Genomic DNA, 205578 nt, shown 5'->3' with positions numbered 1-205578 from the left:
TTTCCTTACCGAAATAAAGAAAATATAAGACTTAGAGACACTCGGCGGGCGATAAAGAGAGTAATGTAAGAGTTATACGTATCTTTACGTGATCACATTAGAAATGAGGAGATCCGACGAAGAACTAGAGTAACCGACATAGCTCAGCGAGTCGCGAAGCTGAAGTGGCAATGGGCGGGACACATAGCCCCGAAAACCGATGGACGTTGGGCTCCTAAGGTGCTGGAATCGCGACCCCGCAGCGGTAAACGCAGCGTAGGTTGGCCCCCAACGAGGTGGACAGATGACATCAGGCGAGCCGCTAGGACCGCTGGAGGCAAGCGGCCCAGGACCGTGTATTTTGGAACTCCCTTCAAAAGACCTATGTCCAGCATTCGACGTCGATTGGTTGACATGATGATGATGATGATGATAGCCCGGAAAACCGATGGACGTTGGTCTCCTAAGGTACTGGAATATCGACCCCGCTCCGGTAAACACATCAAGCGAGCGCATTTTGACAGACGACATCAAGCGAGTCGATAGGAGCCTCTGAATACAAGCGGCCCAAGACTGTGGTTTTCTGAACTCCCTACTAAATACCTATGTCCAGCAGTTGAATTGAATGAATTTAAGGCGTATAAGAGGTATAAACTTATATACTACGACTAGCGACAGTACACACATCGCTATGTAGCCCCAAAGTAAGCCGTAGCTGTTACGGGTACTAAGATGACTGATGAATATTTTTATGAATAACGTACACAAATGTTTATAATAAAAAGATAAACACCCAGACACTGGAAAACATTCATGTGTGATGAAACACAAACATTTTCCAGTTGTGGGATTCGAGCCCACGGCCTTGGACTCAGAAAGCAGGGTCGCTGCCCACTGCGTCAATCGGTCTGAGGGCAAAAAAAGGGGTCCGATGTCCTTTGCGAGCGGTCGCCCGTAAAGTACAACTTGCCCGTTAGTTACGCTCGCATAAAGGAGATCTTACAATATGTGAAAATACAATACCAATAGTCGCTTAATACCTTCTGTCTTCTGCTTAATTTTTAGTATCTTTTAATGAATGACTAGATACTATGTAACATAAAGCGCGTTGAAGTCTTTTAAACTGTAAATAAAAATACGTGCAAACTCTACATTTCAATTTCGAGATATTAAGAATAATATAAGAGTATGTAAAAAATATTAAATACAGTTCTTTGTTGCATATTATAACCTAACGATATATTTTACAGTTATATGAAATTATTTTATGAATCTATTTAAATTTAAAGGATTAAATTTGAATACATTTATTTCAATCCTCTTTTTCATTGTGAAGCAGGTTCAAATCGCGGCCGCACGAGAAAGTTTGGTATAGTTTTTTATTACCTCCTTTAGTTTAGTTGACGGCGGGCAACCGTAGCAATAGGACGTGTATTGGTAGTAAATTCCAAGGACCGCTGAGCAGAACTTGTTCCGTGTTATTATTTTATTGTGAAGTTGGGAATTCCTTAGAAGAAAGTTGTGGTTTCGTGACGTTTTTATGGTAGACGATTCAGTGATATAAGCAACGCGGAGCCCGTGAAATATGAACGTGAGTTTTCCGTATTTTATTCATGTTATTATTATTATATCAATTCACACGCATAGGGTTGTCGGAAATAATTAACTGGAGCAAGATAACTAGATCAGACGCGAATAAAATCGAAAAAAGAACACTCACGGTTTTAAATAAAGAACATTGCTAATTAATCCCCATTGCTCCGTCCCTTTAGAACTTCGAATTTCCGCAAACTTATGTCCGATGTAAAAAAAGAAGTTTACTTCCGTCTTCAGCAGGTATGCTACTTAGATCTGGGCTAGATTTTATGAAGGTTACTTGAAAAACATTATCCTCGACTTTTTCATTATCTAGCAAAATTTAGCATTTAGACCGGAGCTGCTTCGTGATATCTATCTAATCTGAAATTCGAAGTCAAAACCGAATCGGCAAGAAAGCTAATACCTTAAGTACTGTACTGTGTTGTAGAGAATATTATATTCAAGTTAAAATCACCCAAAATTTACTTCATAAAACTCGTACCATTTCAGACAACACTGGAAACCTAGCTAGCAGCCCTAATAACGACCGTTTGGTTCAGGGTCTTTCACCGGCGGTGGTAGAAAAGCCGTTCAGACTCGTTTTGGTTATACTCACTCGCGTAAACGTACAAAAATGAATTGCTAAGGCGACTGTTCTGGCAATTCACGTTTTGCGACAATAACTCTATGGTGGAAAGTGTAAACTGACAATATAAACATTCACAATGATGAAGTCTTACAATAATTCTTTGTTATTAAATCGAAGAGTTTGTTTATGTTTTGTACGTTTTATTTAATGACAAGGCTGCTTGGAAGCTGGCCACTCCGCTCTCATCTCTGACAAAACAGAAAAATTCTAAAGATTAAAATTATGATGTTAAACTATTAAATGATGCTGGCAAAGAGCAATTTGCTGAGTTTCTTGCCGGCTCTTCTCAGTTGAATCTGCCTTCTGAACCGGTGGTAGAGTCACTACAAACAGTCTGACTTGCCGTTTCTGAAGTGCTTATAAACTAGGCCTACTTAAAATAAATTAATTTTGAATTTTGAATTTTGGAACTAAGTAGGTACCAATTCCGGATTGCCAAAAATATTTTTGCTGTTGATGAGCTGTTTACTAAGTTCTTAGATAAACTATATACCTACCTAGCATTCCGTTTCTCGGATGAAACCATACAAAAACTGGGTCCAGAATAATCTTTCAAAAGGTCTTATGGACTTAACCACTTATCCAGCTTATTAATGGAATCTAAAATTTGTTTCCGCGCCAAAAATACATTTTAAATGAGTCAGATAAAATTTATCGAACTGTAGTTAATTTTATTTTGTTGCTTGCCGCAATTGTTATCTGTAAATTAACGTCTACAGTGACGTAAACTTAAAATTCGTAATTCTCTTAATTAAATTGCTCATCGTATGTCTGGAATATACATACATGTATTTGCATTATCAAATACGTATTTTCACTTCTAGTGGTAGAGAAAGCTGACTGGGTACAACTGTAGAAGCGATAGCGTATTGACTTTAAACACATTGGTAAAAGGCCGATACATAAAAGTCTGTGGTTTGTTAAAGCCGAGAATTATTATCTCCTGGTATTCTCTAATTTCAGGAATGTATCTTTTAAAACAGTTTACTGAATTGAACAGGAATTTCTAAGATTCAATCCATATACCGACAACTTTGGTCCGTTGGTTCGAACCCGTATAGTATCAAAGTAGTCCCCTTGTTAGAATAGTCTACAGATCACGAGGATCACCACTTTCCAAATGGGCTCCATAATTGTGTGAAATTGAGTTTATTTACGAAACTATACAACAATAACTAGTTTGTTTCTTTTGTTTTATTTTATTGTATCTTACTCGTATATTTTGTGTGTTCAATCAATCAATCTTTCAACAATAATCCAAAATACTCTAGACACGTGAGCTCCAGTATCGAAGTATCCTCAGGAGACAATGACTCTACTATAAACTATTGTAAATTACTCCCCCAGTTTAGTGTTACTTTGGTTTAATTTGATGTTCATTGTATGTATTAAAGACTTCAATAAACTTACGCCTGCTTCTGTCCAATAACATTGTTAATCGCCTAGCTCGCTAACCCGAGCAGCGTTTAGGCCTTGAGCTCTTAAACAGGACGTCAGTGCCCAACATGATGATGACAAAAGATTTTCAGTTTCTTGCCGGTGTCTTCTCGGTAGAATCTGCATTCCGAACCATTGGTAGAGTCACTAAAGATAGACTTTACAAAAGTGCTTGTAGAGTAAGCCTACTTGAAATAAATATATTGTGAATTTGAACACTCTATTTAATTATCTATTCCCTCTTTTTAATTATCTAAACCCTTCTCTTTGCGGGAGACCCGTGCTCTGTAGTGGGCCGGTAATGGGTTGATATGATGATGATGATTATTCTCTGACAAAGATCACCATAGCAGATAAGGCTACAAACATCCAATTCCAATAAGTCTGGCTAGAAATAAGTTTTGGAAGTATATTGTTCTAAGCGGCTTAAGTGCTTCAAATTTTTCTTTTTTTTGAAATATCACGGTTAAGGAAAACATGTTGAGGAAACCTGCAGTTCTCAAAGGTGTGGCGAATCCACCAATCCGCACTGGGCCAGCGTGATTGACTACGGCTTTAGCCACTTCTCATGGGAGGAGACCAGTTCCCTGGCTGGTAATAGGTTTTTAAGATGATGATGACGATTTACTTGCTGTTGTTATTTTTGACGAATCCCAATCAGAACAGTTTGTTTTCCTGGGATAAAAAGTAACCTATGTTACTCTCCGTACCTTAAACTAGTTTTATGCCAAGAATCAAGTCGATTGGCTGCTAAGTTAGGGCGTAAAGCAAGGACAGACAAACACACTTTCGCATTTGTAATATCAGTATAAATTATTTTTGGGTAATCAATAAAACCAATAGCCAATTGTCAGTTTGTCATTATAAAAATATAGCTTAATTTGCTATACTCCGCGGACAGCAGGAGAATCTGTTTGGTGTAATTTATAATTACTTCAATCCTTATACTCCACACCAAACAGATCTTCGGCAATGTACACTCTACGCACGTTTCGTTCCGAAACCGGAGCATCCTCAGAAGATGTTGACTTTACAATGAATAATTGTTAAAATTACTAGTGTAACATTACAATAAAACGCAATATTGACCCGCTAACACTAGATGGGGTTAGTTGTAGTTGCGTGAAATGTAAATCGCGCTAAAGAGATTTTTTCCCACTAGTACAACACGGTGCCGCGACCGAGCATTGTCAATCTCTAGCGGTACCTGCCTGCAGTGCTTCAGTAAACGCTTTCCTCTCGGAGACACTTGCCAGACTCTGTACACTGTAGTTAGGAACCTTACTAGTGAAACCTACAGGTTACGTGCTCCAGCTATTGCTTCCTCTGCGTGGGACGTTAGCCAGGGACACTGTTCTTGACTGTCAAGTAATTCTAAGTGAATATTGTTTAAACAACTTTGATCTTTACACGTGTCTTACAATTCCGTCGCCCCGCCAAGTAGAATTGGTTACACTAAGAATATTTGTTATTATTATGTGTTTACTAATTGGAATTATATTAAAGCTAAATGTAAAATTAAAAGTTTAATAAAACAAAAAAAAAAAAACCCAATCGAAATATTATACGAGCGTGCTTGCTAACTTATCGTTCGTGCCTGTTGGAGGTTAGTATTTACCTTTATAGCCAATTATTATTACTACATCAATTAGTTCGGATTGATCTGACTGATGATTTGGTTGAACGAGGTTTACAATTAGCTAAGTGTAGGATAACGAATCGAAATCTGAACGTATGCAATGTTAAACTGGCAGCCTTTGCCTCGAATTACGCGGTTTTGAAACCCCGAAACCTAATTATGCACTAAAAACTGTGATACCGGTCGCTTAAGGAAAAAAGGAACTGAGCCTAAACCTGAAGCAAAATGTCTTTAACACATGCATCCAACCACAGGGCTGTCCCAGGGCGCTGAAAAATTAGAACAGCGAAAGTTTGAGGGCAATCAGGTGGGTTCACAGGATGTTTGATAAAATGAATTTCATCTTGTTTGATGCATATCTAGAAATCGTAATTTAAAAAAAACATTGCTAAGTTAGTAAGCAAAACTTTCTCTTTTTATTACATAATTATTCATAAAATAGGTAAAACTTTAATGAATTACTTTAATTTCTTAATAAATAATTATTCTAAATGAACAATTCTGCTGTGTATATTAAAAATGATTTTTTAAAATTTTTGTGAACCGATTTCTCCTTTTCCAAACATTATTCGGATATTCCGGAAGGTGAAACCTTATAAGAACTTTAAAAAAAAAATTGCACAGCCGGTGTCATTGGTCAGTGGTTTATTGTTTAGTTTTCTTGTAATGCGATAACAAGCCAATCAAATCGATCAAAGCATAATTTGATTGATATTAAAATAGAACGTGATTGTTAAGCAAAAGATCGTCTTCGTGCTATCATAAAATTATAAATGTATTTCAATTATTAATTGTAGCACGTTTAGGTAAACCGCGCAGTAATTTAAAAATATCAATGATGTATTATTATATTATTTAAAGTAAATCAGTGATAGCCTTGTGGTTAGAGCTCCGGTCTGCCTTTCGGGGGACCGAGTTTGAATCCTTTCACGCACCTATAACTTTTCGGAGTTATGTGCGTTTTTAATTTTAGATTAATGAAATATCACTTGTTTTAACGGTGAAGGATAAAGTCGTGAGGAAACCTGCATGACTGAGAGTTCTCCATAAAGTTCTCGAAGGCGCGTGAAGTCCACCTATCCGCACTGGGCCAGCGTGGTGGACTACGGCCTAAACCCTTCTCATTATGAGAAAAGACTTGTGCCCTGTAGTTGATAATGATAGTTTATTATACTACTAGCTGTTGCCCGCGACTACGTCTGCGTTTGATTTTGTTTTTTGATGTGGCATTCAATTTAGTTGTAGTTCTAAAAAAATTTAAAGTATTCAGTATCGCTTAACCTTAAATGAGGGGTTTGCTGCGGTCCGCTGAGGAGTTCTGCAATCTACCTCAAATTCATCAGGTCTGCACAAAGTTTGGGCAAAATGAAATAAATATTATAACCTCTATACTAAAAAAATAATGATTTAAATCGGTTATAGTTTGTCGGAGTGATGGTGTAAAATCGTCAAACACTTCCATCCCCTCTCCCAAAGGAACGAGCTTAATGTCGGGATAAAAAGTATCCTATATTACTTCTAACACTTCCAAGAATATGTGTACAAAGTTTCATGAGGATCGGTTAAGTAGTTTTTGCGTGAAACCGTAACAAACAAACTTACATTGATATATAACATTAGTAGGGAAGTAGGGATAGATATTCTAGTTTCAGTATATTGAATACCGATACTTGACAACCCTCGTTTTTGATATAGACGTATGATATGTACATAGGAGTAGCACAGTGGGGTGGCCTATCGTCATCATCATCATCTGCAGCCTATTGAAGTCCCACTGCTGGGCACAGGCTCACATAGAAGAGACGGGTTTAGAGCACAGACCAACTACGCTGATGCAATACGGGTTAAATAAATTAAATTAAATTAAATATACTACGACAATACACACATCGCCATCTAGCCCCAAAGTAAGCGTAGCTTGTGTTATGGGTACTGAGATAGCTGATGAATATTTTTTTATGAATATAATACACATAAATACTTATAATATATAGATAAACACCCAGACACTGAAAAACATTCATGTTCATCACACAAACACTCTCCAGTTGTGGGAATCGAACCCACGGCCTTGGACTCAGAAAGCAGGGTCGCTGCCCACTGCGCCACTCGGCCGTCAAACGTCGGGGTTGGTGGGTTCTCGAGTGTTAGTGAGATTAACGAACAGCAATTCATTTTTAAATATACAAGGAATTACGTAAATACTGTTGAAGGGTGCCTAAGTATATTTCATAAGGAATCAGCCTGTAAAAATTTTAAATCAAAAGAATCTTTTTTATTTTTCCATACAAACTTAATTCAAAACATTATGAGTGTTTAAACATTATCTTATGACAACCCTATTTACGATAAAAGCTCGACACGAGCATATAGTACCCACGCTTTGCGACTGGAGTCACTTGATTTCACTTTTGCGTGTTGTTTATCTGATTTCTTTAAATAAAAAGTATGACAATGGTTTACTCAAAAATTAATTTAGAATTTCGGTTTCATAGATAAGTCTCAGATACATTAAATAATGTACCTCTGAAGCCTCAGAAGTATTATTTCGGTTTTCATTTACACGTTGTATAGATACAGATGTAGACACTTATGTATGTCAGAACCAGAACAACACAAACAGACTTACATACGGAGTAACTTATTTTATACTTTATTATTAATAGTTAAGTCTGTGTGTCGTGTCAATAAAAAGGTTCTGACTCCGCTTAATGTTCCGGATATTAATGTACCCACAACGCTGGTATTCTGTCAGTACCTATTGAGCTAAGGGAAGTCCAGTTATGAAATCACATATAAAAACAAAAGTAAACTTCATAATGGAAAGGAGATGAAAATTCATTTTTACTTATTAGTCAGATAATAATTTTTTAGTTTTTATTAGTTATTGTGAGATAGTGCCAAATAAGATTATTGAATTTTCAGTAAATAATAGCGATATATTTTTTTAAAGCAAAACTTTGTTTTGTCGTGAAATTTCAATCACTTCCCTTAACTTAATTACATACGAGTAATAATGAAAACTATGCAACATATAAGTTTTCAGTCGAGCGATTCGGTTATGCACATGTATTTAAAATATGGATAACATGATAAACGATAATACATACGCATGTTACATAGTTGCTGTTTTGTTATATTTATGTTTTGTTTCCGTTATCTCGTAATGAATTAACGGAAGATATAAGTTTCAGTAGATACGTAAGTGTAGTGAAACTTACTAGATAATAACCTATCATATTTATATTTATACGACTGTTAGACAGGCGATAGAGCACGCCAATATTTAATTTCTAGGAGCATTGAAAATATTCGATGAAAATGGTACCACAAACAAATTTACCAGCGAAATCGTGAAAGTAGACTGATTGGTCGGGTGCCTAAGGGTAACTGTCAATCATTTTCAGTTTGATGATAATAACAATATCAACCTTTTAATAAAATACCGGTCACCCGATTGGTCATTGTGTATCAGGGGTTATTTATTTGTATCTAGTCTAAGTCTTATCTCACCTATCAATCTTAGCTCTTAAGTCTTACATCAGGCTAATTTCTCCTGTCCTAGGACATTTAGTGCTCTGATCCACGATGTTGCTCCAAAGCAGGTTGGCGGAATATAATTACGATAATGTAAAATTAATAGTTTAAGGCATAACTACAAAGTCATGTTACTTTTATCAAACTAAGCGTAACGTCTGATTAATTGTGAAAGTTTACTCGCAATCGGTAGTCTTTTTTGGGTGATAAGTACCCGCAGTTATAAAACAGATCATCTGGTATCTACACTTACATATACTCGTACTATAATTTTAGTGAGCTACGATAGTGACGCATTAGATCAAATTATAATTTAATGAAAATGGTGGATTAGAAAATATTCAAACAATTCATTTTAAACCGAAAATTAAAAGTTGTTTTTTTTTATTTTCATTATTAGGCGTAGAATATAAATCCTTACAAAAAGATATTAAGACTATTTTATAAAGATAAACCTCCACCTGCATGTCATTTGAAAACATAGTTTAAGAGATAATGAAAAATTTTAAAATGTACCTATGGGGGAGTCTACGAGTATAAGGTATCCGCGTTCAAATAATTCATATTATACCGAAAATTAACTATTATTAGACTATTCTATGAAGATAAACCTCCACCTGTTGTTTGAAATTTGAAAGCATAGTTAAAGAGACTGAAATTTTTTAAAACGTACCTAATGGAGAGTTTACGTCTACGAGTATAAGGTATCCGCGTACCTATATTACGTAGCCTGAATTAACCGCGGAGAACTGCTATTACTACAAAAGTAAGCATAACTTTATTGTAAATATATGTAGTTTTAATAATAACTGACAGCCAGACGTAAATGAATTGTAGGGTCATACAACTGTTGAGTCATTTGCTGAATCAGTCTGCGAAATAGGTACCTATACGTAAGTAGAAATATTTGAACTTTGTAATAGGTTATTTCATCGATATGAATGTAGCCGTTGGTTTAGTTGTATTCGAAATAGTGCCTAGATATTATTGATTGTGGTTTAGTGGTATTAAGGAAGTAAGGAGAGCGGGAGATAAAAATTATATAGTGCTAAATCACTGGAACATGGAATAGGAGAAGTTTTATTTCCACTTGTGCGCACAGTCCTCTGAGATTAGATAAAGCTTTGGGAGAAGATAGTTGTAAATCCTTTCCCCGGGTATATAATTGTCTCCTTCCCATGTTAGCCGTGCTGGTAGAGATCGCTTTTAAGCGATAACTCTTTCTCCTTTATTTTAATTTTGTATTTTTTTTAATGCTTGTTGTTTTAATTTGGTATACAATAAAGTGTATTTGAATTGATTTGATTAAGTACAGGCAGAAGTTAAACGCGTTAATTCTGCCTTTTGTATGATCCTTGTATCGTTGTGCAATGAAGTAAAACGGACAATAAAATCCAGATCCTATTTCTAGACAACCGAGCTTATTGTAACAGCACGTCCGGGGACAACATACATAATATTTGGCCCGGTCTCCACGAAAGAGGAGATGTACTGAAATGTCCGAAGATATGTTCTCCAGCTAAAGTGTGTCCACCGAAGCAGTGTGGAGTGGAGATGTGTGCTGGATAAACCGGAGTTGTGGGATGGCTACTGACGACATGTGTGTTGACTAGATTGAAGATGAGTCCTGGCTAGAGTGAAGATTTGTGCTGGCAAGAGCGTAGTGCTGGCTAGCCCGGAGTTGTGTGTTAGCTAGTGCCACCTACTTAGGTGAAACAGGCACTGATAAGGATCTCCTTGTTTCTGATTTTATTACGTTAAACATTAAACTAATGTGTTATTCTATAATTTATCTCAATGAATCATTTCCTTAAACTTTGAAGTAGCTTCGAAATTCAACTTAAATATTTCAATTCTACGTATATTATGGGTCATGGCCATGACGAAGTTCCAATGATGTTAAACTCGTTTGTATCAAACTGCGTGGTGGGTATTTCGTTTTATGGTTTTCTAAAAATATTTTGTTTATTTTACTTGTTATATCGGCAACTCTGGATCTCCTATGCCTAATCTAGCTTTTACATCACTCATAAGCAAAGCGTTGAGGTGATACTTTACTCCCGATATATGAAAGTCAAGGACTTTCGAAACTAAAAATTACTGTATTTTTCTCACATTTCACTTACCGGATAATTTTATCATATATATATATATATATATATATATATATATATATACAAGAAAAAACATTCGTTTAAACGTATTTGATATTTTTAAAACACAATTATTTTGTTTCAAGTAAAAAAAAAATTAAATTACAAAAATATTCGAGGACGCCCTGATGTCAGTCCGTATGGATCTGGCACTCTCCAGACCGTAATTATTAACGTATCGAAGTTTTTTTTTTTAAAGCTATTATATTTATATATATATTTTCTTTTTTAATCGCAGCGCGTTGTTTGCTATTGAAAATCTTTTATAAATTACAATTAATAAAAAACAAAAAAAAAATATTATCTTCTAGCTTCTATATCTCTGGTTTCTTTCAAAATGCTTTCGAGCTTTTGTTTGTTTCTTACGTCGAGAATGGCGCGAAATGTTTAAAGTATTTTTTTTAATTTCATTTACGTCATTGACTAATAGTAAATGGTAAAAAAAACAGGTGACCTAGAGCGCCCACATGCGGTGAAAAGTTTAAGGTATTTTTTTTAGAGGAAAATGAGATTATGAGGCGTGCACTTTTAGATTTTCCAAACTTTATTAAGTTTATATTATATTAAATAATGGTCACATCAAATGGCCAGATGTCAGCGACGCTGTTATGACATGTGAATCATGACAGTCCAAGTTGGACACCGGCGGGTAGAGTAGGGGTGACAACTGTATTCTGATGTGCCGTCACCACACGGCCTATCGAACATGCTGACCACTATACAAACAAGGCAATGTAAATAATAATTGCAACTCTGCTTTAGGTACCTATTTTTGACCCAACTCGGGAATTCAACCTCGATATCCGTAGTTGAACATCCTAACCACTAGTCCAACGAGGCAGTTACAGAACCAGAGCAAATCATTTAAAACAGTTTAAGTTACAAACAACATTGCGTAACAATAAAAAAGTTATCGATCGCCAACTATTAAGTAAATAAAATCGGAATACAGATCGCTTCGTGGAAGTGAATTGTTCACGCTCAATGGCTTGATGTCGGTGGTGTATCTGGTTGTTGGACACGCGATATCCTGTAGCCTTAGTACAAGATACGCTACTTTGCTATCGAGGAGTCGCTTTCAAGTATACAAATACTTGAACATCGGAGTTTAATGTATCGTATTATATTTGCATTAAAGCTCGAATTGCCTACAATTCTTTAGCTCGCGATTTTGACAGAACGTTTGTTAACTAAAATCGGTAGTACAGGATTTGCGACTCTAAAACGAATGGCACTAAGTCTATTTTACTATGGCTATACATAGTTTTATACTCCAAAACGGCTCTTCGATTGCGAGCGAGCAAATCTTGTACTGAGGTTACTCTTAGCCAAGCGGTGAGTTGAGGTTTGACTCTCATGTTTCATTTCGTGTTAGATTCTCCATGCTGTAACGGTGTAGGTATTTCTTGTAACTGTCACTATAAAACCAGAGCAAGTGCATGGCATTTTATAAAGTTAACCACAATACCTGCCTCGATGGTCTAGAATTTTAGACACTGAAGCTGCAATCTCGGGGCAAGCCAATAGTTGTTTAAGCATCGAGTTTTTCTGTTAAAAATTCTCAGTACCGAAACGTAACGCACGACGCACGATGTAAACTACGGGTGTATAGCAAGTGCCGAGTCTTGGAAGTAGCCGACGTACCCCTTTCGTCATTCTTTCTCTATTGATTAAACTAACTGTACTTTATATTATAAATGAGAAAGTGTGTTTGTTTGTTGGTTTTATGTTGTGTACCGACAATATTTTGCATAAACCTAACTTCTACCGGAGACGACCATGAATTACTCTTTATCGCGGGAAAGTACCAAAGGACTTTGGGATTAGGTAAATTAACTTTCGCCATTCATTGATATTCACTATTTCATTTAATATTCTATTTAAAATTCATCAATATCACTTTCACATTTTATATATATTTCCATTTGTTAAATAGAATACTTAAGAGTAGAAAATTGAAGGTTAGATCAGCACGTGTAGATGTTTAATAATTTATTTATTATCAAAGTAATAAACAAGTATATTTGGAGATTTTCAAAAAACTTTGCATTTTAAAATAGTTGAATTTTTATTTTCTTTGCTATTCACAATTGATCCTTTTGAAAATAATGCAAATAAATACATAATCCTAATTGATTATTATATTTGCCACTAGCTGGCGTATAAGTCAAGAAGCGTGGACATACCTATACTATGACCAATCCAAATTACTATTTTTAAATAGCGGATACTACACAGAGGTCAGAAAAAAAACCTAAGTTACTCCGTAGTCGCCTCTAAAGAAGTTTTATTTCAAAAAAGAGTAAATAATCGAAACTCGGTTTCTGGGTAGGTATTATAGAAATATATTCGTGTAGGTATTAAAGAAATATATTCAAAGGTTAGACTTTGATGATACAATCGTCGTTAATTACCGGAACTGACCGAATTTATAGAGGAGTTGTTATAATAATACTTAAATCCTCGATTGGCCGAAAATAATACACTGGTGCAGGTGTGACTAATCAATTCTAATGAATAGGCAAGTACGTTGTTAAATGCTGATGGTGATTCGCTTATTTTATTTGAAATTCGTGCGACGCGACGTTCGTAAAAACCGCAGGAGAAAGGGTTAGTAGTGTTTTTGAATACAATGCCTGTCGCAAATTTAGTTCGCATAAAGATAGTCCATGAAGGCTAAGTTGCGATTTTATTTGGCCGTTAAGTTACGTATCTGTACATAATGCATTCAAATCTACAATAGAGAAATGTGTGTAATTATTAGTATAATACCGTAGCGGAGAACGAACTAACATAACCCGATCTCGCTCGCATCTGTACAACCGAGTACAAAATATTTACCTATGAGCACAGATAATACCTATGAGCTTACACAGCTGTATTATTTCGAATGCAGCATTCTATTCTTTTTTTAAAATAAATATCAGTCCTTACCGGAATCATAATTTAATAAACATTAAAAAAACATAGATTTTATTTAACTTTGTAATATGTATGGTCTATTTTGCGTGGGGATTATGAATGACTAAAATGTGATGAATAAATTAACTTTTGTTTTTTTAATATACGCATATTATGACGCAAATATAAATTTTTATTGCTTTATATACTTATGTAACCTATTAAAAACACGCATGTATTTTATTAGTTGAATGGCATTTTGTGGGTGTCAACAAATAAGCCAAAACCGGAATAATTCGTCTTTGTTGGACTTAGTGCTGTTATTTTATTTGATTTTTAATTATGTTTTAGATTAAACGTGGGCAGAGAGTGAACGGCTAACCTTTGATAACCTTCTAGAGTCGCTGTTTTGCAGCTAATCTATGACCAGAAGGACAACTTCACCAAACATCAACTCAATACCGGCGAACTGCAGCGCACAGGTCTCTATCCAGTGAGAAGGATTAACTTCGTCCACAAAGTTGGCCAAGTATGGATTCGCTTTTCAGTTTCCAAACGATGTTTAACTTCACTTTTAAAGCAAGTGATATTTGCTTGAAACGAACTATCTTAAAGGAAAGTTAGAGGCTGTGGATCGACCACTCGATTGCCACTAGGCGACCACTAGGTTTCCACTGCTCCGCTCTTATAACCAAGACAATAACGCAACTGTTTATTTATTTCCAGTTCGATCGATCACGTAGAGCATAGCTCTCTCCATAACCCGTACTATGGGCTTACATGCCTGTCCAAGTTTCAAAGCTGTTATCACCTGTGGTTGGAATAGAATAAATAGAACTTACCTTAGCTGGGTCGCGGATGTCTGCGAAAGGGTTCCCGCAGCCCAGCCACCAGGCGACTGGTAGGACCGTGGGGTTTTAGTCGGTACGAGTCCGACATAATCACCTTCCCTCCGCGCGGTGGTATCCATGAGGAATTCCCCACGAGAAACAAAAAAAAAAACGTGTGGCTACTTATGTACGCTTTAGAAATTATAACTTCTTCTTTAGCGTAACAAGCAGTGGCGTGCATAGAGGGTATACGCAGGGTATGCAGCTGATATAAATGAAGAAAATCTCCAGTAAGAGTTATAAAAAACTTAGGCATTGTGAGAGTTATAGAAAGCCTACCCATGAGTATTTACAACTCGTAACAAGATAAAAATGTTATAAATTTTTTTATCTTTCGCCTTATTCTACGTCTGTAGAAAAAACGACAACACGGTGTTTAATACTTTGAAAGTTCTATTATAACGCATTATCCAATTATCTCATTACAGGACAACCAAGTTTCACTCATCATTAAAATTTGAGATTTTATTACAATTGAATCATATAAATCACCGAAATGAGCCCGCAGACTTAGAGAATTGAAAGTGTACACTGTCAAAACTTTTTTGAAAGACTAAAATGTCGACTATAGGGTGTAGGTAGGGTACTAACTTCAGGGTGTCGGTTTTTTGTGACGGTGTGCACGCGCATCGTGAAAATTTACCCTCATAATTTTAAATCTTCAAATTTTTACCCTAACGCGCCAAAAGAAGTATAACTACAAAAAGTGGTGTACTTACCTAAACATCGAAGAACGGAGACACTATTTCACTGTAAGATTAAGAGAGGCTTATTTTACTGCACCAATAATATATTTGATGGGAAGGAAGTCTCAACTTTTTGTCTCTGTTTCTTGAAGTTTAATAAACACTCACTCACTATTGGCAAACTTTTTACAGGTACTTTAGGAATTAAGAGTTAGGTAACTAGGCGAAAATTTATAAAAAAAAAGGTTGACGGTTGTATTCATTATCAGCTGTTGCATAGTTTACTACGGTTTTATACAAATACCGCTGTACTCTTTAGTTTTACCGGGATAAAAGTTATAGCAGCCTAGGCTACTCTCCGTTCTTCCAACTAACTTTATGCCTAAAATAAAGTCGATTAATTGCTTAGATTAACATACTTTCGCATTTGTAATATTACCTATCTATGCTATACTCCTCGCTGCGGTGTTCTCGAAGAAGTTTAAGGTTTTATTAAGTTTTATTTTGATACATAGGTTGTTTTAGGTTATTTTTGTTTATGAATATATATTATATATCTAATAAATAAAATATTATATTGAAGCGTTCATACATTTAACATGTTACACTAATGTTAGTGATGGTGATAACTGTATTCGTTAATTTAAAACATAGGTTATTTTAGGTTATTCTTGTTTATGAATATATTATATTAAATAAAATATTATATTACATTGAAGCGTTCATACATTTCACATGTTACACTGATGTTAGTAATGGTGATAACTGCATTCGTTAATTTAAAACATAGGTTATTTTAGGTTATTCTTGTTTATGGATATATTATGTTAAATAAAATATTATATTATATTGAAGCGTTCATACATTTAACATGTTACACTTATATTAGTGATGATGATAACTGCATTCGTTAATTTAAAACATAGGTTATTTTAGGTTATTCATGTTTATGGATATATTATATTAAATAAAATATTATATTATATTGAAGCGTTCATACATTTCACATGTTACACTGATGCCTGCATTCGTTAACTTTAAACTAAAAGTAATAGGGTTCCAAACGCGACCTGGTCTGAGAAAAGCCCACAACAAACTTAGCCAGGTTTTTATTTGTTATCACCATCACACAGACTAGTTAATGTTGAGCTATGCAGTTAGAGCAATTCATACCCAAACTTTTTTATCATACATGTAATCCTTAATATTATAATAGGAAAATTGTTTATTAGTAAGGATTCGGCTTAGGTTTCCTTTTCATGAACCTAATGTACGTCTAGTCATTTGATAACAGAATAACAGAACAGACAGCACAACATCACATCTAATACACACTACACGCATAAATACTGCAATCTACATTTATATAAACATTCACATGCAATATGAATCGATCTAAAGAATCCTAGCAGTTGAATATCGATTGGCCATTCTATTTTTAACGTTACCTCTTGTGAATTAAGATCTTTAATTGAATAAACACTTACAATTATTGAAATATTACAAACACATAATAAGTGAGAGTGTATCAGGAAATGAATGAAAGACTAATGTAGTAGCTTGTTTGTGCAGTTACATAAGTGCTTATGCTTATGTTAATAAGGTCGATAATGCAATGCAAAGGTTGTTTACTTTTATTGTAAGTCCCTCGACCATGCATTTCACAGTACGATAATTGCGATGTTTTTTTTTACTCCAGTAAGTCAAGACCGTGTCAGGGGCATTGGTTTAATTTGTACTTTTTAATATGTTGTTAGATTTTACGCTTTGTTAGTTTTTTTTTTAATCAACCGAATCAAAGTAGGCAGTAAGTTTTGTTATTGGATTATTTTTTTCTACTCATTTTGAGGGAACCTTTATAGAGAAAGGCCAGTTCAGACTTGACATGATGAGTAACAGAGAATCGCTCAAATATTGAATTTATCTCATGATATATGATTAATGTATTATGAAAATCGTATTTTTATGTAAGATTTGTATTTATTTTCAAGAAATAAAACTGCAAAATTATGCGATCCAACATAACTGGTGAAACACCGAATGACGTCACGTCTATATAAACATATCTTTGTACCGCTTGAACTTAGAAAATTTCTGCATATGTTATTTGTTTAGGTACGTAAGTATATCAAGTATTTTGTGATTTCAAACTAGCACTTGTACGCCAAATTGTACGTTCTACCTTATTGTGCTGTTGTATTTGTATCTCTGTAAATTTTCTCTGTGGTGTACAATAAAAGTGTATTCATTCATTAATTCATTCATTCATTCACTTGATAAGTATAATATCAAAAAAATCTTTAATTTGTGTAAAATTAAGATATTTTTTGTATACAGTAGGCTTACCTAAAATTTACTGCCAGAGAGGCAGTAAATTTTTAGAACGGAAATAAATTATCTACTTATTACTAAAACATGCAAGCTATTGTGAAAAGAGATCTAATCTCCTCATTATGTTATAATGCAGATAACTACCTAGAACTACCTACAGTTAAAACTAATCTCCATTCTTTCCCACGGCTAAGTGTGTTACAATCTTTTCATATAAAAAATTGCTGACAGCTTTCTAAAAATAATAGCATGGTGTTTAACACTTTTCTTATCTTTGAAGTTATTTTAATAGAGTCTATTACTATTTTACTTTCGATTAATAAGTAGTAATAGATAAGTAGGTACTTTTAGTTTATGATCATATAATTTAAGAGGCACTTTTAATAAAGAAGCCAATTCCGTAAAAGTAGCTTATTTCATCATCATCATTAAATAGAGTTAAATGTAGGTTTTTGTAAATATTAATTATTTGCATAAGGATTAATGTCATGATAGGCATGTCCCCATCTTTCGATTGTACCCGTTTTTTCATAAATAACATAAAGCGGTTATTGTGACATAAACATAACAGTTTAACATATAGACTTTTTTGTAGATAATAATAATTACATTAAAAATGTAGTACATTAATTACAGAAAACCATAATAAAATAAAGTGTAACCATAATAAAATAAAGTGTATAGATGGCAATGTGTGTATTGTCGTAGTATATTTATCATTATTATTATTATTATTATTTATTTTATTATGGTTTTCTGTTCACACACTCCGTTCATTAGTGAAAACCGTATGAAGATCAGTTCGGTACTTTTTCTGGGACCTTTGTTTTATAATATGTAAAGATATAGGTACTTCTTTTCATTCTGTGTTGCCAAGCGTCTAGTGATATTATATTTTGGTTTCTGCATCCCCATTCGTCAAACTATGCCAACTCTCCCTTTCTCTCTACGTTGGTAGGTCTTGCTTGGTATTACATCGACAGATAAGTGGGCCGTAAATTACTTTTAGGCGAGGTGTGTAAAATTAAAAATAATACAGTACAGCTTCGTTTAAGGTATAGCAATACAAATTAACAATTTAACTGGGCGTTATCTAACTTCCGTTCGATTGGTGGAAGCATATTTATTTATTATCTACAACTGGATAGGTGGATAGTTGTAATTAACAAATGTCCGAACTTAGACCTTGCGTTTACGGAAAAAAAACTTTTACCTTTTAGGTGTAGGTATTATATTAATTTATTACAGATAATTGGCTGATTTATTTTTTATTTATGTACAGGATATGACTGCAATTGTACAGAAATAAATAAGTTAAAAACATAGTTTGTACTTATGCTTTTTAAAAATGCTTTTCAACCAGCATGCATCGATCGGAAAATTTTAACATGTTTACCTCTGTTTCTATGTACACGTCTCAAATAAAACGAATGGACGTACATACAGACCTCACATCCCTCAGCAAGTTGGGAAAAGTTTTGACATAATGCGAGCAGTGGCGTGCACTTCATGCATGCACAAAAGCACTGCATACCCAAATTGTTGTATATGACTGATGCGAGTAAGAAAATTCGAAGTTTTTCGTTTCTTTTTTATGGTTATGTACCTATGTTATTACCTAAATCATATATCAATGAGGCAATTACTATGTGAAACTGTTGTTGTATAGCTGTTCGACTGATGAACTCTTAATAAAATGTAACACAGTTAGGCACTTAATATCCAAGACGGGAAGTCTAGTAAACTTTTTATCCCGGAATAGCAAAAAAGAACCGTTTTCGCGGGATTTGAATACATAACTTTTATGACCTACGCAGCTCAGCAGCTGAACTAAACTGCACAGAAGAATAATAAGAATACAAAAGATAATTTCTAGTGCATTTTCGGGCATCGTACAGTTCAAAATTGTTAATTATTTTCGTATACTTAGACATCAACTTTGGAGTTGTTATAACCTTAAATCCTTATTTATAATTTAAAATATGAAAATACAAACATAAAATATCACACCTTGTGCCAAGAACCATAGACAAGTTAGGTTATAATAAGAGTAGCGCTTAGTGAAAATCGATTGGTGAAAGATAATTGTCTGCCTAGGAATCTTCTTTGATAAGGCGCAATTTACGTAGGCATTGCCTTGCCCTTCGTTAGTGAAAACTGGCATAAAGTAGCCAAAACATTCATATTGCCCCAATATTTTGAAAGTACTGCTATAAAATCCAAGATGGCTGATGAAGGAACGGTTTCCTATCAAAAGTTTAAAGCTAAGTAAGTGGTTATAGGGCTGGCATGTCCTCGAGGACAAAAGCCCCAAAAAAAAAAATAGGTGCTTGTTATTTGTTGCTTTTGTCGACATTTTTATGGTAGGCCAGAGAATATAGGAATAAAAAAGTTTATATTACAATCACTCATTAGGATACGAATGCAACATTGTGTAAAAAATTGAAGTCAATCCATTATGTACTTTTCGAGTTCTGCCTCGGTACATTAATGCACGGTACGGAAGCCGATTTTTATATAAAAACATAAGTAGGTAAAGTACTTATTATGATGTAATGAAGTTTAATGAACTGCGATCTAGTTTTCTTTGTTCATTAAATCCCACAAGGTTACATTGCATAACAGAAAGTCTTACGTACGCAGCATCGTTATTCTGTGAGCGAATTTGTGCGGCCATTTCTCAAGCTATTGCCTTTCACTGCATTTTGCAATACTCAGGAGGGCTGGTACAGATTAAATAAACTTATCAACTAACAAACCGAGCCAGAAAAGGTGCAATATATATAAGGACTATGCACATAATCTGTATAATCTTTTTTGTTTGTTTATTAAATTTTTTTCATCTGTTATTATCATTTTTTACTATTAAGTACTTAATTTTTTTTTTACTTTTAGATAGCTATGGTTAACCATATCTACTTTTTCATCAATAGGTGGGCTACGAAACAAAATATTTTAAAATAACCCAATGTCTTCTAAAGGGTCCGGTTTCTGAGATATACAAGCGTGAATAAATAATTAGACGATTTTATTTGGATCTGAAATATTTTTGTTTATGGCAATCTCGTTGCCTGTTAGTTTCAGGCCGTTTGTTTTTTTTTTGGTAGCTTTTTTCCTACTGCAGGAAGGCTATTAAGGTATGAGTTTTTTTTCACTACAAATGAGCCCTACAATCTTCATCATATGAACCCACGGGTCTCCTCCCACTAGGTAATTTAGAGTCGAATGTACGAAAAACAATTTGTACCACTATTCTGGTAAGTGAAAAAGATTGGCGTGATCCAAGGCCGTGGGTTCGATTGCCACAACTGGAAAATGTTTGTGTGATGAACATAAATGTTTTTCTGTGTCTGGGTGTGTATATGGTTATTATAAGTATTTATGTTTATTATTCATAAAAATATTCATCAGTCATCTTAGTACCCATAACACAAGCTACGATTACTTTGGGGCTAGATGGTCATGTGTATATTGTCGTAGTATATTTATTTATTTATATTCTAAAGACAAAAAATTACGCACCATAATTAAGCATTTTCTTTCACAACCCATTAATTTACATCTTCGACTCTTCGTATTTATCACAAGTAAAATACGGCTACGTCGCAGAATATTAGATACTTAATAGTAGGAACTACATATCGTGACTTTGTAAGAAAAAATAAAAAAAAGTGAAAATAGCAAACGAAAACGAGATTTTTATGAGGCGTTGCCGTGATCAACTTTTTATATTTTAAAACGTAACCTTTTACATATTTCTTGCGGCGCGGCGCACGCGGACCGACTACCGAGGAAAGTTTCGGGTGAAAGTTTTTGTTAATTGATCAGAAATCTAAAATGTATATACGTTGATTTCGAAATAAGAAAGGCTGTTTTTGTTTAAAACTAATCAATGAGTAACATTTTTATCGTCAGCTTGTGAATGGCTAATGAATAACTGACTGATGATCACCTCTTTCCCATTGTTATAGTGGTTAGCGTGTTCAGGTGCGGCTCGGGAGGTCCTGGATTCGATGTTCCCCGGGCGTCTAACAAACTAACAAGAGGGACATGCCGTTGTGGTTTTTAGTTTGGAGGGGGGAGTCCCACATAACCTCCGTCCTGCCCTAGGGTTGGAGGTAGCAATAAAGCTTTTCCACCACACAAAAAAAAAGGTCCTGGTTTCGATTTGCGGTTGGTTTAAAATTGTTTGGTGTTGGTAGGGATTTTCTGTAATGAATTTTCATTATTTTACCAATAGGCTCTCCCCGCTTACGTTAAAATTGTATCATCATCAACTCATTGCCGACCCTACAGAGCACGGGTCTACTTCACAATGAGAAGGGGTTAAGGCCGTAGTCCACCACGCTGGCCTAGTGCAGATCGGTGGACTCTACACACCTTCGAGAACATTATATAGAACTCTCAGGCATGCAGGTTTATTCACGATGTTTTCCTTCACCGTTGAAGCAAGTGATATTTTAATTACATAAAACAAAAAAAAGGATTTTTTTAAGATTGTATAATCATCAATAAATATCGTAAAACTGCCTCTAGAGGTAGGAAGGTTTCAATTACTTAACGCTAATTAATTAAGAATGAGCTGTCTTATTTAATAATCAATTAAAATTGTGTTACGGATTACAATAAATTACATACAAATGTAGAGTTTTATCGCTAGATAGCGCGATTTCTAAAACGGCAAAACAAAACAGAACTGGTTATTCAGAATTTCACCATGAGAAAGACTGTTGTTAAACCATTGAAAGGCTGCGGTTAAGGCAATAATAGCAATTAGAGAGAAAACATCGGCTTTACAATGTAGAGTTTGTAGGTTCGTGACTAATAGTTATATTATAAGTAACTAGGTTGGTGGGTAAGAGAGTTGAAGTAGACAGCATGCATTATAAGATATCTTGACTGAGGTGCATCGATTTTCGGATGGACATTTGCCGATAACCACCTGCAGTGGCGTGCACAGGGTCTTCGGCCAGGGTATGCATAAAGCAGATATATAGCATAAAATAGAAATATTCCCCTCCAATACGAGCTATATAAAATAATTTGGGTATGCAGTGCTTTTGTGCATGTATGAAATGCACGCCACTGACCACCTGAGGGGTTGCTACGGCGTCACCGGGGGAGTGGGGCGAGCGCGAAAGCTCGCCATGAGAAGAGCCCCAGGGCTCGACGACATCGGGGGAAGAGTGGGAGACGTCGACCAGAGGGTGCCTCCTGCGAGGGCTCGGACCTCGGCTCGGTTCGACGTTAATCTGAGTGGACTGAGGTGCATCGATAATGCAGTCGTATTTATATCAAAATACCCACCAACTCAATATCATGGACATTGGTTGTTAATGAAATATAATTCTAATTGTTTCTTAAAAACTATTTACTAACTATTCAATAAAATATCTGGCAAATATGAATTTATAGTTATCAAAAGTTTAAATATTTACCCACTTTATAAATTTACTGTAACACGGTACTTTAAGATTTTTATTATGGAGAAAAATCCCAAGCTTTACATATTATAATAAAACAAAGCCGCTACCGCTTTAGACTCATATGTTTTATACTGGATTTGAGTGCAGTTTGCAGCAATAGTGTGCATTAGTGGGAGTGATTTATGAGGAAGGTTCATCATAATAGAAATCATATAAACCCATTACCGGGCCACTACAGGGCACGGCACACGGGTCTGCTCCCACAATGAGAAGGAGTTAAGGTCGTACGCTGGCCCAGTGCTGATTGGTGGAATCCACACACCTTTGGCAGCATTATCGAGAACTCTCAGGCATGAAGGTGAAGGAAAACCTGAGATATTTTAATTGCTTAAAACGCACATAACTTAGAAAAGTTAGTGTAAATATTTATTATATTATTTTTATTCGGTAGTCGAACTTGGCCCCCCGAGACTGTAGTCGTAGTCCTAACCACTGAGCTATCATTGCTTTTCAAGGTTTATATACAGTAGGAAGGTTTTTGTTTATAGGCACAAAAAAATCGGCTACCTGTCTGTTTCTATTTAAAAGAAAACCATCGAAATGCCCTGTCACAGATTATAAAAAAAAAGGTTGTTAAACTTCAAACTTCTGTACAAATAAAATTTTAATCGGTCTTTCAATCTGAAAATATACGTCGTATAAAACTTATACTCTTGCATTTAAAACTCTGTCGGCATCACAGAAAAGGAAATATTTGACTTTTCTTGGGTCGGCATATGTACTGTTCAAACTAGTACGTCAGAGTATACAATGTCGGAATTTCTTAAAGGTATTCCTTGTAATGTGAAGATATACCAGAGACAGTATTGTCTTTTGTAGGTACCTTGCCGGCCTTTGATACAAGCTATAGCCTTTAAAAATTAAAAAAAAAAAAATTGAATTGAATAGTAGTAGTACAGTAGGAAGGTTTATATACAGTAGTAAACAAAGCAATTCAAAGATTGGTCACCATTGAATTACTTTGCTTTATAAATCACTCTTAACCGCTCAAAACTAGTATCTACATTGCAATTAGCACCCGTGCGAAGCCGAGCGAGGCGCTAATATTAAACCTTGAATGAAAAAGAATCGGAATTTACGTCCATTCGTAAAAATATAGATACTTAGTTTGGAAATAAAATAAATATAAATTTATGCAATAAATGGAAAATGTGCTAATTCTGATAAACAAAATACAAAAATCTATCACAGTTCCACTTATTACACCACACTGTCTGTGTGTTTAATAAGTAGAATTTTTAGAATTGTCAATTTAGTTAATCTTAAATTTTAGTTTTTAAGTTAGTAGTTTTTGTTTATAGGTACAAAAAGATCGGCTACCTGTCTGTTTCTATTTAAAAGAAAACCATCGAAATGCCCTGAAAAGCATGTCACAGATTATAAAAAAAAGGTTGGTAAACTTCAAACTTCTGTACAAATAAAATTTTAATCGGTCTTTCAATCTGAAAATATACGTCGTATAAAACTTATACTCTTGCATTTAAAACTCTGTCGGCATCACAGAAAAGGAAATATTTGACTTTTCTTTGGTCGGCATATGTACTGTTCAAACTAGTACGTCAGAGTATACAATGTCGGAATTTGTTAAAGGTATTCGTTGTAATGTGAAGATATACCAGAGACAGTATTGTCTTTTGTAGGTACCTTGCCGGCCTTTGATACAAGCTATAGCCTTTTTATTACCTTGATAGAGGCTCTTTGTTTTTCAACCGCTGACCGGAACAAACTATTTGAGTTTTTACACTTCTCAACGGCGACTCAGTCAAATGTTTATTTTTTTTATTTATTTATTATTTATGTACCATAAATTGTGATTATGAACATAAGATACATGAAGTGTACAAAGGAAAGCTTATCTCTATGAGAGATCTCTTCCAGCTACCCCAGGATGTGAGTAAGATTATTTAATTGTGGTATAGGTCAAATAAAGGTACAATATACTTCATAATAACTACTAAGTATATTTCATATATCTAAATAATAACAAAATTCTACATACTAATACAATAACATTTGAATATACTATATATACAAAATACATAAAAGTAATATAATAAATATTTATAATAAGTAATATATCTATAATAAGTAAACAGTGATAAATATACTATGACAACGATAGATAATGCTCCTTTACATGTGTTTATTAATGTTAATAGTATACGCTTATTAACTTAATTTTTCGCAAAGAGGTAGATGAAGTTACTCAGAAGTATCATCAAGAAATTTGTAAAAAAAACATAGGAAATGCTGACGAAGAACGGCTAGGCTATTCCAAAATAAAAGCAATTTCACTTCAGGTTACTCTTCATTAAAAAAAACATCATTCTGAAATCATTTCACCATACCTATCAATTATTAACTAGATTGGTATCTACCTACTAGTTTTGAAGTTATACTTCTTTTGGCGCGTGAGGGAAAAATGATGAGAGGAAATTTTTACGATGCGCGCGCACACTGCAGCGCGCATTGTCTCAAAAAACCCGACACCCTTATCAATGGTCAACGTTTTAGTTTTTCAAAAAAGTTAATATCAATATGTATAAGTTGCATACTAAAATAAAAAATGTCCGTTAGAAATATTTATTTTGTGATATTTTTAATAAACTTTATTTAACTAGATAATGCGTTATAATAAAACTTTCAATGTATGAAATATCTTTTTTCTATTGTTAGTGTTAGTGTAGTTTTTCTACAAACTTAGAATAAGGCGAAAGATTAAATTGTTGAAATGACTTTTATCTTGTTACGCCAAATCAATGCACCAAAGCACTGCCTATTAGATTATAGATTTTATGTATGTATCGCCTTTGCCAATTATTGTTTATGGTTAGGTAATTTTATTTACCGCATTGTCAGATTCATGGCAATAACAAATATCATAATGATATATTCTGCCGATACCTACTCGGAGTTCAATGAATGTCTGTGGGCGGAGCAAAATAAAATAGGTTTCAGTTCATGGCCGGAAGTTTTTTCGTGATAAACTTTACGGAGAGGTAGATATGTTATGCTGACCGTTTTTATCTGAGTGCATGAGTCATGTTTAAATTAACAAGACCTCCCTGGCGCAACGGTGAGCGCTGTGAATTTAAGTAGGAGGTCCCGGTTTCGATTCCCGGCAGGGGCAATTTGGGAATTTATAATTTCCGTATTTTCTCTGGTCTGGTCTGGGCGTGTTACCACCCAACCGCAAAATACGTGCCGCTTAGCGATTTGGTGTTCCGGTACTGTGTCGCGTTGCTAACGATGATGAACGAGGAAATTTATACCATTATAATGTTATATAATATTTAGATCACATCCTGTTCTACCACTGGCGTAGGTTTCACGACCTCACCGGTTTAGTAGTCCAATTAAGAAGTTCCAAATGTTAATTGTATTCGGAATTCCATGATCATTATAAAACTACTGTATTTTAAATGGTTAAAAAATGTAGAGTTAAGTTTGTACCGCCGATGTGTCGCCGGCGATTGTCAATCGCGCTCATGGCTGCATAATCCATATCTCCGTCTGTTTATTTGTTTTTATACCATAATTTTAAATTAACTATTGCTTCGATGTGTACGCAATTTGGCACAGAGATAGCTTTCTCATTGGAGAAGGACGAAGAATCCTTTTTCATAACGTAAAGACGTTATTATTTTACCTTCAGAATCAGAGCAGAATCAAAGCAGAATCTTAGTAGATAGGTAAATCCTTGCATCCTGGAGACAGAAATAGGATGAAATAAATAAGTAAATAAACTGCGCCTTTAAGAAAGCGTAGCTTGTTTTATGGGTACTAAGATGACTGATGAATATTTTTATTAATTATCTACATAAATACTTAAAATATACAGATAACCACTGGAAAACAATCATGTTCATCACACAAACATTTTCCAGCTGTGGGAAAGCAGGGTCGCTGCCCCCTGCGCCAATCGGCCTTCAAACAAAATACTAACGGTTCCTGCGTAGACATACATAGTTGAAATGGTTATCTGTGATTTAGAAATAACTGCCTCTTGCTAATCTCAGATGTTTTTTAGATTTTTATCTAACTGTTTCTTCTTTCTAAACTTTGCAACGGCTAAATCGATTTTCACGGGACTTTCATGAATACATAGTAAGTATAGGTCATAACATATTACATACGGCTACGTTTTATTTCGGAAATTGACGTCTAAGGGATTTTAATGGAATTTAGATGTTTGTATCAAATTTACAGCATTAAAATCTGCTAAGACTTTGCTAAAAACTATTTTCTATCAGAACTTGTCAGCAGTGGCTTGCATTGAGGGTATTTACAGGGTATGCAGATGATATAAAATCAAGAAAATCTCTAGAAGACTATAAAAAACTTAAGGATAGGCATTTTAAGAGTTATAAAAATCCTACCCTCAAGTATTTATAACTCTTACTGGACATTTTATTAAATTTTATATCATCTGCATACCCTGTGCATACCCTCTATGCACGCCACTGCTTGTCAGTTTATCTCCTTTTAGACAAGACGATTTCAGACCTAACTGTAGGAGTTTCACTTTCATTTACGATTCACACCACGTGAGTGAAATGCTTTACCGCGCATACTAAACATTTTTAACGCTAGATGTATTTATGTATGGCTGCTGTCCACAAGTTCATAATCGAATTCAACATTCAGACAGACAGATATGCCGTTTAAAACATGTTTTCACATCACTCATTACATAACCTAGTTTTGAAAGGTCAAGTACGGCGATACATTCTATAGGCTTATCGGGTAAGTAATGTTGTATTGGAGTCCCGGGTTTTCGTGATTTCATTAAGGAACATTTCGCACGGCGTATCTGAATAATATTAATATCTCGCTCTTACGTGTGATGGCGTCCTATACGCCGATAGAGTACAGATTGTAAAAAAATCTTCCAAAACTTGATTTTATTGCCTCGTGAGGTGCGAAAAGTAGAGTATTCAACTCAGGGTTAAATGCCTACGTTTTGGGCGCCCCTTAAACCTTCGCTACACTCAGGATTCGAGATGCATCTCCGTCGCGTCGCTACGCCTGGAAGTTAGGTACTCTAAAATCCCTCGATCGCTTGGGATTTATCTGTATGAGATATGGATATATATGTATGAGAACATAATGGAGAACTCTCAGGTATACGATGGTTTTCCTTCAACGTTGAAGCAAGTGATATTTGAATTGCTTAAAACACACACAACTTAGAAAATTTAAGTGTGGCGGCGATAGCCTAGTAGGACTGCGCCCACTGGGTTCTCACCGCCCTGTCGGTGGAACACTGAACAAATTATTGACAAACACAATTTCGCAGTCGATCAATAGGTACCGAATAATAACAAAGTAATAAGCAGTCGTCACACGTAAAGCACTGAACCGCGGCGGCATGACAGTGGTGGCGAAACTAAGTTATTGTACCAAAATGAGGCAATGCGACGCGCGGCAAATGCAAGCGAAATGGTCGCGAAAAGCAGGAGGTGGTATTTAAATAAATAAAACATTAAACTTAGTTAAATAACAACTGCAGTTTCTACTTATATTTAAAATTGAAAATGTAAACAAATTTCACACATTTCAAAGATTAAAGTGATAAAATATAATATACATAGAAAAGAAGAAAAGAAAAGTGTGTTAAACTGAATAAAAAAAGTGGGCCGTCATGGGACGCCCGGCTGATGTGAAACATTCAAGTGGATATTAGAATTTATAATTAATAAAAACCATGAATATGAGGTAAAATCAAAGAAGCATAGAGTTTATTTAGTAAAATATATATAATTCGAGACAAACGCACACATTGCGCGCACAATGGAGTCGAGAGTGGTGACGTTATGCCGTCATCGATTTTACTGCCAAAATATGTTTTTCATGAAAACAAATAAAATCAATTTTTTTTTTAGAAGAATTCATATGATTAAGAAGGTAGAAACGACGAAACCTAAACAATTACCTAGCAAATAGTTATTAAAAATAATTGTTTTTTAAGGCTTAGTCGTTAAATTTCTTCAACTGGCAATTTGTTCGCCAAAATTATGTTTAACAACTCCACCCGATTTTTTAAACAACTTTAAAATAACATTAGAACTACACCTAAATTGAATTGAGAACCTTCCCAACTGTCACGGTTCATGGTACAGCCTTGTGGCAGACGGACAGACGGACAGATTAGACTGAGTGAGCGGAGCGGAGTCTAAAAACGAACGTTTGCATTATAATACAGGTAAGAAAAAAAAAGATAGACGTCGGTAACTCTAGTTTCTCTACGGAATCTACGGATATCCTCAGTGTAGGTAATAAAATATATTTAATTGAGTAGGTGTCGAATACCCACTTTTCCGACTTGTCTTATTAAGCAATCATTGAAATAAAACAATGTTAAAAAGAAACCGAGTAAAATAAACAAGACTTCTGAAGAAAAAAGGAAAAGAATTATAAATGTCGCTGCTACCCTAGGAATGTAATAAAATGTAAATGCTTGGTATATTTATTTCCTTGGTAATTTTATTTATTTCCTTGTTAAATTTGGTTTAGTTACATTTGTTTCACTAAGTAGACGCTACTCCGTTCGTACGCGTGTGTTCTTATATTTTCAAAACTGTTTACTTACTTACCATCATTATAAACTCATTACCCCATGGGGTAAGAGTCTCCTCTCAGAATAATGACCCCGTTTAGGCCGTAGTCCTAACGGGTTCATTATTCTTAGAGGAAAATGGAGGAGGCCTTTACCCACAGGAGGCCTTTGTCCTTGGTTTCATAACGCAATTGTCAAAAAAAAAAATTTTGTTTATCTAACGTAACAAATTTGCAAAAGCTTATATTCTTATCTATTCTTATCTATTTTTTTTATTTATTATGTTCTTTTTTGCGTTTATATTTTCAATCGAGGAATAATAAAAGGCTTTTTTTTTTTAATTTCACATCAAATGAGAGTTGGTGGACTTCACACGCCTTTTGGGAACGTCATGGAAAGTACTCAGGCGTGCATGCAGGTTTCTTTACGATGTTTTCCTTCACTGTTAAAGCCAGTGATACTTAAATTAAAAACGCACATAACTCCGAAAAGTTACCTCTTACTTTTCAAACTCGGTACCCCCAAAAGGCATTGCAAAGCTAGTATACTTATCATTATCATCCGCAGCAGACTGTACGGCACAGGCCTCGCATCTCATAGGATAAGGTTTCAAAGCATCGACCCATGACGCCGCAACAATGCGGGTTGGTGGGCTTTAATGACTATTACTACACGACGTTTTGACGACGTAAACCGTGCTTTGTCACATGTGTCAGACTGGTTTACTGTTAATAACTTACTTTTAAATGCAAAAAAAACCAAGTGTTTGGAATTTGTTTTGCCTAACGTAAAAAAAAATTGATAAAAACATCATAATAAATGGAGAAACACTTAAAATAGAAAACTCCACTGTGTTTCTAGGAGTGACCTTAGATTGTAAACTACAGTGGGGTACCCATATAGAAAGCCTAGCGAGTAAACTCAGCTCAGCTGCATATGCAATCAGGAAAATTAGACAGCTTACCGATGTTGAAACAGCTAGGCTTGTTTATTTCGCATACTTTCACAGTATTATGTCCTATGGGATCTTGCTGTGGGGAAAAGCTGCAGATATTGAAAGTATATTTATACTACAGAAAAGAGCCGTACGATCAATATATAAACTTGGATCACGCGAATCGCTTCGTGAAAAATTTAAAGAAATAGGTATTCTTACAGTAGCTTCGCAATACATTTATAATAATATAGTCTTTGTGAGGCAAAATATTACTCTTTATAAATCAAAAGCTGAAATTAACAATCGACTTACCAGAAACGGTCATAAATTAGTGATATCTGCATATCGTCTGCGAAAGGTGCAGAACTCCTTTGTGGGGTTGAGTATACGCTTTTACAACATGATTCCTAAGGAAATTCTTGACCTACCAATGCATACATTTAAAAAATGTGTAAAAACGCATCTAGTACAGCGAGGTTACTATACATTTGATGAATTCCTCAATGACAAGGTAGAATGGAAGCAGCCAGCCTCGCTCTCATCTCGCGCAAGATAGCAAAATGATTGTAAATGTTGATGTTGGAAAAGAGCAACTACTGAGTTTCTTGCCGGCTCTTCTCGGTAGAATCTGCTTTCCGAACCGGTGGTAGAGTCACACAAACATGCATACTTGACGTTTCAAAAGTGCTTATATTAGGCCTACTTGAAATAAATGAATTTTGAATTTTTTTTTACAAGTAAGATAATAACTGGGACCGACGGTTTAACGTGCTCTCCTAAGTACGCGGGTTGCCACCGACAATTTTCTAACTCCGCGCTGGTACTAAAAATTGTTTTTAATAATAATAATAATAATAATAAATTAATGATTTTAATTCAGCCCAAATACCCAAATGACAAAAATTAAAACAAAAATACTAAAAATACTGTGTGGAAATAATACAAAAAAAGTTAACAACAATAATTATATTCAAAATTTAAATAAATATGCTACAATTACAAATTTCAAAATCAAAAAAAAAAAAAAAAACTGCAATGTTGTTTCAACCAAAGCCGGAAGAAGGCGACATCCAAGGGCTCGTACATTGCCCGGAGAATCTCATTATTAGAGCGACGTAATCGTTCCCAAAAGGAAGCCATTCTGGAACGTGTTAAGGCAGTCTTGCTGAGGCGAACATATTTGATGCACTAAAAAATCGCGGTAGCTTAATCAGAATGCGGTAAGCATTATTATCCTGGATCCTGATAGAACTGTACGCACGTCTAGTTTATTTACACCAAAGAATTTTAAATTGAATTAAGACAATACCTACCCTATATAATGTCTGGCCCGATGTAGGATTCGAGACCACGACCTCGTGTGCCGTAGTTGAACAGGCACTAGCCCACAAAGCAGTAACTTATACTAAACTAGCTGTTGCTCGCGACTTCGTCCGCTTTTGTTTTTGTTTTTCGAAAGACATGTGCCTCATAACTGTGGCAGCACTTTATGTATTTAGGATAGCTCAGCCTGGTGTGAAATCGTCAAACACTTTCGTCCCCTCTCCCGAGAGAACTGAGCCTAATTTCGGGATAAAAAGCATTCTATATTACTTCTAATACCTTCAGGAATATGTGTACAAAGTTACGTGATGATCGGTTTAGTAGTTAGTAGTTTTTACATTCACATTTATAATATTAGTAGGGATTACTAATTACTAAATACCTAGTTCAGGTATAGAGACTAAATGCCTAGTCCATACATAAAAATCTAGTCCATACTTGAAAGTAACTAAAAATTGTTTATGTAATAAAACAAGAAAATGAAAATGTACTATATCCATATGTTTGGCGGTCAAGATACAGACAGACAAACAAAAATAAAATGGTCTGGCTTCAGTATCGATTATAGAGGGCCCTCTTAAATAAATTTCACGAAACAGCCGCCGACGATTTGACCTAAAAAACCTGTCTTGCCTCCCTTGGACCAGAAGCTGGGGTACGCCCATGAATGAGTACTTAATTAAATGATTCCACTTTTCTAGTCTGCAATCCCGGAGATAACGGATGCCCCCATACCCTAAGTCCAATCACATCTAAGTTTACTCCGTGCGCCACTTGGCTGCTTAATATGTAGAGCGTGCTCGGTTCCTGACCGGCGAACCTTGAACAACCTGTTTCCTACTTCCCATGTATTGAATACATTACTAATATATAACAGTATAAAAGAGTACAGTGCTAAAGAGGGGAAAAAATATCATATTTTCAACTCTAGACTTTCAAAAAAAAAAAAATTCAAAATTCAAAATTCATTTATTTCAAGTAGGCCTAATACAAGCACTTTTCGGAAGGCAGATTCTACCGAGAAGAAGCCGGCAAGAAACTCAGCAGTTGCTCTTTTCCAACATCAAAAATTTACATTTTATATTTTAACATTCATTTTTCTATCTTGTGAGAGATGAAAGCGGAGCCGGATGCTTCCAAGCAACCTTGTCATTAAGAAACTCATCAATTGTATAATAACCTCGCTGTAATAAATGTGTTTTAACACATTCTTTAAACTTATGGATTGGTAGGTCCAAAATTACCTTAGGAATCATATTATAAAAGCGTATACTCAATCCCACAAATGACTTCTGCACCTTTCGCAGACGATTTGCAGATGTCACTAATTTATGACCATTTCTTGTAAGTCGACTGTTTATATCCACTTTTTGTTTATAAAGACTAATATGTTGTCTTACAAATACTATATTGTTATAAATGTATTGTGAGGCTACCGTAAGTATACCAATTTCTTTAAATTTTTCACGGAGGGATTCACGTGATTTAAGTTTATATATTGACCGTACAGCTCTTTTCTGCAATATGAATATAGTTTCAATATCAGCAGCTTTGCCCCATAATAAGATCCCGTAAGACATCAAATAATTGTTTTATAAATATAACCTAAAATAAACTATTTAAAACTAAATAAAATCTAAAACGTCTTCGAAACCACCGCAGCGACGTAGTTCCTAAGATGCTGGCAGCATTGCCCCTTTGGATGGCCAAACTAATTCGTTGGCCAAGGTAACTGCCCGCTCCAGACGCTTTTATAATATTTGTCTTGTTTTTAAGTCTATACCTACTAATATTATTGGACGGTCGATTGGCGCAGTGGGCAGCGACCCTGCTTTCTGGGTTTAAGGCCGTGGGTTCCATTACCACAACTGCAAAAATGTTTGTGTGATGAACATGAATGTTTTTATATGTTATATAATAAGTATTTATGTATATTATTCAGTAAAATATTCGTTAGTCATTTTAGTACCCATAACACAAGCTACGCTTACTTTGGGGCTAGATGGCGATGTGTGTATTCTCGTAGTAGTAGTAGTAGTATAAATGCGAAAATATGTTTGTTTGATATTCCTTACTTTAAATTAAACCCTAACCAAGAAACCAACCTACTTGATTTTTGGCACAGTCAGTTAAAAGAAGTGATACTCACAGTAGCTTCTCAATAAATTTATAATAATACTAGCTATGGCCCGCGACTTCGTCTGCGTTTGATTTTGTTTTTCGATGTGGGTGGAATTAAATTTAGTTGTAGTTCTAAAAAAATTTAAAATATTCAGTATCGCTAAGCCTTAAATGTGGGGTTTGCTGCTGTCCGCTGAGGAGTTCTGTCCTCTATCTCCAACCACATTCATCACATCTACACAAAGTTTGGGCAAAATTAAGCACATATTATAACATCTATAGTACAAAAATAATTATTTAAATCGGTTATAATTGGTCGGAGTTATGGTGTAAAATCGTCAAACACTTCCATCCTCTCTCCCAAAGGAGCCGAGCTTAATGTCGGGATAAAAAGTATCCTATATTACTTCTAAAACCTCCAAGAATATGTGTACAAAGTTTCATGAGGATCGGTTTTGTAGTTTTTGCGTGAAAGCGTAACAAACAACTTACATTGACATGTATAATATTAAGTAGAGATAGGGCTATCCCTATCTCCCTAGGGAAGTAGGGATAATCTTTATAAAACAAAACATTAGTAATTAAGTATAAACAAAAATACGACATAAACAATCGACTTAGGTACTAGAAACGGACATAAATAAGTGATATCTGCATATCGCCTGATAAAAGTATAGAAATCCTTTGTGGGGATGGGTATATCCTTTTATAACATGATACCGAAGGTAATATTATATCTACCGTTACCTAAGTTTAAACAATATATTAAAACACAATTAATTAATCGTGGTTACTACTCGATTGATGAATTCCTTAACTACAAGGCCGCTTGGAAGCAGGCCACTTCGCTCTCATCTTTAACAAGATAGAAAAATTTATGCTGAAAGTATAAAATTATGTTGGAAAAAACAATCTTCTGAGTTTATTGCCGGTAGAATCTGCCTTCCGAACCAGCGCGGTGGTAGAGTCACTACCAACAGACGTTTTAAAAATGCTTATAAACTACTACTTTAAATAAATATATATTTTTTTTGTAACGGAACTCTAAATTAATTCAAATAATAACTTTTCCGATATTCAGCTATTTGCTATTTTGAAACCATGAACTTAAATATAACTCATACATGCAAATTGCGTTACCTTGGGAGCTAACTGTATTTGCACATTTACGAAATCTCATTTGCGTATTAAAACTATTGTAGTTTTATAGTTATTAACATAAGTTATTTTTTCCCACGTTCGTATAAATTGCGTTATAGGTTTTGTCAGATTTAAATCTAAGTATATACTTAGACACGGAAGAACCTATGAGCAAAGACTTGTTCCTTAAAACGACTTCGAACCAACCATTGCATTGCTTTGATTGTCTGTTTATAATATTTTACAAGTTTGTAAAAAAAAATAACGTACGACCTACTTTAACACTAGGTAATATATTTATCTACTTATAATACGGGAAGATTCAGCATCAGTGCCTTGCAAACTTTTGCAAACCTGCATTTTACGACTCGTCGGGTCGTAGCACAGTCTATAATCCACCCAGTCTAATGAATTTGACTATAGAAAATAATCTTTTCTACAATCTAGATAGCTAAGCTAGCCAGAGTTAATTCCAGAGGTTAGTAAATTCCAACAAACAATAATTCTAGTGAGTTTACTGAAGAAAATCGTATATTTTCTTTTCTTTTCATTGCACTACAAATTTGACTGCAATCTAACCTGATGTTAACTGAGGATGCAGTCTGAGATGGCAGCAGTTGTTAGGGTATTGCAGTTATAATAAATTCATATTCCTAATCGGTTTCCACGCGGCATCCTTCCGAATTGCTAAATCAACTATCGGCAAGTTTTCGTCGGTAGGTTGCTAACTAGATAAAGCCCAAGCCTCCAACCGAATCTTAAAACCCTTATAAAATATCGGTACGTATAACCACATACCTGTCTTCTTCCCGAGGGTGTCGTACGATCCAGGCACTGACTCAGGGTGGGGATTTTGGGCAAACCCTCCTGTTTGGAGACTTCTTTAGTTCAGCAATGGACTGTTATAGACTTCTGATGATTGATGATAACAATTTAATAATTTCTCATGGATGTTTCTCTTCCTTTCCAGATAATATGGTACGGCGTAGTAATCCTGACAATATTGGAAAGAGGCGTAAATGGACACGGCAGACTTATTGAACCACCGTCGAGAGCCTCCGCCTGGAGATTCGGCTTCGACACACCGCATAATTACAACGACCACGAGTTGTACTGCGGTGGCTTCACCAGACAGTGGAACAAAAACAACGGGAAATGCGGCGTCTGCGGCGACGCCTGGGATAGCCCGAAGCCTCGCCCCCACGAACTGGGTGGCCGATTTGGCAAAGGCGTCATCGTCCGCAAATACGCTCCACAAGACAGCATCGTCATTAAAGTCCAGTTGACCGCAAACCACAACGGATACTTCCAATTCAGAATTTGCGACAACTCCAGCGTCAGCGATCAAGAATGCATGGACAAATACGTCCTATCTTTAGAAGGCAGAGAAGATACGAAATACTACCCCAAAGAAGGGAACAAGGTGTACGAAATGAAGTACCAGCTACCCGAAGGTTTGAACTGCACGCATTGTGTTTTACAATGGAAATATATCGCTGGTAATAATTGGGGGACGTGTGATAATGGTACAGGAGCGGTTGGATGTGGGCCACAAGAAGAGTTTCGAGCTTGTGCGGATATAGCCATCGAAGGTCGCTTCACGACCACGACTAAAGGCCCAAGGCCAACGTACGTTTATCCAAGCAGGAAGCCAGCGACACCAGCACCGGAAGCATCTGCCGGAAGTACCTGGTACTACGGTCTTGTCATTGCCATTATCACGCTATTCGTTGCAGTGGCGGTGTTGGCGGGCCTGTATCTCTATTACTACAGAGGTGGCATGAAAATAAAGGCTCTGTTGAAGTCCAAAGTCCCTATGCCTGCACCAGTCCCTCCTCCCAGGCATAAAAGAACATCTCTATCAAGAGAAACGCCTCCAGAGATATCCGCTCCGAAACTAATTACTGAATCGGGCTTCGAAACCGTAGATCTGAGGGCGAAATGATGGCAAAGCCTACCTGTAAGTGTAACCGACACTGCCTTTTTAGTCATAAATCTAGATGTACTGTGTGATTGATTGGTTAAGTTTTTGTGGCTGGAAAAGGAAAACTTTTGAATCTTACAAAATAATGAGCTATTTATTGACTGTATGCACTAGAATATTTTAGTTAACTTCATTGGTTTCAATAACAATTTAGAAAACATTAAATTATTTTTATTTATACTCAAAAATAAATTGAGTTTTTTAGAATTTAATTAATGCGTAGCTGCTGAAAAGATAGGAATCTATTTAAACATAGATTTTCCCTATCTACATTTGATTCAAAAAGTTTCCAGTGTGATCTAAAATGATATAAATGAGAATTTAGATGGCTGAGGGCCTTCTTGTGTAAATTATATTTATGTTCTAAATAAAATATTAAAATGAATGTGATTTTATTTACCCTTTATTATAAATTTAAGTTTAATAGTTTCCAAAGAGGAAACAAATTCGAACAACAGTCAAAGACAATGAATTTTACGATATGACAACACTGCTTGCTTGAAATGTCAATTGTCATTTGTCAATGTCAGATATCATAGACAATCTCAAAACAAACGTGCGACTGCAGTCGAAAAATAGCAAAAAAAAGCTATAAAAAGACTTGAAGGGGCATTTATTTTCCATTATAACTATTTTATAAATGAAAAATGCCAGTACGGCCACAGCACACGCATAACGGTGGTATCGTGGAACGTAGACTACGTCCGATATACGGTAAAAGTTATTTGTAACCTACACGAATATTATAAGAATTATTTGACTGGATTTCTGAGTGATATGGTTGGCTTCGTTTTGCAGACTGGTTAGACAATGGGAACAATAAAAAGGCCTTGCAAGAGGCGGAAAAGGTGTTGAAGAAAAGTCCTTCCCTACAAGCGGCTCGGGCTTTGAAAGCCTTAGCGATGTTTAGGTTAGGCAAAGGGCTGGAGGCACACGCTGTTCTCCAGGCACTGGCCGACGAGAAACCTAGTGACGATACGACTCTGCAAGCTATGACGATACTGTATAGAGAGTCACAGCAATGTAAGTACCTAGTTACTTCTCTTACCTATATTTGTAATCACCGGCAATTCGGCAACATAAAATCACAGAATTTTCCCGGTTCTAGTGGAAGGTTTTGGCTCTAGTGCGTTATATTAAGTCACCCTACCAACAAAGATGTGTTGAAAATAAATTTAGCATTCCAGTAACATTCTACATCAAAACTTATACAGCGTATGGTATGGATTTAATATAAACGTAAACTACATAAACACTTACCACTAGGTAATATTGCAGTCAAGGAGTAACTATAAGAGAAGTAACAAAAAAAAAGTGTAGAGATCATCTTCAGCCTATTAATATCCTAATCTGAAATAAAAACTGACTTCTCTCATGAGAAATGAGGGACAGAGCCACCATCCTGCTTCAGTGCAAGTGAGTGGGTTAGCAAAATAATAGCAGGTTTATTTATTTAATTAATGGACAATCAACAGGTTACAACAACAACTCTTATAAAACTAAACAAAAAATGAAAAAACATATAAATGTAATATTGTAGACCCACTGAAAGACTGCCTCAACTTACAAATAAAAAACTATATTGTCAAGAGTATAAGCTGTAAGATCCCTCATGCTGTGACATAAACTTGATGAATCTAGCACAGCGAACAAAAACATACATACATTTAGAATAAATTAAAAAAACAAATACTTAAATTATATATAAAATAATATTAAAAATGTTGACAATATATACTATAGAACAAAACTAGCTAAACTAATACAAAAAGAGCATAGGAAAAAGAAAAAAAAACTAAGTTTAAACAGTACCACAGTATTGCGATAGGAAGCGGTCCTTTAATTTTTTTTTAAATGTATAATTTTAATCAGGTTATAAGGTTTGCCCCATAACAGTTGTGAATAACATGAACTAGTCTTGCAAAGTCTTTCAACTAAAGATTAGATCAAATTAAGTCTATCCAGTAGTAGTAGTGTTAAGTTAACTTACCTGTGAAATTCTGTCAAAATTAATTTAGTTATTTATTATCATTAATTTATTATTAATTGTGATTGAGTTATAATTTGAGCAATAAAAATAATGTATCACCCTGGTAAATTTAAATATATTTTATTTATTAATAGTGTTACAAAACTGAAACTACTGAGTAAGCTAATAACTGTAAAAGTTATGACGGTGTGTAAAATAGTGCCAAGAATATTGGCTGTATTTCCATGCTGAACAGCTAGGCTGATTTAATACGCAGAAATATAAGCCTGCTATAGTAGTTTTTTTTTTTTTTTGTAGTCAGATTTTGTTTTACTTCTTTGGGGTTAATTATAACCATAAAGTCAACTATTGCCTTAATTATCGTTTACTGAATATAACAAAAATTTTATGCAAATTTCAAATAATATACAAAACAACTATAAAATACTCATTGATAGTGTAGAAATGTATATTAATTATTATACAACAACTTTTTATGACCTAGAATTGTTCTAGCAAATAAGTTATTATCAAAATCTCTCTCTAGCATGTGTACAAGATAAATATATATATAGTGACCTAAACATCCAAGTATGTAAGAAGAAAAAAGGGGCATCTAATTATTCCAGTATTGGTTTAGTATTAGAAGTTTATTAAAACAGTTGATTTGAAAAATTCTTTATCGACGGGCTATATGACATCACGCTGAGATGTATAGAAGCATGGCACCTATGAAGAATGCTTCAAAATCGGGGCATCCTCTGTCTGCGCTGCGTAAACAGTTAAAGTTTCCCCGTTTAAAGTTCTAAAAAAAAGTCAGCGACAGCATGTCTATTTTGTAAGGTTTGCTTATAAGCAGATGAAGTCGCGAGAGACTGCTAGTTTACTATAAATTTTCAATGCGGCTGGATTTATGTAATTCTATGCTGCATTTCTGCATATCTCCATTGAAAGCTAACCTCACTAGTTTAATGTTACAGTTATGAAAGTATGTGAGCTATATGAAGCAGCGGTGAAAGCAGAACCAACTAGCGAAGAGCTGCACTCCCACCTGTTTATGTCCTATGTGAGGGTTGGGGACTACCGGGCACAGCAGCGCTCTGCCATGGCACTATACAAGATTGCCCCGAAGAACCCCTATTACTTTTGGGTTGTGATGAGCGTCGTTTTACAGGTATATTAACTTTAAAATGCCAAAGGTAGTCTTTGATAAGTTTTCCTGGATAGTAACCTATATTTTGAAAATTGGCGTTATATATTTTGCCACTTTTGCTTCAGGGATTCCTTTGCGAATATCCCCTGACAAGGGTTGTACTTAACATGTCCAGGAACATGGAATATTATAAGTTTACCCCCGTTTATTATTACAAATATATTATTAGAATTTCATTTCTACTTGTGCGCCATTGCTCTGAGAGTTGATAAATCTATGGGAGAAGATCAATTTTTATCCTTTCCCCGGGGAGATGATTGTCTCCTGCCAATGCCAGCTAAATGGTAGGCAGCTAAACAAAGTTTTTTATACAGTGTCGAAACATTTTGTACATCTATAAAATGTTTGCAGGCCAAAACTGCGGAGGACTCTACAAAGAAAGGCATCCTTTTATCTTTAGCCCAAAGAATGGTTGACAACTTTATATCTGACAATAAAATGGAGGCGGAGCAGGAAGCACGCTTATACATTATGATATTAGAATTACAAGAGAAATGGGAGGACATCCTCAACTTTATCGAAGGCCCGTTATATCCACAGTTCGTCCCGGGATCCACTGCCCAGGCTTGCATACCGTATTTAAAGAAACTAGGCCAGTGGCAGCGTTTAAACTTGCTTTGCAAAGATTTGCTATGGGACAACCAGGATAGGTGGGACTACTACCTACCTTATTTCGACTCTGTCTTCCAGTTGCTGAAAAACGATTGTGATGCAGACAATACCGCTGACGATTCAGCGGAAAAGTGCCATGAATTTATTTGCCAGCTAGTCGAGAGTATGTCCTCGGGGCGTACTTTGCGCGGGCCGTATTTAGCTAGATTAGAACTTTGGAAGCGTTTGTCTGTGGACGGAGATCCTACGGAGTTATTAGGCAGTGGCGTTGCGTTGTGTATTCAGTATTTGAGAGTGTTCGCCAGCAAGTCGTGCGCAGTACCTGATCTGAAAACGTATTTAGCGATGATACCTCAGAAAGTAAGGGAAGATTCGTGCAGAGATTTCTTGACGTGTCTGGGATATGATGAAAACAGCGAACCTGAATCTGTAAGTATCAAATGACCGAATTAATATGTAACACACTTGATTTAAAAAAGTTTTTCGAACTAGATTTAAGGTTTTCGCGAACCTCAACTGCTACTACACTTGGGGTTTTCTAGTCGCCCGGACGGCGTCAACCAGTGCATAACGCGTGGTCAACGATAAAGCGTCGTTAACGAGTTGGCAACACGCCCTTTACGAATGGCAGTAGAAGTAAATCTGTTCTGGCCGCGTGATAGGTTGGGGCCCTATTGGAGGCGCTTATGGAAATGAGATGACGTGAGAGCAAGCACAGAGTTGTAAACGGGCAGTAGAGGTGGTTTTCGTCTGGTGGGAGGCTTCGGGAGTGGCTGGGTTATCAGCCTACCGACAAAATAAAAATGTGTAATCTCTTAGTCCACTACTTTCACAGATTTTTTTGATTACTTACTTTATTCTTTAATATATACAGCTCACTTTTCCACGCTCCAATTTAGGTGGTGTAAGTGTTAATCGGCGCCTCAGATAACAATTTCATAAATCAGGTCGCTATTTTCTATAGACTACTTCATAAAATAATAATAGTGATTACGTTAGACTCGAGAGTTTGTCAACAAAGCCTGATAAGCCACATTACGGCTGAGTAGGTGGTATTTTCCGCTGTCCTATGAAAGACGAAGCTTCTTCTCGGCAGGGAATATTACCTCACTATCTTATTTTCTCGTTAGAAAAGTAGTTAAGCAGGGCTGGATGTCCTAATGTTCAGATAGATGATATAAAATCACTTGGACATCGCGTTCATTCAGCATTAGCTGACGCAGAATCGCAAATAAAGCATATATTCATCAATTGGATATAACAGCTGCGGCCACTGTTGCACTTCACAACGAGAGATTCCAATAAAGATTGCCCCCCCCCCCCCCCCCCCCCCCTCCACACACGAACACGCACAAACACACACGCACGCGCACTCACACAGACGCACACACACACACACGCACACACACACACGCACACACACACAACTATTATTTAATTCAAGAGAAATCCATAACCAAAATTAATTCACGCTGGGCTTGGAGGGGTTGGAGATTGCAGTAGAGTAATAACACGGAGGCCTTTGCTGTCTGTTCGCCGTTATTTTCCCTAAATCGCCTCGTACGAAACCCTCGGGAGAGTAGAGGTGGTGACAATAGTCTGCTAATCAGGCGTCCCCGAACGCGACGTAACCATATTGTTAGGATTATATAATAACTTGTTTAATCCTAATATTTCACTAGTCTTTTATGCACACGGTTAAAATGTAAAGTCTATTTTTTCTCACTTGTCTCAGTATGTAAACAATCTTTACGTAACTATTTAGTGTAAAGTATGTTTTAAAAATATAATAAAAACAAATGTGTTGAAATAACATAACAATATATTTTATTATTTTTTTTTATTTTCAAATCGATCCTAACACTAAAAAGTAATTAACAGATTATTTACCATGTGAGAAAAAATGGTGCCTATATATATATAGTTACGTTTTTACCTTGTGCGAAGAAAGACAGTCAGGACTGTCTTGAATAAAGAATTTATTATTATTCAAATACCCACTCTAGGAACTTGATTGAACAATTTTAGATAGACGATATACAGCGTCACATATCGTGTCTCTGCGCGTGGCGACTGACGTCTCCGCTTGGCACGGCGGAGGAGTACCTCGCAGTTGCGACCACCTTGCGAAAACAGTACCTGCGTTGTGCCAGTAGGGGCCTAGTGACAGCCACGCAGACGGAGTACTGCGCGGCCGACGGCTATGGGACGCTGGCTGCGCACCATTATTTCTATGCAGGTGATCTAAATACTCTATACAGGAACTCCTCCGTAAGTGTTCCGGAATGATAGTTGGAACATAGTATAATTTCTTTAATTTTTTTAGTACTACCATTCTCCCCTTTGTATCACTAGTGTGTTATGATGCAGGACATATATATGTGTGTATCTTTTCAGTCTATATCGTGCGGATATTCAGGGAGACTGATTAACTTAGCGTTAACATATAAAAATGTTAGCTGTTTTTTTATGTCATACTAATAATTATCGTGTTTATTTTATTTTATTTCATTTTGTGATCATAGATATAAACCCATTATCTAGGGTTGGTTGGATACTTCACTAAGGTGAGGAAACCTGCGAGTTCTCGCAGAACTCACGATGTTTCTGATGTTCCGTTTCCTTCACTGTTAAAGCAAGTGATATCGCTTAAAACATAGCCTTCATACACTGTCGCGACGCTATCTAGACGATACCTGATCAAAGGCGACGAGCTGCTGTATCTGTTATCATATTGTGGAATGGGGCACATTATTTAGGCTTGCAGAAGAATTGGGTATCGCTACATATATATTTTTTATATATGTGATATTTTTGGGTTTTATTTATTATTCCGATATATCTGTATAAAATGTCAGGTATCTGAAACATCGAAGGTTTTTTTTCGCTCTCTTAGCGCAGGTTCTCTCTATAAACGGTTGCCTGTATAAGAGATTTTTTTTATTGTTTTCTGAATAATTTCAATTTTGTTTGCAATAGAATATTACATCTTTTTAATATATCGCGATCTATATTATAAATGCAGAGGTTTTTTTATCGTCGAACATAGCTAGCTCGTTTGATCTGTCTGATCTACACTAACCTAATATTCAAAACGATTGAAGTTTACTATACTGATGATAGAAAATTAAAACATTTTAAAACACCAAAAATTGAAGCAGCTGAAAAAATGGACAACGAATTCAATTTCTGCTGCATGAAACAACCGCAAACCGCCGCGCCGCTCCGCTTACACTCTATATAGGATGCTTCTTAATACACCAAACAGTAGTTGTTTTTTTTTTTATCGTCATAGTATTTTGCAGCGATACAACAGCAGAACGCAGCGCCCATAGTGGAAGCCCTATGCCTCCTGGAACTGGTGCTACACAACTCGCCTTCCAACGTGCACGTCAAGTTACTGATGATCACTCTTTACCACGTACTGGGTAAGTTCACGTTTTTAACACCACTCGAAAATTCGACCCACACACCATGAACGTGTTTCTTAAACATACACAACGGGGTTAAGGCCGTAGTCCAACACGCTGGCCCACTGGCCATTGGTGCACTCCACACACCTTTGAGAACGTTGTGCAGAACTCTAAGGCATGCAGGTTTTCTCACGATGTTTTCCTTCACCGTTGAATCAAGTGATATTTTAACTACATAAAACGCACATAACTTTTATGCAGGTAATATAAAATAATTTTTGTAGGCACTTCTCCGAATTTTCGGAATGATAGTGGGAACATAGTATAATTTCTTAATTTTTTTTAGATTCTACCTTTCTCCCCTTTATATCACTAGTGTGTAATGATGCTGAACATATATATGTGTGTTAATTTATTTTCATTGTATATCCTGCGGATTTTCAGGGGGACTGATTAACTTGGCGTTAACATATAAATAAGTTAGCCTTTAATTCCAAATCGTGATTTCGTATTAAACGGTTTTATTTTATTTTATAATCATCATTGGTATCTATAAATTGGTAAACTTCACTCAGGTGAGGAAACTTGCGAGTTCTCGCAGAACTGCTCACGATGTTTCCGATGTTTCTTTCGACGAAATAACTTGCTTCAACAGTGAAGGAAACGTACTTAACTGTTAAAGCAAGTTATATCGTTTAAAACATAGCCTTCATTACTGTCGCAACGCTTCACTGTCCAGACGATGCCTGTTCAAAGGCGACGAGGGAGATTCCTCACGATGTTTTCCTTCACCGTTGAGGCAAGTGATATTTTAACTACATAAAACGAAAGTGAAGTGGGCTGTTGCCGCTTCAAAAGAATAACATAAACCTTTATGAAAATTAAGCTTAATTTGCTATACTCCGTGAAACAGCAGGAGAAACGGTATGGTGTAATTTATAATTTCTTCAATCCGTATACTCCACACCAAAAAGATCCTCGGCAATGTACCCTCTGCGCACATTTCGCTCCGAAACTGGAGCATCCTCAGGACTTATGAATTATTGTTAAGTCAAATATCCCTATCCCTACTTCTCTACTAATAATATAAATGCGAATGTAAGCATGTTTGTTACGCTATCACGCAAAAACTACTTATGAAACTTTGTACACATAATCTTGGAAGTGTTAGAAGTAATATAGGATACTTTTTATCCCGACTCGGTTCCTTTGGAAGAGGGGATGAGTGTTTGACGATTTTACACCAATTATAACCGATTTAAATAATTATTTTTGTACTATAGAGGTTATAATATGTGTTTCATTTTGCCCAAACTGTGGTTGGAGATAGACGACAGAACTCCTCAGCGGACAGCATCATACCCCTCATTTAAGGCTTAGCGATTCTACATACTTTAATTTTTTTTAGATCTACAACTAAATTTGATGCCACATCAGAAAACAAAATCAAACGCGGACGAAGTCGCGGTTAACAGCTAGTATAAATATATATATTTGATATAGCAAATTAAGCTTAATTTTCATAATATATTATGGATTTCCGCAAAGTAACGCCTGCTTCTATCCAATACATAAACCTTTGTAAAGGTAATGCGGTGGCCGCGGAGTCGATATACCTGCGGTTGGAGCCAAAGCACATCCAGCTGGTGTCATTGGGTTGGCTGCACGCGGCGCGCTGTGCGCCTGCGCTGGCGCACGCGCGTGCGTTGCGGCTACTCGCTGACGCACACGTATTCCACAAGCACTACGCCAAAGAGGTACGGATACGAACTGACGGCCGATTGGCGCATTTTGCAGCAACCCTGCTTTCTGAGCCCAGGGCCGTGGGTTCGATTCCCACAACTGGAAAATGTTTGTGTGATGAGCATGAATGTTTGTCAGTGTCTGGGTGTTTATATGTATATTCTAAGTATTTATGTATATTATCGTGGCACCATGTTTATTGTGTCAACTCTGTACCCTTACCAATATTCTGAATAAATAAATAAATGAAATAAAAATTATTCATTAAAAATATTCATCAGTTGTCTTAGTACCCATAACACAAGCTACGCTTACTTTGGGGCTGGATGGCGGTGTGTGTATTGCCGTGGTATTTTTATTTATTGTTTATTTATTATACAAACTGACTAGTCGAGAGAAATCCAAATCAAATCAAATACACTTGTTGTACCAAATTAAAAGAAAACAAGCATTATTTAAAAAAAAATACACAATGAAAACAAAGAAGAAAATGTATTGTACCTTTGTGGATGGAGGGATGGCCTTATCGGTCCATCCATCCACCCGTTATTCAAAGAGGTAATAGTAAGTATAATTTTTTATCAGTAAAGGTAAATATAATTTTTTATCATTTTTTTTTATATCTTTTATTCTTACTCAAATACGAGTACATACAAATTAGCTGTAAATAATCTATCTACAGCGTCGCGGCTCGGGCGTCGTAAAGTCGCAAGTCCATACAGTGGCGTGCACTTCATATATGCACAAAACCGCTGCCTAACCTAACATTTTCACGGAACTAGCAACCGAGGAGGATTTTGTCATTTTATGCCATTTTACTTCTTTATCCTTTACCCTGATTCAAATTCCTGTGCACGCCACTGGTACCATACCATAGCTGTACCCTAAATTTAGTTTAAATTAATTACCTTTATAAGTTCAAGAACATCATCTTTTAATGACGACATGTCGAATGGAACGTCGTTGATTGGTTCGTCGCTCGTTCGTCGCTGTTCCGGTGCGATGTCGCGTAGAAACCGATTAGGGGTATAACTACCATACTCCCTAACAGGTTAGCCCGCTACCATGTTAGACTGCATCATTACTTACCAACAGGTGAGATTGCAGTCAAGGGCTAACATGTGGTGAAATAAAAAGAAAGTAATCTCAATAATTATCATATTGAGTTGTACTTTTCGTTTACCCATGCAGAGCGTGGAACACCTGACGTACGCGTACAAGTACGGAACGTTCGAGAAGCTGGTAGAACTGAGCGCGTGGGCGGAACGGCTTGGCGCATGCGCGTGGTGCGCACTGGCGGGCCGCGAGCGAGCACTGTTGCCATTGCTGGCTGGACCGCCGGCGCCGATGCACGCGCCGGCGAGGCTGCCTCACCCTCCCGTGTAAGTTTGTTTTTTTTTTTTGTACGTGAGTTGCCCACGTGATACCCGATGGAAAATCCGGAACACTTCGTAGGGTATGCTAGGAACGCGTACCGCAAATTGCCGTAGGTGTTATGCCCTCGTGTGCCTTTAATTATTACCGGCCAGCTACGCCCTTTAGGCTGGAAGACTTGGTGGCTGAAATAAGCATGGCACTAGTCAGTGGCGTGCACTTCATACAGGCACAAAAGCACTGCCTACCCTAAAATTTTTGTACAACTCATAAATGCGAAGGATTTTTCCATTTTGAGGCACCTTACGGCTTAATGCGTACCCTGGTCGAAAACCCTGTGCACGCCACTGGCACTAACTACACTAGGACAGAGCACGTCCGGGGAGGACGTGCACTAATATTCAACAAATTTAAAAAAAGATTCTGAAAGAGGAGGAAATTTCCTATAAAAATCTCCCAACTACCGGAACTCTTTATCTCCATTATTTATAATTTCAATTATCGTACATTAAAATTACTCGCTACATCTGAGACTAAAATGGATGTTGTTTCGATAATCGAAATTAGCGAACCTTAAGTTGTCCCATGGCATGAGATAATTATCTCTTTTGAGGGATTTAGACCCAACATGCTGCTCAAATCCATAGTGAAATTAACCAGCAGTGTTTTTAATTTCAATAAAAAAATCTCTTTATAGTGACAACCGAGATCTCAACGCCATAATAAGTTGGGAGCCCCCGCAGTGCGCCGACCCGGACCTCAAAGCGAGGACGTTCGACCAGGACGTCGCTTATTTAAGACTTAAAGACGGTCTCGTTTCTTCCATAGGTAGGTTATTTAGGAACCGTCAACATCCGAACGCTCCACTAGTGACTAGACTTGGTTAAACTTGTAAAGCTGTTTTTCGGCACTTCAAGAAGATTAAAACACAAAACCGTACCAATATTATAAATGCCAGTGTTTTTTTTTTCTAATATATATATTTTTTAATATAATAATAATAATAATAATAATATATTTTATCAAAATAAACGTATACATTTCATGAGTGTGAAGCCCTGTCTCCTGCGGTAGTTAAAACTGTGTTACAGGAGACAATATACTACGACAATACACACATCGCCATCTAGCAGCAAAGTAAGCGTAGCTTGTGTTGTGTGTACTAAGATGTCTGATGAATAGTTTTATGAATAATATACATAAATACTTATAAACACCTAGACACTGAAAACATTCATGTTCATCCATTTTCCAGTTGTGGGAATCGAACCCACGGCCTTGCACTCAGAAAGCAGGGTCGCTATCCACTGCGCCAATCGGCCGTAGTAGGCCAGTAATGGGTTGATACGATGATGATGATGACTGCTGTCTGTCCGTTTGTCTGTCTGTCTGTCAATCTGTCAGCTGGCTGTATCTGATGGTTTCTATTCGGCATAGCGGAATGCTAAATTGCTTAGCGACATGTCTTTGTCGTTAGGGTAGTGACTGGCAACGCCCGAATATATTCCCATTCCCGCAGCGCTCTGCATAGAATGCTCGGACAGCAGAAGTGTGGAGGAGAAACGTGCGCAACTCGAGGAGTTACAGGCGTGCATCGAAGCGTTCTCGTGCGCGATGGAGAAGTGCAGAGAAAAGTACAGCTCGGCTCCCACTAGACTGTGCATATCTGCGCCCTTCCCCTCCAGAATTATTGGTAAGTTAGTACAGTGTGACGAAAACTGAAAAAACTGATAAATCACTGAATGTTAATCGACTAATCTTGCACGCATTTGTTTTGATACACATTCTAAGTAACTCTATGACATTGGATAGAAGCACGCGTTACGGAAACAGAAAAGAGTTTTATTATGTTAATCGAGTAAACTAAACTTGCATGCGTTCAGTTTTGTTGATACACATTCTAAGTACTACGACATTGGATAGAAGCTGGCGTTACTTTGCGTTATTCCATTATATACTTTACCGTGTAAGTTATAATGTTTACTTTACTTTAATCCAAACAGATCTTCGGCTATGTACTCTACGCAGGTTTCGCTCCGACACCGGAGCATCCTCAAGAGATGTTGTCTTTAAGACTTAATTGCCTAAGATTCGGAGTATGAAGATTGTAGAAATTATAAATTACAACGTACAGATTCTCCTACTTTTCGCGGAGTATAGCAAGCTAAGCTTAATTTTCATTTCGTTTATTTATGCCACAGCATTCTAAGTGATAACTAGCCAATATTGCTGCACTGAGGGTTGGCTTCCCAACTCGTAACTCCTCAAAGACCGAGCGCAGATACGAAGTTTTGCATACACGTTCAAGACTAATACTCCACTCTTACTCAAAGCATGACATGGCTGCTGCACGCAGGGTTGGCTCCCGACAAGGAACTCCTTAAAGGCTAAGAGCACAGACTTACACGTTAAACTTGATAATTTATTTTAACTAACAACATGTACAGACACGAAATTTTTACTTTTTATATCATCATTTGTATAAGAATTTATTAGGAAACTCTTATACTAATTCTGCCGGGCTTCAAATGACGGCCAACTTATTATTTTATTTAACGACCGGCATATTTTCAGCAGCACAATAAATCCGTCCGGTTTCCGCCCATTGGGGTACTCAAATTGTGTCCTCAGATTAAGACAAGAAAGGAAATACGACTTGAGTTTACTTTTAAAAATTTCTCTGGTTAATTTCTTTCTTATGACTATAATTGAGATTGTCTCTTAAGCGAGGAAGTAGGTTTACGCTTGTGCGTTGCCATTTTAGCTTCGCGACTCGTTGAGCTATCGGTAACTCTGGTTCTTCTACGGATCTCCTTATTTCCAGTTTGTTCACGTTTGAGTATAACTATCTTCATCACCCTTTGAGTGTCCCTGAGTCTTATGATAGAATAATTCTTTTTTTAATGATAACATGTATTTATCATTCCAGCTTTCGTAAGTTCGCCAGTGCCATATCGGGATTTGTACTCGAGCGTCCTGACCATGGTGTGCGAACTATGCTCGGGCGACGGCGTCAGAGGTAGAGAAAGTGCAGAGAAACTTCGCGGTTTGCTCATGTCGTCCAGACAACAACTAGATAAAGTTCCTTCTACAAATGCATGGGGACTGAGAGAATCTTTAGAAACATTCTCAAATTATTTAGAGGTCAGTATAATTTTATATTTAAGTTTAGTGTAATTATGAAACTTTTGCCAGTGAAGTCTTGTTATAAATTTTTGATTTAAGTCAAAGTCAAAAATATTTTTAATCAAGTAGGCCCATTGGTGGCACTTTTGATGCGTACATGAGAATTAAACGGTAGTGAAATGATGGCGATAACCACATTCGTGATCTTAAAACTAAAGCTACGAGGGTTCCAAACGCGTCCTGGTTTAAAAAGAAGCCCACAACAAACTTAGCCGGGTGTTTTTTTTTTTTTTATTATAGTGTGAGGATTTGTTTACCCATTTCGCCTTGCTTATAATTGGAGGATCTCGCTATCGTAGCAATCAAAGAATTTTATAAAGCATTCCCCAATTATTCTCTATCGGACAGTATGCAAATAACAAGAATTGCAGTATGCTAATAAGACGATTTGCAGTATGAAAATGACAATTGCTTTTCTTGTCTAGCTCCGATTATAGGCAATTTTTTTCTACTTAACATTTGGTGACCCATATCGTTGGTCCGGAAGGTCTGCAAGCCTAATAACCCTTCTCTGAGGAGGTTGTGGAAAATAAACGCCAGATTTGACGGCCGATTGGCGCAGTGGGCAGCGACCTTGCTTTCTGAGTCCAAGGCCGTGGGTTCGATACCCACAACTGGAAAATGTTTGTATGATGAACATGAATGTGTTTCGGTGTATGGGTGTTTATATGTTTATTATAAGTATTTATGTATATTATTCATAAAATTATTCATCAGTTATCTTAGTACCCATAACACAAGCTTCGCTTACTTTGGGACTAGATGGCGATGTGTGTATTGTCGTAGTATATTTATTTATATAAAAAAAAGTTGTTAACGATGTGCTTTTTTTCTCTTACCAGTTCATAGGCGTCATCACTTTCCTTCTGGGCGTTTGTAACGAACTCACAGCGCCAACTAACACGAAGAAATCCAAAAAGAAGACAAACCAGTCGCCCGACCAAATACTAACCATGGAATTGCTGAGTAAACTCAACGACGACGTTCAAGATACAATCAGCTTCCTAGAAGACATTTTCGAGAAATGGCCGACATATAACTACGCCCTCAACATAGAAGACGAATTAGCGAAACTCGAAATCTCCAGCAAATACCAGTGCCCTGTAGAACAAAAATTAAAAAATGGCCTCCACGAGATGCTAGCAGACGTTAAGAATATATTAAAGAAAAAGTCAAAATATTTAAAAACTTTACAATAAAGTGGCCTTTACAATACTCTATTTAATAATAAAATAAGTAAAAAAAATTTTTTTTTCTACATATCTTGTAAATATTCCGCCATTTTGGAGGAGCTCCGTCCCCCTCCAGCCTACTTGTGTAGGTAAACAAAGACATAACAAGTACACACAATTTATATTGTTTAGGTTAACGTTTGTTTATCATCGAATATGGAACTAGAACCAATTTTTTTTGCAATTTGGTTTGATGGAAACTTATTTATGTACATTTATAAAAGCATAAGTAGTTATACAACAGTAATAAATGCGAAACGTTTTTAAAATCAACAATCTTTTTTAATTAGCTTATCGAAAATCCTTTCATGACTGGAGCCCTATTTGTATAGCTTAAAATGATTCATAATTATTTCTGTAAATTATTAAAGACTCTAAGCTACATATTGCTTTAACTCAGCTTTAATTATTTCTGGCCATTACAGACCCACATGTCCCTACATCCCAGAATGAGACGCTGGCAAAGCTACTCAAGTGGGGATTGGTAACTCTCACACGCCTTTAAGAACATGGAGAACTCTCACGCAAGAAGTTTTCATACGATGATTGCATTTACCGCAAAAAAAATTGAAATTTAAATTTATCTCACCATTATCTGCACACATATTCAACATCAAAATGTAAATGTATGTAAATGTAATTTTTGGTTTTTGAAACATATAAGTTATAAGTAATTGGACTTATTGTACAACGTGTAACGAAATTAAGAAATGCTGTTGAAGGATGCTTAAGTATATTCCATAAGGAATCAACCTGTAAATATATTTAATCAAAAGAAGCATATTTATTTTTTCATTTGTTTACTTATGACAACCCTGTTGAAGATAAAAGACCGACACATGCATAGTACCTACGCTACGACAGGAGTCACTTGTCACTTTTACTCTTGTATTTGGCGTTAGCGCTGTATCTGATATCACTCAGTAAAAACTATGGCAATGGTTTACACAAAAACTATTAGCGTTTCGGTTTCACAGATAAGGTCTCGGACAATAAATAATGTACCTCTAAAGCCTTTGAAGCATTCTTTCGTTTTTCATTTACACGTATAATAAGAGTAAAGAAACTAAAAGTTAGTCGACTTATTCTGAGAGGCGACCCGTGACCTGAAGTGGGCAGCACTCTGCTTTCCGAGGCACGTTGGTGGAGCCCGCCAATTTCCTTACTCCAGACTGGTACTGAGAAATATTAACATAAAAAAACACCATAGGTACACGTGACAATTCTTTAAACGTATTCACTATTTATTTTAAATAAGGCACCAATTATTGTATTCTTGCCGATTGCATACTCTGTGGCGGTGTCCACACAACCAAACCAGATGGCGCCACAAATATTCTGCATCGCGCTAACGAAGTGTTCACAAAACCTTATATATATATTTTACCATATGTACAACTACCAAAAAAGAACGCAAATGCTGAGTCGGTCGTTTTAAGTTAAGTCTAAGATACATAAAGAACTCTCCGAAGTCCTCAATACCTTGAGTCACGCCATAAATAACGATGTTATGAGATTTAGTAAATAAAAGAAAACTTTAGAACTTGATTCATATTTATTTACAACACGAATATTGCGTTTACAGTGAAATCGGCCACAGTACAAAAATATGGCGAAGTTATTTATATTTGACACTTCGACCGAATCTACATTAAAAAATTATAAAACAGTCTGAAAATACGGAATGTGGGTGAACCTGGAATACAATGGAATATCTATCTCGAGCTTTTGAATATACTTAACGGCCAGTTGTTACTACAGTATAGCCATTTTAAACTGTCACTCTTAACAGCTGTCACTGACAATGATTACATAGATATTAAGTATTCCTTATTAACCATATAACTTAGATGTGGTCGCCCGTAAAAATCTAAGTCACCAGTGCAAATGAGAAATGTTAAAAGTTGCCATTAAAATAACTCAACTTTCCATACTGTCTTATTCAATGAGCTAGCAAACGATTACATTGCGTACAATACGTAGCCAAGCGTAACTTCAAAACACGCGTGGTCTAAAACAAATTTGTGCTTTAAACAATATGGTAACATACATTTCGACATAACTAGCTCACTGAATACGACATACTCAGTTGCTAATACATATGTTTGTACACAAAGTTTGTTCTATTGGACTTCAGTTCAGTACCTTTGCCTTGACCTAAGGAACGTGCTTTGACTCGGCCAAAGTTAGTGTTAAAAAGAGACAGATTACGTCAAACAAATAAGTATGTTTCTTTTTAAAAAAAAAAAGACAGGCACGCTATATATACCTCAGCATCAGTATTTGATTGGTATGCGTCAAAGTAACAGGAACCTAATGATTCTCATTTTAGAATAGAAGGTTAACCGTACGGTATCTGTACAGTGTAATTTATTATTTCTTTATCCGATTCCGAAGCCCCAAAATCTTCTGATGGCAGATTTAAATAAGTCCTATCCTTACCCCAAGGAAGACTAGGAAAATATCATCGTCATCATCATAACAAAGAACGGGTTTCGGCCGTAGTTCACCACGCTGGCCCAGTGCGGATTGGTAGACTTCACACACCTTCGAGAACGTTATGGAAAGCTCTCAGGTATGCAGGTTTCCTCACGATATTTTCCTTCACCGTTAGGAAAATATAGCACTACTCAATTAAACCTGTCATCAGGTGATTCTAGATAAGGTTTATTAATTACTGGCGTCAGTGTGCGCTCGTATTTGTCTGTTTGTCCGATGATTATTGCACATTATTGCTTAATTTAAAAAATAACGCCTGTTTGTATACTCATTCACAAACGTTTCGCTACGAGCGCTGTCTTTAGTAATGAGGGTAAACAAGGTTTAAACAACGTTACAGTGGTTTATACTTCAAAACGCATACTACCTCTTTTTTTGAATCACGTAAAAATACACACCTTATTTTAAAAATCGGTCCACTATACATTTAGAAATACATCAGAAAATAACAATATGCCCGGAGAAATAAATAGTGTTGCTTTCCTAAGATACGAATAATTTCAAATTGGAGATTTGAAACACGTAGGATCAATAAGTTACAATTTTTCGCCCTAATTACTAAACAACACGAAAATACAGATGCGTAATAAACAACGCAATTTATCACCAAAGGCATTACAAAAAAAAACTACTTCAATTGCACAACATTAAATAAAAATCCCTTCAGAATTAAACACACAACACTCAAAACATTAGAATATAAATTATTTTATTATAATATGATTATAATATTTGTATTGGAGGGAAACAGTCACGTGTTTTTCGGAACTAAAAAAATAACCTTTTTGAAAGAGAATAACTGACATTTATACAAATATCCACTGTTATCGCAACCCTTCTACTTAACCCGGGGGTCGTAAGAGTCGTCTGAGGGAATAATAATAATCATTTATTCAGATTAAAAACCCTTTCATTGGCACCAGCAGGTGTGTTATAGGTATAGGTCCTGCGATCATTTAACACTAATAATTGGATCAGCGCCATCTATATAAAATCCTCATGAACTACCGTGGACAGCGAACGAACTACGTCGGATTTATGACTTCAAGTAATACTTTATATGTTAGAAGAACTATAATAGAATGTCTACCAATATGGAGGGATCGCTTGTTGCATTCAGATTTTGGTACCATTTTGTTTGTTCAATGACCATGACCAGATATATCGATATAAATGAATGACTTAACACCCCCGTGTATGGCTTTAAGGGTCTTACAAACAAACGTGGTATTATGATGGAATAGTTATGTACTTAGATTTATAAACGAAATAGATTCAAAATATTCGACCAATGAATCAAATAAGATACCTACTCTGCAGTATACTTGTGCGCTTTTAAAAGATTTACCGTTATTCAGTCGAAAAAACACACGATTGTACCCAACGCACTACTAAACAAATATAAGGAAAAACAATATGCACCAGTCATATACGCTTAAATTAGGCGGGCCGTTATGCAATGAACTAGGTATTAAATGAACCAATAAGATCGGTGCTTTCCCTATCCTCACACATAACAGAAAAAACCTATGTTAATTTAGCTGTATTCAGCTTTTGGAAACTAATTTCTTTTCTGTACCGGTTAAGGTACATAATGAAAACAGAATTAATAAGTGCTTCATTCGTAAACAAAGTTTATCTTCATCGGTTTATATAGAATTAAAAAGAAATATATTAACCGGTTGATGAATGGTTTCTCGCGAGAGCGCTCTCGCGAGAAACCATTCATCATTCATCATTCATCAGCCGGGTTGATTGACCTCTTTTGTTCGATCTTAGACATAGCAGGGAGCAAGGGCATGCAGTCTCACTCAGTTTCCTCGAACCCGTGCACACGTGCTAGAAACCGGTTTCAAGAGCGGTTTGTTATATCGTTCCCTAACTACTTACTCAAACAAAACCGATTTAACCAATATAAATATCGGTTATTTAGAAACCTGTGCTATGCGAGAAGAGGAAATCACTGATTTGTCTCGGTTCAGCTTTTATCTTTTTCACATAACTCTGGTTGGAAAGCCAGCCTAGCATTTAGACAAAGGCTACAGAAGGCCGATCAACGACGACCCCGAACAAACCGAATAAATAGATTTTGAATTCATGCTTTTGATATTAGCTGCTCAGTTAAGCCACTATCATAAATAGCAAATTACTCTTGTAATATTTATATTAATGTGTAAATGTCACTGTAAACATGTAAACACCGTTACATTTTATCTATCTCGCGATACTTTAACATACTGCTTACAATTTGACGCATTATTTTTCGGTATATTATTAGTGAAATGTCTGTCGCTTATGTCTCAAGCCGTTTCGTCGCCGAACTTAGCCTTTGTCTTAAACTTAGAACTATCATAGCCTTTATATTCGAAATATGTGCAATAAATTCTTCATAACAAAAGAAATAAAACATTATTAAAGATAGCGCTTACCGCGCGACTACACAAACGTAATCGGGTAATCACTATATACATTATTTTAGATCCTAAATCAAACGTAACGGTTTATCTCTTCATTGTCTATGATTTATTGCATGTTATCTGTCTTTTTGGTGTTAAGTGGTTTTTTTAAATAGGAACAAAAAAATTCTAAAAAATCAGTATTTGTCTTTTAAATTTTCAAGACCGGTAAAAAAATCGGAATCTACATCAAAATTCTTGTTACATAAATATTATATTTTTGCTTGGCAGTTTGTTTTCCATGCGTAAAATAATTACGTAGGGAATTTGTACATCTCAAAAATAATAATTGTAGTTTTGTATCAAAATTTAAATAATTCATCTAGAACCAAAAGTTTATTAGCGTACCATACGAGCTATTTAATTCGGCCGGCCTGCGTAGGTTTTCAATACTAGTTTGAGGTAACATTTATACCCTACATGGTACATGGGCGAACATCTCGGAGAATCAACTCCACTCTGAAGTCTGTGCCCGCAACCAATAAAAAGATCGCGCGTTCAGCTCTCAAGTGTGAAGTGTGCTAAGGTGTGTTAAAGAATAGTTTATATCTAAAGTATACAGTCGATATTTTATTGCAAAACAAATTATGCAATGTTTATAACTAAGAATATATTACGAATAACAAATAAATAATACGCTAATAGCAAAAAAAAAAACAATAGCCTTGTTTCAAGAATACAAAGTTTATACAAAATATATGAACGAACTTATTCTCTATACTAGGACTTTTTTGGGCAGTAAAAGTTACATGTTAGTATTCAAACTTACTAGATAAATTTCGATTCTTTTTGTAACCAAAATAATATATATATATAAACTTATATATATATATATAAAACAAGGGAATGTTACTTTAATACTTATTTACTCATAGATGGAAAAAAGTCAGAACTTTAAATCAAGGTTTGTAAAAAATTAATCTTTTATTTTTAAACTGCATCATAGGTGAATGAGTTATTTTGCTGAATATATATAACTCTCTTATATAATTCAACACATATTACATACAATACATAGACGGAGTATACTATCAGCTCAAAATTCAATCCAGAAATCATCATCAAATACATTCGAAATCAAGAATAGGTATTTGACTTAGAAATTAGCGCTTAGAAATCGATACATTTGTGGCCATGTCGAATACCATCACAGAGCATTATGTCACAAGGATATTCTGCATAAGAATAACTATAAGTAAGAGTTTAGAAGCGAAATCGTCGTATTCACAATACCAAATAGCCTACCAGAGACAACCTTCGAGACAAACAGATGGCTCGCCTGATGAAAAGTGGAAAACCAACTGGTGTCTGATGTGAGGCTTTGGCCGTGGCTAGTTACCACACTACCGACAAAACGTGCCGCTAAGCGATTTAGTGTTCCGGTGCGATTTCGCGTAAAACCAGATTAGAGGTATGACTACCATACTCCCTAACAGGTTAGCCCGCTACCATCTCAGACTGCATCATCACGCGACGATTGTTTTCTGTGCTTGAAGTGCTAAAGGGCATTTTAGTATAAATAGGGCATAAAGTGTCTTGATATTAAGATTTCTAGTGACATAGCAGCATCATAGGGTGACAGCGGGGCGTTGCGGTGTGGAGGACTCCGTTCCATTCTTAGTTCAGTTATTCTTATGCTATTGTATCAATTACTGGGAATATATGGTATAGCGATCCACACGACCAAAAATACTGACAAATGTGCATTAATACTAATAATAATCTACTTGTACTTTCCACATAAAAAAGTTTTTTTTTTTTTATATACATTATTATCGTCATTTTTATATATATTTTCTTAAGTATATATACGTATTTTAAAACGTTATTGCTATGTATTACATCACTCCCAGATATGTCATAACATATTACACTCTCAATCGTTTATCACATTTTTTTTTATTAAAGGGATATTTTTTTTATAATCTTTATACAGATATAGAAAGAAATAAAGTACAATATACATTATGTGTATAAACAACAAAATTATGATTAGAAATAACTTATGAATCTATTATGTTTATCTCTTCTTATGAATCCTATTTAAATAAATAAAAATAGGACTATATAATAAAATACTGTATGTAACTCAGTGATATGCTATTACCTCTAGAGTTACAAGCCCTGAAAGCAAACGCACCTTTTCGATAATTTCGCTTTGGCTTACTGAAACTGGGACAAAGTGAAATAATCTGGTTGATATGCTTAAAGCGGGGACTCCCCCCAGTGGAACAAGTAACAACCAATTAAATTTACCAGACCATAGCATGTGTTCCAAAAACTTTAAGATATATTTTGTCACTCAAAATATATAAAAGTAGTGCATTTCAAGTGGACAAGAATAGTTCTTTGTTTTAGATCTATCAATTTAGACATTTATTTGGGTGAAAATGCTCTGGTAACCCTGGCATCCCAGGGCCATCTCATTAAGATCAAGATATTTAATTGGCTTGACACCAGACTAGACAAGACCTAGAGGTTGAACCACACTTGCAGGACTGTGACAACTCTAGTGGTAACACCTCACTGTATGCAACCCAACCATTTTATTATTTGGAACAATTAGCAGAAAAATAAACAAACAGTCTATTATTTTTAAGCACAGATTCAAAAAACGAGACATTGAATTTATGATTTTAATACTTTTGATGTTAATGATAAAATGATCGGGCGTGGAATTCGAGAAAGTAAGTAGTACACATTTAGCCTTAACTTAATACCTTGAAATATGCCGCGTACACAACGGTGCAAAGAGCAAGCATGTAACTTGTGCATGTAGCATGTGACACCGGGGACCAGGGAATGTGCATGTTGAGAGGGGAAATATATCTTTTATATTACTGATACACAATCAGAAAACAATCGAATCAATGACTACATGAAACGAGTAACTTACACATGTACCTAGAGAAGTGTCAGTTAATTGTGCAGGTCAGTATAATCTATGGAACTTGAGTGAGCACATTTATTCACCGATTATTAGAATAATCGTTGAGTAAATGTGTCGTTTTGATTCATTTTTTTAAGTATAATTTAAACAAACTAATATAATGATGGTCATTACAATCAAAAATGATTTATAACAGCGCCTCATACTCGGGGGAATTTTATGCTTTCTGGACTTAGGCTACAACCGTACAACCTTACTGCCTCAAGTATCTGGTAATGCCATAGTATAACCATGGAAAGGGGCATATGACACACACACCAGTTACCAGTTAGTTAGTTAGATTTAGTTACTACTAAAGATGATATTGCAACAATTTTGTTTATACTAATTGCCCCGGTGTACATACTATTTGATATATTTGCGAACATAACCAATATAAATTATATAAAACAAAAAGTAATTTAACAGCATAGTTACTGTACTTAAGCAACTCACACTTAAATAATCAATCAACTAATATAAACAAAGAAACAGTATTAAATAAACATTGACTAAGAACAAGTTTTATTATATGCATTATATTTATAATAAAAATATTCAATATTAATGAAATAGTCTTCGAAAATTCGGAAAAAAGAAAACATTTGGTTGTCCACAATACTATAATGAAAAAGAAATATTTATTTTCTATATCCGATTTATCAATAAACTTTCTAGAAAGTTCCCTTATTTGCGAGTAATGTTGAAAAGTTATAATAAAAAATAATCCAATACCCTTTTTCTACATATCCCATAAAGTGTTCCACCCACTAATCAAGTATGCAATTATTTGTACAATTAGTATTGATTGTCTTGACACATTATCTTAAGCTGTAGGAAGATTCATAAGATCTGTCGCCAAATAGGTGAAGGCACTTTGGCCACTATATTTAGAGAGATAGGGTTTGAAATCCCACCAGTTTGTAATATCTTACCAATCCTATTTTTGATCATACTATCTTTATATGGTATCCATTAATTCATTCAGAAAGACTTTACATCTCTTGGGAGTATGTTTTTATTATGCATCATCTGCTGCCTTCCAGGTTAATGAAAGATAACTCATTGCACACTAGTGGGCAGAAACTATCTATATTCCACTATCTATTGTAAACTATACTTTTTATCACTTACCAATCACTATCACCCAATCTATATAGGCAGTGTTTGTTTCTCACCGCATCACATATTATACACATTTTCACTTAGTATTTATACCATCACTTCTATATTATACAATATACACTCTAGTCGTTTTCGTGTCTCTATATTATACACTTGTCGGTTTCGTGGTTCGTTACACGCACTAACATGTTCACTTGTGTTTTGTTGCACTCAACTGGGAGTTTGTAGTTGCACTCGTTTACAGAGTGTGGAAGATGTCCCGAGCGTTATCCTTGGAATAACGCTTGTAGGAACACTCGCTGAATCAGCTACCACTGGTAAAAAAAGAAAAATAAATAAATGTACTACGACAATACACACATTTAGCCGCAAAGTAAGCTCAGCTTGTGTTACGGGTACTAAGATAACTGAAAAATATTTACATGAATAATATACATAAATACTTATAAAATACAGATAAACACCCAAACACTGGACAACATTCATGTTCATCACAGAAACATTTTCCAGCTGTGGGAATCGAACCCACGGTCTTGGACTCAGAAAGCAGGGTTGCTGCCCACTGCGCCTTGCCATTAAACTTAATTTGCTGCTCTCCGCGAAAAGCAGGAGAATCTGTACGGTGTGATTTATAGTTTGCGTCGTTGAGTAATTTGTAGCGTTTGTTACCATATTTCTCTGATCTCAGTTTGGGACGTAAAAATATGGTAACAAACGCTAAAGACTACTTAATAACATTTTTTTTTTAAACATTTTTATATTGCAATATATTATTATGATTTTTAAATATATTATTTATCGTCAAAACCATTTTGATATATATCCATTGGTTTATATCTTCGAACCCTGATTTATTGTAATACTAGCGTACGCAACCGGTTCGCCGGGCTAGATTTTGCTTTATTTTATTTAAACAATAAACTTACATCATTAAATTTTTAATTTAAGTCTCATAATATATTAAATCTTTTATTTCTCTCCGTATTCATTCTCTTCTATTCTCTTCTCGAGCGGGTGAAGATCATTATCTACACCCATGTACACAACACAACAATAGAATATCATCATAGTAAATAAAAGCTGTATTTGACAGTTTGACAGTTCAAAAATAGGAGTGCTCCGATCGTCACCAAACTTTACAGGATTACTCGCCAGGTCAATCCGGAGATTCCCTGAAAGTTTCATTGAAATCGGTCCAGCCGTTTCGGAGCCTATACGGAACATACCCACACACTTTCACTTTTATATATATAGATTACTTTGGACTGACTGAATTTAATTTTATGGAAACCTGTCGAGGTTTCTAAAAAAGGCTTACTGGAAATAAATGTTTTTTTTCAGTTTTGTTTTTCTTTTGAATTTAATCATAACAAGATATATTTCGGAGAATGTGCTCAGGAACTATTCGAGATAGTTCGGCCCTTACCTTAATATACAATCGACGCTATCTTTTTACAAGTAAAAAGACTGAAGAAACTTAAATCACATCTCTCTTATCTTTTTGGTGTCAATACACCTAACGGATCTTCAGCAATAGACCCTCTACGACAACGGGGCATCCTCAAGAGATGTTGATTTTACAATGAATTATTGTTATTTGGAATCTAGGGTTAGTTAATGCACCTTCTATTGGCCATGGCGCGTCGTTTAGCGGTCTGCCTCTGGTGCTCGAACTCGAAGTCCTCCTCTGTGAGGTTCAGGCGTGGCATGTGGTACATCAGATAGTCCTCCCCCAGGATCCCCTCGGGGGGGTGTCGCAGCACCTCCAGGGTCTCGCAGAGGCCGGAAGCGCGTTTCCGCACCTTCGCTGGACCCAGCGCTCCGGCTAGGATGACTAGGGCGGCTTTGAAGAGCACCTGCGGACAATGCGAACCGGGTATAGTCACAAGTTCACAGTCTCGAGAACACGGTCGCAATGTCGCCTGTATGTCTAACGCCAAGGCTGCTTGGAAGCACACCCGTCTCGATTCCATCTCGAACAACACTGAAAAATCATTGTAAAAGTGATAATTTCTTGCCGGCTGTTCACGCCGTTCATCACACTCGTCACTAGATGGCGTCACACGGACAATAGTGACAAGAAAATGATCTATGATAAGTGACATTTTACCTATGACATCTCACAGATGACATTTGACAGAAAACTTCTTTCATCTCGGTAAATGTCTGCCTTCCGAAGCGGTGGTAGAGTCAATACAGAGACACTTGACGTTGTAAATTTTTTTTATTTGGCCTACTTTTACTCTTATAATATTACTCTTATAACATTTATTGCTGGGTTCTAAAATATCCGATATTTATTTGATAATTTGCCTTGCTTCCACTTTTCTAATAAGCACCGCAAAAATCTAGAAGGCTTGGAGATTTTTTTTTATCAAGAATTTGGGATGGCATATTATTCCAGGATTTTTTAATTTTTCACAGTGAAAGTTGACGGACCAAGCAGATTGCCTATCAGATGGTAAGTGGAAAACCATCGCATATAAGCAAGGCATGCAAGGAACTCGTCCTGCAATATGTCACCCTGTTTCCAAATGAGACCTACGTGTTAGACGTAAGCCTCATGTGCCTCTAATTACACCGGCAACCAAGATCTTCAGACCGGAGCACAGCATTGCGACAATGCTGCTTAGCGACAGAAATAAGCATGGTTACAGTACTTCCCCGGACGAGCTCTGTCACAAAAAGTTCTATGTATAGCATAATATACACTGTTTACACTGTTTATGATGTCCTGGTAACATGGAAGCAGATTCTATCTCACCTTGACTCCCTCGCACAGAAAGCAGTCCCACACCCTTAGCAGGCTGTCCCAGGGTAGTGTGCGAGTGAGAGCACACAAGAACCACTCGGTCGCGTAAAGCACGGGCTCCACGCGATGTTTGCCCAAGTGTCTGTGAACCGCTGGAGCCGTCCTTCTTAGTAACGCGTGCAATATGTCGCCGTCGCGTTGTAGGACCTAAGAAATAAGAAAAGAATGGTTCAATAGATTAGATTGGAGAGTCGACCAGGGCAATGATTCTCTATATTAGAACCTTTACTATGTATAAAAAGCGTTGTGTTTTATAAGCGTTCGTTTAGCGTACGAGCTGTGGAATTGTGGAATGCGCTTCCATTGAGCATACGACGATCCAAATCACTGGCGATATTTAAAAGAGCAGTTAAGGCCCATTATATTGTTAGCGACTTTTAATAGTATGTATATACTTACTCATTTATTGTATGTTAAAGTATTTAATTATGTAAGTGTTGTTATTATATATATTAGTTTATTTTTATATTTATTTATTTATTATATTATTTACTTTTTATCTATTTGTGCACACTAGTTTATGTATTAGCATGTAGTTATTTGCATGTATGTATTTTAATATTTGTACCACCAGCAGTCTATTCTCCTCTTCTTTTTTTTCCTAATTGTAAGGTTGCCTGGCAGAGATCGCTATTAAGCGATAAGGCCGCCTTTTGTATTACTACTTCTTTCGATGTTTCTGTTTTTGTTATATTTTAAATATGTTTATGGTATACAAATGAAGAGTTTAATAATAATAATAATAATAAAAAGCATTTTGTAACGTTCTGTATGTTATAGAATAACCGTACACTTTTACGGTGTCAGAATTTGTGTTGCTCGAATATAATGCTGAATTTTGTGATATACCTATTGTGTACTTCTGTTTTACAGTTGCTAATAGGTCGTCGCCGTAAATGCACGCACACGCACGCACGCAAGCACGCACGCTCACACCCACAAACACACAAACGCACACGCTGTGATTGTTATTTAATTATTATCCATTTTTGGTCTTCAAGGCAAGTTATATTTAATTGCTCAAAACGCACATTACTCCGTTTTTCACTACAGTCGAACTAGGCAACGCCTAAATGGGAAACTAATTGATGTAAAACTAGTTTTTCAAAAATTTTACTGAGCGTCGGTATTAATGATATTGGTCTAAAGTTAGTGGGGTCAGTACTACCCGATTTAAACAAAGGAACTATTTTACTATGTTTGATTAAGTCAGGAAACACACCACAGTCTGTACAGTTATTAAATATTAATGCTAAATCGGGTGCAATGATATCAATTAATAATTTGACAACGTTAATGGTTTGATGTTACTGGTACAAATGTAATTTTTTGTTTAGAGACATTTTTATTCACATTTTCAAATTTTATTAATTGACCACAATGATCAGAATCTAATTTACTAAATGGAATAATATTTGTAAAAATGTTATTATCCAAGTGGATTGTTATCACCTAAGAGTCGGCGAAACGTTCTTTTTCTATAGACATCGCTTTAATCATTAGGCATTCGATTTAGGGATAGACGATGCCTTCGTTAGGTGAACACGGGCATAAAAAAAAAAAAACCAAAATTAATTTATTTCAAGTAGTCCTAATACAAGCACTTTTGAAACGTCAAGTCTGTTCGTGTGTAGTGACTCTACCACCGGTTCGGAAGGCAGATTCTACCGAGAAGAAGCCGGCAAGAAACTCAGCAGTCATAACAGTCAGCATAAGTCAGCAGTTGACATAAGTAGTCGATATCACAGTTGATGGTCTCCTTCAAAAAGTAAAATAAAAAATGTCTCATGACTCACCTCAAGGCCGGGGTTGTAATACCCACTCAGGTACTTGTCGCTGATGCTCACGAGGCACCAGAAAGCCTGCACCGCGGGCATGTGCATCAGAAGGAACGCAGCGACCGGCGCCTGAGCTTGGAAGTAGCCCACTTTTGGGTTCAGCACCGAATAAGCTTTCAGAACGCAGAACAGCTCTTGTTGCCTGCAAGAACAATAAATTCTCGGGTAGAAGCAGGCGGTACTTTGCGGTATTCCATGCTAAACTATAAAATTAAGCTTTATTCGCTTTACTACACGAAATGTAGGAGAATCAATATGGTGCAATTTTTTTTTTATTTTTTACTATATTGCACACAATGTAGGGATACAGATAATAAATATTTATAACTCCTTTATTTTTTTATAATTTATAATTGCTTCCATCTTTATACTCTATATTATTCGGATCTTCGGCAATGTACTCTTTACGCACGTTTCGCTTCGACACCGGAGCATTTTCAGGAGATGTTGACTTTATAATGAGAGGAGTATAAACAAACAGATTCTTCTGCTTTAAGCTTAATTATCAAGATACAAAATTCAAAAAAAATTCAAAATTCAAAATTCATTTATTTCAACTAGGCCTAATATAAGCACTTTTGAAACGTCAAGTCTGTCTATTTGTAGTGATTCTACCAACGGTTTGGAAGGCAGATTCTACCGAGAAGAAGCCGGCAAGAAACTCAGCAGTTGCTCTTTTCCAACATAAACAATTTACATTTTGCATTTTAACATTCATTTTTATATCTTGTGAGAGCTGAAAGCGGAGCCGGATGCTTCCAAGCAACCTTGTCAGAACAGCTAAGAAACATATTGGGGTGCCATTGTGATGTACGACCATTGATGACCTTCCTAGCGCAATGGTGAGCGCTGTGAATTTAAGTAGTAGGTCCCGGGATCGATGCCCGGCAGGGGCAAATTGGGAATTTACAATTTCTGAATTTTCTCAGGTCTGGTCACCTACCGACAAAGACGTGTCGCTAAGCGATTTAGTGTTCCGGTGCTATGTCGCGTAGAAACCAATTAGGGATATGACTACCACACTACCTAACAGATAAGCCCGCTACCACCTTAGACTGCATCATCACATACCACCAGGTGAGATTGCAGTCCAGGGCTAACTTGCAGTGGAAAAAAAAAAAGATATACTTTTTTATTTTCACTTTTGCTCTCCTTGCAACCATTCGGGTTAGATGAATCTGTGTATTTGTTTATTTATTTATTAATTTCTTCAATTCCTTCTAAGCAAACCTTCCCCTAAATCCTTACCCTAATCCCTCCTCCCTTATGAACATCTCGTGGTATGGGAACTGTCGGTGCAGGTCTTTCCTGATGTCCTCCATACACTTGGGGTCGCCGGGCGCCTTCAGCAGTTCCTCGTACTCGTCGGGGTGTTTCTCCAACAGCAGCTGTCCTCCGCAGAGGTACAGCCACGCCTTTGGTCGAACTGACGCGGGTATGCCTGAAACAATATCTGTATGGTAGATCATCATCATTCTCAGCCTGTTGCTATCCCACTGCTGGGCAAAGGAGGGCTCTTTTATAGGAGAGAGGGAATTGGAGCATTAACCCATCACACTGCGCCACATTATTGTACACCACATAAAAATGTAAAGAAAACCTCTTTTCTTCAGTTCGTATATCGAACCTTTTTTAAAGTCAAGTGTTTTTTACAATCATAAGTGGCATTTGAAAATATATATAAGTTTGTTTTAACAAGAAATTATTTTATTTAAGACCTCACGCTTTCTTGTATTTTCACAGGTTAGTGAATATAATGTTTAACCATATTATTATTGTAATTGGTAGAATACTTTGTTAATAAATCTTGTATTTTCTAAGAAACGCAATTTAGTCTTTATTTCAACCATAAATAATAAAAGCGATTAATTAGGATGGATTAACTTTTTCTCCGAAAACCTGAGAAGACAAAGCCAATTTCCAAATATCGTACGATAGATAAATTTATGTATTTGTATATAGCTATTTTAAAGCAGCAAAGTAAGTAGTAAATGCAATAATTTTACACCGCCTGTACGTTCTCGCTCATGTTGTCCTAATCCTAAGGTTGCCTGGCAGAGATCGCTACTAAGCGATAAGGCCGCCTTTTATATTCTACTTCCATCTATGTATTTCTATACATCTTTTATTTCCCTCAAATCATAGTGGTATACAAATAAACAGTTAATTAAATAGAAAAAAAAAACCATAGATGATCACCATCATTTCAATTACTATGAACCCATTACGCCGAATAAAAAGCGCTGATCGCCCAGTGGTTAGAGCTTCTAACCCCACTTTGGGAAATACTAAGTTCATGCAGCCTGATAAACTGCACTTCAAGTTTATTTTTACTTCTAATATTAATATTATTACAGTCCACTTTCTTTTAATTTCAGTAATTATTTTACCCCCTTATGTTCTACACGTTTACCATAAAATGGGGAAAAGTTTTTTACCTAGCAACATTACGCGGTAGTGCCGTGCGCGGAGCGTTTTCACTATTTTTGTATACAATGCACTGCATGCAATAATGGCTGAATGCGGGTTCTGTATGTTCTTAATTCTGTGCATAGACTATATATACTATAAAAAGAGGGTGAGAAATGTAGTTGCGTATTAGAAACTAGGAAGCAAAATGCTTCCTACGTTTTAATGGGAAATCAATAACGTAACGGTGCAGAATCTTACAATGCCGGCCGACGAGATGCATGTTAATAAGATGATTGAAATTGAAATTCAAAATTCATTTTCAAAATTTATTTATTTAAAGTAGACCTAATATTATAAGCACTATTGAAATGTTAAGTTGAAGTATGCCCGTTTGTAGTGTCTCTACCGCCGGTTCGAATTTCGAAGCCAGATTATACAGAGAAGAGACGGAAAGAAACTCAGCAATTATCTTTTCAAACATAATTTTACAATTAAAGAATCATTGTTCTATATTGTGCGAGAAATGAAAACGAAGTGATGTGCTTCCAGCAATCTTGTCATTAAGAAATACATCAATAGTATTACCTCGATGAATTGAATGTGTTTTGATACATTCTTTAAACTTATGTAAGGGTAAATATATTATTAAGTAGATGCCTTCAGTATCATGTTATAAAAGCATAATATACTCAGCTCTACATAGGTTATGGTAGAAACTATATCAAATGAGCACACTAATTGAAAAATAATGCTATAATGTGGCTCCGAACTCGAAATTTCTACTCGCCAGACTCTTTATGGAGGGAGCTGTACGCCATGCCATGGTACATCACGAGACAAAGCGTGAAATACCTACTATATATTATATTTAGTTTGTTAATGTATTAAATTATTTGTCCATTGTCTAAAAAAATATTTAAACTTTTTACCACCTGGGAACTGCTGGTACAATTAAAATATTCCGAAAGTTCTGTAAATTGTAAATAAACGTCAAATTCGACATACAAAGGACATTGTATGAGCGATCTTTTCCAACAAGTTGCCAACTCGTCGTTTTAATACCAAGCGTATAAGTTGGGATTCGGGATAACAGATGGCAACTGCTTAGCAAAGTCTGAAGAAAAAGTTAGGGAATGGGACAGCTGGTGTGAGATCAAAGTTTGAAGCAAAATTTTATTTGGTTCACCTTTCCGGCACCGCTCGCGGACCTTTTTGTAGTTTTTGCTCATAAACGCCTCCCAGTTGTTCAGCATACGCAGCCATTTCTGTTCCCGTTTCAGTATCGTGCTCGGCGATAGAGTCCGTTTTCTGGAAACAAAATCTTGTATTAAAGCTATGAAACAAACGTTAAAGCAGAACGTTAAACGTTAATACAAATACATTAAAATTAAAAATATTATCTCGAATGTTGCGGCCGAAATAGTCTTAGTGGTTAAAATTCGAGTTTTTTTTTTTATAGACGAGCCTGATGGTAAGCGACGATGCAGCCTAAGGTGGAGCGCGCTTGCCTAGAAGATGCTTATTCTATATAGGTACTGGGGAAAATGGAAGGGCATTCCAGATCCTAGCGGTGCGGATCAGAAACGAAGATGCGAACTTGCGAAGCGCTTCGTACCCGTCCGCGGTATATCGACCACGTAGGGATCCTTACGGTGCCTCGCGGTTCGATGGTAAAAAGGCGAGGGGGGGAACTAGATCAAACAGATCTTGAGCACACTCTCTTAAATATATCCTATAGAATACCGAAAGGCAGGCAGGATTATATATAGAAACATGTGCAGTAGGGGGAACCCCGTCGGTTACGAAGATCTGAACTCTAACTTTGAAATTCTGATTAGTCACATTCAAGTATGGCGGCCAGCGCTTGTGTATAAAATCCGAACTACACCTCCCGGACGCAATAGAACGACTCGCATATACGGGGCATAACGTTTTTTCTTACATGACGATTTCTCACAGTTTCCTTCTCCGGCAAGCAGCTTTAAGGAAATATATTTAACAATTTTTGCTTTCTGCACTGCTTCTTCATATAAACTCTAACCAAGCCAAATAGCAAACTGTTTGCTTAATATGTTTTAGAGTGCTTTAAAGTTTTCTTGTCACGCAAATATACAACGCGTAACGGAATAATATTGAAGGGTGCATAAGTATATTTCATAAGGAATCACCCTGTAACAGTATAAAATCGAAATAAGCATAATTATTTCGCATACAAACTAATTCAAAAAATTCTGTGTTTACTTATGACAACTCTATTGAAGATAAACGACCGACACGTGCATAGTACCTACGCTACGCGACGCGTACCTAATACAATTGACTGGAGTCACTTTTCAAGATGAGAGTCAAGTTATGATGTAAAGTCGTCAAACACTTTCATCCCCTCTCCCAAAGGAACCGAGCTTAATTTTGGGATAAAAAGTATTCTTTATTACTTCTAACACTTCCAAGAATATGTGTACAAGGTTTCATGAGGATCGGTTAAGTATTTTTTGCGTGAAAGCGTAATAGACATAGTTACATTGACATTTATAATATTAGTAGGGAAGTAGGGATAGGGAAAGGGTCTAGCGGACCCCAGCGCCATCCGTCGGGCTGATTTGTGAATCTAAACCATCCAGGGTGCCACCCAAACGCATACCAAAAAAATCATTGAAATCGGTCCAGCCGTTTAGGAGGAGTTCAGTGACATACACACGCACACAAAAAAATATATATGAGAAGACTAGCGGACCCCAGCGTCATCTGTCGGGCTGATTGTTGAATCTAAACCATCCAGGGTGCCACCCAAACGCATACCAAAAAATTAGTTCAAATCGGTCCAGCCGCTTAAGAAGAGTTCAGTGACATACACACGCACACAAGAAATATAAATATAAGATTGTCGTCTTGGAAATTGCCGGCGAGTCATTTGGCTGAATATCGATTTGGGTTAGTGTTTTTGAATAATGAAGCAATTTCTAAGCAAGTGGGGGAATATATATTAAAGCTCTTATCCAGGCTCACAACAACAACAAAACCGTCGATATATTAAATTAACGTAACATAATATTTTTGGTTGCAAATTATATGGCATTTTATTATTTTATTTTTGGTTTTTCTGTGTATATGTTTATAGTGTTTTTTTCCTCATTTTATTTAGTAAACCTACTCTTAATAACAAACCCCTTACCGGCCCACTACAGGGCACGGGTGTTCTCCCGCAACAAGAAGGGTTTAGGCGGTAGTCCACCACGCTGGCCTAGTGCGGATTGGTGGACTGCACACGCATTTTGAGTACATTATGAAGAACTCTCAGTCATGTAGTTCCTCACGATGTTTTCCTTCACCGTTGAAGCATGTGATATTTTAATTACTAAAAACGCACATAACACATACTATCACATACATACTAGCACATACTATCCTTACTAATATTATGAATGCAATAGTTTGTTATTTTTGTCCTTCTTTAATGTATGTGTGTAAACTACACACACCGGCATATTTAAACTAATGATATTATGAATATCACTGTTATGGAGTGGTCGGCGAGATCACAACACGTTTGGGACTTGCTAAAAAGAAAAGTTAAGTCCAGAATTCCAGCTTCTGCCAACGTGGGTGAACTGCGAATCGCCGTAGTTGAGGAATGGCGGAGACTATCCCAGGAGACCATCGATAACACCATTCTCAGAATGCCCAGACAGGTAGAAACTTTAATAAGAGCACGTGGAGGAAATACGCGATATTAATCACCATTTCTCTAATTTAATTAATTGTTATTTTAATATTAATTTTCAGTTCTCCCGGTTACAGGAAAATTTCCATAATGTATCTAGCATTTTTCAGAAAAAGCCTTTACTCGCAAAATCTGTTCTTAATGTGATCTAATTTTAAGTAAAACAAATGAAACTTTAAATAACAAAAGAAGTGTAAAGTGTTGATATGGACCTTTTTGTAAATTCTGTTCCGCTAAATATGCCGGTGTGTATAGTTTATGTATTATTATGTAATTATTCGCATGTATGTAGTTTCAAAAATTTGTACCAGCAGTCTATTCACGTTTTCTTTTTTCCTAATTCGAATGGTTGCCTGGCAGAAATAAAAAAAATAAAAATAAAAATATTTTATTTCGGTAAGAAACAAAGTGGTATCAATATATCGCTGAAGTCTTCTTTTAAGAGTAGTATTACCTACTACCCCTGTGTCACAAGACTCCGCTTTTCCATTACAATTAGAGAGATCGCTATAAAGCGATAAGGCCGCCTCTTGTATTCAACTTCTTTCTTCATGTTTCTATATTTACTTTATTTTTGTATATGTTAATTATGTGGTATACGAATGTCAAAATATAAATATAAATAGTAATAATGTTCTAACTAAGCAATCAATCAACTTATACCAATGGACTTGTAGTGAAAAAAAAAAACTGGACTTTTGTCAGAGTTAGGCGACGAGTAACATAGGTTGCTAAGAGATAATAAACGCGGTAAAAAAACCGTAATAAATGTGCACGAAGAACGCGGGCGACATCTAGTAGAAAATATTAACAAGTACGATACAAAGGGGCAGTGTTCTGTTTCCACAATAGTTACAATAGCTTTCCTTCTTTTGGTCTTTATATGCGAAGTACAAAGAAGTCCTTACAAAGAATATTTCCGCTGAACGGTTGGCTTTAATCTTTCAGAATGCGTACAGTAGCTACACACAGTGACGTGCACTTCATAATGCGCGAAAGCACTGCCTGCCGTAATATAAATGGAAACTTAGTAGTTTAGCTACTTGACATAAATGTATTTTGAATTTTTTGAATCTTGAGTCAAAGCTCTCCCTCCCTGAATTCTCTCTCCCAAGGAAAATGAAACCTTAACACCTTATTTATTAGGCCGCTTTCAGCTTAAAGACATTTATTTTCTCAAAAAAGAACACAATAGTTCACTTACATCGAGAATACAATAACATTTTAAAATTAGTAGATACAAAATCTCAAAGTGCTTTACAGATGTACCATGCTTTTGCACCATAACACTACGTTGGTACTGTCTATGTTTTCTTGTACGTTATTTTATGTTTTTATTGTTATAAAGTTTCATAAAATCTAGCACCTTGCCTCACAGAGTTCGTAAAACTGTCGATGGAAGTTACTACAACTAACATGTAAGTTACACTATATATTAAACGTCCGTGCGTCAGACGTACAACCGTATCGCCGTTCAAGTTTGTTTAGATTAAAATTGTGAAGATTCGTTTTAGCCCGCTAATCCGCATTGGAGCAGCTTGGTGTGGGTATATGCTCTAAAACCTGTCCTATGAGGGAGAAGACCAGCAGCTGGTCGAGTTTAGGCTGATGATGATGTTGATGCAGAGCGGGGCTATAGCGCAAAACATCATAAAGGAGACCCCTATAAAAAACTGGGCTGTGTTACCTTAACTTGACCAGTATCGAGAACCACTTGGCAAAGTATGTGCGCCAGATATGGCCAGATTGACATAGCCTGTTCTATAAGGCGTGCCAGTCTATTCGATCAATAGGATTATATTCAATTCGATTCCCTTTTATGTAATAACGGAGTTACGACTGAGATCTATTACTAGCACAGAGTAGGAATACTATTCAGAGTATGGTTTGCTGGATATGGACTTCTGTCTGTGCTAGCTGATACAGCAGGAAGGTGGCATAAAATGGAAAAAATCCTCCATCAAAAGGATTAATTAAAAAATTGGTTGTCTGTAAAGTCGGCTTACCGACGATAGTTGAACGAGACAAACTCGTAAGAAAATACTGATGGAATGGTTGCATTTTTCAAAAGAAAATTTTAATTTAATTTGTTTGATAGATATTATCGTTGCTATAACCAATTGACACCACATTCAATTTTTACTGCACTTCATCTTTGCCGAAAACATGTAAATGTATTATTGTATAGAAGCTGTCCACGCGGACGCATCGCTCACTCAAGTAGGACAGAGACAGATGTCGAACGCAGAGGCCGACTGTGCCTCTTTGTCGCTCGTTCCGCGCTCTCGCTTGCACTTCAAGCCTTGAATGGAACGCCTCAGAGCGAGGTAACGCCGCATATGTCATGTTCTTTCGTGCGTGCAGCCGGCTCCATCGAATTATAAGACGTTGTCACGTCAAAAAAAAAAGTAAATATAAGCACACACACTTTTATGAAATGAACGCGACTAGTAGTCCATAGGCGTTTATAAATAGAACCTTATTTCAATCACCTAAGAATTATTTTGTATTTGTTGATAACTTTGCGATTGACCACAAATCATAGCCGGTAAATTACCTGGTGATTCATAAGTCGTAAATAACTAATAACACTATGTGTATTTCCAGCTTCGATTGGGGTTAGCCTTCTAATATTGGATTTAACAAATTGAGTCTGTACTCGTATATTCATGTTTTATTGAAATATACTAAGCAATATTTGGATTAGCCGTAGACGAGATAATAAAAGGGCCACTTTCATCAAAATAATTGGATAGAAATACTCTAAAAAGGTATAGGTATAGCTATAGTAATTCAGAGTACTACAGGTTTTCAAGACAAACAATGTTTTAAGAGATAGCTATTCTAACAGCAGGGCGAAAAGTTTAAATTTGGTAGCAGCCGCACTTTGTGTTTCACGGTAGTAGACTGCGAGCAAAATTCAACCTAAACACCTTACTCAATGACTCAAACACGAATTACGGACGCGCTGCTTGCATTTAATTTAGAAAACCGCGCTGGGCGTGCTGTCACATCCAAAAGCAAATACAAAATTATTTATTTTGTTGTTAAACCAAACCCAAACCACTGCTTTTTAAAAAATAACAAATAATAACCATAAAACATGAGACCCAGGTCTTACTGTAAATAATATAATCGACTCTTAAAACAATTTGCTGCGACATCTTGCTCAGCAAGATATTTTTTGGCAGGAGTTCTAGTTGATATCGAAATCTTGACGTTGACTTGACACAGATTTGACGTTGTTATTTCAAGTATTTATTGGCACTAATAAAGCTCGTTTAAAAAAAATTAAGGACACGTAATTGCACCTGACAATTCGCCCATAACTTATACAGGACAACGCAGTATGCATATTGCACTCTCTTACCTTGAGGCTAAGGAAACGTGGGTATTAACTATTAATGGCCTCAGAGACCGTGGGAAAAAGGAGGTGCTTGATAAACGTGGCAATTTGAATATTGAACAGGAACCACCCCGCCGTACACCGTATGTTAGAATAAGTAAACAGAAATAACGTTCTACTTTCTAAACACATGTTAGTGAAACGTTAAAGATCGCACCGCCTCGTAGGTGTCTTCCTTATTGGATTTTAGACGGATGTTTTTGTGTACGTGTGCGCGCGTGTGTGCGTTTGTGTGTGTATATGTGTGTGTCTGTGTGTTTGTGTTTGTGTGTTTCTGTGGCATTTCGTATTTCCCGTACGGATGAACCGATCATGAATTTGTTTTTTGGTTATAGCATAACACGGAAGAGATGGTGATACTAAAAAAAAACCTGGCTAAGTTTGTTGTGGGCTCTCCTAGACCAGGGCAAGTTTGGGACCCTCCTAGCTTTAGTTTTAAGTTAACGAATGCATTTATCACCATCACCTAAGATTAGTGTGTGTTAATAATGTTAAATGTATGAACGCTTCATAAGTGCCTGTGAATAAAACATTGCGCAAATTGAATAAAATATTTTTGAATTTGAATCCCACATTCATGATCTTATTCCTCCCACAAGAAATGGGCTATCTTGTTTTCACGAGCCTTCCCCACCGTAAACAAAAAAAAAAACTACGGTACGGCTATTGCAGAGACAATCTCACCGTTATCACATAGCGCGACCAATATGCGACCGTTATCAACACGAGTAGTTTATCGATCGCGATTCAGCCGCTAGACCAGGGCTTCCCAACCTGGGCCAGGGCCCTGTCGCGCTGCTAAGCGCTTCCTCCGTATTTGAATAAAAAAAACAAACAGTAATAATTCAATTTCAACGACGTGAATTTTTTGATCTGATGACACAAATTTTTCAAAGCAAACGCTTTGATAAATTTGTGTGGAGATCACGAAGCTCAGCCATCACATTGATGGGATGGGATAATACTTTTGAAAATAGTTAGGTGTTGCATATATACATAAACCTATAAAAAAAAAATTCATTACGTAAATATGTATTATATATAATATACATAAAACAATATTAGGTGTTTTTATGTACATTATAAGTATTTATGTATATTATTCATAAAAATATTCATGTCATCTTAGTAGGTACCCATAACACAAACTACGCTTACTTTGGGATGATTACTAGATGGCGATATTATATATTGTCGTAGTATATTTATTATTATAGCTATAGTATTAGTTAAAAAGTAACGTAACTTAAAAGTTACTTACTCCTTTCATTAACCGGCTTGTTTTACGTATAAACATCGAATTACTTAAATGCCTTCTACATTGTTTCGTATGGCCAATACTTCGCATGCGAATCCTAGACCATCAAAAAGGATCTCAGGAAATGTCTAGAGAGAGAGAATCATTCGAGATGTGGGCCTATCGACGTATGCTGAAAATCAGTTGGACTCAAAAGGTTACCAATGAGGAAGTCTTGCGACGAGTTGGTTGTCAGCGCGAAATTTAAAAGACCGTCAAAAAGAAAAAAAGTTGCTTATCTAGGGCATGTGCTTCGGCATGACAGATACATGCTACTGCAACTGATAATGATGGGCAAAGTTGCTGGAAAGAGATGCATCGGTCGCAACAGGAAGTCTTGGTTGCGCAACATTAGAGAGTGGACTGGGATCGCGAGTGCCGACCAGCTGTTTAGCCTCGCGAGAGAAAAGGAGAATTATCAAAAACTGACGGCCAACGTTCACTAGTTGGAGAGGCAACTAAAGAAGAAGTTACGTATAGTTGGTACGAGACTCTAAGTCTTTATCAGTAGAAAGGAAAAAATGCGTCTACCACAAATGACTAACCTCGTACGTAGGTATAGCTTATACGTTAAATCAAACACTTGAACAAATAAAACGGTTTTAGAGGTGACGGGTAAATGTATTTTTCAATGACAACGTTATTGCTTAATAAAGTAAAATATTCGACGATCTCCCTGGCGAAGCGGTGAGCGCTGTTCTAAGTTAGTGCTCCTGGGTTCGATTCCAGGCAGGGACAATTTAGGAATATTTAATTTCTGTTCTGGTCCCGCGAGAGGCTTCCGGCGTGGCTATTTAATCTCCGTGTGTATACAACATATATACAATCTTATACTAATATATAAAGCTGAGCTTGTTTGTTTACTTGAGCGTGATGATCTCAGAAACTTCAAACTAGAAACAACATTTTTTTTTCAGTGCTGGAAAGCCCATTTATCGAGGAAGGCTATTGGCTATAATTACGCTAAAACGAATAGGAGCAGAACACTAATGAAAAATCTATCAAAATCGGGGTTTTTTTCCTTTTGAGAACTTCCGCTGCGTGCGCTACGTTAACGCTTAAAATTTCGATATAATCATGTATGACAAAGTTGTTCCCCTTTAAAAGTTCTAAAAAAAGTTTCCCACAGCATATGTCTATCTTTTAAGGTTGACTTATACGCGGACAAAGTCGCGAGGGGCCGATAGTATACAATTTAATTACGCCGATTGATAATTATCATTTAGTAACATATAACTTGTTGAACTCAGCTTAATAATATCCTACTGGGCACTAGTTTCCTCTCTCACAGGAAAAAGTGAAATTAGAGCTAGGGCCCATTACGATACTTGAACACTAGGGGGCTTTGACGTTTATCACGTTTATCACCACGACGTCACACACACACGGTAAGTGTACTCGGAAACTCCACAATCTCGATCCATCGTATCTTTATTTTACCAAAGAAAACCGAGACGACGTGAGCGGCGGCATCCTTATGTGGTTCGTATTCAATCATGAAGCACGTAACGTTTTTTTACCCACGTTTCTGATACTACCGCTAAGGTGTGGAACGCTCTCCAGACATTTACGTTTCTTTTTACGTATGTTAGCAAATCTGCCTTTGGTTAAAAATAAAAAGGTATCTTCGTTCTGACTGGTCAAAATTATGCATGAACTGTGGTCGGTATAAGTTGGAGTAGAAATTCAAAATGACAGGAGCCCAGATCAAACATTGAGGTCATATAAAATGGCGGGAAAATAGAGGTACGACGAGAACTGACAGAAGTGTCAAGTGAGATTGAAGAACTTATCTCTTTGTAGTGAATTAACAGTGGGATATAAGTTCAGATAGATTGATGTTTGAGTTTATAATGTGCCATGTTGTTATTAGATACTAAAACGATTAAACGTTGTAAGATATGAATAGGGGGTTTCTACTCGTATAACTTGATTACCTATAACGCAACAGTGAAGAGGCTTTTTCTAACGCCCTCCAACCTCATCATTGCTTTCCATCAGACATGACTGTCAACCAGCCTATCCGGCCGACCGGCTTAAAGAACCATGGACCATGTAGACAGAATGTGTTCTGTCTACGTGGTCCAACCCTGTATACCTAAAATGCTGGCATCTCATGATTTTCAAGAGGCTATAACCAATTGACTAACGTGGCATTTAAAATATAATTATTTATTCCTGACTGTCATGCAAAACACCAATAAAAGTAAAATGGCAGACATTAGTCTGCAATCAGGAATTTGCCCAACGACTCAAAAACTAACATCAATGGTTCGGTTGGACCATGAAGACAGAACGTGTTCTTTCTACGTGGTCCAACCCTGTATACATAAAATGCTAGCATCTCATAATTTTGAAGGTGCTATAAACAATCTACTAACGTGGCATTTAAAACATAAATATTTATTCCTGCTGTCATGCACCAAAAGTATCATCTTATCATAAAAGGAGTGGCAGGCAGAAGATTTCCTGATCGCAGAATACGACTTTTCGGGAGTTATGTGCGTTTTTAATTTAAACAATTGAAATATCAATTACTTTAAACGGTGAAGGAAAACATCGTGAGGAAACCTGCATGCCTGAGAGTTCTCCATAATGTTCTCAACGGTGCGAGAAGTCTACCAATCTGCCTTGGCCAGCGTGGTAGGCCACGGCCTAAACCCTTCTCATTCTTGGCGGAGACCCGTGCCCTGTAATGGGCCGGTAATGGGTTGATATGATGATAAATCAGCTTTGACGAGTTCAATAGATTGGGCTTCAACGAGCGTCTGTTTAAAGGTCCAGGAATTGGATACTGGAAACCTTCAATGGCTTAATTGTAAACCCATCTAGTTTAGGCTCATATGAGTCCAATACATTGAGCTTGATAACGAGGGACTGCTAATAGAGCCAGCATGTGGATAGTGGAACCTTCAGTGAGCCAGCCACTCGAACTTGAATTTATTTGTCTGTGGTTTTTTTCTATGGCGCTTGAAATTATGCCACTCAAGCCATGGTAAGAACTCTACGCAACCTAATTTTTACAGCAAACTCCCAAAAAAAAAACGCTAACTAAAATAGTCACTTCCAAAGTTCCATCGTAACAAATACGAGTCAATTTATTTCAAAACATTTGGTGCGTGATAAAGGCGTATTTTTTGTATTTTTTTTGAACTATATATTTCTATTAATGGTTATTAAGCACATTAAAGCAAGAATAGTTATGCAATTAATTAATGTTTCATAAAAGAAATTCCACGCGTTTCTTTATCGTGAGTCGGCATTCATTATTCCATTGCTTAATCATGGGAAAAGTAATTTAATGGTTAATCACCTTTTCTATTACATAAAGCGCCAGCACCTAGCCTGGGTTTCCTAGCGATTGTTTGCGTGACTTGTTATGGTGTTTAGCATCTATACTAATAATAAACTTGAACTTTGTTTGTTTTGCCTTTGTATGAACGCGCTAATCGCTCGAACTTCTTTCCGGATTTGAAATAACTTTTTTTTTCATGTTGTGCCCAGACTCGTGAAGGAGGTTGTAAGCAATACAACTAAGTTAAACTTCGCCCATAAGGGGTTGAATAGGGGATGGAAGTTCGTTTGAAAGTTTGTAATTTTTTAAGTTATATCAGATATTTTAGATAAAACTAGTATTTCTAATTGTGTGCAATAAAGAATTTATCTAACTATCTATTTCTCTTGACAAGCCTAACATGTATAATTTACGTAATATGTACATGTTAGGATTTATTTAAACAGTCTACCGTCAGATACGTAAAAAATTGGATGAAACGTTAATTTGTTAGAACAATATATCCGGAGTTTACTCAGGATATACCTAACTCAGGCACAAAGCAAACGAAGTAGGTAATAGCGCAGGCGGGCAACGAGACGTGGACGGTTCTAACAAATATTTCGTCTTTATAATATTATGTGTGTATTGTCGTAGTATATATATTAGTATATCTTCTATATATATAAAAGAGAAAGTGTGTGGGTATGTTCAATATAGGCTCCGAAACGGCTGCAGCGATTTCAATGAAACTTTTAGGGAATCTTCGGATTGATCTGGCGAGTAATCCTGTAAAGTTTGGTGACGATCGGATCGGATCTATTTTTGAACTGTCAAATACAACAAACAGTTTTTATTTACTATGATGATATTCTATTGTTGGGTGTACATGAGTGTAGATAATGATCTTCACCCGCTCGAGAAGAGTATAGAAGAGAATGAATACGGAGAGAAATAAATAATTTAATATATTATGAAACTTAAATTAAAAATTTAATTATGTAAGTTTATTGTTTAAATAAAATAAAAAATCTAGCCCGGCGAAGCGGTCTGGGTACGCTAGTAGTATATATATATTAGTATATCTATACATGTATCAAGGCAACAACGACGTACTTTCGACAGCCCACTTTAAATCCGTGGTCGCAGGGCGTGACAATTAAATTACACTAATAAGTTAGTCATTGCTCATCATTGCACACATCAACACGTTCACAGCTACGGTCGTAATCAATTGTTTTTTAATCTGAATATTTCAAAGTATTCATGTTTTAATGCTCTGAAATATTCAGAGTCCAACCTAAGGTTGACTTCTACTTTGGTCGACAAATTTGGATTTCTTGGACTACCGATTAGTCGGTACGCCCTCGTGACCATAGATGAAACCTATGGTCACGAGGGAAAATAGCTGAGCACGGGCAGTAGAGTCCTCTGTCCTCAGTGGCGTGCACAGGGTGTTTGACCAGGGTATGCATAGAGAAGGCAGATGGCATAAAATGGAAATATCCTTTGACTTTATGAGTTATTTTATATCAAGGGTTATTTTATATATATATATATATATATATATATTATTTAAATCAAGGGTAGGCAGGGCCTTTTTGCATGTATGAAGTGCACGCCACTGTATGTGCTTCTACTCTACTGCGAATAAACCTGTCTGCACAGCATGGCGTTTATGGCCAAAGCAAAATGAGTCCAGAAGTCGATTGATATAGGCTACTGACGAACCATCATCCGGCATGCGTTATTAAATCTAATTTACATCCGGCTAAGTTTGTTGTGGGCTTCTTCTTAGACCAGAGGGCGTTTGGAACACTCGTAGCTTTAGTTTTAAGTTTACGATTGTAGTTATCGCCATCACTACTCACTGCTATGTACCCATTTTGTATATAATCAACGCATCAAAAGTGCCATCTATGTGCCTATTTGAATAAAGAAATATTTGATATTGACTTTGACTTTAATGAACCACCATGGTTATTTCTTTTGCCAAACAGCATTACTTTGTTCCGGTCTGGAGGGCAGTGGTGGCCGGTGCAGATACAGACACAGGGTGGGCTTTGTAGTATGTCTTCCTTGCATGCCCTGCAAAGTGTTGAACCTCTAAATATCTCTCCTATAAGAAAAAGATTCAGAGATTCCACACATTGCTCAAAACTAATACAAATTTAGTATGAGCATTCTCCATACCGCACTTTTATTGACCCAACCTAAATTAGAATACCGAAATAGTACGGAGTTTGTGTAATATCAAATAACAATGTTAATCAAGTGAATTTAAAAGTATCTAAGTCAGTAATTGTATCAAGGTTAATGTAACAATTATGTATGCACGCAAAACTGTTAGAAAGTTACAACTTTATGTATGGGAAGTTGTGAAACTAACGAAAAAAATACTAAAACACATTTTTAGTTGCCATTTGCTAGATGCATGACTAATATATATAATGTATAAATGTTTCCTAGTATTATTATTGTTATTATTATTAAATAATAGACTAAGCAGCTTTCCCTGATGTGTCTATATTATTTCTTGTACTCCTTGTCTTTTTGATGTTTATCCAGTCCATTCTTAAACGGATTCAGTGATTTTGCAGTCACTACATCTTCAGGCAAGGCATTCCACATTTGTATAACTCTATTGCTGATAAAGTGCTTGGAAGGATTAGACGATGCCTGTTGAAATTCTAGTTTGAGACCATAGCCCCTTAATCTGGGGTTACTCTTTGAAAATATTTCCTCAAAATTTGGAATGTTGTAAACCTTATTTAATATTTTATAAGTTCCAATGAGATCGCCTCCTAGAGTAATCCTAGAGTAATGGTAATAAACACATTAGGTTTATCTGTTCAATTATTATTCTGGTTTACTGTATTAAATACTAACTGTGCCCTTCAATTCCAGCTGTGTTATATTTTATAAAAAAAAAAGATTAGAGAGAGTCTCATAGCATAGCTTTACAATATCATCTAAAATTTCTTTTTCTAAAGAGTTCACTAGTTCCAGAGATTGAACCTTAGATGAAAACAAACACCTTTTTGATAATAATGGAAAAGATGAAGGAAAGTAATATTAGTACTGTAGGAATACAGTGAAGCAAAAATCATGCAAAAATTTACATAAAACAGGTATTAATTATATAATAGAGCAAAGGAAAATCTAGAAGTTGAACTACTATTTTAGAAACTGTGCACACTCTGAAATCATTCATTTTGTACTAATACTTCTCAGAGTATTTTTCTATGTAAACACATTTTCATATTGGATGCTTTAAAAACAAAAACAATAGTGGAAGAAGTTGCAGGACACAGCTAGAATTATATATTTTAAGTATATATTCATATTATGTACTTCAGGAATCCACACCTTGAGATTTTTCATTTAATACCAAACTATGATCTTATTCCTATTTTTATTATTTTTATTCTTAGTTTTCCCCGATTTTTTTTTTCCCAATATATGAAGTAGTAGGTAGTCTTTTTTAGGTATCTATTGTATAGAACTTAACATTTCTATCTTAACGTTATATTATATTCTTTAATATTTGAGCAAACATAGAATACAATCTACACTTAATGAAACATTATGTTTTCACACACACATATTTATCAGTCATGTTATTAAGTAAGATTACATTATTCAGAGTACTGAAATGTACAATAAATTAATACTTTGAGAAATCTCATCTGTTAAACTTTGAGACATAGAGTAAGGATATTTTTAAACTTGCCTAATAGTTATCTTTTTATTAATGTTTCCTTATCTAAATTCGAAAGTCCTTAATCTAAGGGTCCTAAGGGTTACAGCATTATGTTAAATATCCTATAACCTTACACAAAAGTCAAGCTACCAAATGCAAAAAACATTTTTTTTTATCTGACTAGTAGCTCCTGACATTAATGTGTTCAAACAAACAATTTTTTTTTACAAAAAGAGGCATAATTATATACTTGCATAGCAAGTTAATCTGTCAGTTTATAACATCAACAGGTGATAAGAAATAAAATAAGTAGGTCTTCATAAAGTAACCTTCAAACTACATACACAATTAGAGCAGCATGAAAGACTGTAATTGCTCAGTTCTTACATTCTAATTGAGTTAATGCCTTCTCACTAATTTTAATTTTTGAATTATAAACATCTATTGTGTTTGAGAACTGTAAAAATAACAGTAAAATTTTTAATTATCGTATTGTGAAAGTTTGAGCAGTGAGAGTTCACTTTTTTTTTATGCACTAGCTATTACCCACATTCTTACTGCAAATGATGGTTTAAAAATGATTGTTGATGAAAGGCGTCTATGTTACTTAGCATCCTTTCAAATATGCAAAAACCAAGCAGATGGGTTGGTCAGTGTGGGCTTCGGGCTCGGAAGGACAAACAAACATACAATCCCCTGAAAGCTACTGTAATTACCTGTCGCTGAGTCCGTAGTTTCTGGACTTTCTTAGCCCTATTAATATATCTTACGATGAGGTGATGTTAAAATTATGACTAATTTTTATATAAAATTAAGTTAAGCATGTAATATGTAAAAGTCCACAAAGGGACTGCTAACAAACTGTATTACAGTTTCTGTAATGTATGTTAACTGTAGAATATATACAAACATGACTATAATTATAAAAATAAAGAACAAACAAACTTTTTTAGTACAGCTATTATGGGGAATGATAAAATAATGGGATACTCTCTGCCAAATTTTGGTTTCAGTGTAGTTCAATATCAGCTGCCATCTGTTTGAAAAAATTACATTTGGGCATTATCCGTACCAAGCTGTAAGTGACAAAGTGTCATTTTACTCAGTTCTCAGTTTGGTTTTTGCTTCTCCTTGTTTGGTGTGAAATTGGTAACTGAATATATTATTTTGGAGCAGGTAAATTTGATTTCAGAATTGAAATGATAATTACTTTAATAAAGACTGATTTGATAAATATTATTGTATACTTTATTTTCCTACAAAAACATGACCTTTTAAGGAATGCTTGCTCTCTGATAAATAAACCAACTTTATTAATGTACTTATATCAATGTATTAGGAATAACAGGTACACCAGAGACCTGAGGAAACCGAGACACTGGTCCGAGGTCTGACACATTAGGAATATCTCAGCATCATAACCTTTGTAAGATGGAATTTGTGCAACAACAAACTTTGTGGTATGAATATAATTTATTTTTCATTTTAACTCCACTGTGTAGTTACATTACAATGTGGTCAGCATGGGATTGAACATAATAGTCCCTAAAATAAAAGAGAAAAATAAACAAAACATTACAGTGCCTAGAGTCCATGTGTTCTTACTTGTTGTATAAAGTAAGCAATATTTGCATTAATTTAAGTTTAAAGTATGTTTTAAAATTACTACTAGATAATAGAAACAGACATTAATGGAAAAAATAAGTAAATTGTAACTGTTCTTATCCACTGATTAGATGTATCAATAAATAAATCATTTATTCATACACTGTTATGGCCAGCTACACACAACAGCAGTGCAAGCAATTATATTCACAACGTATATTCATATGTAGTTTGTGGATACAAGATATAGATTGTAATGTTTAGAGAATGACCTGAAGTCATCAAAGAGGATCCCCATGTCAATCTCTATTATTCAGGATTAATGTTAGTGTTATAGTGTTATTTGAGCAGGATTTTGCAATTGTTTTATTACTTTACATACATATAATAAGCATACGATTATCGATAACTTGTGAATACCATTGCCTTGGAGACACTCTAATTAAAAGATAATTCCTCAAAAAGCACTTACGGTTCAGGACTGTATTGAGCTCCTCCGAAAAATCCGTGTCTATCAGGTTGCGTAGTCACCGAAGAGCAAATAGAGGCATTATCCTGCTCACTCCGCTCGCCTCCTGCGCTTTTGACGCTTTTTTGGAGCGACATTTTGCCTTATACGCCACGATATTATCACTTGTTCCGTATCATCTATCACAACAACAAACACTGTACCAGATGTGCGAAGTGGGCGTACGAAATTTATTACCAAACATGCACAAGTCACAACCCTTCCGGATGTTGACGCCCGTACTCAAAGCCTAAAACCAAATCACAAATAAGTCACCAACCAATTCCCGCACAAAATCTTTTTCCTTTGACAAGAAATCATTACGCCAACATAATTATGGAAACAGAACGTGCTTCGATTAAAAAACAATTCGCAGTTGATTCGAAACTAAAACATTGCGTGTGGTTCAGAGCACAGAGTGAAATAAATATTGTTTAAAATTCTACACTTTTGCTGAAAGCCTTATTAATTAATACGTCATACGGAGCTTATTTGTCTGTGGTGATTACACAGATAAAAAACTATTTAAAATACACAAAAAATATCAAAGAGAATATACCAATTATAAGCCGCAGACAGAGAAGTAAATAGAAGAATGAAGAATCATTCATCAAAGCTCTACAGCCCGGGGTGGGCCTTGGTTGGTCAAGTAAATTTCTCCATTTCACACGGTCAGAAGTTGCTTCTTTCCAGCTCCGAACTCCCAAAACCCTCATATCCCTTTCAACCACATCCTCTACCAAGGTTAGGTTATCCTCGGTCTCTACGCCCCTCCAATTTACCCTCCATCAATCTCTTTGGGACACTCACGCCTTCCATGCGTTGCACATGCCCTGCCCATTGCATTCTTAACAGTTTAATGGTTTTGACAACATTCAGGTCATCATGCCTATTAAATCATTCATTAATGTTCATTGCATAGCATACACTAAGATGTATATTGTGCAGATAAAGTATATAGATACCGGTAAGTGGATCAGTGTTTCAAATATCAGTGTGACAGTGACGTAAATTAATATAATTTTAATTTAATTCGATAGGGGCGGGAAACTTCGTACATGGCGGACGCGGTTTTTTCAAATTTTTCTTTGATTTTATTGTAAACTCGTCTTGAAAAGGATTTGGTGTTGTTTATATTGAACTGTAACTTGGCCTGTCAATTAGTGCACACGTGTTAGTGAGATTCCGGTGTAATTTCGGTGTTTTATGTGAATTTACACAGCAGCAGAAATAGTTGTCATTGGTGATATTCGTATAAATCTAACCGTATTTGGTGTTGGTTAAATATTTATTATGTGTCTGTAGTTATAGTGTTTCCAGTAAAATGGATCTAGATACACCTCCTGAGCCGCCCGACCCGGGGGCATCAGCCTCGTCTCGCAAACGACAAGGAGAGGATACCAACGTATATGCGGCCAAAAAAACTATAACTGATCCTACTCAGGTAAACCCATCCGTTCAAAGCCTTTACATACATCCTTCCTTCACCGAAGGCGCCAAGTCATACTCTGACGATGATAATGGGCCTTTTATTGTCCAAGTCTCACGGGAAGTGGAGGACCCATCCTCTGGAGCGTCATTACGGGCTATAAATTTCGGTCAATTCTTGCACAAACACAAAATTGGTTCAATTATCCACGACGGCGTCAAAAATATAGGCCGCAACAAAATTACTGTAGAGTTTACTTCTGCCCAAGCTGCCAACAACTTTCTGGTTAGTCCAGTTTTGAAGTTATGCAAATATAGAGCTATAATTCCCACATACAACATAACCAGAATGGGGCTGGTGAAAGGAGTTCCCGTGGACTGGTCGATGGACGAGCTTGTTGATTCGCTAGAGCTCCCGCCTGGCTGTGGTGAGGTTCTGAAATCAAGGCGACTGAATAGAAAATCTGTCACAGAGGGTGTCATCACTTGGGTGCCTACCCAATCTGTTGTCCTAACCTTCAGGGGGCAAATGCTTCCTGCTAAGGTATATTCATACCACACCTCACTGCCAGTTGAAACATATAAACTTCCAACAATACAGTGCCAGAACTGCTGTCGTTTTGGCCACATTAAAACAATCTGCAGATCTAAGCCCAGATGCTACAGATGTGCTCAGCCCCATACAGGTGACTCATGTTTGGTCATCAAGGAATTATCTACATGTTTACACTGCTCTGGTAGTCATTTTGCTACTGATAAAGACTGCCCAGAATTCTCCAGGCAGCAATCTATTAAAATGGTCATGTCTCAGAATAATAAATCTTACATTGAAGCATCATCTCAGTTTCCTCCTGTCCGCAGGTCCTATGCTGAGATAACAAAAGAAATGTTTACTCCTACTAATGTAACTTCCACCAAAACCTCCTACCGGCAAACAGTTTTCCGCTCTCCTCGTCCCCGAGCTCCTCTAGCAAAGGGCTACGATAAAAAAGCTGTTCAGACTATTGTCGGTGATTACTCCTCATCCCTTCCTAATGGATGCGCTCTCAACAACAATGTTGAGAACCCTCCCTCCCAAGGTAAAATGCTTGAGTTTATCTCCGAATTTCTACTTAGTATTGTCGCTCCATGTAGTGAAATTCCCTTACCGCCCAACGTTGCCAAAAACTTAAGCCAACTTTTTAAACTACTCCAAAATGGGCCCAATAACCCTGCTACAGTGGAACTGTAAAAGTTTACGTCCCAAGAAACATGAGTTAATCTCTCTGATTAACCTTCATAATCCCACCATTCTTGCCATCTCGGAGACATGGTTGAGGCCTGGTTCACGATTACGGGTGCCGGGCTTCTCCTGTTTGAGGGATGACAGGAGTGATGGGTATGCAGGCAGTGCTGTATTTCTACGGCACTCCCTCCCCTACACCCAAATCGCTCTTCCTTCCCACAGTCAACAGATCAATGCTGTTGCTGTCCGTACCCTAGACATATCTTTTGTATCTCTGTATATTCCTCATCCCTCATCTTCTATTATTCCCGAATTACAAGCAATCTTGTCGTCCCTTCCCAGCCCTATCATAGCCATGGGTGATTTTAACACCCACCACACGATGTGGGGGTGCCATGCTAGTGACGGGTTTTCTCCATTGCTGATTGATTTACTTGATGATGTCAGTCTTTGCATCCTCAATGACGGTTCTCCTACTCGAAGGGTATACCCCAATCAGAACCCTAAATCAGCGGTTGATCTCACCCTATGTTCGGCTAACCTAGCATCGCGCCTGACTTGGAACGTGCTACAGTCAACCTGTGGCAGTGATCATTTTCCTATAATTGTTACATTAAATAATAAATCCTTACCTACCCCTAACTATGATCCCCTTTTAAAGTATAAACTTAAAAAAGCAAATTGGGAAGATTATGCCCTATCCGTTGATTGCATTGTAGACACTCTGCCCGATTTGGAAAGTGATGGAAACATTCTGGTATGCTATGATCTCTTTTTAAAATCTCTTATATCTTCGGCCGATTCCCATATTCCAAAAAAACACCCTGTGAAAAATCCGCTGCTTTCCTCTCCTTGGTGGGATGATGAATGCAGCGATTTATTTGGTAAAAGATCTGCTGCAGAAGAATTATACTCAGCCTGCATGACTCAGGATAACTTTAATAGTTACCAAAAACTAGATGCTAAAATTAAAAGATTAGTCTTCAAAAAGAAAAGAGCAAGTTGGACGCAGTTCTGTGAATCGCTTAGCCCTCGTTCACCCTCCACCATTGTGTGGGAAAATATGAGGAGATTCCGTCGCTCCCTGAGCCACGTTGATCCTTCCTCAAATAATCCTTCTGACTGGCTTAACAACTTTGCAGACAAATTAGCTCCACCTTATGTTCCCTATGTGGACTCATTTCTAACTACTACGCCAGCTCCAGCTACGGATGAAATGGATGCCCCCTTTTCCTTTTCTGAGCTTCAAATTGCTCTCAATGGTCTAAAAGATACAGCTCCAGGGGAAGATGGCGTTCCATATTCTTTCCTGGCTAACTTAAATGACAAAGCTAAAATTTATTACCTTAAAATAATCAATAAATGTTTGGAAACTGGTTCTATCCCAAACTCCTGGAAATCTCAAATTGTTATTCCTATCCTTAAACCTTATAAAAATCCCCTTAATTCAAATTCATATAGACCCATAGCTTTGTCATCTACTTTAGCTAAAGTTACAGAACATCTCCTTAAAAACCGACTGGAATGGTTAATGGAAAGTAGAAATATTCTCCCCTCCTCCCAATTTGGGTTTCGGAAGGGTATGAGTACAACAGACAGTCTCAGTGTATTAACAACAGATATTAGATTAGCCTTTACAAAAGGAGAGTACCTTGTGGGTGCTTTTCTTGATATTGCTTCTGCATATGATAATGTCCTACTTCCGGTGCTCAGGCAGAAACTACTTAAGCTGAGTGTTCCCTCGAGGATGGTTCATTTCATATGTAATCTGCTGTTTTGCAGATATGTTCTGGTAAAGCATCAGAATAATTCTCTTCCCCCCAGATTAATCTGGAAAGGCCTCCCTCAAGGCTCTGTTCTCAGTCCTCTGCTCTATAGCATATATACCCACGACCTCGAATTGTCTGTTTCTAGTTTTTGTACCATTTTACAATATGCTGATGATATTGTCCTCTATCACAGCTCAGGCAGTATAGAGGAAGTATCCTGTCGTATCAATTCTGCTTTGTATTATCTAGGCCAGTGGCTGTCTGACCATGGCTTGTCCCTATCAGTGGGCAAATGTCAGGCAGTGGTATTTACAAGGAAGAGATACCTCCCGAACCTCAACATCTCATTTGAAGGTCAAGCAATCAACCTTGCAGTTAAAGCTAAATTTTTAGGTGTTTATTTAGACACACGACTGAATGGAATTGCTCATTCTGAACACATTATCAAAAAATGTGAAAAAGGCATCAATGTACTACGAGCAATAGCGGGAGTTTGGTGGGGTGCTCACCCCTATACTTTAAAATTATTATATAATGCCTTAGTACGTAGCCACATGGATTACTGTATGTTTGTTTTAGAGCCTTTTAATAAATCAGCTGCTGAAAAGTTAAATAAAATTCAGTATAGATGCCTTAGAATTATTCTAGGTGCAATGAAATCCTCCCCCACTAATGCTTTGCAGGTAGAATGCGTTGACCCTCCTCTATCCATCCGTCGACAATATCTATGTGACCGCTTTATCAGCAAGATGTTACAGCTGTCATCCCATCCTCTTTGGCACCGACTAAGCCAACTATCACACGCACCTTGCTCCCGTAACTCGTCTTCCTACTTGCTAGATAGTTTCCTAAAGTATACCAGCCTTCCTAATCCCCTGACATCTTTCACAATCAACCCACTATATTCAACCCCATTTAAAGCATTAATATACAACCCTTCCATCATCACAGATCTAGGTCTGAGTAAAGGATCCCCAGATACCAATATCAAACTACAAAAGCATATTAGTCAAAATTGGTCAAATCATCTTATTATATATACTGATGCTTCAAAGCTGTCTCCAGAAGGTTGTGTTGGTGCTGCATGTTGGGTTCCTGTTTACAGAATTGTTTTAAAATTTAAATGCCCTCCCGAGTCTTCTGTGTTTACCGGAGAGGCCATTGCTCTTTTGGAAGCAATCCTGTTTGCACTGTCCCATAACGTACAACAGACGGTTATTCTGACTGACTCTTTAAGCTGTTTAATGTCTATTAAAGAAAACCCCTTTCGCAGCAAATCACGATTTCCCATTATCTTAAAAATCCGGAAGGCTCTGCTCTCTTGCAATCAAAAAGGACTATTCATCTTACTGGTTTGGATTCCAAGCCACTCAGGTATTCCAGGAAACGAGACTGCTGACTCATGTGCCAAAACAGCTGTTGAGTCAGGTTCTCTAGATCATTTTAAAAATTCATCGCATGACCTATGTACTCTTGCCAAAACATATATGGAAACAGCCTGGAAAATTTTTTGGAATGATTCCAAATTGGTTAAGGGTAAGTTTTACGCTACCATCCAACAAAACATACCAAGACAACCCTGGTTTTGTCACTCTCGGAGTACAAATCGCTGGACTTCATCCACAATTTCCCGATTGCGTCTTGGTCATGCTAGCACACCTGTACATCTGGCCAAACTCCGGATAAGGGACAACTCCATCTGTGAGTGTGGCTTGGATGAGGGCACTATAACTCATATTATTTTTAACTGTCCCAAACTTACCTATCCCCTCTATGACGTTCTTCCTCCCAAAGTCCCCCGTCCTTTGAGTGTTAAATGTTTTTTAATGTTTGTTTTCAGTCCTTATTGTAGATTTTTATGTAAATATATAGTAAGTAATAAAATTAAAGTGTAATGTACAAAAAATATCCGTGTTAGATATATATGCATGTGTTGTCTGTGCTGCCTTAGGTTAAAGAGCTAACTAGCTAATAACAACTATTTCTTGGTACAAATTCAAAATTAACTTTTCATTAGTTTCACCGATCAATCTCCTTCGTGCCTTCTTCATCTACAAGACATTGGCGAAGTACCTTGTGCCCAGTTGGCACAGACAAAAGCCATAAACAAGAATTGAATTGAATTAATTCGATAGTAACATATTTTGACAGTGGACGTATTGGTCTGCCACTACTGACTCTTCTTATCTTTTTCTTATAATAGTATATTAAAGGGCATTGTCTGCCGCACACTCTTAACAGAAAACATAAAACGCTTCTGACAGTTGAAAAATTACTAAACTGATTTTATGGACCATAAATGACCTTATCTAATCTCTTAACTCTGGAATTCGGTCTGTGTCGTATAACTCTGTGTTTTAATTATTTATTTACGGCTTTTTGGTTTTAAAATAAATCTTTTACTTTAAAATAAAAATTAGATTCAATGAGAAAGGTTGCAACATCTTTATCTTGTTTAAGCATCTCATTATCTCACAAGCAATATTCGGAGTGGAATTTCGAATAGGTTATAAACTAAATATGTTTTCGAATGTAAATAAAGGTTATATTCCGAAGCTGGTGAGATTTAACTCCTCGGTCTCAGGTGTATTTGTAAATAGAAATCCAAGAAATTTGGAGCGTTTGCGAATCGCACGAAAACCCGACGGATATCACTTGGAAAAACCTGGCCGAAAATTCTGGCACAAGTAAGCATTTTCCCAGCAATTTTTTTTTTTAAATCATTACATAAATAACATATTGTTATCGTCTTCATATTTTGATACCACTGCCAAATAAAGCTTAGTACTTAATTTAGTGCGTCTTTTATCTTTGTATTCACAAACATCCAAATTTTTATAAATTTTATTCAAGTTAGTGTTTCAAATACAATGTTACACTTATATAACAATTTCAAGGAGTGCACTTCCAATACATAATTAAACATGTATTCAGTTACCATATCTAAGTTGTTTGGCTGAAGCCATAAGGATGAGATAAATTATGCAAACAACTGATTTGCACTGTGACAACAGCTTAATCTTAACCACCTCTATTAGTTTTATTGGATAGGATAATAATCTAAATGAAATCAATCAAACCATTTGCCAATGGGCCCAAAAGCTACATAACATTCTTTCAATATTTACCTATCATGATCCCTCTTTTTAAACCTGCCTATATTGTGTTTATGTTTGCAATCTGATAGTTACAATTTTCTGTTGTGTACAATAAGGAATGCACATAGGTAAAAAAACAATAACAAATACGGTGGCTGAAATTCTAAAAGCTGCATTACAACTGTGTTTAAAATCATATCATTTTCTAAATGTATCGTATATATTTAAACAAGTAATTCTTGTATATATATAAAATAGGAATCTCTGAATCGGCTCCAACAATTTTCATGAAAGTTAGTATACACGGGGTATCGGGCTATTACGGGTATTAGCTAGGATTCATTTTTAGAAAATGACATTTTATTTGTTTTCCAGTAATATCCAATTTGGTGCAACGAAGTTGCATGGGTCAGCTAGTAATAAAATTATATAGTAAATAAACAATAACTTAAAAGAAAATGGCATAAAATGAATGTTTAAATTTTTTTTCTTTTTGGTTCTTCAAATCACTAAAACAAATAACACACACTTTCTATTTACAGATTAGTACTAACACCTACAAATAGAACAGTGAAAGCAGAAGTCATCCACTTTGTCAATGGTCCCATTATTGAGGCTAAAACTTCAGAATTGGCCCTCCGTAACCAGCTTTACAGTATAACTGATACATGTGCTTACAAGAATCTTGGTAAAGTGTTTGCCCAAAGATGTCTAGAATGTGGCATTATGGAGATGTATTGTGATATTGAAGCAGTAAAAGGAGGCAAGGTTGAAAAGTTCTTGAATGAAGTTGAAAAAGGAGGGATCAAGCTACAAGAAATGGAAGTTTATAAGAAGCCTGAACCATGGGATCGATTTAGACCAGAAAAGCCTTGGGAAGTTACTGAAGAATAAGTTTTATTTGTTGAAGGCGATAAGTTTCATTAGTTTTATGTAGTTATTTTACATTTTAACATTAAAAGTTATTAGGTTATATATATTTTTTGTAAAACAATTGTATCTCAAATTTAAGTTTTACATATTCCTTTTGTTTGATTATTTAAGTCAGGTTTGTATGTGCTGTGTGATGATGGTAGATGAGAATACATACCACTCTTCTTCCTGTGGGTGGTGTAAGCGGTTTCTGAAGGAATATAAAGGACAACGGGCAGCATCCTCTGTGCTACTGCTACTATCTACTGAGATCACAAAACCAGCCCAGCATGGTTTTTATGGGCAAACCCTCCCATCAGGAGAGGCTTATATTCCAGTAGTGGACTATTCTACGCTACTTCTTCTCTCTCAGCCATTGTCTGCATGTATCTTCACTATTGATGATGTTAAATGGATTACAAAAAACGTAGGTATATAAATTTACCTACTTAAATATCACTCACAAAAATATATATTGCTTTATATTATAAACTAGACTAGATTTAAATTACAACTACAATTTTAAGGATGAAGTTAATTGATGACTCAAAAAATATAACTTCTTCATCCCCACTACAGGGCACCGATCTCATCCCACATTGAGAAGGGTTTAGACTGTAGTCCACAACGCCCTGTGCTGATTTCTGGACTCGACACATGACTGGTGTTATTCTTGAAATTATAATTTTTCTAAATTATGTCATTTCACAAACTAGAAAATAAAGTATAAAATTTCTTGAATTCTTAATAAATAATCATTTTCTGAGACCAGTTCACGTGATCACGTGCTGCTTGTTTGACTGTTTCCACACACTAGTCAGTGGATTTAAAGATCATAATCGCGTGAGACAGTGTTGAGTTTCGGAAAGTTCTCCAAACATTTTTATAATCAAAAATAGTTTGTAAATGTATATATCTGATAAAATTCCCTAAAACTATATTTTAACGCGCTACACTGCTGTGCATAAACTTCTGTTTATTGTGAGATTTAACTTATATATAAACTTGTGACGTCGTTTCAGCTACGTGACCGTTTGGCGCCATTTATTTATAGATTTTTATTAAAAATTCTAAAAATTGTTCAAATGCGAAATAAACCCACACCAGACAGAAAAGATACTTGTCTCAGATTTTTTGCTATATTAAATGAATAATAGCTTTTTTGTTCTCCGCCTGAGGAAAACATAAGGCAATAGTTTTACATGTTAGACTCTGATATAGTTCTAGCGTTATAGTTTATTTGAGAAGATAAAAATACCAGTTGATAATCCTATTTGAATCAATATTTCAATAAATATATTTCTAATTGGATTGTGATTTGTGATGCGTTGAGTGCGTTACACTTTGACAGACATAGTCACTGTCATTCTATGCTAGTCTACTGGCGACTCTAGCGCAAGTTTCATAATCAAATCTAGACCTATTTAGTCTGTGTTTTCGTTTATAATGAACGCGTGCTTTGTTTTATCACATTCTGTGAACGCGATTTTATCATCAGTCTAAAACACTTCCGTGCTGTAAACGTGTCAAAAAACAACTTTTTTAGTATGTTTATGTCTTTATGGTGTAAAATCTTTAGTATTCTATAAAATAAATTTAAATCTTTTTTTACCTTGTATGAGATAAAACAGGAGCAAGTTATTTAAATCTTAATGAAAGTTTGTTTCAAAAGTTTGTTTTTTGACTGTGAAGCAAAAATGGCGGAAAACATGATGGCGTCTTTTTGTTTTCAAACTAAGATATGGCTAACAAAAACATAGTCATCTCTGTCTCACTCATGGTTCTGGCCGTAACTAAGTGGGCACGCGTATGATCAATATGTCCACGTGACCTGTCGTCAGTCGACTGTCTTTTAATCCACTCGCAGTCCGCAAGTCGTGTAATTGCAAATGCAAAATGTGGAAACGTTTGTGTTCGTCTAAAATAATATTTTGTGGTTAGCTTTATATTATGTTTTTACAATGCCTGCATCAATTGGCGTTAATTTACGTGTTACTGGCCACTGTAGCCAAGGCGGTAGAAAGTATATGGAAGACTTGTTTTCCGTTGCGTATCAACAAACTGAAGATGAGCGCGATTTGGAGTATGCCTTCTTTGGAATATACGACGGACACGGCGGAGGCGAAGCTGCAGCATTCGCAAAAGAGCATCTCATGGACTCTATAGTGAAGCAACGTCAGTTTTGGTCGGATAATGACGAGGATGTACTAAAAGCAATTCGGAATGGTTACATGTTGACCCACTTGAACATGTGGAAAGAAGTAGGTAAATGTCAACAATTCAGGATTTTTTAATGATTCGTAAGTTTAATAATAGTTTGCAAGGATGCCCGACTCGTTTGAAGGATAGGCGAGTGATTGTACAAAGTTTTTCGGTTGACCTTGTTATGTCTAGTCATTTTTTCTAGAGTGCTTTGACATTGAATCAACAAAAGAATTCTAATGGTTAGATGTTTTGTTTTTGTAACTTCTTTAGATAATATCTACGGTTGTACTTGCTTAGGGTACTATTACACAAGTTTTGGGAAACCTCCCACATTTTGCCAAAGTGAAAGCTGTTTTACCAGTTTCAGGTTTTTTTAAATCACAGAATCATGTTGCCTCTTACCAAAAACTCTAAAATATAAAGGTCAAGTATTGCAAAACATTTAGTAGGTAGAAACAGGAAACAAACAAAGATAGTTCAAAAAGTTTTTAAGTTTTTGATAATGGATTTTTAAATTAAAAGAACTCTTCTAAATTAATGAATGTCATCAGAATGCCCCCTGCAGAGAATGTAGAACTATTTTTAGCCCTTTCACAATAATGAAACTTTGACGGCAACAAAGCAATGTTTACTATGCATTTCAATTGGCAGAAGATTTTTACCTATTACCTAAATAATGTCTAACTGAAAAATGACTTTCAAAAAAAACAATCTAAATTAATTAACAAATTATGTGGGAAAACATCAATTTATGTGGGATTACCATCATATCAAACCATTAACCTCGTACTACAGGACACAGTGAGAAGAGTTAAGGCTGTATTACACCACGCTGCCCAAGTGCAGATTAGTGGATTCCACACTCCTTTAAAAACATTGTAGAGAACTTGTTTTCTTACACTGTTGAAGCAAATGATATTCTTATCGCTTGAAATGCACCTAACTTTTTGCAAAGTTGTGGTTCATGCTGGGATTCAAACTCGAAACTGAAGTCCTAGCCACTAGGCTATCACCAATCTAATTCAGGGTAATCTTAAACAAACAATGAATCTTTGTAGAAGATAATCCTGAATAAATTGATGTCTATTTTTTAATATATCACTTGAATAAAAAATATTGCTTAATTTTTATGCGATTGTTTAATTTTTGATATTGATTGCAATGCAGATACTTATTCATAACTATGTAGAAAAAACCCATGAAACATTATCACCGAATACTGAAAACAATGTTTAGTTAGTAAGTGATAATATTGATATTGGTTACTAGGTTAAACACTATATCGGCAAGAGTGCAATGAATCCATACAGGAAGTCCACTAAATTAGCTATGGGAACAATCACACAATCTTACTTGACTGATCTGAAGTGGAGTCTTGGTCATGTTACAATTCCTGATATGAATGTCTTCATTGTCATCTGTTTTCTAAAACTAAAAACAAGGCTGGCCAAACTTTTTTTACTTTTTGGTTATAATGTTGCTGGTTCATTCTCTGTATATAGAGTAAAAAGATAATTGTTGCAGTAAATCTATAAAGTGGGTAAATAATTAGACTTCTATTAATTATAAATTCATATATGCCAGATATAATAATTAAATTTATTACAATTTTGACAAATACGCTAATAATTTATTTACTTAAAAGATTTAAACAAACGAAAAGACTTTAAAAGAAACAATTTAAATTTTATATTTATTCACAACTTAATGTTCATGATATTGAGTTGATGGGTATTTTAATATAAATACAACTGCATTATCAATGCACTCCAGTCATGTATGGACTCAAACGATGCAAAGATACCTCCCCGTGTCTTAGTCATCATAATACAAAAATAAGTATATTGTCTTGTGTTTTTGCAGAGAATTGGCCAAAAACTGTAACAGGGTTGCCGAGCACCGCGGGCACAACTGCCAGCGTTGCTTTTATACGGCGTGGTAAAATATATGTTGGTCATGTTGGTGACTCTGCAATAGTGCTGGGCTACCAGAAGGATGGTAAGTAAAAGTTGTTTTGACCTGTCTTGAATTCATTGTATAATATCATAAGGAAATATATTGCTTCAATGTAACATTGAGCACACACACAAGAATATTATCAAATAAATTACTATAACATATTTCTTTGATTCACACACTTTTATTATTTATGATTGAACAGCACATTTTCGGTTTTTATTGTTACGAGCCATTTCAGGTTTATATCAGTTAGTTTACAAGAGCATTAGAGTTACCAAATTAAAATAAATAATCCAAAAACAAGAAAAGTACAAGCACACTGATTGCCAGGCTGAAGTTAGCATAAAAGTAGTGATAGTATAGTGATAATACATTGAACATTCATTTTATGAGAAAGTTTTGTAAATCAAGCCCTATTCAATTATTTTTCTTGCAAAAAACACTCTCAGCATTGTGGTTTGGTGGTATTGTTACCACAATACCGCCGAACCTATCCTGTGATAACCAATAAAAAAATGTACACTAGTAGCATAAAAAAATGTAACCTTAATATTTTCACTAAGATTGTATTCCTAATTTTTACTATTAACATATACATACTGTTAAATGACAACACATAATAAACAAATTAAACAGCACACTCATTAATTTATGTATTAACTGTTATTAGTTGTGCAATTTTTAAATTACCACACTGAATCATGACTGTTATAAAAGGGGAAGGAAGATATACTACACAAAACAATATGCTATTGTATCTAATAAGAGGACCCCTGCCATTGCCAGACGGGTGATCTGTCCTATGTCAAAGTCAAAGTCAAATATTTCTTTATTCAAATAGGCACATATATGCCACTTATGTGTGTACATTACATGTAAAATATAACATAGAAGTTAGTTGATGGCGATAGCTAACTAAATTCATCAACTTAAAACTAAAGCTATGGGGTTCCAAACGCACCCTGGTCTAAGAAGAAGCCCACAACAAACTTAGCCGGATGTTTTTTTTTGTTATCACCATGCCCATATGTAAGAACCATTCCATCCTATTCCTTGTAGTATTTATAAAATATATACAAAACTAGGTTTGGTTTAAGTAAGCAATTTGCATTAGGAAAAAAAAAATGTTTTCACTACATTTAGCTTGTTAATACTAGATGTTTATGTATCATTGTTAAAGTACAATGTATTAATTATATATTAAAAATATTTGCAAGTTAGTTCATATGCAAAACTCTTTTTAGGTAGTACAAAAAAAACTGGTTTAATTAAAAATTAGTTCACATACATGCAGTGGCGTGCATAGAGGGTATGCACAGGGTATGCAGATGATATAAAATGAAGAAAATCCTCAGTAGGAGCTATAAATACTTAATGGTAGGCTTTCCATAACTCTTACGATGCATATCCTAAAGTTTTTTATAAATCTTATCAGAGATTTTCTTCATTTTATAGCATCTGCATACCCTGTGCATACCCTCTATGCACGCCACTGCATACATGCTACTTAAGTTAATATTAATGTATTAAGATCACATTAGTAGCAAGTGTGATTAAAATATTTTTATTAAATACTAGCCTTGATTTTATGGTTTTGTGAGGTATGAATGGTAGAGTATTTAACTCAGGCTTAATACTGCCTTTGTTAGGCACCCCTAAATCCCTCGCTGCACTCGGGATTATTTTAATAATAATCGCAAACTTCGTATTATATATTAATCGCAAGAGATGCGACAACCCTTGCTAATTCAGGAGTTACTTCTAAGACCCTCATTCACTTAAGATTTATCGTGGCACATATAACAAGAAATTGCATCATTCCTTTATTGAAAACTATATATACTTTTACAATAAGAATTAAAAAACTAGTTTTTCACATGGCTGAGCAAACAATACTAAGCAAGTTACCAAAGTTTTCAGGACACACAAAAACACCCTCTTACCATATTATGCAAAAATGAAATAGGCAATAAGCCTATCAATATTTCTCAGGAAGACCTTTACTTAAAACATTACATTTTAGATGATAGGTTTACGCGACTGTTGTGTAAAATACTAATTAATTATTTATTGTATCTCCTAAAATGTACTATTGTACTTCAGCTGTTACCTGAACGTTACCTGACAAAAATGTGACAAGCGTTTTAGCTTCTTGGTCATACCAAGCATAGAAACTGGATAGGGGTAGATATGGGATTAAAATATATAAGTACCATATCCCTAGCAGGAGATTACAGATGAGTGCTAATTTGTCGATAAGCTGAGGGCATTAGCTACCCTCAATTTTTTTATTTCTCTACAAGTTGACTGCAATCTCAGCTGGTGGTGGTTAGCGATGATGCAGTTTAAGATGGTAGCGGGCTAACCTGTTATGGTTCTACGCGACCGTCGCACCGGAACACTAAGTCGCTTAACACGTCTTTGTTGGCAGGGAGGTAACTAGCCACAACCAAAGCCTCCCACCGGAGCAGAGAATGGAATCTGAGACGTCCTGCTTAAATTCAAAGCGCTCACCGTTGCCAGGGAGGTCGTCAAACTGTTAAACGAAGGAAATTTTATTTTCTCAAAAATCCATTTAGGTTTTATTATATTATAGATTCCGAGGAATGGGCGGCCAAACCCTTAACTTCGGATCACAAACCAGAATCAACAGCAGAAATAGAACGCATACAGCGGTGCGGCGGTAAAGTCATATCCAAAGCTGGAGTTCCACGGGTGGTGTGGAACAGACCTCGCCCAGGTCATAAGGGGCCAATAAAGAAGAATACTCCAATGGACGAGATTCCCTTCTTGGCAGTGGCGCGGTCACTTGGAGACCTGTGGAGCTATAATCCCCAAAATGATGAGTTTATTGTCAGCCCAGACCCAGATGTTGGGGTGTTGACTATTGACCCTACAAAGTTTAGGTATGTTAATTGCGTATGTTAAAAATTACAAAGTTTATAATATTAATACTATAAATACAAAGTCCAACTAGAGTTATTCAAATAAACTGTATAGCTTCTAGGAATAAGTAAAGCAATGTATTGTTAACTTTACTATAATAATAAATTATTACTGTTCCATTATTAACCATTCAAAAGATATAAACATAAAGTAATTTAATTTGATTTAGTACATGGCCAAAAAAGTACATGTCACATACACATACACAGTAAATAGTTTTTAGAATGCAAGATGAATTCGTCGTTCGAAATCTTCCGCCAAACTGTACCTTTACCTTTTGTAAACTTTTTAATTTATTTATAAAAAAACATGTTTTTTTTTCACAGGTGCCTTATATTCGGTACAGACGGCTTATGGAATATGATATCTCCTGAGGGTGCTGTTAGTTTAGTTCAAGCCACTGAGAAGCATAATGAAGCTGCTTTAGTAGGAGGCGGGAACCAGCCGCGCGACTGGCTCAACCCCTCCAAAAGCTTAGTAGATCACGCTCTAGAGAGGTACTTTCCAAATATAATTATTGTTAATTTATTTTTTTTGGCTTTTATTGATGATTGAGTAAACGATTCTATTTATTTTCAGATGGTCTAACACCCGAATGCGGGCCGACAACACATCAGTGGTGACGCTGATGCTCGACCCGCCCGGCCCGCCGCGCGCCACCGTGCTGCGCTCGCGCACCACGGCGCAGAAGCCGCCGCTGGCGCCCGCCGCACCCGCCGCGCCCGCCGCCTGCGCGCCCGCCGCGCCCGCCGCGCCGGACGAGCCCCGCCCCGACGCGGCGCGGCGCCTGCCGCAGAACGGCCTCACCATCATGACCAGATACTCGGACGCCGAGAAATCGGTTGCCTACCCCGCGCCCGCGCCCAGCGACGATGCCGAGCGAGCGCCCCTGCCGCCCTGCGCCTCGCTCGACGGCCGCTTCTCCGTGGGCCACCGCGACGAGCCGCGCGACGACGCCGCCGACGACGCCGAGGCCATCACCAACTACGGCAACCCCGCAGAGTCCTTCTTCATGGCGCGCCTGCTCAACCGGACGCGCGTCGTCAACACGCTCTCCGACGTGTACGAGGAAATCATCCACGGCCAGCCGCCCGAGTCCGAGGCGCCCGGTGCTGAGCCCGCGCCCGCCTCGCCGCCCGCCACCGAGTTGCCCGAGGCCGGCGGCGACGCCGCGCCCGCCGTCGAACCGCCACCCGAAGAGCCCGCGCCCGCCTCGCCCGCCGGCGCCGGGGACGGCGGCATACAGATCAACGAGGTGTCCTCTAGCTCGCCCACCGAAGCGCCGCCCCGTTCGCGCCAGCGGCGCTTCCGCGGTGACGCGCGCGCTCTGCCCGCCACCCACGACCGCGTGCTGCGCTCGCACCACGAGCCCGAGCGCCCGCGCACGCGTCTCACAGCTACGCGCGCGCGCCCCACCCCACCGCCGCCCGCCGTAGCCGCGCCTACGACCGCGCCCGCGACCGCGCCGCTCGATCGCGTCGTTATCCTCTCGCGCCGGGGCCCGCCGCCCGCGTCGGCGCTCGTTCGCATCGCGCCCGCCGAGCCGCGTGCGCCCCCGCGCCGTCCCGCGCCAGACCCCGCGCCCGACGGCGACGGCGGCGACGACGCGAGGCGAGCGACACGCTCGCAGGCGACGGCGGCGACGCGCGCGCCGCGGGAATGTCGCAGCGCGGGAAACTCGCTGCGCGCCCCGGGGCCGGCGCGACGGGCCCCGGCGGCGCGGCGGGAGGCGGCGGCGCGGGGCCGCTCCAAGGAGAACCTCGGCGTCGCTCGCCGCCGCGGCCGCGCCTGCGCCGCGCGCGCCTCGCCCTCGCCGCCCCCGCGCCCGCCGCCGCGCCGCCGCGCCGATAGCTCGCCCGAGGTGCACTCCACCACGGGCGAGGCGGCGCCGCGAGCTCTGCGTTCACGCAACGAGCCCGCCGCGCCGGCCGGGCCGCGCGCCGTCAAGCGCGCGCGGGCCGCCGACGCGCCGCCGGCCGCCAAGCTGGCGCGGCTGGGCAAGCGCGCGTCGGGCCCGTGGGCGCCGGCGCTGGCGCTGCGCAGCCGGCTCCGGCGCCGGCTCGGCAAGTAGCCGCGGCTGTTACCTGTGAGTGTCAACGGTGCCTTTCTAGTACTGGCGAGTGCTCTTTGACTTGCGCTCGCGAGAGATCCAAAGATGACTGCGTCGTATACGGTTAAATTTCTGTTGTTGTTTTTTTTTATTTTATCGCTAGACCTGCGGATTTAATAGTATGTAGGTAGATACTGCAATCGTATGTTTTGCTTCGCGGTATCCACGGAGGATGTCTTGTTTTTCCTTTTCTATGAGTTTGTATAGGAACGAGTCGCAGATGACGGTAACAATAGTACAAACGAGTAAATTGCATAGTTAACTAGTGAAATAAAAGCGTGGACCAGGCGTATAATATTTGCCCAAATATTTATTTTGACTATATTTATAACATCTGTCGTGATGCATTTAATTCTAGGCGAACGTGAAATGTGAAAATTTGATTTTCATAGCGATCATGTCGACACAGAGGCTACATAGGAAAATCACATATTGAAACGATTATTCAAGTTTAGCCAAAATATAAATACTATAGAATACCAAGAGTGCTTTTCTTAAAAAAAATAAGTAATGATAAGAATAGGAGATATATTCATATATGCAGAATATTTTTTGTACAGTTGTCACCAAAATAGTTGTGTAAATTAATCATAAAATATTTTTTTGTATGCAAACGTAATTTTAAGAATCAGAAGTTATTCTTTTAAGAAAGGAATTATTTATGTACTTCCTAAAACTTTATTAAGTTTGGTAGTTCAATACAGATATTGTTACGTCAATTGAGCGATTTAGTATCTCTTTCCCACGAAGACCATTTTGCCTGAGCTTGCACTTCAGTAGTTTTAGCCTTTGATCTACGTTTTTTATGAATATGAAGGTTGAATACGGGGTACCATCAGCATGGCAAATCAAAATTTTAAAATCATTCTTAGTAACAGTTTTACTTTACTTAACTTTAATTTAATTGCAACCGTAAATAAATTTATAAAAATAGTAATAAGGTAAAGGATACATTCAAAAGGATCTCGCAAAATGCGATGCGATTATATTTATTTATCACTTTAGGAATAATGATGAATAATGAAATACCTGTAAATACCCTTTTGGCACACCGCGTAAGTACAATTTTTATATACCGCGTGAATAAACTTTTGTTTATTTACAGACCAAAACTAATTTTGTAAAAACGCAAATCAGTCTAATTTTATATGAACTAGCTGGCGCTTAGAGCTCTTTTCTCCATAAACTAATTCATCTATTTGAACTTAATATTTCCAATAGTTAATTAAAATAAAACTATTCGTAGCAATAAATATTCTTAGAACAGCTATTTTCCATCCATTCAAATAATGCTTACTTAGGTTAACACATAGAAATACGGTTTTTGGTATCCTACACTACTAGAATCGTGGTCTTCGTGAGATAAGACTGCTAAACTATAGGATCGGTTGAATCCATTAAAAAAAAAATTGTAACTGTCTAGCAATAAAATTGGCCTTCAAATATGTTCGCATCAACAAAACTCTTGGTGCTTATTTTATTAACTTATGATGTTTACACTGAATCTTATATATTTTATCTGTGACATTACCATCTCTTTTCTATGTTATTGTCAAAGTAAGGTTGGAAACATACTTTAAAAACGCGACGCCACTCCGAGAGTTACCAATTTATGTGTTTGAATTGGATTGATTTCTTAAGATAGGTATTACACACTTTTTTAAAGTTGGACCCATATCGAGTTAGTCAGCGAATTAATAAACTACACAGAAATAGAAATACAAATATCTTTATTCTTTTAGATGCTATAAAGACTTAGTTGTGATATGTGAAATCAATCTTTTTCGTTCTTTAATTGTGATGTGGTAAAAACTTGAAATAGTTTTTACTTTACTTATCTTATTTTACCAATACAAAAACTGGTCGAAATCATTGAGTTTTTTCTTAAATCTTAAGCGATTACCAATTTCTCTTTGATTTTTATATGTTACTAAAACTATATACTTAGTTACTATTTCATATTTTTTTACGGTCGAAGCTTTGTTGATTGTGAAAAGAGGACTCAACACATGTCGCGTGTAATCGGTTCGCGTCGCGTATTATGATTATGTTTCCACCTTAACTATTTATTGTGATCACGGAACCATTGATTTATCGTAAAGACCAAAAGCGGTTTGTCTACTGCAACTTTGTTGAGTAATTAATTTTAATATAATAAATACTAAACTGTTATCAAACATGATATCAAATATTATATTATAAAGGTAAGAAGTAAAATTTCTTACTGTTTATGTCCAAGGTTGTACATATATGTACGTATGTAAGGTTTATAAATAATATAATCTAATGTAATAAACGTGCCTCATTTGTTACCGACTAAACAAAAACATAGGTAAAAAAAAAGTGTGTTCTTTGATAAAATGAGATATTATGTATTTTTATTGAGAGTAAATTTTATGAAGTGTAATTTAGGTGTAAAAGATTATATAATATAATTTGTTAAGATATATATGTTAAGGTTTTTAGTAAATTCCACACAACTTCACTCGAATGTGTATGGGAGTCGTTCAGTTGAACAGATTATATTATTCATTATAAAATTTTGCATGAGTAACCATGATATTAACAAATCTTTATAGAATAGTAATGTTTAAAATTAACTAACAAAGTTTAAAAAAAATATATTTGGAAAGTTTTCTATTGTAGCAAAATTAAAAAAAAATATAATATAATTTATTCTTGACATATCGTACTTTGTCATTAAAAATATGTGTTCAGTGGTGACCTATCTAAGAGGCATCACCCAGATCGGGCAAATTATTTATTGTCGGTCAACAGAAAAATCAGGACAGATAAAGGAAGAATTATAATTAAGCTTTTTTAATATTATATTTCCATGTTAGTATTTACCCCAAAGGTTATAGTATTTATTAATACTAATTAATCAAAGTTCTAAATTTAATCTTATGACATTTTCAACCTAAAAGATTGCAATTTCATCTTATTTGTCAATATGGCACTTAAGCCGTGTATACACTAAGCAATTGTTGCGCAGTATGTTGGTCATATTGTAAAACGTGAAAAATAATCTGATAAAGAAAATATGCTTAATTACCCTGCCAAGTCACGATAATACGGTGTACACGGTCACCGTATTATACATATCATCCATTTCGACGTGAACACTTTTTCTATTTTAATTTATAAAAAGCCGCATTGTTAGCATCTTATGGAGAATAAATAAACTTTCTCGTAAGAATAAGCATTTAAATGGAAAGTGCATTGGCTTATGTGATATAAAAATACGGCATTACTCTTATGTGTACTGTTTGTTTCCCTTGAAAAAGCTAAAAAATGTCTGCACGTTTAGCCCACCGGGCATATCACGGTCGCCAGACAAGCGGCGCGGTAGTCTCTCTATTATTTCCAATAATCTCTGGAAATCTGCCCAACAGTAATGATTATACTCAAATTAATTTAAAGAGCTGCAAAATCGTACGAAGTGCTGTGATGAAATCAATTATCAAGTCACATTATCTATTGAAAGATTCCCATACAATATTATCATAAAAGACCCAGTTTCTTTGTTCAGCAATAATAATGATGTGATGGAAGTGTTAAGTTTATATTGTTACGAGAGTACTAGCGAAATGTAATGCTGAGTCCCAACGTCCGTGCATGCTCGATCTTGTTGTGCTCGACCGAGCAAATTCGAATATGTTCCTTAAAAGTCACCCATTGGTGGCTCCTCTAGTAAAGACATCATCATTTAGGTGAGATAGCAATCAAGGGCTTGTAGTGTTATAAAAATAAACATGCATTTGGTTGCTATGTTCTGTGATGATTGATAATCGAGCATGCATCGTCGTGAAGACCCGGCTTAAATGAAGGATTGTGATGAAGAATATTATACGGTGGTTACATAAGGGTAACAGTAGGAAAGGAAAATGGGTAAAGCTGAAACAAATTTACACTATACATATTAATACCTATTGAAGTAAAGAATTATTGTAGGCTTTATTTTTTGATTTAAATAAAGTTTGTATGAAAATAATCTTTGTTTTTTTTTCGCTTTCTTGATCCACGGATTAAAGGCGGAATCTCATAAGCACCTCGCTACCAATTCTTGCAGTGATACGTCACGCATGTACTAGAACATTTTTCATAATTTTTTTAAAGATACAGAACCATACCTTCAGGACAAATGCGCATCACGACAATAATATGTTTACCATTTTGTCGTTCTATTTTTATTTGATTAGACGAGAAATGGGTAGTAACGTGGTGGCCGTAAATAGTCTGGGTAAAAATAAAGGTTAAATATATTTTGCAATAATAAGTAATTCCTGTTTATTTCGACCATCCATATAATAATTATAAAGTTAAAATAATTTAACGTAATCCATTACGCTGGCCCAGTGCGGATCGGTGGACTCCGCACGCCTTTGGGAACACTATGGAAAAATCTCGGGCTGGCGGTTTTCACGGAGGGGCCCTAGAATACACGTGCTCTAGAAGACCCCTGCCCTTAGTGTAGCTAACGATTTATGTAAACCCTAGCTTTGCCCCACAGTTTAAAAATTATTTTTAAAACCCTACGCGACGAAGGACACTAGGTTAATTTGTAAAGATGCGTCACATCGAAGTTAATGTAAAGCTAATAAAATCGTACACGCTTTTTATTAGCTTCACCTGTTTGTTTGTTTTATGTTTGTATGTTTGTAACCGACTTCTTTGGACTTCTTTTGAACCTCTTCAAACGGTCTGCTTCCGTTCAATCTTTGTAGATATACTGAGGATCGATGACAATATACTAATTTCAAATTCAAATTCATTTATTTCAAGTAGGCCTACTTTATAAGCACTTTTGAAACGTCAAGTATGTATATTTGAAATGATTATTCAATTTTTCAACTAGCAAAATAAGATTTTTGTTAATTTATATAATTTTGATCTATGGTCGATTATCGATGATGTTAATTTTAATTTCCAACCATTATCTTTACCCGATTTCTCTACAGACATTTAGGTAGGTACAGATTATTTTGCTCTAATAAAAATAATAGTTATAAAAGACTGCATGCTTTTATTTTTTTTTAATTATTCAGTATTTACTATTATACTTACTATTAAACCGGCACCGACAGGGTGATTACGTAGGTATCACACAACAGGCTAGCGTCAGGCGTAAATCACACGATCTTTTCTGTCAAACGTAACTTTTGGAGACAACAAAAATACAAAGTGACGTTTGACAGCAAACTACAAAGATTGCAAGATTTACGCCTGTCGCAAGCCCGTCTACGCCCTGCGGGTCTCCTTTCAGAATGAGAAAGGGCCGTAATCCTTCACGCCGCGCTGGCTAAATGCGGGTTGCTAAACTTCAAACGTCATTCGGAACTCTCAGGCATGCTCGATTCCAGACGATGTTTTCCTTCTACGTTGAACCAAGTGGTAGCGCTACGAAAAGTATAAGTAGGTAGCCCAAGGGTATAAATTTCAGTAGTTGAATTATTTGAAAGATGATTTAAGTAAAGTTACTGGTGTATATTAGCGGAATCTTCTAAACAACACTCGATCTTATACAGCGTCATCACCATTAAGTATGGTTGCAGCTTCAAATATATGAACGAATGAACGATGATTAAAAAGAATGAACGTGCTTTTCTGTGTCGGTCAGTAGAATGCGGAAGCTGTAAGTTGTAACAAAACGCTCCCCTTTGCTCCCTACCGACATGAATGGACGCCAGCTCGCCCCGCTTCTATTCACATCTGCCTCTCGCACGCTAGGGGTGGCCAAAATGTAGGACTTTCAATTTAAAAAAAAACCAACGCCCAATAACAAATCCCTTTGAAAATTGAATGCTGCCATTATGCCACAAGAAGTAACAATGCGAAATGCGTTTGTTTGTTTTTGTGTTTGACCTTGCTTAATGCGCTAACAAAGGCATCAATAAACATGATTTTCGGCATAGAGTTCAAAGGACGGATAGTAACATAGGCACTTTTTATCCCAGGAAAACCGATGGTTCCTACGGGATTTGTGAAAACCCGTCATAAACGCGGACAGAGAACGTGGGCAGCTAGTATTTATATAAATGTGAATGTAACTGTTTGTTTATTTTTTGGTTTCTTACCTCTGCAGTTTGGTTGCCTGGCAGAGATCGCTTTTTAGCGATAAGGCCGCAAATTGTATTACTAGCAGTTTATTGTTACGTTTAATGCAGTTATTTTATGTGTTTCGTAGTGTGCAATAAAGTATACTTTCTTTCCTTTTATATTCGTCTCAACCAATTCAACTATCTTGATTGGCACATGCTATATATAGCTGGCATTTAGGACGTAAGATCATTTTTATTCAAGAAAAAAAAATCCCGACTCTCAACATTTATATTATTCTACTAGTCAAACCCTTTCATTTGATACCCATTTTGAGGGAGTTATAAAAAAAATTTAATTGGCCATTTTATGGCGTCAGCCATCTTGGATTTGAAATTTGTGATAGTGTATAGCTATTAACGTTGTAAATTTTATCAAGATCGGTGCAGTGGATGAGCCGAACATAGGTTACAATCAGACACCCTCTTGCATTCATAATATTCATCATCACCATCCTCCCTCAATGAGAAGGGGTTAAGGCCGTAGTACCTTTGAGAACATTATGTACAACTCTCAGACATGCAGGTCACGATGTTTTCCCTCACAGTTGAAGCGATATTTGAATTACTTAAAACGCTCATAACTTTAAAAAGTGTTCAAAGCATTTAAAATATTCGAATGGATAAATCAAGGGAAACAAGCTGGTAAGTTCATTATTATAGTGTAAAAGCGTGTAAACCATGAATATCTGTTATCGTTTATTTTCTCCCAAGTGCCAACCCTATCGCCCTATCAGTATCACCCTACTATTCAACTCGCTATGTTATAGTTTGGGTGCGCTGTCTAGCGTCCCGTTTCCCACCCAGCCGGTCCGCACACTCAGTTACGCCACGAACGTAGTACAAACCGTCGCGTTTCTACACTAGCGACTCAATTAATCTGACACGAGCTAGAACAACAGTGGAAAATTATAATTACGTTTGTACATACGATTTTTGAGTGTTACATTTAAAGTCGCAGTGCGGGTGAAGTGCAAACTTTGACTCGACAAAAAACGCGGGAAAGGTTGCCTTTTTTTACATGCGTGCGTTTCGTTTATCGATCGACTTGTATTACTGCATTGCACCGGTGCCCGATGATAATAATCGGTTGTTGGGTGTTTTTGTTTACATCTCTCTGCTTTGAATTCGAGTTTTGATCATGCATCTGGAATACTGTACTCGTGTGTTTTACATTTTATTATTTTTGAGAGTGTTCAACGTCATTTTCGTGATTTTTTCACACTCAAATTCAAATTCAAAAACAATTTTGTATGGTTAAACATCCCTTAAAATAAAGATGTCCATAGTTAATTGCGTTTAATGGGTAGTTTAATGAAACACAGACGTTTTTGCAACCGTTATTTAGGATTATTTTTAAATGGAAGTCCCAGAAAGAATGGTCCCATCAAAATTGTATAATCATTGGAAGAGCTTTTTTATATTGGAATTAAATCGTTTTAATTTTTTGTTTCGAAAAAGAAAGAAAATTAGGTCTGAAATTCTTAAAAAATAATAAAATATTGCAATACCAATTATTGATGTTACATTTCAAACCGATTAGATAATGAAAAAATATTATTCAAAAAGGGAGAGTTTCTAAGCGAAGCACATTTTTTTTTCTAAAGTTCCAAGGATATTCAGTATCCGGATCAATAAACTATTTTATTATTATGTTCGAAACTGACGAGCACGCATTCTCTGCTATCCTAGTAACTGGCTCTACCAGTTTTTTCTCGCTATTATAACGTATATTTGGCAATTTATTACTTACTTGCTGACTTGTGTCCATTTAGTTCTTGTATTGATATCAGAATCGTTTAAATAAATTGGCTGTCGATTGATTCTTTAGACGGGGGGTCATAGGTGTAACTCTTCTGTATGGAAAAAGCTAATTTAGGAAAAAAAATGATGTTTAGAATCCATATTACAAACTATTTTTTTTTTAATTGCTGAATATAATTAAAGTTGCTCTTGCCTTAGACGTACCGTTTTTTATCCTCATGATATACATTTAGAAATAATCAAAAATATGTCTTATTCCATAAACAAATTTGAATATTGTTGGCCCAAAAACCGCTCATTTACGGGTAGTTACGTAGGTATGATCACACAAGAAATCCATATAATTGTACATAAACAAAACCTATCAGAATATGGTTATCTACTCATAAATTATGTAACATTTAATTGCTAAAGAGTTTTGAAGTGCTTCTAATTACCCTTCTATTGCGATTCTCTGGGTAATTAGGGTGACCAAATACATACTAAAAATAGGTTAGTAGGAACACGTAGTGTTGATGTTTGGTCTGATTTTTCAACCCTAACAAATACTAGGCTACGCTTGGCTGAGAATGACGTCAAAGAAACCCTACAACTAGATGTTGCAGACAAAAGATTTACTTTATAATGGACTTAACTCGTATAACGTTATTAAGAACCTACGATTACACGGACCTAACGAGTATTATTATGTTTGCTGCAGTCCTTTGTAAGCATTCATGTAGTATTGACTTTATAACGAACCCCTAATGGAATCGTAACGTAACGTCACCACCAACTAATGGAAATGCATTGTTGGATGGACATATAGGACATGGATAATCGTTATATAAAATGATTATCGATCAAATCCAATGTATCGAGCTGGTACTTGGCAGACATATCCTAAAGATGGCTGCGGTAGCTACTCCTTTCACGAGTGTAAACTTTGACCAGATGTTTTGACGTTACTTTATCGCCAGTTCGCTTGATCGCGTCTACAAAATCACACTCTGGACGTAAAAAAAACAAAGCGTCCTACAACAGTTAAATTCCAATTTTTTGCCGTTGATTTGATGCGATGTCCATAGTTACACAGTTTTTTTTTTTAATTTTATTTATTTATCAACATACACAACAAGGTGGTTATTATAAAAGCACCGAAAAAACCGCAGAGGTTTGTCCTCGGTGCCTATCTGCAACCATTACCTTCTTCCAGAAAATCCAGCTGTAAAAAAAAAACCCACTGTTACATTGTAGAACGATAGGAACTAAGTAAGCGTATAACTGTAAATCGCGAATAGTAGTGAGCACTTAAATAAATAATTTTAAACTTTATTAGACTTAAAAGAGTCAGCCATCTTAACTAAAAAATATTCTTTGAATTTATGCTTAAAATTTTTGGATCAACATTACTCCAGTAGACGCTAGATATTTTCCAGCGTGTGTTCTTGTAATTTCTGGTCCTTCGAGCCGGATGTTAATGTTATACAGTCACTTTCGTTTTTCAATATAAAAAAAAAGATATTAGCCAGTTATGTGTCAACTGTCAGTAATATTACGAGCATGATACAATTGTATACAATTAGTTCAAACCTAACGATGCGATGGAGTAAGAGATACAACCTGGTAGGTTGTGAAAGTTAATTGGCGACGGTGTTTTAGTTTTTCTTCCACTTAACCTCAGTTGCCCGATTTCTTTTGTTATCGCTATTTTGTAGGGCGACCATGATTAAGAAAATTTAAGGACAAAAATAACTTTTTGAAACTGTTTTGTTTCTCTCATCATAAGATGTCACGCATGCTTAGCTCATAAGTCTTAACGCTCAAAAAGCAGAATGCTGCATTTTGGAAAGTACCAACTAAGGAACTTACTGATATTGTAATATTTGTACATATCTATATTTCAAGTGTATTTATTACTGCCTGGTCGACTGAAGTCTCATCTGAATGATTTTGAAGAGGTTATAGCTCAGTGCATAGGAGCTCGACTTGGAATCCCAGCACGCACTTCTAGCTTTAAAAAGTTATGTGCGTTTTAAGTAAATAAAATATCACTTGCTTCCACGGTGAAGGAAAACATCGTGAGGAAACCAGCATGCCTGAGAGTTCTCCAGTGTTCTCAAATGTGTGTGCAGTCCACCAATCCGCAATGGGCCAGCGTAGTGGCTTACGGCCTTAACCCTTTTTCATTGTGGGAGCAGACCCCTGCCCTGTAGTCTTCTTCTAAAGCCAGAGACAAGAGAACGACAAAGTGTTGATTTGTGGTTAGACTACGTATTGGAGTTTTCCATCCCTGCGATTCCAGCACCTTGGGACAACAAATTCATAGTTTCTGTGACCTGTGTGTCCCACATATTGACCTGCCAGCTTGGCAACTAGTTGAGCTAAATCCGTTACTTTGGTTCATCTACGGATCAGGTAATTTCTAAATTGATCACGTAGAGATACTCCGAACATGTTTTTCTCAATCGCCAATTGAGTGACTCTGAGCTTGCTTGTCAAGCCCTGTGGTCGGATTCGTGACAATGTTTTTGCCATAACACTATTAGACTGAGAGAGATAACTTATTTATAACTTTCGGGAACCGTCTTTTTTATTAACAAAAGCTTGGTCGCCCTTAAAATTGAAAAGTATACCATTACAGCTGGAGCGTTGCAATACTTAGAAATTCTAAATCGCAGTACAAAATTAGCTTGCAGAAAAACACATGCTTACCTATCACGGACTTCAATATAAATCAGAAAGCAGAAACATATTTAAGTCGGTGAGTTATTATGCGGAATATTTGTGCGGAAAAATAATACAGATTTATGCTGAAAAGTATATATGGATTTTATCGCTTCACTGGAATCTAACGTGATGCAGGTCTTTTAACTCTACAGTGGGTACGACTTTTGATTACTCACAATGACGCGCGTGTCTTGAATTTTCGTATCAATTGTTTATCATTCTTTCTTTGCTGCTCGACTTGCGTTGCACCTCGCACGATACTTAAGCACTGATAATAAATAATGATAACTTTAAGTTGACAGATAAGTAAAACTTATAAAACAATACAGAACTTTTCCGAACCTTACGTACCTAACTTTTTATATAACAGTGATAATTGTACTGAAAGTGTGATAATTTCCCAAAGATTGAGACTGTGATCTGTGATAAAAAGTGATAGGAACTGTGTCCTGTAACATCTGCATTGGATTTGTGTTCGAACTCCGACCGGGGGTTTATCTTTATGAAGGAAAGGATGAAACTTTTAAACATGGGTAAGTTTATATTGTTTACTGTATTTTTTAAATTTAGTATTAAAAAGCATTATTCCGTTATTTATATTCCATTACAAGTTAGCCCTTGACAGCAATCCCACCTGGTTAGTGATGATGCAGTCTACTATAGTAGCGGGCTTACCTATCAGGCCATTAGGGGAATGGCAGTAATATGAAATCCCCCCTAAACGTTTTACACACGGCATCGAACCAGGACGTTAAATAGCTTGGCGTTTTTCTTACGTAACTCAATTGGAGCTTTTGATTTGGAGGGGAGAAGTTCTAAGTTCAATTCCCGGTTAAAAATTAATGCTCTGGAAAAAATTGCAGTCACGGGCTTACCGTTAGTAAAATAAAATGTATACCTAGATACAAAATTACGTTATAATTGGTCCAGCCGTTTGAGAGGAGTTATGTGACAAACACAGGCAAAGAAGTATTGTATTTATTGAGATATAACGTTGTTGGGGGCTAGATTAATCTATATATATAAAAGAGAAAGTGTGTGGGTATGTTCCGTATAGGCTCCGAAACGGCTGGACCGATTTCAATGAAACTTGCAGGGAATCTCCGGATTGACCTGGCGAGTAATCCTGTAAAGTTTGGTGACGATCGGAGCACTCCTATTTTTGAACTGTCAAACTGTCAAATACAGCTTTTATTTACTATGATGATATTCTATTGTTGGGTGTACATGGGTGTAGATAATGATCTTCACCCGCTCGAGAAGAGAATGAATACGGAGAGAAATAAATGATTTAATAGCTATATTATGGAGACTTAAATTAAAAATTTAATGATGTAAGTTTATTGTTTAAATAAAATAAAGCAAAATCTAGCCCGGCGAAGCGGGCTGGGTACGCTAGTAATAGATAAAAGAAGATATGACGTTGGCATGTCCTCGAGGACAAAAAAAAAGCCCCCAAACAACTAAAGATAAAAAAAAGTTACGACGTTCATCATCATCGTTATAGTCTATTACAGTTCACTGGTGGACTAAAGGCCTCTCCCACCAGCACGGCTAGCATGGGCAGGGGACAATTATCTCCCCGGGGAAAGGATATAAATTTATCTTCTCCCACAGCTTTATCAACTCTCAGAGCACTGGCACACAAGTGGAAATAATAACCAACTAATATATATGTAATAATAAACGGGAGTAAATTTTCCTATTCCATGTACCAGTGCTTTAGCAGGTAGATACGTTTATTATAACCCCGTAGTATTAAAAAAATAATTAAAAAAATTGTAGGATTAAAAAATTGTTAACGAGCGAAGCTTTAGACCCAACTTTGCAGTCCACGCAGATGAAATCGCGGGCAGAAGCTATGTAAGTATGTCATGAATACTGGCCTAGTTTCTCCCCTATAATCAAGCATATATAGTTAATTTACAACGAGATTAATTCAAAGGAAATAAATCATTTCTTTACACTGTAGGTAATAAGTATTGAGTAAGAGCACCTTCGAAAAAGTCTCCGTTATGAAATCTCTAATGATTAGAACGTAACCGGAGAATTAGGTGTGATTTTAATCGGATATTCCGACCTTTTGTGTCGGATGTAGAGCTTTATTGCATCCCTAGACCGTAAGGCTGCTTTTCCACCAGAGATGCTATGCTGTGTGGCCAAGGGAGTGGCGTGCAAAGAGGATATGCACAGGGTATGCAGATGATATAAAATGAAGAAAATGTCCAGTCTACGTTATAAAAAACTTAAGGATAGGCATTTTTATAGTTATAAACAGCCTACCCTTAAGTATTTATAACTCGTTCATGAATGCCACTGGGCCAAGGGCAGATACAATAACTACATTCATAAAAAAAAATTATGTGTTAGAATTACAAATTCTGTCTAGTGACATTACAATAATTAATTTTAGGTGTATGAAATTTATATATATAACAGCATTATCGTTGTTATCTCCGGTCACAATTAAAAAAAAAATTAAAATGTAATTATTTAATTTAAAAAAAAATAAGTATTTAACAAAAAAATATTAAAAATTATAATGTAAATATGAATTTAGCTATTATAATAGATTGATTAGTAAGACTGTGATAATATTAAATTAAAATTTATAATTAAGATTATTTATATTTGATTATTTATATTTAATTATAACATTATGTAGAACTCTCAGGCAAGCAGGTTTTCCTTCACCGACGAAGCAAATGATATCTTTAATTACTTAAAACGCATAACTTAGAAAAGTTAGAGGTACGTGCTAGGATTCGAACTCGGCCCCCCGAAAGTGAAGTCGAGCTTTTATCCTTTTTTTTACGGGGGAAATCTTCTTAAAACATACGCGATTCTCTGCGGGATAATTTCCACTGCGCTATCACCGCTTTTAGGTCTAGTCATTGAAGACAAATCATTATTATCATGTCAACCATTGGTCGCCCACTGCTGGACAAAGGTCTTTGTAGGGAGTTCCAAATAATAGTCTTGTGCCGCTATAGTCAGGCGGTTCCCTGCGACTCGTATGATGTTATCCGTCCACGTCGTCGGGGTCTATCAACGCTGGTCTTATTGATGCCAGGTCGACTTTCCAGCACCTTAATATCCCGACGTCGATCGGTTCTCCAAGCTATGTGCCCCGCCCATTGCCGCTAAAGCTTCTAGTGTCCTTCATAAAAGATATAGTGTGAAGGAGCCTTAAAGGTGGACGTAGACGGGCTAGTTTATTTGCAATTCGTTGCTGCAATTATGTTTTCGGCTAGTTGCCACTTTTACATTGCCAGTGGATAAAAATGACGATATTCCTTTGTTTAGAAAAGCTTATGGATTCTTATAAAGGGTTTGAAACTAAGTTTGAACTTGATAATGCTTGGTGGTGCTTATTCGATATTTATAATTTCTAAGGATATAAGTTTGCTTAAACATAACTAGTTACTGAAATAAACTTGTAGTTCCCCCATATCACGAACTGGACCACCACCCATGTTTTTTCATAATTTCCCGTGTATATTAATAGATAGATTCAGTAAGTACTATTTGATCACGATGGCGATGGAATTAAGAGACTGTACAGGGACGTACGGTAGGTGCACTTTAGCCAAGCTAAATTAGGATAGATTTTGAATTTCTCCCATGGTTTTAAAGAAAACCCACCTCGCTGCTACTGGCGATTCAAGTTAATGCCATCCGATGCACGTATGTTAACATCGCCAATTCCCTTAGCGACTTCACAGCAACATCCCTCCGTAATTTTATAACAGAAAAACTCAATAAAATAAAGTTTTACATATTGCTGTAGAATACTTAACTATTATTTGTGAACTCGCTACTGTTATATAAACTGTTCCATTTTTAAGGATAGCGCCATCATAAAAAGCCTATAACAGTTCGAACTGGAGATGAGATGACTTATCTGCCATCACTACACGTAATAAAGGATAAAAAAAACTAGACCATCTAGTCAGCCACAGTAACAGTAATGTGCAATTTTTATAGCCTGTTTGCAAGTTCAACATAAATGCAATATAAATGTATGTAAAGGTGCCAGTATGCGTCGGCGGTGCATTCGGGTCATACACGTGGGCCAGGCCGGTTTGTTTAATGTTTAGCAATATCTTCAGTCACGTTATTGTTGATAAACAATAATAACTACTTTCAATAAAGTGGGTACTTTTAAGTTATAGCACACTAGCAGAGCCAGGCTTTGCTTGAGTGTAATTTGGCATATCGTCGGAACTGTGATGCAGTGTTTTGTCACACTTCAACTGTCAGCACCTTTCAAATGTTAAGTTGTGAACCAACGCTTAGAAGTTTTCCGGCATTATTTTGTGTTTCTGTGTTTAGTTTATATCACTTTATTTAGTTACCTTATATTAGTCCTCCTTTATTTTAAGATCTTCTGTTATATACTCCTCGATAAGATATTGTGTTTGTATAATTTATAACGTAGTCAGTATTTTGTTTTCTCCCGAATAAAAGTATTATTATCTCTATCATTTATTCTTTTTCTGTTCTTTTTTTTTAATTATTAACAATGCTTAAAAATAAATTAAAAAACACTATTAAAAATTTATAAAAAAAAAAAACGATGAATACACTTTTATTGTACACCACATAAACATAACAAATTAAAAGTAAAAATTTAACAAAAGGTATACAATTTGGCGGCCTTATCGCTACATAGAGATCTCTATGTAGCGATAAGGCCGTTAGCCGCCAGGCAACCAAAGGCGTTAAAAACAGCTCAAGAAGAGAGGTAGGTAATGTACCTATCTAGGTTTACTATAGGTATTAACTATTAATTAAAGATATTGATTAAACTGGTAACCGTAGGAAGGTTTCTACTTCCCAACTATATACGTGGAAATACCTCTTAGTACTTTCGTAGGTTTGACGACCTCCCTGGCGAAACGGTGAGCGCTGTGAATTTAAGTAGGAGGTTCTGGGTTCGATTCCCGACAGGGGAACTTTTGGAATTTATAATTTCAGAATTTTCTCTAATCTGGTCTGGTGGGAGGCTTTGGCCGTAGCTAGTTACCAACCGACCGACAAAGACGTGCCGCTAAGCGATTAAGTGTTGCGGTGCGATGTCGCGTGACAATCGATTAGGGGTATGACAACAATACTTCATAACAGGTAAGCCCGCTGCCTACTTAGGCTGCATCATCATTTACCACCAGGTGAGCTTGCAGTCAAGGGCTAACTTGTATACTTTAATTTTTTTTAGAACTACCAACAAAATTTAATGCAACATCAAAAAACAAAATCAAACGCAGATGAAGTCGCGGGCAACAGCTAGTCTTATATATTTTTTCCAAGGCACTGATGTTAATTTAATTTTTTTCTCAAACATCTTGATATAATTCCAATTCCAACCACATAATAATTCATAAAAGTCGCCGTTATAAAAAATATAAGCCGTCTAACAAACTGCCGCCGAAACTGTATGCGAGTGTGTCGAATACGTTATAGTGTGTGTAATAATTTTTTTTGTTGATTTAATGTTTTTATTATGCAAACTATAAATGCGGGAAAGTTCATACTCCTCCGTCCGCGCAATTTTCGTAAAAAGAATCGTAGATGAATATTGTGACAAGGAGATAGTGAGTGACTATTTTGTTCAGAGGTTAGTAGCTAAAATAACACCTGATAACATTTAAAACGGTTTCCATGAACCTGTTTTTATGAATCGAGCGGAATATCAATGGCAATCTTCCCACGTACTTAATACATCGATACAGTGACTTATTGGTGCTAATTCTTATGTAATCAAATTCTAAATGAAAATTACTCTTAGATGGTGCTAAAGGTTTAAAGAAAACGGAGTTTTCTCCATTATATTTTTAAGAGCGTAAGTATTAAGTAGCCAGCATATTCTGAAAGTAGAGCCTTGAGTTACAAAAGTCGGTAATGCTGAATTAGAACTATAACTTTTTGCGGGATAAAGATGATAACAGATTGCACGTTTTTGCCAGTTGTGGGTTAAAAAATAAACGTGCGTGCTCTTGTACACGCGTTAGAAGTTATACTCTATACTTTGGCCTAACGAGATAAAAATTTAAAATCTTTTCAAAAATTTCATCTTTCGCCTTATTCTACGTTTGTAGAAAAAGTTATTTAATACATTGAAACTTTTATTATAACGCAATATCAGTAAGTTAAATAAAGTTTATTAAAATATCGCAAATGAAGAATAATTAAAGAAATGGACATCATAAACATAATTAAATTTGGAATACTATTAGACTCATTATGGAACCAACATTAAAATGAATCAATTGAATTACACGAATGCGCCCGCAGACTTTGACAATTGAAAGTGTACACTGACAAACCTTATAGCTAACTTCAGGGTGTCAGTATTTTGTGTTGGTGTGCGCGCGCATCGTAAAAAAATACTCTCATCATTTTTCCCTAACGCGCCAAAATAAGTATAACTTCAAAAATTGTTAAATCTGTGGGACCAATAGCCATGAGATATAAGACAGCCACAGACGGTAAACATTTTTACAAATGCCTCAAAATAATTCTATTTATCTTATATGTATATATGCACCACCTAACTATTTTCTGTATTTTTTTTCTTCGCCATTGGCTGCCTGGAAGATATCGCTATGAAGCGACAAAGCCAAATCGTATACGTTGTTTTGTTTTGTTTTCTTTTTTTATGTACATTTTGTGGTGTGCAATGAAAGTATATTCATTCATTCATATGATATAGTGTATATAATATGTACTTTAGTATGTTTATATATGTTATAAATATTTATTTATAGATATTTTATATAATATTATGTATAATTAGTATGTAAAGTGTATGTAATTTATTTTACTATCTTTTATTTTCGACCTCTGGCTCTATCCAGTCACGTATAAAGAAGAGATTCCATTGAACGTCTAACTGTCTAAGGAAAAGTCAAGGGCCCCAGAGCACGCGGAAGATTGCCCGTGCCATGGGGCCTATGGGCTGACTAAATGCAGTACCCTTACAAGAGTGTAGAAGAAAAGTATCTGCCAGAGAAAAGTGGCGACGGATAGTCAAGCGTGCCACATCACTTAAATGACGACCACGACCGCTCTGACATAAGCGCGCCGATTGAGAAAAAGAACTTTCTAAGCACATGCTAATTCACGCGAAGATGAATTCCATTAAAATGGAAATGTTACACGCTTTAAACTTTAATTTTCTAAAAGAGAGAGTATCTTTCATATCATCAGAATTTTTTTTTTCTTTTGTTCGTGGCCAATTCGTTGCACAGGAAAACAAAGGTGTGGCATATAAAATCAAACACATCAACAGGTTATCTCGACCCACGTAAAATACATATTAATTCGGATACAACTATCATACGATAGGTATCATATTGCCTATATTACTTAAAACAACAAACACTAAATATGCTAGATATATGCTCGGTCTTTACCATAATATTATATTTTTTGTTTGTTTGTGTGTACCGAATAGGCTCTGAAACCACTGGAACGATTGAAACACTATCTTTACCAATAATAGAAATTTAAATATAGATATACAATTTTTCATCCCCTTTCCCGGAGGAAACTTATTGTTTATCAAGATACAAAGTATCGTATATGTTGACCCGGAATATCAACTACCACTATACCGAATTTTATTCAAATCCGTTTAGTAGTTTTCACGTGATGTCCGGATAGACAGACAGACAAAAATTAAATAAAAATCTGTTTTGGACTCAGTATCGATTATAAAGCATCCCCCGGTAAAAAAAATTCAAAATATATTAAACTAGCTTTTGCCCGCGACTTTGTCTGCGTTTGATTTTGTTTTTTGATGTGGCATTCTATTTAGTTGTAGTTCTAAAAAAAATTTAAGTATTCAGTATCGGAGAGCCTTAAATGAGGGGTTTGCTGCTGTCCGCTGAGGAGTTCTGTCCGCTATCTCCAACCACATTCATCAGATCTACACAAAGTTTGGGCAAAATGAAACACATATTATATAGTACAAAAATAATTATTTAAATCGGTTATAATTGGTTGGAGTTATGGTGTAAAATTGTCAAACACTTTCATCCCCTCTCCCAAAGGATTCGAGCTTAATGTCGGGATAAAGTATCCTATATTACTTCCAAGAATATGTGTACAAAGTCTTATGAGGAACGGTTAAGTAGTTTTTGCGTGAAAGCGTAACAAGCAAACTTACATTGACATTAATTATAATATTAGTAGGGATAGGGATAGGGATGTACAGAAATCTTCTAGTTACAGTTTTATTATAAGTATAGATTTTGAATCTGTGCTAGGGTCGTCAGGCTATCTCTCAAGGCATTGAACGTAGCAGCTTCACTGAGGTGGCTGTGGGTGGATGTCGTAAGTCATATTACCCTTTAAGTGTGTTTCTAATCTATACTAGTAATAAAGCTGTACAGTTTGTTTTTATGTCTGTCTGTCTGAACGCGCTAATCTGTGGAAGTACCATCCGTTTTGGAAAACCTTTTTGGCATCCAAAACGGATTCAATTTGACGGCCGACGGGCGCAGTGGTCAGCGACCCTGCTTTCTGAGTCCTAGGCCGTGGGTTCGATTCCCAAAACTGGAAAATGTTTGTGTGATGAACATGATTGTTTTTCAGTGTCTGGGTGTTTATATGTATATTATAAGTATTTATGTGTATTATATTCATAAAAATATTCATCAGCTATCTTACAAGAGTACCTAAGAGTGTATTGTCGTAGTATATTTATTGATTTATTTTTGCGATTATTCAAATATTGATAGAACTTATAACTTTTGAAATGTTCACCCCTCACGGCTAGCATGGGCAGGAGACAACTATATCCTGGGGAATGGATAAAAATGTATCTTCTCCCACAGCTTTATAAACTCTCAGAGCACTGGAGCACAATTGGAAATAATATACAAATAATATTTGTAAAATAAAAAACGGGGGTAAATTTCTCCTATTCCCTGTTCCCTTGCTTTAGAAGGTGGGCATGTTAATTATATCCCTTGGCAGGAGATATAATCGGGGGATATAATTTTTTTCTCCTGCCCGTGCTAGCCTGAAGGGGTTAAATAGGGATGAACGCTTCTATGAGAGGGTGTCATTCTTCAAGTTAAATTGATGACAATTAAATTGGGAAAATATGTGTTCCAGGACTTTGAAAATTAAACCTTATGAAATTCCATACCTAAAGGAGTAAAATAGAGGATGAAAATTCATTTGTAAGCACGCGTTTACTAATCTGTGGTACTGGCAGTCGGATTGAAAAAAAGGATTTTTCTTTTGATAAGCCAACTTAATTTTTGATGAAAGCCATACACTTAAAAACTTTCACCCCTGAGGGGGCTAATAGGGGATGAACTTTAGTATTACAGCCCGTTATTATTCATTTTTTATTTTGATTTTAATAGCCACAATAAATGGTAAATGGATTTAAGTATAAAAATTTCGTCCCCTACCAATTTAACTATGGGATGAAATTGTGTACAATATTAGCTAATATTGTATACTTTGACGACCTCCTTGGTGCAGTGGTCTTTGAAATTGAGATACCAGGTTTGATCGCAGGCGGGGAATTGGAATGGAATTTACAATTTTCTGAATTTTTATTTGGTCTGGTCTGGTGGGAGATTTCAGCCGCGCGTATTTACCACCTTACCGACAAAGCCGTTTTACGAGTTAGAATTCAGGTACGATGCCGCGTATTAGAAACACCTTGAGGGCCACATCCCATACAGGTTAGCCCACTATCATCTTACACTGCATTGTGACCACCAGGTGAGATTGCTGTCAAGATCTAACTTGTAGAGGAACAAATGAAAAACACATATAAAACATAAAAACACATTATACGCAGACGAAGTCGCGAGAGACCTCTAGAACCTACCTTATACGTTATAACAAACACAGAGTTGATTTGACGACTTCTCTAGTGCAGGGATAAATGCAGAACACATATCAGGCGTAAGAATATACGCTGACGAAGTCGCAAAAACGCAGGAGAACTCTATAACCTACGTTATACGTTATAACAAACACAGAGGTAACTTGACGACCTCTCTAGTACTGCGTCGAACAGTGGCCTTAATTTTTGATGATGATTTAGTAGAAATGGTTTTTATTTCGGATCGTGTGTAGTTGATTCATCATCAACATCATATCGACGCATTACCAGCCCACAGGGCACCTCCCATAATGAGAAGGGGTTAAGACCGTAACCCACCACGCTGGCCCAGAACGGATTGGTCGACTCCACATACCTTTTAGAACATTGTGTAGAACTCTCAGTCATGCAGGTTTCCTCACGATGTTTTCCTTCACCGTCGAAGCAGCTGATATATTTAGTTACTGTGCCAGGGAGGTCGTCCAAAAAAGTAAAAAGAAGTTAAAAAAGCTTGTTAAAAAATATTAATGAATTAATTAAACACAATAACAAGGCTAATATTAATCGATTTTTATAGGAGAATATGAACATAAAAGGAACACTGTATCTATTTAAAGTAAGGTCACACTCACTTGATTCATAAATCTGCTATAATATCGATATAAATTTTAAAAAGCGGATATTTTCTTGCAATGCCAATCGCCAAATGTAAAAACCACGAGGATACAACGTGGATGTAATGTATATACAAGGAATATCAATAAATATCCATTTACAAGGTGCTGAATTAAGGAAAAGTTTTTTTTTAAATCAATAAATAAACTACGATTTTGGTATTTATGTTTATCTATCAACACTAAGAGTGTTGATAGATAAACATAAATACCAAATGCACTATCCCGTTCTCTTGCTGTAAGTCCTATCTACAAAGGTTGCCTGTAAGAGATTGCTTGCAGCAATAAGGCCGCCTTTGCATGTCTACATTGTGTACTGTATACTCCTTACTGTTTCTTTTCCTGTATGTTATACGTGCAATAAAGTGTTTCTTCTTCTTCTTCTACGACAATACACACATCGCCATCTAGCCCCAAACAGTGGCGTGCACTTCATACATGCACAAGAACACTGCATACCCTAAAATGTTTGTATAACTCATAAAGAGGAAGGATTTTTCAATGCTATGCCATCTTCTTTCTTTATGCATACCCTGGTCAAAAACCCTGTGCACGCCACTGGCCCCAAAGTAATCGTAGCTTGTGTTATGGGTACTAAGATAGCTGATGAATATGTTTATGAATATAATACACTCATAAAATACAGATAAACATTCAGACACTGAAAAAAATCATCTTCATCACACAAACATTTTCCAGTTGTGGGAATCGAAGTTCGAACCCACGGTCTTGGACTCATAAAGGGTCGCTGCCCACTCTGCCAACCGGCTGTCGAAGAGAGTAAGAGATGACGTTCTCAATTTTACATCGACTTCCAAAAAAGGCGGACGCTCTCGTTTGACGACCTCGCTGGCGTATTGGTGAACACTTTCTTATAATTGAAATGCTCCGTCCCCGATTCGATTCCGGCGGGGGCGATTCGGAACTTTTTAATTTCCGAATTGTCTCTGGTCTACGAGCGCAGTCTGCTATTACAATTGTGTCTCAGTGGTCGATCAATGACAAGTTATAGAAAAAAAATCTTTTATTTTTAGAAATAAAATTTCCATTGATTTATTGTAGCCCGAACTTCCAAAATCTTTGCGTATATAATGCTTGATATCTTGAGTCTATGGTACTGGTACTTTGCGGTTCATAAACATCATCACAATCAAATCATTGACGTCCACTGCTGGAGATAGGTCTTTTGTAGGGCGCTCCAAACTCCACGATTCTGGGCCGTTTGTATCCAGCGGCTCCCCGCGACTCGTTTGATATCGTCTGTCCACCTGGTTTGGGGTTTGCATGTAGGTTTAATACCTGCATAATATAGGTGATAAACACTGATAATTTTAGAGGTTTCTAATGTGACGTCATTAATAAACTCAATTTTTGTCCATTGCAAACGCTGGCTAAACTCAACGAGATGGATCAAAATAATGTAGGTACTACAGTATTGTACCCCTTAAAAAGGTCTATAAAGAAGTCGGCGATAGTATATGTTTATCTCCAAAGCATATCCCACAAAATGGGCTATTTACTCCACTTTATTTTAAACAATACAGTATTATTCCTTACCCAATTAAATACATAGGATACGTTGTGCATTTCATAACTTAATAATTGTTTTTTACACATCTTTATATATATATTTCTTGTGTGCGTGTGTATGTCACTGAACTCCTCCTTAACGGCTGGACCGATTTGAATGAACTTTTTGGTATGCGTTTGGGTGGCACCCTGGATGGTTTAGATTCACAAATTAGCCCGACAGATGGCGCTGGGGTACGCTAGTTATCTTATAAAATACTAGCTTACCCAGCCCGCTTCGCCGGGCTAGATTTTGCTTAATTTTATTTAACCAATAAACTTACATCATTAAATTTTTAATTTAAGTCTCATAATAGATTAAATCATTTATTTCTCTCCGTATTCATTATGACTCTTCTCGAGCGGGTGAAGATCATTATCAACACCCATGTACACCCAACAATAGGATATAATCATAGTCAATATAAGCTGTATTTGACAGTTCAAAAATAGGAGTGCTCCGACCGTCACAAAACTTTATAGGATTACTCGCCAGGTCAATCCGGAGATTCCCTGAAAGTTTCATTGAAATCGGTCCTGCCGTTTCGGAGCCTATACGGAACATAGGGTATGTTCCGTATAGGCTCTCACCCTTTCTCTTTTGTATATATATAGATTAGAGATTTAACAAGCGGGGCAGGGCGGGTAGCCACGCGACATTCAAGCTCCCGAAAACCAAATTCAAATTACATACATTGACCAGTGCGAACCCGGGGCGGGTTGCTAGTATTAATACAAAGCCCAAAACGCACGGGTGCGAAAAAGTTAATTTACAAATTGAAACAAGATTACTCAACAAACCAAAATAATATTCGCTAAATTTTATTAAAAGCTTATCACACCCACATTAGCCGGCATCGTTGATGCGAGCATTTTCGTTTCCCGCCAGTGAAGTGACAGCAAGTGCGCGCGAAACGCATGCGCAGATAAAAAACGATACTTTAAAAAATCCGTTCGGAAATTGGTGGTTAAAGAATGCTTTCAGTAACATGATAATATGAATCAGTTTTTATCTTTTTTGATAAGATTCTTAGCGAAGTTTACTTCAGTACCAAATGTTACTGAGCGTGTTTAACGTGTTTTATTTTTAATCAAGATATTCGTTTAATAATTTATTGCAAGTTAATTAATTATATACGTGGTGATTGTTTATATTATCTATTAGTAGTTAGTTAAGATATAATTGGTGTTTTTAAATCGTAAAGTTAAACTCCAAATAGGAATTTGGAGTTTAAAGAAGTAAGTATTGTTTGTTTGATAAAATGTGTTTTACATTTTTGGTGGCATTGAAATTCTAAGCTATTTTCTGCAACATTCAAGATATTTCATGTATGTCCATATAACTTGTACGTCTGTGTGAAACAGTATATATTTTAAAGAAAACTATTAAGAAGAATAATAATAAAAGTATATTTTATTATATTTGCCTAAAAGAAACTCTGGATTTAATATCAATGTACATTTAAAGCATTTCACAATTGATTTATTTTTATACAAGAAGAAATTGCAAGTCCAGTTCCATCCTTACTTTAATCATTCGATGTAATTTAGGGTATAGGTAGCTAAGTTAGCTAGGCCAGTATTAAAGCGGATGAATGGGGTTTGAAGAATTGTTATAACTCCGGTAATTCTGTACGTACATTGGGCGTACTTGGTTGTACAACACAGGCATAGTAATTCGCTATGCAAAGTAAAGTTGAACAGCCTCCCCACCCTAATGAAACTTTGGCGATCGACAAATGTCGGATAGAAGCAGACGTTACTTTGCGGAGTTCCACGATATATTATGAATATTAAGCTTAATTTGGAAAAGTAGAAAATAAATAAATAAATATACTACGACAATACACACATCGCCATTTCACCCCACATCATCATTATCTGCATACAGTGGCGTGCATTGGGTTTCTTACCAGGGTATGCATACACCAGGAAAGTTGCATAAAACGTCACAAACTCTCCTCCTATTCGAGTTATATATATATATGTTTTGGGGTATGCAGTGCTTTTGTGCATGTATGGAGTGCACGCCACTGTCTGCATATCTACCCAGTTATAGCTATGTGTGCCACATCTGGTTCAGAATTTTTGTGTTCTAACAAGACTCAATACAATATTCAGTGGCCCGATCCGGAGATCGAACCTAGGACCTCGTTATCTACAGTCAAACTCGCTCAACACTAGACCATCGGGGCAGTTAACGGCAATATAATAAAGTTTTCGCCACATTAGACGCTGATCGGGTAACGCTTGTGCAAGTGGGCGGCTGTTGCAACTTGCAAGGCGCTCCAGATTCTGTACGCCGAGCTAGGGTTGGCACAATCCTTACATAAATTATAAAAGCATGTTACATTATTTCTATTTAAAATGTAATGGATATAACGCACTTAATAACATGTACACACACACTCACACACAAACACACACACACACACGTGCGCACTCACACAAACATAAGCACACCATACACACCAAGACACACTACTCAATCGTTTTATTTTTATTTTATCTCTTTTTTGCTATGGAAGAGTAAGGCCTCCTGACACAGTTATTTTGATGCTTACAAGGAGGTCTTCACAACATGTATCATTTACAATGTAAGAAACGAAATAAACGATTTTTATTTTTTTTATTTTATTTTATGTTAGGTTGTTTGTTTATTACGCTTTTCGCCTTAACCCCTTGTCTGATCATCGAAAAATATTACTTGCAATATAAATGTGTTTCATCATGAAATTTTGCTTAAGTTAACGTGACAAGATCTACGTTATCGCGAGAGAAATCACTGGCAAAAACTATTCTTTATTTATAAAATGGAAAGGCACGCCTTAACTACTTATCTGATTATCAAGCTAATGCTAATATCACTTAGATTATAAATGAGGATCATCATGAAATTTCGCTTAAATGCAACATGACATGGCACAATCTACCTTAACGCAAGAAAAGAGTTTCTTGCGTTTGTTGCCTGAGATGAAAACCATATGTTACTCTCCGTCCTTTTAACTAACTCTATGCCAAAAAGTTGATGGGTTGCTTAGTAAGGGCGATAAGGAAAGACAAACAAACACACCGCATTTATAATATTAGTAAGAATATTCCTTACTTGTTATATACATATAAACACCCAAACACTGAACGTCCATGTTCATCACACAAACACTTTCCAGTTGTGGGAATCCTCGGCCTTCGACTCAGAAAGCAGGGTCCCTAACCACTGCGCCAACCGCCTGCAACAACATGAACGAATAACAGCAGCTAGTAAGAATATAAGAAAATACTATTCCTCGAATAACAAGAAATTATTTCAGCTTTAACAACCCTACACAGCGATCGATCTTAATGCAATGTCTACAGTGATAAATTTATCGCTTGTTCATCTGATATTAAATGCTTAGGCACATTTAGCTTCAACTACGAAAGGCGTTTGATATTTAAATTTAAATTTCGAAAACCCTCCGGAAATTCCCTCATTTCGCGAGAGACCTTTGCGAACTGAATCACAATAGCTAGCTTGGTACGAGATTGTTATTTATTTATTGCTAACCTGAATGCCTGAGAGTTCTCCATCATGTTTTCAAAGTTATTATTTATTTATTTATTCCCATCTTACATTTTTGTCATTACAGGAATAAGTTATCCTAATACGACAATGCAGCATGTTTTGTAAATTTTAATAATATATATAACTATAGTGTATATGATAAAATCCAAATCGCTATATTTGTGAGTTCACTCAGAGTGCAACAAAATAAATCCGTCTTCTCTGCTATCATTGAGTTTGAGTGTGAAGTCTACGTGCGTTTCTTTCGCCACCGCGATAACTACCCGGGGCCTTTAGACCAGAATTAAGAAATTTGAAATTCCCAAATTGCCTTTTTTATTTTTTGAAGTAAAACTTCTTTAGGCGTGACTAGGGAGTAACTCAGAAGTAACGCTTACGTCAGAAGACCGCTATTTAAAAATAATAATTTGGATTGGTCGTAAGTATATCTTTATATATATATATTTCTTGTGTGCGTGTGTATGTCACTAAACTCCTCATAAACGGCTGGACCGATTTGAATGAATTTTTTGGTATGCGTTTGGGTGGCACCCTGGTTTAGATTCACAAATCAGCCCGACAGATGGCGCTGGGGTCCGCTTGTATGTCATATAATCCAAGCTTCTTGAGTTATACGCCAGCTAGTGGCAAATATGATAATCAATTAGGATTATTTATTTCCAATATTTCCAAACGGATCATTGGTTTGGCATAGCAAACTGAATAAAAACTCAACAGTTTAAAAAAAAAAAAATGCAAAGTTTTTTGAAAATCTCTAAATATGCTTGTTTAATTGCAAATATATAAATTAATGAATGATAAATTAATACATTTTCTGACGATAGCACCATTCCATAATATTCAATGACACGGTTATATTGACATGTGCTGATCTAACCTTCAATTTTCTACTCTTAACTATTCTATTTAACAAATGAACATATTTATAAAATCTGAAAGTGATATTAATGAATTTTAAATAAAATATAAAATGAAATAGTAAATCTTAAATACAAGGCGGAGTCCCAGGAAAATTTTACTCTTTCATCAGTAAATATTTCTAAAAGTTTTACTTCAATCGCGCGTAAATGTTACACGCACACACTTTTTTTTTAATCCACTACATGTCAGCCCTTGACTGCAATCTCACCTGGAGCCTTGGAGGTAGGGGATGATGCAGTCTAAGATGGTAGCGGGCTAACCTGTTAGGGAGTAGGGTAGTCATAACCCTAATCGTCACCCTTCCTTACACTCGATCGCCTCGATCGCCATTACCGATCAGCAAGGACAAAATTGGTGCCAATTATAGTTTCTTTATCAACGGACGTGTAAATTGCATTAAGAACTGAAACGAGGTTAATTGATACAGTTTCATTCATACAAATTCGGAAATTAACATATTTATCATCTGTCTTTCATTCACATGTGGTTTAAATAAATAAATTTTAATTTTAAAGCTTGTTTTTGCAGACCTCCCTGTCGCAACGGTGAGCGCTGTGAATTTATTTATTTATTTATTATTTATGTACCATAAATTGTGATTGTGAACATAAGATACATGAAGTGTACAAAGGAAAGCTTATCTCTATAAGAGATCTCTTCCAGCTACCCCAGGATGTGAGTAAGATTATTTAATTGTGGTATAGGTCAAATAAAGGTACAATATACTTCATAATAACTACTAAGTATATTTCATATATCTAAATAATAACAAAATTCTACATACTAATACAATAACATTTGAATATACTATATATACATAAAAATAATATAATAAATATTTATATAATACTAGCTGTTGCCCGCGACTTCGTCTGCGTTTGATATTGTTTTTAAAGTATTCAGTATCGCTAAGCCTCAAATGAGTATAGTAGTATATATATAACATGTGACTGTCAATTAATTATAGACAAATAATTTGCAATAAAATAAAATTGCGACTATAATTAAAGATCTAAGCTATCCTATCTCTTAAGTTGGACCAGACTGCTCACGGTGTGTCAATTTAATTTAAAATCGGCTAAGTTGTTTAGGAGACCATCGCGGACAAACATCGTGACAGGAGATTTATATATATTAAGATTTATATAATATAAATATATATCTATAAATATAAATATATATATAAGTAAAAGTTTTATTTAAGCAAGAGGTCCCGGGTTCGATTCCCGGCAAAGGGAAATTGGGGAATTTATAATTTCTAAATTTTGTCTGGTCTGGTCTGGCTAGTTACCACCCTACGGCCAAAGACGTGCCGCTAAGCGATTTAGTGTTTCGGTGCGATGTCGCTTAGAAACCGATTAGAGGTATGACGACCTTACTCCCTAACAGGTTAGCCCGATACCATCTTAGACGGCATCATCACCAGTTGGAATGGGCGGGGCACATAGCTCGGAGAACCGATGGACGTTGGGGTTCCAAGGTGTTGGAATGGCGACCCCGCACACGCAGTGTTGGTCGGCCCCCAACAAGTTGGACAGACGACATCAAACGAGTCGTTGGGAGCCGCTGGAAACAAGCGGCCCAGGACCGTGGATTTTGGAACTCTCTACAAAAGACCTATGTCCAGCAGTGGACTTCAATCGGTTGAAGTGATAATGAAGACCAGTTGAGATTACAGTCAAGGGCTAAGGAATAAAATAAAAAAAAAGTAAGTAGGTCGCAAAGAGCCGCTTCACAGATAGATCCAAGCGGCACAAGACCGGGTTATTGGGAGTCCCTACAAAAAACCTATGGTTAAATTAATGAAGTAGGCTAGGCTAGATATAAAATACAGTAGGTATAGTAGTGTTACAGTAATTTTATAAAGTGGGTAAATAATAAACTTTTGATAATTATATGTCCATATTGGCCAGATAAATTAAAAAAATCAAATTGATTTGGACATTGGCCAGATAAATTAAAAAAATGAAATTGATTAGGATTTTTACAAAAACGCTTATAATTATTATTTAATTAATAAATAGTTTCCAAGAAACAATTAAAATTATATTTTATTAACAAGCAATGTTCATGACATTGAGTTGGTGGGTATTTTGATATAAATACGGGTGGAACAAACCAAATATGGAACAACTTTCGTATAACGAAACCCATGCCTGGTTAGAGATATTTGATTTTTATTCTACAAACGTTATACTAGGAACACTAGCTGTGGACGATTATGAGCTTTAAATAAATAAGAATAAGTCCCATTTTAACTAGACGTAAACGACTTCTCGATTGCGAGCGTACCAATCTCGAACTGGTGAAAAGGTAAAATCGCAGTTAAGGATGAGTCCTTGACTGCAATCTCAGCTTTATTCAGGTAGAACTTGTAGGGGAACAAAATAAAAAAATAAAATCTACAGTCGAGGTTCTTATGGCCCGCCCTGGTCGACACCCCGTACACGCCACGGGTACTATGTCAAGCGCGTACTTGAAAAAGCTGAAGTGGTGGGTGCTCGGCACTCGGCAGGTACTCTTCACGTAATACGGGACGAAGCCTCTTGCCCTAGAAAGATTCAAAAGGGCCTGCAATACACCTACTCTACCCTTATGCTATACTTATTATAAATACGAAATTATATTTATTTGTTTGTCCTTCATTCGCGCATTAACTAAGCAGCCAATCAACTTGAATTTTGGCAAAGAGTTAGTTAAAATGACGGTGCATAGGCTACTTTATATTCCAGTAGGACGAGATAGTAATTTATACCCGTTACTCGTATTTCTAAAGAGATTAACGAGATAATGGGTAGAGTAGACATAACTCTCTCATGGTGCGCATCCTAGCCCTACGGGAAAACAAACGGTTCCCACGGGATTTGTAAGAAACCTTAATAAATGCGAATGACGAACGCGCGTAACACCTTAGTGATACATCCGTTAGTGCTGTAAAGGTTTATTTTTTTTTTAATTAATTTTTCTGCTAATAGATTCAAGTCCTTTGAAGCCTATCTAAAAATAAAAATTATATTATTACTAGCTGTTGCCCGCGACTTCGTCTGCGGTTGATTTTGTTTTTAAATTATTCAGTATCGCTAAGCCTTAAATGAGTATAGTAGTTATATATATGTGTAACATGTGACTGTCAATTAATTATAGACAAATAATTTGCAATAAAATAAAATTGCGACTATAATTAAAGATCTAAGCTATCCTATCTTTTAAGTTGGAGCAGACTGCTCACGGTGTGCCAATTAAATTTAAAATCGGTTAAGTAGTTTAGGAGTCCATCGCGGACAAACATCGTGACAGGAGATTTATATATATTAAGATAGTAATTTTGATAAAATAATTAACATTTTCTTTGAAACAAGAAAAACAAACTGCACAATGTCACAGAGGTCGGTCCTCATTTGCTTTGCAGAATATGACGTCATCGGATAAAATGATCTGGTAATATAAATAATATATTTTTGGTATTAAATACCTACCTTGACAGTTTTTGTCTTAAACAATTAAAATGACGGTCTGTAGGTAAGCTGGACTCTATAATAAAATACAGTCCTTTTGTAATAGCTTGTTAAGAACAAAAGTGGCCTAACCATCTTATTTTCGTTTAGCCGAATATTTTTTATCTCGTTGAAATAACGGTGATAAAGTAGAACCTTGATCTGTTATCTTATCATGGGTAAATAATATTCTGTTTTCAAGCGTCATAGTATAATAATATCTTTGGAAAGAGTAAAGTTTTTAAGTCTCTAAAAGTACTTATAATTTTGACATCAAATGATAAGTGTTACAAACAATATAGTATTTGTAATTAACTCAATATGTAGAAATTAACCTTAAGAATCTGCCTTTCGAACCTTTGCTGCTAGAAGTAGAAACTCTACAAACAGACTACTTGAAATAAATGAATAAAAATGTCTACTTTAAATAAATAATTAGAAATTTGAAGTACATATTTATAAAACTTTGAAATTTATCTATTTAAATACGTCATCGAAAGTAAATGTAGTTTTACTATACGGTAATAGTCCTTCGCTTTAAACAAATATATTCAATTATTTTTATTTTGATACTGCTTAGTTTCAGTGCAGTTATACTTAATTTTTTTTCTTCAGTACTTATACAACACTAACTTAGTGATGACAATGTAAACTATTCTGACCATTCCAAAAATAGTAATATCCTTTTCTCCAGGGACCATTGCGAAAGGTACACACTAATTTTAGATATACGTAGTTTTGTTCAGTTCATAGATGTAGGTACAACAGCATTGACACAAATGCCTGATAACCTATATTCAGGCAGAAGCCACTCTCTCTGATAGGTGAGAGTGGCTTCGCAGGAGTGAGTGATACAGAGCGTATACCTTAGCGAAGGTAGGCTTATATATGTAGTAGGAAATAGGGAAACATCGAATGTTTGTAAAAAACCCAGGACTACGAAAGTTTTTGAAGTTATACTTCTTTTGGTGCGTTAGGGGAAAAATTATGAGAGTTCATTTTACGATGCGCGCAAAAAGCGTCACAAAAAATCGACACCCTGAAGTTAGCTATAAGGTTTAACAGTGTACACTTTGAATTGTCAAAGTCTGCGGGCTCATTCCGGTGATTTAATTGATTCAATTGTAAGACTTCCTTGTCCGATTATGAGTTATTGAGTTTAGAGTCCGACTTTCCGAAATGTATCTGTGCCAATCACGAATAGTATTAAGCTCCTAGGTATCAGCATTTCGTCCAATCTAAGCTTTGGACAATGCATCGAGTCCAAAGCTAAAACTGCTGGCAAAAAACTTGGCATCCTCAACAAAGTTAAGCGCTACTTCACGCCAGAACAGCTTCTAACCCTGTACCAAGCTCAGGTTCGGTCGTGCATGGAGTACTGCAGCCATTTATGGGATGGCTCTGCCAAGTACCAGCTCGATGCTTTGGATTCGGTGGATCGTCGTGCTAGGAGACTCATTGGCAACGACCTTGTAGTCAGTAGACTTCAAAGCCTTGAACACCGGCGCAAGGTTGCTTGTCTGGCTGTTTTCTACAAGATACATTTCGGAGAGTGTGCTCAGGAGCTATTCGATTTGGTCAAACCATCTCCTTTCTACCATCGAACTGCGAGGCACCGAAAGAATCTGCACCGTTACGTGGTTGAAATACCATCAACACGTACGAAGCGTTTTGCTTCTTCCTTTCTGATCCGCACCGCAAAGGCCTGGAATGCCCTCCCATCTTCCGTCTTCCCTGATACCTATAATCTGGGTACCTTCAAATCAAGAGTGAATAGGCATCTTCTTGGCAAGCGCGCTTCATCTTAGGCTGCATCATCATTTACCATCAGGTGTGATTGCAGTCAAGCACTTGTCTATATACTTTAAAAAAAAAAAAATATTCCTAGAATTATATTTATTCTGTCCATTTCTTTAATTATGTAGAAATATTTTTTAGTGATATTTAAATAAACTTTATTTGACTAGACGTTATAATTGTGTGAGGCATAGGTGGTAAGCCCTCGTGTGCCTGTAATAGGAATGATAATTAATTTTGAAAAACTGCCCCAAGATGATTGGTTTAGTAATAAGTATAGATATACTCGTACCACATCCAAACAATATCTTATTTTTGCGGAAATTAAATGGTTTTTTGCTATAAATTAAAAATTATATTTAACATAACAAAATATTGCGTAGACGCTCGCCGGGTTTCAAGGCCGTTGTCGTGACGTCATAGCATTAGTAAGTCCTTGTTCCCTAGCTAAAGATTATTATATTGATTTTAAACGACTAAGACACCGGGATTTGACACCGACTTTGCATAGTTTGAATCCATGTAGGACTGAGGTGCATAATGCAATCGTATTTATATCAAAATACCCACCAACTCAATGTCATGAAGATTGCTTGTTTATCAAATATATCTACTAACTATTTAATAAAATATCCAGCAAATATGAATTTATAGCTATCAAAAGTTTAATTATTTACCCACTTTATAAATTTATTGTAACACAACTGATAGCTTGAAATCCCAAATTACTTGATATACGAGAGATTTGCAAAGTTCAGGGGGAACGAAATTATGTTTATATAGAAGTGACGTCATAATTTTGAAATCGGCGTTTCAACTGTCATGGCGGATCGCTAAATTTTGCAGTTTTATTTATTGATAAGAAATACCAATCTCACTTAGAATATAAATATGATTGGATGAAATCGATATTTTAGCGATTCTTTGTTACTATCATCATGCCTAATCCACGTCCTTCAGACCAGAACATGCCACGTTTATTTGTAAGGTCCATAATATTTTTTTTGTAAGTTTGGTATATTAAAAGTACTTGATTAAAACAAGATGGAGAATGGAGATTGTATGATATCACGGGGAGGGTTCAACGGCTTGGGTTCTGGTCGATAAGGGTGTAGGTGGCCTGGTTGTGTGGCGCAGATCACAGGCGACTAGCGTTTATTGCATAACTTTTGATTTTTTCATAGTTATATTTGCCAATCAGATGACCCACCTGATGGAAAAACAGAGCAACACTTCACAGGCCATGCAAGGAGCTCGTCTTGCAACATGCCGCCCTGTATTCATCAATTTGAGACGTAGGTGTTAAGTCCATGTGCCTGTAATTACACCGGCAACCGCGTCCTGCAGACCGGAGCATTGCAACATTGCTGCTTAGCGGCAGAAATAAGCACGGTGATAGTTTTCTCCCGGACGAGCTCCGTCACAAAAAGCTCTACTACTACTGAGTAAACGAGTAGACTTTTTACGCTACTAATATTTTTTCTAGTTAATTTATAAGGTGGGTTAATAAATGAAACTTTTCAACAAATTTGAAAAGGAGGTTTTTAATTCGACTATGTTTTGGTTATGTAGAAAATTACTAGAAACTTTTCTTAATAAAAGTGATGGTTCCCTTTATAAAAAGTCCTATACTTAGTAAATTTTCATTTTACTTGGCAGCGACTGAGAAAGTTTTATTTATTTCTTGCATTTTAGTTTTTTTAGAAAGCTGTCGTTTATCTTGGGAGGCCTTGGCCGTGGCTAGTTACCACCCTACCGACAAGGATGTGCCGCTAATCTATTTAGTGTTCCGGTAATAGATGGTAGACATACCCAGCAGTTTTTTTATTTTTTTTTATTTATATATATGTATCAAAACAAGGTTTACTATGACCCACAAATATTTGAATATATTAAGGTAAAAAGTCATAATTTGGCCCTGGTGTGGGTGAGTATCTGACTCCTAACTAGTTACAACTGTATTTAGGATATCACATATTCTACCGCGGACTAGTGGCATGTACAGGATTCATATTTTAAATACTGTAATGTAACGTACTTATATAGTGCACTGTTAAAACACATCACTTATTTCTTAGACCTTAATATCAAAACATGATTAAATAGTAGGTCTATAAACTTAATAAACACAAAACTTAACAAACTAGTATTAAAACAAGAAACTTTACTGCATATTATTACTACTTGACATATTTTAATAAAAACTCACTCATACAATACGTGAATACCGAACAACATTGCCTACTGAAATTGGTGTGGCTACCCACCGCTTGCGCCGCAAACGGTCGCTGCGTCGTGCGACATACTCCGCGCAATGAATGCAGGCGTACAATAATTACACCGAACTAGAACTGTTAATACTATAATGTATTTTACTTAGCAACTAAATAAAATTGCCGCCGAAGTCAAAACTATGTGTTAATATTAAGCTTTAAAGTATAAGTCCCCGTGACTGCCTCTGTTTTTCTCTTCCTGTTGTTTATTTTTAACAGCTCAAATTCCTAGCTCTGCTTAAATGATACGATTATTTTCTTTTCGTTACGTGCTTCTTATCTCTATAATAAATAAAAATTAATACATAATCGTATCGTTTTATCGTTTTATCGACATAGTCTATACTATGTCATATACATGCTACAAATCAATACTATTCATACTAATGTAATGAATTTGAAAGTGTGTCTGTTCGTTTGTTTGTTACCTTTGTGGTTGAACGTTGAATCGATCTTGATGAAATATGGCACATGTGTAGCTGTAGTTGGTAGCATCCTGAAGATGCCCATAGGTTTATGACTTACCTTTACCACTGAATTAGCGTAACCGACATGTATTATTTTTCCATAAGAAGCTTTGTTTAAATATTCTTTAAACCATATTTTGGATTTTTTTTTTATAAGGCGGTATATTTGCCCCGGAAAAGCTTTTAGTAAAAGTTACCAGTGATAGCAAATTGTTTATCTTGTTGAAATTTTACATAGAAATTGATTACATCCTGGTCATAGGATACTTTCAAAATAAATAGTTCTAAAAATCCAAAATAAACACGGACACAACATCTATTGGACATTTATAGTAAATATGCCGTTTGCTTTTGCACCAAAATACAACGTCATCAAGGAGTCATAAAATAAGCGTTTTAATTGCCCAATCGCCATTTCGATAATCTTTGACTTAGACCGCGCCGCATGCAAATCTTTAAGGCTCAGATTTGTTGCCACTCCATATCTGTAGCACTCGGATTTACACATTTAAGATAAATAATATGTATTTTTATTATTAGTTGCTGCGAAATAGGTATTAACACAAAACTTGTAGACGTAAAGGTTATTTTCATGTATACAGCATGCGTCAAGTGGCATCTTTCTACAGGTCAAGAAGAGTTAAGTTTGTTGTGGGCTTCTTCTTAGACCGGGACGCGTTTGGAACCCTCGTAGCTTTAGTTTTAAGTTTACGAATGTGGTTATCGCCATCATCTCACTACCGTGTAATTCTTATGTACGCATCAAAAGTGCCACCTGTGGGCCTACTTGAATAAAGATATTTTTGACTTTGACTTTGACTTTGAGTACCTAAAATTTCAAAATCGAATAAAATATCTTAAATATTTTTTTTTTTTTATATTTAAAACAGATTAGAAAGATAGTTATTTGATTACATAATTGATTAAAAGACAAGCGTCAGTAAAAACGCCAAGTGACAATTGCAAAGTACTTAATTATTGAAGTTATAATTCTTTTGGCGCGTTAGAGAAAAATGGTGAGAGTAAATTTTTACGTTGCGCGCGCAATCCGTCACGAAAAACCGACACCATGAAGTTAGCTTTAGTCAACATTTTAGTTTATCTAAAAAAGGTTTGACAGTTGACTTTTAATAATTCAAACAATACCTTTTTTCTATTGTTAGTGTCCTGTTTTCTACAAGCGTAGAATAAGGCGAAAGATAAAATTTTTGAAAAGATGTTTATCTTGTTACGCCAAAGAAGTATAACTTCTAACGCGTGTACATAAGTACACACACGTTTTTTTATTTTATTATTTTTAACCTTGTTTTTATATGTGGAAATATCAATTTTATAAATTTAAAATGCATATCAAAATTTTCGGAACCGACATGATTTGAACCTGCGACTCTCTGCCAATCGCGGCCTGAGCGTTTTGACCACTAAGCTACGACTCTCCCTTTACTTTGCCGATGCCGAAATTAGTTCCTATATCCATTTATATCAGTCTTATGCATTTTCAATTTAACTAATTATTCTTCTGAATCTACATGTGTTTGGGAAGTAGATCTATCTAAACTTTTTGTTTTCTATGAAGATACAGGAGATAATTTCTAGACAAAATTTTCTAGAGGTGCGCATGCTTGTCCTATTGGTATAGAAAAGGTAATTTAAACTTTTTAAGATTAGCAAAAACCTCTTTTGAAATCTTTGATTTTGATATATCATTTTCGTGGCAATTTGAAAGGTTTCTAAACCACAGTTTTACTGTCAACAAAGTACGTTGACTGTCACACTTTATTTAAATTTATTAAATTAATAGTTAAGAGCTAAGCGAAAGCGAAACCTTTGAAATAAATAAAATTGGTGAATTAGGTACCCATCATGATGACCGGAGTCAGGAGAACAAGGCAGTACAACTTCACTGTGGTAAATATATCTTTACCAATTTGTTTTACTGCCTTATTGGTAGTCAGTATGTTTGAGGATCGTTCCCGATGTCCGAGGTTTGATGTCCGCGTCGGGCCTGCATTGTTTTGATTCCCGGTCGGTCAAAGATTTATAAATTTATTATTATTATTATTAATATTAAACTCTTTATTTGTATACCACAACATTTAAAATATAACAAAAACAGAAACATCGAAAGAAGTAGTAATACAAAAGGCGGCCTTATCGCTTAATAGCGATCTCTGCCAGGCAACCTTAGAATTAGGAAAAAAAAGAAGAGGAGAATAGACTGCTGGTGGTACAAATATTAAAATACATACATGCAAATAACTACATGCTAATACATAAATTTAGTGCCAAAATTAAAAAAATAACATGAACAACGAAAGATATTCAACAAAGACAACTTTTTTTCAAGAGATATCTTTGAGGAGCCTAGATTTCTTTTTTTATTTACTAGCGACCCGTCCCGGCTTCGCACGGGTGCAATGTAGATACTCATGAACTTATGCGGTGCAGTTTGGAGTGTTTAATAATTTGTACAATTTCGTGGTACAATCTCGTAAGGTTAAGCCAGCGCTTGCGATGTAAACACACAAAAATATGATTGTTACGATATCACATTACCTATATTAGAATTTATTTGCTTTTCTCTTGTATTTAATACATATAAACCTTCCTCTGTTATAACTCTATCTATTGCTGAAAAGTGCATTAAAATCCGTTGCGAAGTTCTAAAAGATCTAAGCATACAAACAAAAATAAGGTTCTCAATAATTGTTAGGTTTCTCCAGTAAACAAATCACAGAATTTTAACAGAAGACACTTTAATATTTAAATAATAGATTTTCCAGGATAACGTATATAATCAGCTCAATTAACTTCAAAAATTTAATTCACTAACTCAGGGGTTCCCAACCTTAGGCCGCACAAGTTAAGAAAATTGCCATCGCGGCGGTGCGCGCCCTTGCTTCCTAACCTAGCTAGTTATAATAGATAGGTAATTGTTGGTTGGGAAGATAAGCGCAAAAGAAAAAACATCCTCATTATGAAACTAATAAAACCATAATAAATAATTGAAGCGGTGATAGCCAAGTGGGTAACCGGCTTTCCTTTCGTGCAGAGAGAGTTTGAGTCCCGGCAACGACTTTTCGGTGCAATTTAAATATCACTCGCTATAAATGGTAAAGGAAAACATTGCGAGAAAACCTGCATGCTTGAGAGTTCTCCATAATATTCTCAACAGCGTGCGGAGTCTACCAATCGACACTTGGCCAGCGTGGTAGACTACGGCCTAAACCCTTCTCATTCTGGAAGGAGAATCGAAATATAGAAAAGGACTTTTCTATAAGCTTACGTTTAATACAAACTTTGAACTTTTAAGAGACATCTCCATGATGTAAATGGGTTTATCGATTACGTAGTCCTTTATAAAGAACTACGTAATCGATAAAAAAGCTTGGGTGTGATTGATTGCTATAACTAGGTTGCTCTTCAAATAATTATGAATGATAATGTGAGATGGTGATAACAAAAAAAAAACACCCGGCTAAGTTTGTTGTGGGCTTCTTCTTAGACCAGGACGCGTTTGGAACCCTCGTAGCTTTAGTTTTAAGTTTACGAATTTGGTTATCGCCATAATCTCACTACCGTGTAATTCTCATGTAATGTACGCATCAAAAGTGCCACCTGCAGGCCGGGCCTACTTGAATAAAGATATTTTTGACTTTGACTTTGACTTAGATGATATTCACATTTTTCAAAGTCTGGGCAAAGACGTGACGCGCTGCACAATGAAAATCAATGTAATTTCAACGGCGGGTGCCCATTTTGAGAAGTTTTGCACCAAGTAGTTATCTACTACTTACTTCTGAGTCACAAATAGGTATTAACACAAACAAGTTATCAATAGATAGTGATGAGATAACGAAATGCGGGTAAATTGCAATATTGGCGTATTTTTTACCGTGCATAGTTGTCATTGTACCTACCCACTTCACTTGTCACTAGTAAATTAATAAAATAATATGTAGTGAAAAGTTATGAGCGGTCATAAAGTACGTACCTTCTTAGTTACCTTTTATTGTTTTACTTGTAATAGAATAATATTATTCACAACATCATTAATTCATTATGAATATTAAGCTTCGAATCTGCGAAAAGCAGGAGAATCTGTATGGTGTAATTTATAATTTCTTCAATCCTTAGGTATACTCCACACCGAACAGATCATCCTCGACGGTATTGTTAAGATGGACTTAACTGGATGGAATTAACAATTATTCATTGTAAAGTCAACATCTCCTGAGGATGCTCCGGTTTCGGAGCGAAACGTGCGTAGAGGTTACGTTGCTGGAGATCGGTTTGGTGTGGAGTATAAGGATTGAAGAAATTTTAAATTACACCATACAGATTCTCCTGCTTTTCGCGGAGTTTAGCAAATTAAGCTTAATTTTCATAATATATCATGGATTTCCGCAAAGTAACGCCTGCTTCCATCCAATTATTAATTCAACTTATTGAAGTGCACAGCTGGACGTAGTCTTTTGTAGGGAGTTCCACAATCCACGGTACTGGGCCACTTTTTTTTCAGAGTCGCTTGTTGTCGTCTGCTCACCTCGTTGGAGGCTAACCTAAGCTGCGTTCACCGGTGCCGGGTCGCCATTCCAGCAACTTAGGAGCCCAACGTCCATTGGTTCTCCGAGCTATGGGCCCCGCCCATTGCCCATTGCTAAGCTATGTCGATGATTCTAGTTCTTCTACGGATCTCCTCATTTCTGATTTGATTACGTAGAAATACTCTAGTGATATTTTGAACATAACACACACACGCACACACACACACACACACACACACATTACTAACTATTTTTATTATTTCCTTTTTTTCTTTTAAGTTACAATTAAAGCTACATAATAGAAATGTCTTAATTTCAATCTGTCTATGTATGTTCCGGGGGCGAGGGCTACACAGATAAAATCTAGCTAGGAAAGCCAGTTCGTCAACTCATTATACTCGTATGTGCAATTTTGATGAAAGAAATAAACGATATTATATTATTATGTGGTTTTTTTTGTTTCAAGATCGAAGAGGTTATGCAGCAGAAGGCGCCGGGGGTGCCAACTAACAAATTACAGTAAGTCAATAACTCAATTTTGTAAAGTCTTAACATTGATTTCTACTATACTGCAGTTACAAAATGTAAGAAAATATTAACCCATGTGTTACTGCTGTGATCGTGTGAGTTTAATCCGTGACGCATTTCTAACTTTTGGAGCTATGTAAGTTTCATTAAACATCACTTTTCTCAACTATCGAGGAATACCTGTTGAGGGCCGGTAATGCGTTGATGATGATGGTGAAAAATTCTTAGTTAACTTTTGTTCACAGATTGTAACACAAAAATCAAAAGTTTTTTTAGTAATAATTATAAAAAAAATATCATAGCATTTAAAAAAATGGGACAAGTTAACATTGGTAAGTAAACATTAGTAGGTAGGTAAATTTTACAGTGTTGATACTAAATGTTTAATAATGTTGTTTAACATAGTTTTGTACCAATAGATTGTTAGTTTTAAAAGTACAATCCTATTTAACAGGAAACATGCATAGGGTGTAGAGTTCGATAATATTGTGGATACCTCTAAGCTATTCTGTCTTGTTAAACCGGTTAAAATTGTTAATAAATTTGCGCTTAAAAAAGTTAGTAGTAAGTAGAAAGACTCAAAGAACTAAAAGGATGTACGTAGGATAACTTTAAGTTATTGAAATTGTACTAGTAACGCCATCTTCTTAGGATCTACGTAAACCTTAACTTAATTTATACGATTGTACATAGATGGCGTTGCTAGTTTCAAAAGCAAGATCCTTGTAAAACATCTCAGAATTTAAAAAATAAGTGTGTAGTGAAATTTAATATTTAATTTGGTTTCGAACACCCTGAATAGTTTCTAAGTACATAAGTGAACATTTCCAAATTAATTTATTGGAATCCAGATTTTTAACTTAATCCTTATGTTTCTTAAGCAGAATAAGGAAGAACTGTTATGTTTGATTTAATAATTTTTATACTTACTTTTTTGATAATAATTGAGATCTGTTTGCTTTGTCAAGTTTTCCGCGTTTTCATACTCATAAAGTAGGAGGATTCATGAGAGTTTAAGATTTCTTTAATGGTATATCGGCGCGCGGGGAAATGGTCGCTATGGATTTGTGTCCCGAAGAGTTATCCGTCAGATCCTGTTACTATCACTAACGTGTGAAAAAAAATAATTTCCAGTGTTGTACAATTTAATTTACTTATTTATAGAAAACCGCAGAGCTCGTCTGCCGTCCGTAGAGGTTTTGCGGCGAATTTCTTCAAGACAACCTTCAGCTCGCGCAGTAAGGCGGTCCTCATCGCCGGCAACTCTTACTCCGTACAAGAAACTACCAAAATAGGCAGCGCGGAGACTAAACCTGTCACAAGAAACCGACCTAGAACAGGTAATAAATTAAAAAGTTGATCCAATGAGTGAAACCTTTTTAGTGAACGGGGAATATGCATGTATTGTGAATGGGGAATATGGATTGATGCGTGTGATGTGCATAAATAATCTTGGCTACTAATATGCTTTTTAATTTTTTTTAACGAACTGGCTTTATTGCACTGCGTTCTAGCGATTATGAGTCTTTAATAAGTTTATTTCGTTGTATCCACGAAAAAAATTGGTAACAAGATTTGTGCGAAGCCGAAGATGAAGTACATAAATAGAAAGTATCTTTTTTTCCATTACAAGCTTAGTCTTAACTACTAATCTCATCTGGTGTAGTGATTATGCCGTCTAAGATGTTAGCGGGCTTACCTGTTAGTAGTATGGCACTTATATTAAATGAATTAAACCCAAATCGGTTTTTACGAGACATCGTACTATACCTAACACAGAAAACTAATTATTTTACTCCATGGCTATATATCTCTATGGCTTTTCATTTTATATTAATTATTTTTAACTTAACTTTTTTTTAAAAAGATTCTTTGTCTACTCGTAGTGCCACAAGTGGACCAAAAAATCAGGAGACGGAACAGCGAAAAGACTTTGAACCTTCGACCAGAGAAACCACTAGAGCCCACCAGGCCCCTCAGAGCTAAGCCTACCGCTCCAGACCCTGGAGGCCCTAAACCAGTTGAGAAACCAAGAAATGAGGTTGCCATCAACGTTGTAAAAAAAACGACCGCACCTAGTAGACCGATATCGACAACAGATTCTATTCTTCCGCCATCTTTAAAGCCAAAATTATCAGAGAAAGTGAAACTAAAACGTGAGAAATATGTGAACAACAACAGTGTTTGGACAAACGCTAACATTTTGAAGAGTGAGAAGAAACCGTTGATTAGTGTACGGTAAGTTTTTTAATTTATCATTTTGTGTTTTTTTAAAGCCGACAGGAAAATTAAATTATTTACTTTTAATACTTACAGTTCACAATATAATACATGATACGAAACATGCTTATATATATAATATATGGTTATAAATATGTAAAGCTTAGTTTGTTGATTTTGCATTGATAAAATTTTCTAGTTCCGATGTGTCGACTAAATTTCTCACTATATTTGAACTATAAGATTCCCGCCATAATGCTTCTGTATAAATTATGTTCAGTTAAATACCAATGAAATATAATTCATAGTAAGCTAAAAATACAGCCCTTTTTATCATGTTTGAAATTTGAATAATGATGCGACGTTAAATCTTCACACGTGACGGATTATTTTTTGTATAGGTACATTTATCTTGTACCTGCCCTCGGAACTATACGCGTCTCTTCTCCACATATTGAATTGCCACATTAAAAATATATGCCGTCTTCTTCTGACGCGGGGAATGTTTTCCTCGTAGTATAATGCGACTTTCGTGATACGCTACACCGGGTCTAGTATTAACTGCATCACAGAGGGTCTTTCGATTAATCGCGTTATAGAAAGAAATGCAAGACCAGACATTTTAAGCGGCCGGATAGCAAGTTTGTTTGCCGCGATCGGCCACGGACGTGTCCTGTAGGCCGGTGTTTATTTCGAACTTTTTATGATAATAACGAAACGAACTTTTTTTGTATTTATAATGGTGTGTTTGCGTCCTCACTGCTGTTGATCGGATTTATTTTGTGTTTAAGTTTTCAATAGTGTTTAGTGTGTCGTCGAGATACCCAGTGTAACGAAAATTTTACTTAGTGTCTCGTTAACTTCTCACTTTCTCGGACTAAACATGCTATTATTATAAAGTGTGTTAGTGTGAAAGTTAACTTATTGTGACCTACCGTGTAATATTTTTTTAATTAGATTGCCGCGCAGATTAAAAAGATATTTAACATACCTTAGGTTATTTTTTATTTATTTTTAAGTAGGCAAAGGTACACTCGCGTTGAAATTGTATTCAATACATTTCGGTATTTAGGTGTAATTATTTAAAGCGGAATTATCTTATTTATAAAAATACTGATAAAATGATAAATAATATAAACAAATTATGTAATGCTGTAGATGGATTAAGATAAGCAAGGGTCTTTTGAAGCGACAAGTGACATTTCAGGGTCACTCTAATTATATACGCGACGCTTCCGAACGTATAAAATCAAATTGTTCAATGTTCAATAGGTACATAACTTAAGTCTTAACGCTCTGCTTAACGTTTTTATGCAACTTGTTCAGAGAAGACATAAGATGATATTTTTGACTTAATCATACTTACGAAGACATTCCTTCTAATTTGGCTGTACAATATACATGAATTGCCAAACCAAGCTAATTTTACAATGTTGTCAGGAAAAGTGCTGTCCACAAAACTAAGCTAAACTTAATTGACAGGTCTAAAAATAGTGTTATCGGTATGTAATGAAAAGTAGTGAAAAGGATAGCACTACTTTTTTATTGGTAAGTCTGATAAAGAATAGATCTTATTTATTCCAACGTGTACCGACGACTTTTTGAAGTACCTTATGCGCTTTTCAAATCTGTTATTGTATTCCTTATAATCTTCTAAAGCCTGCACAGATTCTTCTTACCACTCCACGATCTGTCCACTTTTCTTTTATCTTTTCAAAATGGTCCCAAATTTTGTTAATTTTGGACAGAATTCATAGTGCGAAATTCGTTTTCATTTCCCTATTGGAAAGGCGTTAACGTTGCGCGCAAAAAAAAATCATTTATCTTCAAACAATCGAGATAAAACTCGCAATCCAAAAGCATACCATTCAGTGTTAATAATTGCCCACAGCTGGTCATAGGAGACTCATGGGAGAGCGAAGGTTATGGTGTTTAGAACCAAGAGTTTTACCATTGCCTGCCAGTTGTTGGCGAGAATACGACTAAGTAATAGAAAAAGCTAATATTTTCAGTTTTATATCATCATCATGTAAATTGTAAACCCATAACCGGCCCACTACAGGGCACGGGTCTCCTCCCACAATAAGAAGGGGCTAAGGCCGTAGTCCACAACGTTGGCCCAGCGCGGATTGGTGGACTTCACGCCTCTTTGATAACATTACGGAGAACTCTCAAGTATGCAGGTTTCCTCACGATGTTTTCCTTCACAGTTGAAGCAAGTCATATTTTAATTGCTTAACTTAGAAAAGTTAGTGGTGCGTGCTGGGATTCGAACCCGCCCCCCCCGAAAGTGAAGTCGAAGTCCTACTCACTGGGCTTCTCAACCGCCTGCCATTTTTATGTACTCCCACTTTATAAATCAGTGCAACGAAACCTGAGACATTATCCTATTCTAAGAACAAATGTGGGCCAAGCTCAATAACAAAAGGGCCATTTGAATGTAAGGCCCAATAAATTCTGTAAAAGAGTAACGGGTTACACTTCTGTCGAATTACTAATAAGTATTTAACGACCGTTTATTAGGTTAACGAGGCAAGATTATGTAGACGAAATAAAAAAAATTACTAGACCCAATCAAAAGGTCAACGTACTGGCAGCATCACCTTTTAACCTACCAGTTAGCAGTTTATGTAAACCAAATAAAATTCTCTATCATACCATTACATCGAAACTAATACAAAATTTTAAAATTGTGTGTTTTTGCTCAAACACATTTAAATTCACTTATTATACTGTAGAAAAACACAGTTTTAAAACATGTTATTTTTATAACGCTGTTTTTCTATGTACTTGTTTAATATACTTAACAAAATAGGCCCTGAGTGGGCTTAAATCATAGTATATGCTCGTAATAAATTATAATACCTACCTACTTTGTACATAACATGATGTTCTACTTTACAAGGTTGTCTGAACTTGCCTGGAAGAGCGAAGATCGCTTCTTAGCGATAAAGCCGCTTATATCCAGTCTCTCAGTTGTTTTTATTTTATTTCAATAAGCTGATTCGATGTGCCCATTACAATGTTTTGATCAGAAACAAAACAAAAGTATATTTTACTTATCTTTTTACCATTTTATAGCAGGTAATTAATGCAAAGCATAATAAATGGCTTGTCGCTAGAGGATAATAAATATAAAACCTTTAAATCTATTTAATTGCGCTTAGTTTTTTATCGACATAAACAGTATGGGAAGCAGTATTTTACGAAATGCATAAACCGTTGTAATATATATAATACCAATTTGACCCATGTGTACTTTAAATATTTGGTTGCAATAAAACAACAAAAAATAAAAACAGTGTTCCTTTCATTTAAGAATTAAAACAATAGTACGTTAATGAGTATGTTTCAAAATGTATACGGATAATCCGTACAAATCCAGTGATTAAAACGGTTAAGCATTTAATGCACTTAAGACAAATGAGAAGGCCTTGTCTAATCAAAACAATGCCTAATAGGGTTTCTCATCGATTCTGTGCTATTTAAACTCACATTGTCCCTCGACTGGAGTAAGGTCTCCAGTGTCTCCACAAATCCCTTATTATTCAAACGTCTTTTGATACTGATTTCTTATAGTAACACACTCTTAAGCTTTTTGTTATGATGATGATGTAGATTATGATAATAATATGTCAAACTTTATTCATCGTTGTATCGTTGATGCACTGCTATAAACGCCACTCATAGAACTGACTTAAAATATACTCTTGTCACCATATCGGGAGTAATGGCAAAAGAAAAATTATGACAAACAAAAACCCAAGGTCGGTTTTTGTAGTAAAACAACTCAAAAGCAAGAAATAAATATTATCTGCAACACTTTTAAGTTGGTGCCAAATAAAATGGAAGGAAAGTATCTAGAAATTTGGATAGAAGCAGGCGTTACTATGCGGAGCATCCTCAGGAGATCTTAACCATTCATTGTAAAGTCAACATCTCCTGAAGATGCCCCGAAACCGGAGCAGCGTAGATGGTACATTGTCGATGGTCTGAATTACGCCATACAGACTCACCTACGTTTCGCGGAGTATAAATTAAAAATTAAATTAAAAATATTTATTTCGTTTCGTACAGCAAAATAATACATTGAAATTGGGGTCATCCTAGTAAGTTACTAGTATTACTACTAGCACTTGTGGCAGGCGGCCCCGCTCTTCCATAACATAAATAGTATAGCAAATTAATCTTAATTTTCATAATCTAGTAATTCTCTAAACTTTCTTCTTCGCGATTGAGAAGCTCCTCCTGTTTTTTTAAATCGGTTGAAACATCACTCACTTTACGGTTTCAGATTTCGTGCGCAATTTCAATGTCATTGGCGATATGAGTCCAGTTATTTTAAAACTGATACAGTTCTTGTTGATCTAATAACGTTCACTGTTCGTCTTTTTCCTGTTAACATGTTAGAATAAAAAAGTTAGAATATGATGATATGAATCTGGAATATAAATGAGTTCTGAGCAAAATAACTGTTAAACATCTCGATTGAAGGAGAAAATGGTAGACGGGAAAATGTCGCTAGTTTCATAAAGAAAACAGTAAAAAGACGCTCCTACTTTATAAGTTGTACTAAAAACAGTCGAAAACATGATAATAAGGTTTAAGAAAGATGATCAATCTTTTTCGTCTACTGAGATATACCGTTATTTATGCATAGTATTGAACATATTTTAGTTATCTAGATAAAACAAAATGTAGAAACCCACCAGGCAGGCATTTAGCATCTATAAATTTACTACTATTTTATTTTGATGGCCGTTGCTCGTAGTTCTTCGTTCACGCTTACTGGCGATTTTTACGAATTCCGTGAGAACCGTTTCTTTTCTTGGGATAAAAAGTAGAAAATATTTCTCTCCATCCTTTCAACTAACTCAATGGAAAAAATTAGGTCGATTTGTTGATTAGCTAGGGCGTTAAGTAAGGAAAACCAAACCAACAAACTTTCGCATTAAAATTAGTATGGATACCCGAATATACACTACTAGAGATCCGTAGCGACTTCGTCCGCGTGTAAGTCAACCTAAAAAGAGACCAGATTTTGACCCCATTCTTCACTGGTGCTATGCTCCTATTGGTCTCCGTGTGATATTATATAGCCCATAGCCTTCTTCGATAAATAACCTATCCAAAACTGAAAGAATTTTTCAAATTGGTCCTGTAGTTCTTGAAATCATCGCGTTCAAGTAAACGAACAAACAATCTCTTAAGCTTTATATATTAGTAGAAGATAAATACTGGATAAACTTTCGAAATGGTAGGAGATCTTACAAGAGATCCATTGATTTGTAAATTGCCAGCATTAAATTGAAACCATATGGGCGACAGTGTAAAAACTGTGTCACGCCTGTTTACACTGCAAGGCGAGCATCGTATTCAAAGGCAGTAACAATGGATCGCTTTGTGAGTTATGACGTAACAAGCTCAAGCTTTTTTTTTACTCCTGGGACTCCGATTGAACAACTTTTGGAAAACATTCTAGAATTTAGTACAACGATTTGAATAATTCGCATTACTTCAGCTAAAACATCATCATCCATAAAAATTGGATACGTGAACGTGATGAATTATTTTAAAACATTAAACTGTAAATTATTTGTGAAGTGGTTTCCTTTTTTCAGATGTGATCTTAAAGAAACCTATCTTTGGATTATTGATTGGATTTTATTAAACCATTATTTTCAAATAATTTAAGATATAAAATGTTGTAAGGATGTTATTGTGACAGGATTCATGTTTATTGTTCATACAACGTAAAACAAAGGAAGTTATGAATTAAGGATGGTCTTGGGATTATGGCCTTGTTTCGTTTAGATAATTCGGACATAAAATGACGTCTTGAAGTAACTATGACTTCAATTTAAAATAACAGTTACTAAAATCATGAATGTCGTCAAAAGTGTGTCACGTGGAATAGTGGAAATTAAGAGGTGTATCACTTAAACTGACGTTTAACTAGTGTCGTAATAGTGGCGTATTATAAAGACATTTGGACGTCTATCATATAATAAATTTTATTCATCCAATGACTAGATTGGTGCCCGCTCGATTGGGATCCCATCTGATGCTTCATGCTATCGTTGGTAGATAGTATACTTTCTAATGTGGACGATTTTTAGTAAAATAAAACCCAGCTCAGTTGAAAATGTATCCACACTTTTCTTTCTCGCGTTTTAAGCCCTGACTACTCCCAATCGAGCGAATGCCACCTAAATCGCTGCTCCAAGCCAAGATGCGGCTAAATACGGCTGCCTGATTGGTCCACAACCTAAAGTCATTAGTGGCGTGATCTTTTCTCGCCAATCATTGCAACCACTTATATGAAATAATACCCACAAATAATTAACTGACACTGATATAATTGATAATTCTTAATTACTAGAGAACTACATATTTACCAAACTGAATAAAACGTTTATGTTTCATATATTATAAGTTACCTACATAAAATGGTTATAAATTTATTTCTTCGAATCAAGGTTCTCTCCTTAAAGGGATGCTCCCTAGAACGTCGACAGATTGCGGTTGCAACTCGCAATGTTTAATTCCACAGAACAAAAATTAACATTAAATCCGCATCTAGTGCGAGCTAAAATACTTCTAATTTAAATTCATTACCTGCAATTGATAGTCGTAAATCGAAGAATCAAACATTCCTTTCCGGTGACTCATCGTTCAAATGGTTAATAAAAGTGCAATTTTTCTTCCAAAAGCAAAGTAATTTTCATTTGCTTCGGGTAATTTATTTTATTTAAGTACTTTTTAAACCTTGAAAAGTGAAGAAATAGTTTATTAGGTGCGTTATTAATAGTTAATACTTGTTTTCTAATTTGCTATAATGACATCGAATAATAATCATTGTAGGTTATGTAAAGCATATCACACTGCCGTGTTAGTGAAAAAGGTGACTTTTTGTATAGAAAAATTCTATAACTGAAACCGGAAACGGAAAAGGCAGAAAAAAACGAGAACCCTACGTAGGTAGAGCTCCTTTTGTCCTACATCTAACAAGTCCGAACCCAAAAAAACAAAAATAGCAAAATGTAACAAAAGTCGCCTTTTATATTAGTAGTATTGAAGTTATAATTCTCGTAGCAAAAAAATTATGAGAGTAAATTTTTACGAAGCGCTTGTAACACCGTCACAAAAAACCGACACCATGAAGTTAGCTTGACACGGAAAGGTTTGACAGTGTGCACTTTCAATTGTCAAAGTCTGCGGGCTCTTTCCGGTGATTTAATTGTTTCAATTGTACAAGAAACTTGGTTGTCCGATAATGAGTCTATTAGTATTCCAAATTTAATTATGTTTATTATGTCCATTTCTTAAATTATGTAGAAATATTTTTTTGGGATATTTAAATAAACTTTCTTTAACAAGATGCGTTATAATAAAACATTGTTTAAAATACCGTTTTTATATTGTTAGTGTAGTTTTTTCTGCATACGTAGAATAAGGCGTAAAATTAAAATTTTGAAGAGATTTTTATCTTGTTACTCCAAAGAAGTATAACTTCTAACGCGTGTACATAAGGACACAAACGTTTTCTACAATATATGTTTATACTTTATAACCTCGCACTACTAAGCTACAAATTGGTTGTTCATAATAGGGACTAAATAAATGCGTTATTCACAAAGTACCTTTATTAGATCCTGCGATTGACTCCATCTTTGACAAACTTTTCCAATCTTACAAGTCTAAACTCGGATCTATGTACCAAGCACCTTCCGTAGAATGTCACTGCCATTTTCCTGAACTTCACACGCGAACTTTTCAGCCATTTCCGATGGCGGCAAATGTTACAAGCTAGATTTCCTTTTTTTTATTCCCATATACGTTGGCCCTTGACTGCAATTTCACCTGCCAGTAGCTGATGATGCCGTCTAAGATGGAGACGGTAAGCAAGTTAAGGTTTGGCGTAAATCCTAATCGGTTACGACGCGACATCGTACCGGAAGGCTAAATAAACTCAGGGTGGTTAGTTACCACAACGGCATGCAGAAGCCTCTTATTAGACCAGACCAAAGAAAATTCAGAAATCATAAATTTCCAAATTGCAACCTTAAGGAGGATGCAATTGAGGAATTTATAATTTATTATAGATCACAGCGCTCAACGCTGCACCAGGATACTTGAGGTATTTGACGACCATCCTGGGCTTGTAAAACGTCGGTAGCTCAGCTCACGTAGAAAATTCCTATGATTTTCCACTCCGCTATGCGATTCTATTGCTGCACGCGCGATAATTAGCTGCTTTATGACGCTGAATGAATATAAAACATGGTGATAGACGTCGCACTTCATTTTGTATGCCACGCTATACACGGATCCCATAACGGTGTCATCGCGAATTCCTTATAGGGCTATCCTTACCAGCCGTAGTTTCCTTATTTTTGTTCTCCTTTGCTATTGACTTGTTAGAACTTTGGAAGGGAAACGACTTTGTCATTCACAACGTTGGATTTTATCGAAACTTTTACCGTTTACAAAAAAAAATCCCCTGGTATTGAAACATTTTTCATTGGTGCTATGCTACTTTTGTTCGTAGCGTGATGATATATAGCCTATAGCCTTCCTCGATAAGTGGGCTATCCAACACTGATAGAATTTTTCAAATCGGACTGTAGTTCCTAAGATTATCGCGTTCAAGTACACAAACAATATCTTCAGCTTTATACACCTTTTAGTATAAGATATAACAATCCTGGAATCACTTTCATAGAAATGTGTCATCCAAATTAAAAAAAAACCGTGAGTCATTAGAATTTCATCCAAATTTAAAGTTCGGAATTTGATTTTTATGGTTTCAATGAAATAGGACCCCTAAAATGGGCACAAGGTCATACAATCTACAGCTAAATAAGGAAAGGTAATAGATAAATCATATTAAGGGCGTCTACCTTGTTCAAGGTACTAACTCTATAATCTAAATAAAGAAAGTAGAATGATGTTTAAGAAGTACATAATATAAGAAGCCATTGTCAGATTAAAGAAATAATAGTTTAAAACACTTAATGTGTATTATAACAGTCAAGGAAACATCATGAGGAAAATAATAAGTTCTATATATATACAATAGTTCTTTATAATGTTCTCAAAGGTGTGTTAAGTCCACCAATGCGCACTGGGCCAGCGTGTTCGACTACGGCCACTACAAGTTAACCCTTGACTGCAGTGACGTGCATAGAGGGTATGCACAGGGTATGCAGACGATATAAAATGAAGAAAGTCTCCATTACGAGTTATAAAAAAACTTATGGATAGGCACTGTAAGAGTTATAAAAGCCTACCCTGAAGTATTTATAACTCGTACTGGAGATTTTCTTCATTTTATATCATCTGCATACCCAGTGCATACCCTCTATGTACGCCACTGCTAGACTGCCATTTAATCTGGTGGTAAGGGTGATGCAGTCTTATATTTTGAGCGGGTTTACCTTTTTTTAATAGTTATTTTAAAAGCCATACCCTTAATCGGTTTCTACGCGAAATCGTAGGTACCGGAACGCTTAATCAGAAATTATAAATGCCTAAACTACCTTTACTGGGGTTCGAACCCCGGAGCTCTTATCTTACACAGCGCTCACCAATGCGGCGCGGAGGTCAGACTTGATGCCGCAAAAAAAGTTCTCGAATCATCAACTTCTACACCTCGATCTACACATCATCCAGTTAAAGACAAATTTAGCCATAGCACAAGATTTGCTGAATCTCAATCGAAGTGTCGTTTTCTCATATCATACTCCAGATCGTCAAAGTAAAAAGGACCTAAATTTTCTGTAATAGAGTCGCGATTCCCGTACTTAAGAACTGTAGGCGAATTTGAGCTTTAATCTAATCGAAATAAGATCAATTTTACTCCGATGCTCAATTATTTCCAAACTCAAAAACGACTCTTAGCTTGCGAGCGAAAAAATCTTGTACTAAGAGTTAAGAGACTACTCTGTTTGAAAAGTAATCATGAACCTGCATCGTTTAAAAAAGGAAACCGTCGTTTCTCTAAACTGGTTTAGGACGATGTGACATTTAGTTTTTGCGCGCGAGAAAATTAACTTACAACCGTGTTGGTATCACGCTGCTCTAAAAGTATTGCCATCCTTTTCAACAGGAAATTGTGGGAATGAGATGCCACTAATTTACAGTCGATTTAATTAATTAGTCTACATTAATGTACAACCGAATTACCAGCTCATTATTAATATTACCATTTTTAATACCGTCAAAGTTATCGTGTTGTAGGCTGTTATTTTGTAATAGCAACTGACTTGACACCCTGTCTTTGCACGAGTGATAATTTAGCTAAACAAGCTACATCATAAAAAATAAATAAAAAAGACAACCGCCGAACGACTGTACGATATTCGAAATTTGAATAGGCGATTAAACCGCTAAATTGTTTATTTTTTAATTTAAAGCACAACAAATATATAAATAAAAAAACCCCAACTGCCGAACACAATGCGAAATTTGAAAATGCCGCTCTTCAGCTGTCATATTGTTTTTTTTTTTTTTTTAACTGTCATAGTGTCAGGAAGTCAAGATAGCTATGCTACACTGTACCCTATATCGAAATTGATGTAAGCGTTTATAAAGAGCGTATTGCGTTATAAAGAGTTATACGCTTAACAGACAAACAATATTATTTATGAATATTTTATAGTTTTAGCAACTAAGAATACGATAAGCGATATCGCAAATACAACCCTTAGTGATAAGAGGAGAGGGTGGTTTAATATTCTCCGTTTGCATCACACAAGGTAGAAAAAAAATTTAAATTATACCATCAGGTTCATGGCATGATCTAAATACGCATAGCAAAATAATTAAATTCGACAGCCGACTGGCGCAGTGGGCAGCGACCCTTCTTTCTGAGTCCAAGGCCGTGGGTTCGATTCCCACAACTGGAAAATGTTTGTGTGATGAACATGATTGTTTTTCGGTGTCTGGGCGTCTATCTGTATATTATAAGTATTTATGTGTATTATATTCATAAAAGTATTCAACAGCTATCTTAGTACCCATAACACAAGCTACGCTTACTTTGGGGCTAGATGGCGATGTGTGTATTGTCGTATTATATTTAGATTTATTTATATTTATAATTAAATTTAAATAACGCCAACCAGGATTGGAGCAACGCGGAGGGTCATAATATTATATCTCTCTCTCCTACGTGACAGTTAGTGTACATAATGGGATGATAATGAAGTTGTTTTTTTTTTGATAAAATTTACTGTAACTTAAACACAGAGAAATAATAAGGAAATGTCACTTGAATTGGCGTGCACACTAACTTCATACCAAACCGTATAATAAATATTAATGATCTACGTGTGTACGTGAGTTTGAATAACTATTAATAAATTAACCAAATAGAAAACCAAACCAAATATTGTAAACTGTAAAATGTAACCATTAATATTATGTTATCAAGCCACACTAGTGCGTCATTGCACCAATAAATAGGCTGTATTCGATAACGTATATTTGCCCAAGTGTTAGCCAAGGATGTGTTTTGTACAGTGCAATAACAAGGTTAACCGACTCTATTGATAAGTCACCCCGTGCAATTCAACTATTAATAACAGTTTTCAACATTCGATTTTGCGATGTACGTATATTTTGAAATTTGACTTTTATTTCATCACCATCAACACATTAGCGGGGCGAAAGGCCACGTGTCTCCTCTCAGAGTGAGATACGGATTGGTAGTCCTCGCGCGCCCTTGGGAACATCATGGGGTACTCTCTGACATCCTCTGGCAGGTTTTCCTCCACCGTTAAAGCAAATCGCATTCAATTGTTTAAATTAAAAACGCACATAACTGTAAAAAGTTAGAGGTGCTTGCCGATGCTTTAACCTCTAGGCAAATACCTACCGCTAACACTTTACTCTATGGCACAGCAATAACTTTTATTTATGGCAGCACCCAAAGAGTAGGTGCCAAAAACCAGTGGAATTGAAATTTGGAATGGAAATCGATTTTTATCCCACATAGGCTACTCTTTACCCCGGAAATAAAAACTTAAATGCCTTCAAGGTAAGAGTGAATAGGCATTTTATAGGCAAGCGCGCCCCAAGTTAGACCGCATCATTGCTTTACATCAGGCATGATAGCTGTCAAGCGCAACCCTATTTTATATATAAAAAGGATTGTGTGGTTTTATGAAACCACGGTATAAGTGAACTAAAAATTTTCGAAATAACATTCCATTAAGGGTATAAAAATCGCTCCATCTATCTTAAGAAAAAATTATTTTTTATACTTGGAAAATGGGACTGATAACGTGAAATGAGAAAAGTAGACTAGGTCTCCAACTAATATTTTTACATAATACTTTACAATTATTTAGATGATATACACATATTAAAAAACTGAAAACAATATTTTATAATCGTTGAGTCATTTTGATCCGTTTTTCAATTATTTTCAATCATTCTTTTATCAATTCCATCTTCATCATGAGTTATACAGTTTATAAATGTTACCAATATTTTATGGAGCACTGGCACAAATGAGTAATAGTCTATACTCTACACGGTCAGCTGATGCGAACTATAGGCGACGCCATATTGGCCTCGACTGCTCTGACGAGCGCCTGTCACTTTATCCCTACTCCGCGGCCGACCGTCACGCGACATGCGACATAGACGAAAAAGTTTGAGACGATGTAACAAAAGTTTCACTTTAAAAAAAAGAAACATCCTTGGTTTCTGTGATCGATTTCCGTGAAACTAAATTTTACGTCAATGAGCTATAACTACAGCTGTAGTTCGCCACATTTTTCCTAGAAATTATCTGTATTCTTTGGTAGGTAGGTGTATTATATCAAGATAGATATTAAATAGAATAGAAAATAGGAAAAATAGAAGCAGAACAGTAATAGTACTTATTGCTAGTGTGCAAAGACGGCCTTATCACTAGAATTGTACTTTGAAAGGCGTTCTGAGCGTGCGAGTTTCCGCAGACTTCTCCCACGACATATAATTTGAATAGAACAAATACAATGCAAGTTATTAGCAACGCGCATAATTCGAGACCTTGGATTTACTCGGATGTATTAATGTATGGTTACATTTTTGTATACATAAAATCATAATGAGCTTGCTTCGACGAAACTCTTTCGATGCGATGGTAGTTTACAGTTTTTTTTGTCTTATTCCACAATAGGTTAGCCCTTGATTGCAATCTCACTTTATGCTAAGAGAAAATGCAGTCTTAGGTGTGTTAGTGGGATAACTTTCTATGGAGTATGCTAGTCATAATGGAGCCCTCTAATGGATTTCCACGCGACATCGCACCGGAACACTAAATCGCTTAGCGGCATGTCTTTCTCGGTATGGTGGTAACTAGCCACGGCCAAAGCCAGACCCTACCTGACCAGACCAAAGAAAATTCAGAAATAAAAAAATTCCTCTGCCGGGAATGGAACCCGGGACCTCCTACTAAAATTCACAGCGCACACCGTTGCGCCAGGAAGTTTATCTGTTGAGTTCAAATTTCCTGCTGTAATGCGGGTTGATTGATTCATCATCTTTATTTATAACAATACTAGCAGTTGCCCGCGACTTAGTCTGCGTTTGTTTTTTGATTAGGCATTAAATGGCTGCTGTCCGCTGAGGAGTTCTGTCCTCTATCTGCAACCACAGTTGGGGCCTCTATAGTACAAAAATAATTATTTAAATCTGTTATAATTTGTCGGAGTTATGGTGTAAAATCGTCAAACACTCATCCCCTCTCCCAAAGGAATCGATTTTAATGTCGGGATAAAAAGTATCCTATATTAATTCTAACACTTCCAAGAATATGTATACAAAGTTTCATGAGGATCGGTTTTGTAGTTTTTGCTTGAAAACGTAACAAACAAACTTACATTGACATTTATAATTATAATATTAGTAGGGATAGAGATAGGGATTGGTAGGGATAGCACAAAATTATTAGGATTTATGTCACACTGCTGGGCACATTCGTTCTCTTTCATAGGAGAGCGAAAAATGTTTAGAACGCCCACACGGCTCCAATGACACTTGGCGAGTTGGCTTTCTAGTTCATCATCATCACCATATCAACCCATAACCGGCCCACTACACCGCACGGGTTTCCCTCCCACAATGAGAAAAGGTTAAAGCCGTAGTCCACAACGCTGGACTAGTGCGGATTGGTGGACTCCACACACCTTTGAGAACATTATGTAGAACTCTCAGGCATGCATGATATTCATTGTAAAGTCAACATCTCCGGAGGATGCTTTCGTTCCGGTACGAAACGTGCGTAGGACTACATTGCCGAAGATCTGTTTGGTGTGGAGTATAAGGATTAAATAAATTATATATAACACCATACAGATTCTCCTGCTTTTCGCGGAGTATAGCAAATTAAGCTTAATTTTCATAATATATCATGGATTTCCGCAAAGTAACGCCTGCTTCTATCCAATATCCAAAATGTATTTTCTGTTTATAATATTCATTGTTTTTGTTCTATAAGTACCTACACGACACAACTGGGCATTAAGTCCCCGATTGTATCGGAAGAGCGGACGTCGTTCGCAATGCATGCAAAACACGTTACGTTCTCTTGCAAAATAGTTAGTTATCTACATTACAAAATTGTTGCTTTTCGCTGCGAGGCATAATATGCTGCAAATAAGCCGTAATTGCCACAGAATATAAAATAGGTAACCGAGAGTATACTATTGCAGAACAAAGTTGTGAAGTAGTAATTTTTTTTAAATGACCTTCGCGCCTTCTCCAAGTGTGACAGAGCTCGTCCGGGGATGTACTACCATGTATATTACTGCAGGACCCAAACAGTAGACAAAAATTATGTCCCCCAATTATATCCCCTGTTTTAACATATCCACCTGATCAAGCACAGGAACTTGGAATAGGAGAAGTTTGCCCCCGTTTAATATTACACATATATTATTTAAATATTATTTACACTTGTGCGCCAGTGCTCTGAGAGTTGGTAAAGCTGTGGGAGAACATAAATTTGCATCCTTTTCCCCGGGGATATAATTGTCTCCTGCCCATGCTAGCCGTGCTGGCAGTATTGTTGTAATGTTGTGATATTTTAAATTCCTTCCTTATGTCAAAAACGCATACGAACTCTGTCAACTGGAATGGGAGGCCGAAGTTCGAAGCACCAGGCTTTAACTACAATAGTTTGAACTAAAAACGTGTAAGAACACTTAAAATGTAACTTCATGATCATCATCAGATTAACCCATTAAGACCCATATACCCTCCCACAATGAGAAGGGTTTAAGGCCGTCGTCCACCACGCTGGTCCAGTCCGGATTGATGGAGCCAAACATAGGTACTATAAACTACAAATGTTAATTAATCTTTTTTTGAATCCCGTAGCGACCCGTTTATTTTTTCGGGTGATCAAGTATCCCATGTCAATCTCCGGGATGACTGGTATCTCATGATGCATGCCGGCCGACTGGCGCAGTGAACAGCGACCCTGCCTTTTGAGTCGAAGGCTGTGGGTTCGATTTCCACAACTGGAAAAAAATTGTGTGATGAACGTGAATGTTTTTCAGTGTCTGGGTGTTTATCTGTTTTTATGTGTATTATTAAATTCATAAAAATATTCATCAGCTATCTTAGTACCCATCACACAAGTTAAGCTTACCTTTGGGCTAGATGGCGTTGTGTGTATTGACATAGTATATTCAATTATTTGTGTATGTTATACGTAAACATATTCATCAGTCGACTTAGTACCCATAACACAAGCTGCGCTTATTTTGGGGCTAGACGACGATGTGTGATAGGTACTTTATTTATTTAGTATCTCAGAGTAACTTTGTAATGAATTTCCTTAAGATTCTTGAGCTGAATGTTAGCTAGCTTTCGTATTCAAATTCAAATTAAAATTCAAAATTGTTTTATTCATGTAGACCTTATCACAGGCACTTATGAAGCGTTCATACATTTAACATTTTAGACTAATGTTAGTGATGGTGATAACTGTATTCGTTAACTTAAAACTAAAGCTAGGAATAAATTGTATTTATAATATTAGTACGAATTTACCCACATTACAAATATTGCAATAAGAGAATAAAACAAAGTGTCCATAACCTGAAATCGTACACAGCTTCACAACCGCAAAGGGAGCAAGACGATAAATAAATTGTATACAATAGAATCTAGACCGAAATCCGAGACACGGCATCGCTGTTCACGACGCTACGGCGCCATTGCAACGGTCATTAGTAGGTTTTATGCTTTGTCTAACTTATAATAAACGTGTTATATGCATGTATGTCTAACACATTTCGGTGACATATTCTCGTCCAAAATCCCTCAGTACCTGAAGACTAAATTATTCGAACAGTGCGCGTTTCCAGTGGGGCTTACGGATCTGAGATATGGTCGCTAACTATGGGCCTCATAAGAAGGCTCAGAATCACTCAGCGGTCGATGGCGAGCAGTGGCGTGCACTTCATACATGCACAGAAGCACTGCATACCCTAAAAATTTTGTATTACTCATAAAGGGGAAGGATTTTTCCATTTTCCTTCTTTATGCATACCCTGGTCGAAAACCCTGTGCACGCCACTGATGGAGAGAGCTAGGTGTAACTCTATTTGATCAAATTAGAAATGTTCGAAAGATCCGTCGAAGAACAAGAGTTGAAGTGGCAATGGGCAGTACACATAGGTCGGAGAACCGATGGACGTTGGGGTCTTAAGGTGCTGGAATGGCGACCCCGCACTGAAAAACGCAGCGTAGGTCGGCCCCCAAGGAGGTGGACAGATGACATCAGGCGAGTCGCTGCGAGCCGCTGGAGGCAAGTGTCCCAGGACCGTGGATTGTGGAACTCCCTACGAAAGACCTATGTCCAGCAGTGGAAGTCAATTGGCTAAAATGATGATGATGATGATGATGATATTATGATTGATGCATATTTTTAGTGCTCTTAGTAAATAAATAAATGAATAAATAAATAAACTTATGCCCCATTTTCCCTAACGACGGACACTTGTCCACTTGTTGTATTGACTTCAATAACCACCTCAATCAAAAGTAATAAAGTTAGGCACCTAGAAAAGTGTATGAATACAACTATACTTAACTGTATTAAAAGAAAACGTGGTTCGATAGCAAAGGTCGATACGGTTCCCATCGTGATAAAATGCCATTTGTTTTTAGGGTTCTGTATCTTGTTATAAAAAATGTCACTTAGAATCTAGGAATGGAATTGATAATATCTGAAATGGCTAATAAGTTAAAATTCATATTCTTCCCTGGTAAAATGGTGAAAACTGTTATGAGTGGACGTCTCGGGTTTGACACCGGCAAGGACGGTTTGAGAATTAATCATTTCTTAATTTTATCTGGTCTACCGTCAAGTCTGGTGGGAGGTTACGGCCGTAGCTAGTTACCTCCCTACCGACGAATACGCACCGCCAAGAGGTTACGCGTTCCGGCACCATGCCGTGTGAACCCGATTGGGGGTATGGAGTAATTATAGCTGCTATACCCCTAGTAGGTTAGGCCGCTACCATCTTATACTGCATCATCGCTTACCGCCAAATTTTCCGCGCAGGCATCTGCTTATTCCGCCAGTATTCTAAAATACATTTTGTACTCTTAAGATTCCAGTTTTTCCCATCACGTTAGTTATTAGGTATTGGTACGGGATAAAGGGGTGATAAGACAATGGCTTCCCTGTTGGATCGAGTTTCATCTAATCGCACCTCTAAATTTTCGGAGTTATGTGCGTTTTTAATTTATATAATTCAATATCACATGCGTTAACGATAAAGGAACACATTGTGAGGATCTGCATACATGAGAGTCCTCTTTAACGTTCCCAAAAGCGTGTGAAGTCTTTCAATCCGCACTGGGCGAGCGTTGTGGACTACGGGCTAAACCCTTGTCATTCTGAGAGGAGATATGCGACATGAAGTGGGCCGGTAATTGATTGATGATGATAAATACGTACGGAACCCTCCCAGGGCGATAGTCATACTCGCACTTTACATTATTTTTATTGATATCAGGCACACGATGCGTTAATGTTCCGAATTTGTGTTATGGTGTCAAAGAAATGTTAATTTTGGCATCTTGCGTGCTAACATGGAATTTTGTTTAACACTATGAACTATGTGACGTTGAGGTCATTAACTCTAGCTAAGCTTCGTTAATACATAGGATTCGATTCTTACACATACACAACTCAATCACTGCTCACGAGTTCCTGAATTCGAATCCCGGGTCGGTTTTAAATTTTTTTATTCCACTACAAATGGGCCCTTGACTGCAATTTCATCAGCTGGTAAGTGATAATGCAGTCGTAGATGGTAACGGACTAACCTGTTAGTTGTATGGCAGTTATGTTAATTCTAACGGTTTCGGAACGCTACATGGCTTAGCAGCACGTCTTTGCCAGTAGGGTGGTAACTAGCCACAGCTAAACTCCCACCATACAAAGTAATGTCAATTGTGTAGTTTCAGTTAAATACCTATACCAGTCCTGCCGCAGTTAGGGAACCCTGGGTCAAATTCCGAGCACGTGAAACTCAGTGCCGGTTGTTACTACTTGTGATAATAATCGTTTAAGCTCACCAACCCGTATTGGAGCTGCGTGGTGGGTCTATACTCTGAATCCCTCTCTCCTATGAGAGAATACGCTGTAGGGTATGATGACATACACATATCTGTCGGTAAGGTAACAAACCACGATTGAACCCTCCAACCAGAACAAAGGGGAGAAAATACAGAAATTGTAAATTCCCAAATTGCCCCTGTAAATCAATCCCTGGACCTCTCACATATACACACTATTAAAGCGTTAATTAAAACTTTTTTAAACTTTTCAAGACATTTACAGTGCAGCAGGCACTGTAAATGTCTTGAAAAGTTTAAAAAATTAGATTCCTTTTTGTGTCTTTTTATAAGACTACCCAAGTCTTATAAAAAGACACAATTTAGCTTTCTGCCTCCATCTGAGAACCGACCCAATGATCTAGACTCTTAGATTACCAGTCTCGGTACATCCATTGCATTAAAGCAAAGCAATACGGAGAATAAGAAATAAAAGTGCGATTCAAGCTTCCATATTGGATCTGACGGCGAGCGGGGCCACGGCTGGTCGTTCACCCATTCCTAGCTGAAGGGTGACTATGGTCTTTAAATTATATAAACATTTCCTATAATTAACAGGTTTTATAAACCCTTTTTTGGTTTAGTTTAAATTATTGGATAGAAACAGTCGTTACTTTGTCGGAAGGTCATGATAAACTTTAATCTTAATTTGCTTTAATTCGCGACAACCAGGCAAATCGATTTAGTGTTCAGGTGCGATGTCGCGTACAGACCGATTAGGGGTACGACTACCATACTCCCTAAAAGATTAGCCCGCTAACATCTTAGACTGGATCATCACTTACCGTCAGGTGAGATTGCATTCAAGGGCTAACTTGTATAGGAATAAAAAAATCTGTACAGCAGCTGCAAGAAACTGCAGTTGTTCCCTTCCAATATCATCATTCTTTTGACCTTCTCAAAACACGTTCTTAGAAAGACCTCGTTCTTTTTTTCGTTTAGCGTCCATCACACGATTTGAATTTTGTCAGTACACCGAGGAGCCTGGAAGGAAGGGCATTGTTTTTTGTGGAATTCGTTTTGTTCTTATGTAGTAGTAATATGAAGCGAAAAATTTTAAAACTGTAAACTGCTGAACCACAGTCTTTGTAACTCTCATCAACTAGAACAGAAAGACACATAAATACGTCTGTTTGGGTTACGCGATCCAGGATAATGATTTACAGGAGGTTTTGGTATGTGGATGAATCAACGGATCAACTAATACTGATAACTGATCGATGTGATCCAATTAAAAGGTGTCAACAAATGATTAAATTATGAATTCAATTCAGTGTTATGGTTACATTGAACTTCTCTGATACTCATTAAATTTTAAATTAAACTTTCTCGCTTATGTTATAACGAAAGCAATTATAACACTAACTGGAATAGAAATTTTGGGCACAGGGTCGAGGGAGTGATATGATAAAAACCCTTAAGTGTCTTCGCAAACAAAGTTATCACGTCTATTGACCATTAGGGTGGCATCCGTAATCTATGACTATGTCCGTATTTATCTATACTAATTGCTTTCTTTGTTGAATCATAGCAAACCAACACTCTCGTAAAATAAACAGACATAAAATTGTATAAGAAATATAAATGGCGACTTATTCATTTACTAACGACTGTGACTCCTTTAATGCAAGAAAACTAAAGCATCAACAATTATAAAGGTCATTGATCATCTTAAAGTAACTTCTGATATTTAGTTTATTATGTTATTTATTACAACTGGGTAACCTATATTATATCTTAGTGGTACAGACGTGGACAACTAAAATTCCCTAACTCCGGGCTGGAACTGAGAATTCATTGATGGAAAAGCCTTATATTTAAACGTTTTTTGGCCTGACCCGGGAATCAAGCCCATCCTATATAGCGTATTGAAGCATGATAATTATAACTAGAGCGTGCAGTTATCAGTTTAAGTCTAAGCCTGGGTTATCAATTTTTAAACACGCTTTATGCCTAAAAATATTTTGGTCTCACCCGGAAATTGAGCCAACTCTAATGGCTGTATTCAAACAGTAGGTAGAAAATAGCACGAAACTTAATTCCCGAGATTTTGATTAAAAAATCATACATATCTAAACAAAGATTTTAAACTAAGATTGTCGTGGTTAATCAACATTTCTTAAATATAGTTCACCGGGTACATATTATCGTGGTATGTACCCATTGAACTATATTTAAGAAATATCTATATGTAAGAAATAAATTTAAAAAACATTAAGGTACTAAGTACTAAATGTTCTTAGTATCCCCAAATGTATATAAAATATACGGGCAAAGTTCTTATTTTACTGATATATTCCAGGCAAAATATTGCAATAAAAATAATGCTAGACAAATTAAGAATTCATTCAAATGCCCTTGCTAAATTATTTCCCGAATTAGTAATACAATTAGCCTCATTGACTGAAATTCTTAGAAAAGAGACTAGACTTAAATTAATCAGATTTTCCCGAAATTATAAACCTTCTTGTCACCCTACAAGCGATACCTCAGATCGAGGAATGCCATTCAATCTATACTGTGTATAATAAAAGAGAATGAGGTGTGATGTCTGTTTATTTATGAATTAAGTCATGAAATAATTAATACAATTTTTTATGTACTTTTTTTGGCGTTTATTGCATTAGTACATTCATTCATTGATTCACAAACAACTCGGTCTGTCTGGCCGCCATTAGAGAGTTCAACTTCCGTCTCTGTCATTAGATCAGTTCCCGACAAAGCTGCATCTCAAGTAGAACTAACGATCGATACTCTATGAGATTATTTCTTTTTATTGTACACCAAAGAGTAAAATCCCTAAAAATACAAATAGGTACAATCGGGCCATGAGGTAAGGGTACACTTTGGCGCACAACAACGTAGTCTTAAAAGTCAAAGTCAAAGTCAAAACTATCTTTATTCAAGTAGGCCCGGCCCATAGGTGGCACTTTTGATGCGTACCTACATAAGAATTACACGGTAGTGAGATGAAGGCGATAACCACATTCGTAAACTTAAAACTAAAGCTACGAGGGTTCCAAACGCGTCCTGGTCTAAGAAGAAGCCCACAACAAACTTAGCCGGGTGTTTTTTTTTTGTTATCACCATCTCACAATGTCATTTTAAATTATTAGAAGAGCAACCTGGTTAGAGCAATAATTTACACCCAAGTTTTTTATCGATTACGTAGTCCTTTATACTATAATAGGACTTTTCTATAAGCTTACGTTATTAGTATAACGTTAAAGACAACCAATGTTATGAAAATACTATAGATGAAGTAATTTCAATTATACCAACCAATTAAAAATTTCAAACTAATTCCATGAGGACAGTGAGAACTAGAGACTAAGCCTACCAACAATTCGGGTTGGTGGGCTATATGGAAGACGAAAAACAAAAAATTTAAAAATCAACACCTCCTTAAACATGGAAGGCACTAATGATGCGCCCGTATATTATCAAAATTAAGCTTAATTTGCTATACTCCGCGAAAAGCAGGAGAATCTGTGTGGTGTAATTTATAATTTCTTCAATCCTTATACTCCACACCAAACAGATCTTCAGCAATATACCCTCTACGCACGTTTCGCTCCGTAACCGGAGCATCCTCAGGAGATGTTGACTTTACAATGAATAATTGTTAAGATGCACCGGTATATAATATACTAGCTGTTGCCCGCAACTTCGTCTGCGTTTGATTTTGTTTTTTCATGTGGCATTAAATTTAGCTGCAGTTCTAAAAATAATTAAAGTATTCAGTATCGCTAAGCCTTAAATGAGGGGTTTGCTGCTTTCCGCTGAGAAGTTCTGTCCTTTATCTCCAACCACAGTTTGGGCAAAATTAAACACATAGTATAACCTCTATAGTACAAAAATAATTATTTAAATCGGTTATCATTTGTTGGAGTTATGGTGTAAAATCGTCAAACACTCATCCCCTCTCCCAAAGAAACCGAGCTTAATGTCGGGATAAAAAGTATCCTATATTACTTCCAACACTTCCAAGAATATGTGTACAAAGTTTCATGGGGATCGGTTAAGTAGTTTTTGCGTGAAAGCGTAACGAACAAACATACATTGACATTTATAAAATTAGTATTGATTAGTAGGGATGTATATGAATTATGAATAATGATTATATATTATGATATAATTCTATCTATTTATTTTAAACTAGGTGTCCCTCGGACGTATAAGTCTATAAGATATATAGAAATATGTAAAGAGACGGCGGACTTTTCTATAGAACTTTTAAAGAGAACAACTTTGTCATACAGGATTTTGTCGAAACTTTAACCGTTTACGCATCGCTCGCAGCGGAAGCTCTCAAAGGGAAAAAACAACCCCGATTCACGAATTACATTCTTCATTAGTGTTACCAATGAAGTACCATTTAAAAGTATGAACGCTACATAAGTGCCTGTAAAAAGTTCTAAGTAGGTACATGAATAAAACATTTTTGAATTTGAATTTGAGTTTTGAAGAATGTTTCAAAATGCTTCTATTGGTCTAGTGTGATGTATAAATCCTATAGCCTTCGATAAATAGGCTATTCAACAGCTTTATATATTAGTACTAGAGGACCCCAGCGCCATCTGTCTGGCTAATTTGTAAATCTAAACCATCCAGGGTGCCACCCAAACGTATACCAAAAAATTCATTCAAATCGGGCCAGTCATCTAGGAGTTCAGTGACATACATACGCACACAAGAAATATATATATAAAGATAAGATATGCAAAAAGTTATTTTTCGAAGTGAAGAATGTTGGTGTATTATGGAATTATTTCTTTGGTGCGAATTGTGATGTTGCGAACACAATATTTTTGATAAAATTTGAAACCTAGTCTACGTTTTGTTTATTTAACATCGCCCATGATCCAGCGAAAGGTATTTTTTGTTAAAAAACAGTATTGCCACATTTTAATATTACATTATACATATATGAATTAAAAAACGTTGAAAGCCTAATAAAATGACATTCAATTTAAAATGCAACAAAGCCCTACTCTTATCGTTTTCACCATTTTTACGGTTGTCCTTTAATTAATCGTGGGAAAATGCTAGAGCATGCTCTCGCAGTTTGACGCTTGGTCGGCGCTGACCCTTAAGTTGAGGACGTGCTTTCCCCTAAGCCCGCATCAAAACCGAGGGGCCCGGACCACACCCTTCTATCCCCCCCTGATTCAATTGTAGAACACTTACTATGATTGCACTTTTAAATTTAACACTGGAAACAAAGGAGCTTGACTTTTATTTTGTTTTTATTTCATTCCACTATAAGTACAAGTTAACCCTCGGCTGCAATCTCACCTAAGCCTTAAATGAGGGGTTTGCTGCTGTCCGCTGAGGGGAGATAGATATACACAAAGATTGGTTACAAAATTAAACACATATTACAACCTCTATAATACAAAAATAATTATTTAAATCGGTTATGAACTTATGATTTGTCGGAGTTATGGTGTAAAATCGTTAAACACTTTCATCCCCTCTCTCAAAGGAGCCGAGCTTAATGTCAGGATAAAAAGTATCCTATATTTCTTCTAACACTTCCAAGAATATGTGTACGGAGTTTCATGAGGATCGGAACATTGCTCTGGTTGAACGGTGCACAAGGGATTTATAAAAAATCGCAAAAAAATGCTGTCAACTCTGTTACAAAGATAACGACCTATTATTTTCTATTACGCAACAAAATCTAATCTTATAAACATATCAAGTAGGCAGGTCACCTACAATGCAGTGGAGGCAATTAATTGACTCAGACCTACGTAGGCTACGTCGACAATCAATACCACGTGGGGTGTACATAGGTATACCTTAGGGTGACCATGCGTCTTGGTTTAGCAGGCATTTTTCTCACTATCAAAATTTACGGTTTAAGTTTATTTGTTTCACCTTGTCTCCAATCTCACCTTTAGGGCTAGCATGCGCGAACGAGAAAATTAAGTCTACCCACTATCTCGTCTGTCGTCTATAGAAAAATACGTGTAACGGGTAGAGATAATAATCGCTTTGCACGCATGCTAGCGCTACTGGTATAAGTGACGATTGTCTGTCTTAAGATTGCTTACCTGTTAAGGGGTTAAATCCACAGCGCTTGTCGACAAAGTTATCAAATTAACAATGGAAACCGGGGGCCTATGTAAATCTGGTGCGTTGCTATATATTTAGAATAAAATTGGATTGTATTGCTCACTGTTTACACATAGAAAGGCAGTTGAAATGGCCTAAAAAAGCAATCGAAACAGTATAACAACTGTCTGGCTTACAATAATGTTATTAAATAAGTATATCACAATTATAGAATTGTAAAATTATCTTCATTCTGTATAAAATGACAGATTCACTTCTTGTGACGTAAAATTAATTAGAAACTTGCACATCTATTATATTTACATTTATGTACGCATTTTTTTTGTATGTTATGCTTGAAATCGGGCTTATGCCGATCTTGACGTAGTGTTTAGTAACACAGAAATCATCTTAATGCACGTCCTAAGTTGTAGAGCACGAGGAATGTTAAAGAAATTTGTTAACGTACATAACTTTTTTTAAATTTTTACTACATTTTAATGTACATTTTTTTTTAAATCTTTGTCTATTTTGTCTAATGTCATATAGTATATCCTACTCAACAGTAACACATCTGTAATATATAAAACTGCATACAAATCGTTGTATGTAATCTAGCCCTATGATAACAAACACAGACGTAGCAAAAGCGGCCCAACTTTTAAACATCAACTTTTTGCATCAGATGTTAAAAATATTTCACAACATTCTTATGTTACCCAATTGTTTTATTTAATCATAAACAATCCGCTATAGGAACAATGTGACATATAATCGTCCCGGTTACTTTACTGAAATTTATGGTGATCCTATAACATTATCAGCATAATTTATCAAATCTCGTCTAAGAAATCCTGATAGGAAGCTATTTTAGTAGATTTATAAGACTGATAGCAACCCTTCCAACATACTCGTATAGGTACTCTAGCGTTGATAAGTTTTTATACATCAGCAACTATCAACCAAACTACAGCAAGTTTAAAAATGTAATAAACGATAGTTATGAATACTTATCAAGTCGTTTTATATAACTGATAAGCAATGGAAAACAAATCCATATAGGTATACTTAGGTATTATAATATTATCTAAAAAAGCTGTGAAAAATGACATCTATAAAACTCTAAATTTCTGCTCTGACGTTGATGAAATTCTCTTATAGTACATAGCTGCGTCTTTAGCTGTGCGTCTTACTCAATACGTCAGCACGTAGGATGCACGTAAGACATAGAACCTATTCATATAATACACAACAGGATACAGGAAATTTGACGTTATAGTTATGATATTAAATTAATGCATGAAGAGATAACTTCGTAAGGGTACTTCAAAGCCTATACACCTAATCATAGGTATTGCAAAGTTAAATCTAAACCAGGTTATTAATTAACTTCAGTCTCCAGTAACTAATTTTTTTAAGTAACTCTAGGCACAAAATGAGTAAATTTTTTGTTTCATTTCTGAGTAAGAATAAGTTTTTGAACGTACCATATCCATAACAATCTAAAATATTCCTCGTCCAACTTTCCATTTTAAGGCGCGGCCTCATTCGATGCTTTTATATGCTAATACGCAAAGTTATCGAATATAGCGTTACACGTTAGACACTTAACAATACAATAGATAGCGATAATAATTCCGATCGCACAGCAGCGGACGCAGTGACCGTTACGATATGCAAATAAACGAACAGTGACACGATAACGAAATATGATATATAAATAGTCAAGATGATGAAGTTCAAATCCTTGTTCCGTAGAGGACCAAGTCAGGGGAAGCAAGAGTCTACACTAAAAGGCGCCCCGTCAGTCTCCAGCCTCGATTCAAAGCACCACAAAGTCGCGCCGGCAAGAGAAAAGACCCTAAAAATATTCGGCTCGAAAGAGAAGCTCCATAAAGCACACAAAAAGAGGGATTTGGGGAACAATAATGCGGTGTTAGAAGATCCTGAGCTAAGAGAGAGTTTGGAGGGATACGAAGATGGGCAGGTGCGGACTCATGATTACGGTAGTGCGGAGGAGCTGGGAGCGGGGTCCGTAGATGAGAGGAGTTCTCAAGAGTGCATCAGCCTACCGGTTATGCTAAATGCTGACCACATGCCGGGCTTCCAAGAGGTTGAGCTAAGGCCTAGGCTACCTTCTGAGGTAAGACTTTAGTATTTTTGTAACCCTAGTACTAAATTGTTTTTCTCGAGCTATTCTGATAGCTTTCATGAACTACCTATCTATTTCGAGGCAGATATTAATAACCTAGCTATTACAATTTAAAGTTAATTTTATGATTTTACTTATGTCATGTATCAAAAACCTTAAAATTTTAGATGGACAGGTTAATAATAATCAACTTAAATCAAAAGTAACTTTTTTTTTATTCTACTACAAGTTAGCCCTTTACTGCTATCTCACATGATGTTAAGTGATGATGCAGTCTAAGATGGTAGCGGGCTAACATGTTAGGGAGTATGGTAGTCATACCCCTAATCGGTTTCTACGCGACATCGCACCAGAATACTAAATCGCCTAGCGGCACGTCTTTGTCGGCTGGCTGGTAACTAACCACGGCCAAAGCTTCCTACCAGAAAGTCAGAAAGCTTCTTATTCCACAAGTCAGTTCAATTTTATTTTCAGGCGAATCTGTATGGTGTAATTTATATTTTCTTTAATCTTTACGCCACACCAAACAGATCTTCGGCAATGTATTCTCTACGCACGTTTCGCTGCGACACCTGAACACCCTCAGGAGATGTTGACTTTACATTGAGTAATTGTTACGTATAAAGATTAAAGAAATTATAAATTACGCCATTCAGATTCCCCTGCTTTTCGCGGAGTAGGTATAGCAAATGAAGCTTAATTTTCATGACGCACAATATGTTTTAGGCGTCGCTGGCATCTGGAGTGCGAGAGCTGGAGTCACTGCGGAGACAGCTGGAGGCAAGCATGATGGAGCGAGCGCAGTTGGGCGCGCGGGTGGATGAACTACTGGAGCGAGCTAACGAGGCGGATAGATTACGGTCTGAGCTCGAACGGTTAAAGGTGAGCTTATTTTTTGGCTTCAATTGCCTCTTGTCTTGTTGTTAACTTTGTATACTCATTGAGAGTACCGGCGCGCAAGCAACGCCATGCCAGACTACCGCAAGCGTTGCGGGCAAAAGGGGAAGATGTATGTCCTCTTGTTGCGGACCTTGACTACAGTTACTGAGTTGATTTGGGGACGTTCTTCGATAAAATTGAATTGTGTCAAACTTGTACTAAGTAGGTAACACTGAGTTTCTTACAGTTTCTGTCGAGATCATATATTAAGTAGCTAGTTCTTGAGCTCACTCTCTGTTCCTAATGTACCTTGTAGAATACCGCTAGACAGACCTTGGTCAAAAGATTAAATTCTTGTATTCACTATCACCCGAAATTATTAATCAATCGAATCAAAAATCTTTAGATCAAAGATTAAATTAAGTAGTATTATTTCTTAATCTTTCCTGTGGATGAGAATATTTTCTGAATATTTTGGATAAGTTTAGAATTGGAACGGGATGCTATCCTGTCTTACTCTATCCTACCGATAGAAAAGATTTGACTTTGATTATTGTTAGTGTTGGTTACTGACGCTACGTTTGCTAAAGCAATCATGTGTTTATCAGTTGATAGAAGTGGAGCGGGAGTCGACGCTCGAGCGGCTCGCGGATGAGAACGGGACATTGCGCGCGCGGCTCCGCGGCGTGGCGCACTCTCCGCTCTCCGACAGTGAGAAGCGGCAACTGTTGCTGGCGCCGGCGCCGCGCCGCATGCACTCCTCCGCGCCCGCCTCCATAGCACTCGCCCACAATGTGAGTACCAAATACAAATTAAAAGAAATAAAGAGATGAAAGAAAGAAAGAAAAATCGTCTTTGCTGTCACACATTTGTTTTTATTCTGTCTGAAATGAAATAAAAATTGTGACAAAGGAGCTGGCTCAGTATTTATTTAAAATTACATATATAGTATGTAAGATAATTAATTTAATACAAGAATTTAAATGAAAGAAATAAACTACCTCAAATATATATATATATATATTATATATTCATAGAATAGAAACATCAATCATAATCTCATAGAAAATATATGAACTCTCTTAAATATAGTTTTGGCTTCATCATCTATTATAAAGGGCTTTAAAAAAAAATCATTTCAAACAGTTGCGGATGATCTAATTTCTCCTCTCTGCTCCTTGTCACTATGGCAGAAACGATATGAGTGGTAGGAATGTTCGATGGGCACCTAGAAACTCTCTTACTGAGCCCACTGAAAGCACCGTGCAATACTTATTAGCCGCCCGTTTTCACTAAACCGTTTTTTAAGCTGTCAAGTGTCAGTTTACGAGTCCCCTGAACTTTACGATCCGCCGAAATGGTGTCCTAATTTTACACGGCGCTTAACGTCGTTAGACATCACATAACAGTTCGTGGAGCGGTCTTTTTCTCAAGGAATCACCTAAATCACTGTGCATCCGATTAAGGTTATTCCTAGGTTTAGTGAAAACGGACGATACAATGCTAAAATTAATTGTATTCAACCTACAGAAAGGTCTGAAGCATGGTCTTAAGAAGAGATGGTATTTTTAGGGTGAAGGAGACAGCGGCGAGGCTAGCACGCCGGAATGGGACAAACACTCTTCTTCATCGCTCAGCGAAGTTTCCGTCGCCTGTTTACAAGATCGAATCCTGCAAATGGAAGAGCATCATTACAGGTCAGTTGAAATCGTATACACTAATATACAACATGTAACCGAATTACGAAATAATGTTGAAGGTAGCATAAGTATATTTCATTTTCCCATACAAACGAATTCAAAACATTATAAGTAGGCAGACAAACAAGTGTTAACTTATGGCAGCCCTATTGAAGATAAAAGACCGACACGGGCATAGTACCTACGCTACGCGACGCGTACTTAATAAAGTGACAGGAGTCACATGATTTTAATTTTGCACGTGGCTTTTGCATAGGGCTGAGGGCTGTATCTGATTTCTTTCAGTAAAAACTATGGCATTTGTTTACGCTGAAACTTTTAGGTTTTTTGTTCCACAGATAAGACTCAGAGGCAGTATATAATGTTTCTCGAAAGCATTCGAAGCATGCAAGCATTCGAATTTGATTTCGGTATACAATTACGCGTTTTATAATATGTTCTAGTGAATCAATGCAATGTTATAAATTTTCCATGTTAGGTGGAACAAATTACATGTACCCACCGACTCAATATTTTTGCTACACAAGATATATTTATATAAACCCATAACCGGTGCACTAAACGGCACAAATCAACTCCCCTAAATGAGAAGGGTTTAGGCCGTTGTCCACCACGCTGGCCCAGTGCAGATTGGTGGACTCCACGCGAATTTTGGCGAATGCATGCAGGTTTCCTCGCGATGTTTTCCTTCACCGTTGAAGCAAATGATATTTTAAATGCTTAAAACACTTCGAAAGGTTAGATGTGCGTGCTGGGATTCGAACTCTGCTCCCCGCTACTACACCATTGCTAATGGAGTATTTCACTTGAGTAAAAATGGTTGCTTGTTAGCAAGAGGTTTGTTGGAGTTGTGTGGCGAAGATAATGATTGTTGCTAGGAAAAAACTACCACACAGAAAAAAAAAAATCCCAGAGTATGTACATAAGGAAAAAAAACAGATTTATTTGCTAGATGACTGAGATATTTTGGCTTACTGCTTATCATTTTCACACACATGCTTTTGTCTCTAGTGTATGGAAGCTTGTGTTAAAAGGCTTTATTATTTTCTCAGCACGAGCGAAGAACTACAAGCAACCCTGGCCGAGCTTGCCGATCTTCAGTCACAGTTGGCTGATGCGCACGCCGACAACGAGAGGTTGGCTGACGAGAAGCAGGTCCTATTGGAATCCTTGTGTCGACAGACTGAGAAACTTGAAGATAGCCGGACGAAGGTAAATAACAACAAAGTGAGACTAATACTGGTCACATGAAAGAATGGGTAATGATAATATATTGTTGTTCCAGGTGGACACACTCCAAGAGTTGCTGATGAGGGAGGGGGTAGAGCCAGAAACTGTAATCTCCGGAGACACAGATCAGCAGTTGTTTGCTGTTTTAAAAGTAAGCCTAATGGATATATCTAAAGGTGTAGTTTTCATAAGAAGTACAAAGAACTTTGACACTTACAGATCTAATTAATGGTTTTTATATTGAGTAATTTTTTCATCGATGTGAGGCTATGTTAATATATACCTTCATAGCCTGTTTTAACAGGCTATAAAGGCTATTAAGGTACAAAGGTATGGTAAGAAGCCGTGCCCATAAATAAGTAAATGCAAACTAGGTACTAAAAAGACTCTTGAAACGATGAATGTTTTAAAATTTTTCCTCGCATCTTGTACGGAGGTACGGTGATATGCTTGAACGTAACAATAAGAAGATCGTCCTCCAAGTTGGAGTTTGTCTCAATTTATCATTTCTGAAAACTTCGCTATCTAGTTAAGTAATGTGGAGACCGCAATACAGTTCTTAAAGTATAGCGAGATGATACCAATTTTGGTAACGTCTAAAGAACGTCAAGTTAAGACAGGTTTAACTTAATTACTTTTATTGTTTTGTTTAGGTGTCCCAAGAGGAAAGAAGATTGCTACAAAATAAGCAGGAGCAACTTGTAGCTGATCTAACGCTTACTAAAACGGCGTTAGAAGAGAAAACCAAAGAAAACGAAACCTTGACTGAAAAAATTAGGTAAGTATCTAATTTTATGTTGTTTACCACCATCAACGCAGACATTCTTTTGTAACACATTTTGTATTTTCCTAAAGAATTTAAGGTTTTGATGACCTCCCTTGCGCTATGGTGAGCGCTGTGAATTTAAGAAGGAGGTCTCGGGTTCGGTTCCAGGCAGGGGTAGTTTGGGAATTTATAATTTTTGGATTTTATCTGGTCTGGTCTGGTGGGAGGCTTTGGCCGTGGCTAGTTTAAGTTACCACCCTACCGACAAAGTCGTGCCACTAAGCGATGTCGCGTTGAAACCTAACAGGGGTATGACTACCATACTCCCTAACAGGTTAGCCCGCTAACATCTTAGACTGCATCATCACTTAAATAAAATAATAAATAAATAAATATACTACGACAATACACACATCGCCATCTAGCCCCAAAGTAAGCGTAGCTTGTGTTATGTGTACTAAGATGACTGATGAATATTTTCATGAATAATATACATAAATACTTATAATATACAGATAACTTACCACCAGGTGAGATTGAAATATTAAAAAAATAGTTGGACAATCGAAAAGTGCCTCATAATCCTCATTCGACGGCCGACTGGCGCAGTGGGCAGCGAACCTGCTTTCTGAGTCGTGGCCGTGGGTTCCTGGAAAATGTTTGTGTGATGAATATGAATGTTTTTCAGTGTCTGCGTGTTTATCTGTATATTATAAGTAATCCTGTGTATTATATTCATAGAAATATTCATCAGCTATCTTAGTACCCATAACACAAGCTACACTTACTTTGGGGCTAGATGGCGATGTGTGTAATGTCGTAGTATATTTATTTATTTATTTATTTATTTATTTATTTATTTATTCATTACAATAAAATTGAGATTATTTGTAAATAATAATTAAACTACATCTAATTATACCGTGAAAAGTAATGGGCTTCTATTCCTCAAAATACTGAAGCCTATAAAAAAAACCAACTCGATAAGTGAAGCATTTCGCTCGTTATCGTGACCCGGGATCGGGAACCGCACATACAGACACACGTACGTGCAAGCAGAACTTTTTAAAACAATTTTTTAATTACTTTAAATAGTAAAAAGAGATTTAAAAATATCATGAGAATTAAAAATAGTGTTTTATCTCAACATTTGTCTATTTATATTCACTTATAGAAGCAATAAAGAATAAAAAAAGTGACATTTTAAGTTGGAGAATCACTCGGTGTGCTTAAACTTACAGTAATACGCACCTCAACGCTTCGCTTATGAGGCGTGCAAAAACGTAAAGTTCATAATCGCGCGTGAACTGCTAAGAAAATGTAATTAATACGAGATTCATGAGCTGTTCTTATTGAAATTAACGAATTGTTAATTTACCGAGACCTCTGGTCCCCGAGGGGAGGTTTCCCTGGTATTATTAGGGTTGTTTTAAACAATATAATAACAAAAATCGAGTGAAATAGGAACTTCTTCTATAGGAGCCTAGAAGGTGCCGTGGAGAGGTTGGAAGCGGAGCGGTCCCATTGGGAGCAGGAGGCAGGCTCGGCGAGAGAGGCGGCTGCGGCCAGGCAGCATCAGATCACAACCCTCGGGGAACTTCTCGAAGCTGCCAAAGCCCAGGTACAGTCGCGCACTGCTTTTCACTCTTACCCCCTTCATCATATCAATCCATTACCGGCCTCGGGCCCACTACAGGGTACTGGTGCCCCCTCGCAATGAGAAGGGATGCGGATTGGTGGACCGGTTCGGAAGGCAGATTTTACCGAGAAGAAATCTTATTTATTCAAATAAATGAGAATGCCGTATGTAGTATGGGATTTGGTTTCATATAGTACTTATAAGGTGCCTTCTTGGAATTTATCTCATTTTGAAGGGTTTAATAATTACAATACATTACCAATAAATACACTACCAAAATGAAGTTCGTGAATTGAGGTTATTTTTGACACATGCGATTATTGTACCTACCTATTGATGGTACTGTTCACAATATATTACAACCACTAATCTATTTCATTTAAAGATTTTTTAACCGTCGAAGTTAAGACTTGGAATTTGAGAGGTTTTTTTATTCTTAAATAAAAACTTAATTTTTGATACCAATTTAAATGGCACCAAACGAAACCGTTTTCCGGCATTCTCCTTTGCAAATATTATATACAGATAGATTAGCTATTGGTAGTGATTACAAGTTAATTCAAACCGACAGGGCTGGTGGGTGGGAGTTCCTCACTAGCACGAATACGGCAGTTGTAAAAAGTAAAAAACTATTAAAACACCGCCGATGTCGAAATTAGTATACGCCTTTTTTATCAGTCTTAGCGACTGTAACGCCGCCATCTAATAGAAAACATTGCAATTTCGATCTACTTTTCATACCTCCATATTACATTGAGATACTTTTGACGTGACAACGTCTTATAAATTGGTTTGCCGGGTGACACTTCAAGAAACTGCGTTACGCTCCGCTCACGTTATGCGCTCACAATGAGAGCGAGTGAGAGGCACGCGTCCCTTCCACTCGGGCATGGTTAGCCCGCCTAAGAGCGAGAGAGACAGACATAAAAAGTGAAAGGCACGCGTCCCTTTGTAGTAAACGCTGTTTCATTGTACGCAAATGTATTGCAAGTTATTGTATGTATATTTGTATATAAATACGTATGTATGTGTAAAGGTAAAAATAAAATTTTGTTAATATGAAATTCAGTGCGAGATTCTTTGTATAAATTATTGTTTTAAATATAATTCTTTGTATAAATAAATGTTTTAAATTGTTACTATATTTCATCCTTCTTCCTACTATACGAATGAATATTCACATTAAAATTATTTTACCACTCAAAGTCGTTGTCACGTAAAACTTTCGCCCGTATACCGACTTTACAGGCAACCAATTTTTTTAAAACAAGATATAAACAAACATAAAAGAGTATTTTTTGGACCTTTATTATATAAGCCTTATACCCTGTCAATGAATACTGCGGTTGAACAGCAATATGTGTCCACAGCTGGCGGGCGCGGCGGAGGGCGCTGCGCAGGCGGAGGCGGCGGCCACTGCGGCGGCCCGGCGCGAGGCGGACGCGGCCGCTGCGCGTGCGCACACGCTCGCCGAGAGACTCGCGCATGCGCAGAGACAGCTGGACAGGGCGCACTCGGACGCGAGGAAACTACACGATGACGCGCTCGTGAGTTCCTCTACATTGATATTGAACTTGATACTCGTTTATTACAATACCATCACGGCTAGGCAACAGGCAACATCAGGCAACCCCGACACGTTAACTGTATACCTTGTCAGGTGATATAATTGAAAAAAATATGTCCCCCAATTATATCCCCTGACAAGGGATACAATTCACCAGACAAAATATATGTCCCCCCCAATTATATCCCCTGACAAGGGATACAATTCACCAGACAAAAAATATGTCCCCCCAATTATATCCCCTGACAAGAGATGCAATTCACCAGACAAAAAATATGTCCCCCCAATTATATCCCCTGAGAAGGGATACAATTAACGTGTCAGCCAAAAAGAAAAAGAGAATTTTACCCCCCAATAATGTTTTGGATTCAAAATCCCAAAACATAGTCGAACGGGGGTAAACCACTCTTATGCTTGGTTCCCTTGGCAACCTGCTTCGGCAGGTGGGATAAATGCAATTTATCCCTTGTAAGTGGATAACATTTTTGTTTTCTGCTTACGTAAAACCTTGCTTGAGGAAAAAAGAAAAAATTCTCGTCTTATTATTTTTTAAACCATGTTGATTTGATCAGCTTTTCCGCATCTTTGATAACGTTTTAGTCGTAAAGACGTGTATGTGCGAAGATTTAGCGTTAGAAACCAGATAGGTTAAATATAATTGCAATACCGCTTACAGGTTATACAAGGCTAACTTATAGCAGGAGAAATGGTAATAAATTACTCAGCTAAGACGATTCTTCAAAGAGGAATGGTAAGACATTAGCTAACTAGATGGCACCACAAAGATCCTGCATCGCGGTAGCGAAGTTCTCCCAAATAATTACCATATATAACGTGTAAATAAAAACCGAAATAATACTTTTGAGGCTTTAGAGGTATATTATTAATTGTCTCTGAGGCAATCAACGGCAAAATCAGCGGCATGCATGTACTTAGGTACAATGCATGGCATATGCTAAGCTGTACACCCTTCCTGTCTGGTGTTACACACAGACATTGTTACTATGTTGTTACTATATTATTATAAGATGTACTGTTTGTAACACTTAACATGAATAAATGTATTTTCTTTCTTTCTAATAGTTTTTGAGTTAACCATTGCAATAGTTTCTACTGACAGAAATCAGATACAGTCCTAACGCCACATGCAAAAGGAAAATCAAGTGACTCCTGACACTGTATCAAGTACGCGTCGCGTAGCGTAGGTACTATGCAGGTGTCGGTCTTTTATCTTCAATAGGGTTGTCAAAAGTAATCACTGAGAATGTTTTGAATTCGTTTGTTTGGAAAAATATATAAGCTACTTTTGATTTAATATTTTAACAGGTTGATTCCTTATGAAGTATAATTATACCTACACCCTTCAAAAGTATATTTCGTAATCCGTTACACGTTGTATACAAAGATGAATGGTCGGACTCCCGAGCACGAACACCCGCTCGGGTGATCTTCGTATTGTTACGGTCGAGCGTATCAAGATAGCTGCTGTACAACCTAAAATATTTTTCAGGTATCAAGAAATAATGCCAAATCTACGATCTCAGAACTAGAATTCCAGTTAGAGCAGTTGCGGCAGGAGAAATCCGCGCTTCAGGGAGAATTGCAGACTTTACAAGAGAACAGCTCCGAACTGCAAATACAGGTCAGTCCTTACTATTCCATTCATACTAACAATTCAATCATATAAACTGTTGTTTAAAAAAATAACTACCTCGTTGGTCAGCTGTTATCATTATCGGCTACGGATCTCCAAGTTCTGGGTTCGAGTCTCAGGTAGGACTTAGGTTAGGCGATTCTAAATTGGCAGTGTTCAAACCCATGCTTCGGAGAGCATGTTAAGCGGGTGGTCCCAGTAGTTGTCACTAAGATAAAGTGGCGTGCATAGAGGGTATGCACAGGGTATGCAAATGGTATAAAATTAAGAAATCTCCAGTTAGGGTTATAAATACTTAAGGGTAGGCTTTTTATAACTCTTGCAATGCCTATCCGTAAGTTTTTTATAACTCGTACTGGAGATTTCCCATGATTTTATATCATCTGCATACCCTGCGCATACGTTCTATGCACGCCACTGCTAAGATGTGATGGTGTTATAATTCAAAAAGCTTGCCTACCTGCATTGCAGTAGCGTGGTGGGCCCTAAAGCCATATCTCCTATGAGAGAGAAGACATGTACCTAGGCGTTAGACGATATTTTGATGATGATGATCAGGAAAACTATCTCCTTGGTTTAGTTGGTTTAAATTTGACTACCTCCCTGGCGCAATGGAGAGCGCTGTGAATTTAAGCAGGAGGTGTTCGATTCCCGGCAGGGGCCATTTTGGTCTGGTCACTGGTGGGAGGCTTTGGCCGTGGCTAGTTACCACCCCACCGACAAAGACGTGCCGCTAAGCTATTTAGTGTTCCGATGCGATGTTTGTCGCGTAGAAACCTATTAGGGGTATGACCAGTGGCGTGCATAGGGTTTTTGGCCAGGGTATGCATAAAGCAGGTACATGGCATAAAATGGAAAAATTCCCCTCCAATCACTCGTACTATAAAATAATTTGGGTATGCAGTGCTTTTCTGCATGTATGAAGTGCACGCCACTGGGTATGACTCCCTAACAGATTTGCCCGACACCATCTGCATCATGAAAGAGATCTTTTTAAAAACTATACTCGTTTTTTTTTTTTGCAATAAACGACAACTTCAGTGTATCTGTAGAATTGGATGCTACACATTTCCCAAATAAACTTATGTTACGAAAAAACAAAAACATGCGCGGACGAAGTCGCGGGCAACATCTGGTATATTATAAAATAAACTAACGAATATAATTTATATTAGGTACAAGTGGCAACTGATGAGAAGTTAGCATTGATGAGCAGGACGGGTGAAGCGTTGGGACGGGTCGCTGACTTGGAGCGTCAGTTGCAAGATGCGAGAACGAGGCTTGCTCAGGTCACGAGGGACAGAGAGAGAGATGTGAGTATTTTGTCGGAGTGAGAAAGACAGCAGCGCACCTGCCATTGGTTGCTCGGCTGAGCTTTGATAATGCCGCAATATTCTTGTTTTTCTACTTTCTGTACTTTTTAATGGTGCTCAAATGAAACAGTATTATATTTATTAATTTATTTACACCTGAACATTTAGAAGATATGTATAATGTATATTTATACAAAGTTTCAATGAAATCCGGAATATTACTTCACAGCCTTTAGAGGCATATTATTTACTGTTTTTGAGACTTATCTGTGATAGCGAAACGTACATCCACATCACATGCAAAATTAAAATCAAGTGACTCCTGTCACTTATTTAATGTATTAAAAAGGTGTTTTAAAAGCTATGCGCGTGTCGGTCTTTTATCTTCAATAGGGTTGTCATAAGTAAAAACGTAGAATGTTTTAAATTATTTTGTATGGAAAAATCACTATACTTCTTTTGATTTAATGTTTTTACAGGATGATTCCTTATGAAATATACTCATACACCCTTCAACAGTATTTCGTAATTCCGTTACACGTTGTATATAATACTAGTTAGCCATTGACTTTTAAGCCTGTTTTACGTTTCTTTTTAATCACAGAAAATTAATATTATAAAAAATCTTCTGTAAAGTATACAACGCCCCGGCGTCTAACAAACCCCACTAGACTTAGAGGGACATGTCGTCATGGTTTTTAGTTCGGGTATACCCCACATAAAAGAGGTCTCAGGACTTACCTGTAAATTAAATAATAGACTTAGAATCTTATTTTTGAGTAAAGTTATAGAAGGTACATTTATTGCCCTTGGCCATCCAGGAAACCGAATGGAAACAGTTCCAGAGCGACTTGCTCATGACAGTCCGAGTCGCCAACGACTTCAAGACGGAAGCCCAAAGAGAACTCGAGAGACTCGTCTCTGAGAACAAGGCGTCTAGAGATCGCATACGACTGCTAGAAGACCAAATACACTCGATGAAAGGTGAGTTATACTACAGCTGGCTTAGCCAGTTCTCACATAAACACTCAAAAGATAATTTTGTACTCAATCTGAACAAAAAAGGCATTCTCATTGGTTAATATACCAATCTCAGGGATTTTTGCGGAGAGACGACCAATTAAATTCCTCGGTCGATAATAACAGAGTTGCGATTAGAATTTTCTTCCATCGTGAATTCTATCAACAAATGGGAATGGTTCCCAGAATTTCTGCCACCTAGGCTTCATTTTTTAAGCTGCCAAGCAGAAATATATATATAGGTTTCGTTTTTCACACTTACACCTTCGATTTGTAAACGGTGCAAACACATTAAAATTTGTATATAAGAATATTTAAATATGAACTACCACATTTGTAGTTGCGGTTGTTTTAAACACTTCCAAACGTACATCGCGTCGTGAGAATTAGCTTTTATATAAAAATTAATAAGTACGTGCAGAAAAACTGCATCACCCAAATTTGGCGCTTTTTTCCTTTAAGGGTTAAAGAAAAAATCTTGTAAAACGTCTATTTAAATCGAACAACATAATAATTATTTTTTTTAAATGTTCTGAGATTTTTCTCTTTGTTTTTATAAATAGCATGCCACACTTATTGTGTATTTAATATATTGTGATCATGTCAATTATCAGACTTCATTGCGGGATTTTTAGTTGGCCGCCGCAAAATGTTAGCTCAAAATTACACTGGATACCCTATATTTTCGAGTTTTGAATTATTAGGTAGCTGACTTTCTTGTTTGGACAATGTCTAAATACCTGCATATCGCATGTGATTTTGTATTGTTGTAACAGCTTTGACGTAATTCTGCCAAAAATAAAAAAAATTGTCTAAATATTTCAGTTGGCTAGCTTTTTTGACATAGGTTTTTTGTTACGTGTAAAAGTCTCTAAGCATATGGTGAGGTGCAACCAAGTGGTCCCAATTTACACGGGTTTCACACGCATCTAAAGCTGAGACTCAATCGCAGGGGTCGTTTACGAGTATCAATACGCTATAATGTCAAAATCAAATCGACTTTATGTTTATCGTCATAAGGTCGTAGGTACATTATGTGTAAGTCGAAGAGAGCTTTTAAAAAATAAAATGAGGTACTTTTGCCTTGTTAGGTTTGGTTTTCGTACGTTATAGTGCTGTCATTAGGGATAACGAGTTTAATATAACACGTGCCTCATGAGACATGTCTGGATTGCAGTGCAGTCATTTTATTAATTGTTACCAAATCTTTCATGCGTTAATGCATGCCTATACTTCAGCATACGCTCAGATTTTATCTTCAAGCATTACCTTCGTAGTAATACTTTCGGTTGCATGTAAGATTAAAAAACGTTAAAAAAATTATTCCAATGTAATAGTAGAATTGAATTAACAACATTTATCGCGCACTAATTCTATGTACGGCTTTAAAATGTAGTCGCATTCATAGAACTAACAGATAATGTTGCCATCTTAATAGTGGAACGTGTACATAATAAATACAGTAGGACAAGGGTCTTGATGAACGCAGTAGTGAGAAGTTATTTTTTTTATTATGACACTAATAAATAAATAAAATAAACCTAAGCTTGAGTATATAAATCATGCCTTTGAAAGTAAAAAGTTGCTGCTGTTATTAATATTTATTTTAAGCTCAAGCTTTCTTAACTGTTTAAGAAAAAAAAAACTTAAAAAATAATTAAGTAAGATTCTGTTATTCATGTTAACTGCACCGAACTCGCTGTTGTTAGTTCCACTACAGCGAGGAATACCTATAATGTGATTTCTTTGACATCTAGACTCTTGTGCAACTGTATGTTTAAATATAAGTTGCCTAATCTAAATTTAATGTACCAAAACAGGTGTTGAAGTGGAAGGATCTCTGGATAGTTCATACAGTTATTCCGACGACGGAAAACAACTATCAAAAGATTCCGATTCTCTAAGCGACAGTTCATCCAAAGAAGTGTTCAGAAATATTCGAACACGTTATTTGTCGAGAGTTCACAGCGTTAACGAACTTACAAAGGATAGAAGTCTGGTTGATCAGGCATTTTTTAAACTAAACAATGCCGTACCTCAGAATGACTCTTTAGAAAGTGCGGCTATAAATTCCAAAATTCAAATTGAAAATGTTACAATGGATGCGACCGATGATGATGATGTTATTACGAGTCCGTCGAGGTCAGATGATTTTTCCACAAACACTTTTGCTGAAGCTGTTCTACCTTTAGGACCCAAGGAGTTAAAAAGGCAAAACGCTATTGATGTTTGTGTCTCAAATAATGATTTTGATGATCCTGCTAATACAATAAATGATTATGCTAAACATAATTCAAAGTCCGAATCAAATGGACCTGGGAACCGTCGAGAAAGAACCAGTTTTAGTAGAAATCTCTCTGGCTTGTTAAACGGTAAACCCAAGTCTTATAGTACAGACAATCTTAACGTAAACGAAGAGTTTGAAAACGCTTTAAAAGAGGCTACTAGCATAGAATTTATAGGTGACAGTTTTGACGTTAGTAATACGTCTATATTTAGTGAAGGATCAGATTGCGTTTTTCATCCCTACTTAGAAACCAATAATAATGTTATTCAAGAAATTGATAAAGAAAATAAAAATAAATTGAACTTGAAAGAAACTAATGCGAATCGATGTAAGATACCCATTGTAAAAGCGGAAAGTATTCTTCCCTATCCTTATCCTGATGATATAAGGGATAGAAAAAGTGAAACAGATGATTTAACTAATATATTTATACAGCCGTTAAAATGTAATGTTAATGTGGGTAACTCTATCGAGAATGATCTTAAAAAGGTTAACGAAGAACTTAAAGTCAATTTTAAAGCAGCACTCGATAGAATTATTGGTAGCAAAAAAGAAAAACACATGCAGCCTTCGCAGAAAATTAACAATGTACCAAACATCACTGAAATATCCAATTTTGAAATAGTTGATGTGAATTTAGATATAACGAATACTACCAATGCAAAACGCTTTTCTACTTTCAAAGGTGACGATAGCAATAATGGCAAAGAAAACTTAACTCCGACATCAAGAGTAATAAAAATTGAAGAACCTTCCGAGTCTAATCTATCATTAAGTTGTGAAGAAATCTCCGACGAAGAAAACATAAAAAGCGTAGATAATTTTGAACAAAACTCTATGGATTATAAGCCTTCACTTATTCAAATCAGTAATGAGTCTTTTGTTGTTCAGAATCATCGTATTGAAGAAGACCTAAAAGAGGATTTGCAGATTTCAATTTCGGGATCAAAATTTGAAGAGAAAAGTACAAATTTGGAAAACAAGTATTCAACAAAATCAGCTCACGATCTGGAAACAGACCTCGACCCTCCAATTGATGATAACGTAAGCTATCACTTAAAAATAAATACTGTCAGTGATTACACGCCCCCTAGTTTACCTAATGAAGTAGCCACTAACAAAGATATTGCAAACATTGAAAAGGAGAAGGTCCGAAATAAAGTCAAAACTATTCTTTCTCCTATCAATATAATAAACGTAAATGTTGATCGTCCATCGTCCCCGATAATATTGACGCCTGTATTAATTCAACCGATATTTTTTAAACCAAATCATTCAGTTTTAGAAGTCGAGAAAAACTTAGAAAACAAAAAAGGAATGGTTTATTATAATGATATAGATCAAGTTATTACTAAAGAAAACCAAAATCCAGATATTGCTATAGAACACATAAATGAAAATGAAAATAAGAAAAAAGGTATTTACAACAAAAATATTAAACTTAAACCTCTTGCGTTTTTTCCATTAAGAAAAGTTGGATCTAGTGAAACTGAAATAGATACGAAATCTCCATCACCAAGTAGAACAAAGCCTGTAGGTAGACTGTCGAAAACACCTGAATGGTTAATTGATAACCAATATTATCAGCCAATGGAAAATATTCCTTTCGTAATCAATACAGCACAACATTTTGTAAAACCCAGTGTCTTAAGAGAAAATCATAGAACCAATATACTAAATACAAATCCATTTTTACAACATAATAAATATAATAAGGAAGCGGACCAAGAAAATTATTATGAAGAAATTGGGCAACCAATAACAGTGATTCCAGCCAGTAATGTAGCAGACGATGACAAAATATCTAATAAAACTTCGCCGCCCGACGATTTTCCATGCATAAATCGCGAGGAACTTTTAAAAGTGCCACGGAGACCCAAAAGGAAGAAAAGGCACGATTCTCACTCTCCAACGGGGCCTTCAAAAGACAACAGAAGCGCTGAAAACGCGATTTCTTGTATAACAAAATCTGTTATATCCTTATCACGTACACCGAGTGCAAATGAGATAATCATTAAAAGAACAACGGGATCAGTTGGTGATATCGTTCAAAGTTTGGAAAAGGGTCAACAAGTTGAATCGAGGACTGCGCCCGAACCACCACCTAGAAAATTCTCTTTGCAAGGGCAATCTGCTCCGAATATAGAACCCGATACAGGTTCTCTGCCTCGATTAAGAAAAACCTACCATTGGAAGACTCTGGAGCATAAGAGGCTTTCGCATCCAATAAGGTCGCTTAATGATTCACCGCCGTCGCGACCTCTACGTAAGTTAGGCTTTGCCTAATCGTCCCGTGTGATATATGTGTAAATGTAAATAACCGTGTACGCGTCTTTTGATGGATAATTTTGTGTCGTTTTAGCGTGTCGTTGTTGGTGGAGGTTGGTTGGTGGTGGTCAATGTAATTGTGCAGGCTTTGTTTATTAATCATACATTCTTAGTACCATGTTTTATATTATTATAGTAGATCTATCTCACGAAGACCGTGCAGCTAATGTTGTTGTGTTTGCAACACCACATTATTATAGTGTGAAAAAATGTACTCGTGATCTAACTGAAAACTATTTTTGAGTTAAGCACGCAAATATATTTCTCGCTACTGCAATCGATGAGAAATTTCTTCGTGATTTGGTAGCTACTATACATCGTTTCATGTTGTAACGTAACATTTATCATTTCCAGTGTATGTCAAATGTTTACATTATCAGTATCAGATTACTTGTTACTATTCTAATTATTTCTTAAAAACTTAAAATGGTTACAGATCTTACAAAAAGGATGTTATTAATACTTGAAATTTATTTGGATTTACTTATATTGCGTTATATTACTGTTTTATTTTATTTCAAAAATATATTTCTTAAATAATTGGCCTAACTGTATAAATCCGAGTATATTATCAATGCATGGGGAAATATTGGTAAGCATTTATTTTGTCATCTTTAATAATTCATAATATTTTGAAATCATTAATGAGTATTGCCAATTTACTTGCGTGGCTAGATATAGCTAAAGTTTAAGTAAATAAAACTAGATAGTTATTAAATTGATTGCGCTATTTTTGGCTTTCTGTGATAAGTTATGTAATTTTTTATTATTTGTCATGAATACCAGTATTTAGTGAAACAACAACTTCAATCAGGCGCATAAGTTTGTGTCTATCACTGGCTTACGAATGACTTCGGTTTGACGTGTGAGTGAGTGGTAGGCGTTACAAAGTATGGACCATAACAATACAAAAATATACTAAATCTAAAATATATGCGCGAGCTTCATATTGAGGTGTCATTGATAATTAATTAAGATATAAATTAAACTATGTTGTTTTTCTTATTTTATTAGCAATGCCTCCACGCACTGAAGATACACCACCCCCTCCCTTGTTGTCAAGCGCTTCGTTACAAGATATCATGGCTACTGCCGCGTCTCACCGGCGGACCAAAGGTAGGTACTCTAATAACAATAATAAGATTTATTGATCGATCGACTAGCACTATATAAGGTCTATTAGCTGTAATATACCTGTCAGTGATAATCGTTCGATCCCAGTAGAGCAATGCAAGGCATCTCAAAATCGATAAGGCCAAACCGAAGAGCAAGTTGTTGATGAACTATCCTGGCTACTTGATTATGTCTGTGCAAGTATTCGCCGTAAGCAACAACACCCGTAAACTATAAGTCCTGGGGAGTCCCCCAGGACGATGACACGCTCGACATATGTCTAGAGTGCCAAAAGATTTATTGCGTTAATACGCGTAGATAACCAGAAGTTACAACTTAGCTTTTTTTATTAAAACCTTGTATAACCATTAGTTTGGCGTGCAACTCACAATAATATAAAAGATATGAAATAAAATTTAAAAAAAAACATTAAAAAAGAAATTCTAACCTTAATCAGAACGCAAAAATATATATAATTATAATATCGATATTTAAAATAATCTAATGAAATGAAATTAAGCATTTAAGTCAAAATACAAGTAGATTTAAATCAAATGAAAAAAAGTCAGTCTTACATAATATCCATAATATTGTTGATAATACATACATACAAAATAAATCGAAATAATAACATTGTGTGAAGTGAGGCAAATCTTTGATGCTTGCACATACTCGTAGTGTATGTGTTCAAGGTTACTATTTTTACGTGCCTTGACGTAAAACAATAACGACAAGGAAAGGAAAAAATATATTTATCTTTGACCAGACCTCCCCTACCTCGAATGTATACCCAGAACATGGCATGAGGGGTAAAGTCTTTGACTGGTTGTCAAGTTATTTGTGCAACAGAAAACAATGCACAGAAGTCACAAAAATACTAAACTTTGAAAAACGTACCTTTAAATCATCCTGGAGGATTATCAATAGTGGTGTTCCGCAAGGAAGTATATTAGGTCCGTTGCTCTTTTTGTTATATATAAATGACATAACAAGCATTATATCTCACAATTGTATATTATTCGCTGACGATACAACTATTACAATTAAGGGCAAAGACGTAACTGACTTTGAAAATGACATTAATAATTCAATTTATAATATAATTCAATGGTTAGATGAAAATAATTTAAATATTAATATTGACAAAACCAAATTTATTCAATTTGAAACAACTAATTCATATCAGCCGTTACTAAACATACATTATGACCAAGAGCCAATAGAAAACGTAGAAACTATAAAATTCTTAGGTATAACAATAGATAAAAAACTTAATTGGAAATCTCACATAGACACTACTTGCAAAAAAATTTACAAATTTGTATTCGCTTTACGAAGAATAAGTCAAATTTCCTCCATACAGGCTTCCTTGAGTGCCTACCATGGGTATGTGTCATATCCTTAATTATGGTCTTATTTTGTGGGGTAACTCACCAGATTTCGAGAGAGCATTCAGAGCTCAAAAAAAATGTGTCAGGGCAATAACTGGGGCACATTTTTTGGATAGTGCAAAACCAATCTTTGAAAGACTTAATATTTTACCCTTACCCTGCATGTATATTAAGGAAATGTGCCTATTTGTAAAAAAGTATGGACATTACTTTATAACTAAAAAAGTACAGCAGGCGAAGGATTGTAGGCGGGGTAATAAATTAGTATGGCCCAAAGTAAACCTCACTTTATATAAAAGAAATGTTTATTGTATGGCAACAACAATTTATAACAAATTACCAAATACTTTAATTGACATACCTCTGCCTAAATTTAAGATTAAAATTATTGAATGGCTTATGCTTCATCAATTTTATTCAGTAGACGAATATCTAAAATCAAAGGCTTAAATTATTGTATTTCTAGGTTTATATTTTGGTTTACTTTACATTAATTAATTTTAAGTTGACATTGTAATTTAATTTCATAATTTTTGATACCTTAATATTCTGACATTTTGTATAAATTGGAAAAATAATTTTATAATTAAGGTGTTATTATAATTTGCATGCCATAGAATGGCAGATTGTAGCACGTAACTTATTATGTTTTAGTATAAGATAAAATTTGTTAACCTGCAATCACGCAAATAAAGATTTGAATTTGAATTTGAACCTCCCACTGGTTTGACAACTGCGCTTGCCATTGAGATAGGGAGGTCGACAGACATAAAACAGTCACGTAACTTAATTTCAGGTGTCAGCCGGCAAGATTCGCGACTATCCGTGAAATCTCTCATAGAGAGTATAGAGAACGCAGCGAAGGCAGCTAAGCAGTCGCCGGCGACCACGCCTGTGACGGAATGGCCGCAGGTAATGATATAACGAGTATAAAAAGGTTTTGGTTCTTTTTTCTGCGCTCTGGAAGGTAGAAAGATTTTTACGCATACACTCCGAGGAAGGATATACTCATTGAATGATCTGGTTTTAGGTGGACACCTCAGCGTTAATGGAATACTCCACCGATGAGTTTGAGTGTTTTAATTGGTTTTGTGTGAGGGGATTGTGGGTTTAGATTTTAATCGAAGGTATAGTAAACGAGTTTTTCATCAGGATCAATAACGACATACTAGATTTAATATGTTATCGGCCGTCAAAAAAGTATTCGAAAAAAGGAGGTTCACTAGCCTGTTTCAGTATACCAGTAGTAAGTAAGGTACAAGATTTGCTCGCTCACAATCGAGGAGTCGGTTCGTAAATCAAACTTTGCATCGTCAAAGTAAAATTGACCTAAGTATACTTGTTTTAGAGTCTCTGTCAAAAGCCAGAGCTAAAGAATTGTAGGCAAGTTTGAGCTTTAATCTAATGCATATAAGATCCATTTTACTCCGTTGTTCAAGGATTTCCATACTCGAAAACGTACCGTCGATTGCGAGTGAGCAAATCTTGCAGGCTAAGGCTTGTCCCCGAATTTAAAAATTTAAAAATAAGAGAACCGTCTTATATACGAGTATTATAGCCTGTGTCTTATTGATAAAACCCAGTTTTTTTGGTTATATTCTTCTACAATTTAGACCTTGACTGTTGTACCACCTATTGGATGTATGATTCAGTCTGAGATGGTAACTGGCATGCTATCTTGTTTGGGGTATAGCAGTAATAATAAAACCTAATTGGTTTCTACACCAATTATTACCAGAAACTTTAATCACTAGCAGGACGTATTTGTCGTTAGGGTGTTAACTAGCCACGGCCGAAGACTCATCAGATCAGACCATTAAAAATAAAAAAAATTTAATTGCCTCATTATTTATAAATTAGGTTACATAGCCTAATTTTTCTATGATTTCCTTAGGCAACTCATATGAGTTAGGAAATAAAATCGATTGATGAAAGGTTAACGTAAGCCTGGGAATTTTCTCTGATTAGGCGTTACCTACTTATATTATTGCCTTGTTTGACGTTAGTGAAAACGGGCATACCTCCCAGCCTTGGTAAACAATCATTATCTCCAACGGTTGGATGCCTGGCAGAATTGCCGACCAACATTGGTACCAACAATGGGACCAACGTGAGAACTCCGGTTTACAAAGATGAACGATACAGGTGCAGACCGCTGGAGGCGGGACGACAACAACAAATAACATGAAAAACGGCATGTCCGAAACTTCGCCACCTTCCACAAACGGCATGTCAGCGACCAACTTCGCGGCCAAACCCCCAGCACCAAGGAACAACAGGCAGTCACCTATAACTACTGGTGAGTTCACATTTCACATATACGTACTTTAGTTACCTATCTTTCGAGTTTACTGCCGAGTCACAACCTAGTCGCGTGAGGCAACCCAATACGGTCAATTGAAGCCTTAAACAAAGAAAATATGTAAAAACATTAGTACATTATGAAACAAGTATGGTAAATTGAATTTTTGTAATCCCTTATTTTTTACTGCAATCTCGCCTACTGTTAAGCGATGATGCAATCTAACATGGTAATGGGATAACCTTTAAGCAATGTATTTAAACCCTAGTCGGTTTCTACACGACATCGTACCGGAACGCTAAATCGCTTAGTGTCTTTGTCGGTAGGGTTTCTTAAGAGTTATAAGTAACTATAAACGGCGGAAGCCTTAGAAGGACAGTAACTAGTGGAATAATAACGTCAAATTTCGTTTACATTGATCGATGATAACGAATAAGACCAGGCGGTATACTTGCGCCGTCTGAGTCTCTTGACAAGACCGAAGTGTATCGCTAAAGCACCCGTATTTTTATCAAAAAATCCACCAACACAATGTCACAAACATTTGCTGTGATTAAAATAACTATCATTTATTTATAACTTGATAACTCTCCGTTAGTCTCCGAGAAGTCTCTTGCACAAAGGGTTTATGTGACAAGGTCGTGGCTACGCGATAATCGCGTAAAATGCATGTGATTGCATCATGTTTTTTTTTTAAATGTTTGTTTTAAATTAAATTTTCTACATATAACATAACATGCAGCATATTATATTACTATACAACAAATAATATCGCTGTTATTTAACCTGCATGTACGAGTATATAAAAAAATCAAAATTACAGTGTTGCTAATTTGGTTGTGCGCATATTCCTGAACTTATGAATTGACAAATCTAAAATTAGTGCCATCCTTTTCTATTCAGAACTTTGCGAATGGGATGGCGCTATTTTAAGAGCTAAGTCAATTGGCTAAGTTTAAGATTTATGTATAACATCAAATATTAGCACCGTTTGTACCTAAGTACAGTTGCCGTTACGTTAGTCGATGACACAGTGAGAGTTTGGCAAGAAAAGTCCATAAGGTCGATTTCATAGCTCTGGCTACAATGATTGTTTTTATAAAAGTATGTGTTAAACACACAGTGCAAGTGAATGACTTGTATGTATCACAAATTGGCAGACACATAAAATACATTTGTAACAGAAATTTATTCATAGGCAGGGCCTCGAAACCGGTAGAAATTTCAAACCGGTTTCGGTCATTAACCATGGTTTCGGTACCATTTAGTATCGGTTTCGTTCATTTAACCGTTTAAACAGAAAAATCGTTTTGATCTATTTCACTAAATTGACTGGCATTAACCAGTTAACCGAAGTGACCATACTTTTTTAAATCGCGGCATAAACCGCGTATCTTAGAAATTGTTCAATCATTTAACCGGTTTAATGTAGAACAATATTTTAACCGGTTATCAACCAAAATTTCCCGGTAAGTTTTAAACCGGTTCAGAGCTCTGTTCGTAGGTTGGTATTAATTTCCATGCCATAGTAAAGCTTGTCCACTACACAAGTAGAATCTCAGTGTTCCTACATAAAGGCAACTGTACCAGTAAAAACTAATTTTATTATATCTAAATTGACTGCATGTAAGTGTCCGCTTAACGTTTTCTATTCCAGCATGGAGGAATGAGAGAGGCGCATAGCTCTCGCCTTTTCTATCTAACCTATATGTTTGTCTGTTTATATAGTTTCTTGGATGCGTCCATCTGTCTATTTATTATATCGCACCAAAGTAGTAAGGCATTGATTATTAAAATAATAATATGAAGAGGCCCTTTGTATGATTTAATTTTGTTTTATTTATTACATAATAGTGTTCATCGGGTATATGCAATTTTTTATTTTATTTATTTATTAATCCTATAATACTAATATCATACTATTTCCATACTAATATTATAAATGTGAATGTAAGTTTGTTTGTTACGCTTTCACGCGAAAACTACTGAACCGATCTTCATGAAACTTTTTATTCATGTTCTTGGAGGTATTAGAAATAACATAAAATAATTTTCATTGAAAAAAAATACGTAAGAAAATAAGAAGAAAAAATGTTTGTGAAAAAATCTTATAATCTCATATATAACTATAGTTGTAGACTACGTAGCAGTACGCCGAGGCCGGTCTTAAAAATATTGCAGTTTTTTTCACTATGTCTCCCTTTGAATAGCACAAACTTCTTTAAGATATCTACCAATTTATTTTCTTACATCAGAATTACCACGAATACCTTTGGTGATAGTTGAGATAGTGTTTAAATTTTTCTAAAAACTTTTAGGGAGAGGGCGCTGTCTGTTTATTACTTGCCTACTGTCACCATTCCAGGGTTATGGGTCTGTGGTTATCGTAAAAGTAACGAAAAATAAAATAAATATACTACGGCATTACACACATCGCCATCTAGCCCCAAAGTAAGCGTAGCTTGTGTTATGGGTACTAAGATGACTGATGAATATTTTTATGAATAATATATATAAATACTTAGATTATACATATATTTTAAACACCCAGACACTGAATAACATTCACGCTCATCACACAAACATTTTTCAGTAGTGGGAATCGAATCCACGGCCCTAGACTCATAAAGCAGGGTCGCTGCAAACTGCGCCAATCGGCCGACAAATAAAGTACAAATTGAAAGGAGATTTATAGTTTTTTTGTAACAAACATTTTAAATTATTGACCATGGTCCTTGTCATGATATGTTTAAAAATTATATGCATATACCCTATTAGCACCGTTATGTGTTCCCTAATTATTTGTGACTAATATTAAATATGCTTTGTAAATAATTACCAACTATTTATTAGTTCAGTTATGTACTAGTCCTCGTTTCCTTAATCTAAGTTATTTTCCCGTAGTTTATCTCCGGGCAGTGAAATCTCTGTACCTACCAATTTTCATTACGGTCATAAGCGTTTGTTATATTAGTATGAATTTATTTACCTAGTATTGAATGCTTTAAAACTCTTTTGGCACCTAAATTAACGCTTTGTTAAACTTTTGGCATAAATCAAAACCTCATGTCCATTGCTGTCAGATACTAGCTGCCCAATTCAGTATTTTTTTCCAAAAAGTTGCTAACTGGTCGTAATCGAAAGACATTACATCAACACACGCGGGAACATATGCAATATGATCCACAAATAACACAATGAAAGGTACTATTTTACGACTTGTAAATTGACTATTGTTAGAATTGTCAATTTAATTCAGTTAAGAGATTTGTGTACTATAGAATCGACACCACTGTAAAAAGGAAATAAACTGAATTGGGAAGCAGTATCTCATAATAAATGTTTGCAAAATTTCCTCTTTTCTACCATCTTGTTGCGATCATTCTTACTTCCTTTCACGGCATTGTGTCAGTTACTTAAAAATAAAATTATATTTATGCAAGAATTGCTTAAAATTTTATTAAAATTATATTTTTATAGTAGTAGGTAATATTATACCCTAAGTTATGGGGTTTAGATTGTATTGAAATTGTAAATATTTGTTTGTTTTGGTGGCTGTGCTAAATTTTTTTCGCGAATCATAATGTTACATTTTCTTGCCTTTAGAATTAACTTACTTATTAGGTACCTAGTCAGTCCCAAAAAAAAATGTCAGTAAGTAAAGACGTAACCTCTTTTATACGTAGATAATTTTAAGCAATTTAAATTGAATTAATTAAATTCCAATATTTTATTTTGTTATCTATTTATCATACCAATTAAATAATAATTAAAAATTAAACCTGACACAACGCGTGGTATATGGCTTTTAAATGTGTCTAACGCGCGGGGCAGAATCTTCGGCGACTGCGGCCACAATGTCGAACATGGCCAACATGGCCAATATGGCCAACATGAGCAGCATGGCCAACATGCCCGACGAACAGCGAGCGCTCGCTTCGCTGCAGCAGAAAGCCATGGAGTCGTTCGTACGCCGGAACAGCTATGGCGATATATGTGAGTGACTAATCTATTTAAATGTGTATTTTAATCACCGTAAAGTTAGAAACTCAACGTCATCATCATCACTCTCGACCCACCGGCCCACGACCGAGCCCGGGGCGTTTTCTGAATGATAACGGTTTAGGCAACGATACGTTGCTTCCCAAATGTGTATTGACATACTTCACAAGGTGTTGAGAATGTTATGGAGAATTGTCAAACGTGCAGGGGTTTTCACGATGTTTTCCTGCGTCGTAAAAGCAAGTGATATTTTAATTGCTTAAATTAAAATCGTACATCACACCGAAAAGTTTCATGTGTCGAGGATAAAACTGTAAAAATTTGACGGCCGATTGGCGCAGTTTGCAGCGACCCTGCTTTCTGAGCCCAAGACCGTGGGTTCGATTCCCACTACTGAAAAGTGTTTGTGTGATGAGCATGAATGTTTTTCAGTGTTTGGGTGTTTATATGTATTTTCTAAGTATTTATGTATATTATTCATAAAAAATTTCATCAGGCATCTTAACACAAGCTACGCTTACTTTGGGGCTAGATGGCGATGTGTGTATTGTCGTAGTATATTTATTTATTTATTTTAAAAGTCGGTTTCCCTGAAAGTCCTGGTTCCCTGAGCTGAGCTAACATAACCTAACCTTTTTTTTTTCGTGGGGAAATCCTCACGGATACTACCGCGCCATGGGGAGGCACGGTGATTATGTCGGACTCGTACCGACTAAAACCCCACGGTGTTCCTACCAGTCGCCTGGTGGCTGGGCGACGGGAACGCTTTTGCACACATCCGCGACCCATCGACTGGCGCCCGCCATTGCAGGCCCTCCTCTGGGACGTACTAAAATGTCCCTACAATCGCCGAAGTCGCACCGTGAACACAAGGTGCGCCTTCCAACCCGAGGAGCTAACCTAACCTAACCTTAGTCAATGCCAAAAATCAAGTGCTTGGTCCTTTGCTAGGGCGTCAAGGAAGGACAAACAAAAGCAAATTCCCATTCATAACATTAGTTAGGAGAATAATATCACAATAATATTTTCAGGTGAGAGAAAAGACCCTCTGAACGCTCTGCAAGTTAAAAACGGTGGATCAAAGCGTAACGCCCTTCTCAAATGGTGTCAACAGAAGACGTTGGGATACAACAACATTGATATAACTAATTTTAGGTAACTATCATCAACATCCTCACCTCAACCCATTGACATTCTCTGCTAGACATAGGTCTGTTAGGGATTAGAAATCCACGGTCCCGAGACGATTGTTTCCAGTGGCTGCTAGCGGATCGATTGATGTCAACTGTCCAACTTTTTACTGGTCGACCAACGCTGTCTTTACCGGAGCGGGGCCGCTATTCCAGCTCATGTAGACCACAATGTCCATCGGTTCTCCGGGTTATGTACCCCACCAGTTGACACTTCAGTTTCGCGACAAGTTGAGCTATGTCGGTAACTCTAGTTCTTCTACGGATTTACTGATTTCAAATTTAATGATGTAGAGATACTCCGAGCATAGCTCTGTCCATTAATAGTTTATAGGATTTTTTTAAGCCGACCGTACATGCTCCGGTTCCGTATCAGAATTATGTTATTGTGTGTATCAAATAAAAAGTTAAACGTTTGAATTTGGGTCATTATGGAGGACTCCTAAGGCGTGCAGGTTTCCTCACGATGTTTTCTAACGTGATATTAAAACGCTAAAACGCACATCACTTCGATAAGTTAGAAGTGTATGAGAAGAAGTATTCTGATCATCATATCAACCTATTACCGGCCCACTATAGGCCACGGGTCTCCTTCCACAATGAGATAGGGTTAAGGCCGTAGTCCACCACGCTGGCCCAGTGCGGATGGATTCCACATACCTTTGAGAACATTATGCAGATCTCTCAGACATGCAAGTTTCCACACGATGTTTTCCTTCACCGTTGAAGCGTGTGATATTTTGATAAATAAGAAAAGTTAGAGGTGCGTGCTGGGATTCGAACTCGGCCCCCCGAAAGTGAAGTCAAGCTCCTACCCACTGCGCTATCACCGCTTCCCAGTATTCTGATATGGGATACTAATTCCAGTTCGTCATGGAACGACGGCATGGCGGTGTGCGCTCTACTGCACTCGTACCTTGGCGAGTCGCGAATCCCGTACGCGTCGCTGTCGCCGCACGACAAACGCACCAACTTCTCCGTGGCCTTCGCGGCCGCCGAGTCCGTGGGGATACCCACCACTCTGGTAACTATTGTTTATTCATACTCTAGTGACATCACAGCTAGCGCCAGCCCTACGTGTTCGCTGTTGTAATGCGCTGCGTTAGCGTAAGTAATCTCGTCGGCGTAAATCTCGCGATCTTTGCTGCCAAACGTCACTTTTGCAATAAAAGACGCTAGAAAAAAAAACGACAATAATTTGTTTGGGAGTTCGCCATTTTGCTTAAACCACAAACGTGAATTATAGCTTGGGAGATTTTTACAATAAGCGCAATCTACGTTTTTTAATTTATTATTTAAAAGGCATATTTTGCACCTATTGTACCAACTTATCGATACTTACTCCACTACAAAGAATACTTTGTTGTGTAAGTGTAACAAAAAGACATGAATGTTTTTCAGTGTCGGGGTGTTTATCTATATATTATAAGTATTTATGTATATTATTCATAAAAATTATTCATCAATTATCTTAGTACCCATAACACAAGCTACGCTTACTTTGGGACTAGATGGCGGTGTGTGTATTGTCGTAGTATACTTATTATTTAATTATTTATTTAACAAAAATTATTGCGATGGCGCGGCGCCCCTATTGTCTTGGCGCCTGTGCCGCACACAGTGGACAGCGAAGATCGCAAGGTTTACGCCTATCGCAAGCCTGTCGTGAGATATGTAATCCCTCCGCGGGATGTATTACCGATCGCCCTTGAACGTGTTGTTAGTTTGTTTGTAAAACCAGTCTGAATCTGAATTGAATTCTTTTGTTTGACGACCTCCCTGGCTCAACGGTGAGCGCTGTGAATTTTTTGTTAAGCAGCAGGTCCCGGATTTGATTCCCGGCAGGGCCAATTTGGGAATGTATAATTTCAGAATTTTCTCTGGTCTAGTCTGGTGGGCTTCGGCCGTGGCTGACGTGCAACAAAGACGTGCCGCTAAGCGATTTAGTTCCGATGCGATGTCGCGGAGAAACTGATTACGGGTATGTCCTTAACAGTTTAGCCCGCTACCATCTTAGACTGCATCATCGCTTACCACCAGGTGAGATTGCAGTCAAGGGCTAACTTTTCGTAGAATAAATAAAAAAAAACGACAGTTTAACATTTTCAACCTTTTTCAATGGAATTTTAAAACTTGATATCAATTAATTATAGCTCTTGTTCACAGAATATTCAAGACATGATCCAACAAGAGAGACCAGACTGGCAGCAGGTGATGGCATACGTGACCAGCATTTACAAACATTTCGAAACTTAGTTACTTAGGTACTTTACGATACAATATATGCCTCATTTTTTGAGATGATCCGTATGGATGGATTTTCCGATGGATTTTCTGTATAGTTTGTTTTTTCTTGCACATTCATTATTGAAAGGTTTACAGTTTTGTTTGACCATAAAATGTCGAGTCTAAGATACGGCAAATTAAATAGATAAATAAAAATAATTCATTAAATAAATAAAGTGAAGCACAGGTTATTACCATTAAAGTAATAAAATTGATAAAAGCAGCAAAATTATGATTATATTTAAAAATAATATAAATTCAGAAATACTGTAAATTAATAAAATGTTGCAATTATATAATAAGTGTAATGGTGAGGTGCAATCCGGGTTTTCTTGTTCTGAATCTTCTCGGTGGGAGACGTTGTCTGTGCCGCCAATTGATTTAACGTTCCGTTAGGATGTCGCGTAGAAAGCTTTTACAGGTATTTAGGAATGGGTTTAAAATAGCTGCTATTCCCGTATATGAGCCCATAAACCCGCTACCATCTTGGACTAAATCACGCTGTGAGATTGCAAGCGCTAACTAACTTGGAATTAAATACAAAAAAAATAACCTCGTCTCGCTGGATCACTTACCATAGATTTTTATATCTAAAATGCTGCATCGCTTAGTTACCGCACCGCTGCCGCACCGTGTAGACCGGCCTTTATGGAATACACGTTGCTTAGGCGTTATATAAGGATAAAAAACCTTGCGACTTTTCAATGGTCAATTAGTATCTAGATACGAGAAAACAAACTACTCAATTTAATCGGTAGATACACCAAGCCATGTTTTTGATAGCTTGCTTTGTTTTTCCAAGATCATGAAAAACTATTTCGATTATAGATTATTTTCATTTATTGAATGAAACTATATTAATGAGGATTTTGTGAGGTTTTAACTTGTAATGTAACATTCCTGTAAAGTAAAATAAGTGTGTAAACCAACCGCAATAAATGTGAGAATACTCTTTAATTTTGTATTATCAAAATTAAGCTTAATTTGCTATACTCCGCGAAAAGCAGGAGATTCTGTGTGGTGTAATTTATAATTTCTTCAATCCTTATACTCCACACCAAACAGATCTTCGGCAATATACCCTCTACGCATGTTTCGCTCCGAAACCGGAGCGAAATAATAATAATGGAGTATAAGGATTGAAGAAATTATAAATTACACCTACTCAGGGTTTATAGCCTCCTATAAAAAAGGTTAAGAGTTTGTCCAATTGTTACTTTTTCTAAGATGGAAAACGGAATTTCTCAACTCAGCCATAGAATTAAGAACATACAGAATCCTCATTCAGCCATTATTGTATGCTGTGCATTGTATCCAAAAACAGTGAAAACGCCCCGCGCACGTCTCACTTTACACCCGCAAAATGTTGCTAGCTCACAAACTTTTTCCTATTATATGGTGAACGCTTAGAACATTACATGTAAAATAATTACTGTCAACTGCTAAATGATATGAAGTGACTATCCGTTTGTCTGAGAAACTATGCTAAAGTGGAATGGTTTTTGATGCTTCAATATTAGTAGAGTACGCGGTTTCTGTATATTCTTTATTCTGTGCTCACAACACCGAATCTCTCGCGATCAGTCCAACAGAAAAGAAATGTACTTTCTAACAAAAGTTATATTCTATTTAGCCATTTTTAACCATTTTTTTCTTTCGTATTAAAATGAACAAATTTCAAGAAAATATTATAGAAAAGTTAATTATATTATGAAATGTTATAAAAAACGTTTGTTGCGGTTGGTTCTTGTGTGATAATGGTCCACCATTTTGTGAAAATGATTTGCCTTGTTGTATGCGGAATTGATGTACGTCGTTCCCAATGAAGACTGATTTATTAGATTAGTAGACGACGGTCTGATTATTTGCGTGCCGTTCTTACATTAAAGATGTGCAATGCACTTTCACGTCAATATTTAGATTGTGCTAGAAAAGGATGATTTATGGCTGACAGTTGCGGTTACGGGCCGTGGCCGCGTACGTTTCGTAAAAGATTTGCAGTAGTTTTTCCATATCATACGCTGTATCGTCAAAGTAAAATCGACCTAATAGCACTCGGTTTAGAGTCGCAAACTCTGTACTTCTGATTTTTGTTTTACCACCGTTCTGTCAAAGATACTCGTACTATCTAAAGAATTGTAGGCAAATTTCAGCTTTAATTACGTGCAAATAAGATCCATTTTACTCCGATGTTCAAGTATTTTCACACTCGAAAACGACTATTTATTCAGCTTATAAGTACTATTGAAGACGCTGGGTACGACCGATAGCATGGGCAGCTTCATATACAACGTGTAACGGAATTATGAAATAATGTTGAAGGGTGCATAAGTATATTTCATAAGGAATCACCTGTGAAAATAATTAATCAAAAGAAGCACATTTATTTTTCCATACAAACTAATTCAAAACATTCTAAGTGTTTAGTTATGACAACCCTATCGGCGGTAAAAGACCGATACGTGCATAGTACCTACGCTACCTAATAAAGTGACAGGAGTCACTTGATTTTACTTTTGCATGTGATGTAAGGGGTGTATGAATGAATGAATACACTTTTATTGTACGCCAAAGAAAAAAGTAGTTACAGAGATATAAACATGGAGCTCAATTTAGTGGCCTTATCAGTAAATAATGTACCTCTAAAGCCTCAGAAGTATTCTTTCTGTTTTCATTTACACGTTGTATAATGTTGGTGTTGTTGAAGATCCGTGTCTAGTACGTATCTCCTACGGGACACGACTCGCACATAGATTAGCATAAATCATCCTGAACCAACAGAAGTAGGGCGTAAAATCTATGGATCATTTAGTAAGTGTCTGTGATGGTTTGATAAGAAAGCGAAAAAAAACTTCCTTGGATTATACACGATGGTTTAGAAACGCCAGAGACCCAAGTTATCGCTGTTGTGTCTCAGATATCAATCAATGAAAATAAAGTATTTATGTATATTATTCATACAGACACCAAGCTATATCTAACTCAGTCGGAATTTACACTAATTAATTGTGCAATAATCTGCTGATAACTTTTGTTACCATATATACAGGGTCAAATAAAAAATACCCGAAAGCTCTCGTCCTGTAGTTGTTTACATTAAAACTAACAACTTTTGTTTTACGACTATTTTTAACTCTATATTTTGTTAAATTTTAAATATTAAATATTTTACATAGATTCTCTAGTTCTTTATTACTCTGTACAGCGCACGATTCCACAGTGTAATATCAGTTTACAGAAACAACATTTTTTTTATTTTTTTTACGAAATAAATTTGAATTTTGAAAAGTCGTAGAACAAAAGTTTTTAGTTTTAATAATAGGAACTACAAGGTCTAAAGATTTCTTGTATTTTTTAACCCTCTATAGATGTAGCCGGCTTGCAGGGGTTAAGGAAAGGTTATAAAGAGTTGGGCGGGTACAAAAGTTGAAGTACATTCGCTAACACAGGCATATGATGGGATTATATACATAGGTTACTAACATAAGTAAAACCGATAACAGACTGTGAATACAATATACAGTACATATACACTAACTACTTCAGAAAACTTATTTATAAGAAAGATTTCGTGCGTGTAAAATGCGTAAAGTTTTTAGTCCTTACAAGAATTATACACGAAAAAATGATTAAAATTTTGCTTCTACAATGTATTTAACGTCTATTATATATTGAATAATATACAAAAATTTCGCGTGGCCTTGGAATTTTTAGCGAACGCAAATACCTAATATAAGATAAATTACAGAAATGCCTTAGAATATTCCAATAGGCTTAGGTGACGTATGCGAGAATATTTTTTGTATCTATAGCAATAAGGATCATAATTGAATAGCCTAACTGCGATACGTTTATAAGATATACAATATTATAGTAAATCGTCTTTCCATAGAATAAGACAGACTATAAGAGAGGTTCTACGTAATCCGAAGTCTCGCAATTGTGGGGTTATTTTCGAGTATCGAAACGCTATGACGACAAGGTAAAGAAGACCTTATTCAACTTCATATACAGTCAGTTGGTAACCCTGCTAGCTCTGATCAGCAAACTGAAGAAGTGTAGACGAATTAGAGCTTTAACCGACGCGGAATAAGTTCCATTTTACTGTGTCGGTATTACGGAGTTTCGATGCCCGAAAGATCTTAACGATTACGAGCGTATACTTATATACTAATGGTACTGATATTGGAATTGTTTAAAATAATCTTTGTATACGAGTATGTTCCATTGAGTTATATATATATATATAGAACCGCTTTTCCAAACAAAATGTTG

General features: G+C 36.4%; 6 protein-coding genes across 14 annotated transcripts; 5 read left to right on the top strand and 1 right to left on the bottom strand.

Moving 5' to 3' along the window:
• Positions 1-1389: 1389 nt before the first annotated feature.
• LOC120627801 lies at positions 1390-37715 on the top strand. Its single transcript, XM_039895838.1, has 2 exons — positions 1390-1570; positions 36317-37715. The coding sequence occupies exons 1-2, from the start codon at positions 1565-1567 to the stop codon at positions 37289-37291; spliced, it is 981 nt and encodes a 326-aa protein (XP_039751772.1). The 5' UTR covers positions 1390-1564; the 3' UTR covers positions 37292-37715.
• Positions 37716-37880: 165 nt separating this feature from the next.
• LOC120628128 (phagocyte signaling-impaired protein) lies at positions 37881-52467 on the top strand. The gene is made up of 12 exons (XM_039896353.1): positions 37881-38044; positions 38129-38353; positions 40280-40473; positions 40864-41553; positions 43153-43363; positions 44430-44552; positions 46125-46294; positions 47472-47662; positions 48352-48482; positions 49174-49347; positions 50584-50798; positions 51683-52467. Exons 1-12 carry the CDS (start codon positions 37978-37980, stop codon positions 52037-52039), a joined length of 2748 nt encoding a protein of 915 aa, XP_039752287.1. The 5' UTR covers positions 37881-37977; the 3' UTR covers positions 52040-52467.
• An 8445-nt stretch (positions 52468-60912) lies between these two features.
• LOC120628407 (TBC1 domain family member whacked) lies at positions 60913-86097 on the bottom strand. Its single transcript, XM_039896762.1, has 7 exons — positions 85622-86097; positions 69330-69451; positions 66980-67172; positions 65690-65873; positions 63846-64040; positions 62705-62937; positions 60913-61395 (listed from the first exon to the last, which is right to left on the bottom strand). Exons 1-7 carry the CDS (start codon positions 85753-85755, stop codon positions 61386-61388), a joined length of 1071 nt encoding a protein of 356 aa, XP_039752696.1. The 5' UTR covers positions 85756-86097; the 3' UTR covers positions 60913-61385.
• Positions 86098-92234: 6137 nt separating this feature from the next.
• On the top strand, positions 92235-94154 carry LOC120627821 (39S ribosomal protein L18, mitochondrial). Its single transcript, XM_039895882.1, has 2 exons — positions 92235-92766; positions 93720-94154. Exons 1-2 carry the CDS (start codon positions 92600-92602, stop codon positions 94069-94071), a joined length of 519 nt encoding a protein of 172 aa, XP_039751816.1. The 5' UTR covers positions 92235-92599; the 3' UTR covers positions 94072-94154.
• A 1521-nt stretch (positions 94155-95675) lies between these two features.
• LOC120627894 lies at positions 95676-103270 on the top strand. The gene is made up of 5 exons (XM_039896015.1): positions 95676-96354; positions 98158-98292; positions 100850-101159; positions 101526-101696; positions 101779-103270. Exons 1-5 carry the CDS (start codon positions 96051-96053, stop codon positions 103268-103270), a joined length of 2412 nt encoding a protein of 803 aa, XP_039751949.1. The 5' UTR covers positions 95676-96050.
• A 6969-nt stretch (positions 103271-110239) lies between these two features.
• LOC120628005 (cytospin-A-like) lies at positions 110240-201479 on the top strand. Of its 9 annotated transcripts, XM_039896173.1 has the most exons (25): positions 110240-110413; positions 114176-114413; positions 143507-143559; positions 144733-144908; positions 145455-145806; positions 172243-172627; positions 173363-173518; positions 174124-174309; positions 175088-175212; positions 176268-176427; positions 176501-176596; positions 177099-177223; positions 178691-178832; positions 180221-180397; positions 181928-182059; positions 183247-183384; positions 184206-184368; positions 186225-188957; positions 190034-190135; positions 192320-192435; positions 193669-193822; positions 197660-197821; positions 198859-198982; positions 199885-200041; positions 201184-201479. In XM_039896173.1, exons 3-25 carry the CDS (start codon positions 143519-143521, stop codon positions 201271-201273), a joined length of 6192 nt encoding a protein of 2063 aa, XP_039752107.1. In that variant the 5' UTR covers positions 110240-110413; positions 114176-114413; positions 143507-143518; the 3' UTR covers positions 201274-201479. The 9 variants fall into 9 exon arrangements, with proteins under 9 accessions (XP_039752107.1, XP_039752108.1, XP_039752106.1 ...); XM_039896174.1 differs by lacking the exons at positions 110240-110413; positions 114176-114413 and adding an exon at positions 127182-127215; XM_039896172.1 differs by lacking the exons at positions 110240-110413; positions 114176-114413 and adding an exon at positions 142462-142479.
• The last annotated feature ends 4099 nt before the right edge of the window (positions 201480-205578 follow it).

Source organism: Pararge aegeria, chromosome 12, assembly GCF_905163445.1.
Source record: "Pararge aegeria chromosome 12, ilParAegt1.1, whole genome shotgun sequence".
NCBI classification, from domain to species: Eukaryota; Metazoa; Arthropoda; class Insecta; order Lepidoptera; family Nymphalidae; genus Pararge; species Pararge aegeria.
The sequence above is the reverse complement of the archived record's forward strand: the minus strand, read 5'-3'. Positions and strand labels throughout refer to the sequence as shown.

Coding starts and splice junctions, on each gene's coding strand:
- LOC120628128 (XM_039896353.1), top strand. CDS start 37,978: ATGCCAGTACGGCCACAGCACACGCATAACGGTGGTATCGTGGAACGT. Junction 38,045..38,128: donor TAGACTACGTCCGATATACG/GTAAAAGTTATT, acceptor TTCGTTTTGCAG/ACTGGTTAGACAATGGGAAC. Junction 38,354..40,279: donor GTATAGAGAGTCACAGCAAT/GTAAGTACCTAG, acceptor TTAATGTTACAG/TTATGAAAGTATGTGAGCTA.
- LOC120628407 (XM_039896762.1), bottom strand. CDS start 85,755: ATGTCGCTCCAAAAAAGCGTCAAAAGCGCAGGAGGCGAGCGGAGTGAG. Junction 69,452..85,621: donor GCTCAATACAGTCCTGAACC/GTAAGTGCTTTT, acceptor TTTTGTTTCCAG/AAAACGGACTCTATCGCCGA. Junction 62,938..63,845: donor TTCTGTGCGAGGGAGTCAAG/GTGAGATAGAAT, acceptor CATTGTCCGCAG/GTGCTCTTCAAAGCCGCCCT.
- LOC120627821 (XM_039895882.1), top strand. CDS start 92,600: ATGTTTTCGAATGTAAATAAAGGTTATATTCCGAAGCTGGTGAGATTT. Junction 92,767..93,719: donor GGCCGAAAATTCTGGCACAA/GTAAGCATTTTC, acceptor TTCTATTTACAG/ATTAGTACTAACACCTACAA.
- LOC120627894 (XM_039896015.1), top strand. CDS start 96,051: ATGCCTGCATCAATTGGCGTTAATTTACGTGTTACTGGCCACTGTAGC. Junction 96,355..98,157: donor GAACATGTGGAAAGAAGTAG/GTAAATGTCAAC, acceptor GTGTTTTTGCAG/AGAATTGGCCAAAAACTGTA. Junction 98,293..100,849: donor GCTGGGCTACCAGAAGGATG/GTAAGTAAAAGT, acceptor ATTATATTATAG/ATTCCGAGGAATGGGCGGCC.
- LOC120628005 (XM_039896172.1), top strand. Junction 145,807..172,242: donor AAACCGTTGATTAGTGTACG/GTAAGTTTTTTA, acceptor CTTGTTCCGTAG/AGGACCAAGTCAGGGGAAGC. Junction 172,628..173,362: donor GGCCTAGGCTACCTTCTGAG/GTAAGACTTTAG, acceptor AATATGTTTTAG/GCGTCGCTGGCATCTGGAGT.